We start from the raw sequence: 288,358 nt of genomic DNA on the forward strand, positions 1-288,358 counted from the left end.
CCTATGCACAGTGTACATAGATAGCTGCCAATCAGTGTTGTGGGTGGGGTTGTACAGCGCTCAGCATTCAGAGAACTGCTAGACCTGCAGCAGATCTCTGCCCCTACATTATTATGCTGCTCTCAGATGGGGTAACAAAAACGATTTTTATTTGAATTTGTCATCCTTGTGCCATCTGTTGGTCATCCTTTTGTCCATTTTCACATCTCGTTTTTATACATCGGTAATATGTAAAATGTATTAAATAAAATACCGTCTCCTATGTTAATAATTCCAAAATTGGTAAAAATAGGAGTCTACACAAATGATCTGTATGGGATGTAAGATTTTTCTTTGCACTCATGGACTGGAATAGGCGAGTCTCATCCGAAATACAGAAGAGAGAATAGCTTATGCTGGAATTTTTTTTTCATGTTCACACGGACACTCCATACACGTAAAAAGACTGTCATTTCAACAGCCCTATTGAATAACATTGGTCTGTGTGCTATCCAATGTTAGCCCGGACAGCACACATACAGTACGTATAATATGCTTGTCTGAACAATCCCTAAAAGTGTGCAGTACAGACAGCACATGGATGATGTCTGTGTTCGATCTGTTTTATTTTCATGGGACTATTGACTTACATTGGCGAGTTGCATCAACAACACAAATCAAAGTAGGGAATGTCTCTCCTTTTTTTGCGGACAATCGGGCCATAAAAAAGGATATGTAAAAATGCACATTCATTCTAATCTATTTGTGATTTATCTGCAAAAATAATGGATAATAGACATGCCAAAAAAATGGTGTGTGAGACAGCCATTGGGTTAAGTTCACCTGTCTGTTTGCATATTCTGATTGTCTATTCAGTTTTAAGAATAGACAAACAAAATTCATGTGCAAAAGTGATCCATTGTATCAGTTATGCAAACTGAAGCAGATGGTCACCACTGATTATTATGGAGTCCATTTTTTTTTTAGAAAGGAATGCAGAACTTTTTCTTGTGTTGTAATAAATGGACACCAAATGGAAGATCCCATAATATTCAATGGTGCCCTTCTGCTTCTAATTAATTGATGCAAAAAATCACTTTTGAACATGAATTCCACCAGTAGGAATGTGGCAGCAGACAGGTGAACTTAGCCATACTGGTAATTGTGTACCAAGATGCATTATTTTAAAGGGAACCTGTCACCTCGGAAAACACTATTTACCTGCAGATCTAGCGTTACAACGCTGCCAGGCTGCCTTACTGAAAAAGCGGCTACTGAAAAAAAATTAACTTATTTCTTCCTGGCAGCCGCCGGCTTTTAGCCATAGGGCAAGTACAGAGTGCATACAGTCGCATTTTAGAGCACCGCTCACTGTGATGTGATCAGTAGTGTTGAGCCACCCCCGTAGTGTTCGAGTTCGGTTCGGTTCGTCGAACACCCGTGTGTTCGCCGAACTGTTCGTCGAACTGTTCGTCGAACACCTTCGAACACCGTTAAAACCAATGGCAGGCAAACAAAAACACATAGAAAACACCTTCACAGGTGTCCAAAAGCTGACAAACTGCTCAGAAGACATAACTAACACATGGAAAAGTGACAAGTACATATAGTCATGCGAAAAGAAAAGAGGTAGAGGAGTAAAAGGAGGGGGAGACACAGATATAGGCATGTCATGCCCTTCTAAAATCCAAAAAGTGAGAAGTCGACACGGCCAGTTCGTTCCTGCCCATGCCACCTCCGTGTCGCCGGGTTTGTGCCAGAGCCGCGGTGGACCCTGACGGCCAGCCCCCCTCTCCCAATACTGGTGCCTGTCCGCTGGTGGGTCGAGCCCCCCCGCGGTGGGGGGGGGGGAGTAACATCTGCAGAAGAAAGACCATCTTCCAGCCAAACTAAGATGTCGACTTCTTTTCGTGGACAATGTGATACGATCCCTTTCTTACGGACACACCCATCGCTACAAATTCCAGATGAGGCACAAAAACAGCAGGTGCTTCAGCGGATATCAAGTGCTCCTTCAAGTGGGCTCTCCTCCACCTCAATTTCAACATCACAAATACTCCAGTCCTCAGAGGTGTCACCCCAATCGCACTTGCTTCCTCACAGCTCCCAAGTCTCCAGCTGCCCGTCTGAGTATGGGGTAACACAGATGGTTGAGTCTGCAGAGCTGTTTACTCATACTATAGCCTGGGAAACGGAGGTCTGCACCAGAGCTTCTGTTAATCCAGACGAGGAAATGATCTGCACTGATGCCCAGAATCTTTATAAGTCGGATCCAGGACCAGATGAAGAAGGTTTTGAGCATAATGTAGACCCTCGTTCCCAAACTGTCACTCCTGTTGGTGGAGACAATGATGAAGACGATGATGAGACTCAAATACCTGATTGGAGCGACAACTTGACTTTTCGGTCAGGGCAGGAAGAGGTTGGCTTTGAGGACGACGGGTGTGATAACACACAGGGCGATGATGACGAGGTTGGAGATCCCACTTACTGTCAACCCACAGTCAGCCAGTCGATGAGGTCAACGGAGGAGGTGGAGGAGGATGTGACTAGCCCAGGGGATGAGGATGACTCGGTACCCGGGCCTTTGCCTGGCCTTGGGGATGTCGCGGTGGTCGGCTCCCTGGCCCGTACCCTGGGGTCACTCTTTAAAAGAGTGGATAATTGTTAATTTTATAAGAGTTCGTGACGCCACCTGTGGTATCTGGTGAGAAGCACCAGCGCTGCAGCAGTCCACTGAGACCCGTGATAAGGCAGCTCGATGGTATAGCTCCCCACAGGTGGAGCTAGGTCTCAGGGCAGCGTATGCAGGGGGAATGCAGGACAGGCAAGACCCAGCTGGGTCAGAGCAAGAACGGGAACGGACACGGTAGTCACTTCAGTACCTTTTACTGGAGGAAATTCAGGCACATCCCGGAGCACTGTAGGGTGAAGGGTGAATATCAGGATCCTCCCCAATGAGCGGGTGTAGGGCCTCCTGTTTCTTGCCTCTGCGTAGTAAGTTTCTGACCTGCCTGGAACTAGGCCTAACTTTGTCTCTGTCCTGCGCTGGCTGACCTTGTGGTAGGGCCTTCTCTTGGAGTTCACGCTCCCACTATGCGGGGCCTAAGCGTCTCCTGGCTCTGTTACGTATCAGCACCTTAGCGATCCTGGGACTTGTAGTTCTCCAGGGATTCCGGTTATGCCTTACTGAATCTAGCTAGCAGGAGCCTCGTGCTCCACTGCCTAACTATTAACTGAGTTCTCTAGACTAGACTGAGCTCCACTGCAGACTGACCTCTCTTAGGCTTCTCTACTGCAGGAACTCTTCAGAGGAACTGAACTGCCTAGCTCCACCTTCCCTATTTATATCCCTAACGGGCTCCCTCTGCTGGTCTGAGGTGGGAGGTGGAGATGTGTGAATGTTTATGGGGGCCTCTTGTGGAGGATTCCATCAATACACTCTTCTAGGATCTGTGATACCAAGCACAGCGGGACGTCACAGATGCTATTGACGACGAGGTTAGGTTGCGCCTTCCTGGACAGAGACGGAGTACTGGAAGCACGTCAACAACTGCATCCTCAACCACAACTCTGCCTCTGACCACAAGTCGTAGTGGCTCTTCAGGTCGCATGGGCTCTAAGCCTTGCATAGCCTGGCCATTTATTCAGAATGATAAGGATTACCCAACTCGTGTTATCTGTAATATTTGTCACCAAAAGCTAAGTAGAGGCCAAAAAATCCATAGTTTGAGTACTTCATGCATGTACCGTCACATGGATATGAAGCATAAGTTGCAGTGGGAAGCTCACTGTGCTACAACGCGGCCTAGCAGGCTGGGCCAACCACCGTCTGCCCCATCTTGTGCATCCGCGGCCTCTTCATCCTCTGTGACTGGGGGGACAGCAGTCACACATGTTTTTGGACGCAGACCTGCCACCTCTTTACCTGCAACAGCCAGTGTGATTGGCAGGTCGTCAGTTCATTGGGAAGTGGAAACACCTGCTGGTGTTGAGCGCTCTCTGACATCGAGAGCACCACCTTTGGATCAAGGCAACCTAACATGTCCGCCTGCATCTTCCTCACAGACCGGCAGTTTGCCGGGGACACCCTACTCAACCCCGTCTAAGCACAATAGCCAGCCCTCGGTCCCTCAGATGTGGAAAAGTAAAAGACCATTTCCTCCTAGCCATGAGAAAGCTAAGAGGTTGAATTTCACCATCTGCAAGCTCTTGGCTATAGAAATGCTGCCTTTCCGCCTGGAGGACACAGTGGATTTTTGAGACCTTATGTCCATCGCAGTGCCCCAGTACCAGATGCCCAGTCGGCACTACTTCTCAAAGAAAGGTGTGCCTGCGCTCCACCAGCATGTCGCACACAACATCACCGCTTCTTTGAGAAACTCTGTGTGACAGGGTGCATTTCACCACAGACACTTGGACGAGTAGGCATGGACAGGGGCGTTACATGTCGCTGACTGGGCACTGGGTAACTATGGTGACAGCAGGACAAGGGGCTGCTGTCCAAGTCTTACCGTCCCCACGAGTTGTGCGTCAATCCTCTTTATCTCGAAGTTCCTCCACTGCTTCTGCCTCCTCAACCTCTCGGTCCTCCACCTGCACCCAAAGCCTGTCTGGTAATGCCACCTGCTTTCTAACTGCGCAGAAGGAATCCTGCACACCTCCTTACTATGCTGGCAGCAGGGCTCAAGGCATCAGTGTTTACTTTGAAATGTCTGGGAAATGTGAGTCACACAGCTGAGGAGTTGTGGTCAGCTCTGGAGACCCAGTTTCATGAATGGTTGTCTCCACTGGACCTGCAAACAGGGAAGGCCGTGTGCGACAATGCTGCAAACCTGGGTGCGGCCCTTCGCCGGGGCAATGTCACACACGTGCCTTGTATGGCTCACGTGTTGAACCTGGTTGTCCATAAATTGTTAGCCCACTATCCCGGACTAGATGGCCTTCTGCAGAGGGCACGGTCGCTGTGTGCTCACTTCCGCCGTTCGCATCCCGCAGCTCAACGACTTACATCTCTACAGAAGTCGTTGGGCCTGCCAGTTCACTGGCTGAAATGAGATGTGCCGATGACGCGCCCCCTGGGACATATTCTTTTTTGAGGGGAATACCCGGCACCGGATCAGATGGGGGGGTTGTAGTCTCCGAGCGGCTGTGACCCGGTCCCGTGCCCAGGGCGTCAAGCTAAGTGTTATGTGGCAGCTTTACAGATGTTACTAAAGTTCTTTTGTGTCGACTACGCCATCCGTTGTGATGCGGTCACTGTGGCCGCCGCTGCAGCAGGGTCCGCTGAGGCTGATGGTGGATGCGCAGCTTGGTGGGATAACCCCCAACGGGAGGGGTATAGCCTCAGAGGGGACAGGCGCAGAGGATGGGGGTTGTGGTGGTGCGGTGCAGCCGGCAATGAAGACAGACTCGGGTTGTGCAGTTAAGGGAGTTTACTTACTGCTGATGTTTCGGTCACTCCAGCTGCTAGTGACCACCCGAGCCGTGCTGCGTCCACCAGGTCCTGGATCCAGCCAACCCCCAAACAAGTCCGGAGCGTGGCCCTGAGCTCTCCCTCTGTCCTTTCTTCAGCCGTCCCCACCAGTGATTCACCTAGGTCCAGCTCCCTCGGGCCTTCTTTTGGGACACCCTTGGCCCTGGGTTCCCTGACCCTTCATGTGGTTTGCCTTCAGGGTGAATGTGGTGGGTGACCGTGGCAAACGCTGCCCACGATCTCCGGTCTCTGGCTGGGGATTGTTTTTGCCCCCACCAGCTTGGGTTCCGGTACCCTCTTGCTGACTCCTCACCCGGTGCTCTAATTTGGGTTCTTGGGTCCCTTCAGTCTTCCCCCTCTGGGTCTTTCTCTGCTCCACTCTCTCTCTCTCCAGGGCTGCTGTTTCCTTCTCTCTCCTCTCCAACTGACTTGTTCTAAGCGTCTGACCCTGATCTAAGTTGGTGCCCTCCTTATATATCCCTCTATGTGTGAGCTCAGGTGACCAGCACCCAATGAGCTCCTATCACTACCCAGACTGCTCCCCCTATCTGCCCCTACACTACATGGGATGTACCACCCCCCTCCCACTCCAGCCAGGAACAGGCTCGGTTGTACCTGCACATTTCTAAGTGGGAGTACCGTCGGCCTGCTCCTCTGGAATGGGATGTATGTAGTGCATGCAGTCTATCTGAGCTCAGTTCCACACTCCTTCCTTACCCGGGAGTGGAATATCACACCTCTGGGTTGAGGTGCAATACCCCTGTAGCAGCCGAATCCTCAGGGTGCTACATTCCCCCCTGGTAAATCACAGCACGTCCTCGGGCTGTAAGACAAAAACAACACCAAAACATACAATTTTTTTTCATATAAACATATAAAACATATAAAACATTATATATATAAAACTTTTTTATATAAACATTCTCGTAGACTTCTCTTGTCTCTGGTTCCTCCTCCGGACACTGTGCAACGTGTGTCCGGGAAAAGTGCGACAGTCTCTTAGAAAAACTGGTTTTCCTATAAAACCGGTAGGGGGCGCTTTAGGACGCGCAACTATATACAGGGAAAGTTGAAAGTTGGCCGCTCTCAGTCCTCGGCCAGTTAGAGGGAAGGGAATGGCTGCTCACAGTCCTCAGCCTGTAGGATGAAGGGGTTAACGGGTAAAACAGTTCACTGGTCCCAACAGGGACTATTTTAGCAGCAGCAACAGTTCCAGTTTCTATATACCCCGATTGGGTAACTATTTACAGCTCCTTCTCTGCCGCACTCAACGGCGTCTTCCTCCTGCTCTTTCTTGATATGATGTTTCTTCAGACCCGTCCGGGTCCTCTGGCTCCTCCTCCCCGTACCGCAACTCCTCCTCCGTCAAGCGGTGTACGTGGAGGGCGTAAGGTCCTTTGGCACACTTGTGCCGGGTGAAAGTGACCTCGTCTCCGACGTAGAGGTCACGGCCTTTGTGACCTTCCGGCAGGTGGGACTCGACGTCTCTGCGGGTCACAAAAACGTCACCGCGGTTGTTACGGTCCCGAATAAAGCCCCACCCATGCTGCGGGTTGAACTTTATCACTGTCCCAATGGTGCGGGGACAATGCGCTGCACGGGGGTTCCTCCTAGTCCGGCTCTTCTGCTCCGCGCTCTGGATTTGGGCCTGTTGTTCTCTGACCCGCCTCTCCTCCCGTTCTCTCTTAAACTCTGCCAGCTGTTGACGGCAACACTCTGTACGTTCAGCTGCGGCTGCCCGAGTTTCTCCGGTGAACCCCATCAAATCTTCTCCCGTGGGGTCCCACACGAATTGGGCTTCTGCTAGAGGAGGCGAGACCCGAGCCACGGGCTTCGGAGCCGGAATTAGGGGCTCACACAAGGGCCCTAGTCTTTGCTGCCGCTCCAGCTCAGGGTACCCTTCGGGCCAGATGAAGGGCCGCCCGTCCGGCCATGTGAGCTGGCCGAAGAGGTCCTCCCCCAGGTGTGGCACCCTAGGTATTGCGGGCGCGGGCGCGGTGGTGGTGGCGCCCGGGTTGCCCAGGCCTTGCGGCCAGGCCTGGGGCACCTGGAAGGTGAAGGGCACCGTTAGGACGGCGGCGCCCTGGGCTACCTGGCCTTGCGGCCAGGCCGGAGGCTCCGCGGAGGTAGGGGGCGCTGTTGGTGGTGCGGCGCCCGGGGGTACTAGGCCTTGCGACCAGGCTGGTGGTAATTCCTGCTTTGTCACGCTCCGGGTCGGGGCGCGTGACGTCACAGGGGTCGCTGCGGCGGCTTCCGGTCGGGGCCTAGTCCATGGCGGTGACCTGGCGGCTACGGGCACAGCAGGGGGACTCTCGGGCTCTGCGACGGGGAGCTGGGGCAGGTAAGCGGTGTCACGGCTTGGGGTATAGGCGTCCCCTTTACCTGCCTCCATGCGTTCGGCTCCCTCCTCAGCGCCGTCTCCGGCCTTGGGTCCTCCCGCGCCATCCTCAGAGGCGGTCTGCTTCCTCTTCCAGGGTAGCGTGCTCCGTTGACTGGTCTCTGCGTGCTGAGCCATCTCCCGGCTCCACTCCGCCAGTATCTCGCGCTGTACCCGGGCCATCCTCCTTGCGAGGCCCTCCAGGGCAGTCTGTGCACACTCCCGGTCTCGGGGGAGCTGCGCTAAGATCTCCGCTAGACCTAGCGGGGTTGTGGACTCTAGCAGGCTCCTGACCATCGGGTCGGTGCTGCTCTGCTCGGCTTCCGGCAGGCTCCTGGCCAGCGGGCCGGTGCTGCTCTGCCCTCCTTCCTCGGTCTCTAGCAGACTCCTGGCCAGCGGGCCGGTGCTGTTCTGCTTTCTCTCCATCTCCGGGTGAGCTCCTCCGCTACTCCTTGTTAGACCTCTTGCCTCCGGGTGCGCTCGCTCCAGACTGCTCCAAGCGACACCCATCTTTTCTCTTCTCTTTCGTCTCCTCCCACTTCGAGGGCGGTCCCGTGGCAACTCGGTGACTGTCAGCTCCAGGGGGAGTTCTTTCACGCTGACAGACACCTCCAGCATCACAGTCTCTGTTGGTGGGGGCGGTTTCCATTTTTGGCGCCATTTTCGGTCCTGGCCCACGATGGGAGGTGGCCTCTTGCCCTCCTTTGGCACGCCCATAATGGCGTCCGCTGCTCTTCCAAGGCGGGAAATCTGCGGTTTTGGCGGGAAGCGTCGCCCAGTGGCGGGAAACTCTGCAGATGGCGGGAACAAGCTGGAAATGGCGGACAATCGGCGGGAAACGACTGGTGATGGAGTCCGATGGCGTGGACCCTCCGGAACCGGCGGGAGACTTCTTTCTGAGGTAAACTTGCACTTTTCTTCAGGCACGCAGTACCCGGGTGTTGCGGGCACGTAATCCTGCCGACTACGCCAAAGTTGACGCGCCCCCTGGGACATATTCCTTTTTGAGGGGAATACCCGGCACCGGATCAGATGGGGGGGTTGTAGTCTCCGAGCGGCTGTGACCCGGTCCCGTGCCCAGGGCGTCAAGCTAAGTGTTATGTGGCAGCTTTACAGATGTTACTAAAGTTCTTTTGTGTCGACTACGCCACCCGTTGTGATGCGGTCACTGTGGCCGCCGCTGCAGCAGGGTCCGCTGAGGCTGATGGTGGATGCGCAGCTTGGTGGGATAACCCCCAACGGGAGGGGTATAGCCTCAGAGGGGACAGGCGCAGAGGATGGGGGTTGTGGTGGTGCGGTGCAGCCGGCAATGAAGACAGACTCGGGTTGTGCAGTTAAGGGAGTTTACTTACTGCTGATGTTTCGGTCACTCCAGCTGCTAGTGACCACCCGAGCCGTGCTGCGTCCACCAGGTCCTGGATCCAGCCAACCCCCAAACAAGTCCGGAGCGTGGCCCTGAGCTCTCCCTCTGTCCTTTCTTCAGCCGTCCCCACCAGTGATTCACCTAGGTCCAGCTCCCTCGGGCCTTCTTTTGGGACACCCTTGGCCCTGGGTTCCCTGACCCTTCATGTGGTTTGCCTTCAGGGTGAATGTGGTGGGTGACCGTGGCAAACGCTGCCCACGATCTCCGGTCTCTGGCTGGGGATTGTTTTTGCCCCCACCAGCTTGGGTTCCGGTACCCTCTTGCTGACTCCTCACCCGGTGCTCTAATTTGGGTTCTTGGGTCCCTTCAGTCTTCCCCCTCTGGGTCTTTCTCTGCTCCACTCTCTCTCTCTCCAGGGCTGCTGTTTCCTTCTCTCTCCTCTCCAACTGACTTGTTCTAAGCGTCTGACCCTGATCTAAGTTGGTGCCCTCCTTATATATCCCTCTATGTGTGAGCTCAGGTGACCAGCACCCAATGAGCTCCTATCACTACCCAGACTGCTCCCCCTATCTGCCCCTACACTACATGGGATGTACCACCCCCCTCCCACTCCAGCCAGGAACAGGCTCGGTTGTACCTGCACATTTCTAAGTGGGAGTACCGTCGGCCTGCTCCTCTGGAATGGGATGTATGTAGTGCATGCAGTCTATCTGAGCTCAGTTCCACACTCCTTCCTTACCCGGGAGTGGAATATCACACCTCTGGGTTGAGGTGCAATACCCCTGTAGCAGCCGAATCCTCAGGGTGCTACACCGACACGGTGGAATTCAACTCTGACCATGTTGCAGCGACTGTGGCAGCACCGACAAGCCCTGGTGCAATACGTTCTGACGTATAGCCTGGGCCAATGAGATCCAGAGGTGGGGCAAATCACGCTGCAGGAGTGGTCTCAGATCAGGGACCTATGAAGTTGACGCGCCCCCTGGGCCGTGGGGTACCCTGAGCCGGGTCGGTAGACGCTGGGGGTTGTAGTCACTGTGGCGGTGACCCAGTCCGTGATCCAGGGCGGTCAATCCAAGGGTAATTTGTATATATGGGTTTTATAATGTCCGACTACGCCACCTCTGGAGTGGGGCAAAAGGGGCTGCCGCTGCGGAACAGTCCTCTGAAGCTGGTGGTTTTGCAGCAATGGTATTATTACTCACCACAGGAAGAGTGTAGCTTCAGGGCAGTGTGGGTGGATGATGGTGGTTGTAGTGCAGGAAGTCAGTAATGAACACAGAGTCCGTGTGATGCAGTCCTAAGATCTTTGCTCACAGTTGTTGCAGTCCAGATTACAGGTACCAGAGCAATCTCACCCGTCGTGCTGTGCGTACTCAGTGAGGCGCTCAGTCCACCCCCAGATAGCTCCAGAGTACTTAGCAGGACCCCCTTCTGTGTGTCCTTTCTCTGGCCTTCTCCCTGCACCTCACACCCAGTGACACTTCTATCCGGTATCCTCGGGCCTTGGCGGGCGACTTGTGTTCCGTCCCCTGGGTCCTATGTGGCTACCTTCTTAGTGAGACTGGTGTGGACTTTTACCTGCAGTACATGAAATGCTGCAGCCTCCGGTTTCTAGTTGAGCCTTGCTGTTTCTACGCTAGTTGAGGGACCGGTTCCCCTTATCTGGCCTGACCCCTCTAAATACTCGTAGCAGCAGGAGTACGGGTGGCCTTCTGCGCGGCCCGTAGCCCTAGGGTCCCTTTGGTTCCTGGAGCCTTCCTGCTCCCACTCCTCTTTTCTCTCCTTCAGTCCTGGGCCTCCCAGGCTGGGCCCGCCTCTGGAGCAGAGCTCATGCCGAGCCTCTGCTCCTGTCACTTTTCCTCCTCTGACTGGCTTGCTCTTTCTAAGATGGCTTCCTATTTATACTCTCCCTGTCATGTGCTCCGCTAAGCTGCTCCCCTAAGCACCCACTACATAGGACCCTCCCACCAGCTAGGGACCTGGGACTGTGCTCTCCCTTAGTAGCAATCTCGCCCTACCCCCACTGCGGGTATGTGTTGGATGCAGGTGTTAGGGTCCCGAGCCATATGCCTTCCTTACCTGAGTGTGAGATACCACACCTCTGGGTGAGATGCAGTAACTCTGTGGCGACTGAACCCTCAGGGGCGCCACACACCCTTCTGCACAGTTTTGAAATGGCGACGAAGATGTTTAGTGCTGACGACGATGCCATTATCAGCATGACTATTCCGGTGATTTACATGCTGGAGCACACATTAAACAGAATTCAGAGTCAGGTGGTGGGACAAGAGGAGTTGGAGGAAGTAGAGGAGGAGTCGTATGCGGAAGGGATAACATCTCCAAGGTCCAGACGGTTGGCAGCACCAAGGCGGCAGGCATGGGAGGGTGGGGGAGAGGGATTAACCAGGGTGCATGGTAGCAGCCAAACTGTTGAGGAAGGTGCAGGAGCCGAGGAAGAAGTGGAGGACGAACTGGCGATGGGCATGGAAGACTCATCAGATGAGGGAGACCTTGATCACATTTCTGTTGTGCGAGGTTGGGGGGAGAGGGCAGAGGAAGGAAGCATGATACTTACCTCGCTACCAACACAACAAGGACTTGGCCCTCCTGGATGCGCAAGACACATGAGTGCCTTCTTGCTGCACTACCTGCAACATGACCCTCAGATTGTCAGAATTCGAAGTAATCCTGACTACTGGGTTGCCACACTCGTTCAAAAGTAAATTTGCCGAAATAATTCCTGCCATAAAAAGGGATTGACGCATGCAGGAGTATCTGCAGATGCTGTTGCAGAATCTTACATGTGCTTTTCCACAAAACACCAGTGGTGCACGTAGTGAATCTCACAGTTCTAACTTGCCAACCGTGGGACTGTCGAGTCTTCATCACTCAAACCGTAACAGTAACACAGTATCAGCTGGTAACAGCAATTTTGTGGAATCGTTTCACCACTTTTTTAGACCATCCTTTGCAAGGCCACAGGAGACAAGAAGTCTGACACATAGTCAATGCCTAGAGAGGATGGTGCAGGAGTATCTCCAAGTGAACATCGAAGCCATGACTGTGTCACTGGACCCTTGCTCATTTTGGTATTCCAATCTGGAAAAATGGCCGGAGCTCGCCACTCACGCCTTGGAGATCTTGTCATGCCCTGCAGCCAGTGTTCTCTCTGAACGTGTGTTCAGCGCTGCTGGTGGTGTGCTGACAGATAAGCGCACGCGTCTGTCCCCTGAGAATGTAGACAGACTCACGTTCATAAAGATGAACAAATCATGGATTCACAAGGACTTTTCTACCCCTGTGTTATCCTTGGGAGACTAAAACCTTGAGGATTTGGTAAAATCACCTCACCAACCGTTTTAAGCAACTGTGGGGCAATTGATGCCATTTAATTGTGCCACAATTTTGGGAAAAATTGGACTCTTTTTGGAGTCCCCTTGCTGTGTCTTACGTGACGTTGGCATCGTCAATTCCAGGTGGGTTGGGTCGCCCCCCCCTCCTTTTAACTGTAAGAAACTACATACACTATGGCTTGGGGTAACACAGATGGTTGAGTCTGAAGAGCTGTTTACTCAGAGGTCAGCTCCAAATCTTGTGTCTGCTAGTCAGTGTAGAATTTTTAACTGCATCTTGCCTAGGCAATACTTTGGGCGTAGTAGCCCAGCTGCGAAGCAAGCTGCACCGCCTGTGTATCTAATAAGAATTTTTAAATGCATCTAGCCTAGGCAGACTGTGGGGACCCCCAACCAAACCCAGACGCTCAGCCCCCCTACCGCCCCCCTTTCCTTGACAATACAATAATGTAACTCTTACAACTGGATGGGTGAGGATCGGTCACAGCTTTATTAACTCTTTATACTCATTCCATTAGAAAGGCATTTTATTTCTAAAATAATTCAGCTTGTTGCAGCATGCCCTGGGTCTCCACTCCGGCAAGTTGGCCAACAAGTGTAACTCTCCAACATGTCCTTTCTATTTCCAGGGCACGGAGGATCCTGCGTACTCGTATGCAGGACTCTGACCCCCACCCATCACTCTTAACGCTTGTTCCACTCCGTCCTGGAGTCCTGACAGGAATATGTCCAGTACAATATCCATTAAGTGAACGTCGGGCCGTATGAGGCCTGCTTTATCTCCTTCCAGTTGTCGGTGTCGTACCACTACACCGCCTCTGTCTCTTCTAAATTTTGCCATCCGAATATTTATTACCCGCCTTGTCCGTTCGATGGCCGTGATGTCTCGCGCACCTTGCCATACCGCTATCGGCACAATCTCTGACCATACTATAGCTAGTTTTGTGAAAAATTCTCTGAAGCGCTCAGTGTCTAGTTTCATTATTGCCATTAGTTATGCGCTGTTGTGATGACCTAGGTTGTTTCCCCCGGCCTGTATAACTAAGATGAGCGGACATCTTGCCTCTCTCCCTACCTTGATTACCTCCATTAGTACCTGTGGCCATAGCAGGCCTCTAATACCTCTCTAGTTGAAATATGTGTTATGAAACTCTAATTTCCTCCCGCCTGGGCAGACTTTCGCCCTTTTTTCTGCCCAATACATATACGAGTGGCCTATCACCCACACTTTTGGCTTAGCGTCACCTGTAAAAGAAACAAACCACGTTAGGATAACAAGTCCGGTCTTATGTATCTTGCCAAACATGTGGATCGCCATCTCCCAATCCTCTGAACTTCCGTTTCTGACAGTCCTGCTCTTGCTGCTTCCGTGGCCGCGCCTATGCGGAATGAGTGTGTCCCGTAATCTTTGGGGTGGTTCCCTGCCGATGTTATGCATTTATTAAATATAGCTTGGAACTGGTATCTTGATAATGGCATTCCATCAATGTGTGATAGGAAGAAATTACTTTGTGATCTGATGGTTAGATATGTTTTTACTATTGTTACCCGACTCAGTGTACCGTTTGTGGGTTGTAGAAGTACCCAAGTGCCCCTGCCCACTGGAACCGTTTTCGATTTGTGTATGCGTAGACGTATTGCATTATTGGCTATGACTACGTCCTGGTGTAATAAGCCTCCACTGGTGGTAATTTTGGATTGAGGGACTAATTCGCTTATGCATAGAGCCCCGAAGAAGGCGATCACAAATGCAGTAGACAGTAGTGTTGCTTCAAATTGTGAGTGTCATGTTAATGGTGTTAGGGATATGATGTGAGAAATCAGTTTTAGTGACACGGGACGGGACGTCTACACTCCTGACTTGGCTGACCCCTTTTCCACCCTTTTATGGATTGTCTGATGATGAATCTTTGTCACATCTCCCCAATTCTGTAGTTGGAAGTGAAATGCTACTCCGGTCAGACACCGCTGCGCTGACGCCACTGATATGCCCCTCATAATTAGCTGGTGGAGAAATTCTATGGTGACTTTTGATCTGGCTTGTTCACATTGGTCAACCCGTCTGCCTGCTACTAGTCGTGTCCACTCTTCCCATGCCTTACCGTATGCTTGCCACGTCGACGAGGCAACTGACGCTCTGATTAATGGCATCAACCTTTCGCCACTAGATCCCATAGGGAAGGTGGGCAACTGTTGCCCGATGGGTGGGCGTTGTGGAAGAGCTCTGTGAAAATCTGCCAATTGAATTGTTATAAAGCGTTAGCAGCAGCTTTAGACCCCTCAGCATAGTGGCTAGAGCGGACCCATACATTGTGTTTTAGGCACAGGAACGCTAGCCTGGGTAGTAGGCCTAGCACTGGGAGAGACGATGATGCCATCTTATTAATGCAGTGCGCTAGGCTGGTGTTTTCTGTTATGAAGCGTATATTTTTGTAAGCCAGGCGCGCGCCCCATATTTCTATTGCTACCACTATTGGGAAGAAAAATTATTTTCAGGGCTAGATGCAGCTAAAAATTATTATTAATTTAAAAGCTGGTGGAGCTTGGTATAGATGGCCTAATACAATGAGTCCCACACACTGCTAGAAGGCCAAATATTTTTTCAGAGCTAGATGCAGATAAAAATTATTTTTCATTTGCAACCTGATGGAGGTCAGTATAGATGGACTAATAGAGAAAGTCCCACACACTGCTAGAAGGCCAAATATTTTTTCAGAGCTAGATGCAGACAAAAAATTATTTTGAATTTGCAACCTGATGGAGGTCAGTATAGATGGACTAATAGAGAAAGTCCAACACACTGCTAGAAGGCCAAATATTTTTCAGAGCTAGATGCAGATAAAAATTATTTTTAATTTGCAACCTGATGGAGGTCAGTATAGATGGACTAATAGAGAAAGTCCCACACACTGCTAGAAGGCCAAATATTTTTCAGAGCTAGATGCAGATAAAAATTATTTTTAATTTGCAACCTGATGGAGGTCAGTATAGATGGACTAATAGAGAAAGTCCCACACACTGCTAGAAGGCCAAATATTTTTTTCAGAGCTAGATGCAGATAAAAATGATTTTTAATTTGCAACCTGATGGAGGTCAGTATAGATGGACTAATAGAACAAGTCTCACACACAGCTAGAAGGTCAAATATTTTTTCAGAGCTAGATGCAGAAAAATTTATATTCAATTTGCAACGTGATGGAGGTCAGTATAGATGGACTAATAGAACAAGTCCCACACACAGCTAGAAGCCCAAATATTTTTTCAGAGGTAGATGCAGAAAAAAATGATATTCACTTTGCAACCTGATGGAGGTCAGTATAGATGGACTAATAGAACAAGTCCCACACACAGCTAGAAGGCCAAATATTTTTTCAGAGCTAGATGCAGAAAAAAATTATATTCAATTTGCAACCTGATGGAGGTCAGTATAGATGGACTAACAGAATGATGCTATGCCCAAAAGGTTTTACTTCACTAGGTGCAGTAAAAAAATTGGTATTCTATACACAGGTGGTGTATCTTGCAACACAGATAGGCTACTCCACTGACTAACACACTCTGCAATAGGCCAAAAAGGATTAGCTTTGTTAGATTCAGCCAAATGCTGTGAAAAAAACTTGCACAGGACTGGCACAGACCTGCCTGGCAAAAAGTGATAGGAACTGATGTAACCTAGCCCTCAAAAGGACTGCAATTACAATTAGTCTTTACTCCCAACCTATCTATTTAAGAGCACAGACCTGCCTGATAAAAGTGATAGGAACTGATGTAACTTAGTCCTGAAAAGGACTGCAATTACAATTAGTCTTTACTCCCAACCTATCTATTTAAGAGCACAGACCTGCCTGATAAAAGTCGTATGAAATGATGTAACGTAGTCCTTAAAAGGACTGCAATCACAACTATTCCCTACTCCCAAGCTATCTGTAGATTTGTGCGAAAATTGGCTTGAAATTAACAAGGTATAGCGCACACAGCAACAGCGGTGCCGTCTAACACGCAGCTGCAGCAGTGAGAAAATGGTGGCGACGGGGAAAATGGCTGGGTCTTATAGGGCAAGGACATGTGACATACACTGCCAATGACACATGCCCTTGCTTGTGTGAAAAAAAGCACTTCGCTCCGTGTGTGTGCTGCTGATAGGCTGACAGATTGCACCTCCCCACTGCAAATGCGGGAAAGAGAAAAAAAAATGGAGATCTTCATTATTCCTGCAGAGATCCATCCCCTGCCCCTCCCCCGCTGTACACTCAAACTGCGTATTAACATTAATTTTCATCATTACTGAGAAAAAATCCAGTTATGATTTTGGTGCACGAACAGTTATCGAACATAACCTCGACCAGCCGAATTTTTCTCAAATCGTTAGTGTTCGCCGAACGGCTCGAACACCGCCCAAAACAGCTCGAATTTGAGATTGGCGAACAGTTTGAGTCGAACAACGCTCATCTCTAGTGATCAGCCATTGTATCCGCTCACTGTGATGTGATCAGCCATTGTATCCACTCACTGTGATGTGATCAGCCATTGTATAAGTATGCTCAGCATTTTGACAGCTTTATCTGCAGTGCATTTGTGCAGAGTGAGCTGTCAACCCAAGTGCCGGGGGCTTGCTTACAGCCGCAGCTCACACCATAGTGAGTGGTGATTGTAACCACTCTGTGTTCACCCCCCATGAATGAAAGCTGGCGGCTACTGGGAGGAACTAAGTTCATTTTCTCCTGGTAGCCACAGGTTTGGTAAGGCGGCTGGACAGCATTGCAATGCTATTTACCTGCAGATTAATCTTATATCCACAAATAAAGTTTTTCCAAGGTTTACTGGCTCCCTTTAAGTAGAGTAGGATTAATTTTTTTTCATGCACTGTGAAGTTGATAACTCGTGTATAAGCGTGGAAGGTGTCATTAACACATAATTCTAAATATATTTTGGCTGCTGTAAGTAAATAATATGAATGTAAAAAAGATGTTTTTTTAATAGAATGCCTGTTAAAGTGGTTGTCCCTGGACTTTGGGCCCTAATAACAAGAATGTATTTTAGTTCATAGAGAGAGTCTAGTATTCAAAAAGAAAATTCATCTCCCTTTATTTTGATGCCTTAAAATACAAGAAACAAAACAGGACTTGTAGACTCAATTACGGTTTTCCATCCTTAATCATAGCCAGGAATATTTTTCATTGTCAGTCACCCAACGAATTAGCAAAACGCTTGTTTGACGGGTGATTGGATTTTTATGTACACATAAACACGGTTGTTCTCAGCATCGCCCTATGTAAACGGGACATGAGCTGCCAATAACATGATACTGTTAGGGGGACATATTGATTGTAGGAGCACTCTTTCTGCCCCCATTGTTGCCTGCCGCCCCGTGCAAGCAGGCCACTAAATGAGCTTTGAACAACTCATAATCGTCGCTCAGTACTACTGGCCTAACGCTGCCTGTAATTTTTATAATACATACCTTTTTTGTCGCACTAGGGGGCATGATACAGCAATGCTTTTTATTATTTGCAGATCACTGGCAATCAATCTGTTAGGCCATCCCCCAAGTTATTGATTTGCAGCAGTGTGATCACCACAATGTATATGGTGCCTAAAGACAATGCACAGTACAGCAAGATGTTATAAAAAATGCTCCTGTGACTACATGTGATGGTAAATTCTTGACATGAGGTCCATTTGTCAGAGCACTATTATTCTTGTGGCGCCCACTATTGTTCAGTGGTAGTGTATGTCTCACACACAACCACTGAGCTCCACAAGAAGTATACAGTAGTGTTCAAAATAATAGTGGTCCAATATGACTAACCAGATTAATCACTGTTTTTGGTATAAATTATATTACCACGTCAAACAATTTACCAGTTGGTGCAGTAGATTCTAAGAAAACCCAAAGACTCAGCATTCATGATCTGCATGTTTTTGAGACTGTGTATTTGAATAATTAATTGAAAGGGGGTGTGTTCAAAACAATAGCAGTGTGGAGTTCAATTAGTGAGGTCAATCATTCTGTGAAGAAACAGGTGTGAATCAGGTGGCCCTTATTTAAGGGTGAAGCCAGCACATGTTGTACATGCATTTCTCCTTGAAAGCCTAAGAAATATGGGTCGTTCGAGACATTGTTCAGAGAAACAGCGTACTTTGATTAAAAAGTTGATTGGAGAGGGTACAATGATAGGCTGTTCAGCTAAAATGATCTCCAATGCTTTAAAATGGAAAGAAAAAACAGAGAGACATGGTAGAAAACGGAAGACTACCATTCGAATGGATCGAACAATAACCAGAATGGCAAAGACTCAGCCAATGATCAGCTCCAGGTTGATCAAAGACAGTCTGAAGTTACCTGTGAGTACTGTGACAGTTAGAAGACGCCTGTGTGAAGCTAATCTCTTAGGAAGAAGTCCCCGCAAAGTCCCACTGTTAAAAAAAAAACTACATGTACTGAAGCAGATACAATATGCCAAAGAACATATCAACTGGCCTGAAGAGAAATGGAGAAGCATTTTGTGGACCGATGAAAGTAAAATTGTTCTTTTTGGGTCCAAGGACCGCAGACAGTTTGTCAGACGACCCCGAACTCCGCATTCAAGCTACAGTACACTCAGAAGACAGTGAAGCATGGTGGTGCAAGCATCATGATATGGGCATGTTTCTCTTACTATGATGCCGGTCCAGGGATCATGGACCAGTTTGCATATATTAAAATATTTGAAGAGGTCATGTTGCCTTACTCTGAAGAGGATATGTCCTTGAAATGGGTGTTTCAACAAGACAACGACCATAAACACACCAGAAAACTAGCAAAATATTGGTTCCAGTCCAACAAAACTAATTCGATAGAACACTTGTGGGATGACATCAAAAATGCCGTTTCTCAGGCAAAGCCAACAAATGTCAAAAAATTGTGGGATGTAGTCAAAGTATCCTGGGCTGGAATAACAGTTGACAGGTGCCAGAAGTTGGTTGACTCTATGCAACATAGATGCGAAGCAGTTCTAAAAAAACTGTGGGTATATAATTAAATATTTAGGTTAGTGATTCACAGGAATCCTCAAAAAACAGAGTACATATTGTGAGTTTGTAAAGACAAATGCAGACACTGCTATTTTTTAGAACAGCCCAATGTTCATTTTTTGTTAATTCTGTATAGTAGTTAAAAATTATATACATTTCTCTTCATGTTTTGAATTAGAAAACAGTGTGCAATGTTCCCAATGCATGAAAATAAAAACTAGTATAAAGATTTTGTGCTTAACTCATGTCACGTGACAGCTGTTCTGACTTGCCAGCTCACACTGCCAGAAGTGGCTCTTTCAATGTAAGTTGACAGAGCATCAGAACAAAGCTTCATCGGGTTATATTGTAATAGTAACTTCCGGCTCACACACAGACCCCAATGTGAGCTGGCAAGCCAGTATAGCTGTTACGTGACCCAGAAGAGGATTGGATCAGCGACAGAAACCAGGGAAGATGCTAACTGGTGGGTACACTACTACACTTACCCTACATATACATTTACACAGGTTAATCCAATAAAAAGTTTGGTGGGAGTGATTCTTTAATTGGAGGACAACTTCTTTAAGCCCTTGAGAAAAAATTTATAATAACAGGACTAAAGCTTTAGGTGATCAGATCATCGTTACCCATTATTTCACCGTTACAAGAATAAAATAAGAGAAAAAGAAAGAAAGGAATTTATTTTGTTGTTTTACAGTGATTAAAAAAGACAAAACAAGGAACAGACAACAGACAGATATAAACTGATTAGTGACATGCAGCTCTCTGCTCGCTCCAAACCAAAAAAAAACAAAGAAAATTCAACAGGAGGTTCTTGTGAAAACACTGATATCTCATTCTTTATCAGGGGCAGGACTCTTCAGCATCTAGGAGTCAGGCAACTCTCCTATGGGAAGGTCTTTTTTTTTTTGGAAATTTTCTCATAAAATAAGATTGGCAAAGAAAAAGCACTAAAGAAAAAGATGAGTCTCCATATGACGCACTGTGGGTTTTCTCGTGGTGGGCAATTAACCCTTTCAGCACCAAAGACCAATATGGGCTACCCAATCCATACTATATAGAGTCCGGTATTATGCTAGCGGTTAATGTACAGTGAAGAAGATATAAATATATTAGTGTTTCTTTGAGTGGTATTTAAATATGGATATACAGTAAGTCGCTATTTACAAGTCATACTCAAACAAAAGATATGAAGGAGTCTTTAGTGCAAAAGGAGAGACAAGGCAGAGTGTGTGTGTTACAGAAATCGAGCGGTTGGGGCATCTATGTGTCACTACACAATGGATAGCATTTGCTTCTGGTGATTGTTAAGGCCAGATTTGGCAAAGCTTCAGAATACAGCTTTAGATATACCAAGGCAGTGCCAGCTCCCCTTAATATGTACACACTCTGCCAAACCCGATATGTATTCACAGGTACAGCAGTGGAAGTTCCAGCCTCCTCCTCGCACACCAAAGGCATTATTAGCTCAGGTTCAGCAGGGATAGCACATCTGTAAGTCCTATTTTACTTGCACCTTTGCAATGACATTAACATACACACAGCGGAAACACAGCAAGGGTGCCATGCTCTCCCGGAAAACACACATTCATATGTACACATGCGCAGCAGCAATGCCAACGTTATACACATTCACTTGGTGTACCTGCTGTCACAATTAGCAGCAGTGCCACCTCCAAGGTCACAACATTCATCATATTCACAATCATTTACACAAATCCTGGGTGTCAAAAGGGAACAGGCACCCAGTATTATTGATGGCTCCCACCCATTCTGGCGCCAACATGTAGTATTTCCCAAAACAGAAATTAGTTAAAACTGGGAGATCTGAAAAAACAAAAAAACAGAGGACATGGATGGACACATTTTCTGCATAGATTGTTAGTGGCACAAAGATTAAGGATGGATGTAAATAATGGGGACAACCGTGTCCTTGGTACCATTTCTTGTGTTACCTAATATCCTCTGATATGGTTTACCATGCGGCTCCCCTCATATCCTTCTGGCAGCAAAAAGATTTAATGGCAGAAGTTTGCCCGTGGAAAATCAGACAATGAGATATGTGACGGTAGCAGCTACAATCAATGGACAACCGCTCCATGATGTTGGGGCATGTCCAATGGCAGTGCCAGGCTCCCACAAGCAGTTATAGCAGAGGATTCAATACTGTCCTGGGGGGGGCATGATAATGAAGCAACCCAGATCCAGAGTGCCTTATTGCCCTATGTGGTCTATATTACAGAACACCCTGGAGCACAACAAAAAAGTTCACATTAAAAATAAAGAGGTAGGGGAAATTAATAGTTATCATAACATCTTTGTTAGATAGGGATTAATTAACCAGGTGTTTTAGACCACCCATCCCATTGCTTTCTCACATTGCAAAATAAAAAAAAAATGTTCCTTTCATCCCAATCAGAAGTTGTCATCTTCTGGGGCAAAACTATGATCTTGAGGTGAAGGCCGGTAATTCTTCTTTTTTTAGAATGAGTCAACATCAGACCGCAGTGACTATGTCTTCCTCCTGTGGAACCCAATGGAACTACAGTCAATAGATTGAAAGGCGTGGATAAGGGAGATGTCCCAGCAGGTAATACTGTGCATGACGGTGGACAAAGAATGTAGCAGCTGTAGAAGAGGATAGCTGTCCATGATTCCATGTCTCCTGGTGGTTTTCCCAACTGCAGATGAGGTTGTAATGATAGTAGGAATCAGCGCAGTTGCATGTTTCTTATCGTAATCTAGCTGGGAGGAAAGGGTATCTTGTAATCCCAGGAGAGTTTAGAGAGGCAAAGACATGGAGGTGGTAGTATCTGAGATGGGATGGGAGTGTAAATTGTCCTATGCCAGGGAATATATGACATTGACCGGTGAGGTGGCTTCTGAGCTTTCATTACCCTCTGTTTCATCCTTGTCCTTTTTAACTGTATACTGCCCTATAAAAGAACCATCTTCATTAAACTGTCCTTCTCCTCCTTCACCATAATCCACAAGACTGTCATCACTCTCCTGTTGCTTTATGGTTCCATCTATTGAGGTCTGACTTCCCTGAAGTGGTTTGTTGTCTTCATCACTAGGAAATGAGAAAAAACAAGTACAGTTATGGTTGGCAATGTAATAGTTGTAGGATCTCAGACTTTATGATATTTGGCATTATAACACCTAGGATTCTTATTTAGTTGGACAATGTTAAGAAAACATTAATCAGTGAGATTATAACAGAGTGGTCTGTCCCATTAATTTTAGATCAGTGGCATGCTACACAAAAAGCGCACTAAGCTATAGCCGTAGTGTGTCGAAACCATCAACTACATCAGTAGGACATTTCATGACCAGATCTGGCTTCTCTGCTTTTCAAACAGAATACGTAATATGCTGGGAAAGTTATAAGCTTATTATACCCCTTCACCCTCTAAAACCCAAACAATACAACAGAATTTATGTGTTACTGTTATAAGGCTTTATATATGGTCTTTAAAGCACTGATCATATATGCAAGAGCTTCTGTTAAGCTTTGTAGTGTTAAAGAAACCTGGAAGAAAGTATAATACCCAACAACCTGTGCTTGGCATTATTCGCAGATGGCCGGCAGTGCTGACAAGGCCAATTGTATATAAATGCACATTATCTGCTGAGTTCTGCTGTTTATTTTTTGGCATGTAGGAAAATTTGACAATGCAGCAGTTTGCAGATACAATAATTGGGAATGCCAGACATTTACTGAATCCTGGCCAGCCTGGTACAATATGTGATTTTATGCTTTACATTAGGATGTATGGCGAATGCGATGTATCATGATTCAGAATAGATGTAAGCAGAGTGAGGCATCTACTGGTGTTCTTCTAATTAATGTAAAACTATACAGGGTGGGCCATTTATATGGATACACCTAAATTAAATGGGAATGGTTGGTGATATCAACGTCCTGTTTGTGGCACATTAGTATATGGGAGGGGGAAAAATTTTCTAGATGGGTGGTGACCATGGCGGCCATTTTGAAGTCGGCCATTTTGGATCCAACTTTATTTTTTTCAATGGGAAGAGGGTCATGTGACATATCAAACTTATTGAGAATTTTATAAGAAAAACAATGGTGTGCTTGGTTTTAATGTAACTTTATTCTTTCATGAGTTTTGTACAAGTTTATGACCACTTTTAAAATGTGTTCAAAGTGCTGCCCATTGTGTTGGATTGTCAATGCAACCCTCTTCTCCCACTCTTGACACACTGATAGCAACACTGCAGAAGAAATGCTAGCACAGGCTTCCAGTATCCGTTGTTTCAGATGCTGCACATCTCGTATCTTGATGGTATGGTGTGGTATATGGGGTACAAAGATAGTGGGGCCATTCTTCATCAATGGAAAAATCAATGCCACTGGATATCTGAAATTTCTACATGATGATGTGTTGCCCTCTTTATGCACTGAAGATGGCACGTTCCCTGAGTTTTTCCAACAAGATGGTGCACCACCACATTATGGGTGTCAGGTCTCAGCATTCCTCCATGAAGAGTTTCCTGGAAAGTGGATTGGTCGTCGTGGGCCAGTTGAATGGCCACCAAGGTCTCCAGATCTGACCCCCTTAGACTTTTATCTTTGGGGTCATCTGAAGGCAATTGTCTATGCTGTGAAGATACGAGATGTGCAGCATCTGAAACAACGGATACTGGAAGCCTGTGCTAGTGTTATGCACACGCCCGGGCTAAGCGGCGTGTGCGTGTGATTGTAGTGATTCCACTGGACCGTGCCGGAGAGTGAATGCCTGGAGGGGCGTGACTAAGTATTCACCCGATCCGACCAGGGTCGCACGACGGCATACGACGCCAGTGCACCAAGGAGGAACCGAGCAGAGGGACCAGGTGCTACTCCAGGACAGACCCCGGACACGGCTGTTGACCCACACAGGGGAATACAGGAACAGGGTGGTAGGCTGGCACACAGACTGGTGGGTATAGGCAGGCACGACTGGAATGCAGGCAGGCGGGTATGCAGGCAGGGGGGTAAAGGCAAGCACAGCTAGAGTGCAGACAGGGAGGCACTAGCAGGTAGGAACACAGGCGGGATAGGACCCAGTACACACCGGGACTCAGGAACAATACAGGCAGAGGGTTACAGGCAAGCACAGCTAGAGTGCAGACAAGGCTGAGCAGGGCAGGACAGGACTGCCGGAGCAGCGGGCAGAAGCAGGGCAGGACAGGACTGCCGGAGCAGCGGGCAGAAGCAGGGCAGGACAGGACTGCCAGAGCAGCGGGCAGAAGCAGGGCAGGACAGGACTCTGTTCACACGGAACAGACAGGAAGGGAAAGACAGAGCCAGACACCCACAGGGTACTTGCAGTGAAGTAGCGAGTGGACCACAAACTCACAAACGGGAGTACAGAGACAACAGGCAGGAGTTAGGTACGAGTTCAGACTCTGCAGAAAAAGGAAGGGAACGGACATAGAGGCAAAACAGGTAAAGGATAGGAGAGAGTTCAGACTGGAACTGAGTGTACGGAGGAGACCGACACTGCAGCGGGATACAGGAGCGGGTCTGGGAATACGGCCCCCAGAGAGGCGGAACGAACAGGCAAGGAGCGTGTTCAGACAGGACAGACCAGAAACAGGAGCGGGTCTAGGAAATCGGCCACTAGAAGGCGGAACGAACAGGCAAGGAGCGTGTTCAGACAGGACAGACAAGAGAACACAGAAAGGACTCAGTTCAGACACGGGAACTAATACCGCAAAGCAGGAGACATACAGGACTTAGTTCAGACACGGGAACTAATACCGCAAAGCAGGAGACATACAGGACACAGTTCAGACACGGGAGCTGATACCGCAAAGCAGGAGACATACAGGACTCAGTTCAGACACGGGAACTGATACAAAAAGCAGGAGACATACAGGACTCAGTTCAGACACGGGAACTGATACAAAAAGCAGGAGACATACAGGACTTAGTTCAGACACGGGAACTAAAACCGAAAAGCAGGAGACATACAGGACTTAGTTCAGACACGGGAACTAATACCGCAAAGCAGGAGACATACAGGACTAAGTACAGACAGGCCTGGAAATACAGCCTCCAGGAAAGGCAGACAAGGAAACAAAGACGGGACCTGGCACCTTCAGAGTGCAAGCACACACTGAAGGAAAACACTATGCTCAGGCAGGGATAGAAGGGAGCTGCTGAGCTATATACCAAGTGTCAGACAGCAATAGGCTGAGGACGCACAAGGGGTGTGACCCACAGCAGGTACAAAAAGCAGGAAGTGATCGGGCGCCGCCCTTAAGCAGCAGAAACAGACACAAACAGACAGCATGGAGGGAAGCCAGAGAGACATTCTGGACAGGAGATCAAGTGCGCGCTCCTGCACAGTGGGAAATGGACCACTATGCAAGGACGCCGCCAGGTATGTTACAGTACCTCCCCCCTTACGCCCCCTCTTCTTCAGACCTGCCAGAATCTTCCGCAGGGAATTCGAGGACCAGTCGTTCACTGGGTTGGAGGGGGACAGAGACTAGAGGGTAATCTCTGCTTCGAGGTACATCTTGTCAAGCTCACAGGAAAAAATAGACGGGTTAACAGGTACATAATGAGGAAAAGTCACTGTCTCTTTGTTATCTGGTGGTACCCCGGAGGATTCAGGAAACAACTGGAGGTCCTCCGCCGGGTCAAAAGAGTGCAGAGGCTCAGAGAAAACAACTGCTTCAGAGTACACTAGGTCGGACTCACTGGAGGAAGCAGGCGAGGTATCGGGTACCGAGTATAGGAAAGTCTCTGTCCATTCACCACCAGGTGGCACCCCGAAGGGTTCTGAACACAACTGGAGGTCCTCCGCCTGGTCGGAGGGGTGTAGAGACTCGGGAGTAACCTCTGCTTCGGAGTACACTAGGTTGGACTCACTGGAGGAAGCAGGCGAGGTATCGGGTACCGAGTATAGGAAAGTCTCTGTCCATTCACCACCAGGTGGCACCCCGAAGGGTTCTGAACACAACTGGAGGTCCTCCGCCTGGTCGGAGGGGTGTAGAGACTCGGGAGTAACTTCTGCTTCGGAGTACACTAGGTTGGACTCACTGGACGAAGCGAGCGAGGTATCAGGTACAGAGTATAGGAGAGTCTCTGTCCTTTCGTTACCAGGTAGCACCCCGAAGGGTTCAGGAGACAACTGGAGATCCTCCGCCTGGTCGGAGGGGTGTAGAGACTCGGAGGTAACTACCACTTTGGGGTACCCATTGTCAGGCTCACAGGACGAAGCGGACAAAGTATTGAGTACCGGGTGTAGAGAAGTCTCTCTCCATTTGTCATCGAGTGGTATCCCGGAGGATTCAGGAGGCAACAGGGGATCCTCCGCCAGGTAGTAGAGGTGCACAGACTCAGAGGTAACCACAGCTTTGGAGCATCCTTGGACATGCACACCGGTTAAAGAGAGAGAAGCATCTGATGCCGGGTGCAGGAAGTTCTCCTGTGTGGAGTCTGGATGGGCAGAAGTCTCTTCGGGCAGGAGAACTGGTGCACTACCCACGCACATTACCCATTGGGGTTTCTCCGGGATACAGGGAGATGAAGCTTCAGTAGGGACTTCAAGGTTGGGGTCAGGAGGTCTCAGGGAGGACAGACCCTGGCGTGACGGCTTGCCTCTACGTCTAGCACGTCTGGACTGCCTCTTGAGGTTGAGAGAAGTATTCCGGAAAGCGTAGTCACCCTGTGAGGATTCTGGGTGGGCAGTAGTCTCATTGGGCTGGAGGACTATTGCGCTACCCACACACATTACCCATCGGGGCTGCTCCGGGATATTGGGAGGTGAAGCTTCAGCAGGAGCCTCCGGGTTAGGATCATCGAAGACCATTAGAAAGGCCACCAGGAAGGCCATTAGGTCCCGGAGGATCGGATCCTGTGTTTCATATAGGGGGTTGATCCATTCCAAGGCATCACCCGCCAGGTAAGACATCATAAAGGCCACTTTAGCCCAATCGGAAGGAAAGTAGAGAGGGTAGGCCTTAAAGTGTAGCATGCATTGCTCCACAAATGCACGACACTGTCTTGGATCCCCATAGTAACGTGGCGGATCCGCAGGAACGAGAGCTGATAGATCCATCTGGACGGTGCGTAATTTCGCCTGGAACTCAGCTAAGAGAAAAAAAATTTATTTATTTATTTTAATGCATATATTCGCTGGAAAACTTCTCAGAGGGCGAAGGCCGTGGGGCTCAACGGGAACCATGGCCTGAGCATGCTGTTATGCACACGCCCGGGCTAAGCGGCATGTGCGTGTGATTGTAGTGATTCCACTGGACCGTGCCGGAGAGTGAATGCCTGGAGGGGCGTGACTAAGTATTCACCCGATCCGACCAGGGTCGCACGACGGCATACGACGCCAGTGCACCAAGGAGGAACCGAGCAGAGGGACCAGGTGCTACTCCAGGACAGACCCCGGACACGGCTGTCGACCCACACAGGGGAATACAGGAACAGGGTGGTAGGCTGGCACACAGACTGGTGGGTATAGGCAGGCACGACTGGAATGCAGGCAGGCGGGTATGCAGGCAGGGGGGTAAAGGCAAGCACAGCTAGAGTGCAGACAGGGAGGCACTAGCAGGTAGGAACACAGGCGGGATAGGACCCAGTACACACCGGGACTCAGGAACAATACAGGCAGAGGGTTACAGGCAAGCACAGCTAGAGTGCAGACAAGGCTGAGCAGGGCAGGACAGGACTGCCGGAGCAGCGGGCAGAAGCAGGGCAGGACAGGACTGCCGGAGCAGCGGGCAGAAGCAGGGCAGGACAGGACTGCCAGAGCAGCGGGCAGAAGCAGGGCAGGACAGGACTCTGTTCACACGGAACAGACAGGAAGGGAAAGACAGAGCCAGACACCCACAGGGTACTTGCAGTGAAGTAGCGAGTGGACCACAAACTCACAAACGGGAGTACAGAGACAACAGGCAGGAGTTAGGTACGAGTTCAGACTCTGCAGAAAAAGGAAGGGAACGGACATAGAGGCAAAACAGGTAAAGGATAGGAGAGAGTTCAGACTGGAACTGAGTGTACGGAGGAGACCGACACTGCAGCGGGATACAGGAGCGGGTCTGGGAATACGGCCCCCAGAGAGGCGGAACGAACAGGCAAGGAGCGTGTTCAGACAGGACAGACCAGAAACAGGAGCGGGTCTAGGAAATCGGCCACTAGAAGGCGGAACGAACAGGCAAGGAGCGTATTCAGACAGGACAGACAAGAGAACACAGAAAGGACTCAGTTCAGACACGGGAACTAATACCGCAAAGCAGGAGACATACAGGACTTAGTTCAGACACGGGAACTAATACCGCAAAGCAGGAGACATACAGGACTAAGTACAGACAGGCCTGGAAATACAGCCTCCAGGAAAGGCAGACAAGGAAACAAAGACGGGACCTGGCACCTTCAGAGTGCAAGCACACACTGAAGGAAAACACTATGCTCAGGCAGGGATAGAAGGGAGCTGCTGAGCTATATACCAAGTGTCAGACAGCAATAGGCTGAGGACGCACAAGGGGTGTGACCCACAGCAGGTACAAAAAGCAGGAAGTGATCGGGCGCCGCCCTTAAGCAGCAGAAACAGACACAAACAGACAGCATGGAGGGAAGCCAGAGAGACATTCTGGACAGGAGATCAAGTGCGCGCTCCTGCACAGTGGGAAATGGACCACTATGCAAGGACGCCGCCAGGTATGTTACAGCTAGCATTTCTTCTGCGGTGTTGCTATCAGTGTGTCAAGAGTGGGAGAAGAGGGTGGCATTGACAATCCAACACAGTGGGCAGCACTTTGAACACATTTTATAAGTGGTCATAAACTTGTAAAAAACAAACAAAAAAAAAAAGAATAAAGTTACGTTAAAACCAAGCACACCATTGTTTTTCTTATGCAATTCTCAACAAGTATGTGTCACATGACCCTCATTGAAAAAAATAAAGTTGGATCCAAAATGGCCGACTTCAAAATGGCCACCATGGTCACCACCCATCTAGAAAAGTTTTCCCCCTCCCATATACTAATGTGCCACAAACAGGAAGTTGATATCACCAACCATTCCCATTTAATTTAAGTGTATCCATATAAATGGCCCACCCTGTAGAATACAACAAGGCTTACCAGGTCGTGGGTGTATAGCCTGACAAGGATTAGAAGTGACACATAAATGGAAATAAAATATATATTTTATTAATACATGAATAAAAACACATAAAACAGGAAAGGTACTAAAATGGAAAATTTTGGAACTTTAAAGTTATACATGATTAGCGTAGTAAATTAGCAGAATAATTATATAAATTATAAACTATGAGGCCTGATGCAAATTATTGGTGTCTATGAGGTATACCCAAATTAATTGCAACAATAATGGCCTCACGTTTAATATGCAAATTTTGGTCAGTTAAGCGGCATCAAGCAGCTCACCTTTAGGCTGCGTGCCCACGATGCGTATTTCATGCGTTTTTGGTGCGGAAATTTCCACAGCGTAAACGCATGATAAACGCATGGTAAGCCTTCGGCCATGGTCCCCTATGCAATTCCGCACTTTCAATGCCCATGCTGCGGATTTTTCCACAGCGTTTATGCTGTGCTCAAAAATCTGCGGCATGTCCATTCTTTTTGCGGAAGCGCGGCGTAATCGCCGCCATTGACTTGCATTGAGACGCACATAATCCGTGTCAGTACATTTGTACTCACGGATTATATGCGTTTCAATGTGCGGATGGTACCCAAGTCTGGAGGAGAGGAGACTCTCATCCAGACCTGGGTACCATTGTACCTGTAAAAAAAAGAATAAAATAAAAAATAAAGATTATATTCACCTTCCGACGGCCCCCGGTCTCCTTCCCTGTACTTGCGGGCAGGACTGAAGGACCTGCGGTGACGTCACAGTCATGTGACCGCAGGCCCTTCAGCGCAGTGTCTCGCGATATCCCGGCAGCCAGGAACGAACGCGGCAGCACACGCCGGGCCATCGGAGGGTAAGTATAGTTTTTTTTTTTTCTTTTAAACATTCTTTCGGTCACAGTATATAAATCCATGCCGGTTGCATGGATTTATATAGTGTGACCTAGTTGTCAAGCACTTTCCAGGTGATGCTAAAATCGCCTGGAAAGCGCTTGTCAATCTGCATGCGGAAACGCATGTATGCCGCAGGAAAAAACGCATGTACAATCCGCATGCGTTTTTTCTGCCAGGGAGATGCAGAAATGATGCAGAAATTTTCTGCTTCATTTCTGCATCGTGGGCACAAAGCCATATGAGGCTAAAAATATCACTGCATATTTTATCCCAAATTCACATGACGTTTAAAGATATAGTACTTAATAGTCAATGTTTATTCCAAACGTGAAATAGGGATATATTGCAAGTTATTACCAATATAATTAATGTGATATAGTTATCAAAGAAAAATACCAAATTGATAATATACTACTCCATTAAGGGTTAAATTAAATCAATAGAGGAAAGTGCTTCTGTGCATACAGTGGTGGCCAAAAGTATTGGCACCCCTGCAATTCTGTCAGATAATACTCCGTTTCTTCCTGAAAATGATTGCAATCACAAATTCTTTGGTATTATTATCTTCATTTAATTTGTCTTCAATGAAAAAACACAAAAAGAATTGTCCTAAAGCCAAATTGGATATAATTCCACACCAAACCTAAAAAAGGGGGTGGACAAAAGTATTGGCGATGTTTGAAAAATCATGTGATGCTTCTCTAATTCGTGTAATTAACAGCACCTGTAACTTACCTGTGGCACCTAACAGGTGTTGGCAATAACTAAATCACACTTGCAGCCAGTTAACATGGATTAAAGTTGACTCAACCTCGGTCCTGTGTCCTTGTGTGTATCACATTGAGCATGGAGAAAAGAAAGAAGACCAAAGAACTGTCTGAGGACTTGAGAAACCAAATTGTGAGGAAGCATGAGAAATCTCAAGGCTACAAGTCCATCTCCAAAGACCTGAATGTTCAAGCTGCCCTGCAGTCCGAGGGTACAACAGTGTCAACCCGTACTATCCGTCGGCGTCTGAATGAAAAGGGACTGTATGGTAGGATACCCAGGAAGACCCCACTTCTTACCCCGAGACATGAAAAAGCCAGGCTGGAGTTTGCCAAAACTTACCTGAGAAAGCCTAAAACGTTTTGGAAGAATGTTCTCTGGTCAGATGAGACAAAAGTAGAGCTTTTTGGGAAAAAGCATCAACATAGAGTGTACAGGAAAAAAAAAGAGGCATTCAAAGAAAAGAACACGGTCCCTACAGTCAAACATGGCGGAGGTTCCCTGATGTTTTGGGGTAACTTTGCTGCCTCTGGCACTGGACTGCTTGATCGTGTGCATGGCATTATGAAGTCTGAAGACTACCAACAAATTCTGCAGCATAATGTAGGGCCCAGTGTGAGAAAGCTGGGTCTCCCTCAGAGGTCATGAGTCTTCCAGCAGGACAATGACCCAAAACACACTTCCAAAAGCACTCTAAAATGGTTTGAGAGAAAGCACTGGAGACTTCTAAGGTGGCCAGCAATGAGTCCAGACCTGAATCCCATAGAACACCTGTGGAGAGATCTCAAAATGGCAGTTTGGAGAAGGCACCCTTCAAATATCAGGGACCTGGAGCAGTTTGCCAAAGAAGAATGGTCTACAATTCCAGCAGAGCATTGTAAGAAACTCATTGATGGTTACCGGAAGTGGTTGTTCGCAGTTATTTTGGCTAAAGGTTGTGCAACCAAGTATTAGGCTGAGGGTGCCAATACTTTTGTCTGTCCCATTTTTGGAGTTTTGTGTGAAATGATCAATGATTTGATTTTTGTTTCATTCTCTTTTGCGTTTTTTCCTTGCAAGCAAATTAAATGAAGATAATAAGACCAAAGAATTTGTGATTGCAATCATTTTCAGGAAGAAACTGAGTATTATCTGACAGTATTACAGGGGTGCCAATACTTTTGGCCACCACTGTATATAGGTTATGAACCCAAATATAAGTTCATTATATAAATCTCAATGATCAGGTTGTAAGGTTATAAAGTATTACTCATATAAAGGCAAAACATAATCAATTTTAAAACGTGATGTCTTTCCTGGGTACCGCCAGGTACAATAGGAGGTTCGTCCCTCACCATAGTAGCCTGGCGAAGCCCCTGACAGATCTCACCAAGAAGAAGCTGCCCTCCGCAGTCGACTGGACAAACGACTGTGAGACGGCCTTCCGGGGGCTGAAGACCGCCCTTTCTAGCTCCCCGGTACTACAAACAGCCGACTTTACACGGCCGTTTGTAGTGCAGACTGACGCCAGTGACTTTGGCCTCGGTGCTGTGCTCTGCCAGGTCGACACTACGGGCCATGAACACCCTGTTTGTACCTGAGCCGGAAGCTCCTGCCGAGGGAGGTGGCCTACTCCATGATGGAGAAGGAATGTCTGGCAATTGTGTGGAGCCTGCAGCGGCTGCAGCCATACTTGTATGAGCGCCAATTCACCATGGAAACAGACTATAACCCCCTCAGCGGGTTACACACCGTATCCAGAACGAATGGGAGGTTGCTACGCTGGAGCCTCGCGCTCCATCAGTACCACTTCGCCGTTCGCCACAAAAAGGGCCGTGACCATGGCATTGCCGACAGTTTATCCTAACAAGGGGAAGTTGCGGATGGGCATGTGGGGGAACACCCTAGCGCCCTCTAAAGATGGGAGGTGTGAAGAATATTGGAGCGATAATCCCATAATTATTATATCCTGTTTGGCAGGGGATTATAAAGGTCTACAGTGTACAGCTGTAAACGGACACTTCTGCAGCTAAGAAGAAGGGAGGGGGCAGAGAGATAGTGAGTGACAAATAACTCACAGCAGCTCCCAGCCGGGGAGCTGCTACAGAAAGACCCACTGAAGATCCAAGCCAAGCGGCCTTCCCTTTGTGTCAGACAATTATAATCCAATACCGAGCTATGGGAATACCGTATGTCTTAGTTATTCATAACCTAGATTTTCGAGATCCCAAGAGAATGGGGAATGTCATCCTGGCTTCCAGCCCTGTCTAGCGCGTAGGGATGGGGAGATACCTGGCACAGCCCCTCGGAGACCCCTAGGGCCACTGTGTTTGGTTTCCACACGTAGCAGGGGCCCGGCTGGATCCGATGACACCAGAACCGGCTCCCTAGGACCATCCATTAAGGAAGTATAACCCATTTAAGTCTTTTGGAGTTTTTAGCTGAGGGAGGCCAGCGGTGGAGATTTAGGTCCAGCCAGGGGGCAGTAAGGGGAGTGACCCGACCCAGAGAGGTTAAATGCTCTTGGAGCCCTAGCCCAGTCCTTTTTCTCTGGGGAGGTCACGACGACACATCGTGTGAGGGAAGTCACAGAAAAGAGAGAGGGACCCACAAGCCTCCCATATGGCAGTCCCTCCCCCGCGAGCCAGGCCTTCCATCTGACTGGTAATTGACTCTTAATAACTGCTTATATCTTTTGTACCACTACTATTGTGTTTGCATCTCTGACCATTGTGTATGTATAATCCTTATGTATATAGTGTATTGTCTAGTGTGTCCCTAAGACGATTAAATATATAATTTAACCTTGGGCTGCTCTTTTATCTCGATCCACGAATCCTCACATCCGTTGTTCGGTCCAACGAACACGCTACAGGGGCTGGTTTCTGGCCCGATATAAGTCCCGTTATATCTAATAGAAACTGTTGGCATCTCTACCAGGCCGACAAGGTTCTGTTTCACTGGGGTCAGTGGAAGGGGCCTCTCAGCCTGTCCGGGGTGTAAGCGAGTGTGGTGCCACGTCAGTGACTGAGTGGGCCACCTCTTCTCACTCCCGGTGCCTTCCTGTACCCGTGCGGACAAGGGGAGTCTGTGTAGAACTATACCAATCTGACCTTATGCATCCCCGAGGGGTGTAGAACGTCACGTTAGTGCAAAGGACAGATCTGTATCACGTGTTCCGTCTAACATAATTGGGACGTCAGGCGGGTGGCGAGGTGTGGATCCTTCACAAGTGGTGGCAGCGGTGGGATTCTGTGGGGTCTCTCCGGTGCCATTCTTCACAAGTGGTGGCAGTGGTGGGATTTTGTGGGGTCTCTCCGGTGCCATTCTTCACACCTCATCATTGATATTTATATAATGAACTTATATTTGGGTTCATAACTTATATATGCACAGAATCAATTTCCTCTATTGATTGGATTTAACCCTTAATGGAGTAGTATGTTATCAATTTGCCATTTTTCTTTAATTGTATCACATTAATTATATTGGTAATAACTTGCAATATATCCCTATTTCACATGATTGGAATAAACAGTGACTATTAAGTACTATCTTTAAACCTCATGTGAATTTGCGATAAAATATGCTATATGAAACCAAGTGGTCAAATTGAAAACTGGAGTGATATTTTTAACCTCATAAAGGTGAGCTAGTTGATGCTGCATAATTGACCAAAATTTGCATATTAAACGTGAGGCCATTATTGTTGCAATTAATTTGGGTATACTTCATAGGCACCAATTTGATTTAGGCCACGTAGTTTATAATTTATAGAAGTATTCTGCTAGGTTACTACGCTAATCATGTATAACTTTAACGTTCCAAAATTTTCCCTATTAGTACCTTCCCTGTTTTATGTGTTTTTAATCATGTGTCAATAAAATATATATTTTATTTCCATTTATGTGTCACTTCTAATCCTTGTCAGGCTATACACCCACGACCTGGTAAGCCTTGTTGTAGTCTATTGTATATTTGAAGTGCTTACAAAGTCTTTTGAAGACAGGACAATTTTGATATAGATTTATAATGTAAAATTATGCCTTTTTTGTGCAGAATATTGATTAGTTCAATCTGAGATTGAAAACTAAATAATTATACTATTTGTATGAACTACTATTTTTGGCTTTACTGTTTGCCATATACAGAGATCCCCCCGCTCATATTCATAGAGATCTCCATACATATGTATTTTTATCTTTCATCTTTATCTATTCCTTTTGAATTGTAATTCTTACTTTAAATACATTTCTTTTAATTCAAATCACATGTGCAGACCAGAAGTTTGCTAGGAGCGCAGAGTTTCATATCAAGTGGTGGAGATAAGGGCATAACATAAATATAGATTCCAATCATCGATTAAACAAAAAAAAATGTCCATTGTATTCTAAACCAATTCACAGAACATACACTATTAAAACAGTCCTTTATTGGTTAATCATTAAAACCTAGATTGGCTAGAATCAACTTATATAACATCCATATCATACTGTGAAGAATATACATTAGTGCTATTGAAAAGGTAAAGGGGGTTCAGGGAAACCTAGGGAGAACTCACCCTATTAACATATAAGTCTGTTTCTTACATGGCGGGAGGTTGGCACCATAATAAAGCACAAATCATCAAACTTCTTTGGGTTCAATATAATCCATACATTTATTTAATCAACTAAGAGATCGGACTGACTATCTAGTCACAGTAGCACTTTTTAATCTGATGTTACATGGCTTGTTAGCAACAACTGACTGACGTGTTGGTTTTCATAGCATAAAATTATCAGATTATGTTACATACTTTGTCATAAGACCTATATTATTACTACATTTACAGGCCTGATTGTCACAAGTGTGTCAGGTGTAACAGACCGTCGCTCTGGATCTGGCTGTAGAAGGTCACTGCGCTTGGCATTGCAGACGCCTTCTTAATCCTTCTTCCTTTAGGACCCAGCGGTGACCTCCCTCCTTTTGCTGATTGACACACCCTTGCTTGGTTGTTAAAAACCCTCAGTTTGCTCCAGGGAATCGCCAGTGATAGTTCTATGTACCTTTGTGCAGGCTTGGAGCACTAGCAGTTGGCTAGTTTCTTCTCTAGTGCCCTTGGAGGACAGTTGGCGTTATCGCTCTGGTGTCTGCCCAAGCTAAGTTTATCTCCTTTGTTTGTCTACCTTGTTGTCTTTAGTTTGTAGTGGGGCCTGACCAGTGCTCACCTCTCCCCCTCCCTATCTAGGGCCAAGCTCTAGGGACATACAAGGCTTGGGGCCCTGCTCGGCGATAGGTGTGGAACTATATAGGGATGGTAGGGTAGGCAGGGTGATATTAGATCTGCCTAGGGGTCTCCACTCCCACTTTCCCTAGTGTTTGGCTTCTTCCTCCTCTTCCCTTAGTGTAGAACTTAGCCTTTCCCACACCTTACGTGACACTGATGGTCTACACAAGGGCATGTTAGCACTGGCACATGTGAGTACTGACAGGAGGAATCGACTGCAGGGCATTTGTTACAGCAGTCTTTTTGATATAACATCTATGGTATGTCACATGTCTCTCTCTACTATTAGTTACTATACCCTTCTATTATTAGTTATTATACCCTTGCAGCTGATTTTTTTATATAAGGTCTAAAAGGGAAAACCAGGGTAAGCCGATGTTGAGCGGGGCACCATTTGTGGTTTATTATGATGGCAACCTCCATGGCCAGGTAGGAACCAGACAGGTATGTTTATAGGGTGATTTCCCCCTAGATTTCCCTGGGCCCCCTTTATCTTTTTAATAGCATCAATGTATGTTCTTCACAGGAATATGGATGTGGGATATTTAGTCATTAGTATATAAGTTGATTCTAGCCAATCTAGGTTTTAATGATTAACTAATAAAGGACTGTTTTAATTGTGAATATTCTGGGAATTAACTATAGATTCTAATAGCTGTATTGATTATATTCCTTATCAGCATCAAATCACAATGTACAGTGTTTGCGTCCAGCTAAACCATTTCTGCTAACCTTGTAGACAGACGTACGGAGCTGTTTCTCTATATGGTTTCATGCATTTGAATAGTTAGGTATATAAAACGTATGTTATGTCCTATACTTTTTGTGTACAGCTTTACTGTCAAATGCAGATCATGCTTTTCAGTACCGCTGGGGCTGCAGGATTGTAAAAAGGCTTAGGGTTGCTCACTAAAGTATTTAGACATGTCAGCGTATTTCTCTATAGGAGTATTTAGCTTTAAAATGTCTCATAATGAAGGAGATTAATTAACCTTTTTAAATTGTAACTTTTATTCTAAATACATTTATTTTTATTCAAATCATCTTTGAAGACCAGATCTTTGCCAGGAGTGTTGATTTCCATATTAATACTAACAATTAACATGAGGCAAAACCTCCTTTCAATGACCAAAACGTGTTTTCAAAGGTTCCTTTACATTTCATACAAAGATTTTCAAGACTCTTCCGTTCATGTGTAACAACATGAAAGTCTATTGGAACCAACTAATATTTTTTGATACTGATAAACAAAAAATATGCTCATTCCTCTATACACAGTGATCTACAACGATCAGATTACCTGTCATTTTAAATTTTCTTTATATTTTATTCCACCTTAAAAAAGTGTTGCAGGTCTCGAGACACATGTCTTTACTAACCTTTAAGAGAGCTCATAAGTACTCAGTTCTGCATGGGCGCTGGCACAGAGAGGTGTATGGAGCCATAGGCTTACTATTGAGCCCTAGATCTGTGTGCTCATGCAGGAGCACTGTTGCTTGCTGAAGTGAGTGCCTGTGAGCCATCTTTTAAAGATGAGTGGAGGTCTCAGGCAGAGTATGTACCAAGACCCCAACAATCTGCTGACTTTTAAGGGGGAAATAACATATATAAAAAATGAAAACCATGAGTACACTTTAAGTACAAAATAACTGAACACATAATATTCACTCCTGTTACTATGACAAACAACTATATTACAGACCCCTGCGGTACGGATCCCTAATATGTCTCCCACAGAGATCTATGGGCTCATACTGTACCCAAGCATTGTAGTAATATTCAGTATAAATATACCTGTAAGTGAAAGCTTCACTTTCTGATGAAAAATACAGAGAGGAGAAAAACAAACACATCTGTGACAAGGTTATTGGAAAGTACAACTAAGGGGATGGATAAAGGAAAAGATTCCTGAATATTCTTCATAGCTGTTAGTTTAAGGAATCATGAACCAGGACCTTTCACAGTATGTGCTGGCAGTGAGAGCTCAGTGTGATAAGGTTAGACACATTAGTCTTACCAGAAAACACAGAGAAAGCCTGTTCTGATTTTCTCTGGGAATGACGCCTCCTGCTTATGATTGGGCAACGTCATGCAGGGGAAAAAGTATCCGCTCCAGTGAAGAATCTCTGCTAACACCCTAATGCCCGCTTGCTAATATAGTAAGTTAGCATAGAAACTTTACAAGCTAATAGCTCTATAGTGGTAGCATGGCACTTTATGATTGTGGGGGTCCGCCTCTGGGACTCTGGAACTGATCCTGAGAATTAAAGAACTGCAGCTCTGAATTAGCTTTGGGCCCCCTTTGTGAGTTTTCTTTGCACATTTGGCCATCTGCCTGTGCAACAAAGTCAGGCTAGCCACATTCATTTTAATGGGGTCATGCTGCAGCTCGCTGCATAGTTGGTGGCGGTGGCATTTCTGTGCAGGGAAAAATATTGAAGAGGTCACAGCACTAAACTAGCGCTGAAACCTCTTAATCTCTGAATTGATGGGGGTCCAAGAGGTCAGGGCCCCACCGGACATAAGGTAATATGTCATTATTTTAGACGATAAAAAGTCCCCCTTTAAAATAGAGACTGGCACAGCTGTTAATCTGCCAATGACAGACTGGCGAGGAGAGCACTAATAAAGGATGCCCCCAAGAGACACAGGAAAATGAAAAGCATTTATGGCTGAGACTCGGGAAATTGAATACAACAACTGTATGACAAAATAGAAGCCACTGCTGATACCGCAAACAGTGCAACCCACCAAAGTATTTTCTAGCACCAAAACCCCAAACACAAAGTCAAAGTTACATAGGCTAGAAGATATATCTATTTTTGACTGTATTGACTTGGGGAGGTTAGTAGCTACGTAGTGAACTTAGAGGAAACTAAAAGGTACAACACACATCTTTTCATCCCTCTGCTGCAGTCTGTACATGTTTTACGAAAAAACAATACACACATGGATTACACAGGAAACTAAAAGAAGGGATGGACAGCTCCTTACCGGATTTTCTACTAATTTCTGTGTTGTGTGAAGCTTTGCTACTGATCCATGCAAACTGTCAAGTATCTGGCAGTGCGTAGACTGCCGTTGAGTCCTCGAGTCTGGACTCTGCTTTCATCCATACCCCTTTTTAGTTAAAATCAGTACAGCATGCAGCCGAGGAATAAATGGTGTGCCCTCTACAAGCTTCGTTAAGATAAGGCACTGTATTCTAGCAGCTAAGTTAGTCAATTAGAAATAAGATAGGTTAATTTGTACTCCCACATTATATTGTAATCAGTGGAAGTTAAGGGGATTAATGCTGATATTATACTAGGTTAATAGTTATCTAAGGCCTACTATGTAAAAAGGATTTCTCCTACCTTCCAAAAAACCTTCATGGAACAAATGGACACATGAGCATGTTTTATGAAGAGGAAGGACCATATGTGATATAATAGAGAGAGATGTGGAGGGGGAGAGAGAAGCAGACACTGTAATAACCGTAAGAGACACCATGTTGCTATCACATAGACATATACGCTGACAATGATCACTTCAGAGGATCTGATGCAGGGTAGCACATAACACTGCGGCTGATGAATAATCTATATCCATGACATCATGGTACACTAAACACAGTTTAGGTTGTTAGGTCTGGAGTTTTATCCAGCTTTGCTCTTCGCTGTTAGCATCCTTTGGCCAAGGATTTAGATGGGGAGGCAGTAGAGTGTTCCAGCCAATATCAAAGCTTGTCTATGCATTTAATTGATTATTTGAGGAAGTTTTTCAGGACTTCAGGGAGGTCTGTCACACACAAAGCACAGAGGGTGACACATAGGCAGTGACGTCCCTCACCTGCGCTCCTTCCTGGGTAGCGAGTGGGAGACAAAGGCACAGACGTTACATGCACAGGCCGGTCTGTGATAGCGGCGGAGGACTGTCCTGTGTGTGACGCTGTGAACCGGTGTGTTGGGCACTGAACAAGTGTGACATTGAGATACTAAGGAATGGTAGCATATTTATTAAACACTGTTTTCATGGACAGCAAGCACAATCTGCACAGCAGCAATCATGAGAAAAACTAAGTCAAATGTCTATCTATCCAAAAGTTAAGTCTTGGACGAAATTGGGTCATGTAACAAGACAATGATCCCAAGCATACCAGCAAATTTACACCAGAGTGACTGCAAAAGACGAGAATCATGACGTTGCAATGGCCCAGTAACAGTCCAAACAAATTCCTACAATCATCAATGAACTTAAAGAGGACCTATCAGCTGCTCAAAAAAACGGAGTTATATAACTTGTAAAAATCCTTGAGCTCGCCTGATTGAGACGCTATTTCACCCCTTCCTTTCCAGACAGTGCCAAAAACAGCTCAGCAGCTGATTTAGCAGTCAAGCAGTCAGACGCTACAGAGCTGTGATTTGGAGCAACTGGGAGGGAGAATGAAAGCGCACACCCCCAGAAACGATTGTACAGAAACACCCGGTTGGACTGCAAGCAGAGATTTCACATAGTGCTCTCCAGAAGAAACAAATGTGAATATCTCTACCATGGAGCGATGCAGAGTAAAAAAGTAAAGAGCAGAATCAGGGGAGCGCAGGGATTTTTACAAGTTATTTAAAGGGAACCTGTCACATGAAAAACGCTATTAACCTGCAGATTCATTGGCTAATCTGCAGGGTAATAGCTTTCTGAACCTGCCCGTCACCGCCACTTAGACTGTAGTCACTGTAGGGGGCGCGGTTACAGCCATCGCTCTGTATAAATAGAGCGGTGATTGAACCCAAACTTTAAGACCTTCTAAGGAGCAGATGTTCTTAAATGTAAAACCATTGAATTGAATTGTAAATACAGTTATATGAAAAAGTTTGGGCACCCCTATTATTCTTAAGCTTAATATTTTCTTAAAATTGGTGTTTTTGCAACAGCTATTTCAGTTTGATATATGTAATAACTGTTGGACACAGTAATGTTTCTGCCTTTAAATGAGGTTTATTGTACTAACAGAAAATGTGCAATCTGCATTCAAACAAAATTTGACAGGTGCATAAGTATGGGCACCTTTATCATTTTCTTGTTTTAAATACTCCTACCTACTTTTTACTGACTTACTAAAGCACTTTTTTTGGTTTTGTAACCTCATTGAGCTTTGAACTTCATAGCTAGGTGTATGCAATCACGAGAAAAGCTACTTAAAGTGGCCACTTGCAAGTTGTTCTCCTGTTTGAATCTCCTCTGAAGAGTGGCATCATGGGCTCCTCAAAACAACTGTCAAATGATCTGAAAACAAAGATTATTCAACATACTTGCTCAGGGGAAGGATACAAAAAGTTGTCTCAGAGATTTAACCTGTCAGTTTCCACTGTGAGGAACATAGTAAGGAAATGGAAGAACACAGGGACAGTTCTTGTTAAGGCCAGAAGTGGCAGGCTAAAAAAACATCAGAAAGGCAGAGAAGAAGAATGGTGAGATCAGTCAAGGACAATCCTCAGACCACCTCCAGAGAGCTGCAGCATCAACTTGCTGCAGATGGTGTCACTGTGCATCGGTCAACTATACAACGCACTTTGCACAAGGAGAAGCTGTATGGGAGAGTGATGCGAAAGAAGCCGTTTCTGCAAGCACGTCACAAACAGAGTCGGCTGAGGTATGCAAAAGCACATTTGGAGAAGCCAATTTCTTTTTGGAAGAAGGTCCTGTGGACTGATGAAACCAAGATTGAGTTGTTTGGTCATACAAAAAGGCGTTATGCATGGCGGCAAAAAAACACAGCATTCCAAGAAAAACACTTGCTACCCACAGTAAAATTTGGTGGAGGTTCCATCATGCTTTGGGGCTGTATGGCCAATACCGGCACCGGTGATCTTGTTAAAGTTGAGGGACGCATGGATTCCACTCAGTATCAGCAGATTCTTGACAATAATGTTCAAGAATCAGTGATAAAGTTGAAGTTACGCAGGGGATGGATCTTTCAGCAAGACAATGATCCAAAACACCGCTCCAAATCTACTCAGGCATTCATGCAGAGGAACAATTACAATGTTCTGGAATGGCCATCCCAGTCCCCAGACCTGAATATCATTGAACATCTGTGGGATCATTTGAAGAGGGCTGTCCATGCTCGGCGACCATCAAACTTAACTGAACTGGAATTGTTTTGTAAAGAGGAATGGTCAAAAATACCTTCATCCAGGATTCAGGAACTCATTAAAAGCTACAGGAAGTGACTAGAGGCTGTTATTTTTGCAAAAGGAGGATCTACTAAATATTAATGTCACTTTTCTGGTGAGGTGCCCATACTTATGCACCTGTCAAATTTTGTTTGAATGCAGATTGCACATTTTCTGTTAGTACAATAAACCTCATTTCAAGGCAGAAACATTACTGTGTCCAACAGTTATTACATATATCAAACTGAAATAGCTGTTGCAAAAACACCAATTTTTATAAAACATTAAGCTTAAGATTAATAGGGGTGCCCAAACTTTTTCATATAACTGTATGTGTTATCTGCATAATAATGATCACCATAAATAGTCTTTATTGTATGTCACATTGTGTAATGTATATATTTATGTATCTATACATATTGTTTTTTTAGTTTCTTTCCACTTTTATGTATATTGCACATTTAGGATAAATTTGTAAGTCTGTATTTCCTGGTAAATGTCCTGATAAAATGACTTTGCATATCCTTCTGCTCTTACCTGTAGTCAAATGAACCATCGTCATCTTTTTGATCTTCAGGACCTAGAGCCACTTCTTTCTTTTCCCTGACTGAAGAGTTTAAACAAGAAAGGTCAATTTTATATTTGCAACACTTAACAAAACAGATCTTGTGAGCTGTTTTATTGTTCAATACTTACAAATATTGTGGAATAATTTTACTCTACAGACTCAATGTATACTCAGTTTAGCCAAATACAACTGGCTAATTTTAATGTTCTCTGAAAACGTATTGCTTCAAAAAGTTACCATACCATACAACTTACTTGAAGTTTTTGTTAAAAACCTCTCTGACCTTTATCACAGGGTATCTTACTGCTATGTTCATATCAATCAGCTATAAAACAATGTGACAACCCAACAGCAGATGTTCTACTCCCCTGCAGCACCTCCACAGGTGAAATTATGCATTACACAATTTCTACTGAAATCAGTACATTGTCTGTGTAATGCAGAGATCTGCCAAGTCCTCCACAGTGAGAGAGACCCCCATTTGTAACCACTCTTCACTTTGGCTAATGGAGGAGTTTCTTAAAAAAGAGACTTGAATATTAATTCCTATAATTGGGTATTTTTAAAAATCGATTTTCTAAGCCGGTGAGGATGAAAAATACCTTATTAATGGTAGAGGGCAAAGCAGGTAAATCAAATGGGCTCATGGTGACAGAAGGATGAAAGATATAAAAAAGAGCGTGGAAGGCTAAGTACATACTGTATTCACTAAAAAACAGGAATCAGATGTGCCCCTAATGGGGCCACTCATTATAATGAAACAAATGTATTAGACCATGTTCTTATGCCCCTCTGAAAAGATGGATACTGCTGCAAAAGGGCGCAAATGGAGACATTCAAGAACACCTCTGAATTCTGTTTTTTAGGAATTCAGACAAAGTCCCAGACAGAACAAATTAAAGCACTGCTAAATGTCTTACACTGGTATATACAGAGGAACACTAAGTGTACAGGAAGTTGTAGCATAAGACCACAACTGGCTCCAATCCTCCTGGCTAAGAAGCTGAAATGGACTACCCAACACACAGGATCACCAAAATCCCTGGTTTGGTCAATTTGGTAAGTTCTAAATTTGCTCTAAACCACATTGCTCTATGTAACAAACTCGGGTTGGTGTGGTGTGGGACTGTTTACATGGCTCGCATTAGACTCCCCATAACAAACTGAGCAACGTTCAGAGTGCTGAGGCCTAAATGAATATCACGAGGGAGCTATCTTCTCCGTTGTAAATGTACCTAATAAAATGGCCTCTGTTAACACTTAAAGGGGTTTTCCCATGAACAAGAGTTCATTTTAAAAATTGTCTGTGTTTGACCGTGTACGAAACATGGTCTGATCATACCACATCTCCTGGGCAGGGGAGAAAGCAAAAGAGTATACAGACATTACAGCACGGGATCACAGAGGATTCATTTTGTGAGGTAAAATATTTCACTGCCTGTTTTTAAACAATATTTTACCTCACAAAATGAATCCCCTGTTGTAATGTCTGTATACTCTTTTGCTTCCTCCCCTGCCCAGGAGCTGTGGTATGATCAGACCATGTTCTGTACACGGTCAGACACAGACAGTTTTTAAAATGAACTTTTGTTCGTGGAAAAACCTCTTTAAGAGATGCAAATGCAGAAATAAATCGGAGAAATGCGTGTTTATCTAGAAATCATAGAAGCAAGATAATATAGGGTTGAAGTATGCTCCCCGCACCTGGGTATTTTCCACCTCGACTCCTCTTTATGAAGCAAACAATCAATAAGATGAGCACCAGAAGAGCGACTGCACACATGAGTCCAATGAACCAGCCCTGGGTAGCGATGTCCACCTGATTCTTTGTATAAGCTGTCCAAAATAAGAAGAAAACTGGTTATAATACAGCTCTGCTTATCACATGAGTAGAGCTAACACTGATGACATGTATAACATAGAAAACACAGGATCAACACAGAGAAAGAAAAAAGTTTAAGGAATAGCATTAAAAAAGGATGAAAATCTGTAAGTCACAGATTTGTGGAATACTGATCCCCAACCTTGTCTTTCAAGCAACCCAGACAGTGCAGTCTTTTTTAGGTTCCCTTTACAGCATAGATGTTGGCTACGTATGAGTCAATCAGGAAGATTCTCTGGAGCTCATGTGAAGAGACCATGAAATTCAGTATTTTGGGGGGGCTGTTGAGGACCAGAGATGGACAATCCTCTAGTTAAATATTCAAGAGCAAGAGGAAATCAGAAGAGAACAGTTCTTAACTAGCAATGGAATCATGGAATATAGAAACATCTACACATATCTTGTTCAACAAGTTGTATATAACATCATCACCAATAAAACATACTGTACATGCAGCAATAACAATAGATGTGACTTGCGTACAAACCTACAGAGGCACAAATAATCTTATCACATGGAATATTTGCATATCAATAATTTCTTACATAAAGTCATATTGGTGAGAGGGAAATTCCAGCCAGCTATGAACAGTAAAAACTTCACATACAGTTTGTAGAAAGACTAAGGCTATGTGCACATGCGCCTGCGCCGAGATTCTCCAGGCGAAGCTGGTGGACGTTTTTCCAAAGCAGCTTCAACTGCGGTTTTGCAAACGTTCATGCGGCAGCTCCACCACCGATGTTTTTTACTCTAAAATTTCAAGTATAAAGAGAGGGTGGTTTCCCGGCGGAAGTCGTCTGAACATGTCACTTCTTTTAAATGCTTCAGGGTTTCTAGTTAAAAGACTTGACATAACACTAAACATGTTCATGGCAAAGTCTATTTACATTGCTGTGCATTATGTTCATTTTATGGGGCGCATCTTCCCCGCATTATCAGATGGATTCCAGGCAGAATCCGCCTGAAAAGGTCGTTGTGTGCACATAGCCTAAAGCTAGTTTTCATGACAGCTTTTTCTTCCAACCCAGTCATAAACAAGTAGACTTAGGTTAGCAGACGATAAAGGTTTATGTCAATAGGGTGATGAGAATAAGGCTGCATGCCAGTCTTTCTTTCCACCAACATCTGCATTTTGCCATATGCACGTAGGATCATAAAATACAATCCTTTATTTATGGCAGACCCTACGAATATATATACACACATGGTCAAAATTGTTGGTATCCCTCCTTTAACCCCTTCAGGACCCAGCCTATTTTGACCCTAAAGACCTTGGCATTTTTGTCAATTCTGACCAGTGTCCCTTTACAAAGTAAAAACTCTGGAACACTTCAACGGATCCTAGCGATTCTGAGACTGTTTTTTCGTGACATATTGGGCTTCATGTTAGTATTAAATTTAGGTCGATAATATTTGCGTTTATTTGTGAAAAAATCAAAAATATGGGAAAAACTTTGAAAATTTTGCAATTTTCAAATTTTGAATTTTTATTCTGCTAAACTAGAGAGTGATGTGACACAAAATAGTTAATAAATAACATTTCCCACATGTCTACTTTACATCAGCACAATTTTGGAAAAAAAAAAAAATTTTGGTAGGAAGTTAGAAGGGTTCAAAGTTCATCAGCAAATTTTCTTTTTTCCAGCAAAATTTGCAAAGCCATTTTTTTTAGTGACCACATCACATTTGAAGTCCCTTTGAGGGGTGTACATGACAGAAAACACCCAAAAGTGACACCATTCCAAAAACTTCACCCCTCAAGCTACTCAAAACTACATTCAAGAAGATTATTAACCCTTCAGGTGCATCACAGGAACTAAAGCCACATGGAAGAAAAAAATTAACATTTTTATTTTTCTAACAAAAATTTTCTTTTAGCCTAAATTTTTTAATTTTCACATGGGTAACAGGATAAAATGCATCCTAAAATTTGTTGGTCAATTTCTCCTGAGTACACTGATACCTCATATGTGGTCATAAACCACTGTTTGGGCACACGGCAGGGCTCAGAAGGGAAGGAGCGCCATTTTACTTTTTGAATGGAAAATTAGCTCCAAAAGTCAAATTGCGCTCCTTCTCTTCTGAGCCCTGCCATGCGCCCAAACAGTGGTTTATGACCACATATGAGGTATCAGTGTACTCAGGAGAAATTGACCAACACATTTTAGGATGCATTTTATCCTGTTACCCATGTGAAAATTAAAAAATTTAGGCTAAAAGAAAATTTTTGTGAAAAAAAAAGTACTTTTTTGTTTTCACAGATCATTTTGTGAAGCACCTGGGGGTTCCAAGTGCTCACTATGCATCTAGATAGGTGCCTTGGGGGGTCTAGTTTCCAAAATGGGGTCACTTGTGGGGGAGCTCCACTTTTTAGGCACATTAGGGGCTCTCCAAACGCAACATGGTGTCCGCTAACAATTTGAGCCGATTTTCCATTCAATTTGTTTGCGGACACCATGTCCCGTTTGGAGAGCCGCTGTGTGCCCAAACATTGGAGCTCACCTACAAGTGACCCCATTTTGGAAACTATACCCCCCAAGGCACCTATCTAGATGCATAGTGAGCACTTGGAACCCCCAGATCCTTCACAAATTAATCCGTAAAAATCAAAAGTGTTTTTTTTTCCACTTTTTCATTTTTATGAATCAATTTGTGAAGCACCTGGGGGTTCCAAGTGCTCACTATGCATCTAGATAGGTGCCTTGGGGGGTCTAGTTTCCAAAATGGGGTCACTTGTGGGGGAGCTCCAATGTTTGGGCACACAGCGGCTCTCCAAAAGCAACATGGTGTCCGCTAACAAATTGTCGACTCAAATTGTTAGAAGACACCATGTTGCGTTTGGAGAGCCGCTGTGTGCCCAAACATTGGAGCTCCCCCACAAGTGACCCCATTTTGGAAACTAGACCCCCCAAGGCACTTACCTAGATGCATAGTGAGCACTTGAAACCCCCAGGTCCTTCACAAATTAATCCGTAAAAATAAAAAAGTGTTTTTTTTCCCACTTTTTCATTTTTATGAATCAATTTGTGAAGCACCTGGGGGTTCCAAGTGCTCACTATGCATCTAGATAGGTGCCTTGGGGGGTCTAGTTTCCAAAATGGGGTCACTTGTGGGGGAGCTCCAATGTTTGGGCACACAGCGGCTCTCCAAATGCAACATGGTGTCCGCTAACAAATTGTCGGCTCAAATTGTTAGAAGACACCATGTTGCGTTTGGAGAGCCGCTGTGTGCCCAAACATTGGAGCTCCCCCACAAGTGACCCCATTTTGGAAACTAGACCCCCCAAGGCACCTATCTAGATGCATAGTGAGCACTTGGGACCCCCAGGTCCTTAGGAAATTAATCCGTAAAAATAAAAAAGTTTTTTTTTTTTCACTTTTTCATTTTTATCAATCAATTTGTGAAGCACCTGGGGGTTCCAAGTGCTCACTATGCATCTATATAGGTGCCTTGGGGGGTCTAGTTTCCAAAATGGGGTCACTTGTGGGGGAGCTCCAATGTTTGGGCACACAGCGGCTCTCCAAACGCAACATGGTGTCTTCTAACAATTTGAGCCGACAATTTGTTAGCGGACACCATGTTGCATTTGGAGAGCCGCTGTGTGCCCAAACATTGGAGCTCCCCCACAAGTGACCCCATTTTGGAAACTAGACCCCCCAAGGCACCTATCTAGATGCATAGTGAGCACTTGGGACCCCCAGGTCCTTAGGAAATTAATCCGTAAAAATAAAAAAGTGTTTTTTTTTTCACTTTTTCATTTTTATCAATCAATTTGTGAAGCACCTGGGGGTTCCAAGTGCTCACTATGCATCTATATAGGTGCCTTGGGGGGTCTAGTTTCCAAAATGGTGTCACTTGTTGGTGAGCTCCAATGTTTGGGCACACAGGGACTCTCCAAACGCAAAGGGTTCCAATTTGTTAGCGGACACCATTGTGTAGTGCATGTCAGGTTGGTGTGCGGTGTGGTATATTGTAGTGCATACACCACACACACACACACACACACAATCTCATACACTACAACACACACACACCAACCTGACATAGCCTCCTCAGCTGAGTACGCCCTAGACTGGGATGAGCGGGACGGGCGGGACATTTTGTGTGCTTTGTGCGTGTGTAAAAAAAAAAATAAAAAAATCAAAACTTTATTATAGTGTGAGTGTACGTGTGTGTGCTTGGTGTAACCTTCTGCAGTCACGTGTGGGGGCGGTCAGGCGTAGGGGCCGGTCAGGCGTAGGGGGCGGTCAGGCGTAGGGGGCGGTCAGGAGTAGGGGGCGGTCAGGCGTAGGGGGCGGTCAGGCGTAGGGGGCGGTCAGGAGTAGGGGGGGTCAGGCGTAGGGGCGGTCAGGCGTAGGGGGCGGTCAGGCGTAGGGGGCGGTCAGACGTAGGGGCCGGTCAGACGTAGGGGGCGGTCAGACGTAGGAGGGGGCTGAGGAGATGGAGGAGCCAGAAGCAGCAGCAAGGGGGGTGATCACTGGGGCAGGAGCCGGCAGCAGCAAGGGGGGGTAGGAGGCCGGCAGCATCGGGGGGGTGATTACTGGGGCAGAAAGGGGAGCAGGAGCTGGCAGGAGCAGGGGGCTGATTACTGGGTTTTCGGGGGGGTGATCACTGGGAACAGGGGGGGGGGTGAACACTGGGAACAGGGGGGGTGAACACTGGGGGGGGTGAACACTGGGGACAGGGGGGGTGAACACTGGGGGAGGGGGTGATTATTGGGAGGTGGGGGGTGATATCACTGTGACTGGGGGATGGTGGGTTTGATCACAGGAGCAGGGCATTTACACTGAGCCTGCTGCTGCTGTGATCACAGTCCACCGGCTGTCAGAAGGAGAGCAGCAGCCGGTGGATGAAGACGTGAGAGAGGGAGCGGAGGTCGGGGTGCAGGTATGAAAGTGGAGGGGGGGTGGAGAGGGGGGCGGGGGGGGTCGCGGGGGGGGGGGTGGAGGGGGGGTCGGGGGGAGTGGCGGCAATACTTACCGCTGATCAGCGGTGGTGGCGGCAGACGCGATCCACAGGGTCCACAGCAGGGGGTCCGCAGCAGGGGGTCCGCAGCAGGGGGTCCACAGCAGGGGGTCCACAGCAGGGGGTCCACAGCAGACGATCTAGGGTTGGGAAGGTGCTGGGAGGTTTCAGTCATCCCTCCATATCTGATTGGGGCTAGTATCCATGTGACGCTAGCCCCCCAATCAGATCTGGGGGGAGGGGGGGAACAGAGGTGACACTCCCCCCAGCCAATGGCTGACGCTGTAAGCATCAGGCAATGCCCAGATTTAAATATTACACCAATTTTCATTGGTGAAATATTTAATTCATACCGATTGGCAGTTTCACTAAAAGTGAAAATGAAACAGCCAATCGGAGGGGTCCCAGGTACGGGGGGGTTAATCCACCCCCCGGGGGGTCGACTTCAGGATGTCCAGTTGCAGTAGCAACTGTGACACCTGAGCGACCCCGCTCGCAGGCGCTGTAGGGGCTCTTTCCCTCCATGTCACAGACGCTGTGACATGGGTCGGGAACGAACTGTTTTCCATGTCACAAACGGTGTGACACGGGTCGGGAAGGGGTTAATGAAAGAAAAACCCACAATGGTCACAGAAATAACTTGAATCTGACAAGAGTAATAAAAAATAAAAAAATGTATGAAAATCAACAAATGAAAGTCAGACATTGCTTTTCAACCCTGCTTCCACAGAATTTAAAAAAAAATTAAACTCATGGAATAGGCCTGGACAGAAATGATGGTACCCCTGAAAATATTGTGACAAAAGGGACATGATAAATCAAGTTGTGTCCACTAATTAGCATCACAGGTGTCTACAATCTTGTAATCAGTCAGTGGGCCTGTATATAGGGCTACAGATACTCACTGTGCTGTTTAGTGACATGGTGTGTACCACACTCAATATGGACCAGAGGAAGCAAAGGAAAGAGTTGTCTCAGGAGATTAGAAAGAAAATTATAGACAAGCATGTGAAAGGTAAAGGTTGGACCATCTCCAAGCAGCTTGATGTTCCTGTGACTACAGTTGCACATATTATTCAGAAATTTAAGATCCATGGGACTGTAGCCAACCTCTCTAGACGTGGCCACAGGACGAAAATTGATGACAAATCAAAGAGACGGATAATACGAATGGAAACAAAAGAGCCCAGGATAACTTCTAAAGAGATTAAAGGTGAACTTCAAGCTCAAGGAATATCAGTGTCAGATCGCACCATCCGTCGTTGTTTTATCCAAAGTGGACTTCATGGGAGACGACCAAGGAGAACACCATTGTTGAAAAAAAATCATAAAAAAGCCAGACTGGAATTTGCCAAACTACATGTTGACAAGCCACAAAGCATCTTGGAGAATGCCCTATGGACAGATGAGACACAAATGGAAGTTTTTGGCAAGGCACATCAGCTCTATGTTCACAGACGGAAAAATGAAGCATATCAAGAAAAGAACACTGTCCCTACTGTGAAACATGGAGGAGGCTCTGTTATGTTCTGGGGCTGCTTGGCAGCATCTGGCACAGGGTGGCTTGAATCTGTGCAGGGTACAATGAAATCTCAAGACTATTAAGGGATTCTAGAGAGAAATGTGCTGCTCAGTGTCAGAAAGCTAGGTCTCAGTCGCAGGTCATGGGTCTTACAACAGGATAATGACCCAAAACACACAGCTAAAAACACCCAAGAATGGCTAAGAGGAAAACATTGGACTATTCTGAAGTGGCCTTCTATGAGCCCTGACCTAAATCCTATTGACCATCTTTGGAAAGAGCTGAAACATGCCGTCTGGAAAAGGCAACCTTCAAACACGAGACAACTGGAGCAGTTTGCTCATGAGGAGTGGACCAAATACCTGTCGAGAGGTGCAGAAGTCTCATTGACAGTTACATGAATCGTTTGATTGCAGTGATTGCTTCAAAATGTTGTTCAACAAAATATTAAGTTAAGGGCACCATCATTTCTGTCCAGGCCTATTTCATGAGTTTAATTTTTTTTTAAATTCTGTGGAAGCAGGGTTGAAAAGCAATGTCTGACTTTCATTTTTTCATATTCAAAGATTTTTAATATATTATTACTTTTGTCAGATTCAAGTTATTTCTGTGACCATTGTGGGTTTTTCTTTCATTAAACGAGGGGTACCAACAATTTTGATCATGTGTGTATATCTACAGTCATATGAAAAAGTTTGGGCACCCCTATTAATCTTAAGCTTAATGTTTTATAAAAATTGGTGTTTTTGCAACAGCTATTTCAGTTTGATATATGTAATAACTGTTGGACACAGTAATGTTTCTGCCTTGAAATGAGGTTTATTGTACTAACAGAAAATGTGCAATCTGTATTCAAACAAAATTTGACAGGTGCATAAATATGGGCACCTCACCAGAAAAGTGACATTAATATTTAGTAGATCCTCCTTTTGCAAAAATAACAGCCTCTAGTCGCTTCCTGTAGCTTTTAATGAGTTCCTGGATCCTGGATGAAGGTATTTTTGACCATTCCTCTTTACAAAACAATTCCAGTTCAGTTAAGTTTGATGGTCGCCGAGCATGGACAGCCCTCTTCAAATGATCCCACAGATGTTCAATGATATTCAGGTCTGGGGACTGGGATGGCCATTCCAGAACATTGTAATTGTTCCTCTGCATGAATGCCTGAGTAGATTTGGAGCGGTGTTTTGGATCATTGTCTTGCTGAAAGATCCATCCCCTGCGTAACTTCAACTTTGTCACTGATTCTTGAAAATTATTGTCAAGAATCTGCTGATACTGAGTGGAATCCATGCGTCCCTCAACTTTAACAAGATTCCCGGTGCCGGCATTGGCCACACAGCCCCAAAGCATGATGGAACCTCCACCAAATTTTACTGTGGGTAGCAAGTGTTTTTCTTGGAATGCTGTGTTTTTTTGCCATCATGCATAACGCCTTTTTGTATGACCAAACAACTCAATCTTGGTTTCATCAGTCCATAGGACCTTCTTCCAAAAAGAAATTGGCTTCTCCAAATGTGCTTTTGCATACCTCAGCCGACTCTGTTTGTGGCGTGCTTGCAGAAACGGCTTCTTTCGCATCACTCTCCCATACAGCTTCTCCTTGTGCAAAGTGCGTTGTATAGTTGACCGATGCACAGTGACACCATCTGCAGCAAGTTGATGCTGCAGCTCTCTGGATGTGGTCTGAGGATTGTCCTTGACTGATCTCACCATTCTTCTTCTCTGCCTTTCTGAAGTTTTTCTTGGCCTGCCACTTCTGGCCTTAACAAGAACTGTCCCTGTGTTCTTCCATTTCCTTACTATGTTCCTCACAGTGGAAACTGACAGGTTAAATCTCTGAGACAGCTTTTTGTATCCTTCTCCTGAACAACTATGTTGAATAATCTTTGTTTTCAGATCATTTGACAGTTGTTTTGAGGAGCCCATGATGGCACTCTTCAGTGGAGCTTCAAACAGGAGAACAACTTGCAAGTGGCCACTTTAAGTAGCTTTTCTCATGATTGCATACACCTGGCTATGAAGTTCAAAGCTCAATGAGGTTACAAAACCCAAAAAAGTGCTTTAGTAAGTCAGTAAAAAGTAGGTAGGAGTATTTAAAACAAGAAAATGATAAGGGTGCCCATACTTATGCACCTGTCAAATTTTGTTTGAATGCAGATTGCACATTTTCTGTTAGTACAATAAACCTCATTTCAAGGCAGAAACATTACTGTGTCCAACAGTTATTACATATATCAAACTGAAATAGCTGTTGCAAAAACACCAATTTTTAGAAAACATTAAGCTTAAGAATAATAGGGGTGCCCAAACTTTTTCATATGACTGTATATGTCTATACAAAACAGATGTGACATATGAAGAGACCTTATGATTCTTTTCGACACTTTTAAATGTCCATTTAAAAATACCAAGTCAGAGTGGGTGCAAATTTTTCCCAAAAAGTTGGATTACTACGCTAGTTATCTAAAAAGAATATAAGTCTTACTTATTATAAGGCATCTTACATGGATATCTTAACACATTTTTCCACATTCAAAGAATCATGACAAGGCTCAAAAAAAAAAAAAAAATTTAAAACAAACACAGAAATGAAATTCAAGAAAAGAAAAAAAAACAAATCTAAAAGGTTCGTAACTTAAAAGCACAAGAAACAAAAGGGTAAAGCTCAACATGCAACAGACTGTCGTTTGCTCTTGTCAAGAGGCAAGCCATACTGCAACATCGAGCTTTTATAGTTTATTACCAGAAGAAGTTGCACCAGGCTTATTATTTGGTAACCCCCGCATGAGAACAAACCCCTCTCACATTTCACTACTAAATGAACTATGTCAATTGAAAAGTTACATCTTTCATACAAGCTGGATAAAAAAAACAATGTGTCTGTGCTGTCACAGAAAAGATAGAGCCCTCACCTGAGTTGGTCTCGAATGTCACAAATGGGCTTGTGACCAAGTGGTGCTCCTGGGAATAAACCCGTACTCTGTAGGTCATCCCAGGGACCAGATCAGACAGTTGAATTGATGTAGGGTGATGACCCCTAACAGGAACAGTTCTGCTCATGTTATTACCTGATAGGAAAGAGCTGAGGATGAATGTCGTTTGACTTAACAGTAAGGGAAAGGGAGGCCAGGGCAAATGCTTCATGCAAATGATTCGCACATCAACATTCATATACATGGTAGCCCTGAATATAAGACTTTTCCATAACTCATTAAGCTTTCTCAATAGCATTACTGATACTGTATGAGATAAAATACAACTTTGGTATAAAATCCCCTACAACATCTAACACTTTCAATGTTATTGTTCCATGCCAAACACTTCAGGTTTCCAATGATTAGAAAGACTTTTGTTTTACACTTACAATACCATAAGACAACAGCCTTGTATATAATGAATGCTATATTTATTTTATAGAAAATGCCTCAAGTACTTTTCAAGATTAATCAGTTCACATTGTCATCCCTCATCCATCTTCCCCACTTAGACTGCACATAACCCCACAGATTCCAAAGATTTAAAGCAGCATTCCCTTCTTGTGCATTTATGACCTGTCCTCAGGGACCTGAAAATGGACCTGCATGTGGGTAAGTGACTTGAGTCACTGTCAGTGGAATAGCGAGGTGGTTGGAATAGAGGTACATTTGTATAGGAATTCTGACCACGTCTCCACTGGCGGCGGCTCATGTCAGGGTCCCCTTCTCAAGTTAAATACAAATCCCATTGGAGGGACCTGAAGCTATTTTATACTTATAGCATATCCTGTGGATATGTCATAAAAGTACAAGACTGAAATACCCCATTTAACATTCACATCACTAATCCCTACTTTAAACTGAACCAATCCTGACTAAAAATGCTATTTACATGCAGATATAGAGTTAATCTGAAGGTAAATAGTGTTAAAATCATGCCTGGCTGTTTTACTGAAGCAGCGGCTACAGGGAGAAAATGAACTTATATTTTCCCTGTAGCCGCTCACTTCCAGTCATTGGAGTGGTGCAGGTAGATGTACTGAGTGTGGCTGTGATCACACCCTGGCACAATGACTGACAGCCTGTTCTGCACACCGACACTGCAAAGCCAGCTGTCAATCAAACTGACAGTGGGTGATTACAGCACTCTTATCATATAGTGAGTGATCACATTTCCCAGCACAACCTGAATGATTGGAAGCAGACTATATTAATTAATACATGATTTTATTGCTATTTACCTGCAGATTAACCCTGCACCTGCTGGTAAATAGGCTTTTTGAACAGCTTCCCTTTCAACTATTCAAAGAGCAGAAAGTCTCTACAATTATTACAGTACTATGTGCAGGATATGAAAGAAATAGAGAAAAGCCAGAAAATGTTTCTGCGGTAAAAAGCTTTACATCTGAGGAGTCAATGTTCAATATACATTGACCATATGCAATATACAGTGGGCACGGAAAGTATTCAGACCCCTTTAAATTTTTCACTCTTTGTTTCATTGCAGCCATTTGGTAAATTCTAAAAAGTTCATTTTTTTCTCATTAAAGTACACTCTGCACCCCATCTAGACTGAAAAAAACAGAAATGTAGAAATGTTTGCAAATTTATTAAAAAAGAAAAACTGAAATATCACATGGTCATAAGTATTCAGACCCTTTGCTCAGTATTGAGTAGAAGCACCCTTTTGAGCTAGTGCAGCCATGAGTCTTCTTGGGAATGATGCAACAAGTTTTTCACACCTGACCATACTTCCTTGCAGATCCTCTACAGCTCCGTCAGGTTGAATGGTGAACTTTTTAGAATTTACCAAATGGCTGCAACGAAACAAAGAGTGAAAAATTTAAAGGGGTCTGAATACTTTCCGTACCCACTGTATATGAGTACAATAGCAATCCGTACTTCACAAGTGCACAATGTACAGAACATTTTACCAAACCTTAATAATAAGTGCAACTTGTAGATATTAACTGGACATTCCCCCAATCTTTACCAAGATTCCTATTACAATATACCATATGGTCTGATATTATCAGACAAGTAATAAACATATATTCACCTATAGTAACATGCTTCCTGTCCATGTGTATACTCCAACTATTGCCAATCTGCACATGACATGGTAAGCTGACCCAATCAAGTATGACATTAGAACAAGCAGACAAAGCGTATGTAATGCAGGGCATGCCAATCAAAGGTAATATATGAGGTGACGAGATCTTCCATTAATGAAATGCTTCCAAGCATGGTGAATTTCCGTTCGCCCCTAGCCACCTTATATATGTGCTCATGTAATGCATTACAAAAAAACTGTATACATAGTCATATATGGGACGTTATTATCTGGATACCTTATTTGTTCTATACCTGTTTCACTAAAGTAAAGCCAATCAGGAAGTCTTGTTCTGGTTTTGTCATGGATTACCGCAAACAGTTCCCATAAATGTCTATGCAGATACATGACAACGGGTTTCTTGAACTTACTGTTTTACAAGCTGAATTAATGCAATGTGGGCACTCCAGGAGTGGTGGTAAAATACATTCTCAAAAAAGGGCAATCACTAATTTATGCTCCAAAATGTAGCAACAATAATGGCCAATTTTGATTTATGTTTTCGCTGACAACCGCCTCCTGAAGTACCATCCTTTGGTATATTTGAGCGCAGTGCAGCCGAGATTGGTCGTGGGTGGTGGCTAGTAGATCCATTCCAGCTACACACACTCCACATGCAAAATGATGCTTACTGTCAATATACTCAACCATAACCTCAGTGCCCATCTGTACATTATATACCCAGGTGACGTTTGCCCAGTGGCTGTTGGGGGAAATTTTGACGTCCCAGTGTTCAGGTGCTGTTGGGGAGGCGATTTAGAACAGGTTAGATACAATAGCATGCTACACAGAAAAACATCCTGGTATATGTGTGCTTGTACTTCATCAAACATATACTGTCAAAACCAGAAACTAGAACCAGCTGTCAGATAGCTGCAGGGTTTGTGACAAAACAATTTGCAGCTGTAGCACATATTGTTTGGGCCTCCAGACTAAGGGCTCATTCAGTCTGTGCAAATCAGTCCAAGCACGGACCGCAATGCCCGGGGCTGGCCACAGCTCTCCTGTCCCGGGCGTGACAGCCTCATAGAAATATATGAAGATGCCATGCTCTGCAGCCAGTCTGTGCATTGTGGTCTGTGCTCATGCTGAATTGCATGGATGTCTGAACAATCCCTAAGTATGATACATTGAAATGCACTAGTTGTAGATAGTAGCCTACTCAGGCTGGGAAGGTAAATAATAAGGGCTCGACTCATCAAAGCTTTCAAGCAAGAATTCTGGCGTAAAAACTTTGAAAATTGGCAAAATTTAGGCGTCACTCCAAGCGGCGCCTAAATTTTGTGACTTTTGGTCTTTTCACACCAGTTTCACCCATCCCAGCTCTGTCAACATGGGCAGAGCAGGGGCAGGACAAGCGCATGACGCCATGGCTCGTCTAATTCATGACCAGCTGTGGTGTTCGGTACACCAGAAATCTAACTCCGTGACTGACTAGAATGAGATTTGTTGTGTAGCAGACAAAGACGCACACCACTCATCAGACACTCCAGATTCATGAATCAGGAGCGTCTGACTCCAGCACACCCCCTCATCAAGACTGCCATGAACAACACCAGTCTTTAGGAATCAGGTCTTGACTGTTTCCAGCCTCCTACTAAAAGCAAGGTTCTTAAAGGGGTTTTCCATTTTCAGGAAAGTGGACCGTAAAAAGAACTTGCAAGTCCAATTTTATAATGTAAAGTAAAGACATGGACATAATGGAGCTGTAAAACTGATTAAATTGATACCTTTGGTGAAGAAATCCGCATTGATGTTCTTCATTAATCAGCATTTGAAGTTTTCTTCTAATGACATTTGGTGCACAAGGGCGGGACTGTGCGTAGTATCTTCTCCTCTTACCCTGGCCCCTTCGTCTGCTTCTGGTGTTTAAATGAATGATTTCTCAGTAACCTGCCTTCTGTTTGAACTTTCGTGCTGTCACAGGTGTGGGCGGCGAATGCGCAGTTTGATTTCACGGCCGGTCTCCAATAAAATGGCACCAAAGCTGGCGCATGTGCAGATCGAAATAACACCAGCCCCTGTGCACCAAATTCTCATTAGAGGAAAACTTCAAATGCTGATTAAACAAGAACCACAAAGCGGATTTCATCACCAAAAGTATCAAATCAATCAATATAATTGATAATATTATGGCCATCCTTTTACTATGCATTGCAAAATCATGCTGACAGGTGCTCTTTAAATGCTCAGCTGAGTGTCGATAGCACGCATCACCACTGTAGCCAATCACTACAGCTTGTACTGTCTCCCTCAGCAGTGCTAGTGAGCCCTGTGATTGGATAAGGCAGCAATATGTGCTGCTGACATCACTGCAACCGAAACTCCGAGAGCCGCCGCAGGCAAAACTGCAGAGCGGTGGGGAACTAGTGCTTATCCCAGGGAGGGTGGACACCTCGTCTGTCTGTTATCTTAGGTAGTTTACAGTGTTTGGGTCCACTTTCCAAAACACAAAATCCATACATCTAATCACAGGCCCAAAAATATTTGACAGACCTTCTTCAGATGCAGTATTGTGATACTCTCAATAGCTAGCTCACTGAAGTAAGGTGGCTCAAGTCTCTATTCCTTGGGAATGGAATGAAGAGAAGATAGTAGAAATCTACTGTTCTTTAATAGTAAGACATACACCTATAATTTAAGAATCACTATAAATAGGCATTCAGCAATAATGTCTTAAAAGGTCTCATATTTCATCTTCAGGATCATGTCGTTCCCATGCCTCCAGTCTTCCTGTTTGCCAGGAAGCGGTGCCCTCCTGAAAGTTCAAACCAGAAAAATGGTGGCGCTGCTGGCCTGCACTATGCTCTCCCTCCAATGCTACATGCAGGATTGAAAGAGCACAGGAGCACTAATGTGCTTTAGATCAGGGCTTACAAGCTCTCTTAAAAAGAACTTGCAGGCACTGCGCATGCTTGGCCACTACTGCTAGACTGCAGTAGTGGCCAGTAACCCTGAGAAAAAGCCATTAACAATAAAATAAGTATCCATTTGTTATTGCGAACAGAGAGGATTTTTAATTACAAGTAAATTGCAAAGTTGCTTATTTTTGCAAGCACTTTGCAGTTTTAAACATTACGGATGTTGAGTCTAACCCTTTTATAGGAACATTGAACTTTATTACCGTTATCAAGTCCTAGGTATGGAAAAAGCTATACACTAGATGACAATCACTTTTTTTTAAGGTGTAATACCTATTTCATGGACGCTAGCCACAGTTGTTGCAGGGCTCTCAGTAGCCGTGGTGGTCAGAAGAGTGGTGGTAGTAGTGGGTCTGGCTGTAATAGTTGTTGTGAGGACAGTAGTGGTTGGGGGAACAGTTAGGATTTCTGTAGGTGCATCTGTAACGGGCGCTGGAGACGTGGGAGGAACTGAAGACAAGGTGAAAAATAGACTGAAAAAAGAGCAGAGAAATGCACGTCTTCCAGAATTTACTGAAACTCTTCAGACATCTTGATACACTGTGACCATAGGAATTAAGTAGCCCATTTTCCCTTATCATATGCTGAAAGTAGTTGGGAGGGAAAATGATGGAGCTCTTGAGTTGATAGAAGGGGTTCCCAGAGAGACCCGAATACCATAAGAGACAGAGGGTGAGAAGAATTTGGTATTATTACTATGAAGCTGGCTTTACACTTAGAAAACCTTCATTGAATCCTCTGTGGTAAAGCCAGCCTTATTGCAGAAATCTCTTTAAAACCTAGTTTTTTTCATAGCATTTTTTACGAGTTTTTGGTGGGGATTTTTATCTTGCTATAGAGCACGCCCATCAAATGCCATACTGACAGCATGCTGCATTATAAAAAGATCCTCACTGGCACACAAAACACCGCCTAAATTCTTTAAAATGAAAGTTTTTTTGGCCAGGAAAAAAGAAAACACATAAAAATGCTATGAAAAGCGTAGCTTTTTCTCCTAAAAATGTTGTGTTTGAGACTAGCCCAAAAACTCTCAAGATTTTGTACGGTAATAGCCAACTTTTGCAAACCAATCAGATTACTTCTTTCATTTTTATGCTGCTTTCCAGAAATATTTGGATGACATGGGTAACTGTCCATTTTTATTTGCAATATCCCTTACACACAAGACCCATTTGTCTTTTTTTATAGAAATGTCTCCATCTTTTCAACCACCCATGCAATCATAGGTCACATTGGAAACCGTATATAATGTCACTGGAACAATTCATACACAGAGTCTTAGCTAAGAGGATGCCAAGATGTAACATATATTACTCTGAAGAACACAAATGTCATACTCCGGTCATTCTAAGAGAAAATACAATAATATAGTTACTGGAAATAGAGATGCAATGAACATTTTCATTTCACACAATTTGTACAATTCAGTGCTGAAAACATGGCCAAAAATAGTCCAAGCAAGCTGAATGAATGACAATGAAGAGAGATATCACAGCCAAGCTGAGTGATCACGGGAGGAGCCGTCCTTCTGCCCTATGTGCAATACACAGGATGGAAGATGACAACCTGTAATGAAGCCGGCATGCACACATACAAGCAGCAGACTGCAAATCTATTGCATTGACTTACAGAATGCATTGTTGTATCTGCTCGTATTCTAATTGCTGGGAATATGACATTTATTGTTATCCTTAATAACAATATATCATAGCTTAAAGGGTTTAACTCAAAAATATCATACTCACCATTTAAACCCTCCACCACTTTAACACTTTAGCGCTGCACATCAAGTGGTTCTCTACCAGTCTGTGTTTACCACCTTAGGGTATGTTCACACCGTGCTTTTATTGAGGCGCACAAACCAGACGTGGTTTTCAAGAGAAATTTACATCAGGAATCCACATGGCTTTTTACTGGATTTTTTTAAACAGTATTTGACACCCACGGTTACATTTTGAGCAGATTCCATAAGGAATCCGCATAAAAAAATTTACATATTGCTTCTTTTTTTTTCTTCAAAGAGGCTTACAAAATCTTGCCAGAAAAAAAACTCATAAAAAATTGAACAGCATTTTGGATTTCTTATTAAAATCAATAGGAAGAAAATTCAGAAAGTATTTGAGACAGTTTTTTAAATCGATTTTAATGCGTATTGGCTTCAAAACCACATCCATAATCTATGTGTGAATGTAGCCTAAAGCTGAATTTACACTGGCCAATTATCATGAACAAGTGTTCCTAGGAAGGCTTGTTTCCCGATGATTGGACAGTGTATACAGGCTGCCAATCATCCGATAAACAAAAAAAACACTTGTTCCTGGGGTAAAACGATTTTTAAACAGGATTAAAATTTATTGTTCTCAGAAGCACATAATCCTGTGTAAATAAGACATGTGCTGCCAAGAACACAGTGTAGGAGCACAGAACGATCTATTATTGATCGTACTGTGCACATGGGAAGTCTAATCAGGTGATTAAATGACTGCTAATCAGCAAGCAATTAACTGATCGGCAGCCATTTAACTTTGCAAGTCGGGTGGTATAAGTCCGCTCTTACGGTGAGGCATAAGCCAATCAACCACTTACTGAATACTGATTACGTTATAGTCATAGCTGTTGTGACTGGCTAAAGCAGTCAAATACTGGTGACGCATGTCACTACTTCAGCATGGGAAACACAGACTGGAGGGAGGTCAATATATCGGCGACGCTGAAACAGCAAGGAATTTCAACAGTTACAGCTTATCCAGAAAGCCAAAAAAAGGAAAAGCAAGGAACCGCCTCTCTTAGGCTATGTGCACAAGACGTCTTTTAGATGCCAGACTAGCCGCCGATTTTTCCCAAGCAAATCCGCTTCAGGGAGCATCTCTTAAACCAAAATGTCAAGTATAGAGAGTAGGAAGAATGAACATATCACTTCTTTTAATCGCTTCAGGGTTTTCGAACCAAGAAGCCATTAAAAGACGTTACATAAGATGGAACGTGTGCACAGCATTGTCGTTTTGACATTGCTGTGTATTATGTTCATTTTATAGGACACTTTATCAGGCAGATTCTAAGCAGAATCCGCATAAAGAAGACGCCGTGTGCACATCCCCTTATTCATATACAGTGATGTAGAGTGCATTGAAACCGGATTGCGGGCAGCTGCGTGTCACAGCTCCGAAACAGCCATGCACTCCCCCTTCGGCATGCCTACTGCTTGCCCTGATACCAGCCATTCTTGGTTGCCATGCTTACATGCACCTCAGGTCTATTTCTGTGGATATTTTAATGATATGTACAGTATATATGTAACTGGATAGCATTGCTTTAGAGATTTAACTGTGGACACTTGACACCTTACACACTCATGTCTTCTACAACTTTGGCCCAGATAAGATTGAAGTACAAATATAATATATTCTTGAAAGAGAGAACACACCGGCAGTGTTCACACCACACCAGTCTTATTAAAACTGCAGACATGGATTAGAAATGCACCACATTTATCAAAGTAGCTCATGACGCTTAGATCAATTTCTAGTCTAAGTTTACATAATTTACTAGCTTACTTTGTCATACAAACTTGAGACTTAATTTTGACATAATCATGGAGCAATGTGACACAACTTGGGTCATGCCAATTTCTTAGAAAATCACTTCCCTTCCAGTGAAGCCATACACCCTATACAGGTGAGACAGAAAAAGTGTCCAAAACAAATGGTAAATGTGGTACAAGGACGTAGTGTGCCCTGATATACATGCAAAAAAATGTGTCAACAATGGCGTTCTTTACAGAAAATCCTGGGAAGAAACCCTGGAAGAAATCACTAACCCTGAGCCATTATCACATTACCAGTATACATTTTAATATTCTGTAATTAAAGAATAATAGTTCCTATTCAAATGCTTCAAGCAGAAATCTTGAACATATCAAAGAATTAATACAGAAAGTATATAGCAAATTGCATAATTTTTCAGTATACAACAAATAGGTTTTCTTTGCTTGAAGGGAGACTTTCATCAGATTCATGCTGCCCGAGCCACAGGCACCATGAATTGGATACTGGCTGCGTTATTGCTGTTGTGTATTACTTTGAAAGGCTATGGCATTTCAGAGAAAACAAACTTTGAATATCTGTCCGGGGACAATGACACTAGGATGGCTAGTCTAGGCAAGTCCAGGGTGGCTTGTCACCACCCCGCTCCCCATGACTGACAGGTCTCTCCCTCCCTAATTGTGTGTGTACCCGAAGGATCGGTGCAGGGAGAAGCCGCCAAGGACTTGTGTTACTAATCATGCTAGATGCGTTGACCCTGGCCGGCTTTTCCAAGTATCTTTTCTCTGAAATGATGCAGCTGGTCTGAATCATGCTGCCTGTGGCTCGGCCAGTATGAATCTACTGTCAAGTTCTCTTTAAACTGGAAATCCTTTGGAAGTGAAGTCTAGAAATAGCTATAAGCGACATCAGAAATAAAAGTTCTGTAGCTATATATGGTTGTATATTCACATACAAACATTTTTTTTACTTTTCCCCCTATGCCTGGAAATATACATACTATGGTCTTGTGTAAATGTACAGTAGCACGTCTTCAGCTCCCCTTCAATATACTTACGCTGCATTTTTTTATTTTTACATACAGAATTTCCCTGTCTCTTCTTCGCTTGGGGAACATGGAGGCCAGCTTGTCTGCCACTACTTATCAGGAAAAAAGCACAGAAAAGGAGCTGATGGACATCACTTTATAGATGACGATCCTCCCAGTAGACACTGAATGCTTTTAGTTTAATAGAGCTGAGGAAGAACGCCATTACCACAAGCAATCTACTGTATGTTGCAGGCAATATGGGTGCTTTGAGAGACAGAATACAATGTTGCAAGCTTAGCATGCTAAAAGCCACATGCATGTTACCATGCGATCATATTACTTTACCTGAAGTAGGGGGAACTGCAGACCTCACAGAAAGCCAAGAGTTTAGAAAAGCAAGGGCAAAAAAGAAAGAAAAAAAGCCGAACACATAAACACAAAGAAGAGAAAAACAATGACACAACGGTCCCTATCAAGTCTCTGGAAATATGTGCAACTTTTTCCATGCCAGGTATGAAATATTGTACATAAGGTACCATAAAAAACAGAGTACAGTGAGCACAATTGGAAAAGCTTAGTTTGGCAGAAAAATTGTATTAGTTATGCAAAATATTGAATCTTTAGTTAATGGGGTCTTCGCTCTAAAAGAAGAGATGGTATAACACTAAGATTTGCTATCGCTTTCTCTTTGGTGGGGCGGACTGCCAGAACCTCATGATTTTTCCCACACAGGGATGCGGAGAACCAAACACAACACCTTTCACTTGACGAAAGCTTTTTGCAGTTTCCTACATAGTCAGGAGGGCTTTTGTCCAACAGATTCAAGGGGGCATTAGTTACTTCATTGTGATTATATGCTTGGCTGCTAGAGGTTGACCCTCATGAATCAAAATTATAAGGTACAGGTGCATCTCAATAAATTAGAATATCATCAAAAAGTTAATTTATTTCAGTTCTTCAATACAAAAAGTGAATGTCATCTATTATATAGAGTCATTACAAACAGAGTGATCTATTTCAAGTGTTTATTTCTGTTAATGTTGATGATTATGGCTTACAGCCATTGAAAACATAAAAGTCATTATCTCAGTAAATTAGAATACTTTATAACAACAGCTTGAAAAATGTTTTCAAAATCCGAAATGTTGGCCTACTGAAATGTATGTTCAATGAATGCACTCAATACTTGGTCAGGGCTCCTTTTGCATCAATTACTGCATCAATGCGGCGTGGCATGGAGGCGATCAGCCTGTGGCACTGCTGAGGTGTTATGGAAGCCCAGGTTGCTTTGATAGCAGCCTTCAGCTCGGCTGCATTGTTGGGTCTTCTATCTCTCATCTTCCTCTTGACAATACCCCATAGATTCTCTATGGGGTTAAGGTCAGGCGAGTTTGCTGCCAATCAAGCACAGTGATACTGTTGTTTTTAAACCAGGTATTGGTACTTTTGGCAGTGTGGACAGGTGCCACAGGTGCCAAGTCCTGCTGGAGAATGAAATTTCCATCTCCAAAAAGCTTGTCGGCAGAGGGAAGCATGAAGTGCTCTAAAACGTCCTGGTAGATGGCTGAGCTGACTTTGGTCTTGATAAAACACAGTGGACCTACACCAGCAGATGACATGGCTCCCCAAACCATCACTGATTGTGGAAACTTCACACTAGACCTCCAGCAGCTTGGATTGTGGCCTCTCTACTCTTCCTCCAGACTCTGGGACCTTGATTTCCAAATGAAATGCAAAATTTACTTTGCATTTACTTAGTGTGTCAATGACTGCCTTCTGGACATCTGTCAAGTCAGCAATCTTCCCCATGATTGTGGAGCCTACTGAAACAGACTAAGGGACCTTTTTAAACACATTTGCAGGTGTTTTTTGTTAAGTATTTTAAATTACTGAGATAATGACTTTTGTGTTTTCATTGGCTGTAATCCATAATCATCAACATTAACAGAAATAAACAATTGAAATAGATCACTCTGTTTGTGATGACTCTATATAATATATGAGTTTCACTTTTTGTATTGAAGAACTGAAATAAATTAACTTTTTGATGATATTCTAATTTAGTGAGATGCACCTGTATATTCTGGAGATAGGTCAATGCATTGTAAGATTAAGGTACATGTTTAAATCTGTATGAATGTATTACATTTTGGAAGAATCAGTTTTTTTTACCTTCATCCGGCCTGAGAGGCGTATCGACCGTCACCACTTCTCCAGCTCCAACCTGTGTCCTTGCACTTAAGGTAATGCGATAACGTGATATTGGATCCGTCCTTGCTATAGTGAATTTCGTTTGGTTTGGTGACAGAATCTCAACCACTGGCCTTGCGAATCTGGAACCATTGACTGTTGGAAGATTGATGTGAATAGGAGTGAATATTAAAAATGTAAAACCTGCAGCAAAGGTCACAATATTTTAAAAGTTTTGCATAGTCATCCAGGCAAGTGGCAAATATGATATTTCAGACACCAAATGAATTCTAAATTGTGAATGCCATCTTGCCACTACGAGTCCTATATAATTATAGCGGGATGATTGGTGAAAACAATTTAAAAGGGAACCGGTCATGTCCAGAAATGCTACTTATCTACAGATATAGTGGTAATCATTGGTAAATACCATTAATCCGGCTGCCTTAATAGAGAATTGGCTATAGGGAGAAAGTAATCTAATATCCTGCCAGACTGTCAAAGTGCTGGGGAGTGATTAAAGTACGCTCACTGTGTAGTGAGCGGTGACTGTTACATCTCCCTGCCTCGATGACTAAAAGCAAGCAGCTACAGGGAGGCTATAAGTTCAGTTTCTCCCTGTAGCTGCTGTTTATTTTAACGCTATCTACAGTACATGCTGATTACCCCTATATTTGCAAATAAATAGCGTTCCAGGACATGACAGGTTCCCATTAAAATAGTAAAACATTATTTTTTTTTCTACAAAACTCTAACGTAATGCTAACTGGTAGAAAAAACACCAAGGGTATAAGTGTCGTGGTTGCAGAGGTAGCAGTTGCTCCTGAACCCAGCAGCATGCGGCCCATCTGGAGAAAACATCAGTATTCTAAATGGCACATGGTAAATCAGGGCCCTAATTCAAACTATAATGCCCCTTCTGGAAAGAACTCTTAGGTTGGAGCTTAGTTATAGAAAATCACTTACCACCAAACTGTTCACTTACATGCTTGGTAGCGTAAACCGTAGCCTGTCAGATTCCCATTGGGGTGTTCTGGAGGACTCCAATCTAAGAAAATGGTTTCACGGTTTGGTTCACTGAATCTAAAGTTTTTAGGCTGACTGGGCACTGGAAGAGTGAGAAGAAAGTAGATGAGAACAAAATAAGTAAAAGCTGATTGTGTGCCATATGGGGGTACATAGTGACTTAAGAGGGCACGATCGCACCGTAGAAGTAACACTCTGGATTTTCACATTTTAGTTAGCAGCTGGTTGTGACATACACAGCAATATGTTAGCGGTCTGTCATTCGCTCTCTTCCTGAGCACCTACCTCCCTCTGGTGTGGTGAACTCTTTAATGTCACTCTTCGGGCCGTCCCCTCTCCCGTTCACAGCTACCATGTACAGTTTGTAGTTGCTGTAAGGTATCAGGAAGGACACGATCCCTCGTACACGATCCCCGATGAAACTCTGCTGCAGCTTTTTTCGGGAGACCCAAACTCCTCTCAGCAAACTACTCTCCCTCCAGTAATATGCCTTTTGAAATACACAGCCCGATCATTTAGCAGACAGCCTTTATATATTAGTAGGGGTGATTTTTGGTGGACTGTCGGGTCGTGTTATTACACTTAAACAGCGGGTCAATGTTTAGTTTCCCTGGTTTGTAAGTTTCATGTAAAGTAACATGCTGGGGGTTGACGATGGTTAATATATCCACAGAGATAAGTCGTCATTATTTCCCATCCCCCTCCTCTTTCCAGATTAAATATTAGATATAAGGGGGCTGTTAATTAGGAGCTGGCTCCGCTCACTCTGTATTCCACGAGACTTCCTTGGACAGACGCAGGGGCCACACGTGTCCATTGAAGGGAGATGGCCGTGCTGTTCGTGACCCTCAGTCTAATGTCAGTTGGTGCTGCTTTAGGATCTGAGGGTAAAGACAGCTTTAAGCAGACCGACATACCAGTTTTCTATGCCAGGCCTTATAGTACAATTCAATAAAATTCTCCTGATTTCTGATTGGATCCTGCAGGATATTTCACTGTTTTCTCATGGAGTTCCAATATAAAGCAACTCCTAATGTTAATGGGTGACTGAGTGATTTAACATTTTGGACTCCAAAGCACAACTTCTAACATACAGTAGTGCCCTCCACTATGCCATGTTTCAACTGGAAAATTGCACTCTTTTATGGAAAAGTAAAAACCTGTATTTTTAAAGTGAACCTACCTGTCATGAGTGTCAGTGATACTGTCTGTGGATGATAATAAAATTGCACCATCTTGTGGCAGCAAAAGTAATAACCAAGGCAGTTCAAAACAAAAATGTTGTTAAAGAGGTTCTGTCACTTGCTCAAAAAATTGAGTAAAATAAATATCTTGTAAAAATTCATGAGCTCCCTTGATTCTGCTGCTTTTTTTAACGTTTTTTTACACTCATTGTAGAGATATTTACATTTATCGGTTTTGGAAAGCGGTATGTGAAATCTTTGCTTGCAAACCAACTGGGCGTTTCTTCATAGTCTTCTCTTTTCTCCCTCCAACATGCTGCCAATCACATCTTAATGGCATTTGGGATTGATAGATTGCTAGATCAGCTGCCAAGCTGTGATTGGTAACATCTGAAAGGGAGGGGTGAAACTGCACACCCCTTGAGAAGACTCTGAAGAAACCTCCAGTTGGATTACAAAATAGAGATTTCACATATTGCGATCCAGAAGAAACAACTGTAAATATCTCTGCAATGGAGCGAAGCAGCGCAAAAAAAGAGTGGATTTTTACAAACTATTTCACTCATTTATTCAAGTGAGTGACAGATTCTCTTTTCAATCTGCTGCAATGTGACTTTTAAATGATCAAACTGTAATGTAGAAAATGTGGATAATTGCATTTAGCATCTGAAAAGGTAGTGAACATTACAACACAGACTGATTACTGATCATAATAATGAAAGCAAAGTGGATCTAATTCATTATTGGCATGAAAATCCAAAAATCTCTGTTTACAACAAATCTTTTGTTTGTGAGGAAGAGATCATCATATTCTGAGAGCTATAACTTTGTTTTTATTTGTCTACTGGGCTGTATGAGGGCTTGTATTTTGTGTAATGGGCTGTCATTTTTATTGGTGCCATTTTTTGCTGCATGCGACTTTGTGATTGCTTTTCATTTAATTTTTTGGCACCCTTCACCATCCAAGATGAATAATGAAACAGTTTTATAGTACGGGTCATCACAATTGCAGCGATACCAAATATGTGTATATTTTCCAAAAGTAAACAGCTTTCTTGTGTTTAAAGTGGGTCTGTTTTTGTACATTTTAGATAATTTTATTATTTGCAATATTCATTAGACCCACAAGGAAACTTGAACATGCGATCCTTTGATTGTATAGATGATACACTGTAATATATATGTAGTACACTGTATTGTCTAACCTTTCAATGTTTGACTGGCAAGTAGTGTTCCGGGATCTGATAGACCGAGCTGTATGACAGACAAGGAGGCCGTTGTTTGGCCTCGGGGCTAATAAGGCAACATATCGACCCCCTTGATCGCGCTGCTTGTGAGTTGACAGAGGGAGTGCTTTCTGTCTGCCAAACTTATTACATGTGCGGGCAGTGGTCACTGCAGCTGATAAAAAGTATAACAGCCATAAACACACACAGTTGTGAACCTGGCTGCAGCAATAGATATCATAAATATCCAGCTATCCCAGTAGAGTAAATCTGAGTACCATTACCCTACAGAATGCCCCATACACAGCAAGCAGGGCATGGTACGCATAAGAACACAGCAGTGCCATCAATATTGTGAGATTCACAAGAATTGTCTCATTCTAGTAAATAAATATGGGTCCGTAGTGGTTTGTACTACTCACAATCTTCTCCAGAGTATCCAATCACAGTGCCTGGTTCTGGTGACCTGCCAAACTCATTTTCTGCCTGCACCCTTATTTCATAGGGGGTGTACACTGGAGTGTTCCACACAACATGCTTGTTGGTCCACACTGTGACATTGCTCCATGGCTCTCCGGTGTGCCGCTGGCGCCACTTTACATTGTAGCGTAGGTTGGGACCATATGCCTGTGTAGAGTTCAGTGGCTGTGGATAGTAAAGTTAAAGAATAGGAAAAGAGGTGTCATATATGAGACAGAATAGTGATCATTAGGGGAGGACATTTTTTGAACTTGCTGCAGTAAACATTATATATACACATTATTGATGCGCAAGTATGAATTTGCTCGCCAAGTATTTGCGGTGTTCTCGGCATCGATGTTACTGTTACCACGGCGGCATGTGTCACGGCTGTTGGACAGCTGTGACACATACAGGGATTGCCTGTCAAGGGTTAACAAGGCTTAACAATTCATACTCGCTCATAACTAATACTCATATATACAGTCATGGCTGAAAGTGTTGGCACCCTTGAAATTGTTCCAGAAAATGAACTATTTCTGCCAGAAAATTATTGCAATTATACATTTTTTGTTATACACGTGTTTATTTCCTTTGTGTGTATTGGAACAACACAAAATACAGAAAAAAAGTCAAACTGGACATAATTTCACACAAAACCCCAAAAATGGGCAGGACAAAATTGTTGCCACTTTTTCAAAAATTGTGGGTAAACAACTTTGTTTCAAGCATGTGATTCTCATTCAAACTCACCTGTGGCAAGTAACAGGTGTGGATAATATGAAAATTACACCTGAAACCAGATAAAAAGGGTAGAAGTTGACTCAATCTTTGCATTGTGCGTCTGTGTGCACCAGACTAAGCATGGAGAACAGCAAGAGGAGAAGAGAACTGTCTGAGGACTTGAGTACCAAAATTGTTGAACAATATCAACAATCTCAAGGTTACAAGTAGATCTTGATGTTCCTTTCAAGAAGTTTACAACCCGACTGTAGCTAATCTCCCTGGATAGTCCGAATGGTGGATAAGCAGCCCCAATCAAGTTCCAAAGAAATTCAAGCTGTCCAGCAGGCTTACGGTGCATCAGTTTCAGCTATCCGTCGATATTTAAATGAAATGAAGCACTATGGCAGGAGACCCAGGAGGACCCCACTGCTGACACAGAGACATAAAAAGCTAGACTGCAGTTTGCCAAAATGTACTGTGTGTAAGCCAAAATCCTTCTGGAAAAAGAGACCAAGATAGAGCTTTTAGGTAAAACACATCATTCCACTGTTTATCATAAACGGAATGAGGTCTACAAAGAAAAGAACAGAGTACCTACAATCAAATATCGTGGAGGCTCAAAGATATTTTGGGGTTGTTTTGCTGACTCTGGCACTGGGTGCCTTGACAGTGCGCAAGGCATCATGAAAACTGAAGATTATCAAAGAATTTGGGGTCTCAATGTACAGTCATGGCCAAAAGTATTGAGAATGAGACAAATAGTAATTTTTCCAAAGTTTACTGCTTCATTTTTTGTAATGGCAATTTGCATATACTCCTGAATGTCAAAGAGTGATCAGCTTAACAGCAATTACTGTACTTGCAAAGTCAATATTTGCCCAGAAAATGAACTTTAACCCCCAAAACACATTTCAACATCATTGCAGTCCTGCCTTAAAAGGAGCAGCTAACATCGTTTTAGTGATTGATCCATTAACACAGGTGTGGGTGTTGATGAGGACAGGGCTGGCGATCAATCAGTCATGATTAAGTAAGAATGACATCACTGGACACTTTAAAAGGAGGCTGGTTCTTGGTATCATTGTTTCTCTTCAGTTAACCATGGTTATCTCTAAAGAAACACGTGCAGCCATCATTTCACTGCACAAAAATGGCCTAACAGGGAAGAGTATCGCAGCTACAAAGATTGCACCTCAGTCAACAATCTATCGCATCATCAAGAACTTCAAGGAGAGCGCTTCCATTGTTGTCAAAAAGGCTCCAGGGCGCCCAAGAAAGACCAGCAAGCGCCAGGACCGTATCTTAAAACTGTTTCAGCTGCGGGATCGGACTACCAGCAGTGCCGAGCTTGCTCAGGAATGGCAGCAGGCTGGTGTGAGTGCTTCTGCATGCACTGTGAGGCGGAGACTCTTTGAGCAAGGGCTGGTTTCAAGGAGGGCAGCAAAGAAGCCACTTCTCTCCAGAAAAAACATCAGGGGCCGACTGATATTCTGCAAAAGGTACAGGGAGTGGACTGCTGAGGACTGGGGCAAAGTCATTTTCTCTGATGAATCCCCTTTTCGATTGTTTGGGACATCTGGAAAACAGCTTATTCGGAGAAGAAGAGGTGAGCGCTACCACCAGTCTTGTCTCATGCCAACTGTAAAGCATCCTGAAACCATTTATGTGTGGGGTTGCTTCTCAGCCAAGGGAATCGGCTCACTCACAGTCTTGCCTAAAAACACAGCCATGAATAAAGAATGGTACCAGAATGTCCTCCAAGAGCAACTTCTCCCAACCGTCCAAGAGCAGTTTGGCGCCCAACAATGCCTTTTCCAGCATGATGGAGCACCTTGCCATAAAGCAAAGGTGATAACTAAATGGCTCATGGAACAAAACATAGAGATTTTGGGTCCATGGCCTGGAAACTCCCCAGATCTTAATCCCATTGAGAACTTGTGGTCAATCATCAAGAGACGGGTGGACAAACAAAAACCAACAAATTCTGGCAAAATGCAAGCATTGATTATGCAAGAATGGACTGCTATCAGTCAGGATTTGGTCCAAAAGTTGCCAGGGAGAATTACAGAGGTCTTGAAGAAGAAGGGGCAACACTGCAAATATTGACTTGCTGCATTAACTCATTCTAACTGTCAATATAACCTATTGGTACTCATAATATGATTGCAATTATATTTCTGTATGTGATATAAACATCAGACAAACACTAATAAAAACCAGAGGCCAGCAGATCATGTGAAAATATAATTTTGGTGTCATTCTCAAAACTTTTGCCCATGACTGTAGTGCACAGTGTCAGAAAGCTGGGTTTGTGTCCTAGGTCATGGGTCTTCCAGCAGGACAGTGAACCCAAGAAGAAGCACCCAGAAATGGATGGAAACAAAGTGCTGGAGAGTTCTGAAGTGGCCAGCAATGAATCCAGATCTAAATCCCACTGAACACCTGTGGTTAGATCTTAAAATGAAAACTGCTGTTGGGAGAAGACACCTTCAAATATGAGAGACCTGGAGCAGTTTGCAAAAGAAGAGTGGACCAAAATTCCAGTTGAGAGGTGTAAGAAACTTGTTGATGGTTATAGGAAGCGACTGATTGCAGTTATTTATTCCAAAGAGTGTGAAACCAAGTATTAAGCTGAGGGTGCCAACAATTTTGTCTGGCCCATTTTTTGGGTTTTGTGTGAAATTATGCCCAATTTTCGCCTCTGTTGTTCCAATACACACAAAGGAAATAAACAAGTGTATAAAAAACATGTGTAATTGCAATCATTTTCTTGGAGAAATACTTCATTTTCTAGAACAATTTTAAGGGTGCCAACACTTTCGGCCATAAATGTGTGTGTTTGTATATACAGTGCCTACAAGTAGTATTCAACCCCCTGCAGATTTAGCTGGTTTGATAAGATGCAAATAAGTTAGAGCCTTCAAACTGCAAACGAGAGTAGGTTTTATGAACAGAAGCATAAATCTTACAAACCAAAAAGTTATGTTGCTCAGTTGAATTTTATTAAATTTTAAACATAAAAGTGTGGGTCAATTATTATTCAACCCCTATGTTTAATATTTTGTGGAATAACCCTTGTTTGCAATTACAGCTAATAATCGTCTTTTATAAGACCTGATCAGGCCGGCACAGGTCTGTGGAGTTATCTTGGCCCACTCCTCCATGCAGATCTTCTCCAAGTTATCTAGGTTCTTTGGGTGTCTCATGTGGACTTTATTCTTGAGCTCCTTCCACAAGTTTTCAATTGGGTTAAGGTCAGGAGACTGACTAGGCCACTCCAACACCTTGACTTTTTCCCTCTTGAACCAGGCCTTGGTTTTCTTGGCTGTGTGCTTTGGGTTGTTGTCTTGTTGGAAGATGAAATTACGACCCATCTTAAGATCCTTGATGGAGGAGCGGAGGTTCTTGGCCAAAATCTTCAGGTAGGCCGTGCTATCCATCTTCCCATGGATGCAGACCAGATGGCCAGGCCCCTTGGCAGAGAAACAGCCCCACAGCATGATGCTGCCACCACCATGCTTGACTGTAGGGATGGTATTCTTGGGGTCGTATGCAGTGCCATCCAGTCTCCAAACGTCACGTGTGTGGTTGGCACCAAAGATCTCGATCTTGGTCTCATCAGACCATAGAACCTTGAACCAGTCTGTCTCAGAGTCCTCCAAGTGATCATGAGCAAACTGTAGACGAGCCTTGACATGACGCTTTGAAAGTAAAGGTACCTTACGGGCTCGTCTGGAACGGAGACCATTGCGGTGGAGTACGTTACTTATGGTATTGACTGAAACCAATGTCCCCACTGCCATGAGATCTTCCCGGAGCTCCTTCCTTGTTGTCCTTGGGTTAGCCTTGACTCTTCGGACAAGCCTGGCCTCGGCACGGGAGGACACTTTCAAAGGCTGTCCTGGCCGTGGAAGGCTAACAGTAGTTCCATAAGCCTTCCACTTACGGATGATGCTCCCAACAGTGGAGACAGGTAGGCCCAACTCCTTGGAAAGGGTTTTGTACCCCTTGCCAGCCTTGTGACCCTCCACGATCTTGTCTCTGATGGCCTTGGAATGCTCCTTTGTCTTTCCCATGTTGACCATGTCTGAGTGCTGTTCACAAGTTTGGGGAGGGTCTTAAATAGTCAGAAAAGGCTGGCAAAAGAGATCTTTAATCCACACATGTGAAGCTCATTATTCTTGGTGCCTGAACTACTTCTTAATACTTTAGGGGAACCAAACAGAATTCTTGTGGTTTGAGGGGTTGAATAATAAATGACACTCTGAATTAACTTTTAACGTTTTAAAAAAAAAACAAAAAAAAACCAAAAACAAAATTTGCTGCAATGCATTTCCCACTTCCAGGCTGATCTACAGTACAAATGTCACAATGCCAAGTTAATTCCGCATGTGTCAACCAGCTAAATCTGCAGGGGGTTGAATACTACTTGTAGGCACTGTATATATATATATATATATATATATATATATATATATATGTATGTATATATATATATATATGTATATATATATATATATATATATATATATATATATATATACAGTACAGACCAAAGGTTTGGACACACCTTCTCATTTAAAGATTTTTCTGTATTTTCATGACTTTGAAAATTGTACATTCACACTGAAGGCATCAAAACTATGAATTAACACATGTGGAATTATATACTTAACAAAAAAGTGTGAAACAACTGAATATATGTCTTATATTCTAGGTTCTTCAAAGTAGCCACCTTTTGCTTTGATGACTGCTTTGCACACTCTTGGCATTCTCTTGATGAGCTTCAAGAGGTAGTCACCCGAAATGGTCTTCCAACAATCTTGAAGGAGTTCCCAGAGATGCTTAGCACTTGCTGGTCCTTTTGCCTTCACTCTGCGGTCCACCGTCCAGCTCACCCCAAACCATCTCGATTGGGTTCAGGTCTGGTGACTGTGGAGGCCAGATCATCTGGCGTAGCACCCCATCACTCTCCTTCTTGGTCAAATAGCCCTTACACAGCCTGGAGGTGTGTTTGGGGTCATTGTCCTGTTGAAAAATAAATGATGGTCCAACTAAACGCAAACCGGATGGAATAGCATGCCGCTGCAAGATGCTGTGGTAGCCATGCTGGTTCAGTATGCCTTCAATTTTGAATAAATCCCCAACAGTGTCACCAGCAAAGCACCCCCACACCATCACACCTCCGGTGGGAACCAGGCATGTAGAGTCCATCCGTTCACCTTTTCTGCGTCGCACAAAGACACGGTGGTTGGAACCAAAGATCTCAAATTTGGACTCATCAGACCAAAGCACAGATTTCCACTGGTCTAATGTCCATCCCACCAACAGGTATGTCAGTTTGATGGTCTCTGCCCCTTGCCGAGCACTTTACAACATTACATTACAGCAATTTGCACTCGGCATTATCTCCATCAACCTTATGATCTTCTTTTTCTCCAGTTTGTGCAGTTACCCTGTGATTATATATATCCCAGCAATTTGCACTCTGCAATGACTTTTTCTTGAACAATGGTAATGGTCCTCACTTTTCACATACACACTTTGTTTATACATGGTACCATCCTTGTTTTATGTTTAGGATAATACTTATCGCTGGCATACCTTTCATATACATATATGTAACAATCTTCTGTGGGTTTGCAAATTGTTATATCTATCACAATTATTTGTATATTTATTGTGCTATTTATTTTCAGCAATGTTGCATGTACAAAATTTGGTATGGCGGCTTTTCATGTGTTTGTAGCACCACTTTGACCAATTCTCTCAATAAAGGTCTTTTATATAAATATTGGTTCATGTTTTTGGAAATATTGGACTGGACATTCGGTGGTTCTCCTTCCTCTTGTGTTCTCAACCGAATGGTCTGCCATTTATTGTGCCACACATTACATACAATTTATGGTGGAGTGGTCATATTGACCGTTGTGTCTCTAAATGACTTATTCCCATGAGTGTGGATGTCCCTAAGTGCATATTTTACTAATAATTTACTGTGCTCCGCACAGGCTTCTTCTCTTGGGATATGGATTTTAAAGCCAGAGAATCTTCCTGGCAAGGACAAATCAAAGAAGTATTTGGCAATAGTGGTGCAACTGCACTAGGTTCTGACAGTGCACAGGTTGATTCAGTTACTCATACTATTAAAAATCTACTATTTAGAAGAACCCGTCTTTGGTGGACAAAGCTTTTTTAGAAAATTACATACTTAAACAGTTGATTCCTAGAGGATTAAGGATCCGTGTTATTCCATCCTTTGTTGTTGAAGATAAGAATTTTATTAATAATTGGGAACAAATATGCAATGATACATCAAAGAGATTAATGGAATTGCTTATTCAGTTGAATCAAAAATCCATTATAGAGATTGATAGCACCCTGGAATCGTTATACACCAGTGCCAGGGTTGATCTAACCTCTGATCAATTATCGACAATTGACATTCAAATGAATAAATTCATTGACCAATGGGTCAAAGAGATTCAAGGTAATCAAACAAACAAATTGAAAAGAGATTTACGAGATTTCTCTTTGGGCAAAGTATATAGATGGAGGAAACCATCAACACCTGGTGTGGATAGGTCTCGTACTCCCTCCATTTCATCCAACCCGCCAACCAGTGAAGTGTCTGACGCCTCCTCTTCCGTCTCTGTATCCATAATTTCTACACCTAAACGTAAACGGGAGCTACGCTTCCTTCCAAATAAGCGCAACTATGGCTATTCACCTGAGAACAATAAAAATAATTTGAAGGTAATTAACTTGAGTTCTCACAATTTTTCTTACACTGAAACTTCAATGTTAAGTAAAGGTTTAATGTTTTGCCCCTCGGCACATTTTGATAGATTTACAGCCATCAAAGATCTATACCTATTTGCACGCAAACTCCTTTTTAAACGTTACTTTCATGATCAAAATGTACTTCAATTATTCCCTACAGAGACGGAACAGAAGACGTTGACCACTTTGGAAGAGTTGGCTGAGGAACATAATGATTTACACGGAGGTAAGATCCCAACCTCCATAAAACCTCGGTCCCAAAAATTCCCACCGCTGTCTACTTGCCCTACTATTGACATTTTTGTTAAGATGGTGAGCCAAGATTTTGTCAACATTCCTCGATACCCGTCATTTGATAACTTGACTAGGTTAGAAAGACAAAGTCTGCTTCGGTTACGTGATCTTAATGATATCGTCTTTAAACCGGCAGATAAGGGTGGGAATGTGGTGGTTTGGCCCAAAACCATGTATGAAGCAGAAGCTTTCCGGCAATTGAGTGACTCCAACACATATAGGAAGATGACATTGAATCCTATGGCTAAATTTCAAAATGAATTGTCGGAACTCCTGCTTGAAGCCAAAAATGATGCAATCATTTCTAATGAGTTGCATCAGGCATTAAAGGTTGGCGAGCCATCCATTCCCACCCTGTATCTCGTTCCAAAAATCCATAAGAATATTCAAGTACCACAAGGCCGACCAATCATATCGGGGTGTGGTAACTACCTCGAAAATGTCAATAAATTCATTGATGCTAAGTTACAACCCTTGGTTGAATTACTTCCATCGTTCACTGAGGATACCAGCGAATTTTTAAAGAAGGTAGATGGCCTTCATGTGGGTAGTAACATTCTTCTGGTGACATGTGACGTGGAGGCTTTGTATACCCACATTCGACATACTGACGGTGCACAGGCTATCCAATATTTTTTACGTACTTCGACCATTTCTTCCACAATGAGTAATTTCATTATACAACTATTACAGTTTACGTTGTCTCACAATTTCTTTTTGTTTAAGGGGTCGTTCTATCTGCAGCTCCAGGGAACTGCGATGGGAGCGTTGTTGGCCCCATCCTATGCCAACTTGTTCCTGGGGCTGTGGGAGAGGGACCTCTTCCTGTCTGATCGATATTCATCTATGGACCGCGTTCTCTTCTGGACGCGGTACATAGATGATATATTTTTGATCTGGCAGGGGTCTGATCATGAAATACATGACTTCATAAATACCCTAAATGAGAATCCATACAACATTCACCTTACATATCATTTCGACAAACAATCCATTGAATTTTTGGATGTTAAAATCAGCATAGACCAATTGAATTGCTTACAGATGGATTTATTCCGCAAATCAACATCAGTGAATTCTCTTTTATTGGCTTCCTCATCTCATCCACCAGCCATGATTCGATCTATACCAATAGGTCAATTTTTAAGGCTGCGTCGTATATGTTCCAACGATGTTGATTTTGAGAGACAAGCAGTAGATTTGAAAAATAGGTTCTTGGAACGTGGATACAGTCGTCGCTCTATTAAACGGGCATATAACAGAGCCAGACACACCTCGAGACATATGGCTCTATATTCTAAAAAATCATCATTGGTTGATAATCGAGTCAGATTTATTACGCAATATCACGGCCAAACCAATCTAATGCGTCACTTTTTGAGCAAATCATGGTCAATTCTCTTATCTGACCCAGTTCTTGCTAAATACCTTGACCCTAGACCCAGCATTACCTTTAGGAGGTCCTGCAATCTTCATGATTGCTTGGTGAAAAGCCATTATACTAATGAAGGTAATACCTTTTTGTCCCATTCCGAGCCACCAAAAGGTTGCAAACCATGTGGGAAATGTGTTGCATGTCCTAATATTGGATGTGCCCGCGATTTCCAAAGTTCTGATGGAACATTAACCTATCAAATACAACATTCCATCACCTGCACTACATCTGCAGTGATTTATTATGTTACCTGCCCCTGCCCATTAATCTATGTGGGATTGACTACCCGTCAATTAAAAGTTCGTATTCGCGAACATGTACTAGGAATTGAAGCGGCAAAAGACGTTAATGACATGTCTACATTGAAAACATTACCAAGGCATTTTAAACAACACCATAATTGTAAAGCTTCGCTATTACGAGCTATTGGAATAGACCACATCCCACATAGTATCAGGGGCGGTAAAATCAGTAAACCCTTGGCAAAATTGGAAACTAGGTGGATTTGGACATTAAAAACTGTATATCCACTGGGCCTCAACGAAAATATAAGCTTTGCTCCTTTCCTGTAAACTGTCTCTTGGTCTTTGAACCATTTTAATTGGTTTTAGGTTGTTTTATTGCGGTTTTATATTAATATTCCTTTATTGGTTTCATTTTTTAGTATGTCTTGGTGTCAGCCTTTCTATGCTTCATTGCCCGTGAAACACCTTCATCCACACTGAAGTGGCTTCTGAATTTGGAAGTCCCTTCCCTTGATACATCATTAAAGACTGAGTCCTATTGTGTTATAATTGTTTTCACTATATGTAATATTGATTTGATATGATGTTGCACACTTATTTTTCACATCACTTTTTATCACCTTATTTTTATTTAGTTCACTACACCCACATGCTCATCACTCTGGTGCTTGTCAGTTTTTATAGTAATTATTTATAACAGTTATATTTAGTTTTATAATTAATATTTATTTATTGTTTTAAAACTGTCAGCATCAATTCATCATCACACATTATATTTGTGGTTGTCTAAAAGGACATCATCAGCTGCACACACTATAATCACTTCACGTTACATATTACTATTATTATTACGTGTACATGTATGTGCGTGCGCATGCGGGCGCACATGTGTGTGTGCGTGCACATGTAGACGCGCGTTGTGTGTGCGTGTTTGTGTGTGTGTGTGTGTGTGCATGCATGCATATGTTTGTGTGCATGTATATGAGTGTATGTGCACACCACCCCCCCCCTTGTTGTCATTCACATGGGACACTTACCATATCGTACAATTATTACACACTTATCACTTATACATATAGCTTTTGTTTGCACTCTGTTTTTTACATTGTCAATTTACACACTCCTTTAGGTAAATGTCCAGTTTGACATCACAGGTTGCACTCATCATATTCATATCATATGTCTTTTATTATTATTTCATTATTATATATTATTTTTTTATATCATTTTCATTATTATTTTTATTTTATTTTTTTACACTTTTTTCATGTCTTATCACTCCTTCTCACACATGCAGTTGTTGTTTCAATTACATCTAATTTATACATAATCACTTACATATACTTGTTTTTGTCAGCACAGTGTTCGTTTCTATTGCTATTTACATACTTTTTCATATTTCATTATATCTAGTGAATGGGATTTCATGTATGTTATATTAGTCCACTACAACTGGATATTATGTAGCGGAATGGACTATATGATCCTTTGATCCTGGCCCCTCTCTCTTTTTTATATACCAGGTACTGACTCTGCTCCGTTCGATGCGCCTGCTCTGTCTGTGCTCCCGATTCCTGCTGGTCCCGCATCTCTATGTGTCCTGTCGGTTCGGGTCATATGACCTGACGCGGCGGGTCACATGATGCGGGTGCCCGCAGGTCCTGGTGCCTCCTGACGGCGCATGCGCAGTTACATCGAGCGAACCATGACACAGGACCTTATGTTACATTGCATGCTGGATAAGGCACGTGCTTGCCCACTCATAGTAATTACATATGGGGCACTTCCGGTTTATGCCCGGACACACGGCAATGGCTGATTGGCCACATCTTTCTTTTTAACATCGGTCGGTCTCAAAGACCAACACACCCCATGACGAAGGACACCCCAGTCCGAAACGCGCGTCGGGGTCTGCCGCGCATTCCTTCTCTTTGCATCCCACCAACAGATATGTCAGTTTGATGGTCTCTGCCCCTTGCCGAGCACTTTACAACATTACATTACAGCAATTTGCACTCGGCATTATCTCCATCAACCTTATGATCTTCTTTTTCTCCAGTTTGTGCAGTTACCCTGTGATTATATATATATCCCAGCAATTTGCACTCTGCAATGACTTTTTCTTGAACAATGGTAATGGTCCTCACTTTTCACATACACACTTTGTTTATACATGGTACCATCCTTGTTTTATGTTTAGGATAATACTTATCGCTGGCATACCTTTCATATACATATATGTAACAATCTTCTGTGGGTTTGCAAATTGTTATATCTATCACAATTATTTGTATATTTATTGTGCTATTTATTTTCAGCAATGTTGCATGTACAAAATTTGGTATGGCGGCTTTTCATGTGTTTGTAGCACCACTTTGACCAATTCTCTCAATAAAGGTCTTTTATATAAATATTGGTTCATGTTTTTGGAAATATTGGACTGGACATTCGGTGGTTCTCCTTCCTCTTGGGAACCAGGCATATAGAGTCCATTCGTTCACCTTTTCTGCGTCGCACAAAGACACGGTGGTTGGAACCAAAGATCTCAAATTTGGACTCATCAGACCAAAGCACAGATTTCCACTGGTCTAATGTCCATTCATTGTGTTCTTTAGCCCAAACAAGTCTCTTCTGCTTGTTGCCTGTCCTTAGCAGTAGTTTCCTAGCAGCTATTTTACCATGAAGGCCTGCTGCACAAAGTCTCCTCTTAACAGTTGTTGAAGAGATGTGTCTGCTGCTAGAACTCTGTGTGGCATTGACCTGGTCTCTAATCTGAGCTGCTGTTAACCTGCGATTTCTGAGGCTGGTGACTCGGATAAACTTATCCTCAGGAGCAGAGGTGACTCTTGGTCTTCCTTTCCTGGGGCGGTCCTCATGTGAGCCAGTTTCTTTGTAGCGCTTGATGGTTTTTGCAACTGCACTTGGGGACACTTTCAAAGTTTGCCCAATTTTTCGGACTGACTGACTTTCATTTCTTAAAGTAATGATGGCCACTCATTTTTCTTTACTTAGAATTTGTATTATAGCAAGAAAAAAGCAGCTAACAGTCTATTCAATAGGACTATAAGCTGTGTATCCACCAGACTTCTGCACAACACACCTGATGGTCCCAACCCCATTTATAAGGCAAGAAATCCCACTTATTAAACCTGACAGGGCACACCTGTGAAGTGAAAACCATTTCCGGTGACTACCTCTTGAAGCTCATCAAGAGAATGCCAAGAGTGTGCAAAGCAGTCATCAAAGCAAAAGGTGGCTACTTTGAAGAACCTAGAATATAAGACATATTTTCAGTTGTTTCACACTTTTTTGTTAAGTATATAATTCCACATGTGTTAATTCATAGTTTTGATGCCTTCAGTGTGAATGTACAATTTTCAAAGTCCTGAAAATACAGAAAAATCTTTAAATGAGGTGTGTCCAAACTTTTGGTCTGTACTGTATATACACACATATACTGTATATATACTATTAAATGCTAGAAAATTATCATAACAAGTATTGTCAGCTTATTATCCCACTGGGATAAACTTTGATTCAGCCTCAAACTGCAAACCCAAGTTTCTACCACTTTGTCTCCTCTATCGCAAAAATACTTTTTGAATCCTCTTTCCACAACCCAGTTGTGAATGCCATTTTCATTTCCTACCACCAAGTCCTTCTCTGTAGTCTTACATCTAACACTCTTGCACTCCTCCCATCCAAGCTCCGCTCTTCTGCCCACTTATTTTACCACTTCTCTTTTTACTCCTTTTCCATTCCCGTCTACCAATTCTTTCAGTGGCTAGAAAATGCAGTTCCAATTTCTAACAAGGAAATACAAGGTTTCCATAACCCGTTCCCCCCCATCATGAAATCTCTCGCTACCTCTCAATATGTAATCTCCTTTCCTCCCAAGACCTCCTTCTTTGTTCGTCTCTTCTCCTTCTCACATACTATTTCTGAAACTTCTGCCGTGTATTCCATGTACTTTTCAACTCAATACACCAACAAATCAGACTCTCTGCACCTTCAAATCCTTAAAAAGCAACCTAATACCTACCTCTTCTGAAAAGCGTATACAATAATCCTACTGTATGATTAGCTTCTGCCCTCACCTATTGTCACCTTCCCCTTTCTCCTGTGGATTGCACACCCTTGCGGGCAGGGCTCTTCTCCCGCTGACCAGTCTGTTTCGTCTTTATTGAACTTGCTTTTTGTCTAATATAATATACGGTAACCCTTTTTAGATGTACTGTGCCATGGAATTAATGGTGTTTTACAATAAAAAAAACAACAATAATAATAATTAGGCTTGGTGGCCACAATGAACACTGAAAGTTTTCAGGATTTTTTAATATTTAGACATTTCTTTGACCCTTTTCTTTTCAGTAATATTCATATGAAGTGACGTTTGCAAATGTGCATATACAAAAACACAGATATACCTGAAGAAAGTGAAGCAAGTTACGCTGACAGTAAAACCTTTAAATAGTATTATATCAACAGGATAGAAGATAACGTATTGATTGATGAGGGTCCGACTGCTGGGACCTACACTGTTCAGCAGAATGCAGAACTTTTATCCCCGTTAGAATGGAGCGGCAGCGCGCCTGCTGAACCACCACTCCATTCATTTCCTATGGGGCTGTTGAGCACTGCGCTCCGCTTTTATAGCAGCCCTATAGAGAATTAATAGAGCGGTGGTCTGGCATGTGCACTTCTGCTCCATTCTAACAGGCATATAAGTTGCCATGTCAAGGATAAATGTTCATTGTTCTGCCGATCGGTGCAAGTCCCAGCAGTCTGACCCCCATTGATCTTCTATTCTGTGGATAGGTGAGAACTTATTTTCACCGGACAACCCTTTTAATTCAAAAAGATGACTCCACAAAATGTAAATTCATGCAGCACATGAATGCTGAAGGCAATCACTAGGTTCAACGGTCATGGCACAGTAGACAGCATAAGACCAGTGATTGGCTGCAGTGATTACGTGCTGTTGACAGAACCTCTGGGGCCCTGTCAACACACACTGGTGGAGAGTGGTGGAAAGATGGTGCTGGAGGGGCAACAAGTTCTTTAGGTGGGTACTGCTAATTTTGCTATGTTAAAGCAAAAAGTAGACTTGCCCGCCCCTATTATTAAAATGTATTAGTAAAACCTATAAATCTATAACTTATCTTACTTACTGTCCATGTGATCTCCATGTTGTCTTTGCGTGTTCCTGCTCCACGAATATCACCTGGATTAACTTCTGGGGCTAAAAATCCAAACACATTTTAAGCACACTACAACAGAATTGGCAAAAATCCACATGATGCAATTCTTTGATAGAAAAGTATAAAATTAATTGTATCGATTGTATAACGAGACTGGAGCGTGACCATATGATAAAAGATATAACCATGAATTCATCACTTACGTGCCCCATTCGTTTGGTATCGCTCAGATGAAGGGCTGGGCATGCTGCTTCCAAGATCATTTAGTGCCAGAACTCGAAACTGGTAGTTGACATATGGAGAGAGACGAAGCAAAGCAGAGTTCACATTACCAGGCACTGAGGCAAGGTTGTTCCATGTCCCTGATTGGAAACGGTCCTCCTCAAACTGTATAATAAAGCCTGATGAGTAAGAAAAACAATTGAGCGTGTCTGACCCTGTATAAGGTAAAAAGAAGACAAAGAAGAAAACAATTCAAGTGTATTGAGCCTCCGCCAACCCAGCCTGACCGACAGCTGCAGCTTATACTGAGCAGTGTGAGATCATGGCAGCATGGAGGAGAGAAACAATAAGGAGCTGTCAATCAGAATGTGAGAGGGGGAGACGCTGAGTTTAAACTTTCAAAAGAATTTCACAACCATTCTCACATAGATTTACTAAGTACACCAGCCTCAAAAGGTCTAAGAGATCTGTTTAATAATGCATGGAGTATTGTGAAATCTGGTGACAGATCAGCTTTAAAGATTTTCATTACTCTGAATCTCGCGTACAATCTCAAGTAAATGTGATCACTTTGGAAAGAAAACAAAAAAAACTGAACTGTGTGCCACTCACTATGGCAAAGAAAAATGAAAGGTATGTCTTCTGCTTTCCCTGATAGTCAGCTGAAAAAGAATCCCCTAGGTTCAACGATTCTTTTTCTTCAGTACACAATTATGCGTTCTCCTACTCTACAAAGAGTAATAAATATAATTAAAATTATATATAAAATAACAAAATTAAAGTGAACTTTACTAAGTTTCTGATGAGCTAATAAAGTACATAGGGACAAAACATGCAGATTAGTGTCATGTCATACTTTGTAGGGCTGAAGTCTAAAAATGTGAATCTGATGTGAGGTTCTTCATATCAGTGTCAAAATTATCTAAAAAGAATAAGCATTCTCCAACTCACCTGTTATAGGGCTGTTGTTATCGTCACCTGGCACCCATGTGAGGCGGACACTTCTTTCAGCAAGGTCAGTTAACTCTAAATCCATTGGAGGGTCCGGTTTATCTAAAGAGGGTATACATGAAATTATGAGAGGTACTGCTTTTAGATGTGGTCCACAACGTATAATCCCATAAGGAATACCTTTAGGTTGGATCCAGAATGTATGATCTTATAAAGAGTAGCTTTAGGTGGGATACAGAATGTATGATCCCATAAGGAATAGCTATAAGTTAAATCAAGAATGTATGATCTTCTAAAAAAATAGCTTCAGGTGGGATCCAGAATGTGTGATCCTATGAGGAACAACTGTAGGTGGGATTCAGAATGTATGATCCCATAGGCAATAGCGTTCGGTGAGATCCAGAATGTATGATCCCATAAGGAACAACTTTAGGTTGAATCCAAAATGTACGATCATATAAAGAATAGCTTTAGGCGAGATCCAGAAATCTATAAGGAAAAACTTTAGGTGGGATCCAGAATGTATGATCCCATAAGGAATATCTATAGGTTGAATCAAGAATGTGTGATCCTTTGAGGAACAACTTTAGGTGGGATTCAAAATGTGTGATTCTATGAAAAACAACTTTACGTGGGATTCAGAATGAATGATCCAATAGGGAATAGTGTTAGGTGAGATCCAGAATCCTATGAGGAACAACTTTAGGTGGGATTCAGAATGTGTGATCCTATGATGAACAACTTTAGGTGGAATTCAGAATGAATGATCCCATAGGGAATAGCGTTATGTGAGATCCAGACTGTATGATCCTATAAAAAATTGCTTTAGGCGGGATCTAAAATGTGTGGTCCTATAATAAATAGCTTTAGGTGGAATCCAGATTGCATGATACCAAGAGGAATAGTTTTAGGTGCATCCAAAATATAACATACCATGAGGAATAGTTTTAGGTGGAATCCAGAATATGTGATCCTATAACAAATAGCACACGATCCTTAACAAATTGCACTACATGTTAAAGTAATGTTATATGGTTAATTTAAAGTTATAAAAAAACATCCTTATCTCTTAGAAGTATATTCTTAATCAGATTCTGATAGACATCTGATATAGCAGCAAGTAGATGTATTTTAGACAACATTCTGCAGTGTGGCCAGTGGGATGGGATAGATTAGTAGGGAAAGGTTACCTCTTTGTACTGATGTCAGTCGGCTAGTAGGTGAGGTGGAGATCTCTGCAAACGAACAAGGAAATGTTACTGATAATATGGCTAATAAAATATTAGGGATCAAAAGAAATACACCACCAACTGCTTACTGGCCATAGTTTTTGCACATGTAAACTTGCAATAAGCAACATATGCTTTACGAGTAATTAAGCTCCTGCTAGCTGCTAATGTTTCTCCTGAAGAAACCAATAAAACTAAACACACTGATTAACGTAATAAACTGCTCTGAAAGCAGCATGACATTTCCAAAATATCACATTTCAGCTGCCAGTTGGGGTTCGCAGGAAATCCTATAGTGCTTCAAAACTGTGAAGGGTTTTATTAATATACTTGGATGAGCTTGATCTTCAGTTCCAGGAGGATTGTTAGAAATTGTCAGGTTTTCTATGTGATAATACATGCATCAAGGTCGTACAAGTTCTCGATCTCTCAAATTAGAAGCTGAACTTACTAATACATTTCAGTAGTTAACTAGCTGAATAGATACTTAGATACTTCAGAAACTTTCTCTTTCACAACTTGTATAGGGATCCAATGGGTAACGTTTCTCCTTGTGGAGAGTGACATGCCAAGCCTGGCATGCCAATGTGAATAGACTTTTAGGCCTTGAAATATTCAACATTCTGTAAAATCCTTCCTGGATTTGTTTTACTATCATTTCTTCAACTAATATACTGTGATACAGAAATTAACAATGTATATCTAGTCTGAATTCATTGGCAATTTGAAAAGTTTGAATTAAATATTATTATGACCCAAAAAGCCAAAAGTATTCTAGGAGTAATACCTTTATTTGCTAACCAGAAAAATTATATTTGCAAGCTTTCAGAGCACAGTGGCTCCTTCATTAGGCGGGTTTACATATGAATGAATATGTTAAGAGCAAAACGTTTAAGAGATGTTACAACAGGACATTTCTGTAAGGGGTAGATGGGGGGGATACTTCCTAGAGATAAGCAAAGATAATAAAATTAAAGTGGTTGTCCACTATCTTTACATTGATATCCTTAGGAGAGGTCATCAATGTTTGATCAGCCGATGTCCGCCACCCCCACCAATCAGCTGTTATCTGTCTCTGCAGCGGCGGCCTCCGGCCGGAAGTCCTTACTTGTGAGGCTGGCCATCTTCTGGTAGTGGCCGCCATAGGGTACTGTACATCTGCCTCCTATTGATTTGAATAGGAAGCAGATGTACAGTACCAAGCCTCGGTCACTACAAGTAGATGGCCAGTTCCGCAAGCGAGTATTTCCGGCCGCCGTTGCAGATACAGCTGATCAGCAAGGTTGCAGGGTGTCAGACACCGGCCGATCAGACATTGATGACCTATCCTGCGGATAGGTCATCAATGAAAAAGTAGTGGACAACCTCCTTAAGGTTGGAGTAAGCAGGCAGATCGGCAGGGAATGAGGAAGATGCGAGACAGATACAGCTGTTTCTTTTGGGTAATGTTGTCTAAGGGCACAGAGGAGAGCTGGTAGGATGTTCAGGATGGCTGGAGCTAAAAAATTAAGATAATATGGGAATTTAGGGACTCACAATTTAATGATTAATTTATCATGAAATATTAATAAGTAAAGTGATCTTTTATACTTTTGTGCGTCTACAACTTGTTTTTCAGTGTGGATAGGATTCCATACCAGAACAGTTACCAACCTATCCTTGAAATTCAGAATAAATGTTTTTTTTCGGTTATTCTAGTTAGCCCTGAAATGTACAAGAACAATTATCTTTATGATAGACTTACCTTTTCAACTGTCCTCTCCTTCTGCTTGCAGTTAATAAAGCTGCATAATGTAGTAACATACTAAAAAATGACATATCCCATAACCACATCAACCAATAACGGCTATTTGTGATGAAGCGCTATACATGGCAACATGACCAGTGCACAATGTATAAATGAACCAGAGTGGCAAGGGACATGAGAAAGTGTTGGTGGGCAACCATAGGAGAATAGTGCAGGTACGGTAAGTAAATTGACTGGTATATCGTTTCTCTATTTTGGATTATTTGTGGGCAATTTTAAAGTGTAACGATCATTTCAAAAGATCATAATGTCTGGGTCTTCCTCTAGATCCTCCCTTTTCCTCCCTCTCCATAGACTGTTATAGGCAGCAACAGCCATCCCCCCAAGTCAATAATGTGAAAATCTGTTTTCAATGAATAAAGATTTTACCCATAAACTGAAAGTTAAAACTCTCTGCAGTAGGAAAAATAAGCAGATTTCTCCAAAGAGATTTATTACAAAATATCTTATGGAATTCTGGATAAAAAAGGTACTTCTTTACCCAGTTTAAGACCAGGCAATCTAAATTTCTTTCTCGTTTGGATATTCCAATAATTTTTACATCCTTATTTTGTGATATGTGAGGTGTAATTTTTATGTTATTTTCATACTCCTTTCTCTTATTTTATTGCTGATATGGAGCGATATCAGTGGGAAAATAAAGGAAATGTGTGTCGGTTTTTCCCAGTTTTTTTTATAATCATAAAGAACCACTAAAATATATCTTAAATTTGGTTCCTCTTTTCATAACAGTTATTTTTACAATTTTTCTCCTCAAGGGGGCCGGGCTAGTAACAGCAATTTGGATTAGCAGCAGCTTTTTTTTTTTTATTTATTCTTTTTTCACTGCTTTTTATTTATTTATTAATGCTTAATTTTTTCATATATTTTGGTCCCCATAAGGTCAAAAGACTTTTGAGGGGAATTTCAACATTTAAATACTGTTTTTCACTTAATTTCCCCTGTAATTGGGACTGGTATATTGGTCCCAGTTACAGGAGAAACTCAGTCTATTGGCTGCATAATGTAAGGACCAGCAACTTCTGTTCCAGTGATCACATGACTGCTGGGTCCGGAGGAGGAAGTTAGTGCTTCCAATTACTGTATACCCAGCGCTTGTTAGGTCTAGTTTATTACAACCTGTTCACACAGCTGCTCTACTATGCAGTGAAGTTTTACACATTTAAAAGCTTTACCAAGAGAACAAGTTTTGTAAAAGGCAGAAGTTTTCTAGCCATCATGTCTATAAGGAATCAATGTCTTGTGATTTGTAACAATTCTATTTTTACATTGGTCACATAGCCAAAAACAATTGCAAAAAATTGTAAGTACCCTGAATGGTGAGATAGGCTTTCGCAAAGTCCTGATCCAACTCTGTTTTAGCCACACAGGTGTATGCGCCTTGGTCCTTCTCAGCTGCCCCAAAGATAATGAGAGCATCATCTTCTTTCTTCATTCTGTAATAAAAAAGAGGCTCAAAATGAGCAATACAAGAATACCCCCATATACTTTCTGTAATTGCACACTGCAGTTCTGCAGGTTATGCTCACATGTACCTGCTGCTGATGTACAGATGACTATCATCCTTCATCCATGTTACTATTAATCTTAGTGACGGGTCACTCCTCACTCGACAGTCCATCCGTACTGAGGAGCCTCGCCTAGCTATCTGATCTTCAGGACCTTTAATAATACGAGTAGGCTCTGTAAAGAGAAACGATGGAAACATGTCAAATTTTAACAAAAAACACTTTATCTTTATTATGCATTGAAAAATATCAATACCCAGATTGATACAGGTTGAAAAGTCACAATGTGCTATGCAAATTACTATTGGTTGTCACACAGCTCTCCAAAGAACTGATGAAACTGGATTCGCTGGGGATGCTTATTTATTTTAGGGGGGGGGGATGCATTTCAATTTTGGATGTTGAATTCTTAAACTGGATAGTAATAAACACTCTGCATCATTTTGGAGTCAAGTTGTATTCTGTTTTAATGGGAAAATACCACCCACCCCAAAGAAAAGATATTTAAACATGAAGCAAATATGCAAGAGAAGACAACAAGGAACTCTAGTGCCACCTATTGGAAGTAGCAATCCTAAAAGTCAATGTCAACCCTTTAAGAGCTTGTTCCAAACATCTTGGAGAACTAACCACAGATCTTCTGTGAATGTAGGCTTGTGCAAATCCTCCTGTCTCTTCATGGAATCCCACACAGACTGGATGATGTTGAGATCAGGTCTCTGTGGGGGTCATATCATTACTACCAGGACTCCTTGCTCTTTTTTTATGCTGCAAATAGTTCTTACTGTCTTTGGCAGCAAATAGTTCTTAATGACATTGGCTGTATGTTTGAGGTTGATGTCCTGCTGAAGAATAAATTTGGAACCATTCTGATGAGTCCGCGATGGTGTTGCATGATGGTTAAGTATCAGCCTGTATTTCTCAGCATTGAGGAAAACCATTAATCATGGCCAAATCCTCAAGTGCATTACCTGAAATGCAGCCCCAAACTTGCAAGGAACTTCCACCATGCTTCACTGTGGTCTGCAAACATTCATTATTGTACTGCTTTCCAGCCCTTCGGCGCACAATATTCCTTCTGTTCTAGCCAAATATTTCACATGTTAACTCATGAGTGCAGAGCACCTGCTGCCATTTTTCTGCACCTTAGTTCTTATGTTTTCATGCATAGTTAAAGGGGTTCTCCATAAATTAGATAAACTGGCATCCCTGGTTTAATTCAAGCTGAAGCCTGCCCTAGTCACGTGTCAGTACAGGCTGCAGACTGAAGACATACAGCTTCTGAGGCCTGTGCATCAACAGACAAAAGCTGTATCATGTATACCTCAGTCGGCCAGGAGGAGGGTTGTCATAAGTGAAGAAATAGGTTTTAATCTAAATTATGCTCGGCGAGGAGATCTTCCTCCTTCTCCTTCATCAGTTCTGAGCTGATGGAACTGCTGGAATTTTCCGATATTGAAGGGGAGTCCGCATAATGTATCTTTCAACCGCTGCACTAAGTTGGGCGACCACTGCGTCTTCAGTCCTCAATGCTAAGAAATACAATCAGACATTGAACTAATATGCAATACCAATAGGGAAGAGTGTCACTGACTCCAAATTTATTCTGCAGCAGGACAACAACTCCAAACATACAGCCAATGTCATTAAGAACTATCCTCAGCGTAAAGAAAAACATGGAGTCCCTCTTGGAAGGACTCTTGGAAGTGATAATATGGCTCCAATAAAGCCCTGATCTCAACATCACCGAGTCTTGCTGGGATTACATGAAAAGACAGAAGGATTTTCCCAAGCCGACGTCCACAGAAGATCTATGGTTAGTTCTCCAAGATGTTTTTCTTCAAAAACTGTGTGCAAGTGTACCTAAAAGAATTCATTCTGTTTTGAAGGTAAAGGTTGGTTACTCCAAATATTAACTTGATTTCACTTTCTCTTTTGTTGATTCAGTTTGTTAATTAATAAAAATAAACTATTAGCATTTCTAGTTTTGAAAGCATTTATACTTTGCAGCATTTTTTCCGCATCATGCTAAATCTTTTGCACAGTACTGCATATAGGGGGAATTTCCTGGTGTATACGATGAATATGAAAGGCCTAATTGGTCTAAACATATCAATTAAGAGAAAACTGACACAATATACCCAAGTACAGTGACAAAAAGAGATAAGAGTTTTTTGCAATTCTACCTTTCACCTCCAGCCGCACAGTATTTTCAGCATTTCCAAGGATGTTGGTAGCAACACAGGTGTATTTGCCTTGGTCCTCCTTCCTTACAACACTGATCTCGAGGGTACCATTCTCATGTACTCTGTAATTTCCTCCATCCAGGTTACTGCCCTGTCCATTCTTAAACCTGCACATGTGAAGGTATAGCAATGTCAAACCAATTGGTAATGCACTTTGCTATTGAACTATAATTAACAGCAACATAATGAATTCTTACCATCGAAGTGTGGGAATAGGAGAGCCAAAAAACGGACAGTCTAGTTGTGTCCTGTTGTACTCGATAACTCTTATTAGTTGATTGCGAGGGCCCAGCACTCGTGATGGAACATCTACAATGAGAATACACAGTGTAAACATCAGACATTACTACTAAATAGTCCATCAATGCAGAAACAACACGGTTATATCATTAATATATATAATTAGATACATTCTAACTTATGAAAATATACTGACAGTTATGGCAAAAGACATATCTGTAAGGAGTCAGTCAACAAGTTTCACAATACGAAATGCATACAATATTTCATTAATCACTTAGACCCAATGAAGCTGCTGTACTTATGTCAAAATTGTTATATAAACCTGATATTAAAATAAGGTCTAGCTGGATTTTACTATGAAGAAAAAAAAAATAACACAAAATAATTATATAACTAATCTGTCATGAAGGTTCAACATAAGTACACCAGCCTCATCAGGAATAACAGATCTATTTAAAGTTAACCTGTCATCTCCCAAAACACTATTCACTTGTAGATAAATAGCGTTTAAATCCTGTGCTTGCTGACACACAGCTGCAGGAAGAAAATTAAGTATTATTCTCCCTGTAGCCACTCGTTGCCAGTCATCAGAGTGGTGTAGGAAGTGGTAACAGTCACCGCTCACTACACAGTGAGCACAGCTGTAATCATCCCCCTACACTCCGATTAACATCCGGCTCTGCAGCTTATGCGAGCAGCGCATGTGTGCACTGGCTGTCAATCTATGTGTCCTGCAGTGATAACAGCTGCATTCACTGCATAGTAAGGTGACTAACCACTCCACGCTTTGATGACTAGAAGAGAACGGCTGCAGGGAGAACGCAGCTTAATTTTCTCCCTGTAGCTGCTGCTCCAATAAACTGGCTGAATGCTATTTACCAGCAGAGTAAGCCATATCTGCAGATAAGGCCTCATTCCCACTTGTGTATAAACTCGGCGAGTGCAATGCGAGAAAACATCACATTGCACTCGCACCAATATTGTAATATGAGTCAGTGTTCATCTGTGAGTTTTTCCTCAGCTCTAATTGGACTGAGGAAAAAAATTGCAGCATGCTGTGATTAACTGCATATCGGACGGGACTCACCAATGCAAGTCTATGTGTGTGAGAAAAAAAAATCAGACAGCACATGGACCATGCGTATGCCGTCTGATTTTTACGCAGACATCTGAAAAGAAACCTGAAATTTCATCAGACAAGTACAGTAAATTCACAGCCAAAACCGTCAGAATATAGAGATCAAATAGAATAGATATATAGGGTAGAATAGCTAGATCTCCTGTATAGAATGTCACAAGCCCCCTACATATAATAAACTTGCACCCTTTAATGCCTTTCATGTACCACTAAAGGGTGTTCAGCCTTATTTAACCTTTAAATAATTTTAAAAAATGACGTGTGCCCCCCTATTTTTGATAACCAGCAAAGGTATAGCAGACAGCTGTGGGCTTATTTAATGAGGCTGGGAAGGTCCTTGGTTATTGGGCACTTCCCAGCTTAAAAATACAAGCTTTGCCTGGCTCTTCCCAACTGCCCTGGTGCGGTGGCAATCAGGGTAATGGTAGTCCGGGTTGGTAACAGCTGCGATTTGTAAAATGATAGTGAATACAGTAGGTATCATTCACTTTGCCGGAAACAGTCCAGCCCTTAATGTTCAATGGCTCTTACAGAGAGAGAATACAGAGTAGTTTTACAGAAATGTAACTTAAAACACTTAAAGGGGTTTTCCCAGGAACAAAAGTTCATCTTAATCAATAGATCTTGGAATAATAATAAAGTCCACAATTGGATGTGTTTAAATAAAATGTTCCTGTGCTGAGTCTCACCATGCCGGAACATGGTCTGATCATACCACAGCTCCTGGGCAGGGGAGGAAGCAAAAAAGTATACAGACAGGACAGTATGAGAACACAGAAGATTGTTTTTGTGAGGTAAAGCAACACACTGTCTGTTTTTAAACAATGTTTTGCTTCAAAGAAACAATCATCTGTGATCCCCTGCTGTGCTGTCTGTATACTCTTTTGCTTCCTCCTCTGTGGTATGATCAGACCATGTTCCTGCACGGTCAGACACGGCCATTACACAGTACACAGCAGGGGAACATTTATAAGATTATCTCAGCACAGGAACATTTTATTTAAACACATCCAATTGTGGAAATTATTATTATTTCAAGATCTATTGATTAAAATGAACTTTAGTTCATAGGAAAACCCCTTTAAGGCCTAATGCATCATTTGCATATTTTTTAAGTCACTTTTTTTGCCTTATGTATTAGTTGACTTTTCAGCGACAAATTATTGAAAAATGGTTCATATTATTCATGTATTTTGCACAAAATCAAAAATGCTCTTTATTTTTGTCTTTAACCTTCCTTGTTACCTTTTAGGCTGGGCCTACATGGCAACAGGTAGGCCGGTTTCACACGTCCATATATTTCCGGTACCGGAAAAATCAGTACCGGAGATATCCGTGTGTGTCACACATGTGGCAACCGTGTGCTGCCCGTGTGACGTATCAGGACCACACGTATCGGCACTTGGGAATCAGTGTACAGTTAGACAATGATGAGAGCAGTAGTGTCTGCTCCCGCAGTGTCCACCTGTAAAACTAAGAATAAAATAAAAAAAATCCTTATACTCACATGTCCTAAGTGTCCCCCGCAGTAATCCATGCGACCGATCAGCAGAGGAGCTGGGGAGAAGGAGCCGCTGCACATACAGGGCCCCGGACGGAGCTGCGCTCTGTGAGTGACAGGACACTGCTCTTCAGCACAGCTCCGGGGCTCGCTTGCTGGAGCGAGTCAGTCTCCCCGGCTCCTCCGCTGATTTACTTTGTGACTTACTTGTCGAGGTCACAGTACCCTGGGGGGTCGCAATACAACATCATTCACTTGAATTGCGCTGTGATACTGCAGCAACACCAAGCGACCTTTGGTAAGGCGACCTGTGTCACTGACAAAGATGCTGTGTAACCCAAGCCTTAGAGCAAAAAGTCGCAGGCTCCGCTAAAACATTGCAAAACTTGCAAAAGTTTTTTTAGACGTACATGTAATCACTCCAAAGGGGGACTGCTGTATATTTCTGTAAAAATTTGGCGACTTTTTAAAAAGTTGCAATTGATGAATAAGCCAAAAATATCTGGAGACCTAAATCCACTCTACTATGACAAACATAAAAAAACCTGGCATATTCACATAAAATACTTAAAACTGCGCAAAAAAAAAAAAAAGAATACGTCTCAAATCAAAAAAATCCAAAAAACACCAGAACTAGACACAAAAAGTGCACAAATGCTATAATGACTAGGACCTTTAGTGTTAAAACAGAATGTGAGCCGTCAGTCACAAAACTAATGATAAGGAATAGTGAGTTGTCTTACCAAGGATGTTGATGAATGCATTAGCCAACAGGTAGCCATGAGCATTGGATGCGTTGCACTGAAATACGGCACTGTTTCCACTCTGCACTTCCCGAAAGATGATTGTATCACCAGCAACTTCAAAATTGGGGTTTGGATCTGTTGCTAAATGAAAAGAAAGGAAAATAAAGAATGGACTGCATAATTACAATAAAAAATAAATAAAAGAAAAACTAAGGCAAGTACCGTTATATGAAGCTATATGTGGATTTCTGCATTTCTCACAGCACTGGAGAATACAACTTTAAATTTAAAGCAACTAACATGGACAATTTTTACAGAAATGTATGAGTGTTTGTAAAATGCTCACTTTGAGTCAACTCATTTTGGCATTTTCTTCAAGGACCTTGGAGAGTGCCAAAAAAAAAAAAAATTCTATTACATCTTACTTTCATCAGATCACCACTGGAGGGCACTAGTAACACTCATCCCAATTTATCCCAACCTGACTATGTAGAAATGTGATGATAAGAAGGGGTAAGGTTATGTTCACGCTTAGCATATTTGCTGCCTTTTTTACGACATGAAAAATGCTAAATATTGGTAGGAAAAACGCTGCATATATCACTCACATTTTTGATGAGCTTATATTTTTTTATCTCATTTAATTTAACCAGTTCAGTACTGAGCTATTTTCCATCTTCCTGACCAAGCGCATTTTCATTTTTTTGGAAATGCGCTTTTAAAAGGATCTAAAAAATATTCACGGTCGGATGTTCAAATCATTTTTGCCTCTTGTATCGCGATATATGGAGCTGAATTTTTATGTCAATTTTATATTCCTACTTTTTTTTGCTGGTGTTTGGGAAAAATAAGAAATACATGTCCATTTTTAAAATGTCTTTAATTTTTTATTAAGATTGCAAATAAATTATTTTTATATATTGGATATATTTTGGAGGGGAAGGGGTCAGGGCTGGAAACATTGATTCAGAATTTATTTTTTTTCAAGGCTTTATTTTATTTCTAGATTTTTTATTTAATTTATTTATTTTTTAATTTATTTCACACACTGTTCTCTACATAAGGTCATAAAGACCTTTGGGGGACATTTTAATATATTAATACATTCTTTTTATTGCTGATTTTCCTGTAACATGGGCTAGGATATTATCCTCAGTTACAGGGAAAATTCAGCCTCCTGGCTGCATAGTAGAGCTGACTGGGTCTCCTATGGACAGCAGCTCCTGCTCTCTCCATAAAGCCAGCCATCACATGATCACTGGACCTGGAGGAGGAAGCACTGAGAGAGCTTCTTACACTTTATAAGCAGCGCTTGTTCAACGCTGTGTATGCAGCAATCAGGAAGGCATAGATGCTAATAGACCATTTCTGCTTCCTCTATTGGGAGTTTGGCTGTGTCTCACAGCTGGCTCCCTGCTCCTGCAGCTGTGCGATCTTGTGCAAACAACTTACTTAGCACTGATGTATTGTCAGTGCAGAATAAAGTGCGAGCTGCACAGAAGTTTAAAGTCTATGGGCATTCCAGAAAGGGTTAATGGTTAAAAAAAAAGATGAAACAACGGTCACACTGTTTTGAAAAAAACACACCACGTGTCAAAAAAGCACAAGAGACAAGAAATACAATATGTGCATGAGATTTTAGAAATCATTCTGCTGCTACTGTAATATGCTGTGGGGTTTTTTTTGCATGAGAAAACATGCAGAAAAGATGGAGAAAAAAGTTGTGTGAGCATACACTAACAGTTATAGTCAACTGAAAATTGAGGCAGGTTTTACTTTAAAGGGATTGTCCACGCTTTCAAAAAAAGTCTGCAATCACTCTATGTAACTGCAGACTTGTGATTCCTCACAGTGCCCACATCATGCTCTGTAAAGATTCTCTGGTGCCAGTTGCAAGACTGAGCGGTCATGTGAATACAAGTATGCGATATACATACTCCCGGTCCCATTCAGACTAGTCTTGAGTGGCCTCGCTCAATTCACCTGCACTGAGTGAGGCTGTGCACGTCTAGTCGGAATGTGGCTGGAATGCGGTCACATAACTGCTTGGTCTTGACGCCGACACCCGAGAATCCTCACAGCACGCACTGAGCACGATGTGGGGATTCAAAAGTCTGAAGTCACACAGAATAACTGAAAACTTTTGTGAAAAGCTTGGACAACACCTTTAAGATCCTGATGCATACAAATGATGTCATATCTTTAAACAGTTTTGTAAATATGGTCAGACTTTACAACCAGTCTGTATCTGTCCTAAAAATTCGTCCCAATTCATCAATATGTTTACTCCATTGTTGGAGTAAAACAGTTAGAAAATCACAACATTTTTGCACAACATGCCATTGACTTGTGAAATATTTGCTGCGATGAGCAGTGAGGTGTAGTGTTGAGCGAGTATGATCTATTAACCCTTTCGGCGAGTATGCTCGGGCCGAGCTCTGAGTATTTTCAGCTGCTTGGTGATAAGGTTGAATCGCTCCCGTGTGCATGATTTGCAACTGTTTGACAGATTTATTACATGTGAGGAATGTGTAAGAAATAGACATTCCTCTCATGTAATAAAACTGTCAAACAGTTGCAAATCATGCACACGGGAGCGATTCAACCATATCACCGAGCAGCTGTAACTACTCGGAGCTCGGCCCGAGCATACTCGGACAGAAAATACTCGCTCAACCCTAGTGAGGTGCAAGCTACTTTTAAGATGCACCTAATTCATTAAAGAGGTTGTCCACTACTAGGATAACCACTTCTCAATCTGAATGTTTGCCCCCGTTAAAATAAAACAACAATACTCACCTCACGTGCCATTCCAGAGGTGTTGGCACTAGGGTTCCCGAGGCACACGTCAAGTTATGTGATGTGAGCCCTGTGCCCAATCAGCGCTGGCGTCACTGTCCCCACCTTCGGACATATAAGTAATCAACAGGAAGTGATAGCTGCGGCTGGCCGCTCACTTCCAGTTAGCTATCTATATGTCTGAAGGCGGGGACAGTGACGCCAGCGCTGATTGGGCACAGGGCTCACGTCACATAACAACCGCACGTGAGCCCTGAGAACGTGAGTGCCGACACCTTTGTAACTGCGCCGGCACGGGAGGTGAGTATTGTTGTTTTTATTTTAACGGGGGCAAACATTCAGATTGAGAAGTGGTTGTCCAAGTAGTGGACAACCCCTTTAAGAAGCATAAGCCTCTTAATAATTCAGGCAGCTGTGACTCCTCATCAAGGCTGACGTGTACAATGTTAGTCTGGATGAATCGGGGACCCTGACTTCATTTGTAATGATTACCTCAACACACATTCTCCTACCTGAGATGGGCTCTCCGTTCATCAGCCACTGAATAGTCGGTTTCGGGTTGCCATTAGCACGACACACCAATCGACCATTTTCACCAGGAGCTAAGATCAGGTCTTTAGGTTTATCCAGCCAAAAAGGTGCCGCTGCCATAACAAAAGAGATGTGAGAAACTGCAATATCCGCAAGTACCAGATGTCTGCATTCACGGCAAGGTGAGGGAACTAGTCCTGTATTGACTCTACATATATGCCCTGTGAATGCCTATGGTTACTGTACATATGTACTAATTTTATACCCTCATCCATATGCCTGTTCTCACTGCCTGACTATACTACCTGCACATACCTGAATTTTCTATGTCTGTTGTCACTGCTTCAGGAATCTCTAAAAATTAAACTTTGAGAAGCTTAGAATATGAATGTTATTTTTCATCATTTTTTTTTGTACAAATTTGAAATAATTGCACTTTGTTTTCTCTGTTCATATTCAGAGATGGTTTACAATTTTGATAGCTGCCTCCTGAAACAGATATGACATCTTAGCTGTGACTCTCTCCGTCCCCTAACTGCCTCTCTGGACTAGCAGAGATGATGTGCAAACTATAAGCCACTTGACCCTGCAGCCAATCAGTGGACTCAGTGGTCAAGTGACTGGCGGCCATGACGTCATCTCACCCAATCTGGCAGAGATCGTCGGAGCGGCAAAGTTCCTTGGGACAAGTATCCCTTATACCTGACTGTTACAGAAGGCTGGAAAACTCATTTAACCTTGTGAATTCATACAAAACAAGATGTGAAGGCGCTATTTAACCATTTAACAAGCAAATACAGGCCAATTAAAGTGAACTGTATCTGCATACCTGTGTGTTTACTGTGCAGTTATAAGGTTAGTTTGCAAGCATTGGCGAGTATTCATGAAACCATTTGTGAAAGTTTTTGCAAATTTTGGCACACCATTTTAAGCAAAAATTTGTGATTTTTTTTTCCTTCATGAAGAGTCACATTTTACTCTAGCCAGTTTTTAAGAATAGTGCATGATATGCCAGTTTTAGTAAATTCCCCCCTTTAATTGTATTTTCCACTTTGCACTTTTATCTGCGGGGTTATCCTACTTAAAGGGGTTGTCCACTACTTGGATAACTCCTTCTCATACCGAACGCTTGGCCCCGATAAAATAAAAAAGCCTATACTCACCTCCCGTGCTGGCTCCGTTCCCGTGGTGTCGGCACTCGCTCACCCCGGGGCTCTCGTGCAGTGTTGTGACACGTGAGCCAGGGGCCCAATCAGCACCGGCGTTATTGTCCCCGCCTCCTGTCGAATTGAACATGGAGAGGAAGTCCGGGATGCAGCTGATCTATGACTTCCTTTTCATGTTCAATTCGTACGAAGGTGGGGACAATGACGCCAGCGCTGATTGGGTGACAAGGTCACATGTCGCAATAAAAGCACTGGAGTCCCGGCGAGAACGAGTGCCGACACCGAGGGAACATGGCCGGCACGAGAGATGAGTAGAAGCTTTCTTTATTTTATCGGGGCCAGGCGTTTGGTATGAGAAGGAGTTGTCCAAGTAGTGGACAACTTCTTTAAAACATTAATTCATGACTCCTACCCTTCACCCGAACAGAGATGGTGTGCCTTATACTGCCCATCCTGTTAGACGCTTGACAAAAATACTCTCCACTGTCTTCCTCCGACACTTGTGAAATGCGGAGAGTTTTGTTGAAATTCTCAAACTTCAGTTTTTGGATCGGCAGTTCCCCTCCCTTCTTGTACCACATGATATCCGGAGTTGGTCTAAAAAAATAGGAATAATTAAGATAACGATATAGTTCACACCAATGAACCACTCAATCTCACTGGTAGACTAAGTTCACAAGAGAGTATAAAAAAAATCGTTGAAGTTCCATCCAGAAAACTCGGGTGAGTTTGGCCAGTGTGCTGAAACACAATCGTATTTTCAGGTACTGAGTGCTGTCGGTGAAAAAAACGGAGAGCACTCTGGTCAATGTTATTCAATGGGGCAGTGCTGATGAGCGATTTTTTTCACAAACTGAATGTAGAGGTATAAAAAAAAACAATTGCAGCATGCACTAGTTTCTTCCATGTGTCAGATGAGACTCGCCCACTCAAATCTATGGGTGCGCAAAAAAATACGGATTCCATAAGGAGCCACTGTATAACATCTGATTTTTAAGGACACATTATCATTCTTTAACATATGAAACTGTATTTAGTATTGTAAATTCTTAATAGCTGCTGCTGTAGAAAATCAGATTGCACAAATAAGAAACAAAATCGTCCCAATATTCTGGATGAAATTCAAATGACTTTTTTTTACGCTCAAGTGAACTTACCCTTAAAGTGTTATTCCCACTATGGCATTAACAAACGTGTCTTGCAAAAAGTGTAACATTGCACTTGTACTAACATTCATTTTGGTCCATGACATGTACAGTATCTTATGTTACATTTAATAAAAAATACTTTTTATGGGACTAAAACACACGGCTTAAAATTACATGTATGGTGCCCATCTGCGAGTAGTTCTTCATTTTATAAAGAATTATTTTATGACACTATTGATAAATCTGCTCAATACTAATACAGACAGACATGCGGTCACACTAAGGAAACTGCCTGCAGTTATTAGTATAGGGCCATAATGAATCTCATGCATCTAATTAATATGTAAAACAGTAGTAAGTATTGCAATATATGCATTATTAAAAATTAGAAGATTTCACAAAGGAGTTAACAGTGTCATGTAAAGTACAGGATATGATTACAATCACCATTGTGCTACTTACACTCCAGAGGCAATACATTCTAGCAGGAGGTCTTCGTCCCGCAACACCAGCTTAGTGCTAGAAGTGCCGGTAGGCAACAGGAATGTTGGAGTCCTCTCTGGCACTCCGCGGGCTAATCACAAAAAATAACCAGTCAACCAGTAACCAGAATACAAAACAATGTGTCCTCCATTGTATACTACCATCTACACCCAAAATTTATCTAAATCAGCTATTTCATGATGTCTAAAAACCTATACCTCATGTCCACGACTGCCTTTTAGGGCTTATTCAGACGTCAGTATTTTCCACGTACGAGAAAAACGGACTGGTTATTCGGATAAGAGTTTGCTCCGAGTGTGGTTATCAGTTTTTCTCTGTACGCTGAGTTTTATGTGCAGATTTTCCCCATAGAATTGCATTAGATGTGGAAAATCCGCAGGTAAAAAAAAGTATATATGTGTTTTTATAGTGCTTTTGCTGCAGATAAACACTATATATGCATATAATCTGCACATAACTGTATGAATAAAGTTGTGTCAAAATCAAATACCAGGAAGTATCAAAAACAAAGCAGCTTTAAGAACGCACCACTTTAGTGTCGAAGGAGGGGTCTATTGCAGCGCTGCAGTGGTGCTACTAATTTAAGTTCTCTCATCCTAGTTGTCACGTAAGGTGAGGGAAAGACTCAGTGCACAATGATGGGAAGGGGGGAAGAGAGCCCAACAACTAAGGAAAGAGGGAGTGGAGACTCCTAGGCAGATCTAATATCAACCTGCCTACCTTATCTTCCCTATATAGGTTTCACACCTATCGCTGAGCAGGAACCTAATCCCTGAATGTCCCTAGAGTTAAGCCCTAGATAGGGTAAGACGGGGTGAGCACTAGTCAGGCCCCACTCCAAACTCAAGACAACAAGGTAAACAAACAAAGGGGATACACTTAGGCTGGGTGCCCACATAGCGTTTTACAAGCGTTTATGCTGCGGAATTTCCGCAGCATAAACGCTTGGGAAACGCTTGGTAATCCGCCCCCCATGGTCCCCAATGACAAGCCGCACTTTCAATGCCCATGTTGCGGATTTTTCCGCAGCGTTTATGCTGCACTCAAAAATCCGCAGCATGTCCATTAATTTTGCGGACACGCAGCGTAATCGCCACCATTGACTTGCATTGGACCGCGTGACATCCGCATCACTGCATTTGCACATGCGGATATCACACGGTTCAATTTACGGATGGTACCCAAGTCTGGAGGAGAGAAGACTCTCATCCAGACCTGGGTACCATAGAAACTGTAAAAAAAGAATTTAAAATAAAAAATAAAGTTTATACTCACCTTCTGATGTCTTCCCGGTGTTTTGTCTGCTCCGGAACGGTGTCTTGCAATGTTCGCGTTGATGTGAAGGATCTGCCATGACGTCACTGAGTCATGTGACCCATCACATGGCTCAATGACGTCACCGCAGGTCCTTCACACCCCCGCAAGCAGTGCAAGACACCGGACGGAGCAGACAAAACACCGTGAAGACATCAGAAGGAGAGTATAAACTTTATTTTTTTTATTTTTCACCATTCTTATTCTTTTTTTTAACTAACTTGGTCACACTACTATAAATCCATGCCGGTTGCATGGATTTATATAGTGTGAACAAGTTGTCAAGCACTTTTCCAAGTGATGCTAAAATCACTTGGAAAAGCGCTTGATAACCCGCATGCAGAAATGCATGCAAAGAAGCTTCACAAACGCTTCTATCTGGCGGGAAAACCGCATTTAAAATCCGCATGCGTTTTTCCTGCCAGGGAGAAGCGTAAAAAATATGCAGCATTTCTGCATCGTGGGCACTTAGCCTTAGACTGAGCAGACACCAGATAGATAACGCCAACTGTCCTCCAAGGGCACCAAAGAAGAATCCAGCCGACTGCTACTGCTCCAAGCCTGCACAGAGGTACATAAAACTATCACCGGCTACTCTCTGGAGACACTGAGAGTTTTTTTCTATCAAGCAAGGGTGTGTCAATCAGCAGCAGATGGTGGAGGTAGCTGCTGGGTCCTAATGGAAGAAGGATATAACTATACTACAGAGATGAGAGGATCAAGAAAGCGTCTGCAATGCCAAGCGCAGTGACCTTCTAAAGCTGGATCCAGAGCGACTGTCTGTCACACCGGACACACCCGTGACAGTACCCCCCCTTTCTATGAGTGGTCTCCGGACACTCAGGACCAGGTTTCTCAGGATAAGAGGTGTGGAATGAACGAACTAGCCTCTTGGAATTCACCTCTGATGCCGAAACCCACATCCTTTCCTCTGGACCATAACCCTTCCAGTGCAGCAAGTACTGTGGGGAACAAAGCTGGAGGCAAGAATCTACAATCCTCGAAATCTGAAACTCCAAATTACCATCAACCATGATTGGGGGTGGCAAAAGGTGAGAGAACTCAAGAGGTTCTACATATTTCTTGAGCAGAGAACTGTGAAACACATTATGGATCATAAGGGCCTCAGGTACCTCAAGACGAAACGCTGCTGAGTTACTGACGGCGGTTATTTTATAGGGACCAATAAATCTAGGTCCCAGTGTAACATACCTGGCGGCGTCCTTGCATAGTGGTCCATCTCCCACTGTGCAAGAGCGCGCACTTGATCTTCAGTCCTGTCTGCTAGCCTGGCTTCCCTCCATGCTGTCTGCTTGCCTCTGTTTCTGCTGCTTAAGGGCGGCGCCCGATCACTTCCTGTTTCTTGTACCTGCTGCAGACACACCCCTTGTGCGTCCCCAGCCTATTGCTGTCTGTCACCTGGTATTTAACCCAGCTCCTCCCAAGAAACCCCACCTGAGCATTGTGTTCTGTCAGTTGACTTCTGGTCACTGATATGCCAGGTCCCGTTTATGTTTCCTGTTTCCCGTGTCTGAACTGTGTCCTGTCTGTATTATCTTCTAGCCTGTTGTCTTCTGCCTATCCTGGAGGCTGTATTTCCAGGCCTGTGTGTACACGCTCCTAGCCTGTTCATTCCGCCTTCTAGGGGCCGCATACCTAGACCCGCTCCTGTATCTTGCTGCTGTGTCTGTTCTTGTCTGAAAACTCTCCTAGCCTGTTTCCTGTTTTTCTCTATGTCCGTACCTTCCCTTTTCCTGCAGAATCTGATCCCGTACCTATCTCCTACTCGTTGTCTCTGTACTCCCGTTTGTGAGTTTAGAGTCCACTCGCTACTTCATTGCAAGTATCCGGTGTGTACCTGGTTCTGCCTTTCCCTTCCAGTCTGTTCCGTGTGAACAGAGCCCAGTCCCCTCTGCTCTGCCTTGCTTATCGCTCCGGCGGTTCTTGCCCGCTCTGCCCTGTCCACCGCGTCTGCGGTTTCGCTTTGCTCAGTCCTGTCCACCGCGTCTGCGGTTTCGCTTTGCTCAGCCCTGTCCACCGCGTCTGCGGTTTCCCTTTGCTCAGCCCTGTCCACCGCGTCTGCGGTTTCGCTTTGCTCAGCCCTGTCCACCGCGTCTGCGGTTTCGCTTTGCTCAGCCCTGTCCACCGTGTCTGCGGTTTTACTTTGCTCAGCCCTGTCCACCGCGTCTGCGGTTTCGCTTTGCTCAGCCCTGTCCACCGCATCTGTGGTTTCGCTTTGCTCAGCCCTGTCCACCGCGTCTGCGGTTTCGATTTGCTCAGCCCTGTCCACCGCGTCTGCGGTTTCGCTTTGCTCAGCCCTGTCCACCGTGTCTGCGGTTTCGCTTTGCTCAGCTCTGTCCACCGCGTCTGCGGTTTCGCTTTGCTCAGCCCTGTCCACCACGTCTGCGGTTTCGCTTTGCTCAGCCCTGTCTACCGCGTCTGCGGTTCTGCTCTGCTCAGCCTTGTCTACCGCATCTGCGGTTCTGCTCTGCTCAGCCTTGTCTACCGCGTCTGCGGTTCTGCTCTGCTCAGCCTTGTCTACCGCACCTGCGGTTTCGCTTTACTCTGTTTGTTTATCGCATCTGCGGCTCTGAATTTGTCTCCCAGTCTGTACTGTACCCTACCCAGCCTGCGCTCTAGTCTGCCTGTTCCTGTATTCCCCGGTGTGGGTCAACAGCCGTGTCCAGAGTCTGACCTGGAGTAGACCCTGGTCCCTCTGCTCGGTTCCTCCCTGGTGCACTGGCGTCGTATGCCGTCGTGCGATCTTGGTCGGATCGGGCAGATACTTAGTTACGCCCCTCCAGGCACTCTCCGGTTCATGGCATAGTGGAACCAATAAACACGCACACGCCAGTCAGTCCGGGCGTGTGCATTACACCCAGCTTCCAGGAAGGAACCTTCAACTTGATATTCCTGGTAGACAACCACACAAAGTCATTCACACTTAGGTATAAATGTATGGCTGACAGGAAACGCTCGCCAGGTCCGGACCTGTCTCCCATGATCTTTAAATTACTCAGAACCCTCCGCCACACAGAGGAGAGCAACGAATTAATAGCAAATTCTGCCAGTGGTAAGATGCCCAATCCTCCTGGTTTTCGGAGACAAAACACCTGAGGTAAGTCTCTAAATTCTGATTAATGCGCTCGGTCTGCCCATTCGATTGAGGATGGAAGGCAGAGGAAAAGGACAGCTGCACCCACAGTCGAAAACAGAAAGCTTTCCAGAACTTAGAAACAAACTGGGTTCCCTGATCTGACATTACATTGGAAGGAACCCCATGAAGCTTCACAATCTCATTTATAAATACCTGAACAAGAGTCTTGGCATTTGGAAATGCCGGTAATGCGTTTAAGTTAACCATTTTACTGAACCTATCTACAACCACCAAAACCACAGTCTTGCCTGTAGATACCGGTAGGTCAGTAATAAAATCCATGGACAAGTGTGTCCATGGCCTGCTAGAAATAGATAACGGAAGAAGAGTACCAGACGGATGGGTATGCAATACTTTAGAATGTGCGCAAACACTACAAGCACACATGTTCAACCACATCCTGATGCAACCCCGACCACCAAAAACTACGAGAAAGGAGGGCCACAGTTGCCTTACCACCTGGGTGATTAGCAAGCACAGAGTTGTGATGTTCCCTAATTACTTTGCGGCGCAGATTAGATGGTACAAATAATCTCCCCGAAGGGCAGGAGTGTCCTCCTGAGCTTCCAACACCTAACCCTCCAGTTCAGGGGACAATGCCGAAATAACTACCCCCTTCTGCAAAATCTGGGCAGGGTTCTCATGGTCACCACCACCAGGAAAGCTCTGGGACAAAGCATCAGCCTTGACATTTTTGACCCCTGAACGGAAAGTGACAACAAAATTGAACCTAGTAAAAAACAGGGACCATCTAGCTTGCCTAGAGTTGAGACATTTAGCCGACTGAAGATATGACAGGTTCTTATGGTCTGTGATAACAGTAATAGGATGGACAGCCCCCTCCAACGAATGTCGCCATTCTTCGAATGCCAATTTAATCGCCAAAAGCTCCCTATTACCCACTTCATAATTTCTCTCAGCTGAAGATAATTTCTTGGAAAAGAAAGAGCATGGACGCCATTTACCAGGGGACGGACCCTGAGACAACAAGGTAAACAAACAAAGGGGATACACTTAGATTGAGCAGACACCAGAGAGATAATGCCAACTGTCCTCCAAGGGCACCAAAGAAGAATCCAGCCGACTGCTAGTGCTCCAAGCCTGCACAGAGGTACACAGAACTATAACCGGCGACTCTCTGGAGAAACTGAGAGTTTTTAACTACCAAGCAAGCGTGTGTCAATCAGCAGCAGAAGGTGGAGGTAGTTGTTTGGTCCTAAAGGAAAAAGGATATAACTACACTACAGAGATGAGAGGATCAAGAAGGCGTCTACAATGCCAAGCACAGTGACCTTCTACAGCCGGATCCAGTGCAACGGTCTATCACACCGGACACACCCTTGACACTAGCATTATACTTACCAGCCACCGTCTTCAGTTCTTCCTGGAGCTGCTCTGGTCCCGATCCAAAATCTTGCGACCACAACTTCTGACTAACTGGAAGTCAGAGGTAAGGGTAACAAGCTCTTTATGTAAGTCTAAGAGGTACTTGTTCTGGCCTTATACATTTACATTGAATTGTGACTTCCTGCTCAGTCAGCAAATACTGGAGCGTTCCGGCACGTCACAAACTGCTGGAAACTGACTGGAGTGGCGCCGATAAAAGATGAAGACAACGACTGAGCATGAGACTACGTGCCAGCAACCTTAGATTAGTAGCAGCTCTGCAATAAAAAAAATGCTGGAGTGGTGCTTTAAAAACATAAGATACCAAAAAGTGACAAAAACGCAAAAAAAAGAAAAGAAAACCGCTTGTAAAAAAAATGCAAAGGCGCAGAAATACTGCAGAAAATCGGAAACATCAATAACTCAGCAAATAGTCATCATGGGAACTTTGCTCTAAGCGTTTAGATCAGATAGTACTAAGGCTAAGACAAATGGTCATTTTACTTATAGAAATTGTTGCTTTTGTACATGTCCCGCTGGAAATCAAGCGTTTTAGTCTCTTTGGTGATGTTCAATCTGTTACTGAAGGCACCTGCTGTCTGTTTAAGGATCTATTTACAGGCCTCATGGGACTTCTATTGGGTCTGGAGACTAACGTTAGTCAATTACTTGTTAATTAGAGGGAGCCCATCAGTAGCTTTATTATATGAGTGTTCATCACTTCATCTGCTTGTCTTCCGAGGCCACTAACATGTATTAGATCCAGTGATAGCACTGTAATTAAACTAAATGAATACAGAAATAAAAAGACTACAGATGAGACAAAAACAAAACACATATCTCCTTTTGTACGGTACAAAATATATTGTAAGTTTGACAATTAAGTAAATTGGCCTTGAACTATTAGGGTATGTGCACACGATGCAGAAATGCTCAGGATTTTTTCCTGAGCGTTTCTGCATCTCTCTGGCAGGAAAAAACGCATGCGGATTGTACATGCGGTTTCCTGCCAGGGACATGCGGAAATGGAGCGTTCTTCACTTTCATTTCCGCATGCGGGTTGACAAGCGCTTCCCAAGCGATTTTAGCATCACTTGGAAAGTGCTTGTCAACTTTACACTATATAAATCCATGCAACCGGCATGGATTTATATAGTGTGTGAATGTCAAAAACTAAAAAATAAATCTATACTTTACCCTCTGATGGCCCCCGGTGTCCGGCTTCGCTCGGTCCCGGCTGCCGGCAGTGAAGACTTTAGGACCTTCCGACGTCAGCGTCACGTGACCCGGTCACATGACTCTGACGTCAGCGAAGGTCCTTCATTCAACCGCGAAGTGCCCGGGAAGCCAGCAGGACGCAGCGTGGGCCGTCAGAAGGTGAGAATATATATATTTTTTATTTTATTCTTTTTTTTTTAATGGTACCTGGGTCTGGATGAGAGTCCTCTCATCCACACCCGGGTACCATCCGCACATTAGACCGCATGAAAAGCGCATCAACATATACAGTGATGCGGATTCCATGCGGTCTAATGCAAGTCAATGGCGGCAAAAGAGCAGCGTTTCCGCAAAATTAATTGACATGCTGCGGATTTTTGAGCGCAGCGTTTACGCTGCGGAAAAATACGCATCATGGGCACAGCACATGCGGATTTCAATTGGGGAACATTGCTGCCCTTCTACCATGCGTTTTTCATGCGTTTCCGCGGCGTTTCCGCAACTGCAAAAACGCCGCGGAAACGCATGAAAAACGCATCGTGTGAACTCAGCCTTAGATTTATTTAGGGTTTCCTCATCCAATGTTTTTCTTGCTCTATTTTCTAATTTTCATTTCACAAGATGGAACAAGTAAACCTTTTAATTTGCGCATTTTTTTTAAAGTTTATATGCGTTTGCCTGGTTTCCAGATGTCTTTGACTAATTCAAAATTTTGGAGCAAATGTACTCCAGGCACTAATGTGATTTTATGTTCGCATATGGTGCATATATTAATTCATTTTAGCGGAATTTGCTATTTTTTTTGCACTAAAAAGTTGCAAAACGAATTAAAGACAAAAATAGAGAGCATTTTTTATTTTTGATGAACTTCATGGGCCACTTGGGGATATTTGGTTAAGCAAAAATAAAAAAATACGAGAAGAGAAAAAAAGAAAAGGGACTTTAAAAATAACACAAATGATGACTATATGTCTGTAATTACGGTGAGCAGCGGAAGGGTGCAACATACTGTAATGATTATATTTATGATACTGTAAATCAAACTAAATAGATTGTTAAAAATATTGGTATAAAAAAAAGGCTTGAGCCTTGCCAAGATTCTTTGCCTGTTCTCTGCCTTATGCCAGGCCTATATAATTTGAGACACACAGGTTGGTAGTGACATATTGCATGACAACCCCATTTAAAGGGATTGTAACATCAACAACTTTTTAAATCTAGTTGTTGTTTTTTTTACTAAACATAAGTTTCAAATATTTGGTGGCATTAATTTTAATTTTGTATGTATATTTAAAAAAGCAAAATATCTGAAATTGTTGCCGTTTCACAATAACCTAACACAAACTTGGAGGAAGATGATACCTATTGCTTTTACGGTGTTGTCTCCTTAAGAGACAACACCTCCATTCAGTTTATACTACTCATTACCTGTACATGTTCTAGAGGTTTCATTTTCCATGGTAAATGTATTTAATACATACAATATCTGCACTAGCAATGGTTAATATCACAGTGTGGATACATCACGGTTGTGTTACAACTATTTAAAAAAGACCTGTCACTTGCTAAAAAGATTGAGTGAAACACATTGCTAAAATAAATCTCTAAACTGCCCTGATTCTGATGAATTTTTCCATTTTTGTTGCATCGCTCTACTGCAGAGAGATTCACATTTATTGCTTTTAGAGCACAGTATGTGAAATCGCTGCTTTTAGATCAACTGGGCGCTTCGCCAGAGTTTTCTTTGGGGGGGGTACACTTTTACTTCTCCCTCTTAAGATGATGCCAATCATAGCTCGGTAGTAAGTGAGACTGCTACACTGGGAGGAAATGGTGAAAATGCACACCCTCAGAGAATACTCTTAAGAAATGCCCAGTTGTACTGCAAGCAGAGATTTCACATATAGAGCTCCAAAAACCAATAAATGTGAATATCTCTGAAATGGAGTGACACAGAGCAAAACGGAAAAAAGTGGCAGAATTAGGGGAGTTCAGGGATTTTTACAAGTTAACTATTTTTTGAGCAACTAACTGGCGAACTTCTAAGTTTTATGTGACTGAAGTTGTATTGATTGTATTAAAAAAACAATGATGTCAATCCTGCTGCCTAAAACTGCAATGGTCAAGAAGTCAAAAGCGCAAAGCTAGCCTTGGTTAAAAACAGCAAGCTAGCAACAACAAAATGGGAAAGACAAGGAAAAGATATAGCATGAGTCAAGCACATCTTACTAATATTGAACTGTAGAGTTTGGGAGCCATTTAAAGTTTAGGCAATACTAAGTCTATTTCCAAGAGGCAAGCATGCTTTTCTGTTTGAGTCTTTACAATACATTGGAAATATAATGTAATACAACCAGTGCTGGGCAATTTTAACATGCTTCCATAAAGTGATTTACAAGACTTCAGGTTCATATTTTGGAGCACATAAGACTCAAGTTCTTCATTTTTGGGGCTTGTTATGAATATAGTGAGAGTGGTTAGCTAGAAGGTGAGGTAGGATGAAGGTCTGGAGACCCCAAAAACTCACCATGGTACATAATAGTGAGGTTCACTGTGGAATGTACTGCAGAATCATTACGGGAATTCTCTGTAATAGACAAGATAGGGTGAGAGCCCCAGGGCAACATACATTGGAGAAGTCAATAAGACGAGAGAATCTGTGTATAGAGTGAAGATGAAGCATGAGTAAAAGACCAGACAAGATGCAAATGCTGGGAATGATGTGGGAGACACGTGGGCTGAAAGCATGCAGCTCAGGAAGACATGCTCAAAATTGGACAAAACAAAATGGAGAACATGAATAAATGAATAGCAGGTAAAGAGTTAGTTTCCACTGGTCAGATTTGAAATGGATTTTGGCACCGAAGACAATAAGGACAATTCTCTAGCCTATCAATGCAAGTTCAAATGCAAAAACTATGCCAGAAACCCTGAAACAAGCACATTTCATTTATTTCAGAATATATTTGTGATCTGATCTACTAATACCTAGAAAGTCCATAAATTCCCAATTTACCAGTGATGGCCCAAAAAGTTCTGTCTCTTGTGATAATTCCCTTAAATACTAAATCTAAGGTGCATTCAGATGGCTGGACGACGATCGCACCACAATGCTCGGACTGGCCGTCGGCTCTCCTGACCCGAGTGTGACAGCTGCATAGAAATACATGCTGTCACGCTCAGGTCAGGAGTGCCGCTGGCCAGTCCGAGCATTGCGATGCAATCATTGCCAGTGTTATATGGCCGTCTGACTGTGCCCTAAAGGGTATAATAAAATATCACTCAATAAAAGATTTTGTTATGGGCCAGAAGTCAAGCTATCCCACATATGGAAGGTCAGCCCTTGGCAGATTCCATATGCTCATTTCTTCAGAATCACCTTGTTGATCATACAGAAAACTGTGTAGCAGCATAGGGTGATGATACAGTTCTCTGTATCATCACCCTATACACATCTATATGATTAGCACAGGAAGAAATCAGAAAGCTAAATCAACAGAGCCCAGCATCTTTTACAGCCAGGACAACTCTGATTAAGTAAGACTAGTACACAGTGCGACTGTGCCCACTTTTAGGCACATACACTCAGAAGGCATGTGCCTGACATAGGCCAAAGTCAGGATAGATGCCAAGGCATGTGTTTATAATAGAGAGCTATTGTAACAAACCTATAGTGCAAGGTATAGGAAAGACACATTATGCACGTAGCCTAACCCATTTGAGTTCCCTCCACCACAAATCTTAAAATTAACAATCTGACAACCCCAGACCAACAAGGATCATTAGACTAACCCATTCACTGCCAAAGGCCACCAGGAAAACTGACATCAACACCTTCTCCGCCCGAGATCACCAAGAAAACTAGAATTAACTCCCTCACTGCCCTAGACTACCAGAAACACTTACACTACCCAAGACTGCCAGGAATTCTGACATTAACCTCTTTAGTGCCCTAGATTACTAGAGATGCTAATACTAACACCTTAACTGCCCCAGACCACCAGGCATTAGGGCAATAACCCATTGACGGCACTAGACCACCAGGGATGCAAGCAATAACTTTTACTATGTTAGACATGGAGACATGGATACTGGTGACTGCACAAATTAATGTGCTAGCTGCAGAAACAACCCAATTCAGATGCAGAATACTGATTTGTAGGTGCAGAAACTTCTCGCATACAGCTACAGCCTAAAACTATTTACTTGGATATAATGTGGCTCTTTACATCTGGCTACTTTATAGCTAATTATTATGGTGCTGTGTGTTTATATATTACAGTGGTGTGAAACAGTGTTTGCCCCCTGCCTGATTTCTTATTCTTTTGCATGTTTGTTACACTTAAATGCAAAACAAATGTAAATATTAGACAAAGAGAACTCAAGTAAACACAAAATGCAGTTTTTAAATGAAGATCTTTAATATTAAGAGAAAAAGAAATCCAAACCTACAAGGCTCTGTGAAAAAGTGATTGCCCCCCCACCTTAAAACATAAATGAACTGTGGTTTATCACATCTTTGGGAAGCTGAGTTCAATTTCCCTAGCCACACACAGGCCAGATTACTGCCACACCTGTTCTCAATCAAGAAATCGTATATAGGACTGGCCTGACAAAGTGAAGTAGACCAAAAGATCCTCTAAAGCTACACATCATGCTGCGATCCAAAGAAATTCAGGAACAAATGAGAAACAAAGTAATTGAGATCTATCAGTCTGGAAAAGGTTATAAAGCCATTTCTAAAGCTTTGGGACTCCAGCGAACCAGAGTGAGAGCCATTATCCACAAATGGCGAAAACATGGAACAATGATAAACCTTTCCAGGAGTGGCCGGCAGACCAAAATTACCCCAAGACCGCAGAAACGACTCATCCAAGAGGTCACAAAAGACTCCAACAACATTCAATGAACTGCAGGCCTCACTTGCTTCAGTTAAGGTCAGTGTTCATGACTCCACGATAAGAAAGAGACTAGGCAAAAATGGCATGCATGGCAGAGTTCTAAGACGAAAACCACTGGTGAGCAAAATGAACATAAAGGCTGGTCTCAGTTTTGCCAGAAAACATCTTGACGATTGCCAAGACTTTTGGGAGAATACTCTGTGGACTGACGAGACAAAAGTTGAACTTTTTGGAAGGTGTATGTTCCATTACATCTTGCATAGAAGTAATACAACATTTCAGAAAAGAAACATCATACCACCAGTAAAATATGGTGGTGGTAGCGTGATTGTTTGGGGGTGTTTTTCTGCTTCAGGACCTGGAAGACTGGTAAATGGAACCATGAATTCTGCTGTCTACCAAAAAATTCTTAAGGAGAATGTACTGCCATCTGTTTGTGACCTCAAGCTGAAGAGCACTTGGGTTACACAATCATCCAAAACACACCAGCAAGTCCACCTCAGAAAGGCTTAAGAAAAACAAAATTAAGACTTTGGAGTGGCCTAGTCAAAGTTCTGACCTTAATCCGATTGAGATGCTGTGGCATTACCTTAAAAAGGTGGTTCATGCTTGGAAACCCTCCAATGTGGCAGAATTACAACAATTTTGCAAAGATGAGCGGGCCAAAATTCCTCCAGAGCATTGTAAAAGACTCATTGCCAGTTATCGAAAATGCTTGATTGAAGTTGTTGCTGCTAAGGGCAGCCCAAACAGTTATTAGGCTTAGGGGGCAATCACTTTTTCACACAGGGCCCTGTAGGTTTGGATTTCTTTTTCACTTTATAATAAAAACCTTCATTTAAAAACTGCATTTTGTGGCTCAGTGGTTAGCACTGCAGCGATGGGGTCCTGGGTTCATATCCAACCAAGGACAACATCTGCAAGGAGTTTGTATGTTCTCCCTGTGTTTGCGTGGGTTTCCTCTAGGTTCTCTGGTTTCCTCCTACACACCAAAGACATACTGACAGGGAATCTAGATTGTGAGCCCCATTGGGGACAGTGCCAAAAATGTCTGTAAATTGTCTGAATTGTAAAGCGCTGCGGAATATGTTAGCGCTATCTAAATAATAAAATATTATTTTGTGATTACTATCTTTTTCTAATATTTAAATTTCTTTTGTGATCTGAAACATTTCAGTGTGACAAACATGCAAAAGAATAAGAAATCAGGAAGGCGGCAAACACTTTTTCACAACACTGTATGTATTTCTGCAATATCTGGCTTACAGGGAACAATGGGCAATAACAATAACCTCTTCCCAGTTCTGGAACACGAGGGATCCTAATACCTACCCCTTACAGCACATCCCAAATTTACCAATGCACTGTACAGAAATATACAGTTGTCCACATCAGGATACAGAATATACTGACCTAACTACAATTCAGTAAAGGTGAGAGTCCCTCTAATGTTAAAAAATGAAGAAAAAAAAAAAGATAGACAATGAAAGAGAGGTCATGTAATGGGAGGTTGTTGTAGTGGATACAGTTAAAATGACAGCAAAATAGCAGAAAAGTATTCAGTGATAGCAACATCAAGCAACTGCAAGACAAGTTCAAACAAAATAAATCAGAAGACGGAAAGCCACTGCGGGTGCTGCAGCCATGTTATAATACCCCAAGCAAACATGTCAGACTGGTCAGAGAGATGCAGAATAAACAAATAGCAGCAGCAGGCAATTATTCTGCAGATACTTTGTGTTGTGTAAGGTCTGTTCCTAGGACAGACATGTAAAACCTATTCTCTGTACAGTACAGTGTACCTAGAGGATTGGAGATAACTGTAATGTGTAAGGATTTCTATGACAGACGATTCTCTTACTGACCATTGATTGTAAGTACCAATACGTATGCCACGCGAGGTCCAGGAAACTATTCACATTTAGACCTCGCGCGCATGATCGTCCGAAAAAATAGCCTTCATATAGTGTTCAATGAAGCGCTGCTTTGTTCTGTATTTCTTTACTTGGGATTTTGCTCAGGCTGATTTTCTATTGTAGTGAATGCATATGGATTTGTATACATTGATCATTTTTTCAGTCTTTTTGACTTCTCACTTAGGTTACACCAGGGGTGGACAAACTAATGGTGTAACCTGTGCAGCCGCACAGGGGTCCAAAAGGTAAGTGGGCCCACTTATACCTCTAAAGAAGGCGAAATTGCGCATTGTGTATTTCTATGGGTGTCCCCTCCTGTTCTTGTCTGCTCTTGGTTCACACTTGTTTTTTAATAGTTTTTTGGAGCAGATCCTCACCAAAACCCTTATTGAAAACAGAAAAAAAAAGCTTAAAAAATTATTGGAAAACTCTTCCAGTTCATTTCCGTGGGAAATCTACTTTGCTTTTCATATAAGGAGGTTTTTTTTTCTTGACAAGGTTTTGAAAATCGCTTAGTGGAAAAAAGAGTGCAAGTCACTTTGATGAGGATCCTGAAGGAAATCTCTCCAAACTAGGAACTCTCCAATCAAAATCCTGCAAAGAATGTTTCAGGAAAAACTGGTTGAGCACACTGCACTTTATTATATCTCTTTATAGACTTACAATAATGCACTGCTTGGTATATAGGTGCTTCATGTCATAACCAACATTAGGTCTTGATACATGGTCTTTGTCTGGATACTGTATTCCTGTTTCCCGGGTGCCATTTTTTGGGCACTTTTTTCCTTTGATTTTCTACTTTATGAATAATATCAGTATTTGTAAGCCAAAACCAGGTGTGGGTGATAAATACAGGAGTGGTGACGTGTTTCTATTATACTTTACCTCTGATTGTTCCACTCCTGGTTTTGACTTGCAAATACTGATGTAAAAAAAGTCACCAAATACTCAACATGTGCACATGGTCTTACAGGGGGCATGATGGGGGCTTCCAGAAAAAAACATCAAATATGTAGTAACTGGAATGGATCTGTGCACCAAAATAAATACAGTACAGACCAAAAGTTTGGACACGCCTTCTCATTTAAAGATATTTCTGTATTTTCATGACTATGAAAATTATACATTCACACTGAAGGCATCAAAACTATAAATTAACACATGTGGAATTATATACTTAACAAAAAAGTGTGAAACAACTGAAAATATGTCTTATATTCTAGGTTCTTCAAAGTAGCCACCTTTTGCTTTGATGACTGCTTTGCACACTCTTGGCATTCTCTTGATGAGCTTCAAGAGGTAGTCACCGGAAATGGTCTTCCAACAATCTTGAAGGAGTTCCCAGAGAAGCTTAGCACTTGTTGGCCCTTTTGCCTTCACTCCGCGGTCCAGCTCACCCCAAACCATCTCGATTGGGTTCAGGTCTGGTGACTGTGGAGCCCAGGTCATCTGGCGTAGCACCCCATCACTCTCCTTCTTGGTCAAATAGCCCTTACACAGCCTGGAGGTGTGTTTGGGGTCATTGTCCTGTTGAAAAATAAATGATGGTCCAACTAAACGCAAACCGGATGGAATAGCATGCCGCTGCAAGATGCTGTGGTAGCCATGCTGGTTCAGTATGCCTTCAATTTTGAATAAATCCCCAACAGTGTCACCAGCAAAGCACCCCCACACCATCACACCTTCTCCTCCATGCTTCACGGTGGGAACCAGGCATGTAGAGTCCATCCGTTCACCTTTTCTGCATCGCACAAAGACACGGTGGTTGGAGCCAAAGATCTCAAACTTGGACTCATCAGACCAAAGCACAGATTTCCACTGGTCTAATGTCCGTTCCTTGTGTTCTTTAGCCCAAACAAGTCTCTTCTGCTTGTTGCCTGTCCTTAGCAGTGGTTTCCTAGCAGCTATTTTACCATGAAGGCCTGCTGCACAAAGTCTCCTCTTAACAGTTGTTGTAGAGATGTGTCTGCTGCTAGAACTCGGTGTGGCATTGACCTGGTCTCTAATCTGAGCTGCTGTTAACCTGCGATTTCTGAGGCTGGTGACTAGGATAAACTTATCCTCAGAAGCAGAGGTGACTCTTGGTCTTCCTTTCCTGGGGCGGTCCTCATGTGAGCCAGTTTCTTTGTAGCGCTTGATGGTTTTTGCAACTGCACTTGGGGACACTTTCAAAGTTTTCCCAATTTTTCGCACTGACTGACTTTCATTTCTTAAAGTAATGATGGCCACTCGTTTTTCTTTACTTAGAATTTGTATTATGGCAAGAAAAAAGCAGCTAACAGTCTATTCAGTAGGACTATCAGCTGTGTATCCACCTGACGTCTGCACAACACAACTGATGGTCCCAACCCCATTTATAAGGCAAGAAATTCCACTTATTAAACCTGACAGGGCACACCTGTGAAGTGAAAACCATTTCCGGTGACTACCTCTTGAAGCTCATCAAGAGAATGCCAAGAGTGTGCAAAGCAGTCATCAAAGCAAAAGGTGGCTACTTTGAAGAACCTAGAATATAAGACATATTTTCAGTAGTTTCACACTTTTTTGCTAAGTATATAATTCCACACGTGTTAATTCATAGTTTTGATGCCTTCACTGTGAATGTACAATTTTCATAGTCATGAAAATACAGAAAAATCTTTAAATGAGAAGGTGTGTCCAAACTTTTGGTCTGTACTGTATTAAAACTACTATAAGGGAATAGCAAATAGACACTTTGCTTTTTACTACACTATTATGCATCTTTATAATGTAAGATAACTCATATACTACGGTGTCATAGTGGAAAACCCCATGGCACTGTTCATCATGTTCTGACAATGTGAGCTGCAATATAAAAAATAAGTTTCCATCTCCTGTAGAGAACGAGGGTCCACTTACTGGTCAGCACTTTAAGTGTGTAGGCGTTCTTCTGCTGGATGGTATGTGTAAAATGAGAACGAGCATTGCAGCTATAATCAGTCTGTGCATCTTCACGCAGGACATTAGAGAAGTACAGATCCCCGTTCAAACCCTGAGACACGCGTCTATTCTGTGCAATCGGCTCCATTGCTACATAAAAAACAAAGAGGGTAAATAGTCTCATCTTTTCTGTGAAAGAATAGACCTTCACATATATAACATAGCACAGTATTATCTCCCACTTACAGCTGCTCATCCAGAATATGACTGGAGGGGGAAGACTTGGTGGGGGGTTGCACTGAAGAATGAGGGAAGCTCCCTCATTGACAACAACGGGATCCAGGTTTTCCTTTGGCCACAATGGGGATCCTGTATAATTAAAATAGAGTTTTGAGAGAAAAAAATTGCAAAACATTTACAAATCTTCTTTGATACTAAGTATAATTACAGTGTAAAATTATGGTTATCTTTTCTTAGTACTTCTAAAAGAAAGAATGCAACATTCCCTTATCTGCAGAACAACAAAGACCCATCTAAGAAGAGGTTTTACACACTTAGCTACTATCTCCCAAAACCAGTGTTATTGCTGTAAGCTTCATTGAAGTGCATGGGGCTTAACTGCAATATCACATACAACCCGCGGGCAGGTGGGACTGATTTGGTAAAAAGCATCCATGTTTTTTCAATCTGGACAACCCTTTTAAATTCTTTATAATGTAAACTATAGTAAGATGCATGTAGCAGAAAGAAATCAATGCAGGTGTTGTCACGTATGTTGCGGATTTGTCACGTATGTTGCAGGTTTGTTGCATATGTTGCAGGTTTGTCGCGTATGTTGCAGGTTTGTCACGTATGTTGCAGGTTAGTCGGGTATGTTGCGGATTTGTCACGCATGTTGCAGATTTGTCACGTATGTTGCGGATTTGTCACGTATGTTGCAGGTTTGTCGCGTCTGTTGCAGGTTTGTCGCGTATGTTGCAGGTTTGTTGCGTATGTTGCAGGTTTGTAGCGTATGTTGCGGGTTTATCACGTATGTTGCAGGTTTGTTGCGTATGTTGTGGATTTGTCACGTATGTTGTGGATTTGTCATGTACAGTTATATGAAAAAGTTTGGGCACCCCTATTAATCTTAAGCTTAATGTTTTTTAAAAATTGGTGTTTTTGCAACAGCTATTTCAGTTTGATATATGTAATAACTGTTGGACACATTAATATTTCTGCCTTGAAATGAGGTTTATTGTACTAACAGAAAATGTGCAATCTGCATTCAAACAAAATTTGACAGGTGCATAAGTATGGGCACCCTTATCATTTTCTTGTTTTAAATACTCCTACCTACTTTTTACTGACGTACTAAAGCACTTTTTTTGGTTTTGTAACCTCATTGAGCTTTGAACTTCATAGCCAGGTGTATGCAATCATGAGAAAAGCTACTTAAAGTGGCCACTTGCAAGTTGTTCTCCTGTTTGAATCTCCTCTGAAGAGTGGCATCATGGGCTCCTCAAAACAACTGTCAAATGATCTGAAAACAAAGATTATTCAACATAGTTGTTCAGGGGAAGGATACAAAAAGCTGTCTCAGAGATTTAACCGGTCAGTTTCCACTGTGAGGAACATAGTAAGGAAATGGAAGAACACAGGGACAGTTCTTGTTAAGGCCAGAAGTGGCAGGCCAAGAAAAACATCAGAAAGGCAGAGAAGAAGAATGGTGAGATCAGTCAAGGACAATCCTCAGACCACCTCCAGAGAGCGGCAGCATCAACTTGCTGCAGATGGTGTCACTGTGCGTCGGTCAACTATACAACGCACTTTGCACAAGGAGAAGCTGTATGGGAGAGTGATGCGAAAGAAGCCGTTTCTGCAAGCACGCCACAAACAGAGTCGGCTGAGGTATGCAAAAGCACATTTGGAGAAGCCAATTTCTTTTTGGAAGAAGGTCCTGTGGACTGATGAAACCAAGATTGAGTTGTTTGGTCATACAAAAAGGCGTTATGCATGGCGGCAAAAAACCACAGCATTCCAAGAAAAACACTTGCTACCCACAGTAAAATTTGGTGGAGGTTCCATCATGCTTTGGGGCTGTGTGGCCAATGCCGGCACCGGGAATCTTGTTAAAGTTGAGGGACGCATGGATTCCATTCAGTATCAGCAGATTCTTGACAATAATGTTCAAGAATCAGTGATAAAGTTGAAGTTACGCAGGGGATGGATCTTTCAGCAAGACAATGATCCAAAACACCGCTCCAAATCTACTCAGGCATTCATGCAGAGGAACAATTACAATGTTCTGTAATGGCCATCCCAGTCCCCAGACCTGAATATCATTGAACATCTGTGGGATCATTTGAAGAGGGCTGTCCATGCTCGGCGACCATCAAACTTAACTGAACTGGAATTGTTTTGTAAAGAGGAATGGTCAAAAATACCTTCATCCAGGAACTCATTAAAAGCTACAGGAAGCGACTAGAGGCTGTTATTTTTGCAAAAGGAGGATCTACTAAATATTAATGTCACTTTTCTGGTGAGGTGCCCATACTTATGCACCTGTCAAATTTTGTTTGAATGCAGATTGCACATTTTCTGTTAGTACAATAAACCTCATTTCAAGGCAGAAACATTACTGTGTCCAACAGTTATTACATATCAAACTGAAATAGCTGTTGCAAAAACACCAATTTTTATAAAACATTAAGCTTAAGATTAATAGGGGTGCCCAAACTTTTTCATATAACTGTATGTTGCGGATTTGCGGCGTATGTTGCAGATTTGTCGCGTATGTTGCGGATTTGTCACGTATGTTGCAGATTTGTCGCGTATGTTGCAGATTTGTCACGTATGTTGCGGATTTGTCACGCATGTTGCAGATTTGTCACATATGTTGCGGATTTGTCACGCATGGTGCGGATTTGCGGCGTATGTTGCAGATTTGTCACGTATGTTGCAGATTTGTCGCGTATGTTGCGGATTTGTCACGTATGTTGCAGATTTGTCACGTATGTTGCAGATTTGTCACGTATGTTGCAGATTTGTCACGTATGTTGCGGATTTGTCACGTATGTTGCAGATTTGTCACGTATGTTGCAGATTTGTCACGTATGTTGCAGATTTGTCACGTATGTTGCGGATTTGTCATGCATGTTGCGGATTTGTCACGCATGTTGCAGATTTGTCACATATGTTTCGGATTTGTCACGTATGTTGCAGGTTTGTCGCGTATGTTGCAGATTTGTCACGTATGTTGCGGATTTGTCACGCATGTTGCGGATTTGTCACGTATGTTGCAGATTTGTCACATATGTTTCGGATTTGTCACGTATGTTGCAGATTTGTCAAGTATGATTCAAAATTTGTCACGTATGTTGCGGATTTGTCACACATGTTGCGGATTTGTCACGTATGTTGCAGATTTGTCACGTATGTTGCGGATTTGTCACACATGTTGCAGATTTGTCACGTATGTTGCAGATTTGTCACATATGTTGCGGATTTGTCACATATGTTGCAGATTTGTCACGTATGTTGCAGATTTGTCACGCATGTTGCAGATTTGTCACATATGTTGCGGCTTTGTCACGCATGTTGCGGATTTGTCACGCATGTTGCAGATTTGTCACATATGTTGCAGATTTGTCACATATGTTTCAGATTTGTCACGTATGTTGCAGATTTGTCACATATGATTCGAAATTTGTCACGTATGTTGCGGATTTGTCACACATGTTGCGGATTTGTCACGTATGTTGCAGATTTGTCACGTATGTTGCAGATTTGTCACACATGTTGCAGATTTGTCACATATGTTGCAGATTTGTCACGTATGTTGCGGATTTGTCACACATGTTGCAGATTTGTCACGTATGTTGCAGATTTGTCACGTATGTTGCGGATTTGTCACGTATGTTGCAGATTTGTCACGTATGTTGCGGATTTGTCACGCATGTTGCGGATTTGTCACGCATGTTGCAGATTTGTCACATATGTTGCAGATTTGTCACATATGTTTCGGATTTGTCACATATGTTGCAGATTTGTCACGTATGTTGCGGATTTGTCACATATGTTGCAGATTTGTCACGTATGTTGCGGATTTGTCACACATGTTGCAGATTTGTCACGTATGTTGTGGATTTGTCACACATGTTGCAGATTTGTCACGTATGTTGCAGATTTGTAAGTATGTTGCAGATTTGTCACGTATGTTGCGGATTTGTCACGCATGTTGCGGATTTGTCACGCATGTTGCAGATTTGTCACATATGTTGCAGATTTGTCACATGTTTCGGATTTGTCACGCATGTTGCGGATTTGTCACGCATGTTGCAGATTTGTCACATATGTTGCAGATTTGTCACATATGTTTCGGATTTGTCACGTATGTTGCAGATTTGTCACGTATGATTCGAAATTTGTCACGTATGCTGCGGATTTGTCACACATGTTGTGGATTTGTCATGTATTTTCACAACATATTTCACCCCTACAATATATTACAGTGAAATCTGTAACACTGGCAATTCTTAGTGTGGATTTTGGGTCAAAATCCATTGCGAAAAAAAAAACATGCAAACACTTATAGCCAAGAGATAGGCAAAAGGGAGTAGAACCATCTTCATCAACTGCATTTTGCCAGCCATCTTTGGCCACCAAGAAACTTACTTGATACTTGTAGTAAAATCTTATTCGAAAGGGCGGTTCCATGTCGATTGCGAGCAAAGCACTGATACTCCCCTTCGTAATCCTCAGGACGACCACCCCCATAAATGTCTATGACAAGGGTCCCAGTCCGCCGGCGGAATGAGACTTTTGGATCTTTGGCTACATTATAAAATTTCCCGTTCCGTGTCCATGTAAATCTATGGGAAGAAAGCCGCAAAATCAAAATGTTTGCTCTAACAAGATAATCACAGATTTTATCTTCCTACTGACTCATTTGCAGACTGCTTACGTTGGGTATGGGTTTCCTGTAGCCTCACACTCAATGTTAATGTTGTCGCGTGGGTCAACAATATAATTCTTCTCAGATTCCTTGGTGATAGTCGGGGGCTGATACACTATGGGACAGAAAAGAGAGAGTGTCAGTCGACTAATCTCCATTGTTAATATGCAGGTACAGTAGTTATCAAGAGCATATATGCCACAAGTGACTTATAAGTCTTTACTTAGGATGCCTGCCCTTAGGCACGTCTGGACATATTTCAGGAGCCAAGTCACCTACACATCTAGAGATTTGCTCCTAGCAGCATTCTTAGCTGTCCGAACCGGCTTTGAACTACAGTAATCTGTGCACCCGGCTCTAAGAGCGCTTTAAAAATCCTTACTTAAAGGATTATCCCCATCCATGCCGTACATCACTTATTTCCGTAGCTGGCTAGCTCCACACCTGCGCCATTTATGGACAGCTGGGGCAGAGCTAGCTGTTAAAACTCTAGCAGGTAAAGTGCTCTGGACTGGACAGCCCTGTCCATTTTGCACCAAAGACCTCATCTGCATTAGAACATGAAGAAGGTTTCTTTCCAAAATTAGTCCATGGATTTTTACATTTTAAAACATATGGTTGTTTTTGGTGGAAGCTCCCATTCAAGGACCTGTGCTTACTTTGAAACGAATATATGACATCACTGACTCCCCATAAGGAGGACTGATTTTGTAAACTGTGAGAAGTTTGGAGAAAATTTTGACTTGATCAACAGGTAATAAAATAAGTGGCAAATGAAATCTACACTGGGGACTAAATGAGTACACTCATGTTGTGTTCACACTGCTGTAGAGGCTCCATCAGCAATCCTGGCAGATATGACAGAAAGAATAACATGCAGTGATATCCTTCCAGTCTAAACATGGTGGAGGCAGCATTTGGCTTCAGGGCTGCTTTTTGGTAGCTGGAACTGAGGCTTTAGTCATGGTGGAGGGAATTATGATCAGTTCCAGATATCAGTCAGTTTTTAAACAAAACCTTCAGGCCTCTGCTAAAAGGATGAAGATGAAGAGGAATTTCACCTTTCAGTATGACAACTACCCTAAGCAGACCTCCAAATCAACACAAGAATGGATTTGCCAGAAGTAGATCAGAATTTTGCAGTGGCACAACCAGAGCCCGACTGGTGGGTGACCTGAAGAGGGCGCTGTACACAGGAGATGCCCTTATAATCTGACAGATTTGGAGCTACTGTGAGGAAGAGTGGGCAAAAATTGCCAATTCTAGATGTGCCATGCTGATAGACGTCTACCCAAAAAGACAAAGTATTAGTTTAAGGGTGTGCATATTTATGCAACCACATCCTTTTAGCTGTATATTTTTCTTTTTCCACCTGAAAATTTCAGTTAATTTTTCAATTTAATTGTACAGATTATGGGTGACATTAAAAGTGGAAAATGTTCTGAAACGATTCTTCTTGGTATGATTTTGATTATATGACAAAAACATGGAATTAAGGCCTCATCCGTTTTTAAACACATATGCGAAATACCGGTACCGGTGTCATCAGTGTTTCTCCGGCTTGGATAAAGAAATAAATAAATTAGAAAGCTTCTCCTATACTTTACAATGTTAAACATGGACGGCACACGGACTGTACTGATGCCATCCTCGTCCTGTACGTGTTTCACAGACCCATAGACTTGTATTGGCCCTTGTCACCAGTGCTGCCGGAAAAAACTGACATGTCTCAGTGTGTTTTGCATGGACAGATGGTCAGTGTAAAAACACAGATATATGAATAACAGCATAGATTATAATGGGTACTTGTGGCATCCGTTAAAAAGATGGATACCACACATACAGGAAACACAGAAATGTGAAGGAGGCCTTAAATGGTGTGTGTAGACTTCTTATACCCCATGTACTGTATCTAGCACACATATGACCGTCAGCTCTCTACTGACTCCCCCATGTACATGAACATTCACTTCATCCAAGTGTTCATATGATGTTACAGACAAGAATGGAGTTAGCCACTACTATACTCTTCTGGTTGCTTATCTCATGAGACAACAAGAGAATCAAGTGTGACCTGCCTTATACTTCCCTCCACTAATATCATGAGCCAAGGGACAGTCGGGAGGACCCCATACAAACTTTCGTATGTGTATGAGGGCTTTAAGTCAGAAGAATATGACACTGATGAATATAACTTACGGTCTCGTTCAATGGTTGCTGTTAGTTTCCATGAGAGCAAATGGGAAGTTAAAGAAGAGACAAAGTTAGCAAACAAAAAATTACAGTTAACAAACAAAAACTAAAGTGAGCCAGACGTAAACTAATGTGAAGAGTCTACAGAATCGCAATACATATATTCTCTTCTGCAATGTCTGCTGCACGAGACAATACCCAGTTATATTATAAAGGCTTATATGACATTAGTACTAGGGATGACATACAACTACGTTTATTAGCAATGATAATGGCATACAAATGTATCTGCAGGCACAAACAATAATTACACCTAGTATGTATCTGTGGTGCTTTAGATTGGTCCTAATTATTTACTGTTTTTATAGTTTACTGTCTCCTTTTTTCCAATTTTACAAATATATCTGAGCCAATCACTGCATTCGGACCATGAATAATACACATGAAAACCAACGTATGAGAAAGGATCTTCTTATGTAATAAGTAACAGGGGTAAACATGAGTGCGGAGGTTTCTTGTAAGGCGCTGCTGACTTGTGCCATGTATTTTTTACACTACCCTTCTCATTGTACAACCTCTGAGATGTTCTCAGGTTCACGTCTGCATGTACTGTCTAGCCCGACACTCAAGATGTCTTAGAGATCCTGCCTGCTCGTCTTGTGAAGGGCAGGATGACAAGCATAAAATTTAGTTTATCTTACATTGTATGGCCAGACAGAGGCAGCTGCTCCCTACCACCTGCAATGCTGGACAGAGGGAGTCCTCATTGTGTGCTCTCTAGTCCCCTGTCACCAATGGAGCCCACACGTGACAGGGTCATTGAGCTATTGTATGGGGGCAGTGGTGGATGCTAAGAGACACAGCTGCTTCTTAAACCCTGAACAGTACCATCTGCACAATGTAGATTGCTTCATGTCTCCTTTAAGACAGGACAGGTAACAGATTGGTCATGGGTCCATAAACATGAATGACTATGATTATAGCTAGCCGATTAAAAAATGCTACATTCTCGAGAAGCAAATCTACCAACATATATTACTCTAGACAGAAATAATGAAGATAATAAATAACACATTACAGGAGACATTGCCTCCCTCTTCCCTTTAACTTACGGTCCTGGGGAACTTTAATAGCACAGACCAAATGGAGGAGGAACAGGACACTAGATATCCATAAACCAGGGTGAGCCTTCATTCTGTTGCTCAGGGTGTGGGGTGGGTGAGCCTTCTTTCACCTCCGCAGAGATCTGATGAAAGAAAATAAGACGACATCAACATAGGATGCAATGGTCTGCATCCACAGCATACCTAAATGTAAGCCAAAATATAGCCCTATGGTGCCAATCACTACAACACCCAGCATGACCACTTACCCATTCCCAAAAAGCAGTTGATTGCTTGATAAAGGACTGGAAGAAAACCTACAATAAATTTATTTTTAAGGCAACCTTGCTGCACTGCTAAAACAAAAATCCTCATAAAGTCCCACTTACTGTAAAGTATACATTATATGACAGCCGCATTCTGGTTGTTAATCTGTTGGTTTTGCAAATTTTTCAAATCACATCAATGAATGACCAGCTCCAAATTGTGGAAAGAAGCAGGCGCCTGCATCGTTTTAAGAAAATGAGAACAATTCTGGAAGGAACCCCCCTGACCTCAATGGACTGTGGGATCCTGTGAATATCTGCCACAAGGCGATACACATACAAATGTTATATCAGAATACAGGACCTAAAACATGTATGGAAACAGTACAAGGAGGACTGTAATGCAGACATCTATGGCTCCTGCATGGTGCTGAAAGAATAAAACACCTACAAGGATATCATCACAGCTTGGTCCTGGCCTTTTCTAGACTAACATGGATTTGCATGTTAGGAAGGGATGTGAAATTGTGCATTAAGCATGCATTACATATCATTGATTCACACTCTATTCCTGGGCTCTCTGCCCCCTCTCTCAGCACTCATTTGCACAAGTATATAACATACAGCCCCAGGCTGTGCTCTGTGTCCATCTGCCTGAAAAGCCAGCTGCTGCATATGTCACAGCTCCCCCACCTCTGTGGTGAGCGCTATTGTGGTGTAACCCCGGAAGTTCGTCTGACCATTACAGCAGACCCATATACAAGATGTCACACATAGTGAAAGGCAGGTATCAGGTGACACTAACCTGACAACATCTATAGTCCTTGACTTATTCTCAGATGTCACTTAGGCTCATTCATCACTAGGTGGTTCACTGCAAGTGCCATATACAAAATAAGTAAAAACTAGAAAACGACACCTTTCAAAAGTGATGCAAGTTGGATTAGTACTTGCCCTTCACAAATACTAGGAAAGAACAAATGAGAAGCAGATACATTGCATTAATTATATAACTTCTAAAAATTCCCAAGCTCCCCTGATTCTGCCGTTCTTATCCATTTTGTGCTTTGTCGCTCTATTGCAAAGATACACATTTGTTTCTTCTGGAGCACATTATGTGAAATCTCTGCTTTTGGACGCTTCTTTTTTAAGGGCATGTGCTTTCCTCCTTCCCAGATGCTGCCAATAACAGCAGCTGATCTAACAGTCTATCAGTAACAGATACTGAAGAACTGTGATTGCCAGGGACTGGGAAAGAGAAGTGGAAGCACACAGCCCATAGAAGACTCTGAAGAAACACTCGGTTAGGCCGGGGTTCCACTAGCGTATCACATCCGATGAGAGAGCTGCGTGTCCGTGCACGACAGGATCACAGCACAGGTGCGGAGGAGACAGGGAAATTAATTTCTCCACCTCCTCTGTAGCTGGCGTCGACGGGAATCGCACTGCACTCAGATGATATCCGAGTGCAGTGCGATGTTTCACATGCACCCACAGACTTACAGTGGTGGCCAAAAGTATTGGCACCCCTGCAATTCTGTTAGATAATACTCAGTTTCTTCCTGGAAATGATTGCAATCACAAATTCTTTGGTATTATTATTTTCATTTAATTTGTCTTCAATGAAAACACACAAACAGAATTGTCCTAAAGCCAAATTAGATACAATTCCACACCAAACCTAAAAAAGGGGGTGGACAAAAGTATTGGCACTGTTTGAAAAATCATGTGATGCTTCTCTAATTCGTGTAATTAACAGCACCTGTAACTTACCTGTGGCACCTAACAGGTGTTGGCAATAACTAAATCACACTTGCAGGCAGTTAACATGGATTAAAGTTGACTCAACCTCTGTCCTGTGTCCTTGTGTGTACCACATTGAGCATGGAGAAAAGAAAGAAGACCAAAGAACTGTCTGAGGACTTGAGAAACCAAATTGTGAGGAAGCATGAGCAATCTCAAGGCTACAAGTCCATCTCCAAAGACCTGAATGTTCCTGTGTCTTCCGTGCGCAGTGTCATCAAGAAGTTTAAAGCCCATGGCACTGTGGCTAACCTCCCTAGATGTGGATGGAGAAGAAAAATTGACGAGAGATTTCAACGCAAGATTGTGCGGATGGTGGATAAAGAACCTCGACTAACATCCAAACAAGTTCAAGCTGCCCTGCAGTCCGAGGGTACAACAGTGTCAACCCGTACTATCTGTCAGCGTCTGAATGAAAAGGGACTGTATGGTAGGATACCCAGGAAGACCCCACTTCTTACCCGAGACATAAAAAAGACAGGCTGGAGTTTGCCAAAACTCACCTGAGAAAGCCTAAAACGTTTTGGAAGAATGTTCTCTGGTCAGATGAGACAAAAGTAGAGCTTTTTGGGAAAAAGCATCAACATAGAGTGTACAGGAAAAAAAAAGAGGCATTCAAAGAAAAGAACACGGTCCCTACAGTCAAACATGGCGGAGGTTCCCTGATGTTTTGGGGTTGCTTTGCTGCCTCTGGCACTGGACTGCTTGACCGTGTGCATGGCATTATGAAGTCTGAAGACTACCAACAAATTTTGCAGCATAATGTAGGGCCCAGTGTGAGAAAGCTGGGTCTCCCTCAGAGGTCATGGGTCTTCCAGCAGGACAATGACCCAAAACACACTTCCAAAAGCACTATAAAATGGTTTGAGAGAAAGCACTGGAGACTTCTAAGGTGGCCAGCAATGAGTCCAGACCTGAATCCCATAGAACACCTGTGGAGAGATCTCAAAATGGCAGTTTGGAGAAGGCACCCTTCATTTATCAGGGACCTGGAGCAGTTTGCCAAAGAAGAATGGTCTACAATTCCAGCAGAGCATTGCAAGAAACTCATTGATGGTTACCGGAAGCGGTTGTTCGCAGTTATTTTGGCTAAAGGTTGTGCAGCCAAGTATTAGGCTGAGGGTGCCAATACTTTTGTCTGGCCCATTTTTGGAGTTTTGTGTGAAATGATCAATGATTTGATTTTTGCTTCATTCTCTTTTGTGTTTTTTCCTTGCAAGCAAATTAAATGAAGATAATAATACCAAAGAATTTGTGATTGCAATCATTTTCAGGAAGAAACTGAGTATTATCTGACAGAATTGCAGGGGTGCCAATACTTTTGGCCACAACTGTATATGGGTGCATGCTATCCGATGCACGGGTGTAATCGCAGCATGCTGCCATTGTTTCTGCATGCTAAATCGGGATGAGAAAATAATCACATATGTGAGCTGCATCATAGGGTAACATTGGAGCGAATGCAATCTGATTTTTTATTGGATTGCATTCATCCGATTGCTTCGCAAGTGGGTGCGAGCCCTTAGACTAAAAAGCAGAGATTTCACATAGTGCACTCCAGAAGAAGAAAGAATGTGAATATCTCTGCAATGGAGTGATGCAACGCAAAAAGGAAAAGGAAAAATATAACTCCAAGTAAATCAAACTTCTGTGAAATCAAACTGTCCACTTAGGAAGCAACACTGATTGACAATCAATTTAACATGCTGTTGTGCAAATGGAATAGACAATAGATGGAAATTATTGGCAATTATCAAGACACTCTCAAAAAAGGAGTGGTTCCGCAGGTGGGGACCACAGACCACATTTCAGTACCATTGCTTTCTGGCTGATGTTTTGGTCACTTTTGAATGTTGGTAGTGCTTTCACACTCGTGGTAGCATGAGACGGACTCTACAACCCACAGAAGTTGCTCACGTAGTGCAGCTCATCCAGGATGGCACATCAATGCGTACTGTGGCAAGAAGGTTTGCTGTGTCTGTCAGCGTAGTGTCCAGAGGCTGGAGGCGCTACCAGGAGACAGGCCAGTACACCAGGAGACGTGGAGGGGGCCTTAGGAGGGCAACAACCCAGCAGCAGGACCGCTACCTCCGCCTTTGTGCAAGGAGGAACAGGAGGAGCACTGCCAGAGCCCCGCAAAATGACCTCCAGCAGGCCACAAATGTGCATGTGTCTGCATAAACGGTTAGAAAGCGACTCCATGAGGGTGGTATGAGGGCCCGACGTCCACAGATGGGGGTTGTGCTCTCAGCTCAACACCGTGCAGGACGCTTGGCATTTGCCACAGAACACCAGGATTGGCAAAGTCGCCACTGGTGCCCTGTGCTCTTCACAGATGAAAGCAGGTTCACACTGAGCACATGTGACAGACCTGACAGAGTCTGGAGACGCTGTGGAGAGCGATCTGCTGCCAGCAACATCTTTCAGCATGACCGGTTTGGCAGTGGGTTAGTAATGGTGTAGGGTGGCATTTCTTTTGAGGGCCGCACAGCCCTCCATGTGCTCGTCAGAGGTAGCCTGACTGCCATTAGGTACCGAGATGAGATCTTCAGACCCCTTGTGAGACCATATGCTGGTGCGGTTGGCCCTAGGTTCCTCCCAATGCAGGACAATGCCAGACCTCATGTGGCTGGAGTGTGTCAGCAGTTCCAGCAAGATGAAGGCATTCAAGCTCTGGAGTGGCCCGCCCGTTCCCCAGACCTGAATCTGGGACATCATGTCTCGCTCCATCCACCAACATCACGTTGCACCACAGACTGTCCAGGAGTTGGCGGATGCTTTAGTCCAGGTCTGGGAGGAGATCCCACAGGAGACCATCCGCAACCTCATCAGGAGCATGCCCAGGCGTTGTAGGGAGGTCATACAGGCACGTGGAGACCACACACAATACTGAGCCTCATTTTGACTTGTTTTAAGGACATTACATCAAAGTTGGATTAGCCTGTAGTGTGTTTTTCCACTTTAATTTTGGGGGTGACTCCAAATCCAGGCCTCCATTGGTTAATAAATTTGATTTCCATTGATGATTTTTGTGTGATTTTGTTGTCAGCACATTCAACTTTGTACAGAACAAAGAATTCAATGAGAATATTTCATTCATTCAGATCTAGGATGTGTTATTTGAGTGTTCACTTTATTTTTTTGAGCAGTGTACTTAGTGCCTACCAGCTATGGAGCTCTCCAAGGTACCAGGTGTAAAAGAAAGGTTTCTGTAATACAGTATGTTTTAGCTAAAGGGAACCTGATAGTAAATTTATGCTGCCTGATCCACGGATAGCATAAATCAGACACTGGCTGCGTTATCCACAGGCAGCATAAATCGGACACTGCCTGACTTACTTCAGCCATATATGTTTTATTCTGAAACGCTGTGACGTTTCAGAGATAAAAAAAACTTTCCTTGACCATCCCGGGCTGGGGACCATGCATTTTGGATGGTTAATCCGAGAGAGATCCCTGGCAGCTTCTCACCACCATGCTCCGTATACACAAACACACACAATGAGAGACTCATCAGCCTAGGGGATCGTGGCAGGGGGAAGACGCCAGGAATCTGCCTCAGACTGGTCATCCAAGACCCCCAGCCCCGACCAACTTTTCAAAGTATATTTTCTCTGAAACTATGCAGCATTTCAGAGTAAAACATACCTGTGTATTTCATGCTTCCAGTGTGTAATTCATGCTGCACATAGTTCGGGCAGCATGAATTCCATGACAGGCTCCCTTTATCTCATTATTGCTGTTACTTCCATTACATTAATAGAGAAGAAAAAATAAAATTGAACCTTAAAGGGAATCTGTCATCACTTTGGAGTTATCAGACCTCTACTATGGGCATTCAGGGTGTAGAAAAGTAAATCTATGCATACCTGTATGGCCCATAGTAGAGGTCTGATTGCAGAGAAAAGTAGTTTTATCTTTCTGGTTCTCAACAGGCTTTGCGTCCGGCGGGGGACGCCAAGAAATCCCAGCCTATTTGCTTATTATTCCCCCAAATTCCCGCCTATATGCTTAATTATCATATTCCCCCCTCCCATGCACGTCACAGGGCCCTGTGACGCGCACTATGCTCCTTGACTTCCCGGTCATGCGCAAAGCGCCGCTCACATGGAGCGTGCTTTGTTTCATCCCGGCCCCGTCTGCCTGTGCACTGCGCCGCAGGGTTCTATTGCGCCGGGAAGTGACAGTGACTCCCCAGCGCCTGCGCAATAGAAATCTGCAGCGCAGGGCACAGGCAGACAGGGCCGGGATGAAACAAAGCACGCTCTATGTGAGTGGCGCTTTGCGCATGACCGGGAAGTCAAGGAGCACAGTGCGCGTCACAGGGCCCTGTGACGTGCAGGAGAGGGGGGGAATATAATAATTAAGCATATAGGCGGGGATTGCTTGGCGGCCCCCGGACGCCAATCCTGTACAAAATAGAATTGAATAAAGCACTTTTCTCTGCAATCAAACCTCTACTATGGGCCATACAGGTAGGTATAGATTTATTTTTCTATACCCTGTATGCCCATAGTAGAGGTCTGATATCTCCAAAGTGGTGACAGATTCCCTTTAAACATTAAAGGTGAATAAACCTCATTGTATTCTATTTCCATTAATTTCCTAAAGATCAGTGAGTGATTGGGTCGTAACACCCCAACTGATTGCTGTCCTAAAGTGCTCACTTTAGTAGGCAAAAATTCTCAGCTTCTACATGAGTGCGTACAAACAGACCCAAAAAAAAGTATATGAGACCGTACAGAACCTTATTTACACGATCATAAAGGAGCTGAGAATTTCTGCACTTTTGGACACTGTTTTGAGTGATCATGCGGGTCTCAGGATGCAAACCCCTATTAATCTGCAGGACGTTGTACATGCAGCCATATCTGTAGGCAGCAAGGTATAGTGCAGGGTAATCAGAGCAGATTAATATACAGTATAGAAATTATTTAGTACAGCTTGTAATTTATTCATTGAAATCTCTCCTCATTTTATGCTTAAGAATCCAGAGGGCTGTCCTAATGTGAGTGACAGTTCTCTTCTTTACATTGATATTGGTAAGACTGTCCATCACTGAGCTCGACTTCCCACTGAATTAATACATCCAAAGGAGCAGTGATTTCAGAGCAAAAAATATTTGGCTGCCTATAGGTTTCACAACTTTTCTAAGCTGGCATGTTATCCTTTATTCAAAAAAATACGACATGAAAACAAGGGTAAAGATATTAACTTCTATTCAGTAGTTGTACATTGGCAGGGTAGCTATTTATATTTTTTATATATCAAGAAAAATAGATATATTCAAACACTTTGTAAATACACTGTGTTCCAAATTATTATGCAAATAATATTTTCTCAGATTTTCCCAAATTACCTATATGAATTGCAATCATTGTAATTTTCCAGTCAAATAACTATTAGAGTACTATTGAAAGGATTTTGTACAAACTGCCTATGATAACAGTATATTTTTAAAAAAAAAATAAAACACTCAAACTGCACTCAAAATGCATGTTCCAAATTATTATGCACAGCAGAGTTTTCAACCTTTTCATTTTAATAAAGAACAAAAAAATGATCATTTTTGAAATTCTAAGCATTAGCAGGTTATTACAAACTGAAATCAAACAGTTTTCAACTCAAAACTTTATTCTAGGTGATGTTACATTTGCACATAGGACCGCTTGTTCGAAAGAAGCTTCTGAACTCTCTCGTCCATTGAATTTGTCAGGTTTTGGATGGTTTCTGCTTCAATTGTTTTGCATGAGGACAGAATACCCTCCCAGAGCTGTTGCTTAGATGTGAACTGCCTCCCGCCATCATAGACACTCCTTTTGATGATGCTCCAGAGGTTCTCAATGGGGTTGAGGTCAGGGGAGCATGGGTGCCACACCATAAGTTTGTCCCCTTTTATGCCCATAGCAGCCAGAGATGCAGATGTGTTATGTGCAGCATGAGACGGGGCATTATCATGCATGAAATGATCTCGATGGTCCAGATGGATGGAGTGGAGGATGGCTGGCTGATGGACACCCCATGCAAACACGGCTACGGCGCTAACAAGGAGGAGGTGGAGTAATGTTTTGGGCTGGAATCATGGGGAGAGAGATTGTCGGCCCTTTTAGGATCCCTGAAGGGGTAAAGATGAACTCCATAATGTATGTTGAGTTTCTCAAACAGCACTTCCTTCCATGGTTCAAGAAGAAGAACCGTGTATTCTGCAGCAAGATCATTTTCATGCATGATAATGCCCCGTCTCATGCTGCACATAACACATCTGCATCTCTGGCTGCTATGGGCATAAAAGGGGACAAACTTATGGTGTGGCACCCATGCTCCCCTGACCTCGACCCCATTGAGAACCTCTGGAGCATCATCAAAAGGAGTGTCTATGATGGCGGGAGGCAGTTCACATCTAAGCAACAGCTCTGGGAGGGTATTCTGTCCTCATGCAAAACAATTGAAGCAGAAACCATCCAAAACCTGACAAATTCAATGGACGAGAGAGTTCAGAAGCTCCTTTCGAACAAGCGGTCCTATGTGCAAATGTAACATCACCTAGAATAAAGTTTTGAGTTGAAAACTGTTTGATTTCAGTTTGTAATAACCTGCTAATGCTTATAATTTCAAAAATGACCATTTTTTTGTTCTTTATTAAAATGAAAAGGTTGAAAACGCTGCTGTGCATAATAATTTGGAACATGCATTTTGAGTGCAGTTTGAGTTTTTTATTTTTTTTTAAATATACTGTTATCATAGGCAGTTTGTACAAAAACCTTTCAATAGTACTCTAATAGTTATTTGACTGGAAAATTACAATGACTGCAATTCATATAGGTAATTTGGGAAAATCTGAGAAAATATTATTTGCATAATAATTTGGAACACAGTGTATATATGGAACTACATATAGAATTATGGAAAAATATTTTATCTATACCATACTACTGTCTTACCTTTGCAGGTGTCCCTCTTCCCACTACAGATTTTGCCTCAATCTGCAAGAGAAGATAGAGTTTCTAAGTACATGTAAGCTTTAAACAAATTATTTCTTAAAATAGTTTTCTCTTAAAGGTCTTTGCTATTTAATCTCAGAGCAGCATAATGTATAGCTTACTGGGCTGTTAGCTGCAGTTTTGATAAAACTTCCTGGCCTTAGCTGATATTAAACTTAAACATGTAACTTTTCTTTTTTTAATTCTTTATATATTTTCCAATAGTCAAACAGAAGGTGGAAAAGAAAGAAGGAATTTGTTAAGTGGTGGAATATCTCAATTGGTTGCAATATTCCTTTGGATATACCGCATACACATTGACATAGACTTAATTTGAAATAAACTGTTGAGCAAATGAAGATATAAAGTCATGTTCAAAAGTGTTGGCACCCTTGAAATTGTTCCAGAAAATGAAGTATTTCTTCCCAGAAAATTATTGCAATTACACATGTTTTGTGTCACACAAAACCCCCAAAATGGGCCATACCAACAATATCTGGAACCATTTCAAGGGTGCCAAGGGTTCCACTTCCTGGGGAAAATCTCCAGCAATAAGACTGCAGACATCGCAGGGTGGGGTTTTAAGGAAACAAAAATGAAAAATGAAGAAGGCCTGCTTAAACTAAGAAGCTTGTCATGCAGCAATGTCTGCTGAATTTTGTAAAGTAATCCAGTATAAACATGTCTGTCCTATTGTTGCTTTAAAGGGAATCTGTCACCACTTTGGAGTTATCAGACCTCTACTATGGCCATACAAGTTATAGAAAAGTAAATCAATACATGCCTGTATGGCCCATAGTAGAGATCTGATTGCAGAGAAAAGTAGCTTTATCTTTTTGGTTTTCAACAGGCTTGGCGTTCAGGGGACGCTAAGCAATGCCCGCTTAGAATCTGAGAAGTGCGAAAAATATTATGTGTTTTGGATACCTTTTGCACCTTCTTGATCTTAAAAATGGTGAATTTAAAGTACTATTATGAATAAATGTACCACATAGTGTCATTTGTCTATCTGCTAGTGCTGCATATGGAAAGTATCACTTCCACAGAGCTACATATTCTTAGCATTCAGCTGCCATTTCATATGTGTATACTGTAGTAATTTATGTGTGTACTTTCCCATGCAAATTACTTTTATGACCAAAAAAATCCCATTCTGACGCCAAACTAGTCGTGCTTTGCATGGTACACAAATGTGCAGGAGCTAGAAAAAATTAGGCAAATCCGGATTCTTGAGAAAGGTATCCAATGACATAGAGAAGACAGATACGAGTAACAAATACATTGATGTAAATGACTCACAAGGAGATAAATTGGCAAATACAGTCATTAGCAGCTGGGATTTACAATATAATAGGCGGTAGACAAGCAGACGTGTCAGAGATGTTCATAGCTCCCGGGACACATTGCCCTCGCACTAGGTTTATTTTTACATTCTTATCCCTCGGGTTCTGTCAAATAAAAGGCATCTCTTTATCTGTGGCTTTTATAATCAAAAGCTAAAACATCCTGGCATCCATCACCATGTATTATCATCACAAAGAACAAGCTCCCCTCCAGGAGAGCACCTTAAATGTATGTCATAACCTCAGAATGTAAACTGCAGATAAACTGCTCATCTACAGGGAAGAGGCACAGGTTAGAATAGAGTATTCCTGCACATCATCTCCAGGTTATATAGGGGCATACTGGAGCATATCTCGGTCATGTTCAAGCATATACTGATCTGGGGAATATGGAGGACAATTCAACGCCTTGAAAATGCCCAGGAATGTCCCACAAACCATTCCTGAATAATTTCGCAGTGTGGCAGGGGATGAGATCTACAGAAAGAGACCACTGCTATAAGGGAATACATGAAGCGGTGTACTTTGCAATAATGTCCAGGCAGGTGATAAGTTACATCCACATGATTGGAAGGATCTAAGGTTTCCCAGCAGAACATTGCCTAGAGCATCACATGGCCTACCAGCTTGCCTTCTTCCCATAGTTATACTATTGCTAGTTCACCAGTTGTCTTTTCTTGGACCATTTTTGGTAGGCAGTAACTATTACGGTACTTAACAAGAACAATCTACTGTCATTTTGGAGATGCTCTGACGAAGATGTCTAGCTATCGCAATATGGCCCTATTCTTTGCAACTAGCTCCCTACTACATTCTATCCCACTTCTGTGTGTATTGTGAGCAAGGGTGCATCTACACTAGCTGATTATCAGGGATGAGTGTCTCCTGATAATCCTCCAGTCTAACAGGTTGGTATTTACACGACAAACAACTAATATGTCCGTTGGTTGGGCGAAATGATTTTTTAGCTTAACTGCTTAATGCTCAATGACATACCAATATGTCATGGAGCATGTCAGAGACTTTGAAGCAGACTCAGAGAGTAGATGCCAGCTATATTATATACCTGGCATCTGCCTCTAACAGCAGCAATCGAAGCGCCAGTATATTGCTGCTGTTAACCTCTTAAATTCAGCTGACAATCACTTACAGTGGCATATAAGGGCCACGATCCAACCTGAACATTCGTTTGGGCACACATCGGTCCCCCCAGCGACACAATCACAGGGAGTCGATAAGCTGCTATGACAGCCAGGGGTCTGCTGACCTACTCAGTGATCTCATCTGTGACGTCCAGCCTGTGGCTGCGCATCATAAAAAACTGCGTTATTGCAAGTCTCCTAAGAAGCAGGGCTGTGGAGTCGGGGTCGTGGAGTCGGTATAAAATGGACCGACTCCAACTTCTAAAATATATAATAAATTGGGTACATTAGTTCAATGCAGTTTGTGGGGATTATATTTTCATAAGAATTTGGGAAAGTTATGAAATGTCCTATAAATGTCTGTCCTATTCCTGATCTAAGGGTCTAGACTAGTCGGAGTTGGAGTCGGTGTCATGGAAATTGAGGAGTCGGAGTTTTGGCTTACCGACTCCACAGCCCTCCTAAGAAGCCAAACAAAGTGAAAAGTAGGGGGAAAAAAAGTTTTAAAAAATCTTTTAAAACACATTATACATCTCATACACACAGACATAAGTATTGAACACATCATCAATTTTATAAGTAAATGTATTTCTAAAGGTACTATTGAAATTAAATTCTCACCAGACGTCGGTAACAACCCATCCAATTCACATAGGCAAAGAAATCAAACCATAGATGTCCATAAATTATGTGTAATAATGAAAAATGACATAGGGAAAAAGTATTGAACACGCTTAGTGAAATGTAATTAATATTTCATATTACAAAAGCCTTTGTTGGTGATGACTGCTTCAAGACGCCTCCTATATGGAGAAACTAGTCGCATGCATTGCTCGGGTGTGATTTTCACTTATACTTTAACACAAACATTCTTCAAACCCTGAAGGTTCCGTGGGCTTCTTCTGTGAACTCTGAGCTTTAGTTCCTTCCATAATTTTTCTATTGGATTTAGGTCAGGTGATTGGCTCGGCCATTCTAGCATCTTTATTTTCATTCTTTGAAATCAATCGAGAATTTCCTTGGCTGTGTGTTTGTTTGGGATCATTGTCTTGCTGAAATGTCCACTCTCGTTTCATCTTTATCATCCTGATAGATGGCAGCAGATTTTTTTTAAGAATGTTTCAATACATTTGTCCATTCATCCTTTCTTCAAAGACATAAAGTTTGCAATTGCCATATGCTGGAAAACAGCTGAACACCATCATGTTCCCACCACCAAACTTCACTGTTGGTATGGTGTTTTTGGGGTGATATGCAGTGCCATTTGGCCTCCAAACATGATGTGTATTATAGCATCCAAAGAGTTCAATTTTGGTCTCATTTGACCATACTATATTCTCCCAGTATTCCACAGGCTTGTTTAAATGTTGTTGAGCATGCTTTTTGTTCAGCAATGGAGTCTTGCATAGTGAGTGTGCATACAGACCATTGAGGTTGAGTGCATTACTTATTGTTTTCTTTGAAACAATTGTACCTGCTGATTCCAGGTCTTTCTGTAACTCTTCACAGGTGGTCCTTGGCTCTTGGACAACTCTTCTGATAATTCTTTTCACTCCTCTGTCTGAAATCTTGTGGGGAGCACCTGGTCGTGGCCGGTTTATGGTGAAATGATGTTCTTTCCACTTCTTGGTAATGGCCCCAACAGTGCTCACTGGAAACTTCATTAGTTTAGAAATTCTTCTGAAACCAATTACATCAGTATGTTTTGCAACAATAAGGTTGTGAAGGTCTTGAGACAGCTCACTGGTTTTACCCACCATGGTAATGAGATGCCTTCTTATAGGCCAGCAGTTGAAGCAGCTGATATTATTTTTTCAGTAAGTGGCAGGATTGCTTTCTAATTACTGATCGATTTCAGCTGTCATGACTTTCTATGGCTTTTTGCACTTCTCTTTCTTCATGTGTTCAATACTCTTTCCCGATGTAATTTCTCATTATTACACATAACTTAGTTTATGAATATCTTTGGTTTGATTTCTTTGCCTGTGCGGATTGGATGAGTTGTTACCGACATATGGTGAGAATTTCATGTCAATAGAACCTTTAGAAATATACTTACTTCCAAAATTAGTGATGTGTTCAATACTTATTTCTCCCACTATATGTATATTGTAATGCAGCAGCTTGCTAGCATTACTGTAAATGGTCCAGGATGTGTTTACCAGACCATGTACCTTCCCCTTTAACTGACTGGTCACATGACCGTGACATCACACAGGTCCTGATGCACACAGTTAAGGTCCTGTCAGTATGTGTATGTGTGTGTGTGCACGGGATGCATATATAAACCCTGCTTAATTTGAGACAGGTGTGTTCGGTGTGAGGCGTGAGGCCTGTGCTCCGTGTGTGTGGGACACCGTTTGTGAGAGGCCGAGTGAAGCCTGGCAGCCTGAAAGGCAAAGACTGGATCCTGTGCGGATGCTAGTGGCCTTGGAAGGCAGCGGCTTTGGAGTGAAGCCTGGTACCTGGAAGGTCGAGCCTGGATCCTGTGTGGATGTCAGTGGCCTTTGAGGGAGAGCCGGCTTGCGTAAGAGTCCTGAAAGGCAGAGCCTGGATCCTGTGTGGATGTCAGTGGCCTTTGAGGGAACGACGGCTAGAGACCCCTACCTGGGAAGCCACAAAGCCACAGTGGTGGCAAGCGTAATGGACTGAGACAGCTAAACCCGGCAAAGGTAATACCCAGTGCTATATGGACATTGTGATATGAACATTGCTACTTTATTACCTTGCCGTAAGCTGTAACCTGGAGTAAGTGGGCCTGTGTGCCACTTGGCTCATGAACATTGTGTTTATGTGTGTCGGCGTGCCACGGAGTTGGACCCGGTGAACTGTGGCTTATGATGTAATAAACTGCAACATTGTGAGAAAAACGTAAAGACATTGCACGTGTGCATTGATTGACGCAGCGAAGCGAGTTACCCCCAGTATGATGACTAGCGCTGCCTTACAATATATATATACACACACAGTGGTGTGAAAAAGTATTTGCCACCGTCCTGATTTCTTATTCTTTAGCATGTTTGTCACACTTAAATGTTTCAGATTACAAAACAAATGTAAATATTAGACAAAGAGAACACAAGTAAACACAAAATGCAGTTTTTAAATGAACATCTTTATTATTAAGGGAACAAGAAATCCAAACCTACAGGGCCCTGTGTGAAAGAGCGATTACCCCCCCCCTCCCCTTTCAAAACATAAATTAACTGTGGTTTATCACATCTTTGGGAAGCTGAGCTCAATTTCCCTAGCCACACACAGGCCTGATAACTGCCACACCTGTTCTCAATCAAGAAATCCCTTAAATAGGACCTGCCTGACAAAGTGAAGTAGACCAAATTATCCTCAAAAGCTACACATCATGCTGCAATCCAAAGAAATTCAGGAACAAATGAGAAACAAAGTAATTGAGATCTATCAGTCTGGAAAAGGTTATAAAGTAATTTCTAAAACTTTCGGAATCCAGCGAACCACAGTGAAAGGAATTATCCATAAATGGCAAAAACATGGAACAGTGGTGAAACTTCCCAAGAGAGGCCGGCTGACCAAAATTACCCCAAGACCGCAGCGATGACTCATCCAAGAGGTCACAAAAGACCCCACAACAACATCAAGAGAACTGCAGGCCTCACTTGCCTCAGTTAAGGTCAGTGACGCAGAAGTAACACAGCATTTCAGAAAAAAAACATCATACCAACAGTAAAATATGGTGGTGGTACTGTGATGGTCTGGGGCTGTTTTGCTGCTTCAGGACCTGGAAGACTTGCTGTGATAAATGGAACCATGAATTCTGCTGTCTACCCAAAAATCCTGAAGGAGAATTTCCGGCCATCTGTTTGTGACCTCAAGCTGAAGAGCACTTGGGTTATGCAGCAGAATAATGATTCAAAACACACCAGCAAGTCCACCTGTGAATGGCTTAAGAAAAACAATATTAAAACTTTGGAATCGGTCTAGTCAAAGTTCTGACCTTAATCCGATTGAGACGCTGTGGCATGACCTTAAAAAAGGGTTCCAATGTGGCTGAATTACAACAATTTTGCAAAGATGAGTGGGCCAAAATTCCGCCAGAACGTTGAAAAAGACTCATTGCCAGTTATCACAAACGCTTGATTCCAGTTGTTGCTGCTAAGGGTGACCCAACCAGTTAGAATTAGGGGGCAATCACTTTTTCACACAGGGCCCTGTAGGTTGGGACTTCTTTTCCCCTTAATAATAAAGACCTTAATTTAAAAACTGCATTTTGTGATTACTTGTGTTATCTTTGTCTAATGTTTAAATTTGTTTTGTGATCTGAAACATTAAAGTGTGACAAACATGCAAAAGAATAAGAAATCAGGAAGGGGGCAAACACTTTTTCACATCACTGTATATGTGGATCACCCCCCTCCCTTACAATGAAGAATTGTAAAAAAATTAAAAAAATATACATACTTGGTATTTCCACTTTCAGAAAAATCTGATTTATCAAAATATAAAATTATTTAAGCTGATGTGTAAACGCCATAATGAGAATAAAAATCAAAACACAACATTTGTGGTTTCTCATTTTCTAAAAAATGCAATAAGAAGTGATCAAAGCATAGTATGTACCCCTAAATTCTACAAAAGAAAAAAACAGCTTGCCATGAAAAAAACAAGCCCCCACACAGTTGCATTGATGTTATTAAGAAAAACTTCCAAGTCTCAGAAAACGCAACAAAACATTTTTTTTTTTTTACAAAATTCAAATATATTTTTTTATTCTAATAAAATAGTAAAAAGATTTACATTTCGTATCTCCATAATCGTGATCTGCAGAATCATGTTTTCAGGTAATTTTTACTGTACAATGAACGCCGCAAAAATAAAACCCTAAAAAACAATAGCAAAACTGCGGGTTTTTTTCACTAGTTTACCAAACTTGTTTTTTTTTTTGCTATTTTCCCTTACTCTATATGGTAATATTAACGGTGTCATTCATTCATTCAAAACTACATTCTATCCTGAAAAAAACAAGTCCTCATATATCTACGTCTAGTGTAAAAACCCAAAAAGTTATGGCTATTTAAAAAGGGAGAGGAAAAATGAAAACAAAAAATAAAATTGGGTGAGGAGGGAAGGAGTTAATCATTGTTCTTGGGAACACATGGTCCTGTATAAACAGGTGATGTCCTGCCAAGAACAATAACAGTTAATGGGCCCGAACAATGCCGGTCTTGATGATGGGGAGCGCTGATTCATGAAGAGGTGCACGCTTCTTTATGAATCTGGAGTGGGTGATGAGTGGTGAGCACCTCCATGCGCTACGCCAGATATCTCGTTCCAGTCAGGTACTGGAATAAGATTTCTGGCATACGGAACGCCACAGCTCGTTTAATCCATAATGAATTTCCCACCACACTCCTGTCCCACTCCAGCTCTGCGTAAATGGTAGTGAAGACACCAAAAGCGGCGAAGTTTAGGCGTGACTAGTTAGTTGTGCCTAAATTTTACGACTTTTTACAGCTTTTACGACAGAATTCTGGTTTCCCACCCCACTCCAAAGACATACATAATTTAGATTGTGAGCCCCAATGAGGACAGTGATGATAATGTCTTCAAAGAGCTGTGATATATACCGGTGCTACATACTGTAATAAATAAATGCACCCTTAGGCTGCGTTCACACATTGCGTATTTTCGCGCGCGCTTTTTCTAAATACGCAATGTGCCTTGTGTCTGCGTTCAGTGTCTGCCGTTCAGACACTGTGTGATTTTACGCAGCGCGAAAGCGCAGCTGGGTAAAGAATTGACATGTCAATTCTTTACGCAGCTGCGTCCTGCGCTTTCTCCTATTGTGCCCATTATAAGCGATGGAATTACGCAGCGGTGTTCACACACTGCGTAATTCCAGCGTTTTTTTACGGAGGCGCAGGAGAAACTATGGATACTCACCTATCCGATGGATGGGAGAGCCGTCCGGTCCGGTCCCGCGCTTCCAGCATCTGCCGGTGAGCCGATCAGCTGTTAGCTAACCGGCTTGTAACCGGCCGGTCAGCTGATTTACAAGCCGGTCAGCTGACAGTCAGCTGATCGCTTCAAGGCAGATGCTGGAAACCGCGGGACCGGACGCCTCTCCCATCCATCGGATAGGTGAGTATCCATAGTTTTTTTCTTTTAATAACTTAGCAGTGTATGTACTGCAGCCAGAAGCTGTCTGTACATACACTGCTAGGGGGACACTCACACTCACACACATAGACACAGACAGTACACACACGACACATACATTACATACATACACATACAGACACATACATTACATTACATACAGGTGTCCACGCTCGTCACACTTCATTTCTCCTGCACCTCCGTAAAAAAACGCAGTGTGTGAATGGAGGTGCTTTTTTTACCTGCGTAAAAAACGCAGGTAAAAAACGCAGGGAAATACGCAATGTGTGAACGCAGCCTTAGGCCTCATTTAGACGTCCACGCTTCACGTATGTGTTCTATCCATTTTTTTCATGTCCGTTTTTTTTCAGTATTACGGATGAAAAGGGCCAATACACGTCTATGGGTACGAAAAAACCCATACAGCACACGGATGGCACAGTATAAGAGAAGCTTCATAATTTCTATAGTCATTCACCATCCGTGAAATATACTGATGGTAAAAACACACACAAACATATTACGGTATATAAATATATGCACACACACACACACAGTACCCGTCAAGGTTTGGACACACCTGTTCATGCATTGATTTGTCCAAAGGAGACTGCAAGATGAAGGCTTTTATGGTCACAGTTCTGCTAAGAAGCCACTACCAAGCACGACATACAAGGAAAAAAGACTAGTTTGGGCCCAGCAACAAAAGGACAGGACATTAGATCAGAGGAAATCTGTACTGCGGTCTGATTAATCTAAAATGTGAGATTTTTGGTACCAGTCATGTCTTAGTGAGAGAAAGATGAGCGGATGGTTTCTAAATGTGTGGTGCCCATTATGAAACATGGAGGAGTAGATGTGTAGGAATTTTGCCACTGTTGTTGATTTAGCCCAAATTTAAGGCATGTTTGCTCATTATCCAGCATGTCTCCCACAGCATTCTGCAACATTATGTCATCCCATCAGGTTTGCACTTAGTGGGACTATCATTTGTGTTACAACAGGACAGTGTCCCATAACACACCTCCACTGATAGAGTTATGTGCCAGATGACATGGAATCCACAATCACCCAACTTCAACCCAATTTAGATGGTGTGAGATGAGTTGGACCACAGAATGAAGGCAAAGTGGTCACCAAATGCTCAGCACCTCTGGGAACTCCTTCAGGACTGTTGGAAAGCCAATTTAATTGACTACCTGATGAAGCTACCTGAGAAAATGCCAAAGAGTTGAAAAGCTGTCATCAGAGTAAAAGGGAGTCTTTTGAGTAAAAGGGAGTAGTTTGAGGACCTTATGATGTTTTAACACATATTCTGCTTTGTTTCACACTTTTTTTTAATTGTTTAAGTAGGTGGTTTTGCTGCCTTCCATCGTGGTTTTGCTGCATTCAGTCTGAAACTGCAATGTACACATTCCAAAAAAAAAAACAAGAAAAAGCATTAAACCAACAGGTGTGTCCAAAATTTTGACAGGTACTGTACTCACGCACACGCACATATATACAGTCATGGCTGAAAGTGTTGGCACCCTTGAAATTGTTCCACAAATGAATTATCCCAGAACATTATTGCAATTACACGTTTTGTTATACACATCTTTATTTCCTTTGTGTGTATTGGAACAAGATCAAAAAACAAAACAAAAAAAAAATTAGACATAATTTCACTCAAAACCCCAAAATGAGCCGGACAAAATTGTTGGCACCCTGAACTTAGTATTTAGTTGCACATCCTTTGGAATAAATAACTGCAATCAATCGCTTCCTATAACCATCAACAAACTTCTTACACCTCTCAACTGGAATTTTGGACTACTCTTCTTTTGCAAACTGCTCCAGGTCTCTCATATTTGAAGGATGGCTTCTCCCAACAGCAATTTTAAGATCTCCCCACAGGTGTTCAATGGGATTGAGATTCTGAATTATTGCTGGCCACTTACATCCATTTCTGGGAGCTTCTTGAAGTTTGCTTGCGGTCATTGTCCTGCTGGAAGACTCGTGACCTAGGACAAACCCAGCTTTCTGACACTGGGCACTACAATGTAACCCAAAATCTTTGGGTAATCTTCAGATTTCAAGAAGCCTTGCACACAGTCAAGGCACTCAGTGCCAGAGGCAGCAAAACAACCCCAAAACATCTTTGAACCTCTACCTCTACCATATTTGACTGTAGGTACTGTGTTCTTTTCTTTGCAGGCCTCATTCCTTTTTCGGTAAAAAGTAAAATGATGTGCTTTATCAAACAGCTCTATCTTGGTCTCATCTGTCCACAAGATGCATTTCCAGAAGGATTTTAGCTTACTCACGTACATCTTAGCAAACTGCAGTCTAGCATTTTTTTATGTCTCTGTGTCTGCAGTGGGGTTCTCCTGGGTCTCCTGCCATAGCGTTTCATTTTATTCATATGTCAACGGATAGTTTGCGCTGTCACTGATGCACCCTGAGCCTGCAGGACAGCTTGAATCTCTTTGGAACTTGATTGTGGCTGCTTATCCACCATCCGAACTATTCTGCGTTGCAACCTTTGATCAATTTTTCTCTGCCATCCACGTACAGGGAGATTAGCTACAGTGCCATGGGTTGTAAACTCCTTCATTATGTTGCGCACCGTGGACAAAGGAACATCAAGATCTCTAGAGATGGACTTGTAAATTTGAGATTGCTGATATTTTTCAACAGTTTTGGTTCTCAAGTCCTTAGACAGTTCTTTTCGTTTTCTGTTCTCCATGGTTAGTGTGGCACACACAGACACAATGCAAAGATTCAGTCAACTGTTCCCCTTTTTATCTGGTTTCAGGTGTGATTTTCATATTGCCCACACCTGTTACTTGCCACAGGTGAGTTTGAATGAGCATCACATGCTTGAAACAAAGTTGTTTACCCACAATTTTGGAAAAGTGCCAACAATTTTGTCCGGACCAGTTTGGGGTTTTTGTGCGAAATTATGATCAATTTGCCCTTTTCCCCTGTTTTTTTGTTGTTCCAATAAACACCAAGGAAATAAACATGTGTATAACAAAGCATGTGGAATTGCAATAATTTTCTGGGATAAACATTTCATTTTCTGGAACAATTGCAAGGGTGCCAACACTTTCGGCCATGACTATATACAAGTATACATAAATATACAGTATAATATATACTATACAGTATACGCTCACACACAAAAGTCACAAAATTGCTTTGAGTTAGGTTAATTTTCTGCTGCAGAACTTTTTGTTAATATTGGATCTCCATCATTTCTTTTTTAAAACTTTATTAGATCCCAAATGTACCAAATAAAATAATCAATAGATATAATGTTCACATAAAAAATCACAATCCGCACATATCTTCTAAGAGCCAAATATAAACAATAGATCTAATTTTCCATAAAACCTCTACCGACCTATCGTCTATTCCAAGAGTTGGAAAAAAATAAAAACAAATAAAAAAAACAACTTAGAGGATTGATGGAGCCCAGCTTACCCACCTAGCTCTGATGAAGATTTAAAAGGGACTTCAAATTTCAAGGAAATTAAGCTAAAGGTTGGTCCTTCAGTGATTGGGAATTTACAAACTTGAGACAACCCCTTTAAACTTATTACAACTGAGAGTTTGCTATAATTGTGTTGAGCTAGGTAATGTTTTACAAAAAGAGGAAAGCCTCTTTATGACTATTAGTTACAACTACTGAAAAAGGCATCAATTTGATTTCTTTTCTGCAGCTGTAACAGAAAACAGGATCTGATGATAGATCCCTGGAGCACACTGTAAAGCCGTATACTGGATCTGGTCTATGTTTTGATGACAATAAGATTGGACTCTAATTGTCCATGTTTACACTGAGCTTGAGCTCCACCCCGTCCACCCAACAGTTTTGGCATTTCACACAAAGGACAAGTCTAACTTCATTGAGCAGTCTGTATGTCAGTAGGTTGGGAAATGTTCTCAGCAGCCCACGATGCGGCCATTAATGGAATGGAATGTTACCCACACTTTATCCTTGGACGTCACTTTTCTCTCTGTTACATACAGTATTATTCGTCTAGTGACCTTGACTTTCCCAACAACAAAAAAACATTATTTTACATCAACAACTTTTATATTATTATGCTATGTAATTCATTGATAGACATACTGTAGGTTTACAAGTTGTCTTCCTAGAGGATCACAAAATCCACTCACATTACTTACATTTTACAGAGATTAATTAAAGGGAATCTGTCACCAGCTTTCGGCTACCTCATCTGAGAGCAGCATATTATAGAGAAAGAGACTTTGATTCCAGCAATGTATTACTGGGTGCAGCAGTTGTGATACAATTAGAGTTTTTAGATGTAGCAGAGCTCAAAAGCTAACTCTGCCCACACCCCTGATTAGCAGCTTTCCGTGTACATAGTATATTGACAGTAAGCTGCTAATCAGTGCTGGGGCAGGAGTTGGACCAGAATGCAGGGCAGTTAGCCCGGAACTCTACCGGAAGAATAAAACAATCATAGAAGTGAAACAACAGCACACAGCCTAATAAGTGACACCACTTAAATCAGTGTCTCAGAGAGAAGTACGCCTGCACAGGAGAGCAATTGGGGGACACTGCGTGGATGACATATGATGCGTGATGAACATGAAGCAGGAGGACGGCGCATGCGACAAGAGAGGAGAGGAGGAGGTGTCGAAGTAAGACTAGCGATGGCCATTGCAATGCACTGTATGAGGATATAATAAACGTTATTTTTAGTGCCATGCAGAAAGGACTGGTTTCATACACACAGCTTACTAGAATAGTGTAAAAGAAGCCATAAAGATGGCACATATGTCAAACTCTGGCCTGCAGGGTGAATATATTTGGCCTGCGACGCCAAGCAGGTCACCCAAGTATATTTGGCCCGTGGTGGCCTGCAGGTCACCTGCCTGCCATCGCACTTTCAACTATATTGGCACCCTGCGGGCGTGATGACGTCACTACAATGCGCACGCTGTACTGAAATCTGTAGATCTGCTGGATCTGAAGACATTATGACGAGACCGAAGCAGAAGTGGAACGGGCAGAGGTGAGTATTTATTTTTTTTATGTGGGGTCCATTATAGTGTATGGAGCTCTATGTGGGGCCATTAGGCTGTAGGGAGCACAATCTGGGGCCATTATACTGTATAGAGCACTATGTGAGGCCATTAGACTGTATAGAGCACTATGTGGGGCCATTAGACTGTATAGAGCACTATGTGGGGCCATTAGACTGTATAGAGCACTATGTGGGGCCATTAGACTGTATAGAGCACTATGTGGGGCCATTAGACTGTATAGAGCACAATGTGGGGCCATTATACTGTATGGAGCACTATGTGGGGCCATTATTCTGTATGGAGGACTATGTGGGGCCCGTTATTATGTATGGAGAACTATGTGAGGCCATTAGACTGTATAGAGCACTATGTGGGGCGATTAGACTGTTTAGAGCACTATGTGGGGCCATTAGACTGTATGGAGAACTATATGGGGCCCATTATACTGTATAAAGCACTATGTGGGGCCATTATACTGTATTGAGCACTATGTGACGCCATTATACTGTATGGAGCACAATGTGGGTTCATTATACTGCATGGAGCACTATGTGGGGCCCATTATTCTGTATGGAGGACTATGTGAAGCCATTAGACTGTATAGAGCACTATGTGGGGCCATTAGACTGTATAGAGCAGCGATTTTCAACCTTTTTTGAGCCGCGGCACACTTTTTATACTTAGAAAATCCTGGGGCACACCACCAACCAAAATAGCACAAAATGACACTAAAACAGTCATATTATACATATAGTTAATAATATAGATTCTAAATTTATTTTCCTCACTTAGTGTGAAACCTGGGCCTGTTTCGATAAACACAAAAGGGATATCCTGGCAGGAATGGTGGAAAGACACACACGAAGCTCTTCCTCAACAGTTCTCAGTTTCTCCCTGTTTTTAGTTTTTATCGCAGTCAAGCTTGAGAAGCCCAGCTCACATAGATATGTGGTTGAAAATGGGAGCAATGTCAAAATAGCTTTGTTGGCCAGAATGGGGAACTCCTTGGCAACAGATAACCAAAAACTGTCCAAAGGAAGATCAGCAAACTTTAGCTTTAAACCGCGATCTTGCTTCAGTTCAACGAGTTCCTCTTGCTCCTTTAAAGTCATGTCCTTTCCAGCAACGGATAATGAGCTGTATGGGTCCCTAACCCAGTCAAGGCATTCTGTGAAGGCTGAAGAGAAATAGAACGATAACTTCTCCTCAAGAGTTTTCAAATGTCTGCCAATCGCTTCGCACATTGCAGCAGTATTGTCATCATGAAGTTTCTCGGTGAGTGGGAACATCTGAAGGTTGCCACCCTGCACATGTTGTTGCCAGAGCTGCACCTTTAAACGGAATCCGTTCATTTTATCAGTGCTTGTAAGCAGGTTTTCATTTCGACCTTGCATCCGTGTGTTTAGTTCATTCAGATATTGAAATATATCAGCCAGGTATGCCAGCTTTGCACACCACTCATCACTTGCAAGCAGCTTTGAATAATCGGACCTCTCGTTTGTAAGAAATATTTTAAGTTCCTCTCGCAACTCATACACACGGGCCAGCACTTTGCCGCGTGACAGCCACCTGACCTCCGTGTGGAGCAATAAGATTTTATGTTCCGCTCCCATTTCTGTACACAAAAACGCAAATAAGCGACATCTCAAAGGTCGCGTCTTCACAAAGTTCACTATGCGCACAACATCATCCAACACAGGAGCTAGATCTGCTGGTAAGGTCTTTGCAACGAGGGCCTCACGGTGCAAGAAACAGTGGGTAGCAAGAACATATGGCTTTCTTTCTTTAACCCTACTTACAAAGCCTTTGATGCGCCCGACCATGGCTGCGGCTCCATCAGTGCAGACGCCTGTGCAGTTTTCCCATGTAAGTCCACTTTTATCAAGATATTCCGATGTGACTTGGAATATTGCCTCTCCTGTTGATTTTTCTGTCAGTGCCTTGCAAAATAGGAAGTTTTCTCTAATGGCTTCACCATCCACAAAACGCACATTGGCCAACAACTGACAATGTCCACTGATATCCGTCGACTCATCAAGTTGCAAGGCAAATTTCTTACTGATGCGCACCTTTTCCAAAACAACTGTTTTAATGTCCGCAGACAAGTCATCAATCCGTCTGGCAATTGTGTTATCAGAGAGAGGCACTTTAGCTATCTCTTTAGCTGCTTCAGGGCCAAGCATCTCATTTACAATAGCTTTACAAGCTGGTAGTATTAATGTTTCTGCCACAGTGTTGGACTTTTTTGATTTAGCTATGAGTTCAGCAACAAGGTAGCTAGCTTTGAGGGCTCTCTCATTTATCTTTGTGCTTTTTCTCAAAAAAGTTGCCCCTTTCTCATTGTTTGTACGTAAGCGTACAAAATACTCCATCGGTTTATTTTGAACGGAAGGGTGTTTCGTTTGGAGATGGCGTTTAAGTTTGCTTGGCACCATAGCGCTATTGGAAAGCTTCTCACCACACACCAAGCACAGTGGTGTTGGCGCTGTCGCATCCCCAGTGGAAGTAAATCCAAATGAAAGATAGCTTTCACTGTATTGCCTTGAGCTCACCGTCTTGTCTTTTTTCTTTTGTCGAACTCTCATACTAGGGCCTTCATTTGGGTTAGAATTGTGTCCAGGGTCCTGTTCGGCATTTGCCTTTTCCATTCTCAAATACTTCTCCATCACTGCTGAGATACTGTGCGCAGCCACACACTAAAATAGAAGAGTATTACATTATCTGCCACACTTAAAGGACCTCTGCTAGGCATATTTCATTCCTGAGGGCTTAAAAAGCAGCTCTCGTGGTGACAAGAAGCTGATTTAAACCCCCCAAGAGTGAACTTCGCGAGAGCTGTATGTGTGTGATAATAACTTCTATTACTACGGTCTGCATTTCCTGCTTGAATTGACACTAGTGACGTAGCACTCAGCTTTCTCTATAACTAGAATAGAGCCGGCTGCCAAGTGCTACGCCACTAGAGTCAATTCAAGCAGGACATGACTGCTGAAGAACGGTACTAATATCATTTATTATTCCATACATACAACTCTCACGGAGTTCACTCTTGGGGGTTTTAAATCAGCTTCTTACCACCACAAGAGCTACTTTTTTAGCCCTCAAGAGTGAAATATGCCTGGCAGAGGTCCTTTCAATAAATTATTTATTTTAAAAAAGTGAAATAAAAAAGGATAACCCCCTCATATATTCAATCCCATGTAACCTCATAAATACAGTCCCACGTATATGAGCACATGATTATCAGCATCATATACTGTGGTGATGTGCACTGTACAGCGCCACAGTATATGGTGCTGATTATTATGTGGCTCATATACTGCAATATAAAGGGGTACAATGAGAAGTACTATGGCCATGAGGCCAGAGTACAAGTGCCAGCTCATATACTCAGCATATGAGCTGGTACTTGTAGTACTCCAGCCTCATGACTATAGTATTTCTCATTTTACATTTCTCATTGTTATATGCAGTATACTGCTGGAGTACTAAAAGTACCAGCTCATATGCTGAGTATTCTGCCAACAGTTCATATACTCAGACAAAAGCTCATATAGTCAGCATTATTGGCGGGCATTACCTTGGCGGCGGGCAAATGCGAGAGTCTCTCCGCTCTCAGGATGACGCGCCGGCCTCGGTGACGTCATTAAGTCGCGCGAGGTTCAAAGCTTGCGCATGTGTTATTGTACACGTCTCCTACATTGTAAGAAGGCGTGACTGCGCATCGAGCGCATTGCCGGGAAACAAAACACAGGGGGCACCATAGTTTGGGGAACTTTCCCCGCGGCACACCCGACCATGTGTCGCGGCACACTAGTGTGCCGCGGAACACTGGTTGAAAATCACTGGTATAGAGCACTATGTGGGGCCATTATACTGTATGGAGCACAATGTGGGTTCATTATACTGCATGGAACAATATGTGGGGCCCAGTATACTGTATAAAGCACTATGTGGGGCCCATTATACTGTATGGAGAACAATGTGGGTTCATTATACTGCATGGAACAATATGTGGGGCCCATTATACTGTATAAAGCACTATGTGGGGCCCATTATACTGTATGGAGAACAATGTGGGTTCATTATACTGCATGGAACAATATGTGGGGCCCATTATACTGTATAAAGCACTATGTGGGGCCCATTATACTGTATGGAGAACAATGTGGGTTCATTATACTGCATGGAGCACTATGTGGGGCCATTATTCTGTATGGAGGACTATGTGGGCCCATTATTCTGTATGGAGCACTATGTGGGGCCATTATTCTGTATGGAGGACTATGTGGGGCCATTATTCTGTATGGAGGACTATGTGGGGCCCATTATTCTGTATGGAGCAATATGTGGGGCTCATTATTCTGTATGGAGGAATATGTAGGGCCCATTATACTGTATGGAGCACAATGTGGGGCCCTTTATACTGCATGGAGCACTATGTGGGGTCATTATACTGTATGGAAGGCAATGTTAGGCCCACGTTACACTGTATAGAGGACTATGTGGGACCCATTACACTGTATGGAGGACTATGTGGGGCCCAACATATTGTATGGAGCATTTTTAATGGCAATTATACTGTATTGAGCACTTTTAATGGCCATTATGCTGTTTGGAGGGCTGTGTGGAGATGACAGTAGGGTCATCATACTGTGCGTGGAGGGTACTGTGGAGGAATTCACTGTGGGGGTATCTTTCTGTGTTTGGGGGCACTTTTGTTGGCATCATACTTTATTATTTAAGGTTTTTTATCCTTTCTTTCTACATTTTTAACTCAGGCCATTGGGCCATATGCTTTTTACTGCTCTTACATAACATCATAACATAACATTTCAATATTTTACTCTAAGATCTATTAATTAAAATGTACTTTGTTCTTAGGTCAACCCCTTTAAGTTGGTTTCGTTTCCATATGAAAAGGTTCATCGTTATATTTAATAAGGAAAAACTTCCTCAATTGTAGACATTTTGTTTCATAAATATCAAGGTTGGCCCGCGACTTTGTCCAAGCTTTTAATTTTGGCCCTCTGTGTATTTGAGTTTGACAACCCTGGTTTATGGCCTTGGTTTAGGAGTCTATAGGTTTAACATCCATTTAGTATATAGAGACCGCAAACAATTTCTTTAGTGCAAAATGCCCACTGAATCTGTGTCCAACCACCTAAACATTTATGGCACAGCCAAGAATTAGGTAAGATGTAAGATGTTCTATTGTTATACCCAGGACCGCAGCTCCTTCCCACTGTGCTTACCACCAGGCCTCTACTATGGAAACCCTGGATGTTCCTTATAAATGTAGTAAGCTACCCTCAGTCCGCTCTATGTGACATTCCTGTATCCTACTCACATATTTCTCCGCTCTCTTATAGCAATCTATGCAGCATGTCTAAACATTTATAATGTCTGTGGACTCATTCACACATTCATTACACCACCATTTACATAGCAGACGGCCCGTGGATAAACGGTTTCTACATAGCGCCTCCATGGCAGAAAATGAGTCCATTTAGCCTTTAACCTTTACAATCTGCAATTTTAGTTACAAATATTCAATCCTGGTGCTTCTAGGAAAAGAAGCAGGGGTGTGAGTGTTTGTGTGTGGATGGAGCGAGGCCAGAGGGCCCGGGTGCAGCAGATCAGCAGGCAGACCAGTTAATATGCAGATGAGTGCAGAGCATTGCCCTCTCCCCGCAGGCAGCTCAGCCTCATCCATATGGATTGGCGGCTGCAGAGTGGGAGTAGGCAGCCTATGCAGCTATGGATCTATTAGGCAATTCATGGGGTGTTATAAAAAAACGAAATATCCTTGTGTGTGTGGCACTGACATTTCCTGAGCGCCACGGTGTCCGTCCATGTAAAGCTAAGCGAGACATGATGGGTCCCTATGGGCAAAGATTAATCTGCAGTTTTCTAGATGCATGCACCTGTCACTGATAAATCAATAGACTCTGTCCCTTTCACCAATCTCCTGAACCTCCTTAAGGGGCCGGCTTGAATTTGGTCTCTGTGGCAACAAACATCACATTTCCCTGAGGACTATGCAAAATGTGAAAAGAAAAGGAAAATGACCGGAGATTAAAACATGTCAAACATAATTGTGTCTACAGAAAGTGATATATACTGTGTTGTATCCTATAAGACTCGTCATCCATGCTCCAGATTCCCTCACTCTTGGCTTCCTTGCATTGCCCAGGACCCTTACCATTCTGCCAATCATGAGGACTTTAAAATATTTATAGAGCAGAGCCTTACTTCTTTGATACAAAGGAGCTTTTCTTTTATTTGCCTCTCCGTCAGTCGGAAGGACAAAGCTTCCATCTCATATTCTAATTTTACAATAGAGCTTTTCTTCTTTGACATACCATTAACCCCTCCGTTGCTTCAAAGAGACAAAAAAATTATTACCAAACACCCTATGTAAACCTTGGAAGGAGCCATGGTAAAGCGAGACCCCAGCAATCACATCCTAATAGATCAGAAAGAGATCGGGATTTCTACCAAATGGAATCACAGTCCAGAAAATTCTTTTAACAACAGCATATTATAATGACAGGTGCACGGGATTAATATACTGAACACTGCTGAAAAACACAGCTAAGAAATAATAAAGACGACTCACAGTTATTGCCCCAATCATTGGTAAGCGGATGAGAGGCGGAGGTAAACTTTCTTCACGTTTACAGTATTCACACAACTATGGTTAACCAAACACACATTTTTTGTGACATCTACTATAATACAAAATCAATTGCCACCTAATCTGAGAGAAGTGTAATGTAGAGACAGAAACCCTAATTCCACTGATGGGTCACTTACTGGGATGCTTGCTATAGTTTTGATGAAATTCATTATTTTATCAGCAGGAGATTATCACTAGAGGACTAGTAAACCTGTTGTCAGGTAGTCCTCCATATTCATGAGTTCTGTATTACCCCGCCCCATCACTGATCGGCAACTTTGTGCCTATGCAGAGTGTACACAGAAAGCTGCCAATCAGTGGTGTGGGCGGGGTTATACAGAGCTCAGCATTCAGAGAACTGCTAGATCTGCAGCAGATAAAACAGTGATATCAAAACTGTAGCAAACAGCCCAGTAAGTGACACATCGCTGGAATTAGGGTCTCTGCCTCAACAATGTTCTACATTTGGAAGCTAAAACATGGTGACAGATTCCCTTAAAATAGGGCTGATGTTTCTGATAACAAATCCCCTTTAACGCATTAAAAGTAGACAGAAGAAGATGGCGGTGTAATTTCCTCCCATATCCTTCAATATTAACAAAAATCTACAATGACAAGTAATCATTTGTTTTTTTGCCAATCCCTCTGTGAACATACATACATATTTAGTTTCATTTGATCTCTAAAGTGAGAGATGCAGATCCTTTTCTGTTAAAGGACTGATCTGGAATAAGCAGTCAGAACATCTGGCATCTAGTTATCGGTGCACTGATGCGTTGTCCAGTGACAGATGTTCATAGAGAATCCGGACTACTTACCAATCCTAATAACTAATGTTACACGAGATTAGGGTCTATTCACATTTACGATAGAAGTTCAGGCAGACACCATGATAGAAACCAGATGGACCATTTTGCAATCAATTGGGGTCCGTCGGATGCTGCATGTGTCCATCGTATAATAGATCCAATCCCTGCATGAATTTCATTTTTCTGCTCCTATCATGGAGTAGAAATATAGAATTCCTAACAGATACGTGAACATAGCTTTAAAAGGCAAAATACATTAATGAGGTCAGGCCACTGCAGAATAATAGAGCCACTGACCCACCCTTGCTAGGGTGGCTATGCTTATCTTTTTGGAAGTTTGCGCCAAACCTTTTAGACAAATTTATTCATATTTTGCAATAAGAATGATTTTGTGTACCAGGCATAACACATCTTTTTTTATATATTTGATCAAATGTGACCATGGCATAAAATAAGCCAACTACAGTTGAATTAAGTAAAAGACAGATGTCTAATTTCTATCAAGGTATGCAAACCCTATCGTTTCCAATCCGAATGATAGCTATGTTTTTGAACTGGTTAAAGCACATCAGATCGGCTGGAAAAAATAGTGATTATCACAATAAGGTATGGAAGGTCTCCGCCAACTCCTTTATGTAAGAATTACAAATCATTTAAGCTATAATAATTATTCTTCTCCTTCCACTTATTAGCAGGAAAATATAATATTGGTAATGAGCAAAACAATCACCTAAATTTATATTATGGGCATTAGTCCTTTCCAGCAAACAACAGGTTTCTCTTTTCAATCTGCATATAGAGTAGGTGTTCTGCACCTCGCTCCTAAGAAGTCCACACTCCCATCGGTCCAGCAGATATGATGACCGAAGCTACGAACATTGCCTAGGACGCCATAATGAACCAACCTCATGAAGGTTTACATTTTTCCATACGTCATATGCCATGAACCAGAATGATGTACAAGTTAGCTAGACAAATTAGGAAATGTCTGTGTACTGTGCCTGTGTACTGTGCCTGTGTACTGTGCCTGTGCCTATGTACTGTGCACTGTGCCTGTGTACTGTGCCTGTGTACTGTGTCTGTGTATTGTGCCTGTGTACTGTGCCTGTGTACTGTGCCTGTGTACTGTGCCTGTGTACTGTGTCTGTGTACTGTGTCTGTGTACTGTGTCTGTGTATTGTGCCTGTGTACTGTGCCTGTGTACTTTGTCTGTGTACTGTGCCTGTGTACTGTGCCTGTGTACTGTGTCTGTGTACTGTGCCTGTGTACTGTGTCTGTGTACTGTGCCTATGTACTGTGCACTGTGCCTGTGTACTGTGCCTGTGTTCTGTGCCTGTGTACTGTGTCTGTGTACTGTGTCTGTGTATTGTGCCTGTGTACTGTTCCTGTGTACTGTGCCTGTGTACTGTGCCTGTATACTTTGTCTGTGTACTGTGCCTGTGTACTGTGTCTGTGTACTGTGTCTGTGTACTGTGTACTGTGCCTATGTACTGTGCACTGTGCCTGTGTACTGTGCCTGTGTTCTGTGCCTGTGTACTGTGTCTGTGTACTGTGTCTGTGTATTGTGCCTGTGTACTGTGCCTGTGTACTGTGCCTGTGTACTGTGCCTGTATACTTTGTCTGTGTACTGTGCCTGTGTACTGTGTCTGTGTACTGTGTCTGTGTACTGTGCCTATGTACTGTGCACTGTGCCTGTGTACTGTGTACTGTGCCTGTGTACTTTATCTGTGTACTGTGTCTGTGTACTGTGCCTGTGTACTGTGCCTGTGTACTGTGCCTGTGTACTGTGCCTGTGTACTGTGCCTGTGTACTGTGTCTGTGTACTGTGTCTGTGTACTGTGCCTGTGTACTGTGCCTGTGTACTGTGCCTGTGTACTGTGCCTGTGTACTGTGCCTGTGTACTTTATCTGTGTACTGTGTCTGTGTACTGTGCCTGTGTACTTTGTCTGTGTACTGCCAAAGAAAAGCGAGCCTGGTCCCCTAAAATGATTCTTCTTCCACAGTGTTACCGCTGCTGCCAGCCTCTCAGTAGCCTGTGTTCTTTCATAATTTTACATCTTATATTTAGCTTGTTCTAGCAGTATTTTCTACAAGCAGTTAAGTCGATGACAGGAACAAATTTGGGACAAGGATGAGTCAGCGTTATTTACCAGCCCATTACCGGAAAGACACTTAGAAGCGTAGATCCGCTTGTGATTTATCTGCTCTGTACTGCTTATTATATTAGCAGACCACTAACTTTACAAAATAACTACCTTTCCAAAAAATACATACGTTCCAATGTACAGTTCTACCTGGCTCTCAACATCCAGGAGGCCATGTTATCTTCACTACTTTAAAATATGGTCAATAATACACTTGATGGAACTGCATCTTTATTGGACACCAACTCATCAACTGGTAGCCAAACATCTCTGCACGAGCTGGATCCGATTGGATTGCACTCGGCCATGAAAATCAATGATTCAGTGGAAATCATCGGACTGCACTCGGGTGATATCCGAGTGCAGTACGAATTCCACGGACTGACAGAATAGAGAAGATGGAGAATTTTTTTTCTCCATCTTCTCCTCATCCGAGATAATCGGATCACACTCTGATCAGAGACTGGTCAGAGTGTGATTAACATAATCAGACCGATTCTCTAGAATGAGAGAGTATATGCTGGTGTGACCCTAGTCTAATAAAGTATTATTAACAAGAAAGATTTACGAATATGGTTTTATCAGTGCTCTGTGAATGAACCGTATATAGACTAGATTGCACCATGCAAAAAATAAAAGAGGACATTGCCACTGTGCAAATAAAAACAGTAATGGTGTACTTTCTGCTGCACTTTACTGCCCAGTGTCAATGTACCCTGCCCAGTGTTTAAAAAAATTATAATTTGCACAACATAAGTCTAGGTCAATGGGGGAAAAGAAGCTTCGAATTCTGCTCCTAGAAGTATCTAAATATGTCACACACTTTAATAAATGGTGATATAAGAGGTCCAGTGTGTCACCTGCTAGCTGCAGGTCCCGTTTTGCTTTCAGCATTCAATGTAGTTTCCCATTTAGGTTTTGCTGTAACCTAAGAATTATAAATCTGTATTAGCAAAGGATGCCAGTAACCATAAAGCGTTGGCATAATGAACTCAGCATGTATACTTAATTACAGAGAAACTCTCTTTTTAATTATTCACAAGCAATGTCCATTTCATTTTGCCTTGGTATATGCTAAGATGGGTCCATACCACTCTGGGTTGATGGCTTAGCAGCCAAAAGTTGGGAATATTATTGATTTTCTGTATGTGAGTCAATGTCAATGTTAGGGCATGTTCACACACAACTTTTCTGACAAATATTTGCAGCTCAATGCACCGTCAAGCTGACTCTCAGGTGTTTGCACTTTGAACTGCCAAGGTTCAGCACACAGATTAGTCCCATTCAATTGCCGTGAGTGACATGCCACAAGGCACATAGGAAAGATCTACAGCACAAAGGTGGCATCGCAGCTTTCCTATTGAAAACCATACAAACACTCCTAGAAGTACTGATAAGCCCAAAAGGCTACCAATCTTAAAAAGGAATCTATCACCATGTTTTTGCTCCCTCATCTAAACGCAGCAGAATGTGGAGAAAATAACCTGATTCCAGAGATGTATCATTTTGCTTATTAGGTGCAGCAGTTGTGATACAATTAACTATTTTTAGATGTAGCAGAGCTCAAAAAGCTAACCCTGCCCACATCCCTGATTACCTGCTTTCAGTGTATATTGTACACTGCTCCAAAAAATAAAGGGAACACTTAAACAACAGAATATAACTCCAAGTAAATCAAACTTCTGTGAAATCAAACTGTCCACTTAGGAAGCAACACTGATTGACAATCAATTTCACATGCTGTTGTGCAAATGGAATAGACAATAGATGGAAATTATTGGCAATTATCAAGACACCCTCAATAAAGGAGTGGTTCTACAGGTGGGGACCACAGACCACATCTCAGTACCAATGCTTTCTTTCTGATGTTTTGGTCACTTTTGAATGTTGGTTGTGCTTTCACACTCGTGGTAGCATGAGACGGACTCTACAACCTACAGAAGTTGCTCAGGTAGTGCAGCTCATCCAGGATGGCACATCAATGCGAGCTGTGGCAAGAAGGTTTGCTGTGTCTGCCAGCGTAGTGGCCAGAGTCTGGAGGCGCTACCAAGAGACAGGCCAGTACACCAGGAGACGTGGAGGGGGCCGTAGGAGGGCAACAATCCAGCAGCAGGACTGCTACCTCCACCTTTGTGCAAGGAGGAATAGGAGAAGCACTGCCAGAGCCCTGCAAAATGACCTCCAGCAGGCCACAATTGTCATGTGTCTGCACAAACGGTTAGAAACCGACTCCATGAGGATGGTATAAGGGCCCGACATCCACAGATGGGGGTTGTGCTCACAGCCCAACACCGTGCAGGACGCTTGGCATTTGCCACAGCACTCCAGGATTGGCAAAGTCGCCACTGGTGCCCTGTGCTCTTCACAGATGAAAGCAGGTTCACACTGAGCACATGTGACAGACGTGACAGAGTCTGGAGACGCCGTGGAGAGCGATCTGCTGCCTGCAACATCCTTCAGCATGACCGGTTTGGCAGTGAGTCAGTAATGGTGTGGGGTGGCATTTCTTTGGAGGGCTGCACAGCCCTCCATGTGCCCGCCAGAGGTAGCCTGACTGCCATTAGGTACCGAGATGAGATCCTCAGACCCCTTGTGAGACCATATGCTGGTGCGGATGGCCCTGGGTTCCTCCTAATGCAGGACAATGCTATGGACTGGCCCACCCGTTACCCAGACCTGAATCCGATTGAGCACATCTGGGACATCATGTCTCGCTCCATCCACCAATGTCACGTTGCACCACAGACTGTCCAGGAGTTGGAGGATGCACGTGGAGGCCACACACAATACTGAGCCTCATTTTGACTTGTTTTAAATACATTACATCAAAGTTGGATCAGCCTGTAGTGTGTTTTTCCATTATAATTTTGGGGGTGACTCCAAATCCAGGCCTCCATTGGTTGATAAATTTAATTTCCATAGATGATTTTTGTGTGATTTTGTTGTTAGCACATTCAACTTTGTACAGAACAAAGTATTCAATGGGAAAATTTCATTCATTCAGATCTAGGTTTTGTTATTTGAGTGTTCCCTTTATTTTTTGGAGCAGTGTATATTGACAGTGAGCTGCTAATCATTTCAAGGGGCAGAGTTGGACCAGGATCAACCTAGGCAGCTAGATCGGCAGTGATAATCTCCTGCTGATAAAACACTCATTGTATTGAAACAACAGCATACAGATCACTGAAATCAGTGTCTCAGCCCCTAACTCATGGTATTCTCAGATCAAGTAGCAAAAACCTGATGACACATTCCCTTTAATGTTAATAAAATGTACTGTATTTTTCGGACTATAAGATGCACCTAGGTTTTAGAGTAGGAAAATAGAAAAAACATTTAAGCAAAAAATGTGGTCATGAACCCTGTTAAGGGGGAGGGGGTCTGCTGCTGACACTATTATAGGGGTAATGTCCCCCAATTCTGTTAATATCCCCCATCCTGGTAAATATGGCCCTCATCCCCATCCTGATATGCATGGTACCCCTCATCACAATCCTAGTATGCATGGCACCCTTCATCTCTGATCCTGGTATGTATGCCCCCCTCATCCCCATCCTGGTATGTAAGGCACCCTTCATCCCTTTTCCTGGTAAGTATGGCCCACCTCATCCCTCTTCCTGGTATGCATGGCACCCCTCATCCCTTTTCCTGGTATGTATGGCCACCCTCAAACCTCTTCCTGGTATGTATTGCACCCTTCATCCTGGTATGTATGACACCCTTCATCCCTCATCCAAATATGATGGCCCCCCTCATCCCCATCCTGGTATGTATGGCACCTTTCATCCCTCATCCTGGTATTTATGGGCCACCTCATCCCTCTTCCTGGTATGCTTGGCACCCCTTCATCCTGGTATGCTTGGCACCCCTCCATCCTGTTATGCTTGGCACCCCTCCATCCTGGTATCCTTGGCACCCCTCCATTCTGGTATGCTTGGCACCCTCTGATCCCGATCATGCTGCACACAAAAAAATAAACAATTATACTCACCTCCTCTCTCCTTCAGCGCTGCGTCCTGCTCTGCTGCCAACAGGGATCTCACTGTTTGAGCCACGCATGGCGTAATTGCCATACGCCCTCACACTGTGAGATGCTGTGCCGGAATAGTCACTGCTCCCCATGCCAGGACTGTGTGCGTGGGGAGTAGTGACCATTCATTTTCCTTAATAGCGCGCACACTGTACCCGTAGTGCGGCTCTTGCCGTCGCTCTGCGGTCTGTGTGCCTGCTATTAAAGACCATGAATAGTCACTACAATCCACTCCCATGGGTCCCATGGTCTTTAATAGCGGGCACACAGACAGCACGAGCCACGCTGCGGCTACACTGTGAGCGCTATTAAGGAGAGTGAATGGTCACTGCTCCTCACGCACACAGTCCTGGCATGGGGAGCAGTGACTATTCCGGCACAGCATCTCACAATGTGAGGGCGCATGGCAGTTACGCCATGCGCGACTCACACGGTGAGATCCCTGTCAGCAGCAGAGGCAGAGCAGGACGCAGCGCTGGAGGAGAGAGGAGGTGAGTATAATTATTTTTTTTTTGTGTGCAGCCTGATGGGGATCAGAGGGTGCCAAGCATACCATGATGGAGGGGTGCCAAGCATACCAGGAAAAGGGATGAGGGGGGCCATACATACCAGGATGGGGATGACGGGGGCTATACATACCAGGATGAGGGGTGCCATACATACCAGAATGAGGGATGAAGGGTGCCATGTATACCAGGATGAGGGGTGCCAAACATACCAGGATGAGGGATGAAGGGTGCCATACATACCAGGATGAGGGATGAGGGGTGCCATACATACCAGAATGAGGGATGAAGGGTGCCATACATACCAGGATGAGGGATGAGGGGTGCCATACATACCAAAATGAGGGATGATGGGTGCCATACACACCAGGAGCCGCGCTGCAAGCACAGTGTGGGAGCTATTAAGGAAAATCAATATTCACTGCTCCCCAGGCCCATGGGCGTGGGAAGCAGTGAATATTAATTTTCTTTAGTAGCAGGCACAGTGTAGGATGCAGCAGGCGGCTGCTGTCTCCTGTGCTCTGCTCCTCCGCCGCTGCCGCTCCCCCACAACCCCCACCACCCACAGCATATATATATATATATCGTACTATAAGATGCACCCCCAACTTTCCTCCAAAATTTTGGAGGAAAAAGTGAGGAAAAAGGTGCGTCTTATAGTCCGAAAAATACAGTAACTAAAATAAGAAGTTAAACATGCAGAAAAGGTACTACTTCACTCCCTGAAAAAAAGTAAACACTAGATTGTAAAATGATTAAACAGGTACGGGGAAACATTGTTCTCTGGAATACTAAAGAAATTACTTGTCTTCTATACTGGGCATAGCTTTGTCGGATAGCAGACTATGGAAGAACTCTTGTACGATGGACAGCTCAATATCACCTTCAAAAGAGATATACACCGATCAACTACGCGATTAAAGTCACCGACCAAAAATTATGTAGGTCTCCTTTGTGCCACTAAAACTGCTCCCATTGTGACAAAGAATACACAAGATCATTGATCATTGAGGGTTCTGTCTGGTATTTAGTACCAAAATGTTAGTAGAAGATGCTTTAAAGAGTAACTGTCATTTTTATTTCATAAATCAATAAAAAACATGAAAATGAGAAACTTTGCAATATATCTGATCAGAGAAATCTGCTTCTTTCTCAGCCAGGACTGATCGCTCATTTTAAAAATTCTCAATTCACAGGTAAAATCTGTAAACAGTGATTACAGATTTTCCCACTACTAGGATAGGAGATGACAGTTGCTACTGATGAGATTCGGAGGGGGGGCTCTGGCTCTAGATCCTCCGTACTCCTCTACATAGAATCTATGATCTAATAATCAGTCTTCACTGAATACAGATTTTATCCATGAATTTAGATTTTTGAGACTGAACTATCAGTCTTGGCGGAGAAAGAAACAGATTTCTCTAATAATATATATTACAAAGTTGCTTATTTTCACTTGGATTATTGATTTATGGAAAAAGTGTAAACAACAGTTACTCTTTGAAACCTGTAAGTTATGTGGTGGGGTCTCAGCAGATCAAACTTGTTTTTCTAGCACATCCTACAGATGCTTGATTGGATTAAGATTTGGCGAAGTTGGAGGCCAAGTCTACCCCATGAATGTTTCCAGCATTATCCTGGTGAAAAAGGCCACTGGTTAACAAAAATGTGATTCAACAAAGCAGGACATAATTTTTCAGGGTCCAGATCTAAAGCCTAGATGCCTTTTACATCTAGGTGTCAGAGCTGGACCCTGGTGGTGGAGGGGGTTCGTATGGATGCTCTGATCAGTCCACAGCTTCGACTACGCAGTTTCATAAGCTACTATGCACCTTCCTATCATAGCCAGTAATAATTTTATTGGCAATTTGCTTACTACAGTAGCACACAGGACCAAACGGGCTAGCCTTCACTCCCACGTGCATCAATGAGCCTTGGTCAGACATTACCCATGTCCTTCCTTGAGCTACTATTGGTAGGTATGGATCATTGCATTTTGGGAACAACCCATACATCAAATGATCGGCAAGTTCAGATGACTTTCATCTAATGTGTAAGTCTGGATATAGTTATCTCCATGTCCAAGATGCTTAGAGTGCATATAGAAATGGTTTACTCCTATTACAAATATCAAAATGGGCCCCATAATGATAACTTGATTTGCCTGTTATTTTATTTCATGTTTGTACCCTATCCTCGATTCTTCACCCTTTGGTTTTTAATGTAGTTGACCAATATAGGATCTCACCATGCAGAAGCACAGGGATGGGCCTCCTGCTTCAAGGCAAGGGCCCAATGACGCTGCTGCCCTTACTGTCTGTGCACCCCTGACTTTCAAATCATCAGTAGGAAACAATCAACATATTTAACATATCATCGGCAGAAAAAATGGGCAATATTTCCACATTTTCCATTTGTATCATGATTTGGGTTCGGTTAGAACCAACATGACTCAAGGGTTAATTGGGCCAGATTTGTCCTGAAGCCCCTGCTTTGTAGTATTAATAAGACATCTTATGTCTTTGTCCTTCACATCTTAATGTAGTGATGGCACAATGTAGGCTTCCTCTTGCCTTAGCAGGATCTTTCCTATCAGATGGTGGCTGGTTATCATTTCAGAAACATGTTTAGTTAAATAGATTCTTGTTTAACAGGAAATGATTAAAAATTAAAAGTAGCTCCAATGCCTTCAAGGACAGCAGATTAGCCGTGCTTTGATGTCTGGGAGAAAAATTGGTGCCGTTTCAGCAGCAAAATGCCTCTTTTGTGCTTTGTCACAGACAATATAAAATCTTGGCCGGCGTTTCCACCTTTTGTATCTACCGTCACTGGAAGGGCACTTATTTTTGGCACCAAAACATGAGCAAGCTTGAATATTCAGTCTGCATCTTCATGTTGCACAGAATGATCCTGTAGGATTATTTATGTAGGCAATGAAGGTTGTGGGGGAAGCTATAATAGCTGCGAACGGGAGGACCAACTTCATATTAATGCCTATGGATTTAAAATGGGACGTCATAAAAGCTTGTGTAAGTGTAATGTGTAGGTGTCCTAATACAATTGTCTATACATTGTACCTTCTATTTCTTTCCTCTGATAAGCTGGCCCTTTTCTGCAGCACTACTGGGGTCACAAGACTGTTATTATTCCGATAGGGTTAGTTTCACAAGGAGTCCAGATTTTAATATTTTTTTTTTGACTGGTGTGCCTCAATTGTGGCAATCTGGGAACACCTCTGTAATCATCTCTGATTATGTCAATGTACTCCCCAAAAAATATAATAAGTATCATAAAGAAATTTAGATGTGACGTACGTGACCCAAATTAAAATGGTTTCTGAGAAACTTAAGGAAAAATATGCATTATTGCTCAGTACACATTCAATTTTATGGCCAACTATGTATAATCTTACTACATAAAGAACTTAATGTTGAGGTGAGTCAAAGAAAAACATCAGTTGACGTTGGAGCGATGATTCTGTTGTTGTAGATGACGACGATGAAAGGGAACATTTTCCTATTGAATTTTTAAATAGCTTAACCCCATCAGGCATGCCAAGCCATTGCCTTAGACTTAAGGTGGGCAGCATTATTATGTTGTTGAGAAATTTGAATACAAGACGAGAACTCTACAATGGTACATGATTAGTTGTAACATCATTGAATAGAAATGTTCTTGAGGCAGAGATTTTAACAGGATCAGCTGAAGGTGATAAGGCATACAGAGAGATTTCCACGCCATCTGTCCTGGGCAATTCACTTTTTGAATTGGCGAACGTCTCTGTAATCTTCTAAATTTTATTTTTGTTTTCCGTAATGCCATTTACTAATTTATTAATTATGACAACTTTGTTGTTTATTGTGTAAAAAAAGCTGACATGGGTAATTTGAGTTAGTTTTTATTATGTAGAGCACACTTTCCTAGCTTCTGAAACTTATTTGTTTCGGAACTCGGGCTGCTAGTAGTCAATAGATCTAGAAAAGGTCCTTCTGTCCTGCATTCATCATACTGGAATCATTAGCATATGATTCTTTGGGCCACTGCTTGGGATTCCTGAACAAGTCCACCTTTTAAATGTTTATATACGTTATATATATATATATATACATATACACACACATACAGTACAGACCAAAAGTTTGGACACACCTTCTCATTTAAAGATTTTTCTGTATTTTCATGACTATGAAAATTGTACATTCACACTGAAGGCATCAAAACTATGAATTAACACATGTGGAATTATATACTTAACAAAAAAGTGTGAAACAACTGAAAATATGTCTTATATTCTAGCTTCTTCAAAGTAGCCACCTTTTGCTTTGATGACTGCTTTGCACACTCTTGGCATTCTCTTGATGAGCTTCAAGAGGTAGTCACCGGAAATGGTTTTCACGTCACAGGTGTGCCCTGTCAGGTTTCACACTTTTTTGTTAAGTATATAATTCCACATGTGTTAATTCATAGTTATGATGCCTTCAGTGTGAATGTACAATTTTCATATGTTTATTTATATATCCAGTCCAGACCAAAAGTTTGGATACACCTTCTCATTTAAAGATTTTTCTGTATTTTCATGACTATGAAAATTGAGATTTCCTCAAACACCTCTACAGGCTGTATACTGTCATCAATAGTCCACATGTAAGTACACTTTTCTTCAGTTCATGCTCATGGCTAACATCATTTGATACACATAGCTCTCCATTGATAACCTGATTAGGTGCTGTTGGTGTTTTTCACATACCACTGGGTAATTGTATCAATGCACTCATACTTCAAAGTATAGTTGATTTTCTTGAATATAGGGAGAAAAATTTCTCTTATGCACTTGCACTTTACATTTGGATTAGAGTGGATTGGATTTAATTATTTACAGCACCTTATGGCCATGGGGGGAATGCAATATAGGCACCATGTATTTGTAGGCATGTCTTTATGATGTATTGTTGCATGCAATTGTAGCTAGTATTGAGGCTTGTATTGATGAAATCTAAAGTCACCTGTTTTTTAAAGGAATTCTTTAAAAAAAAATGTTGAAATAAAAATAATTGATTTTAATGAACTTGTATTCAATCCTCCTTTAAGCCGGGTCCATGCAACCCGTGCTTTGTGTGGTAAATATCCTATTGGGAGGTGTAATTATTGACCCTTTTTGATATACACTATACACTGTGAGCTGTGAGGTGTTATATAGACAGGTGTGTGCCTTTCCAAATCAAGTCCTATCAGTTTAATTAAACACAGCTGGACCCCAATGAAGGAGTAGAACCATCTCAAGGAGGATCACAAGGAAATGGACAGCATGTGACTTAAATATGAGTGTCTGAGCAAAGGGTCTGAATACTTATGACCATGTGATATTTCAGTTTTTCTTTTTTAATAAATTTGCAAAAATTTCGACATTTCAGTTTTTTTCAGTCAAGATGGGGTGCAGAGTGTACTTTAATGAGAAAAAAAATTACTTTTTAGAGTTTATCAAATGGCTGCAATGAAACAAACAGTGAAAAATGTAAAGAGGTCTGAATACTTTCCATACCGACTGTATATATGTGTATATATATATATATATATATATATATATATATATATATATATATATATATATATATATATATAGAAAAAAATATAAAGAGGCAGCACTCCAAGAAATTTTTGAAAAAAAATGGACTTTAATGAGCCCAAAGGCGACGTTTCGGTTCACAGAACCTTTCTCAAGCCAATATATATATATATATATATATATATACCGTACTGCACAAGCCCGGGCTGAGTGGCGTGTGCGTGTATAAGTAGTGATTCCACTGGACCGTGCCGGAGAGTGAATGCCTGGAGGGGCGTAACTAAGTATCCACCCGATCCGACCAGGGTCGCACAACGGCATACGACGCCAGTGCACCAAGGAGGAGCCGAGCAGAGGGACCAGGTGCTACTCCAGGACAGACCCCGGACACGGCTGTTGACCCACACAGGGGAATACAGGAACAGGCAGGTTAGGCTGGCACACAGACTGCTGGGTATAGGCAGACATGGCTGGTATGCAGACTGGCGGATGCTGGTAAGCACGACTGGTATGCAGGCAGGGAGGTACTGGCAGGTACGACAGGTTGGAGCACCGAGTGGATAGGACCCAGTACAGACTGGGACTCAGGAACAGAACCGCAGATGCGGTGGACAAACACAGCAGAGTGAGGCCGCCCAGAGCGGCGAGCAAGAGCAGAACAAGACGAGACCGCCTGGAGCGGTGAGCGAGAGAAGAGCAGGACAAGGCCGCCTGGAGCGGTGAGCGAGAGGAGCAGAACGAGACTGCCGGAGCAGCAAGCAAAGGGTCAGAGCAGAGCGAGACTGCCGGAGCAGCGAGCAAAGGGTCAGGGCAGAGCGAGACTGCCGGAGCAGCGAGCAAAGGGTCAGAGCAGAGCGAGACTGCCGGAGCAGCGAGCAAAGGGTCAGAGCAGAGCGAGACTGCCGGAGCAGCGAGCAAAGGGTCAGAGCAGAGCAGAAACCGCAGGAGCGGTGAGCAAGGCAGAGCAGAGTGGAAACCGCAGGAGCGGTGAGCAAGGCAGAGCAGGCAAGAACCGCCGGAGCGGTGAGCAAGGCAGAGCAGAGGGGACAGGGCTCTGTTCGCACAGAACAGACTGGAAGGGAGAGGCAGAACCAGGTACACAAAAGATACTTGCAATGAAGTAGCGAGTGGACTCTAAACTCACAAACGGGAGTACAGGGACAACGAGTAGGAGTTAGGTACGGGATCAGATTCTGCAGGAAAAGGGAAGGTACGGACATAGAGAAAAACAGGTAACAGGCTAGGAGAGTATTCAGACAAGAACAGACACAGCAGCAAGATACAGGAGCGGTTCTAGGTAACCAGCCCCTAGAAGGTGGAACGAACAGGCTAGGAGCGTGTTCAGACAGGAACAGGCAAGATACAGGAACGGGTCTAGGTATGCGGCCCCTAGAAGGCGGAAAGAACAGGCTAGGAGCGTGTTCACACTGGCCTGGAAATACAGCCTCCAGGATAGGCAGAAGACAACAGGCTAGAAGATAGTTCAGACAGGACACAGTTCAGACAGGACACAGTTCAGACACGGGAACTGATACCGCAAGGCAGGAAACATAGACAGGACCTGGCACATCAGTGACTAGAAGCCAACTGACAGAACACAATGCTCAGGCAAGGATTCCAGGGAGGGGCTAGGTTAAATACCAGGTGACAGACAGCAATAGGCTGAGGATGCACAAGGGGTGTGTCTGCAGCAGCTACAAGAAACAGGAAGTGATCGGGCGCCGCCCTTAAGCAGCAGAAACAGAAGCAAGCAGATAGCATGGAGGGAAGCCAGGCTAGCAGACTGGACTGGAGATCAAGTGCGTGCTCTTGCACAGTGGGAGATGGACCACTATGCAAGGACGCCGCCAGGTATGTTACATATACACACACACACACACACGTCCTTTGGATGCAGTGACGCCAACATGACCACCTTGTGGCGTACCTAATGTTTACTGAGGTGGCTGTTGCCCCTGGCTCACTGACAGCATCAGGGCCCCCCTGGAGTGACCACCACTCACTATATTGGCATGCATAGAGCATTGATACACTTAAGTCCATTTGGCCATGGGCCCCCTATTCTACCACTGTCCATAGGCTGGAGGTGGCCTGAGGCCTTGAGCCTACAGAACAGCAGGTGCATGCACAGACCGTCAATCATCACTCTGCCTACACTTGGACTCTGACTGTGCTGGTAGATTGTCAGTATCATGGTTTAGGAGAATATATATATATATTTTTTAAATTTTCAAGGGCACTATTACTTTTTAAGATCTAGGGCACTATGGTTATATGGAGTTAAGAGGGCATTATTACTTTCTGTGTAGCAATGAGGGTGCATTTTTACTTTTATGGGTTACTTTGGACATTATTATGTAGGGGATACTCATGGAGCATTACTATTCTTTAGGGGTAATATTAATGCAGCAAGGTATTTGAATCTTCAAAGGGGGCCACAGGATGCATTATTAATTTTTAGGAGGCAAAATGGCAGCATTATTTCTTTCTAGAAGTGCACCTATGTGCAATTACGGTCTCATTCCATTCTAAGGTGCACATGGGACAAAAATAATAATCCCCCCTGCATTATTTTCTAGGTAGGCAATATTACTGTGTGGGGCACAAAGAAACACTATTATCATGCAACACAGCAGGTGCAGTTATAGGGAAATCATAAGTGCAAATCAATTTAGCCACATTTATTAACAATTAAAAGAGCCGATGTTGGCTCCAAAGTCTCTAGAAAAGAAGCGTTGACTGTGTCAATTTGTAAGAGAAACCAGATTATTGCTGTGTATCAGCTTTTAGGTGCAAGATATTGGTCTAGAGAATACCACCAAAGGGCGTTATATAATGGGAAACTGAGTCAAATTTGCACCAAGGATGCAGTGAATCTATCAATCAGATGAAGAAGAAAGACCAGCAACACTGTCCTTTTAAATACAGTGTGCTCAAGGAAGGGACTTGTGGTCCAGACTAAATAAGGTAGAAACCTCAGAACCACATAAAAGGAAATGAGTCTGTAGGTCTTGCTGCAGTGTTACACCTGTTACCAGGTATGGTCAAATGTTTCGACCGAGAACGGTCTTTGTCAAGGACATCTGTGTGTAGCAAGAGAAGGGAATCAGGAAATGTGGCAGGGTGTAAGCCGACGGCTCAGTCAAAACGTTGGACCATACCTCTTTTGACTCCTTGCCGGATCAAAATGAATAACACTGCAGCAAGACCTACAGACTCATTTTCTTTTTTGTGGTGCTGAAATTTCTACTTCAATGAATCAATCAATCAGCCTGTTATAGATTTGGCTCATCTTCAGACAACAGTAGTACATTTACCTCCATGTGTATACTTATCTGAGAAAGTACCAGGATCTCTCATCTACCCAGTACTGCTGAATGGAATGGACGAGTTCCATAGTGGACTAGTGCCATAGTGGACGAGTTCCATAGTGGACGAGTCCCATAGTGGACGAGTCCCATAGTGGATGAGTTCCATAGTGGCGGTTATACTCTAACATTAGGTGCATGCACAGTCTCTGCTGTAGACTTAGCTTGGATAGCTTTGCATGGTGCAGCCTTATTCTAGCATTGTACCTCCATACTGTTGTTACATATTGCAGCTGCCGCTCTGCTTTGTGCTATTGAGGGCTATGAAACCCCCTTTAAAATAGAGTACAATTGTGTCTTCAATATCTGTACATCCTATTACTTCTTAGAAGAAAAGACTCTTGAACATTCATCTATTTTGAGGTGATATATCTCTCCATAAAGTTGTGTAAGAGATATTAATGAAGCCATAAAGGTCTATTCACTGAATACCGTACAGGTGCCTCTCCAGAATGCCCTACAGATAATATAATACTAATAATAAGGCTTTATGTGTTGTGGACGTGTAAAGGCCATTTACACTCAATGTGGAAAATTCATATACACAGTTCTCATATGGCACAAAGCTAATTATTTTACCAATGTTACTTATTCTTCAGAAGATGAAGGAGTTGTTTATCAGGCGTCGCAGATGTGCCCAATGTCGAAAAACTGACGTGAAATATATCATGCAAATTATGTGTCACTTTGTATCAATCAATGTATCACTTGTGTATCCAATCTATTCTGTATCTAGACTTGTGTTATACATAATGGCAGAAACTGTGTGCCTGGATTAGACATCTGTGGACACTAGAAGATTACTGGACACAAGTCATTTAATAATGCCATTTATTCTTGCATCCAGTCACTCACTATGACAGTCCAGGACGTCTTCTAGCCGCTATATTAACAGTAAGCTATCTGTTGTAAGACTTATTGTAGGCTGCAGCTGATAAACTTTTATTACGGAAAACAGCAGGAATACTTTCTGTGACATGACCATTTAGATGAGCATTCATAAAAGCGTTCATTCCCAATTATAAACCCGTGTAAACATGCCGGCGATCACCCGATGAAAGAGCAAAATGCTCGATTTTGATGTGAATGTATTGTTTATGTTGGCACAAAAATCATCGTTATCGGCAGCACATCACCCAGTGTAAGACTTGTATAAAGTCCATCGGCTCTCAATAATGGGCCAAAACCAGAATGTCTGCATGCAACTAAAAGGCTTGTTCCCCTTCAGACAATGTTCTGCCTCGGCTGCAAGTAAAATATTACAAACCATGCTGTGCTCACCTTCCCCAGGTCCATCGTTAAGTCTCTGCTACTGCGCTCGGTGTCTTGTATTGGCTGCGGCGCAGACGTCACACCGACAGACAGCGAGTGAGCTCAGCGACTCTGAAGGGGGGGTTCCGTCTACACGCAAGGAGCGGCTGAGCTCACTGATTGGCTGACGTCAGCGCCACAGCCAATGGCAGACACCGGGAGCAGCGCCGGAGACTCACCGGTGGATCCAGGAGAGGTGAGTAGAGTCCTTTATTATGTTTTAAACTGCAGCTTGGGCAGTCAATGTCTGAATGGGAACAACCCCTTTAAGTTTGTTTGGTATATGTGTCTAACATATCCATAGGTCCCATTTATCAAAAAGACTGTGCCTTTAGCCTCTGTCAGGCTGAATATATTGGTATACCTTTTTTTATGTTGTATGGAAAAGAACAGTCAACTACAAAATGTAAGGTTTATGATGTGGCATCCGTATCCTATGGGTGATGTATACCCCTCCATACAGTATCTTATACTGGAGGTATACATCAGGGAATCTACCCTTAAAGCTGCACTACCCTTATCATCTTTAATCACACAATCTTATAAGAAAGGAAGAGCTGCTGATATCTTATTAATCCACTGGAATTATTTTACAAAAGCTCATACTTACTTTCAGCACAAATTTTGGGAAAATGGCTCATTCTGAATTGTTCCAACCACTACGAATTAAATCCAGATTATCAGTATGTGATGTTTTTCCCTCCTTGGCATAAGCTCATTTTTAATTCTAAAAAACACAAAAAAGTCTCTTCATTCCTAAGAAATACACCCATAAACCGGTGTACCGTGCCAATTTTTCACACATTTCCAATGCACTGCCAGAGGCACGATAATAGGGTATGTTACATGTCATAGGCAGTATTTTGGTCAACATTTTTTAGAACTATTCCTAAGGGAAAACCAAGAGTGGGTAAAAAAGCTGAAGTGCAAATCTTCATATTATTTTTCCCTTTATTAGTTCCACTCCTGGTTTTGGCTTATAAACACTGATACAAAATAGTGCCATTTGATATTGTCTTTGCGTGAGCTTGCACTTAACAGAATAAGGTCATGTTCACATGTTGTAGAAAATTTTGGGTGTCGATTTGGTCGTAATTCCGCACTGACCCCCATTGACACAATCTACATGTATTACTTGCATATCTCATTGTGGATTTGGTTGCGGCTTTCATTAACAAAGCATTTAATAGGGTGAAATCCGCACAAACATGAGCTGCAGATTTTAAACTTGCTCCACGCTTTCATTTTCGTACACGTTTTTTTCTATAACGTGTGAATGAGATTTTTAAAACCCTATTTATTTGTACAGGCGCTAGGTAGCAAATAAAGCGCAATAGGGTCTTATCCGGTATGTCAATAGGATTTTATAAAGGTTATGCTAACCTGGTATGGCTGTGTACACTCAACAGTTTTCTAAGCGTAGATACTCAGCTGCTGCAGATCCACAGATCACCAGACCAGATAGGAGTATTATGGAGAATAACGTGGATTTCCACGCTGCTGATGAAATGATGAAGGGTCCAGGATACACCGGTTTTATGATCAACGCGTTTCGAAGTTGAAACACTTCTTCTTCAGGTTTTATCTTGAAGCAGTGTTTCAACTTCGAAATGCGTCGATAAAACCGCATTTAATACAGTTCTGTTTTTCCTGGACCCTTCATCATTTCATCAGCCGTGCGGAAATCCATAATACTAAAACCCCATTTACTTGTACAGCACTGTAAATCGCTGCAGACTTGTGGTGCGGATTCGCGAAGTGTGCACTTAGCCTAACAAGACGGTTTCCTTTTGTAGCTAATACAGAATACATGGCACAAATGATTAGCGTCCCATATATAATCTGTGAAGATTATGGTGCCATGTGATGGTATAGACAATAAGGAGGGCTCACTACTTGCCTGCTTGGTATTAATCAATGAGTGGAGGAATTCTTTATGCAGTGTCAGAAAGTGCTGGGTACCAGGCCGGTGCTTGCTCCTTCTGCAGCCCATCTCTCACCCCCGCCTCCCGTCACTGCCTCATTCTTTATAATCCAGCATCTGCCAGACACAGAAAACACTACCCCCTTCTACCACTGCATATGGATGGGACATCTGTGAAGTGGTAATGCACACATATATTGATGGGGTTAATTAACCCTCTCACAAGGTCGCCTGGAGGATTACTGTTATGATATCATATGTTGCTGAAAATATTTTTCCTGTGTGAAGTGGAAATACATTGTTACCAAACAGCGGAAGATCTCACAAATCAATGGGTGACCTTGTCACCAAGTGGAATTTAGGAAACAAAATACTGATTGGAGATATGTACAATAAGGCCACTTTTCTATAAGTCACTTTTGACATGTTATTGAGCTGTCGTGATGCGATGAAGCGCATACATTTTGCTTGGACATTTTGAGTTATCATACATATGGAAACACAACCTGGCGGTTACAGATGGCTAATCCCAGTTATATTCCTAAACCCTACTCATTTTCCAGCTGATGAGAAACTTTGTTGTAATTCTGGCATTTTCATAATAAACCAGGAGGATCTTGATAGTGCGTTATATACTTTCATGGAAAAATTTGAGATCTGCGTATGACCCTCAAATGTCACTAGCCGACAGTCATCCTCTGTCTGCCATGTGAAATGTCAATGCGCTGCCTGATTTTTTGCTGCCTGAGTTTGAGATCTGTGAGACTCGGAGAAGGTCCCATTCTGATCTGCTTTTGAGAACCAGAATAGGACATACTCAGTGGGTTTGTGTCTGATTTTTCACACGGATGTGTGAATGTAGCCTTAGGTTATGTGCCGTGATCAGGAATTGCTTGAAGAATTTCTACAGCATTTCTGCAAGGTTCTGTACCTCTTAGCAGCAGAGTTTCTGATATATTTTCATGCGTTTTTTTGTGCGATTTTGCCTGCGGATTTGCCATGCATTGTATTGGAAAAATGTAGGCCAAAACACACAAAGAATGGACATGCTGCTTTTTTTTCTGCACATGAAATTCAGTCAGGAAAAATCATGTGCACAGATCTTGCAAAATATAAGAAAGGAAATCATGGGATAAGGTTTGCAATGCGTTTTTGGCCCATTTCTGTGCGGAAAAAACGCATTAAAAAATGCACCAAAAACGCACTGTGTGCACATAGCCTTACCCAATCTCCTTGAGAGGCGTTACTGAACAGACATCTCTGCCTGATATCTCAAAACTCACCCAGAAACTAATGTCTTAGATGTAAGTGGCTGCCACAATTACTGATGCAGGGGCCTGAAAGATGCCTTTTATTAATATTTATTGAGGGCATCAAGGTGGCTCACAGTGTTTACACTGTAGCCTTGCAGCGCTGGGGTCCTGGGCTCTAATCCCACCAAGGACTGTTCTAATCCCACCAAGGACAACATCTGCAAGGAGCTTGTATGTCCTCCCCGTGTTTGCCTGGGTTTCCTCAAGGTTTTCCGGTTTCCTTCCACACTCCAAACACATACTGATAGGGAATTTAGACTGAGTCCAAATGGGGACAGTGGTGATAATGTCTGAAAAGTGCTGAGAAACTTAATGGTGCTATATAAGAAAGTAATATAAATTGAATAAGATTAAAACGGTCATGAATCATGGTTAACGAGAAGCTCTTTAGTATCCTTTTAGATAAGGATACCTTGTTTGAGAAGATTTAGCTTCCATGGATCCAATGAGATTGATTTCTGTAGCAAACTGATAGGGCATACAGGTGTCTTCCCTTATAGAGTTGGGGATAGGAGGTAAATGCTCTCTAAATTTCCCTTCATGCTACCAAGTCCTTTCTTCTTGTCTCCTCTTCATTTTTGTTCTTTTCACTCTATTCTCGATCCCATTCTTTTCATTTTGTTGTTGTCCGGTAACTTCCTATGCTTGGATTCATGGAACAAGGGCAGGGTCTAGGTGGTACTCAAATAAGTAAGTGATTTTTGGGTCATGGAATTGTTGGTTTCATCCTATCATACCTTATAAGTTAAAGCCTCATCTTCTAATTGACAAAGTCACATTTCAGGGCCATGGATTTATTTTCTTTCTGCTGTTATATTATTACCATTATGTTGATCTGATATATTTTTTCTTTTATGTATGCACTCATTGATGCTATCTAACTTGCTATTGTTTATTATGCCTTGAAGTCTTATGTCCTAATTTCATTTGCTTTTCTACTTTTCATTGTATAATGGTTCAATAAACACTTTGAAATCTAAAATGTCACCAGCCTTTCTCTGAAGTCCCTGACGCTTATAATAGTGCTGACCCTCCAGTGACTCTTACGTATTCCCCTTATCCACAGATGTCACAGCTGATGTTACAAGCAGCAGGTTGGTGCTTCAGATGAAGGAGTCGGAGCAGCTGCTGACCAGTGGCCGGAAGCTCCTTTGTCTGGTCCAAATGATGGAACTGGACAATGAGGCTCCAGCTGTCTATTGATGGACATCTGCCCTCTGACTAGATAAAGTTAGTTCATAGTTTCTGCCTTCTGACCATTCAGCAATATTTCTAATAATCTAAAGTAGCACAAGTCCAACCAGACTGCGTCCCAAAACACAAGGACTGCAAAGAAGTCAACTGCAGACCTATTGGCCTGAATATTTCCTAGTTTCCATAGTCTTGGCTCTTTCCAAATTGCCAATTTCATTTGACACAAAAATCTGAACAGGTAAATTCCACCAATTGCCGTGTCTATAATCCAACGCGTTTTAATCACTAAGTAATAATCCTTGTGCTGTAAATGCTGATGCTGTAAATGTGAAATTATTTTAACCCTACCTGTGTATGATCATAAAGCTGTGGCTCCATACAAGAGGAATATTCTGCATTGTAGACAAATATTTAGAGCATAAGGGTAATCGAACTTGAAGGCCAAACTATACGATTCATTTCTTAACGATCCACTGCACTGTAATAAAGTATAAATGGTGCTGCAAGAATGTGGAATAATCAGCTTGCATCTTTCTGCTTTGTGAATCTAATACAAAGAAACATAAAGATTGAAAAGAAAATGTCACCATGAATATTGGCCCAGACAGGGTGGCTATTCTTTCCATACACAAACAAATCTAAAGTTACTTAAAATTTAAGGGTGTTGTCAGCTTTGGGCAATTGATTTTTGCTAGAAAGGTCCCCTGACTAAATAATGGTCATCGTTTCTTTGATCCCCAACTGCAATATGTAGGAGGTTTTGGCAGCAATTCTTTGAGAAATGACACATTGCACTCAAATCGAATAGATGAGGATTCTGAACTCAAATGACCTAGAATTTCCAAATAATGTTGAAAATAGGATGTTATAAAAATGTAATTTCTGCTAGTGTTAGGGATGATTTTAAGGTTTTCCTTCCGCAATTCTAAAAGAGTTGTTATGAACCACATGGTCTTCTGCGTGCACATTATGAGCAATTTTCATATCCGCAATGTCCTCTGAACCCGCTGTTCTCGGTGGGATCGGCCAACCATCTCATGTATATAGGGGCCTCCTGACTGCGCCCACAGATTGTGGTGCAGGACAGAAGGATAGATTGATTGTCCTTTAGTTTGGCAGGGAGATAACCCACTGCCAGATAATTCTGGCAGCCGCTCTCTCATAGAAAGCACAGAAGCGCTTGGCCAGAGAGTATTTGTTGTAAACCTGTGATATTTTCAAGAATTCTAAAATAGATTCTGCTAAGGAATCAGGAAACTCCTAAGGAAGAGTTAGTTGACATGGTACAGATGGTGGGTCAGAACATGCAACCACTAATGGTGGGACAGAAGGTGGATAAGATTTTGAGGTCGGAGGCATGCTCTAACTGTAAAGAACCCTTTCCTATTTAGCTGCCGGAATCGCCTTTTTTCGACCTGTGATGAGTGCCTCCTGGTCCTTAGTATGGTCTTTGGAAGGAATAAGTCGTGTGCCAGTCATTTCTATTGACCACACATGTATTTATACATATAAATGAGATCTCATCGGAAACGTGGAAATGTTTATTTTTACTACTGCAGTGATGTTCATCCCTCTACCTTCATCACCATAATGATTGAATGCCATAGTGGAGGTACATGCCACCATATTGAAAGAATTGTTTGACAGAAGGGTATCAATATGTGATGCTGTAGGAAAAACTGAGAGTGACAGAAGGGAAACAGCAGGGGGTATTTGGAAAGAACTGAAAAGGATATGGGAACTAATAGAAAGAAGACTAAATAGGCTCAGAGCAAGGATACGGTGAGATAAAGAAGGCGACAGGACAGATGTAGAGGTGGAGCTGAATGTGCATAGGAACACATGCTGGAGGGGGAACAGTATGCATAAGGATAATAGCTCTTCACTTTCACAAGTCTGTTTTGTTTTTTTGGCCAGGAACCAGGTTGCCTTGTGACCACTTTCTTAAGAATCTCAGTAGTGAGCTTCCCTTAAAAATCTTATCTTTAGCACATACAGGGACTCCAAAATCGGGAGGTGGTGAGACCAGCACCCAACCGCATTACAGCAAGATCATTTCAACAAAACTTTAGATAAATATTTTTAGTTAGGAATCGCTCTCCCGAGACAAGGGCCATGGTGCTCAGGAGAGGCACTGACAGACAGGGCTCCTTTCATATGGAAAAGCATTGCCACCTGTTCAGGTTAATGGCATATAGTAATCAGTACCATCATCTTTTACTGTAGCTTATTTTCTTAAAGGGGCTCTCCACCTCTGGGGAATTTTTTTTTAACTTACAAGCATGTATTTGAGCCTAAAAATCATTTTTGCAATTCAGTTTCATTACAACTTTTGCACTGTTTTGCAGTTACAGGCTCCTTGTTTCCCTACACATTCAACTTTGATGTGGTCAGTCATCATATAAATCAGTTGAGAGGAGCTCAAAAGAAGATAAATAAGAGTTAGAAACTCTCCCATTGGTCTGTTAAACTGAGATCACTGATGGATTATCAGTTAACCCATTCTGCAACCACAAATAGACAGTGCAACACACAGGCTATGGAAGGCAAACAATGCAAAATTGTTAATGAAAACCAATTTCAAAAAAGATTTTTTAGCCATAGACACATGCATTTAAGTAAGAGAGCAGTGGTATTTTTGCTCCAAGATTAGTGTTGAGCGAACATGCTTGGATAACGTTTTATCCGAGTATCTTCGGCGTGCTCGGCTAATATGTTTGTCTGCCCACGGCTGCATGTTTTCCGGCGATAGACAGACCAACACATGCAGGGATTGCCTGTTTGTTAGTCAATCCCCGCATGTGTTGCATCTGTTTACCGCCGGAAAACATGCAGCCGCACGGAGGCAAACATATTCGCAGACCACGACCAAGATACTTGGACAAGACTGAGCATGCTCAGATAACATGTTATCCGAACACGTTCGCTCAACATGATATATATGTTCAACCATGATAAATTCAATTTTTATATGGACAGAGTCACACAATTCGGTTTTAGAAAGATGTGTAATAATTTCATTATACTTTTCCTCCCAGGATCCACTCCTGGTAAATGCTTCATTTTCCTGTGGTGGCGTTGCAGGGGAATATGACACTTGCTGCCATGTTCCCCCATAGACTGATGCTGACTGCTGGTACCAGTAGAGGGTCACTCTGTGATCAGTTTATTTTTTGGGGAAGGAATTGTCAATTTTTCTAAAGTGATGGTATATAGTTATAACATACCATCGCTTTCTGACCTCAGGGGAGGGGGGTTCAAACTCAGGAACTCCCACAGATACATAAAATTAAGTGCTGAGGACAGTGGCTTAACTATAGTCCGATAGGCCCCGATGCAGAATTTGGACCTGGCGCCCACCCTCCCCCTACATGTTGGTCAGGTGTATGGGCCCTTGTAGCATTCTAACTGCTTGCTATACGGACATACAAGATGCCTTCCTTCCCCCATTATGTAATGTCCCCTACTATATATGTCCCCAATCCTAGTATATATGTCCCTCACCCTGGCATATATATATATATATATATATATATATATATATATATATATATATACAGTACAGACCAAAAGTTTGGACACACCTTCTCATTTAAAGATTTTTCTGTATTTTCATGACTAAGAAAATTGTACATTCACACTGAAGGCATCAAAACTATGAATTAACACATGTGGAATTATATAATTAACAAAAAAGAGTGAAACAACTGAAAATATGTCTTGTATTCTAGGTTCTTCAAAGTGGCCACCTTTTGCTTTGATGACTGCTTTGCACACTCTTGGCATTCTCTTGATGAGCTTCAAGAGGTAGTCACCGGAAATGGTCTTCCAACAATCTTGAAGGAGTTCCCAGAGATGCTTAGCACTTGTTGGCCCTTTTGCCTTCACTCTGCGGTCCAGCTCACCCCAAACCATCTTCATTGGGTTCAGGTCTGGTGACTGTGGAGGCCAGGTCATCTGGCGTAGCACCCCATCACTCTCGTTCTTAGTCAAATAGCCCTTACACAGCCTGGAGGTGTGTTAGGGGTCATTGTCCTGTTGAAAAATAAATGATGGTCCAACTAAACGCAAACAGGATGGAATAGCATGCCGCTGCAAGATGCTGTGGTAGCCATGCTGGTTCAGTATGCCTTCAATTTTGAATAAATCCCCAACAGTGTCACCAGCAAAGCACCCCCACACCATCACACCTCCTCCTCCATGCTTCACAGTGGGAACCAGGCATGTAGAGTCCATCCGTTCACCTCTTCTGCGTCGCACAAAGACACGGTGGTTGGAACCAAAGATCTGAAATTTGGACTCATCAGACCAAAGCACAGATTTCCACTGGTCTAATGTCAATTCCTTGTGTTCTTTAGCCCAAACAAGTCTCTTCTGCTTGTTGCCTGTCCATAGCAGTGGTTTCCTAGCAGCTATTTTACCATGAAGGCCTGCTGCACAAAGTCTCCTCTTAACAGTTGTTTAAGAGATGTGTCTGCTGCTAAAACTCTGTGTGGCATTGACCTGGTCTCTAATCTGAGCTGCTGTTAACCTGCGATTTCTGAGGCTGGTGACTTGGATAAACTTATCCTCAGAAGCAGAGGTGACTCTTGGTCTTCCTTTCCTGGGGCGGTCCTCATGTGAGCCAGTTTCTTTGTAGTGCTTGATGGGTTTAGCAACTGCACTTGGGGACACTTTCAAAGTTTTCCCAATATTCGCACTGACTGACCTTAATTTCTTAAAGTAATGATGGCCACTCGCTTTTCTTTACTTAGCTGCTTTTTTCTTGCCATAATACAAATTCTAACAGTCTATTCAGTAGGACTATCAGCTGTGTATCCACCTGACTTCTGCACAACACAACTGATGGTCCCAACCCCATTTATAAAGCAAGAAACCCCACTTATTAAACCTGACAGGGCACACCTGTGAAGTGAAAACCATTTCCGGTGACTACCTCTTGAAGCTCATCAAGAGAATGCCAAGAGTGTGCAAAGCAGTCATCAAAGCAAAAGGTGGCTACTTTGAAGAACCTAGAATACAAGACATATTTTCAGTTGTTTCACACTTTTTTGTTAAGTATATAATTCCACATGTGTTAATTCATAGTTTTGATGCCTTCAGTGTGAATGTACAATTTTCATAGTCATGAAAATACAGAAAAATCTTTAAATGAGAAGGTGTGTCCAAACTTTTGGTCTGTACTGTATATGATCTCCATCCTGGTATACATGTCCTTATCCTGGGCACCATCCTGGTATATAAGTCCCCTTATCCTGGGCCCCATCCTTGTATATATATATCCCCCATCCTGGTATATATATTCCTCATTGTGGTATATATATCCCCCATCCTGGCATATATGTCCCTTATCCTGGTATATATGTCCCACATCCTGGTATGTATGTACCCAATTCTGCCAATGTTCTTTACTGCAAAGAAAAAAAATAAGTGATTCTACTCACCTTCCCGCCGCTCACCCACCACCCTTTTCTGAAGCTGGCAGCTGACATCAGCGTGAAATCTACGGGAGCGCATTACGTCACGGCCATGCGCCCCCAGTCACGTGCATGCCAATGTCAGATGCTGGCCTTTGATTGGCCAGCAGCGTGTATTACAGCGCACAGACCCAGCAGGTCTCTGAGTCGCAATACACTGCAGCTGAATGTGCATCCAAGGACGCTGGTGTCACTGGACCCCTCACCAGGACTGGTCTGATCGCAGTTCGGACCTCTGAGACTGTGATCGTTACGCCCCTGGCTGAGGACAATTCGAAGTTTTCCCAACACAGCAGCGCTCCCAGCTATCAAGCAGAGCAGAGAAATGCAGATGGACCCATTCACTTCAATGGAGTTGTGCTGCTACTCTTAACTCTATGGACCCTTTATTTTAACCCTTTATTTATTTATTGCAGGGTCCCAAAGCTTGGACTATCACCAATCATAAAGTGGAGGCCTATCATAGCAGTATTCCATCCCATTATAAGAAGACTCAGCACAAACATCTCCATATTAATTACTTTATTGGTTAATCTGTATGTTCTCTCTAAACAGGATCTGTGCACATTTGGTGCCAATTTATATACATACTGTATAAATAATAAAGATTAGCTGAGATTAAAATATGGATAATCCAGTATTGGAATGAAACAAACACTAATGTCTATCCTGCTTCTACGTAATCTGCCTTTGGAGTTAACATATCATTACCCTACAGTTCCATACGGCACCCCAGTATTTGCTCGTCGATAAACAAAGATGACACCAATGTCCAAAAAATGACTCTAATTCGCTTAATCTGCAGATTTAAATCCTTTTCATTCTCCTTAGCCAATGCCAGTAAACTGAATATTTTATGATAATCCATCTAAAATACAGTATTTGCCTGGCTGCAGTCCTGCTAGCCATATAGTAGATTATCATTCCCTTATGTTAAATGGGTTAAAAGGTAAAAATTGTTTACAAAAGGCTCGGGATGCCACTGGTGTGGCAGGAAGTACAGATTGGCAGAGGACCAGGAAAGAAAGAAGGCAATGGGTATCAGTGAGGTTAGTATTGCGCTTAACATTTTTTTAACCTATACTGAACTTTTTGAGAAAAAAAAAAAACCTACATGCCAGATTATCCCTCTGATTACCATGGAAATGAATCATAGATGTGAGCAAAAAAGTCTTGGAATCCAGTCAATGTACATTAGTCCGCCACCTGATATTCCAGAAATGTTGATAAAATGGCACTTCCCAGCAAAGGCTGATCTATAGGTATTACTGGACTTTAAAGGCAATACCTGAAGCTCATCTGAATCTGCGATGTACAACCCAAGTCCTCATAGGCATGACCATATCGTGGATATGTATCACAAGTATCCTGAATATGATGCAGATGAGAGAGGAGCACATTTATATTCAGTTTTGGATTAGTTTGCCATTGGCATTCATGGATGAAAACTGATTCTATAGGCCTGAAATTTGTTTTTGGCGCATTTATGAGAAAAATAATTGAACTGATTTTGCCATTGCATGCCACAGATCAGCTTATAAAACAAGTGATAAGGGAAAATTTGGTTTGCTCATCTCCAGTCTTAATCCATTTCAATCGGGTCATGCATGCCCCCTCATAAATATACATAGAGGTGGCAACATGGTCCACTAGATGTGATACATATCAATGAGATATCCCCTGGCAGCACTGTTTAATGTGCTTCTAGGGCAAAAATTGGTCCATGACATCTCATCACACAGGACTATCTGGGCCGCAATATGGGTCCTTGCTTAATTTCATGGAGAAATACACACAGTCACGTGCACGAGGTCTACATCAAGCAGGTAAGCAAAGGCGAAAGCAACATCTAAAAACAGAAGAAAAACTCTCAAAGCTTCATTCTCAATATACACACATTATAACCAACATCTTACCAATATTCCTCAGAGCCGTGAGCCTGAGAGGGTCAATCATTTACATAATATAACAAAGAGACCCCCAAAAATCCCATAAAACGATCCCTAAAATATTGTTACATCACAATATAATGAGCGCAGCATCACCAAGACAGTGGACGGAGCATCACCCTTACTTCTTATAGGGGTGTGAACAAGGGCAGGATCCCCACAACACTAATTAGGTTTTCCAATATAATTACAAATCAGCCCCATACATAAATTATTTCATATATATAGTCACACCTTTGTAACTCCACGCGAATACCCCGATGCTCCCCGCCGGCCTTGTTTACCTTGGTTGTTGATGTCACGTCCTATATACCCCAAGAGACATCTGCAGCCAATCACTCATCTAAGCATATGGCATCTGACTGGCTGCAGCGGTCACAGGTGAGGGATGGGGAGTATATTGGGCTGTGACATCTGCAGCCAGTGTAACAGAAGACAAGTGGGGAGCGTCAGGAATGCAGTGCTGGAACGGCCTGGAGTAAAAGCCTGATTTCCCATTATATTGGACGACCCCTATAACACATGAAAGAATAAGGAGAGGGTCATGTTCTCCTTCTCTCCTGCAATGGAAGCAGAGATTTAGGGTGTAATAACCCCTTCTTCTCCATGATGGCCATGGTTGGGTGAAGTTGGGGTTCACCTCTAGTCTATCCTTACAGCTAACCTTCGCCTTAAAGTGATCCCAGATTAACCGATTAAATGCCAGAGGTGATGAGCAGCACATACAGAGTCCCTGGAGAATGGACCATGGCTGTGATCTCCAGCAGAGCAGGACAGGACAGGGGAGAGGAGTTTGCAGTGAAGAACACACAAAGCACAGAGTGACAGAGGGAGGCACACAGGGACAATGAGGCAGGAGCCATGCTGGAGATCTCCGGCTGCACACCAGAGGATGGATGCAGGACACAGGGAGACCTGGCCGCCGCCTCCTCCCTGCACCTGGCGCCGCAGTGCTGACCTGTCATCTCCGGTCCTGCTGTGCAGATGTCGGTGACTGCGCAGTTCTTCACCTTCCCGGGTAGATGCTGGGATGCTGCAGGAATGTGGAGGCTGCTCCGCTGTAGATGCGCCGCTCTGCACTGTGGGGGCTAGCTGCACACGGGCGGCATGGAGTACAGGCTGCTGCAGATGATGCCTCCTGCACTAGGGTGATGCTTCTCTGCCAGGCTGGAGGCTGGCACTGGACGAGCGGCTGGGCGGTCAGCGCTGTGTGACAGGCTGTCAGGGAGCTGTCTCTCTCTCCGTGCACCGCATTAGGGCAGAAACCTACGTGCGCGTCCCCGGGAGCAGAGCTGAGCGCGCCCCCGCCTACTCAGAAGCCGCGTCCCCGCCTCACTACATCTGTGAGCGCGCAGCGTGTGGAGGGGATGTGAATGGTGACAGCAGAACAATACATGGAGGAACCTACACAACACAAGGCCATATGGTGAATGGAGCCCGTCCTCACCCTGGAAGGAGGGCACGTTACCATCAGGTGGTCTTCAGCTGAAGCTCAGTTCTCCAGCACTATGCTCCCAGACTGGATGGGCTCCGCACAAATCCCATATTTACGATGGCCACGTTCACCACGGGTTTAGTTTCAGGCTCTATAAGGCCACGTGCACACAACGTCTTTTATAAACGGTCAAAAACATCCATTTTTCAAGTAAAGGCCTCTTCAGGAATCACTCCTGTTTTCCTTCCATTTCTAAACCCGAAGCGTCTTTTTTTAGCACTTCTTGGTCGTTTCCTGAGCACTTTTTCAACATTTATGACCGCCATCATTTTTTTTTCCGAAAGTTTTGTGTGTCTTTTGTACAGATGTTTTCCAATTTTTTTTATTCCTTTAAACAATAAAGAAACTGCTAACAGTTTTTGAAGAAAAAACGCTCAAAAAGATGTGTGGGCGTCTTCTAAGCCTTTCCATTGACTTGTAAAGTATAGAGCATCTTCAGAGCAGGAAACACCAGAAGAATGCTCAGGTCACTTCTTGTAACCACCTGGTGGCTTTGGAAACCTGAGGCGATTGAAAGATGCTCTCTGCAACGCTAAGTATGTGAACATGAAATATATGAAATTTGAACAGCATTACTGATCTAGAAAATAGAAATAAATGAGAAATCTTAGCGCATAAATTGGCCAATTCATGTGTACCTGGTAGCCACAGTAAGGCGTCTCTCATTATACCAGGACCCAGCCTCTCTAAGAGACCAAAGTCTGCTTGTGTATGGGAAAGCAAGATCCTACTGCAATTAAAACCGCCTGTGTCCTAGAGGCGGAGTGCGCAGTCAAAGCTTATACATAAAAACACACAAGCAGACTTTTGTCTCGTAGAGAGGAGTTCACATTGATAGGGTCCTGGTATAACAAGAAACGCCTTATCGTGGCTGCAAGGTACACATGAATTGGCCAATTTATGCGCTAAGATTTCTCATTTATTTCTGTTTTCTACAGCAGTAATGCTATTCATATTTCATATATTTCATGTTGGCATACTTAGTGTTGCAGTGTGCTACTTTGTTGGTTAGTTGTATATGGAGGTAGCTGCTTCTAGTAAGCACCTGTACACACCTATTTCTTGTTTTGGATGTGCCGGTCATTTTTTTCTGTTTGAAAGATGCTCAACAACCTGAACCTACAAGCTTTTTCTGAGCACTTTTTCATGCGGGTTTCAGAGCGGTTCCTTCTGAAAGACATTGTGTGAGCATACACTAAGGCCACGTTCACACTATCAGTATTTGGTCAGTATTTTACCTCAGTATTTGTAAGCCAAAACCAGGAGTGGGTGATAAATACAGAAGTGGTGACGTGTTTCTATTATACTTTTCCTCTGATTGTTCCACTCCTGGTTTTGTCTAACTGAGGTAAAATACTGACCAAATACTGAACATGTGACCTAAGCACACCAATGTAATAACTGACAGAAACGGATTAAGGCCTTAGTCAGACGTCCTTAATTTCACGTATGAAAAAAATAAATGAATTACAAAGTTTTTCCTATACATTGCTATGTTAATCCCGGACAGCAAACGAACTGCACATTGATGACATCCATGTTCTATCCGTCATTTTCACAGACGCCCTAGACTTACATGGGTAATTTTGATACGTAACTCAGATCTAAAACAGACATGTCCGTGATATTTGTAGACACACGGTCAGCAAAAAAACACTGACATATGAACAGTCCCTTAGACTTTAATGAGTACGTGTTCTATCAGAGTTACCCCTTGTGAAAATAAAAAAAGCGGCTAAAAAAAATATTTCAGTGGCCAAAAAGTAATTTTCTGTTTCCAGGATCCAGCATTATAACATTATGTGAAGCACTTGTGGGTTCAAAATGCTGACCACTACCCTAGATGAATTTCTTGAAGAGTGGAATTTCGAAAATGGGGTCACTTTGGGGGGGTTTCTGCTGTATAAGCCAAGTAGCATTTCTTCCCTTCTGAGCCCTGCCATGTCTGTGTTCAGCAGAAATTGTAAATTGAGGCATTCATTTTATCCAATTACCCCTTGGAAATGAAAAATGTGGGGTTAGAGCATCATTTTAGGAAAAAAAACATAATTTTTCATTTTCACATCACAATGTTATGAACTTTTAAGAAGCAAATGTGGTTGCAAAAAAGGTCATTACAAGGCTAGATAAATTCCATAAGGGGTGTCGTTTTCAAAATCTGGCCTCTTGTGGGGGCTTTCAGCTGATTTAGCACTTTGGGTCTCTTTAAATGTGACATCGTGTCCACGATCAATTCCAGCCAAAATTGCGTTACAAAAGTCAAATAGCACTCCTTACATTCAGAGCCCTGCTGAGTGCCAAAACAGTAGTTTCTGACCACATATAGAATATCTCTGTACTCAGGATACATTTCTTTATGGATCATGCAGTCTATTTTCTCCTGCTAATCTCATGTAAGAGAAAAATTGGGGACTAAAACAACATTTTTGTAGAAAAAATTTAATTTTTCACATCTCAATGTGATTAACTTTCATGAAGCACCTTAGTGTCCAATAAGGTCACTACAAATCTACATGAATTCCATGAGAGTTGTAGTTTCCAAATTTGGGCTATTTTTTAGGGGGTTTCTGCTGTTTCAGTACTTTGGGGGCTGACGATGTGACATGACATCCACAATCTATTCCAAGCAAATTTGCACTCCAAAAGTCAAATACTGCTGCTCGCCTTCGGAGCCATGCTGTGTGGCGAAAGAGTTTCTGACCACATATGGGGTATCGGCGTACTCAGGAGAAAATGCTTAACAAATTATGCAGTCCATTGTCTCCTGTTACCCTTGTGACAATGCAAAATTTGAGACAAAACCAACATTTTAGTTGAAAGAATGTAATCTTTCAGTTTTTCATTCCACTTTGCATTAATTCCTGTAAAGCACCTAAAGGTTTAACAAAATTCCTGAATGCGGTTTTGAAAACATTGAGGGGTGCGGGTTTTAAAATGGTATCACTTTTGGGGGTTTTCTGATATATAAGCTCCTCAAAGGAACTTCAAAACTGAATAGGCCTGTAAATAAATAGCTTTTTGTAAATTTTGTTGAAAAAATGAAAATTGCTGCTAAACTCTTAACCCTTCTAACATCCTAACAAAATAACATGACGTTTCAAAAATGCTGAGTTAAATTAGATATACAGTTGAAACCAGAAGTTTACATACACTATATAAAAAGACACATATGCATGTTTTTCTCAATATCTGACATGAAATCTGAATAAACCTTTCTTTCCCGTTTTAGGTTAATTAGGATTACCATCATATTTAATATTTGCCAAATGCCAGAATAATGAGAGAGAGAGAACGTTTTAAGGCATTTTTATTACTTACTGCAAAGTCAAAAGTTTACATACACTAAGATTACTATGCCTTTAAACAATTCTGTACTGCCCATATGATGATGTCATGTGTTTGGAAGCTTTTGATTCTGTTTTTTTTGGCAACATCTGAGTTAATTAGAAACACACCTGTAGATGTAGTTTAATGCACACCTGAACACACTGTTTCTTTGTGTAGCATCATGCGAAAGTCTAAAGAAATAAGCCAATAGATCAGGAAGAGAATTGTGGACTTGCACAAGACTGGCTCATCCTTGGGTACAATTTCAAGATACCTGAAGGTGCCTCATTCATCTGTTCAAACAATTATACGCAAGTACAAACAAGATGGGAATGTCCAGGCATCATACTGCTCAGGAAGGAGACGGGTTCTGAGTCCCAGAGATGAACGTGCTTTGGGCCGAGATGTGCATATCAACCCAAGAATAAAAGCAAAAGACCTTGTGAAGATGATGGCAGAAGCTGGTAAGATTGTGTCAATAACCACAGTGAAACGAGTACTGTATCAACATGGGCCGAAAGGCCACTCTGCCAGGAAGAAGCCATTACTCCAAAAGAAACCTAAAAAAGCTAGATTAATATTTGCAAATCCACACAGGAAGACAGACCTTAATTTTGGAGACTTGTCCTGTGGTCTTATGAAACTAAAATTGAACTTTTTGGGCATAATGACCATCGTTACGTTTGGAGGAAAAGGGGAGAAGCTTGGAAGCCTAAGAACGCCATCCCAACTGTGAAACACGGGGGTGGCAGCATCATGTTGTGGGGTTGTTTTGCTGCAGGAGAGATTGATGCACTTCAAAAAATAGATGGTATCATGAGAAAAGAAGATTATGTGGCAATACCGAAGCAACATCTCAAGACATCAGCCAATCCTATTGAAAATGTATGGGCAAAGCTGAAAAGACAGGTGTGAGCAAGGCGACCTACATACCTGGATCAGTTACACCAGTTTTGTCAGGGAATGGGCCCAAATTCCGACCAACTATTGTGAGAAGCTTGTGAAAGGATATCCCAAATGTTTAACCCAAGTCATTCAGTTTAAGGGCAATGGTACCAAATACTAATGAAATGTATGTAAACTTTTGACTCTGCAGTAAGTAATAAAAATGCCTTAAAACATTCTCTCTCTCTCATTATTCTGGCATGTGGCAAATATTAAAAATTATGGTAATCCTTATTGACCTAAAACGGGAAAGGTTTATTCTGATTTCATGTCAGATGTTGAGAAAAACATGCATATGTGTCTTTTTATATAGTGTATGTAAACTAAACAGAGCAGTATAGATTTCTCTATAGGTATACCCTCAACTCCTCAAGGACATAACTATAGGGGGTGCAAAGCTAACACTTTTGTATACAGTAGGCCACCACAAATAAAGTATACTGTGCGGTGTACATCTGTTTTTCCTATATAGCCCCAAAACATGGTCCACTAACACAATAAGAACATAGCCAGAATATAGAATACAGTTAAGCGCTGATTCATCAAACAGCTTTTGGCAGAATTCTTGTGTTGAACAGTTTGAAATGTCACAAGATTTTTAATGAATTGTGCAAAAAGTTTAGCAATTTTTATGCCAGTTTTGGCCAACTTTTTGAAAAGTGTCCAAAGCTTTGAAGGAAGCAGGCAAATTAAAGCACAAAAGACAAAATCATCATCATAACTTTTGTAACAAAAGTGTGTAAATTATGACAGAAATGTACTCTAGTCCCTGACTGGAGCAAACCTCTTGTATTGGCTCCACGATAGCTGAAAGATGTGCCAAATTCATTAAGAGGCAAATGCTGGATGAATTGGGCTTTAAGCCTTTATTTACTTGGCCATATAAGGCCCTCCTCATATGCAAATTTCCTCTGCAAAATTGGTCTGAAATCTGTGACCTGCCTAAATGTGTAATTGCAAAATTTTTCATCCAGAAACAAAACAGACGATGTTTCATTTGTATTGTCCTCTACATGCAATCTGTATGTCTGTTTTTTACATCCGTGTGCAATCTATATCTCCATTTTGTACATCCGTATGACATGCATTTCTTATTTGAATACTTAAATAATAAAAAAATACAGATTCCTATGATTCCGCACTCATAACATCACTGCACTGCCCTGGAGCTTATCTCTACCTGTGGAGATCTGCACCGCAGCGGCGGCTCCATATAGCCGCATACCACAGGTGGCGTCACAAACATTAAACTATAAAAACTATAATCTTTTATTGACCGCCCTGGGTCATGGACCAGGTCATTGCCACTGTGACATCCCCTGCACCGACCGGCCCGGCACCGAGTACCCCACGGCCCAGGGGGCGCATCACAATGACCCAAAGCACACCTCCAAATTATGCATGAACTATTTAGGGAAGAAGCAGGCAGCTGGTATTCTATCTGTAATGGAGTGTCCAGAGGAGTCACCAGATCTCAACCCCATTGAGCTGTTGTTGGAACAGCTTGACCGTATGGTACGCAAAAAGTGCCCATCAAGCCAATCCAACTTGTGGAAGTGGCTTCAGGAAGCATGGGGTGAAATTTCTCAAGATTATCTCAGCAAATTAACAGCTAGAATGCCAAAGGTCTGCAATGCAGTAATTGCTGCAAAGAGAGCATTCTATGACGAAAGCAAAGTTTGAACTAGAAAATTATTCTTTCTAATAAAAATCATTATTTCTAACCTTGTCAATGTCTGGACTATATTTTCTAATCATTTTGCAACTCATTTGATAAATAAAAGTATGAGTTTTCATGGAAAACACAAAATTGTCTGGGTGACCCCAAACTTTTGAACGGTAGTGTACCTCTCTGGTGGCCCCGGTCTCCTCTCTGGTGGCTTCCTCTGTCATTGGCGTCCCGTGGTGTTCTGAAAGGGCCTGCGGTGACGTCATTTAGTCATGTGATGGTCACGTGACCGCTGACTTCGGCGGTCACGTGACCGGTCAGCTGACTAAATGACGTCAGCGCAGGTCGTTTCTGAACTCCGGGGGATGCCAAGGACAGAGCATGCCACCAGACAAGGAGACCGGGGGCCACCGGAGAGGTAAGTATAATGCTTTTTTTTTATTTTTTACTTTTTAATTATTTTTTTTTTACTATTGATGCTGCATTTAAAGCAGCATAAGTTGGTCACACACTATAAATCCATGCCAGTTGCATGGATTTATATTGTGTGACCAACTTGTCAAGCACTTTTCCAAGTGATGCTCAAAATCACTTGGAAAAGAGCTTGAAAAAACGCATGCAGAAATGCATGCAAAAACGTTTGAAAAAAGCTTATCTCTGGCAGAAAAAACGCATGTAAAATCCGTATGCATTTTTTCTGCCAAGGAGATGCAGAAATGCTCAGGAAATTTCTGGTTCATTTCTGCATCGTGGGCACATAGCCTAAGGCTGTGTGCCCACGTAGCATTTTTCAAGCGTATATGCTGCGGAATTTCCGCAGCGTAAACGCTTGAAAAACGCATGTATATCCGCACCCCATGGTCCCCAATGGCATTCCGCAATGTCAATGCCCATGCTGCGGATTTTTCCGCAGCGTTTATGCTGCGTTCAAAAATCCGCAGCATGTCATTTAATTTTGCGTTTCCGCAAGCAGAATTGCCTTTGTCCAATGCATAAAAAACGCAAGGCAATTCCGCATGTGGAAAACGCGTGATAAACGCGTGAAAAATGCGCGATAAACGCGTGCGGAATTCCGCATGCGTTTTTCCGGGAGAGGACTTGCAGAAATGAAGCAGAAATTTTCTGCTTCATAAATGCAACGTGGGCACATAGCCTAACACACTCTTCTGAATGAGTGCTAATCCACTGTGAATAAAATATTGTGACTTAATATTAACAAATTCCATCAAACAGATGCAAAAGCAATGTTTTGGACATAACCATAAGGCTGTGTGCCCACGTAGCATTTTTCAAGCGTATATGCTGCGGAATTTCCGCAGCGTAAACGCTTGAAAAACGCATGTATATCCGCACCCCATGGTCCCCAATGGGATTCCGCAAGTTCTATGCACATGCTGCGGATTTCTCCGCAGCGTTTATGCCGCGTTCAAAAATCCGCAGCATGTCATTTAATTTTGCGTTTCCGCAAGCGGAATTGCCTTTGTCCAATGCATAAAAAACGCAAGGCAATTCCGCATGTGGAAAACGCGTGATAAACGCGCGAAAAATGCGCGATAAACGCGTGCGGAATTCCGCATGTGTTTTTCCGGGAGAGGACTTGCATTTATGCAGCAGAAATTTTCTGCTGCATAAATGCAACGTGGGCACATAGCCTAAGGCAAAAATCACCAATTATCACATTGTGAATGCAGTTATGGAAGAATACATATCATTGCAACATAATTCAAGGCATGCTTGTGACGCGCCCAGGGGATGGGGATGACTCGGCGCCCGGGCCTTGTTGCCTGGTCTTGGGGATGTGTCGGTAGCCGACTCCCGGGCCCGTACCCTGGGCCTCTCTTTAAAAGGGTGGATGATTATGTGAAAGTTCATGATGCCACCTGTGGTGTCTGGTGAGGATCACCAGCGCTGCGGCAGCCCATTGAGGCCGGTGTTAAGGCAGCTTGGGTGGTACCTTTTACTGATGGAAGTTCAGGCACATTCTGGAGCACTGTAGGGTGAAGGGTGCATATCAGGATTCTCCCCAGTGAGCGGGTATAGGGCCTCCTGTTTCTTGCCTTTGTGTAGTAAGTTTCTGACCTGCCTGGAGCTAGGCCTAACTTTGTCTCTGTCCTGCACCGGCTGACTTTGTGGTAGGGCCTTCTCTTGGAGTACACGCTCCCAGCTTGTGGGGCCTCCGTGTCTCCTGGCTCTGGTACGTATCAGCTCTTGGGTGATCCTGGGACCTGAAGTCTTCCAGGGGTCTCCGGTTGTCCCTACAGGGGGGATATACGGCCCTTTAGATGCGGACCCGGTGTCCGGTATATGTTTTCTGGAGTGAGCTTGTACAGCTCCTCTGCCCCCAATGCTACTCACTCATCTAGCATTCGGCCTCGCTCGAGGCCCTCACTAGGTTTCACACACTAGCGGCAGCTTGCCTCGCTTCACCGCTCTTATGGCATCGGCATGCCTTGGGCTCTAACTGAGCTCCCTGAGTCTAGCTTGCAGGAGCCTGGTGCTCCACTGCTGAACTATTAGCTGTGTTCTCTAGACTGAGCTCGACTCTGTATTCAGACCTGTACTTGCTGAACTCTCCAGAGGAACTGACTGCCTAGCTCCACCTTCCCTATTTATATCCCTATCGGGCTCCCTCTGGTGGTCTGAGGTGGAAGGTGGAGGTGTGTGTATGCTGTGGGGGCCTCTTGTGGAGAAATCCATCCATACACCCCTCTAGGATCTGTGGCACCAATGCACAGCAGGGCGCCACATTCCCCCTAGCAAAGCTCAGCACTCCCAGGCTAAAGTACATTTTGAAACAACAATATAGCATGAACTATAACAATCTTCCCTTTATGGGACGCACATTCTTAAACGTTGCATATGACGCGCCCCTGGGCCTGTGTCGCGCTGCGTTGCGCACGCGGGAGCTTACCCGGAGCCGGATCTGTTGAGGGTTGTAGTCTCGTGGCGGTGATCCGGTCCGTGCCCAGGGAGTCAGACTAAGTGGCGCTGTTTTAGCGGTAGATGTTGGACGACTACGCCACCCGTTGAGTGCAGCCAGGGAGCTGCTGCTGCAGGGCAGACCGCTGAGGCCGGTGGTAGGATTGTGCAGCGTGATAGTATAACCCCCAACGGGAGGGGTATGGCCTCAGGGCAGCCGACGTGGATGATGGGGGTAGCAGGAACCACTCGGAGACGGTACTGTGTAGTTCAGGGTCTTTACTGGTGACAAAGATAGACCCTCCCGGAGTACTGGCTAGCGATTGGGGCCTGGTCAGTCCTTGAGCAGATGGGATCTCCCCTGGCCAGGCGGAGTTGTAGGCCTCCCAAACTAACGATACTCTTCTGGCTACCTTGCTAGAGGCGGGTATAAGTAGCCCACGTCCCTGAGTGTACCGTGTGGTGCTCACCCGTATGGCCGGTGACTCGGGGCCTTCGGGTTTCTGGGCCAGAGGACCTGCAATCCCCTGCCGGTCGGTTTCTGCTGCTGGATAGGAGTTAGTCCCCACAGCCTCGGACTCCGGGTCCGGTGATAACTTCTCAGTCAGGGCGAGCTCTGCAGCTGCCAGCCCCTGACTCCTTGTAACACTGCTCCCACAGAGCTCCTGTTGTTTCTTCCTATATTTGCTTCTTTTCTCTGCTTCTTCTCTACTCACTCACCCTGCCTCAGCCCTAGGTTTATATAGGGGAAGTTCTTCCCCTCCCAGGACTGGGCAGGAGGTGTGGCATGCATAGGATCCCTGACCAAGAGACCTCCCACCTGCTCTCAGACATAACATTGCTGTTACTGTGGAAAACCAGACCCCTGGGGTGCCACACATATAACATTAATAAGTAATAAATAGATATATGTATTGGAATAAGCAACCTAGAAGTCCAAGTCTCTTCCGGAGAGGTTGCTCAAGTGGGGCACTCCAGGGAGTACAAATATGTACAAAGAAAAGTCTTTGGGCTGCACATAGTCCTCAGCCACAGAGTTCTTAGGTACCCATATGGGTAATGAGAAGTAAATAGGTAAAGTGTCCGTATCACTGGAATTGTCCATTAATGAAGGCAAAAATATAAGTTAAATGCATATAAAAGGCAATGAATACATGGCAATATACAAGATAATACAGTAATAGACAATACAATGCTATTTAATACCCCAGGGGTGACTATCTACACTTGTCAGAAGTTTAACTATTTTACTCAGTGTATCTGACAGGGATCTGACCTTTGGTACTACGTATGGACCTGCGTGGTACTGGGATACGTGAGGCACTAGTATTTGCACTACTTCCTATTCTGTCAGTACTAAGTGTGGAGGGGCTACAAGACTGCCTTGGCCTCTCTGCGGGACTGGCAAGTATACCATTAGCTGGGCCTTCTTGCTCTGCTCCAGCCGGGGATCCTTCTTCCGGGGACTTCTGGGGCACCTACAGGTTCTTCTTGCTGTGGGTAGAAGGTGATTACAGGTATGATCACTGCTCCTCCTAGTTGAGGCCAATCCGCCGGGAAGTCTCCTAAGTCAGTATGGATTACTGCTTCTTTAGGTTCCTCCGGTACGGTGAGAGGCACTTCTTGGGGCTTTAGCAGATCTGAACACAACTTCAGGTGGTCTCTAGATATTGTAGCAGTTGTTCGTCCCCCGTCTCTGCTAATCAAACAGGTTTTCTTATTATCAAATCTTGAATTCAACACAGTGTAGGGTTCTCTCTCCCACTGGTCATAAAGTTTGTGGTTTCTTCTCTTCCTTTTTAACACTACTGCACCAGGTGTGAAGGGTTCTGCTGGGGCACCTCTGTTGTATTGAGCTTCCTGCTTGTCCCTCACCCGAGTGAGACTGTCTTCGACACAAGCTTGTACTCTTCTGTACTGCTCCTGTCTGGTCGTGTCCCAGTCCTCAGTGGTCACATCTGCTTCTGGTTCTACAACACCGAGCTCCAGGTCCATGGGCAACTTTCCTGGTCTTGCTCGCATGAGATATGCTGGAGTGCAATTGGTGGAACTCACAGGTATGTGATTGTACAGATCTACCATGTCAGGTAGTAGGTGTGGCCACTGGTTTCTCTCCTCAAGTGGTAAGGTCTTCAGCAGGTCGATGACGATGTTGTTCATCTTTTCACAGAGACCATTGGTTTGTGGGTGGTACGATGTAGTTCTTATATTCTTACACCCGTAGAGATGGCAGAACTCTTTGAACAACTCAGCCTCAAAGGCAGGGCCATGGTCCGTCAGCACCTGCTCAGGGTATCCATGGGGTCTGCAGAAACACGCCTGGAACGTTTTTGCTGCTGTCTCTGCCATCAGGTCTTTGACGGGGGTGACCACCAGGAATCTAGAGTAGTGATCCACCATGGTCAGGGCATAGGAGTACCCTGACCTGCTGGGTGACAGCTTGACATGGTCCAGAGCCACGATCTCCAGGGGTCGAGTCGTCTTGATGGATTGCAGGGGTGCCTTCTGGCTGCTGTAATCTTTTCTTCTGAGGCTACAGGGTCCACAGTTTCGGCACCACCGCTCAATGGAGCTGCACATTCCTACCCAGTAGAATCGACACTTCAGCAGGGTCTCTAGCTTCTTCAAGCCAAAGTGCCCCACCTGATCGTGGTAGGCCTCCAACACCATTTGGATGTCTGTCTTGGGGACCACTATCTGCCATACCATCTCATGGGTTTTTGGATTGACGTACCTCCAGCACAGCTTCTCACGGTAGATAAACAGCCGGCTTCTCTCATTCCACAGCTGCTTTGCCTTCAGAGACGCATCCTTCTCCAGGGAGGAACCTTCTTGGGTTATCAGCTCCTTGATACGGCTGACAACCGGGTCACTGTCCTGGGTCTCTTTCCAGCTGTGGTGAGGCAAAGGGTTCGACGTCTTCCCACGCTGCCTCCTGGAGGCTCGTTGTTCGTGGATCATCCCATTCCAGTGAAAGGCAGGTAGCTCAATCTCCTCCAGGTCATCCACTTCTTCTTCTGTGTCTGACTGGTGAGGCATCCTGGACAGGGCATCGGCGTTGGTGTTCTTGTGGCCCGCCAGGTACTTTATTGTGAATTGAACAAACAAACCAACATAAGCTTCTCAACTGGTGCATCCTTCAAAAATAATCAATACTCAATGGCTTGCACCTAATGACTACAATATGGGTAAATCGCTAACCATAGTAATACAATGAAGAAGAAAACGCGATTGAAAAAACCTGACAGGTGTTTAATCATAAAAATTACCTTTTATTATAATATAGTTAAAAAAGTGAAAGATAAATATAAAGATAAATATCTGACACAGACAATGCAAAAATATATACATATAAAAATATCCATCCTGTTCAAGAGACAGCACGGTCCACAGTGTGAGAAACCCAAGAAGTCAGTAGTCCTAAACACCAGTATTTCTGATGCACTAATAACATATGTAGATCCCAAATAGTGTTTAATAGCAATGCCTTGGATGAAGATGTCCCAATTCATTCAACCTATGTATTAGGCATTATAAGGATAAACATAAGTAACCGCTAAAAATTAAAGATTGTATACCTGGGCAGAGGGCTGTGTATGGGAATGCTCTCACGTGGACCGTGTGAATTGGTAGTTTGACAGCCGAGCCATCCATCGTTGTTCCATGGCTCCTAACTTGGCTGTTTCCAGATGAGTCAAGGGGTTGTTATCAGTGAAGGCAGTGAACTTACTGGAGGCTAGATAGTGCTTGAACCGTTCAGTGATGGCCCAGACCAGGGCCTAGAACTCCAACTTGAAGCTGCTATAGTTCTCTGGGTTCCTCTCAGTCGGGCGGAGCTTCCTGCTTGCGTATGCGATCACTTTCTCTTGGCCATTCTGCTTCTGACTTAGGACAGCTCCCAGTCCCTTGTTGCTGGCATCAGTATACAGCAGGAACGGTTGGCTGTAGTCAGGGTAGGCTAGGATCTCGTTGCCTGTCAGGATCTCCTTCATCTCCTGAAATGACTCGGCTTGCTCCTTACCCCAGTGGAATGGGGGATTTCTGCCTTTGGGGGACTGTCCTACCAGGAGGTCTTGCAGAGGGGCTGTTTTCTTAGTGTAGTCTTTTACAAACCTCCGGTAGTATCCTACTAGTCCCAGGAACTGACGCACCTCCTTGAGGTTCTTCGGCTCCGGTCACTTCTGAATGGCAGTGACCGTCTCCGGGTCTGGTGCTACCCCTTCTGGACTGACAATATGCCCCAGGTACTGTACCTTTCTCTTGAGCAGGTGGCACTTTGAGGGCTTCAGCTTCATCCCATACCGGGACAGTGACTCAAATACCTCCGCCAGGTGCTTCAAGTGGTCCTCATACGTCTTGGAGTACACTATCACGTCATCCAGGTATAGTAACACAGTCTCGAAGTTGCGGTGTCCCAGGCAGCACTCCATCAATCTCTGGAACGTTCCAGGGGCATTGCAGAGTCCAAACAGCATACTGTTGAACTCGCAGAGCCCCATCGGGGTGGTGAAGGCCTTCTTCTCCCGATCCTCCTCAGCCACAGCTACTTGCCAGTACCCACTAGTGAGGTCAAGGGTGGAAAAGTAATTTGCAGATTTTAAGGCAGCCAGGGATTCCTCAATACCTGGTAAAGGGTATGCATCTTTATGTGTAATGCGATTTACTTGTCTGTAATCTACACACATTCTCATGCTTCCGTCCTTTTTCCTGACTAGAACTAGGGGAGCTGCCCAGGGACTACAACTATCCCTTACTACCCCTGCCTTCTTCATGTCGTGCAACATCTCCTTGGCTTTCTGGTAGTGTGCTGGTGGTATAGGCCTGTAACGTTCTTTGATGGGTGGATGATCACCTGTGGGGATGTGATGTTGTATCCCCTTAATCCTCCCAAAGTCAAGTGGGTGCTTGCTGAATACCTGCGCGTATTACTGAACCACCCGGTGTACCCCCTGTTTCTGGTGGGCAGGAGTGGTGTCTGTCCCAACATGGATCTGCTGACACCAATCCTCCACCTGGGTTGCCGGGTCATTATCCTCCACTTCGTCTGGTGAGGTTAAGGACTCCGCCGTGTGAATGGAGGTGTTATTTACAGCGTGTAACTTGGCAACAGTGGCATAGCGTGATAATCTGACCTCATCTTCCCCATAGTTGAGAAGACGGACGGGCACCCTCCCATTGCGTACATCCACTACCCCTCTGGCAGTTAAGAGTGTAGGTCTGTGCTCTGAGCTAAGGGGTTCTACTACCGCCTGGTAGCTCTGTCCTTTAAGACCTATTGCTGCTCTACACCAGATAAGCATTTCACTCATCGGGGGAATCACAATGGGTATGGGGTCTGTTACCCGCACATTACCAATCTCACCACCGGATAGCTTTACTTGCTGCTGGTACATCAGGGCTCGGATCTCCTTCTGGATGGCTCTTCTCTGCCCCGGTCTGGCGGCGTTAGCAAGCTGTTGAAGCAAAAACACCACTTCCTCCAGTTACCAACAATGTTAGTGCCTAGTACCATATTCAGTCCTGAGTCATCAGAGACAGTCTCTACTACAATGAGTCCCTGGTCCTTAAGCTACATTCTCCCCACTTTTACCGTCACATCCTTAACCCCGACTAGGTTAAGAGGGAGGCCGTTAGAGGCATATACCGAAAAATCTGGGTTCGGGGTTTGGAGACTGTCTATGGACCAGTATCTCTTGTAAAGGACATCAGGCATAATTGTTACCTGAGATCCAGTGTCCAGCAGGGCAGGTATCGCAATGCCGTCCAGGATTATGGACAGGAAAGGTCTTCCTCCCACGTACCTGCTGTGCCAGTCTGAGGGGCCTGCTGAGCCTATTCCTGGGTGTTGGCCCTCGGACCCAGGGTTTTCTCATTTAAAGGACAGCTCTGGATGGTGTGACCTGACTTGTGGCAGCGGTGGCAGACAGGGTCCCTCGGTGGACGGCGTCGCTGATCCTTCCAGGGGGTGGCATTGTCCTCTTCCTCCTTCTTATCCAGGGAAGATCCTCAGGGCTGTCGGCTAGCAGGATCCTTCCTTCTTCCTCGGGCTCCGTCCGCAGCTGCAGGGCACTCAGTACAGTGGTCAGGGTTTTGCTCAACTGACGCACTTCAGAGCGCAGGCTGTCCAGCTCACTAGGGGACGTTGCTTGCACCTTGGCTTCAGCAGCCACCGGGGAAAAGGTGGAGGCTGCAGGCACTGGGGTGGCCCCACCCTGGTAACATTGGATAGCAGTTGTTTCCAGGGGCTGCAGTCCTTTTATAGCCATGTCCTTAAGGGTGTCAAAGGTGGCATCTGGATGATCCAGGGACCACCAATGCACAGTCCTGCTCTCCTTTTGGGACCTCATTCCCCGGACAAACTGTTCCTTCAGCATTTTATTTTCATCATTGATGCTGGTTGGACTAACCTGTTTCAGAGCCCGCAGGGCCCCTTGTAAACGCCAGGCATAGTCACGAACACTGTCCTCCGGTTGCTGAGAGCAGTTGTAGAACCTCATCCTGTCTCAGTACGATTTTCAAAGACAGTCTGTAATTTTTTAAAGATTGCGGACACTGACTCCTGATCTGCGGCCGACCAGGTTTCTACTTCTCGCTCCGCAGCACCTGTCAATTGTCCTAATACAACAGCGGCTCTTTGCTTGCCTGTCATAGAGTACATGTCCAGTATACCGCATATTTTCCGCTTAAATCCAGACAGGGTATCTGGTTTGCCGCTGTACTGGGGGAGCCACTTCGCTCCAGTGAGGTACGGTAGGGCCATGGGTATGACAGGGGTTACAGGCCCTGCTGGTGGAGCGGCTGCTTCGGCCTGCTCGACGCCGAGCTCGGGTTGAACATCAGGGCGGTTAACCGGTATTCCGGCGTTGTGCTGTTCCGCAGGTGACGGTCTTCTTCAGGACCTTGCGTCGCTTGCATCCTACGTCAGAGCGTTCAGCGACGCTCCTTCCAGGACCTGGCGCTTCCTGGGTTGACGTCGAAGCGTGGGGCGTGTCCGGGGCTTCGCGCGCTTTTGCAGGTACGCCTCTCAGTTTCCCACGGTTACGCCCTTGTTCCCGCTCGGCTGCACAACAATGGCGGCGATCTTCGCCACAGTCAAATACACAGTTTTTGATTAAAGGCGCACAGTACCCTTTGGCAACGGGCATAACACTCCGTTGTTGCAGCGGGCACGGAATCCTGTTCGTGACGCCAGGAAAGAGATGACGCGCCCAGGTAATGGGGATGACTCGGCGCCCGGGCCTTGTTGCCTGGTCTTGGGGATGTCGCGGTAGCCGGCTCCCGGGCCCGTACCCTGGGCCTCTCTTTAAAAGGGTGGATGATTATGTGAAAGTTGGTGACGCCACCTGTGGTGTCTGGTGAGGATCACCAGCGCTGTGGCAGCCCACTGAGGCCGGTGTTAAGGCAGCTTGGGTGGTATAGCTCCCCACAGGTGGAGCTGGGCCTCAGGGCAGCGTGGATGTAGGGATGCAGGACAGGGGGGGACCCAGCCGGGTCTGAAGAAGGAAAGGCAAACACACAGTTCACTTCAGTACCTTTTACTGATGGAAGTTCAGGCACATTCCGGAGCACTGTAGGGTGAAGGGTGCATATCAGGATTCTCCCCAGTGAGCGGGTATAGGGCCTCCTGTTTCTTGCCTTTGTGTAGTAAGTTTCTGACCTGCCTGGAGCTAGGCCTAACTTTGTCTCTGTCCTGCACCGGCTGACTTTGTGGTAGGGCCTTCTCTTGGAGTACACACTCCCAGCTTGTGGGGCCTCCGTGACTCCTGGCTCTGGTACATATCAACTCTTGGGTGATCCTGGGACCTGAAGTCTTCCAGGGGTCTCCGGTTGTCCCTACAGGGGGGATATACGGCCCTGTAGACGCGGATCCGGAGTCCGGTATATGTTTTCTGGAGTGAGCTTGTACAGCTCCTCTGCCCCCAATGCTACTCACTCCTCTAGCCTTCGGCCTTGCTCGAGGACCTCACTAGGCTTCACACACTAGCGGCAGCTTGCCGCGCTTCACCGCTCTTATGGCGTCGGCAAGCCTTGGGCTCTAACTGAGCTCCCTGAGTCTAGCTTGCGGAGCCTGGTGCTCCACTGCTGAACTATTAGCTGTGTTCTCTAGACTGAGCTCGACTCTGTATTCAGAGACCTCTACTTGCTGAACTCTCCAGAGGAACTGACTGCCTAGCTCCACCTTTCCTATTTATATTTCTATCGGGCTCTCTCTGGTGGTCTGAGGTGGAAGGTGGAGGTGTGTGTATGCTGTAAGGGCCTCTTGTGGAGAAATCCGTCCATGCACCCCTCTAGGATCTGTGGCACCAATGCACAGCTGGGCGCCACACTTGTAACAAGGTGCCTGCCATAAATAACAAGAGGAAGTGTTGTTGGTAGATTAAAGGCATTGTCCACTACTAGGACAACCTCTTCTGAATTGGCTGAGTCTCCTGAGTAAAATAAAAATGCTTATACTCACCTCTCACCCCAGTGATATCGACACATCGTCTCCTGGGGCTGGTGTTACATTGTTATGTTGCGTGAGCACTGCAGTCAATCAGTGGTCACTGACAGGCTGCAGCCTTTACTATTTCAGGAATAAATTTCAAAAGACTGACCGTCTCTTCTAAACAGAAAGACAAATGTGAACAGGTGCAAGCTAATAGAGCCACTCTCTCGGTAACTAACAAATTAAAGCTGCACTCTGAAAAGCTATAGTATGTAAACATTGAATATCTGAAATTAAATATATGAAATGCAATTCCAATTTCATATATTCAATGTTTACATTTTACAATGTAGAATAGCAATATTTTTATCATTAGAGTGCCTCCTCCTATTACATCTACAAGGCAGCACTAATCTCAGTCCTATTTAATGGATTTGGACCGTCATTCATTTGCTTTCTATGCAAACTATTTGGAGTCCATATAGGAGGTGTAAGGTTGCAGCCAGAGAGGGCTACTATGGGAGAGATGTGTCTCTGAGGTGGATAGCCTCAGCGATGTAAAGCCCGGAGAAGCAGGCTCCACCACAGTTAATGCTGAGAGTTTTTTAATAGGGCAGCATGGGTCCGAGTTTTTAGGAGCAGTCAGAAGAGATGGATGGGACTGGCTGCTGCCGTATCTCCATCTTGGGAGTTGAATGGAATATTTAAGATAATTCAACTGCTTCAGATTCTCAGTGTGGACAGGTGGAAAGACCTGTTGTGCTGGTCAGTCATGAATGATCAGAGTCGGACTACGCCCTGTGAAATCTGAACAGCTGGACCAACTTGCTATATAGACTATTTTGCTATGTTTCTGCTTTATTAAGGCTGTAAATTTGTTTATGGTGAAAACTTAGAAACGTTAATAAATCTGCCTGTTTGGACAAAGATACCTCGAGCCCAGTGGCGTACCTCCAATGGCGGCAGACCACGCGACTGCTATGGGGCCAGTGAGCTGGGGGGACCCATAGCAGTCCAGGGGCAGACATACCGCTGCTAGTGCAGCTGCGCCGGGGGGGCCCGCCTGCTCCGCTGCTGACAGGACAGAATGGCAGCGGAGCTGCAGAGATCCGTCCTCTGCTTCCTGCCCGCCGCTTCCTCCCTCACACAGGCACGCGCTGCTTGATGACGTCATCATGCAGCGCGGGCCTGAGTGAGGGAGGAAATTGCAGACAACAGACAACTGCGGCCTGCGGGGGAACGGGCAGAGAGGTAAGTGTTTTTTATTTTTACTAAAACGCTGGGGAGAGCAATAATGGGGCTGATGGGACTGGAGAGAGCAATAATGGGGCTGATGGGGCTGGGGAGAGCAATGGTGGGGCTGGGGAAAGCAATCGTGGGGCTGATGGGGCTGGGGAGAGCAATGGTGGGGCTGGGGAGAGCGCTGATGGGTCTGGGGAGAGCAATGGTGCGTCTGGGAAGAGCAGTGATGGGGTTGATGGGGCGGGGAGAGCAATGATGGGGATTAGTAGACCAATGACGGGGATGGGGAGGGCAATGACGGGTTGCTGGGAGAGAGCAATGATGGAGGTGTTGGGAGAGTAATGACGGCAGTTGCTGGGAGAGAACAATGATGGGGGTGCTCGGAGAGAGCAATGATGGCGGTGCAGGGAGAGAGCAATGACGGGAGTGCAGGGAGAGAGCAATGACGGGGGTACTGGAAGAGAGCAATGATGGGGGTGCTGGGAGAGAGCAATGATGGGGGTGCTGGGAGAGAGCAATGATAGTGGTGCTGAGACAGAGCAATGATGGGGGTGCTCAGAGAGCGCAATGAAGGCGGTGCAGGGAGAGAGCAATGACGGGGGTGCAGGGAGAGAGCAATGACGGGGGTGCTGGGAGAGAGGAATGACAGGGGTGCTGGGAGAGAGCAATTACAAGGGTGCTGGGAGAGCAATGACAAAGGTGCTGGGACAGAGCAATGTTGGGGGTGCTGGTAGAGAGCAATGACGGGAGGTGCTGGGACATAGCAATGACGGGGGTGTTGGGAGAAAGCAATGATGGAGGTGCTGGGACAGAGCAATGATGGGGGTGCTTCTATATTTTCCGTGTGCACATAGCCTTACAGTTAATTGGGGAGAGTCACAGAAACTGAATAATTTATATTATTGGCAGGTGGAGATTATAGTCAATGGGGGGCACAGTGCTGCTTATCACTTTATATTTTGATTACTAAGTGGCTAATAGTATATTAATGGGGGGGTACATATCTGTAGTCAGGGGTGCAGTGTGGGGAAGACATGTGTATATATACAATATATGTGACCTTGTTATTATCTAGGCTGGAGATAATCATGACAACACGAATCGTGACTGGGAGATGTCGACATGAAGGTCAGTGGTAAGTGCCTGGATGTAAATATTATTGTGTATCTGCACTATGTGACTTGGAGTGATAATGTTACATGTAAAATCCCTTAGGCTGCATTCTCATATTTGTGTGAAATGTCAGATCTTTTTATCGGATGGTCCAAGGACTTGTAGAGTTTTATAGATCCATTCACGCATCCATGAAAATCACGGATCTGAGAATGAGATCTGTGAGGGTCAGAGAATGTCGTGTTCTGATCTGATTTTGAGGATTAGAATAGGACATGCTCAATGCGTTTGTAAAACAGGGCAGCACACCGACACTGCACACAGATGCAGGAATGTAGCCTTATTATGTATAGCACAGTCGCTTAGTACATAGTGTACTCACTTATTATGTATAGCCTACGCCCTTGGTATATAGTGTACTCGCTTATTATGTATAGCGCCGTTCTTAGTTATATAGTTTCATCTTTTATTATGTATAACACCCTCCCTTATTACCTACTATCCTCTCTAGCTCTAGGGCTCACAATTGGGGGATCATACTGTGTTGGGGTCAGCAAACTTTGCCCTGGGAGTTGAGGTGAGGTACAGTAGGGTCATTATACTGCGCATGTGGAGGAATTCACCATGGGGGTATCATACTGTGTTTGGGGGACACTTTTGTTGGTATCACACTTTATGGGACAATGAAAGAAGGGGCCTAGGACGTCAGCAGGAGGAAAATTACTATGTAAAGGCTGGAAGGTTGTGTGATCTGCTCTTCTGTGACCCTGACAATTATTTACATTTTTACATTTTTTTTGGGGGGGGAGGGGCCCAATTTGAACTTCTGCTATGGGGCCCCATGAATCCTATGTATACCCCTGCTAGAGCCTGTGTGAACGCTACTGTATGCCAAGGAGTGTGAATCCTCACAGAAGATATTGTCCCTAGCCGGAGAGGCCATCAGCTGACAGATATTTGTATATCAAGCCCTGCACGAAGCCGTGCCCTTTCCCTAGTACAACATATTGAGGTTAACACTTTTTATCTTTTCACATACGCATATTGAAACTAATGCTATGCTTAGATAGCACACAATGTTCTATAATTTCTCTCTCTAAGATCCTGTGGCTGTGACATTACTATTTAATCAGAGTGGGCATTTGTTTTGATGGACTATTGGTGAGTAACAGCCGATTAGCAATCGTTGATTGGCTACAGCGGTCATGTTACTCAACAAATCACGTCACCCACCGAGGACAGAATCTTTGGAACGGCGCTGTTGCAGGCAGTGAGTATACATTATTTTTTATTTCCTATGGTGCACTGAATTGATTAAGTATAGTGGACAACCCCTTTAATTAAAATAGAGGTTAATATAAGGTGTAAGTGATGAAAATATCCAGGCACTCTTAGAGAAAAAGTCTGATCGGAAAATGACTAATTTTTTAAATCAGGTCTTTATATTGAAGACTTGTCTCAAACTGAATGTTCAGGAACACTCCATTCATGGTGCCCTGGCTTCCTGCTTTGCCAAAGATTGACAGTTCAGACCACTGGCATGGTCACTCTGCTGGTCCGAACTGTGATCGATTCCAGGCAGTTTTGCTTGGGAGAAGCGAAGTAGAACTGAGAGTTGTTTAATCCAGTGGTCCAGCAAGCTTCAGAGTGGCGTGAGCAGGTTCTAAAGCATAGAGCCTTTCATGGGCAACATGCTTCTTGCCTAGGTAAGTGGCAATGCTGGGACTGTAGGTTGGCCAATAACGTAGGCAACGAGCTGCACACTATAGAATTAAAAATCCCTCCATTTTTGAGAACTGAAAATATTCACTAAGGGGTAAATTGAACAATTCCTTGTTTTTAAAACCATCTTGCAATTTTATCCATTTATGAACTTGAGACACCCGGTGAATGCTGTACGATGTGTTATGTACTGTAAATGTTACCTGGCATGCTACTCCTGTCTGTGATGATAGTTAGGCTGCTGAAAAGTTATCTGCACAGAACAGGAAGTGTAAGTCTGATATTAGGCTTAGTGGCCAGTGTGAGAATTGCAAGATTTCTCATAGTGACATGGAAAATCAAAATACATTATCAAAACTTAACCTGTCAGCAAGTTTTACTACCACAAAACAAACAAATCTATGTTAGGTTGCTGCAATCCAAAACAATCCATACCTTTAATTTTGTGGTCATCTTCTCAGAGGTGGTGGCGCATGCGCAGGTCCATAGTCTTGATCTCGCTTTACTGCGCATGTACCACCGGGAGTGATGGTGTCTGCGCAAGATTTCTGGCGGGGGAGGTAGATCACTTAGACAAGATTGGCTTGTCAATCAGGGAGCAAATGATGATAGGGAAAATTGGAAAGAGGATAGAGAGCTTTAGTTGTAGGGCCAAGCACTTGTGGCTCATTAGCTTAAAAACAGAATATATTACACATTGTAAGAGCTGTATTGTACATCTAGGTAGGCAGAGCAACAAGATGTAAAGATAACAAATAATTGTTGAAGACAATGACATTGGGGTGGCCATTAGACTGAGGTCATTTTAGTTATGCTTTGTGCGGTCATGTAAGACCGATTACATACTTGGTCTAAGGGCCATGTGTTTAGCACTAAAGATGGATCAGAGCCTTCTAGTAAAAGTACTGATTCTAACTTTTTTGGCAAAACATTCAAGGTATTTCCCTGAAGGATCAAATCCTGTTTCTGGCACTAAAAATGTGGATCTCATATGCAGTCACAATATAGTACAACTGTGTGAATACAGACTTTTTTTTTACAGCAGCATGACATTGATAAATGCGTTAAAGATAATGTGATAAAGAGTGAGATATTATTATTGATATTGTCAGAGACAGGAACAGATTTATCAAAACTGTCTAATTCTTAGACAGTAAAAATTTAGACCAGACAGTCTTAAAATGTGCAAAATTGATCCTAGTGTTTCATACTGATAAATCTTGTGCATTTTATGACTGTATAGTCTAAGTTTACACCACCTATTAGTTGGCTTACTTTATGCTAGAAATGTGTGACACAATTTTGGTGCAATATGCCGCTCAATAAGCCACACTCCTTTTCAATAAGGCCACCTCCCCTAGTCGGACAAGCCATAAAAAGTGTATAAAGAATTTCATAATAATCGTGCAAGTGTAGACCGTGTAACAGGGAGGTCTCTCTCAGAATACAGCGGGCCGAGGACAAAGGATACTAACAGACAACTTTCTGTCCTTCAAAATCAGCCTCTAACACCGGACTGCAGGGATACAAATCGTGTTCTCCACGTAAAGGCTTGGCTGATTGGAGGCCGCTGCAGTAGCTGGGCATCCTAGTTTAACATTGGCGCCACCACCTTGGAGTCAGTCCCGGCATTGCAGTCCCTGGCAAGGTGGCCAAATTGTCGACAATTCCAGCAGAGGGGCCCCCTGGGTCTTCAAGCACCAGGGACGCTGCTTTAGTTCCACTTCCGTGGCCAAGTCGGGACTGACGGAGGAGCTCAGGAGGGTGGTGTCATCTCTTGAGATCGAACAGGTCTCGTCCGCATCTGTGACACTTGGACACTTCTAGTCAAAGATCCTTCAGTTCTGCGTGCAGAGCCTGTACCACGTCTTTCAAAGTGTTCAAAGTGTCCGAGTTTTCAGGTCCTGTCCGGCTTCCTGTCACCTCTGCGCTATTCACTTTCTCACTTTCTCTGGGGCGTGGACTCTTCTTCTCTTTCTATTAGGGCAAGGTAGATCTGGTAGAATGTCATGTCGGCCGTCATCCGGGTCATCTCCTGCAACTTGTCCTGTAGGAATTTGTTGGCTTATCCGGAAATAAACTGGTCCCGCAACAGCCTATCCACTTCCCGGAAAGCTTCCATGGCTTCTGGGTCCTGCTGCTGTGCTTCATTCAACGTTTCTTGCGAGGCATTGGAGTATTGCATTAGAGTCTCACCTTCTCGCTGCAGCCGATTAAAAAAGAAACTTCGCAGTTGCGTGACTTTGACACCCCTCCCCGTGGGTTCCTTCCAGCAGTGTAAGTATTTTATCTAAGTTGTCTCATTCAGACTCAGGCCGTACCATTACTGTCCGCCTGGCGTCACCCTCTAGTGCATTCAATGCTAGCTCTGCTCGCAACTCCGGGATCAAATTGCACATTTTAATCACACTCCCTTTATGTCCAATCTTGCAACAACATGTTTTTACTGTCATATTTTGGCAAATGCTGTAATAGCGCCCCAGCCAGAAGGTATCCCGCCGAAACTGAAGGAGTGGGAGGCGGGTTCAGTACCTGAGCCGGGGCCACTGCTGATAAGGGGCTGTCTCCCTTCATGTCCCCATCCAAGGCAATCGCTATATCCTGCTGACTACGCCAAGTTGTAGACCGTGTGCCGGAAAAGTCTCTCTTAGAATACAGCGGGCCGAGGACAAAGGACAATTTGTTGGGAAACCACCTTTTTCACTAGCAACAGAAACTGGGTTGCCCCGGCAATGCAAGAAAGGAACACAGATAAACTTCACACACACCTAGCTAGGACAACTAGGACCCTTGCGCTGCACAACCGACAGGACCAGGATTTAATAAAAGATAAACTAAAATTTGCCTAACCAGTGGTTCTTTCTAATGCGGTAACCGAGTGTTACCCAGAGCAAGGATGTAATCAGATGGGTCCAAGAGGCGGCCCATGCAGTGGTGCTGCGCAGAGATTCACAAACTTAACAATTCTCTAAGACTGTTATGCTATCTATACACAAGCTCACCACTGAGGGGAGTATCTAGCTAAGGTTCACACAGCCCTATTAGCAAACAATGTCTCTAACTGAGAATCTATGTTTGGCGCCAAACTCTCTCTATAGTCTGCATGCATGCTCCCATTGGGATCCCTGTGGTGGGGCCTGAGCTCAGGACTTACCGGCCGTTAACTGATCTCTGAAGAGGCTCTCTGATCGTCCGATCGGAGAGACCGAGGAGAGGATCCTGGGATTGTCACAGGAGCGCAGTTTCAGTCTGACAGGCTAGCAGAAGGCCATTCACGTCACAGCAGATGCCCTGGGGGGAATCGAACTCTGCATTTAACCGTAGTCATCCCCCCAAAGCAATTCTTCCTCTTTGACAGGATTCACAGGCAAAGTTACACCTTTCCTCAAAGTTCTGCTCAGCTCCCAGCACACTGCACACGCAGAGCTTTTGGATGCAGCACCACGATTTCCCTCCCCTCTCTACTTCCTGCTTTCACTGACTAAAACACCATCAAGTCCACCATAGAGTCCCTTTCAGAGACAACAGAGACCTCTTGTGGCCAGAGTCCGATACTGCAACAATGTCCAAACATCCCCCTTTCACACATGTGATTAAAAACTGTTTTGGTCACAGTTCTAAGGCTTGTACTGAATAATGAGTAAGCTCCCACTTTGGCTATTAAGATCTTGTTTCACAAACCAGCTATGTGATCCATACGATTTGGAATGTGCACACAACACTCTATAAAACTACCTGAAAAAGCGTTTAAGAAACATAAACATTGAAAAAAACAATGAATACATGCACTGCAATGTCAAAACAATTTGCTGTGCATATGTTCAGTCTTTTCAACCTCTTTTAACCGTTTCAGGTTTCCAAAATTGTGAAGTGGTTAAAAGAAGTGACATGTCCATTCTTCAAGTGGATCATTATTTTATGAATACAAGTTTAAAAAAAAGAAAGACGCTAGCAGCAAAGATACTGCAAAAACACTGTCCTGGGTGCCATGCATCCCTGTCCTGGTATGCATGGCACCCCTCATCCCTGTCCTGGTATGCATGGCACCCCTCATTCCTGTCCTGGTATGCATGGCACCCCTAATCCCTGTCCTGGTATGCATGGGACCCCTCATCCCTGTCCTGGTATGCATGGCACCCCTAATGACAGGTCACATGACTAAATGACGTAATGGCAGGTCCTTTTAGACCATCGCGAGCCGTACAAGAGGCCAGACGCCCCGGAGAAAAGACCAGGGGCCATCAGAAGGTAAGTATAATGTATTTTTTTTCATTCTTTTCTTTTACAGGTACTATGGTACCCGGGTCTGGAGGAGAGTCTCCTCTTCTCCAGGCCCGGGTACCATCCGCACATTGAATCACTTAATATCCGCATGTGCACATGTAGTCATGCTAATATTAGGTGATTCAATGCAAGTCAATGGCGGCGAAAACGCCATGATTACGCAAAATAATTGGGAGTGCTGTGGATTTTTCCGCAATGATAATCCGCAGCGGAAATTTCCGCAGCATGTGCACAGCACATGCGGATTATCATTGGGGAACATGGAAGACCTTCTACTAAGCGTTTTTTAAGCGTTTATGCAGTGGAATTGCCGCTGTGGAAATGCTTAAAAAACACATAGTGGGTACACAGCCATAAAGTGGTTCAGAGTCCGCGCTGCCCAAGGTTCAAAAAGGTATAGTCACACACGAGGATAGAGCATGAATGCAGTTTATTGTGTCAATGCGTTTCAAGGTTTCCAAACCTCTTCATCAGGAGAAAACCACAATGGCCAGTGTAGTAAGGGATTGGCCAGTGTAGTTAGGGATATGATTGAATGACCTCTGAAGATGATGTCATGGCCTAGTCTTTAAAAGGTCTGGTTGTCGTCCGGCCAGCTCATTATAGACTCATTCCCCTGATGAGGCTGCATGTTGGAGTGCCTAATAGCTGCTAAACTTTAAATGGCCCATACTAGTAGAGTGTATAGGATATAGTGCATCTTTAAACTAGGTTGCAGTGGACTATAATGGAGGTCTAAAGAGATTAGGTTCATCTGAATATATTAGTATTCTAACAGAGATTGATTTTCAGCAAACCACCTCCAAGCAGAAAACCAGAAATTGATAGATCAAGTGATATGAATTGATACACTAGCTACTATGAACGTTGATCGATAGGTCATAACCAATATACAGTGTGACTATAAGTAGCAAAGTCATAATAAGTGTTAATAACTGCCGAGTAGTCTATGTTATTGAATAAAAGGTTGATCAATAAGTCCATGCACCTATAGTGCAGTTGCAATTATCAATTGGTTCTATAATATTTAAAGCACTAGCACTTTATATCAGCATTTGGAGTTTATACTTGGAGTTACCCACTCACTAGTAACTCACTCACTAGTATTTTGTATTTTTAAATAGTGTGTTCTTTCTGTTGGTAAATAAGAAATAAAAGTTAAGTTTTATTTAGGGTCCTTAATAGGGATCTTTATTTGCCATAGGCAATTTGTGTGAACACATTACACTACTGCTCCTTTAGAAATGTGGGACCCCACTCTGTCTACTACTATGGGACCATTGGTGTAATGTAAAGGGCATTAGATATATGGCTCTGGGGGGGGGGTATCATCATGATGGGCATTGGATACACGGCTCCGGTGGGGGATATGACCATGATGAGAATTAGATGCACAGTTCTGGGGGGTTTCATCAGGGACATTCATAAAAATCATGGGGCCCCATATCGGCAGTTCTAATTCCCCCCCCCCCCCCAAAAAAAAAAATAAAAAATTCAGCAGGGTCACGGAAGAGCTTACCTCATAACTTTGCAGCCCTTACAAAGTAATTTTCATCCTCTTGAACACCCTAGATTCTGCATATAGTCCTTCATATAGTACAATGGGCCCCACATTGCCTTCCCTATAGTACGATGGACCCCATATAGTGCTACATACAGTATAATGGCCCCTCATAGTGCACCATACAGTATAATGGCCGCTGCAGGCTTCATAAAAATGGTGCAGATCTCCTCCCAAAACTGTGACCTGGACAACCCAAGGGGCGTTTCCAGGTCACCGCAGGAGGCAGCCAGAATGCAAGAGACTCCTATGTACAGCAGCTGCCATATTTGAGGTGTGTAAGTGTTGTTACATCCAGCAAATGCAAATGGCAGCCCCCAGTGGCTGCAGAAAAAAATAATTTTGTATTAAAAATAATTTGCTATATAATCAATAATTATTCATACAAAAATAAAAATAATTATTAATACAAAAATAAAAATTGGGCCACCTTCCCTTTAAGGCTGCACCGGCAGTCAGTCTGCTCACCACCTGAGTATTGATTTAGGAACACCCGCTGCTTCCATGTGTGTTCCTTGTGCTACCACAGTATCTACCCAGCTCTCTCTACTGGGCTCTGCTACAAGACCCCTCTGTTGTATCTAACTGCTGTTTGAACATCCAGCTCTGCTGTTCCTGGGTGCTGGCAGCCAGTGATAGTTTTCTTTCTGCCACGTCCAGGTAGTGTAGTCAGTCTCCTTTAACTTTGAACTAGTGAACTACTATTTTTCTATTTTTGTATTAGTGGGGTTCCTTTCCACCTTTGCAGAAATTGTAATTCCAGCTTGCGTTACTATTGTTTTTCTAGGCAAATGTGAGCAGTTGTTTCATCTAGTGACTAACAGGTAGAAATGGGGAAAATTATTACATAATCTTTAATATTTAATAAAAAAAAATATATATATACATATACAGTACAGACCAAAAGTTTGGACACACCTTCTCATTTAAATATTTTTCTGTATTTTCATGACTATGAAAATTGTACATTCACAATGAAGGCATCAAAATTATGAATTAACACATGTGGAATTATATACTTAACAAAAAAGTGTGAAACAACTGAAAATATGTCTTATATTCTAGGTTCATCAAAGTAGCCACCTTTTGCTTTGATGACTACTTTGCACACTCTTGGCATTCTCTTGATGAACTTCAAGAGGTAGTCACCGGAAATGGTCTTCCAACAATCTTGAAGGAGTTCCCAGAGATGCTTAGCACTTGTTGGCCCTTTTGCCTTCACTCTGCGGTCCAGCTCACCCCAAACCATCTCGATTGGGTTCAGGTCTGGTGACTGTGAAGGCCAGGTCATCTGGCGTAGCACCCCATCACTCTCCTTCTTGGTCAAATAGCCCTTACACAGTCTGGAGGTGTGTTTGGGGTCATTGTCCTGTTGAAAAATAAATGATGGTCCAACTAAACGCAAACCGGATGGAATAGCATGCCGCTGCAAGATGCTGTGGTAGCCATGCTGGTTCAGTATGCCTTCAATTTTGAATAAATCCCCAACAGTGTCACTAGCAAAGCACCCCCACACCATCACACCTCCTCCTCCATGCTTCACGGTGGGAACCAGGCATGTAGAGTCCATCCGTTCACCTTTTCTGCGTCGCACAAAGACACGGTGGTTGGAACCAAAGATCTCAAATTTGGACTCATCAGAGCAAAGCACAGATTTCCACTGGTCTAATGTCCATGCCTTGTGTTCTTTAGCCCAAACAAGTCTCTTCTGCTTGTTGCCTGTCCTTAGCAGTGGTTTCCTGGCAGCTATTTTACCATGAAGGCCTGCTGCACAAAGTCTCCTCTTAACAATTGTTGAAGAGATGTGTCTGCTGCTAGAACTCTGTGTGGCATTGACCTGGTCTCTAATCTGAGCTGCTGTTAACCTGCGATTTCTGAGGCTGGTGACTCGGATAAACTTATCCTCAGAAGCAGAGGTGACTCTTGGTCTTCCTTTTCTGGGGCGGTCCTCATGTGAGCCAGTTTCTTTGTAGCGCTTGATGGTTTTTGCAACTGCACTTGGGGACACTTTCAAAGTTTTCCCAATTTTTCCCACTGACTGACCTTCATTTCTTAAAGTAATGATGGCCACTTGTTTTTCTTTATGACTCGCCCCCTGGGCCGTGGGGCACTCGAGACCGGACTTCAGGGCAATGCTGGGAGTAGTAGTGGGGACCCGGTCCCGTGGCTCAGGGTGGTTAGACCAGTGGCAGCCTTTTATATGCTTTAGGTAATGTCCGACTACGCCACTCGTGGATTGCGGTCAGGGAGGACCGCCGCTGCAAGGCAGACCACTGAGGCAGGTGTTGGGGATGCAGCAGGGAATAGTACAACTCCTCACGGGAGGAGTGTTGCCTCAGGGCAGTGTAATAGGATGCTGGGGGTGATGGTGCAGGCGCAGCAGTAACCACACAGAGTCCAATAATGCAGTCCAGGGTCTTTTACTGCAGATCTTATCACAGACCCACCAGGAGTACAGGGTAGGAATGGACCTGGGTGTCTGAGGGCATTCGGGCGAGCTCCGCTGGTCAGGGTGAGTGGGTAGGCCTACCGTTCTCTCTCTGCCCTTGCTGACTATCTCCTCTTTTAGTGGTATGATAGCCCACGTCCCTGAGCTTGCCGTGTACTACGCCTGTATGGCTTGCGACTCGGGCCTTAGGTACCTGTAGCTTCTCCGTGCTATACCGGTCCCTCTGTGTGGCGGAGCCTCCAGGCTTCTTGGCCAAGGGACCTGAAATCCCTTGCGGGTTGGTTATCTGCTGCAGGGCTTGCAACCCTGACAGCCTCGGACCCCAGTGTCCGGTTGTGTGGTCTCTCTCTGCCAGGACCGGCTCTCGTCGCCTCTGTCCCTGGCTTTCTTTTCCTCTTTTGCCTCCTGGACTCCTCAGCTGTGGCTGACCTGTCCCTCTCTTCTGGGAACCCTTCTGGATGCTTCAGAAGTGGGTCCTGGTCTCACCAACCCTGCCCTCAGTACCAGTTTTTATAGGGGCAGCCTGCTCCCCCTACTGGCCTGGGACAGGAGGTGCTGCATGCAAATGGTCCATGACCAGAGAACCTCCCTCCTGCTCTCAGACACAGCCTTACAAGTTTGTGGCATCCAGGCCTGGGGTGACACATTTACTTAGCTGCTTTTTTCTTGCCATAATACAAATTCTAACAGTTTATTCAGTAGGACTATCAGCTGTGTATCCACCTGACTTCTGCACAACACAACTGATAGTCCCAACCCCATTTATAAGGCAAGAAATCCCACTTATTAAGCCTGACAGGGCACACCTGTGAAGTGAAAACCATTTCCGGTGACTACCTCTTAAAGCTCATCAAGAGAATGCCAAGAGTGTGCAAAGCAGTCATCAAAGCAAAAGGTGGCTACTTTGAACAACCTAGAATATAAGACATATTTTCAGTTGTTTCACACTTTTATTGTTAAGTATATAATTCCACATGTGTTAATTCATAGTTTTGATGCCTTCAGTGTGAATGTACAATTTTCTTAGTCATGAAAATACAGAAAAATCTTTAAATGAGAAGGTGTGTCCAAACTTTTGGTCTGTACTGTATATACAGTGCCAACAAGTAGTATTCAACCCCCTGCAGATTTAGCTGGTTTGATAAGATGCAAATAAGTTAGAGCCTTCAAACTGCAAACGAGAGTAGGTTTTATGAACAGAAGCATAAATCTTACAAACCAAAAAGTTATGTTGCTCAGTTGAATTTTATTAAATTTTAAACATAAAAGTGTGGGTCAATTATTATACAACCCCTATGTTTATTTTGTGGAATAACCCTTGTTTGCAATTACAGCTAATAATCGTCTTTTATAAGACCTGATCAGGCCGGCACAGGTCTGTGGAGTTATCTTGGCCCACTCCTCCATGCAGATCTTCTCCAAGTTATCTAGGTTCTTTGGGTGTCTCATGTGGACTTTATTCTTGAGCTCCTTCCACAAGTTTTCAATTGGGTTAAGGTCAGGAGACTGACTAGGCCACTCCAACACCTTGACTTTTTCCCTCTTGAACCAGGCCTTGGTTTTCTTGGCTGTGTGCTTTGGGTCGTTGTCTTGTTGGAAGATGAAATTACGACCCATCTTAAGATCCTTGATGGAGGAGCGGAGGTTCTTGGCCAAAATCTCCAGGTAGGCCGTGCTATCCATCTTCCCATGGATGCGGACAAGATGGCCAGGCCCCTTGGCAGAGAAACAGCCCCACAGCATGATGCTGCCACCACCATGCTTGACTGTAGGGATGGTATTCTTGGGGTCGTATGCAGTGCCATCCAGTCTCCAAACGTCACGTGTGTGGTTGGCACCAAAGATCTCGATCTTGGTCTCATCAGACCATAGAACCTTGAACCAGTCTGTCTCAGAGTCCTCCAAGTGATCATGAGCAAACTGTAGACGAGCCTTGACATGACGCTTTGAAAGTAAAGGTACCTTACGGGCTCGTCTGGAACGGAGACCATTGCGGTGGAGTACGTTACTTATGGTATTGACTGAAACCAATGTCCCCACTGCCATGAGATCTTCCCGGAGCTCCTTCCTTGTTGTTCTTGGGTTAGCCTTGACTCTTCGGACAAGCCTGGCCTCGGCACGGGAGGACACTTTCAAAGGCTGTCCTGGCCGTGGAAGGCTAACAGTAGTTCCATAAGCCTTCCACTTACGGATGATGCTCCCAACAGTGGAGACAGGTATGCCCAACTCCTTGGAAAGGGTTTTGTACCCCTTGCCAGCCTTGTGACCCTCCACGATCTTGTCTCTGATGGCCTTGGAATGCTCCTTTGTCTTTCCCATGTTGACCATGTCTGAGTGCTGTTCACAAGTTTGGGGAGGGTCTTAAATAGTCAGAAAAGGCTGGCAAAAGAGATCTTTAATCCACACATGTGAAGCTCATTATTCTTGGTGCCTGAACTACTTCTTAATACTTTAGGTGGACCAAACAGAATTCTTGTGGTTTGAGGGGTTGAATAATAAATGACACTCTGAATTAACTTTTAACATTTTTAAAAAAAAAAAAAAAAAAAATTTACTGCAGTGCATTTCCCACTTCCAGGCTGATCTACAGTACAAATGTCACAATGCCAAGTTAATTCCGCATGTGTCAACCAGCTAAATCTGCAGGGGGTTGAATACTACTTGTAGGCACTGTATATATATATCTACTATATAATCGGCTTATCCCGTCTGTCTGTCCGTCCAGGAAATCCCACGTTGCTGATTGGTACGGCCACGGCCAATCAGCGACACGGGATTTCAGAACAAGTCGGGAGATAGCAGGGCTGACTCCGCCCATGTGGTCATGTGACTCTCCAACTGCCCATGACGTACTGAACATGTTTTGCCAGTCACAGTGTGTGATGTACTTCTGTCACGTTTAATGAATACGTTCTGTCAGTCACAGTGCGACATAGTTCAGTCACGTTTACTAAACACGGTCAGTCAGAGTGTGATGTACTTCTGTCACGTTCAGTGAACACGTTCTGTCAGTCACAGTGTGACGTACTTCTGTCACGTTTCATTCACCGTGGTACGCGGAACAGGAGACCCCTGTCTGCAGCCGCAAATAGTCGTGATTAGTGTTGAGCGATACCTTCCGATATTGGGAAATATCAGATCGGATTGGATCGGACCGATACCCAAAAAATATCGGATATCGCCGATTCTGATACCGGAAACCAATGCAAGTCAATGGGACACAAATATCGGAATGAAAATAAACCCTTTCTTTCCTTGTAGGTTAATTCTACATGAAGGAAAACAAGTACTGATTGCTCACTTTGAATGGTTTCCACCTTGGCTATATAAAGGGACCTAGTTGCAGACAGTTGATCAGCAGAGTATATGGGCCTGATAATTTGCAGGCTCTGCCATAAACTCAGGTGCACCCTGTATATATGGCATTATAGCCTGACCATACTATAGTATATGGTTAATACTGATCTGAATGAGATTATATCTGATTATCAGACTACCACTCTTTTTGCAATCTTTATTTAGCTATACACTGGTGATATCATATACATTTATTTGTGAATGTTGCAGTGTTCTGTCCATGGGGGATATGGTCTCCTTGACTGGGTTTTTTCATCTGCCTAACCTGGTTGTGCTTCTCATACTAGCCATCACTAATGTAATGTAACTTTTTATGGTTCTTCTATTTATAGAATAATAAATACATATTTTCATTAAGAGCTCCCTCTCTGGCTCCTCTTTTGGAAATTCGTGCTAACTACAAATATAGTTGATATTTTGGATACAAATCACTCCCCTCTTCAATAAAATGTATCCCTGCAAGGTAAACCCTATTATTTCTGTATAGGTACTTGCACTTGCTGATATCGCAGTCTTGATGATAATGTTTCCTGGCTTGCATCCAATTTGTGTCTGGCTTTCAAAGATTTGCTGATACTGTAGTGGCTTTGTGTATATTCTTCAAAAACAGGTATGTGGCTTTTGCTTTTATGCTTCACTAGTCTCCTTATTGGCATTTCACACTGTCGTTTCCAATTGGGAGGTACATGTTATAATAGCTTATCCAGACACAATTCAAAAATGATACATTTTCTTTCAGTTACTGGATTACTCTCTCTGATTCCATATTAGCTACAATGTCATGTAAGGTTCCGTTTGGCTGAGTGTGATCTGAATCCTTAAACACCAGTGATTTAGTGACGATGTCTTCCCTCACACTATTGGTACTGCTCCCTTGAAGGCCAATGGCAGCAGCCTTGGACGTAGTGTGATGGGACGAGCAAGGAAGCAGGAGAGGCAATTATAGTTAACAACAGAAAGTCTTTTGCTTAGAAGTTGAACAGACAAAACAAATAGCTGGCATCAGACGGGGTGGTATTCACATTTGGATTTGACAGAGCTTTCACATAGACGATTATACATGACAGCTTTTTACATTTCCTCTTCAAGACAATCTCACAGTCATATGAATGCGTTTTAGCAAAATCTATCTTTACTACTTCCTACACACCTTCTGCAGCAGCTACTTTTCCATAAAACTGTATTGAGCTTTATGTGGGGCCATTATACTGTTTGAAGCACTATGTGGGGCCATTATACTGTATGGAGCACTATGTTTGGCAATTATACTGTATGGAGCACTTTTTGTTGTCATTATACTGTATGGAGCACTATATAGGGCCCATTATACTGTATGGATGGTAATGCGGGGCCCCATTATATTGTATGGAGCATTATGTGGGGCCATTATACTGTATGGAGCACTATGTTTGGCCATTATACTGTATGGAGCACTATGTTTGTCCATTATACTGTATGGAGCACGTTTTGTGGCCATTATACTGTACGGAGCACTATGTGGGGCCCATTATATTGTATGGAGCACTTTTTTGTGGCGATTATACTGTATGGAGCACTATGTGGGGCCATTATACTGTATGGAAGGCAATGCAGGGCCCAATTATACTGTATGGAGAACTATGTGGGGTCCATTATACTGTATTGAGCACTTTTTGTAGTCATTATACTCTATAGAGGGCTGTGTGGGGATTACAGTTGGAGAATTATACTGTGAAGGGGGTCACCATTCTTTTTTGGAGAGACCGAGGGGTGAGGGATACAGTAAGGTCATCATACCGTGAGTGTGGAGGGTACTGTGGGGTTATCATACTGTGTATATGGGCACTTTTGTTTGCATCATACTTTATTATCTGTATTATTCAAGGTTTTATATCCTTTGTTATTACATATTTCAATTAGGCCATTGGGCCATATGCTTTTTACAACTCTTACATAACATATTATTCCAATGATTTATTCTAAGATCTATTAATCAAAATGTTCTTTGTTCATGGGACAACCCCTTTAAGTTTGTTTCCATATGAAAAAGTTAATCATTATATTTTATGATAAGGAAAAACTTTCTCAATTTTAGACATTTTTTTAAATGAATATCAAGGTTGACCCGTGACTTTGTCCAGGCTTTTAATTTTGGCCCTCTGTGTATTTCAGTTTGACATCCCTGGTTTACATCTATACAACTTTTTGGCATTATTTACATTATTGTCTTGGGGTGCATTCATGTTAATGTATTCTGGTCATATTTTCATGTTTGTGTTATGAGCAAAATTCGCCCTCGGCACTTGTTTAATATGCCTAAGAGGCTGCAGATACCGTTAGGACACACACGCTTTGGATGAGAAATGCGGCCACAAACAGACAGCAAGTTACAGCTGTTATAGGGTCAAATGATTGCACTCTGAATTACAGTGCATTGTTGAGCTTGGGATGGAGAAGATTTGAAGTGACTGAGTGATGGCGGAGGCTTTTGATATAGCGGTTAAATGGATAGATTGATAGTCTGGAGGGAAAGAAAATCAGCTTGACTAATTTATTAAAAAAATGGAACACCAAGTAAGATAATGAAAAAGTAATGAACTGTTTACCTTTGATCATAGCTGTGACTAGTTGTCAAAAGTATTTGTGGTATCCCGCACAAATTGTATGATCTCAATTTAATTCTTTTAGACTTTTCAGCACCATTCAAAAAACAAGAATCAAAGTTATCGTAAAAGGTGACTGTTAAGTTTAAAATAATAATAAAATGTGAGAGCATGCTGCATTTCGGGTGTTATCACATATTGTTACACTAATCCTGGAAACCCTAGGTTTTGAGTTAGAAATAAGGATATTTGTCACTGGGCTTCAAATGTGACAAACACATAAAGATTAGTGATGAGCGAGCACTAAAATGCTCCGGTGCGCGACCCGAGCAAAGAGCCCATTGTAAGTCTATGGTAAACTCGAGCATTTTAATGATCATGATCATGATATAAGTGATCATATACTGCGGTATTAATAATGACATTTTTTTGCAAGCTGCAAAAGATTATACTCCATTTAAAATGGGTAAGGCGTGTGGTAAGGGACGGGGAAGTGGATGTGATGCTCATGGTGCACGCAGAGGCTGAGGCCATGGGCAAGATAAAACTGTGCCTGCTGAGGGAGCACAACAAGCACCCACATCATGTCGACCTACCTTCCAGTCCCACTTTATACGGGGCCGCGGAATACCACTCTTGAAACCAGACCAGTGTGAAAAGGTTATTGGTTGGATAGCAGATAAATAAATAATGCTTCCAGTCAGTTTGCAACCACCACCCTGTCTTCAACACTGTTCAGTCTCAGTAGCCGTGAGTCTGGACCACATTATTATTATTATTATTTATTATTAGAGCGCCTTACATGTGAAAAAGGGGTATACATAGCAAAAACAATAACAATAATCTTGAACTAAAACGTGACGGCGACTGGTACAGGAGGAGAGAGGACTCTGCCCGTGAGGGCTCACATTCTACAAGGGATGGGTGAGGATACAGTAGGTGAGGGTAGAGCAGGTCATGCAGCGGTATGGTGGAGCGAGAGTTGCTGCAGGTTGTATGCTTGTTGGAAGAGGTGGGTCTTCAGGTTCCTTTTGAAGGTTTCAACAGTAGGCGAGAGTCTGATATGTTGGGGTAGAGAGTTCCAGAGTAGGGGGGATGCACGGGAGAAATCTTGTATGAGATTGTGGAGAGAGGAGATAAGAGGGGAGTAAGAAGGAGATCTTGTCAAGATCGGAGGTTGCATGCAGGTAAGTACCGGGAGACTAGGTCACAGATGTTTGGAGGAGACAGGTTGTGGATGGCTTTTCAAAGTTAGGGTTTTGAACTGGAGTCTCTGGGTAATGGGGAGCCAATGAAGGTATTGACAGAGAGAGAGGCCGGGGAATAGCGTGGGGGACAGGTGGATTAGTCGGGCAGCAGAGTTTAGGATAGGTTGGAGGGGTGCGAGACTGTTAAAAGGGAGGCTACAGAGCAGGAGGTTGCAGTAGTCGAGGTGGGAGATGATGAGGGCATGCACTAGTGTTTTTGCAGATTATGGTTTGAGGAATGTGCGGATGCCGGAGATTTTTTTACTTGGAGTCGACAAATTCCTCAGTTGCCATTCAGTGTTCAGTTGTCCCTACCCCAGTCCTTGGAACGCAAGCGCAAATACGCAGCCACCCACCCATCCACAGGCCACAATACTAAACTGCCACATTTCTCAGCTGCTTGCACACGAAATTTTGCCTTTTAGGCTCGTGGAGGCGGAAGCTTCCCGCAACCTCATGGTGGCTGTCCCTCGGTACTCGGTCTCCAGCCGCTACTATTTCTCCCAGTGTGCCGTCCCCGCACGTGTCCCAGAACATTACCCATACCCTCACCAATGCAGTTAGCGGGACGGCACAGCCCTCCATGTGCTTGCCAGAGGTAGCCTGACTGCCATTAGGTACCAAGATGAGATCCTCAGACCCCTTGTGAGACCATATGCTGGTGCGGTTGGCCCTGGGTTCCTCCTAATGCAGGACAATGCCAGACCTCATGTGGATGGAGTGTGTCAGCAGTTCCTGCAAGATGAAGGCATTGAAGCTATGGACTGGCCCACCCGTTCCCCAGACCTGAATCCGATTGAGCACATCTGGGACATCATGTCTCGCTCCATCCACCAAAGTCACATTGCACCACAGACTGTCCAGGAGTTGGCGGATGCTTTAGTCCAGGTCTGGGAGGAGATCCCACAGGAGACCATCCGCAACCTCATCAGGAGCATGTCCAAGCATTGTAGGGAGGTCATACAGGCACATGGAGGCCACACACAATACTGAGTCTCATTTTGACTTGTTTTAGGACATTATATCAAAGTTGGATCAGCCTGTAGTGTGTTTTTCCACTTTAATTTTGGGGGTGACTCCAAATCCAGGCCTTTATTGGTTAATAAATTTGATTTCCATTGATGATTTTTGTGTGATTTTGTTGTCAGCACATTCAACTTTGTACAGAACAAAGTATTCAATGAGAATATTTCATTCATTCATTCAGATCTAGGATGTGTTATTTGAGTGTTCCCTTTATTTTTTTGAGCACACCTTCTCATTTAAAGATTTTTCTGTATTTTCATGACTATGAAAATTGTACATTCACACTGAAGGCATCAAAACTATGAATTAACACATGTGGAATTATATACTTAACAAAAAAGTGTGAAACAACTGAAAATATGTCTTATATTCTAGGTTCTTCAAAGTAGCCACCTTTTGCTTTGATGACTGCTTTGCACACTCTTGGCATTCTCTTGATGAGCTTCAAGAGGTAGTCACCGAAAATGGTTTTTACTTCACAGGTGTGCCCTGTCAGGTTTAATAAGTGGGATTTCTTGCCTTACAAATGGGTTTGGGACCATCAGTTGTGTTGTGCAGAAGTCTGTGGATACACAGCTGATAGTCCTACTAAATAGACTGTTAGAATTTGTATTATGGCAAGAAAAAAGCAGCTAAGTAAAGAAAAACGAGTGGCCATCATTACTTTAAGAAATGAAGGTCAGTCAGTCCGAAAAATTGGGCAAACTTTGAAAGTGTCCCCAAGTGCAGTTGCAAAAACCATCAAGCGCTTCAAAGAAACTGGCTCACATGAGGACCGCCCCAGAAAAGGAAGACCAAGAATCACCTCTGCTTCTGAGGATAAGTTTATCCGAGTCACCAGCCTCAGAAATCGCAGGTTAACAGCAGCTCAGATTAGAGACCAGGTCAATGCCACACAGAGTTCTAACAGCAGACTCATCTCTTCAACAACTGTTAAGAGGAGACTTTGTGCAGCAGGCCTTCATGGTAAAATAGCTGCCAGGAAACCACTGCTAAGGACAGGCAACAAGCAGAAGAGACTTGTTTGGGCTAAAGAACACAAGGAATGGACATTAGACCAGTGGAAATCTGTGCTTTGCTCTGATGAGTCCAAATTTGAGATCTTTGGTTCCAACCACCGTGTCTTTGTGAGACGCAGAAAAGGTGAACGGATGGACTCTACATGCCTGGTTCCCACCGTGAAGCATGGAGGAGGAGGTGTGATGGTGTGGGGGTGCTTTGCTGGTGACACTGTTGGGGATTTATTCAAAATTGAAGGCATACTGAACCAGCATGGCTACCACAGCACCTTGCAGCGGCATGCTATTCCATCCGGTTTGCGATTAGTTGGACCATCATTTATTTTTCAACAGGACAATGACCCCAAACACACTTCCAGGCTGTGTAAGGGCTATCTGACCAAGAAAGAGTGTGATGGGGTGCTACGCCAAATGACCTGGCTGTTAGAACCCTCCTGTTAGTTTTTTCTATCTTGTGTTTTGCGGTCACGTGACCATCTGCCTTTATATTCCTGCTCCGCCCTTCTGGCTGTGCTGGACTTCAGTGTTCTACTGTCTCTCTAGCCTGGTGCTTCTGTGCCTTTCTCTGTCAAGTTCGCTTGGTCCTCTGGGACCTCTAGTACTTTTTGTCAGTTTGTCTTTTTGTGTTCTGCAACAACTTCTGTTTAGGAGGTGTCCCTTTTTGTCCCAGTCCTTAGTTCTTTTAGGGACCCCTCCCCTTAATTCTATAGATCCTCGTTCAGACTAGCCGAGGACTAAGGCGGGTCTGTTCACTAGCAACAGGCAGCCCGCTACATCGTAGGGATTCAGCTTAGTCTTACTGTAGGGACAGCTTTCCCCTATCTTTCCTTAGTACATGTTGCAGATCATAACAGTAAGTCCAGCCCAAAAAACTAAAAGGAAAGAAATTTGGGGATCAGTATGGTTTCCGTCCAGGATTTGGCTCAACGCCTGCAGGGATTGTCTCTGGAGGTGGCCGAGCTTCAGCAACACGTGAGTAGCTGTCCTGGAGCGCATTTTGTCGGACCCAAGGTAGGACTGCCTGATGTTTTTTATGGTAAACAGCAAGATTTTTTTTCCTTTAAAAATGCTTGTTTGTTATATTTTTGTTTGAGACCAAGGTCCTCTGGGAATGAATCACAGCGCATTGGTTTTATTATGTCACTTTTGCGCAATGAACCACAGGGGTGGGCCTTTTCTCTCCAGCCTAATGATCCGTGTTTAAGGTCTGTTGAAGAGTTTTTCTGCTATGGGGCTATTATATGACGATCCTAATCGAATCTCATCTGCTGAATCAGAACTTAGACGTTTGAATCAGGGGTCAGATGATGTTGAAAATTATTGCACACACTTCAGGAGATGGGCTTCAGAAGTTAAGTGGAATGATTCGGCGCTGAGATGTTTATTTCTTGCTGGTCTGAGTGAAAGGGTTAAGGATTTGCTAATTGCATTCCCTGCACCTGAGACTCTGCAGGAAGCTATGCAGTTAGCTGTTCGTATAGACAGGAGACTGAGGTGCAGGCTCAATGAGGTAAAGACTCCTGTAATGTCAGGTCCTAGTCCCCAGAAAATCTGCTCTGACGGCGGGGAACCGATGGAGGTTGGGACGATGTCACTCCGCTCTCAAGAAAGAGATCGGAGATTCGCCGAGGGATTGTGTCTTTATTGTGGTAAAGCTGACCATTTGATTAAGTATTGTGAGCGTCGTTTAAGTAAAGAAAAAAAAAAAGGTCAGTTACGCCCGTATAGCTTGTTTACGCTCTGCAGGAGTATTTCTTTCTGGGAGTACTACTCTGCAGGGAGACTTGATTGAATTTCAGGTATTTGTGGATTGTGGTTCAACACTTAATGTGATTGATAAAGGGTTTTTGGAAAACCTTAAATTGAAATCCAAACCTTTGTCATCACCTATTTCTGTGGTTGCAATTGATAACACTCCTTTGAAATGTATTACTCACAAGACTGCTGCATTTCCCCTCACTATCAATGGAGTTCACCAAGAAATTTTGGACTTGCTTGTTTTGGATAATTTGCCCTCTCCAGTTGTTCTAGGATTGCCTTGGTTAAGACTGCACAATCCTTTATTGGTACCACAAAAAATCCCAAAGGCATATTGCCTAATAGCACACTATATGAACCACAGGTAGTGTGCAGTAACAAGTACTAAACTCCAAAAGCATGTATACCACCAAGAGAAAAGAGCGAAGCTTTTATGGCAAAGATAAAAAGGTATAAATTTTATTGACACAGAGTATAAGACAACACAAAAACATATAATAAAAAGACATGTGCAAGGGGGCTAGGAGCGGTAGCAGCAAATACTGACAGTACTAGGGGGGGGGGATGGGAATAACGAAGTGATACATAACGGCAAAATCATGAATCAATAGATATAGCTTGCATCTATAAAGTGCATAGATCCCCGAACCCCTAACTGTGGCAATGGGGCTCCACAGAGTAGAGCCCTACGAATGGACTATAAATTAAGGAAGTATCCAGATTAAGTAAATCACTAATCAATATGTCAGCCATAAAAAGTCCAAATAGCAATGGAAAAAGTAATAGAACCCCTCATTGGGGCATGTAGATAAAAAAACAAAAAAACAAAACACCACAGTAGGGGAGGATGGCAGATAGACAGTGCTTACCCTAGGTCAGTAATCCAGTAAGTAGAAGGGAAAGCCCGCTTCCCGACGCGCGTTTCGCGTGTATATTGATCGGCTTTCTCAAGGGAAGGTGTAATGATGTGGAAACAGGACCTTAAAATACATCATATGGGAGGTCAGGTGGTGCACCACGTGACCGTCGAGTGGCCAATCACATCCATACAATCTCCATCCATAGTTATGATGCATACAGAGAACATAATTTTTATTTTTTATTTTCTATTTTAAATTTTATTTTCATTCTTTTCTTTGGTGTGGTTTTTATGTTTCTTAATTTTTGTTTTTGCATATTTTTGTCCACTAATTTTTGTATAGGTCCTTTCTACCCTCCCAAGATATACAGCCACGCACCAACCTCGTCTTCGCAATCACTAGCTTCGATTCTCTGTATGCATCACTTCGTTATTCCCATCCCCCCCCCTAGTACTGTCAGTATTCGCTGCTACCGCTCCTAGCCCCCTTGCACATGTCTTTTTATTATATGTTTTTGTGTTGTCTTATACTCTGTGTCAATAAAATTTATACCTTTTTATCTTTGCCATAAAAGCTCCGCTCTTTTCTCTTGGTGGTATACACAATCCTTTATTGGACTGGTCTACTAATGTAATTAAGTCTTGGAGTCCGAAGTGCTATGATAAATGTTGTAATGGTCGCATTGCGGCTGTGGAAAAAGGGGAATTACCAGTACCTATTCAAGATTTTTGGAGGTTTTTTTTGGAGGAGTCGCAAGTTTTACCTCCTCATAGGGATTATGATTGCGCCATTGAGTTTGTTCCGGGTGCTACTCTTCCCAAAAGTCGCTTGTTTAATCTGACTATCCCTGAAAGAAAGGCCTTGGAGGAATACATACAGACTAGTCTGGCTGCTGGTCACATTAGACCTTCTAAGTCGCCTGTGGCAGTTGGATTCTTCTTTGTTAAAAAAAAGGTTTACGTCCATGTCTGGATTTTCTTGAAATTAATAAGATTACCGTACGCAATTCCTACCCATTGCCGTTAATTCCTGACTTGTTTAACCAGTTAGTGGGAGCCAAGTGGTTCTCCAAAATTGATCTCCGGGGGGCATACAGTTTGTTGCGTGTGAAGGAGGGTGATGAATGGAAAACTGATTTTAACACTCCGGTAGATCATTTAGAGAATCTGGTGATGCCTTTTGGTCTTACCAATGCACCTGCATTTTTTCAGAACCTTATTAATGACATCCTGAGACTTTTGATTGGTAAGAATGTGGTTGTGTATTTGGATGACATTTTGATTTATTCACCAGATCTAGAGTCCCATTGGCAGAGTGTACGGGAAGTTTTGCAGTTATTGAGTGATAATTCACTCTTTGCTAAGCTGGAGAAATGTGAGTTTGCTGTGCAGAAAATTAGTTTTTTGGGCTACATTGTCTCCAGCGAGGGCTTTGAGATGGACCCTGTGAAGGTTCAGGCTGTGCAGGAATGGCCTAGGCCTATTGGTTTGAAATCTATACAGAGATTTTTGGGTTTTGCCAATTATTACAGGAGATTCAGGTAATTGTTAAACCTCTAACCGATCTCACCAGGAAAGGTGCGAATACGGCCCAGTGGACTACTGAGGCCATTGAAGCGTTTGAGTATCTCAAAGAGAGGTTCAGTTCTGCCCCTATCCTTATGCAGCCTGATGAGACAAAGCCTTATTTGGTCGAGGTCGATGCTTCATCGGTGGGGTTCGGAGCAGTTTTGTCTCAGGAGAACAAGGGTGGAGTACATCCTTGTGCCTTCTTTTCGAAAAAATTTTCGGAAACTGAACTGAATTATGATGTTGGAAATCGGGAGTTGCTGGCTAATAAACTTGCGTTTGAACATTGGCGTCATTTTTAGGAAGGCGCTAGATTTCCTATTCAGGCTTTCACAGATCATAAGAATTTGATCTATCTGGATGCTGCCAAGCGCTTGAATGCCCGTCAAGCTAGGTGGGCACTTTTTTTTTCTCGGTTTCATTTTTCTGTTACCTATATCCCTGGTACTAAGAGTGTTAAAGCCGAGGCTTTATCTCGCAGCTTCACTCCTACGGTCGGTGCCGAGGAGAAGGACAGATTTTACAGAAAGGAGTTGTGGTGGCGGCTTTGGACTCCGTTTTGCAGAATGGGATTCTGAATGCTCAAGATGATGCTCCATCTAACACTCCCCATGGGAGGTTGTTCGTGCCTAGAGCCTTTAGGAGAGATTTGTTTGTGGAGTGTCATGAGTCTCGGTTGGCAGGTCATCCAGGAGTTTCGGAGACTAAGAGACTTATCAGTCGCAGTTTTTGGTGGCCTGGATGGCAGAAGGAAGTCATCAAGTGGGTGCGTCAGTGTGCGTCAGTGTACTGTGTGTGCTAGGTCAAAGGCTTCACATACTCCTGCTGCGGGGTTGCTTTGCCCTCTGGAGGTTCCTAGTGCGCCTTGGACGCATCTCACTATGGATTTTATTACTGATCTTCCTGTGTCCGAGGGTTTTACTGTCATCTGGGTGGTCATGGACCGTTTTAGTAAGATGTGTCATTTGGTTCCATTCATTAAGTTGCCCTGCGCCAAGACACTCGCTAAGGCGTTTGTTAAAGAGATTGTCAAGCTCCATGGCATTCCCACGGATATTGTTTCTGATAGAGGACCTCAGTTTGTGGCTCGCTTTTGGCGTGCTTTTTGTGACAGGTTGGGAGTCCATTTGTCATTCTCGTCTGGTTATCATCCTGAGTCTAATGGACAGACTGAAAGAAAGAACCAGGATGTTGAACAGTTTTTGCGTTGTTTTGTGGCGGACAATCAAGAGGTGTGGTCTGAGTTTCTGCCTATCGCAGAATTTGCTCTTAACAATCATACATCCTCCTCTGCTGGGTGTCCTCCTTTTTTTTGTTGTACTGGGAGACATCCGTCTTCTGGTTCGTTCTCCAAATTGGGGTCGGCGGTGCCGGAGGAGGAGAATTTTTCCGGTGATTTGGAGAGAGTTTGGACTACTGTACGTTGCAACCTTCAAGAGGCTAACAAGAAGTCCAAGAAGTATTTTGACAGGAAACGTAAAGAGGTTTTGTTTACTGTGGGTGACATGGTTTGGTTGTCCTCGAAGAACCTGCGGTTGAGGATTCCCTCTAAAAAACTGGGTCCTAAGTTTGTGGGTCCATTTAAAGTGCTTCAGGTTGTTAACCTGTCTGCTGTTAGGTTGGATGTCCCTACTTCCTGGAAGATTAATCCTGTGTTTCATGTTTCCTTGTTGAAAAAGGCTGACGTATCTGATAGGGACGCCACTGTCACAGTTCCTCCTGTGGTGGAAGACGGCGAATTTGAAATTTTGCGTATCTTGAATTCTAGATGGCATAGAGGGAGATTACAGTATCTTGTCTCCTGGAAGGGTTTCTGTCCCGAAGACAACTCCTGGGTAAGGACGGATGATGTCTCTGCTCCTAGGCTTGTTAAAGCTTTCCACAGGAGGTTTCCGGATAGGCCTGGGCCTGGAGGATCCGGAGGATCTTCATAAAAGAAGGGGTACTGTTAGAACCCTCCTGTTAGTTTTTTCTATCTTGTGTTTTGCTGTCACATGACCATCTGCCTTTATATTCCTGCTCCGCCCTTCTGGCTGTGCTGGACTTCAGTGTTCTACTGTCTCTCTAGCCTGGTGCTTCTGTGCCTTTCTCTGTCAAGTTCGCTTGGTCCTCTGGGACCTCTAGTACTTTTTGTCAGTTTGTCTTTTTGTGTTCTGCAACAACTTCTGTTTAGGAGGTGTCCCTTTTTGTCCCAGTCCTTAGTTCTTTTAGGGACCCCTCCCCTTAATTCTATAGGTCTTCGTTCAGAAAAGCCGAGGACTAAGGCTGGTCTGTTCACTAGGAACAGGCAGACCGCTACATCGTAGGGATTCAGCTTAGTCTTACTGTAGGGACAGCTTTCCCCTATCTTTCCTTAGTACATGTTGCAGATCATAACACTGGCCTCCACAGTCACCAGACCTAAACCCAATCGAGATGGTTTGGGGTGAGCTGGACCGCAGAGTGAAGGCAAAAAGGGCCAACAAGTTCTAAGCATCTCTGGGAACTCCTTCAAGATTGTTAGAAGACCATTTCCGGTGACTATCTTTTGAAGCTCATCAAGAGAACGCCAAGAATGTGCAAAGCAGTCATCAAAGCAAAAGGTGGCTACTTTGAAGATCCTAGAATATAAGACATATTTTCAGTTGATTCACACTTTTTTGTTAAGTATATAATTCAGAGTTTTGATGCCTTCAGTGTGAATGTACAATTTTCATAGTCATGAAAATACAGAAAAATCTTTAAATGAGAAGGTGTGTACTGTACACATATATATATATATATATATATATATATATATATATTTTTTTTTACGTCTCTTCAAATGCGTATTGGGGTGCGTCCTAATTTTTGGCAGCCCTTGAAATTGCTGCATATACGCAATAACAGTATAGGAGACCCACTCTTTAATAATGGGAAGGACAATTCAAATAGATTCTATATTCTAGAATATTACTGTCTTATCTGAAATTCGTTTACGGGTGAGGCATCGCAGTATGGATAGCGTATTACACCATATTAATGCCTTATACTGTGTGCTGTAAAAAAATCTATTATATTCGCTATCGATACCGCTATTAGGTGCATATACAATAGGGATAGGTGCTGCTAGGTGGTATCATCAGCTTGAGATGAGTGTTCATTCTGGCCGCATAAATCTCTTCCCAGTCCATAACTTTTTTTTTTTTAATTTCTTTGGCCTTATATACAAGTTATTACCCTGGAAAGAATGTTTCTTAACATTTTTTTCCAGGAAAATCCATTTTAGCTTAGTTTTTTTTATGTTTTAATGTCAGTTCGTAAAAGTGGCGTATACTCTGACAACATTGTTCACAGATATGCTATTGATTAGCATCAAACTGTGAATAGGTTTGAACACACAACTGCCATACTTTAAATGGAGTATAATATTTGACACGCTCCCAAAAATTTCAGGAATATTACAGCAGTAATATGGGATCACATCTGATGACCATGGTTTCAGGCAGTCGCCTAATAGTATGTAATTTGTCAGCGACCAAGTGTCAATAGTTTGAAAGAACATACACCTGCCAAACTTTAAATGGAGTGTAATATCTGATACACGCCCAAAATTTTCTGGATTATCACGGCAGTAATATGGGATCATGTCTGATGGCCACGGTTTCAGGCAGTCGCCTAATAGTATGGTATTTTTCAGCGACCAAGTGTGAATAGTTTGGAACAACATACACCTGCCAGACTTTAAATAGAGTGTAATATTTGACACGCTCCCAAAAATGTCATGATTATTATGGCAGTAGTATGGGATCATGTCTGATTACTACGGTTTCAGGCATGCTCCCAAAAATTTCAGGATTATTACGACAGTAATATGGAATCAAGTCTGATGACCATGGTTTCAGGCAGTTGTCTAATAGTATAGTATTTGTCAGCGACCAAGTGTGAATAGTTTGGAAGAACATACACCTGCCAGACTTTAAATGGAGTGTAATATTTGACATGCTCCAAAAAATTTCAGGATTATTACAGCAGTAATATGGGATCACATCTGATGACCACAGTTTCAGGCAGTCATCTAATAGTATGGTATTTGGCAGTGACCAAGTGTCAATAGGTTAAACAAAACACAACTGGCTGACTTTAAATGAAGTGTAATATTTGGCATGCTCCACAAAATGGCTGTATTATCACCGCAGTAATATGGGATCACGTGAGATCATGGAAAAGTTTCTCTGCTTCCACAATACAACAATGCGAATATAATCAAAAAAATCTGTCTGTATTCTGCTAACAATCAAATGGAGCAGTAAAATCGTGTACTCTGTATTTCTTTTTAAGCAAATAATCAGGATTAAGAGCAAAAAAAAAAATAGCCCTGATATGTTGGGCTATGGATATCTGTAACAGCAGCAGCAGCAGCAGACAGAACGTGCAATGGACCCTATTGTGTTATATACACTGTCCACAAACCCTGCCTGCTTGCCTAACTCCTGCTATCACCAGTAATGTATGCAGCTGGATTAGTCCTCAGAAGCACTGTTCAGATGGATATATACCTTTTTGTGGAATACCTCTACCTAACTAATAAACCGCTTATTCTGTCCCTCACTCAGCAGCACCTCTCCCTACTCCGCCTGTTTCTGGGGTAGACTGCGAGTAGCATAGGGCCGCCAGGTCTTATATAGACCTGATGATGGTTTGCAGCCAGCCAATCACTGTAATACTGCAAACAACATGGCTACAGCAGTACAGTGCATGGCAACCAATCCCTGCATGTTAATTGGCTGTCTAAAGAGCGCCAAACATGCAGGGCGGGGACCCGAGCTCCCGCCCGAGCATCCCGGAAATATTCGAGCAGTGAGATGCTCGGACGAGTACCGAGCAGTGACTAGCATGCTCACTCATCACTAATAAGGATGCTTATGTGGTTCATCCTGTCAGTAGTGTAGTAATGTCATACACATCTCATCTCATAGGTGGTTCATCATGTGACTTGTCTTACCACTGTCAAAGTGTGCCCTCCATGCCCCAATATCATGTTCATGTAAGGGGGAAGACCGGGGTGTAAGTACTTTCAGAGCAAGGGATCCGGAACTGCCGGGGCTATGCCTCTGGTTGCAGAGAGAAGACAGACAGTGAGCACAGGAGTCAGGTGACTGGGAAGCTGGGTGCGTGTCCAGAGTGAGAGCTGGGAGGTCAGGTGACCGGGAAACTGGTGGCGTGGGTAGAGAGAGGAAGAGACGAGGATGTTTGCATAGGAAAGCGGAGCTGGGTCCTGCTCAGCAGAGCAGTGTGAGAGGGTCCAGGCTCCTGGCTCCAGTATTGGGAGCAAGAGCTGAGTGCAGTGGACCGGAGGAGTCTAGCCAACTAGAGAAGAGACGCAGGGTCTGTGGAGCCGAGCACGTGAGGTGCCGTGTTATGGACAGGGGCTCAGCGGGTAAAACCGGAGACCGCCCACTGCCGCCAGAAGACGGAGCATTGTTTGGGCGGGGAAGCCTGAAGAAATCAACACCGACCCCAGCTGGCAACTGCCTTGTGGAGGAAAAGAGTCAGCTAAGTGTAAAAACTGTCGTTTACAACCGGTTCGACTCTGCTATATCTAGCTAAACTGTGAACTGTCAGTTAAAAACTTTTACCTGCTACTTCCCATATTTTCTCCTGTTACTTCCTGTGTGGAGATTGACCCTGTTATTATAAACTTCCCCTGTTTATTAACCCTGTATTGGCTGCTCTGTGTTTCTGTGTCGCTGCATCTAAAGTACCCAAGTTACATTCACACCATGCCCTCAATGCTTCAACACTATGTCCACATTTTGTCCTCAATGCCCCAATATCATGCTCACACCGTGCCCTCCATGTTTCAACACCATGTCCACATTGTGCCCTCAATACCCCAATATCATGCTCACACTGTGCCCTCCATGTTTCAACATCATGTCCACATTGTGCCCTCAATGCCCCAATTCACATTCACACTGCGCCATCTAAGTCCCAATATTATGTTCACACTGGGCCTGCAATGCTCCAAGATCATGTTCACACTGAGTTCTGCGTGTCCGATATTATGTTCACACTGTGCCCTCCATGCCTCAACATCATGTCCACACTGTGTCCTCCATGCCCCACTATTATGTTCATACTGTGCCCTCCATGCTCCAACATCATGCCCACACTACACCTCAATGCCCTAATAATATGTTCACTCTCAGCTCTCCATGTCCCAATATCACATTCAAACTGAGCTGTTCATGCTCCAATATCATGTTCACAATGAACCCTCAAATGCCCCAAATTCATGTTTATGTGACCCCCATAATTCATTTTATGTTCACATTACGCGCTCTATGCCTAATATCTTGTACACACTTTGCCCTTCATACCCTAAAAGCATGTTCATCATGTCCCCCCATGCTCTATTACCACGTATACACTGTGCCGCAATGCCCTTTTTTGCATGTTTATAGAATGCACTCATAGTCTGTTTTATATTGTGCCCAGTGTCTTCATCCTCCCCAGGTATCTATTGACATTATCACATTATCTCATATGTCTATGAATAGATCAAACAGTTGGGAAATATCACCAGGTATCATAAGCTGGAACAGTTCAATGCTAGGTGATTCACGCTGTCTCCTATTCTGAGCGGGAAAAAGAGACCATACTGCTGGGCCAATGAGAATGCAGGTCATGTCAGACAAGTATCAGGGCCGGCTAAATGTACCCAATGTACTCTGTACACTGTAATTTGCTGAGCTGTGGGAGCACACACACCACGAAAAAGCACAAGTGAGCTGTATACAGTTTTGAAGACAAGTTGTACGGATTGATCATGGTAATGGATAAAGCAGGAACTGTTGACTGAGGCAAAACAACATGACAGTGGGGAGAAAGCAATAAAAGTATTGGGTAAGGAGCAAGATTTTGAAATGGAAATACATTAGGAAAAGATATGTAAATCTAGATGTGGGGAACAGAGCGCACAATAGGGTGATATCCTATGGAGAGACAGTGGGTAAGTGCTGGTTACGCTCACCTGATGGAGATGTGACAGGCACAACTCCTATGTAGGCATGAAGAAACAGCTGCTGCCCTGTGGCTGGTGGATGAATCCTCCAGGAGAGATTGGATCCAGTTGGATGAACACGTAGGTGGGCTGAGCTGCTGGAGTAAATCAATTCTTCAAAAATGATGATGAGGAGAAGGCTTTTTATTCACAACACATTTCAACGCCGTACCGGCTTCTTTTTCAAGTGAAAAAAACAAATGTCATCTGAAGAACTGATTTACTCCAGCAGCGCAGCCCACCTACATATTCATCCAACTGGATCCATTAGAAAAAGACAAATAAAGACCTTGTCTACTGGATGAGCCAAAGTTAAGTTTTATTATGGCTCCCCTTTAAGGCCGCGTTCACATGTACAGTATTTGGTCAGTATTTTACCTCAGTATTTGTAAGCCAAAACCAGGAGTAGAACAATCAGAGGAAAAGTAGAAAAATAGAAACACGTCACCACTTCTGTATTTTTCACCCACTCCTGGTTTTGGCTTACAAATACTGATGTAAAATACTGACCAAATACTGAACATGCAAATGTGGCCTAAAGCACTATCTCATAAACTGGCCAGTTATCCCATATTTGATCAGCTTAATACCCACAGGCCTGGAGCATGGAGTCAGTCTTACTCAAATCAGACTGAAGAGTAAGTCCTCACGAGCTAAACCAACTACAGTAAGACTCTTGGACTGGACTTAGCCTAAATCTTAAAAAATGGTATCTCATGGTCCCACAAATCCATATTCCTATCTTGACAGACACCCATAACCTAGGATGGTGGGCTTCCTTGCCAACAAAAACCTAAAGAGCAGACTAAGAACATATGGCTGTGTGGGAAACTGTCTAAAAGCCATCCCTAGGTCTGAAGCACCAGTGTGTCTTCTCTGATAATGCCACTGCCATATCTATTTTAGGCACCAACTGGCTGCAGAATCCAAACTCTTCAAGATGTTACACAGAAGATATTTGCTTGGGCACAGAAAATACTCCTTTCCCTTACAGATACAGTATCTGAGGGGAGTGAACAAGTCAGAAAAATCGGGATTGTTGAATAGTCCAGGGTTGTAAAGTGTTCTATCTTATGTCGTCTCTTGACTGGATTCTCAATAAAATCTTTGTACCATTGAAAAGATGTCAAAAAAGATCTTGTTTTTGTCAGTATAGATTAGAGCTGGGTGCTCCAGTTTTTACCACATGTATTGGAAAGGTGTGACATGCAGAAGTATTGCTGTTGCTTCAAAAGCATCCAGCAACTGTTACAAATAACACAAGCACAGGAGACAGGAAGTGTTGTGCTTCAGAAGCATCCGGCAACTTAGAGGGGTTAACACAGTCACTGGAGATAGTCTTTTAGCCGAGCCCCAGGGGGATTGTGGTAGGGAACTTGTTATTGTAGTCTGGCTGAAGCCGAAGAAAAAGGTGGTTTGTTATCTGGATCTGACAGAAGGCAACTGAACAGGATTCAGATCAGGAGAGAAACAAAACACAGGTCAGATAAACTCCCTGAACTAACAATGCGGAGTATTATCAGGCAGGAAGATAAGGACTGGAAGAAATTGTGTCACAGGGATCATCGCCCTCATCAAACCCTCCCCCTCCATCTCCATGCAGGATAAAGAATGCTGCGTACTAGTGAGTCCTTGTGAAGGAAAAGCCTGTGGTTGTATATGCATACAGTGGTGGCCAAAAGTATTGGCACCCCTGCATTCTGTCAGATAATACTCAGTTTCTTCCTGAAAATGATTGCAATCACAAATTCTTTGGTATTATTATCTTCATTTAATTTGTCTTCAATGAAAAAACACAAAAAGAATTGTCCTAAAGCCAAATTGGATACAATTCCACACCAAACCTAAAAAAGGGGGTGGACAAAAGTATTGGCACTGTTTGAAAAATCATGTGATGCTTCTCTAATTCGTGTAATTAACAGCACCTGTAACTTACCTGTGGCACCTAACAGGTGTTGGCAATAACTAAATCACACTTGCAGCCAGTTAACATGGATTAAAGTTGACTCAACCTCTGTCCTGTGTCCTTGTGTGTACCACATTGAGCATGGAGAAAAGAAAGAAGACCAAAGAACTGTCTGAGGACTTGAGAAACCAAATTGTGAGGAAGCATGAGCAATCTCAAGGCTACAAGTCCATCTCCAAAGACCTGAATGTTCCTGTGTCTTCCGTGCGCAGTGTCATCAAGAAGTTTAAAGCCCATGGCACTGTGGCTAACCTCCCTAGATGTGGACGGAAAAGAAAAATTGACGAGAGATTTCAATGCAAGATTGTGCGGATGGTGGATAAAGAACCTCGACTAACATCCAAACAAGTTCAAGCTGCCCTGCAGTCTGAGGGTACAACAGTGTCAACCCGTACTATCCGTCGGCGTCTGAATGAAAAGGGACTGTATGGTAGGATACCCAGGAAGACCCCACTTCTTACCCGAGACATAAAAAAGACAGGCTGGAGTTTGCCAAAACTTACCTGAGAAAGCCTAAAACATTTTGGAAGAATGTACTCTGGTCAGATGAGACAAAAGTAGAGCTTTTTGGGAAAAAGCATCAACATAGAGTGTACAGGAAAAAAAAAAGAGGCATTCAAAGAAAAGAACACGGTCCCTACAGTCAAACATGGCGGAGGTTCCCTGATGTTTTGGGGTTGCTTTGCTGCCTCTGGCACTGGACTGCTTGACCGTGTGCATGGCATTATGAAGTTTGAAGACTACCAACAAATTTTGCAGCATAATGTAGGGCCCAGTGTGAGAACGCTGGGTCTCCCTCAGAGGTCATGGGTTTTCCAGCAGGACAATGACCCAAAACACACTTCCAAAAGCACTATAAAATGGTTTGAGAGAAAGCACTGGAGACTTCTAAGGTGGCCAGCAATGAGTCCAGACCTGAATCCCATAGAACACCTGTGGAGAGATCTCAAAATGGCAGTTTGGAGACGGCACCCTTCAAATATCAGGGACCTGAAGCAGTTTGCCAAAGAAGAATGGTCTACAATTCCAGCAGAGCATTGTAAGAAACTCATTGATGGTTACCGGATGCGGTTGTTCGCAGTTATTTTGGCTAAAGGTTGTGCAACCAAGTATTAGGCTGAGGGTGCCAATACTTTTGTCTGGCCCATTTTTGGAGTTTTGTGTGAAATGATCAATGATTTGATTTTTGCTTCATTCTCTTTTGTGTTTTTTCCTTGCAAGCAAATTAAATGAAGATAATAATACCAAAGAATTTGTGATTGCAATCATTTTCAGGAAGAAACTGAGTATTATCTAACAGAATTGCAGGGGTGACAATACTTTTGGCCACCACTGTAGGAGTGTTCTGCTAAGAGATCTATTCTATGCTGAATTATGCTACTGAATATACTCTAACACTGTGCCCTGTGAAGAAACTATTGTATTGTTACTGGAGCCGGTTGCTCATGAAATTCAGACTGTACTGTAATGAAGATTGTTGCTGTAATATCCCTGAATTGCACTGGCCATGCTTCAGATTAAATTCCACTGTTAAACTGTTGAAAAAGACTCTTGTCAGATGTGTCTGGTCAGCAATTGAATCTATTGTGTGCCTGAGAGGAGCTGCAGCCTATGGTCGCCCTGAGGAACTGTTCCCCCAGGATTCCAAAGAATTCATGAAACCCGTCTCGCCCTATCTGATCCTAGCGGCATGTGTAAAACCTACAGAAGACAAAAAAATATATCTCATACCCTACCATCATTATATATAAATGTAAAGCAAAGTTGCATAATAAATATAGGGTACTTAGTGAACTATTTTTGATCAAAAAAAGTATACAAACCGTCCCACCAGCGGCAAGGTGACCCTAAATTGGGACGGTACCTATACTGTCTATATTAAAAACCTTACTGTATATCAAAGTTGAAGTAATGCATATAAAAGGGTAGACAAATAGGACCGGGTCCCAACTCCAGACCACCTAGGCCCGTGGTAAGCTACATATATACTAATCAGCTCAACAAAGGGGATGCCACACTTATAGTTCACTAAGTACCCTATATTTATTATGCAACTTTGCTTTACATTTATATATAATGATGGTAGGGTATGAGATATATTTTTTTGTCTTTTGTAGGTTTTGCTTCTTTTTGCTAGTGTGAACATGCTCCTATTTCTTGCATGTCTACCATCTTAGACCTCAGTTCACATTGCTTGGTTTTTTGTCTTGTTTGCATTCTGTGCAAATTAGGGGTGTGGCATCCCCCTTGTTGAGCTGATTAGTATATATGTAGCTTACCACGGGCCTAGGTGGTCTGGAGTTGGGACCCGGTCCTATTTGTGTACCCTTTTATATGCATTACTTCAACTTTGATATACAGTAAGGTTTTTAATATAGACAGTATAGGTACCGTCCCAATTTAGGGTCACCTTGCCGCTGGTGGGACGGCTTGTATACTTTTTTTGATCAAAAATAGCTCACTAAGTACCCTATATTTATTATGCAACTTTGCTTTACATTTATATATAATGATGGTAGGGTATGAGATATATTTTTTTGTCTTTTGTAGGTTTTGCTTCTTTTTGCTAGTGTGAACATGCTCCTATTTCTTGCATGTCTACCATCTTAGACCTCAGTTCACATTGCTTGGTTTTTTGTCTTGTTTGCATTCTGTGCAATTTAAGGGTGTGGCATCCCCTTTGTTGAGCTGATTAGTATATATGTAGCTTACCACGGGCCTAGGTGGTCTGGAGTTGGGACCCGGTCCTATTTGTCTACCCTTTTATATGCATTACTTCAACTTTGATATACAGTAAGGTATTTAATATAGACAGTATAGGTACCGTCCCAATTTAGGGTCACCTTGCCGCTGGTGGGACGGCTTGTATACTTTTTTTGATCAAAAATAGTTCACTAAGTACCCTATATTTATTATGCAACTTTGCTTTACATTTATATATAATGATGGTAGGGTATGAGATATATTTTTTTGTCTTTTGTAGGTTTTGCTTCTTTTTGCTAGTGTGAACATGCTCCTATTTCTTGCATGTCTACCATCTTAGACCTCAGTTCACATTGCTTGGTTTTTTGCCTAGCGGCATGTGTGTAACAAAGGGTTAATTTTATTAGTTTAATAGTTCTACCTTTCAGTTTCGACTCACAGTTTCACAGATAAGGAACCTGATACAGAGGGACACTAGTCTACATTTCTAACTCTTTAATTGGAGCCCCGAGTCTGTTTGGTGCTTTGTGTATTTTTTAGCCTATAGGGATTTTAAAAGTTAAGATCCGTTTACACTGTGTAATGCACAGTATTAAACGGTCACCGACTGACAATATGATAGCTAATGGATTGTTCAGTTCACATAGTCTGATATTGTTCTCGGCAGCGCAAGTCCTGTTTACACAAAGGATGTGCTGCCTAGAACGATGATCTTTTGTGCAAACCAAAAGATCACATCTTGCGCCCAATGAGTTCGTCGATGATTGGTAACCTGCATAATTATTATGAAGTTTAAATGTGCCTTTAGGGTTAGACAAAGAACAGTTGAGTCCAAATGAAATTGCAAAATGCAGTTATAAGTCTGCTCTTGTCCCTAGGCCCATTTAGGAGGAGGGGACTGCCCCAATAGAAAACATGGAGGCTTTGTCATTATCATTTTAGTAAACTGTATTATTTCATTTATCCATTGTGTGTGAATCCTTTTATTTGCATCCATTATAAAGCACACAGTACATACATATACATCACGGTTTATAATTTGCATTTGAAATGGGCAGAAGCTTACAGTATTTGTCTACACATGTGTATGGTAGGGAAATATGGAAGAGGTGTAGTAGTCTATGACTCTTATGACAAAGCTTCTTTGTAGGCAGAATTGTCACAGATTCCATCTTCCATAAATTCCACAACCTACTCCCTTGTTTTTAAATGCTGTTTTTGGTTGATTTTAACATAACAAGGTACTGTACCTTTTACCGCTAAACTACTCAGAAATTACCATACCGTTGCACTTAGATAAGTGGTATTCCTATATAATCAACATGATCTCTATTGCTCATCTATTGTAGTCCACCAAACTTCATAATATAATGCAATTTTTTAGTAATTCTAGTAAAATAAATGCTACAGTTCTTTGAACCGCATGTATGAAAAAACATGAAAATGTATCTAATCATGAGCCGGTGGTAAATTGCCTGGCCTTGAACTGGTTAAATTACATTTATCTCTTTTTTAAGTCTGTTTATCTGTTTTTTTTTTTTTCACAACGTGATAATTCAATGCTTTTATAATGCTTTGGTATTCTTAGCATCTCCATACCAAAGTATTATTTATTACTTGACAGTAAGAAACTGAAAGAAAATGTAATACTAATAGGCATATAGATATGGCAAGTCTGGGGGCTTTGGTTAGGCCACTGGCTACTTAACAATGCCCAATGACTGCACAATGTCCGCTGCATTACTTGTAGAGTGGGGTCAAGGTATAGAGCATATCTCTACAATTCATGCTCAGGATTGACCCAACTGTCTGTGAATAGGAAGTAATTTATCAGCGGTAATTACTGAATTCAGAAAGTTTTCCATATAAAACATGAAGATCAGTTCTGCGCACCTGTAACTACTGCTGTTCTCAGATGAGGTAACATGAACAAAGTGACAGTCGCTCTTTAAAGAAGCACTCCCTTTAAGTTTTTATTCATTAAATGTGTGTATGTTCATGTAATGTAGTGTGAGTGTATTAATATACTCACCTACCGGGGACGTACATAGAAATCATGGGGCCCAATAGTAGAAGTTCTAATTGGGCCTCTCAACAAAAAAAAGTATATGCAGTACAGACCAAAAGTTTGGACACACCGTCTCATTTAAAGATTTTTCTGTATTTTCATGACTTTGAAAATTGTACATTCACACTGAAGGCATCAAAACTATGAATTAACACATGTGGAATTATATAGTTAACAAAAAAGTGTGAAACAACTGGAAATATGTGTTATATTCTAGGTTTTTCAAAGTAGCCACCTTTTGCTTTGATGACTGCTTTGCACACTCTTGGCATTCTCTTGATGATCTTCAAGAGGTAGTCCAGCCCAAAAAAACTAAAAGGAAAGAAATTCGGGGATCAGTATGGTTTCCGTCCAGGATTTGGCTCAACGCCTGCAGGGATTGTCTCTGGAGGTGGCCGAGCTTCAGCAACACGTCAGTAGCTGTTCTGGAGCGCATTTTGTTGAACCCAAGGTAGGACGGCCTGATATTTTTTATGGTAAACAGCAAGATTTTTTTTCCTTAAAAATGCTTGTTTGTTATATTTTTGTTTGAGACCAAGGTCCTCTGGGAATGAATCACAGCGCATTGGTTTTATTAGGTCACTTTTGCGCAATGAACCACAGGGGTGGGCCTTTTCTCTCCAACCTAATGATCAGTGTTTAAGGTCTGTAGAAATTTTTTTTTCTGCTATGGGTCTATTATATGATGATCTCATCTGCTGAGGCAGAACTCAGGCGTTTGAATCAGGGGTCAGGTGATGTTGAAAATTATTGCACACACTTCAGGAGATGGGCTTCAGAAGTTAAATGAAATGATCCTGCACTGAAATGTTTATTTCTTGCTGGTCTGAGTGAAAGGGTTAAGGATTTGCTAATTGCATTCCCCGCACCTGAGACTCTGCAGGATGCCATGCAGTTAGCTATTCGTGTGGACAGGAGACTGAGGTCCAGGGTAAATGAGGTAAAGACTCCTGTAATGTCAGGGTCTAGTCCCCAGAAAATCTGCTCAGACAGCGAAGAACCGATGAAGGTTGGGGAGATGTCACTCCGCTCTCAGGAAAGAGACCGGAGGTTCGCCGAGGGATTTTGTCTTTATTGTGGTAAAGCTGACCATTTGATTAAGTATTGTGAGCTTCGTTTAAGTAAAGAAAACAAAAAAGTCAGTTACGCCCGTATAGCTTGTTTACACTCTGCAGGAGTATTTCTTTCTGAGAGTACTACTTTGCTGGAAAATTTGATTGAATTTCAGGTATTCGTGGATTGTGGTTCAACATTTAATGTGATTGATAAAAGGTTTTTGGAAAACCTTAAATTGAAATCCAAACCTTTGTCATCACCTATTTCTGTGATTGCAATTGATAACACTCCCTTGAAATGTATTACTCACAAGGTTGCTGCATTTCCCATTACTATCAATGGAGTTCACCAAGAAATTTTGGACTTGGCTGTATTAGATAATTTACCCTGTCTGGTCATTTTAGGCTTGCCTTGGTTAAAACTGCACAATCCTTTACTGGACTGGTCTACTAATGTGATTAAGTCTTTGAGTCCGAAGTGGTATGATAAATGTTGTAATGGTCGCATTGCGGTTGTGGAAAAAAGGGAATTACCTGTACCTATTCAAGATTTTTGGAGGTTTTTTTCGGAGGAGGAGTCGCAAGTTTTACCTCCTCATAGGGATTATGATTGCACCATTGACTTTGTTCCGGGTGCTACTCTTCCCAAGAGTCGCTTGTTTAATCTGACTATTCCTGAAAGAAAGGCCTTGGAGGAGTACATACAGACTAGCCTGGCTGCTGGCCACATTAGACCTTCTAAGTCGCCTGTGGCAGTTGGATTTTTCTTTCTTAAAAAAAAGGACGGGGGTTTACGTCCATGTCTGGATTTTCATGAAATTAATAAGATTACCGTACGCAATTCCTACCCATTGCCGTTAATTCCTGACTTGTTTAACCAGTTGGTGGGGGCCAAGTGGTTCTCTAAAATTGATCTCCAGGGGGCATACAATTTGTTACGAGTGAAGGACGGTGATGAATGGAAAACTGCTCTTAACACTCCGGTAGGTCATTTTGAGAATCTGGTGATGCCTTTTGGTCTTACCAATGCACCTGCATTTTTTTCAGAACCTTATTAATGACATCCTGAGACCTTTGATTGGTAAGAATGTGGTTGTGTATTTGGATGACATTTTAATTTATTCACCAGATTTAGAGTCCCATTGGCAGAGTGTACGTGAAGTTTTTCAGTTATTGAGTGATAATTCACTCTTTGCTAAGCTGGATAAATGTGAGTTCACTGTGCAGAAAATTAGTTTTTTGGGCTACATTGTCCCCCACGAGGGCTTTGAGATGGACCCGGTGAAGGTTCAGGCTGTGCAGGAATGACCTAGGCCTATTGGTTTGAAATCTATACAGAGATTTTTGGGTTTTGGCAATTATTACAGGAAATTCATTAAGAATTTTTCTACAATTGTTAAGCCTCTGACCGATCTCACCAGGAAAGGTGCGAATACGGCCCAGTGGACTACTGAGGCCATTGAAGCGTTTGAGTATCTCAAAGAGAGGTTCAGTTCTGCCCCTATCCTTATGCAGCCTGATGAGACCAAGCCTTTTTTGATCGAGGTCGATGCTTCATCGGTGGGGGTCGGAGCAGTTTTGTCTCAGGAGAACAAGGGTGGAGTACATCCTTGTGCCTTCTTTTTGCAAAAATTTCGGAAACCAAACTGAATTATGATGTTGGAAATCGGGAGTTGCTGGCTATTAAACTCGCGTTTGAACATTGGCGTCATATTTTGGAAGGTGCTAGATTTCCTATTTAGGTTTTCACAGATCATAAGAATTTGATCTATCTGGATGCTGCAAAGTGCTTGAATGCCCGTCAAGCTAGGTGGGCACTTTTTTTTTTTCTCGGTTTCATTTTTCTGTTACCTATATCCTGGGACTAAGAATGTTAAAGCCGATGCTTTATCTCGCAGCTTCTCTCCTACGGTCGGTGCCGAGGAGGAGGAGAGCATTTTACAGAAAGGAGTTGTGGTGGCGGCATTAGACTCCGTTTTGAAGAATGGGATTCTGAAAGCTCAACATGATGCTCCATCTAACAATCCCCATGGGAGGTTGTTCGTGCCTAGAGCCTTTAGGAGAGATTTGTTTGTGGAGTGTCATGAGTCTCGGCTGGCAGGTCATCCAGGAATTTCAGAGACTAAGAGACTTATCAGTCACAGTTTTTGGTGGCCTGGATGGCAGAAGGAAGTCATCAAGTGGGTGCGTCAATGTACTGTGTGTGCTAGGTCAAAGGCTTCACATACTCCTGCTGTGGGGTTGCTTTGCCCTCTGGAGGTTCCCATTGCGCCTTGGACGCATCTCACAATGGATTTTATTACTGATCTTCCTGTGTCCGAGGGTTTTACTGTCATCTGGGTGGTCGTGGACCTTTTTAGTAAGATGTGTCATTTGGTTCCATTCATTAAGTTGCCCTGCGCCAAGACACTCGCTAAGGCGTTTGTTAAGGAGATTGTCAAGCTCCATGGCGTTCCCACGGATATTGTTTCTGATAGAGGACCTCAGTTTGTGGCTTGCTTTTGGCGTGCTTTTTGTGACAGGTTGGGAGTCCATTTGTCATTTTCGTCTGGTTATCATCCTGAGTCTAATGGACAGACTGAAAGAAAGAACCAGGATGTTGAACAGTTTTTGCACTGTTTTGTGGCGGACAATCAAGAGGTGTGGTCTGAGTTTCTGCCTCTCGCAGAATTTGCTCTTAACAATCATACATCCTCCTCTGCTGGGTGTTCTTTTTTTTGTTGTACTGGGAGACATCAGTCTTTTGGTTCGTTCTCCAAATTGGGGTCGGCGGTGCCGGAGGAGAATTTTTCCGATGATTTGGAGAGAGTTTGGACTAATGTACGTTGCAACCTTCAAGAGGCTAACAAGAAGTCCAAGAAGTATTTTGACAGGAAACGTAAGGAGGTTTTGTTTACTGTGGGTGACATGGTTTGGTTGTCCTCGAAGAACCTGCGGTTGAGGATTCCCTCTAAAAAACTAGGTCCTAAGTTTGTGAGTCCATTTAAAGTGCTTCAGGTTGTTAACCCGTCTGCTGTTAGGTTGGATGTCCCTACTTCCTGGAAGATTAATCCTGTGTTTCATTTTTCCTTGTTGAAAAAGGCTGATGTATCTGATAGGGACGCCACTGTCACAGTTCCTCCTGTGGTGGAAGACGGCGAATATGAAATTTCTTGTATCTTGAATTCTAGATGGTATAGAGGGAGATTACAGTATCTTGTCTCCTGGAAGGGTTTCGGTCCCGAAGACAACTCCTGGGTAAGGACGGATGATGTCTCTGCTATTAGGCTCGTTAAAGCTTTCCACAAGAGGTTTCCGGATAGGCCTGGGCCTGGAGGATCCAGAGGATCCTCATAAAAGAGGGGGTACTGTAGAACCCTCCTATTTGTTTTTTTCCATCTTGTGTTTTGCGGTCACGTGACCATCTGCCTTTATATTCCAGCTCCGCCCTTTGGCTGTGCTGGATTTCAGTGTTTGACTGTTTCTTTAGCCTAGTGCTTTGGCGCATTTCTCTGTCAGTTCGCTTGGTCCTTATGGACCTCTAGTACTTTTCTGTCAGTTTGTCTTTTAGTGTTCTGCAACAACTTCTCTTTTAGGAGGTGTCCCATTTTTGTCCCAGTCCTTAGTTCTTTTAGGGACCCCTCACTTATTGCTATAGGTCTTCGTTCAGACTAGCCAAGGACTAAGGCGGGTCTGTTCGCTAGGAACAGGCAGCCCGCTACATCGTAGGGATTCAGCTTAGTCTTACTGTAGGGACAGCTTTCTCCTATCTTTCCTTAGTACATGTTGCAGATCATAACAGTATAATGCATCCACCATAGTCCTCCATATAGTGTAATGCAATCCCCATAGTCCCCCATATAGTATAATGCACCCCATAGTCCTCCATACAGTATAATGCACCCCCATAGTCCTCCATACAGTATAATGCACCCCCCATAGTCCTCCATACAGTATAATGCACTCTCCATAGGCCTCCAAATTGTATAATGCACTCCCCATAGTCCTCCATATAGTATAATGCACTACTTATAGTCCTCCATTCAGTATTATGTCCACCACAATGTACTCACTGATTAAAAAAAATACTCACCTCTCCTCGTTCTCACTGCGCTGGGATGTCAGACGCAGAGGGAGAATGATGGAGAAGGAAGCGAACGCTTCCTCTTTCATCATTGCGTTCAACTGTATCCGCATTCTGAACGTGCGATGATGGGTGGTGGGTGGACTGGTGCAGGCACCGGGCCCCCGGCTCACAGGCCCCATAGCAGCCACGTGGCCTGCAGCAATTGGCAGTACGCCACTGTCACCTACCGCCGCTCTCTCCATTGTCCAGGGCCATTCTTCTCCTCTTCTGAGTTGCATCACCGCTCTGCAGACTCTCTGGGTCGCATTACACTCTGCATGAAATGGGAGTGGCTTTTACAATGTAAGCTTATAGAGTGACAGAATGAGGCGCCATAGACTTACATTGTAAAAGAGACTTCCAGCTCACACAGAGCATAGAGTGAGCCGACTAGTCTGAAGTGCGGTGATGTCACTGAGAAGGAGTAGAATGGCGCTGGATCCCTAAGAGAGCAGCGGTAGGTGAATATATTAATACACTGACAGTACATTACATGCGCATATACACACATTTAATAAAAAAATATATAGATGGGAGTGTTTCTTTAATTACAATGGCCTTTCCTGGTAATGTTTTATATTTTGATGATCATCATAATGTACTCTATTCCCCCCAGAATATGATGGCACACTTTACATTAAGAAATACATAGCTCTCGTTGTATAGGGAATACAATTTGATAAAGAAAGTGTATAACATTTTTAGGCATCTCTTAGAATTGGGTTTGGCACTTTTAGAGTGTGGGCTCAAACCACAAAACTGATTTATCCGGACTATCAATATTATAGGTATAATTACAGTAAACTCACTTTGTATTATCCTTTAGCTCCACCTGGTGGTTACGTTCAGAATAGCATTTTTGCAAGTGAGTTTATACAAGACAGCACATTGAGGACTTTATAATAATAATAGTAATAATTTTTATTTATATAGCGCCAACATATTCCGCAGCACTTTACAAGTAAGCGGGGACATGTACAGACAATAAATTCAATACAAGGTGAGACATATTAAACAGTTACATTAGGAGTGAGGTCCCTACTCGCAAGCTTACATTCTACACGGAAATGGGGGACACAATAGGTGAAAAGTGCTTGTTATTTCAGGTCTAGCAATTATAACAAATAGGGATTTTCATATAAGACTGCATGATCCGTTCATCAGCCTGTATGTTTAAGTGCAATAATCAAGTATCGAATGCAGTTATCGTGTGCATGGAGGGCGTGGAGACAGATGAATAATATTTAGAAGGAGGGAACAGGTGAAAGTTAGTTTACTGAGTTGAAGTGGTAGGCTTGTTTAAAGAGATACGTTTTTAAAGCGCGTTTGAAGACGTGGGTGCTAGGCATCAGTCGGATCGTGTGGGGAAGTGCATTCCAGAGAACTGGCGCAGCACGAGAGAAGTCTTGGAGACGGAGGTGCGAGGTTCGGACTATGGGGGATGTTAGTCTTAGGTCATTTGTAGAACGGAGGGCATGTGTAGGGCGACAGAGATGAGAGAGGAGATATAAGGCGGTGCTGAACTGTGGAGAGCTTTGTGGGTGAGAGCAATGAGTTTATATTGGACTCTGTAGCGAATGGGCAACCAGTGTAATGACTGGCACAAGATGGAGGCATCGGTGGAACTCTTGGACAGAAATACGACCCTGGCTGCCGCATTCAGGACGGATTGGAGAGGAGAAAGTTTGGTAAGAGGGAGACCGATGGGGACGTCTTATAGATGCCTCTCCATTACTAACCCCTGGGCTTGATGTCAGCTGCCAGTACAAGGCTGACATGAACCCTAACCCTATTACTCCACTTGTCACTGCACGAGAGCAAGTGGGAAGAGCGGAGACTAAGTGTCAGATTTGGCGCATCTTATTGATGCGCCATTTCTGGGGCGGCTGAGAGCTGATGTTTTTAGTCTGGGAGGGGGCTAATAACCATGGCCTCTTCCTAGGCTATTAATATCAGCCCACAGCTGTCTGTTTAGCCCTTGCTGGCTATTGAATATAGGGAGGATCCCACATCAATTTTTTGGGTTCTCCCCTATAATAACCATTAAAGGCTAAGCAAACAGCTGTAAGCTGATATTAATAGCCTGGGAACCTTTATGGCTATTGTCCCGTTCCCAGAATAATAACATTGGCGCCCAGCCCACGGCTTTCCCTCTACTGATTATGAAAATTACAGGAGACCCCACACTTTTTTTCCTTTTTATTTTCCTTGATTTTTATTTTTTCTCTTTTAAAGGGGACAAGTGCATCAGGGATTAAGCGTTAAGGTGAGTATAATGCTTTTTTAGTTTTATTTCACTATTCATTTATTTAAATTTTTTATTTCTTTACGTAGAGAACAGACGCTGGATGATGAATACTCCCATCAGCGGCGCCTGGTCTCACTGTTATCAGTAAAAGCAGGCATAGGCTGATAAGAGTAGTACCCTCTCATCAGCCATCGCGTGTGACCAGCAGTAAGCTATTTACCGCTGGTCACAGCTGCAGGCTCACGCTGTCATCTGACAGTGTGGGAACTGCAGCACTGTGACCATCAGTACCGATCTTACCATCGATCAGAGCCCGTGTTTCCCACACTGTCAAGCAGATGCCATTGTGGGAAACCACGGATTTTCTGGCCTGCATTCATATGAATGGGGTTCGGGTTTGAGTTCAGGTACCGTTCTGGTAGCCGAACTGAACTTTTTTTAGATGTTTGGCCGAACATCCATGGGTTCACCCATCACTACTCAGCAGCTATTGATCATTTACAGTACCATTTACAGTTTCCTATGCTACATAATTGTAATGTATCTGTAAAAATCGGATGGCATACTGATAGTCCATATGGCATGCGATTTTTTTTTTTCTCGCACTATCTGATTTGGGAGTGAAATCGCAGCATGCTGTGATTTTTTTCTCATGGCGAATACAGATGAGAAAAAAAATGCAGATCTGAACTGCGTCATTGAATAACATTGATCTGAGTGTAATCCGATTTTTTTTTATTGGATTCAACTTGTCTGATTTAAACGCCAGTGTGAGTGGGCCCTAAGGGTGTTGTTTATGGAAAAGAGAGAAGACCATATTTAGGTAGCAAGTTCTGAAGTAACCAAGTATCAAGTGGCCGAAGTAGTCCTTTATAGCAGTCAAGTGGGGCCTACAGAAAGTGTTATCAAAACTAGATAAGAAGCTGGACTGTAGCCAAACCTGAGGGTCAAAGTGAAGACTGGCCAGGCCCCTAAGGAGTTGGAGCAAATGTAAACAGTTATGAAGATGCATTGGTACACCTGGATATGGATGGCCAATATGAATCAGAAATTGAGAATAGTTGTGAGGGGCCATAGCGACCCACCTCTATGTAAGGGTGTGGACTTCCCTGTCCCTGAAGACAGTGTAAATGATAAGAACAGTGTTGTGCGGTTTTACTGTCTTTTTTTGTCATATGTGAAGTGTGCACTATGTCATGCGGTTTTTAGTAATGTAATGTAACTAATGTATAGTGTAGTAGGTACTGATGCTCCTGTGGAAATACTGTAATGCCCATTGTGAGTAACATGCACTCAGCTCAGGTGTAAGGAGATTATAGGGTAAGCACAAGATAACATATAGGTTACTGCTTCGTTCAGTAGGTAGTGACTGTAGGTACATTAGGGCAAGATATAGTTAAGTGTTTGATCTAGCCCAGATTGGGACGGGCTAGGCCAAAGTAAAAATGGTTTCCTGGTTTAGCCAGTTAGTGAGTAAAACGTGAAAGTGTTCATTGGAAGCAAGGTGAAGTTCAAGTTGCAGTGGGCTGGAAGCACGGTGTGTACAAAACGTTCTGGTGGTATAAGGTTGTACAAAACTCCCTGCAGACACTCCTGCAACAACTGAAACTTATGGCTTGATACAGATGTTATTTAGAGTACCTTAACCCCTTCTGTACAGAGGAAGATGGACGTGGAACCGCTTGAGTGAAACGTAGTGGATCTTGGGAATACTGCAGTGCCAGACGGGGATTCCCTGGGGCTAACAGGATCGGTTATAGTAGGGATAGTACGAGCTGAATGTAAGAAAATGTACTGTGTGAACGATACAAGTGGCAAAGGGAGCTATGCCCAATACTGTGTGTTAAAGACTGATGTACTTTAACTGTCAAGTAAAGTTGAACTTGTTAAAACGAACTGGGTGACCCCTAGTATGTGAGTGGCTGCTCCTGGAACCGAAGACGTGGAGACAGCGAAGGCATCCGGCCTGCAAGTGAGTGTAATGCACCATACACTGTACAACACATACGGACTGGGACACGAATAACTTGTAATGTGCCTGGGCATCATGAAGCAGCACCTCGCCCACGGGTACCATCCTGGGCACCTTACAGGGCTATAGAAACCCACATTGACCTGTGAGGCCCCCACCAGAAGGGAAAATGAAGGCCTCCTATTTTACATAATGCATCTAGTAGTGCGGGGCTAGGTAATATAGGAGGCAGGTCAGTGTAGACACAATGAGCTGTCATAAGAGCATACAGATGAATATGTAAGCAGAGCACCAGATAGAGTGCCCCCCACAGGTCACCCCGAAGCATGAGCATATCATTATCTCCAAACTGAAAGTAAAGATTACACAAGAACCACAGGACGGATTTCATCAACCCAGGTATCATTTTAATCAGTGTAATGTCGCCCACCTGACAGTGTATGTAGTTTACTGAGCACAATCCTGCTGACAGGCACGCTTTAACCTATGTACGTTCGTGTTATTAATTACTGTATTCCTTCCTGAGTGTTACCTGTAGGAGGATCTACATCATAATAATAAGATATCTAAGAGCTCAGTTAAGGCACTTTTGCCTTGGCTGCTGTTTCACTCGGTAAGCACTAGCAGAGTAAAAAGATAGGGAAGGTTATTTCAAAGGGCCATGGAACATTGTATTGCCGCCAGTAAATCTCCAGGGACTAGAGGTGGATGGATGATTATCTAAATAAATGTGTTTTGTTATAACATTATCGTGCCAGTGAATAAATGCAACTGGAAATTGAATTCTTCATTCTGGCTTGTGCTATATTGACTACTTTAGATGTTAGAGGAAATAAAATTACTTTTTTACTTTTGGCAGGAAGCCCTCCAACTGGCACCATGCCTAAGGTTTGAATGTTTTACCTTGCCAAATTTGTACCCTTTAGTTTAATCTGCCTGTGACGATGCTGAAGTTGGTTTCTCATTCGTCCAGTTTCTTATTTTTCTTATTCGTCCAATTTCTTATTCGAGGCTGAAGCTGGTTTCTTCTTCGTCCAGTTTCTTATTTGATGCTGAAGTTGGTTTCTTATTCGTCTAGTTTCTTATTCGATGCTGAAGTTGGTTTCTTCTTCATCCAGTTTCTTATTCGAGGCTGAAGTTGGTTTCTTATTCGTCCAGTTTCTTATTCGAGGCTGAAGTTGGTTTCTTATTCGTCCATTTTCTTATTTGATGCTGAAGTTGGTTTCTTATTCGTCTAGTTTCTTATTCGATGCTGAAGCTGGTTTCTTATTCGTCCAGTTTCTTATTCGAGGCTGAAGCTGGTTTCTTCTTCATCCAGTTTCTTATTCGAGGCTGAAGCTGGTTTCTTCTTCATCCAGTTTCTTATTCGAGGCTGAAGCTGGTTTCTTATTCGTCCAGTTTCTTATTCGAGGCTAAAGTTGGTTTCTTATTCGTCAGTTTCTTATTCGTCAATTTCTTTTTTTCTGTTTTTTACAGGTTTAGCAACAAAAATAAAAACTTACAATAATAAAATAAAATGCACCAAGGTGTCCTGATGTGAATATATTTAAAAGCATCTACAAAAACTATAAAACTGGCACAAAATGGGCGAATAAGAAACCAACTTCAACATCGTGAGAAAGAGCACAGTCTGAGAATTACATCCAGCATACATGATAAAAGAGTGATACTGTGCAGTGTACAGTACAGACCAAAAGTTTGGACACACCTTCTCATTTAAAGATTTTTCTGTATTTTCATGACTTTGAAAATTGTACATTCACACTGAAGGCATCAAAACTATGAATTAACACATGTGGAATTATATACTTAACAAAAAAGTGTGAAACAACTTTAAATATGTCTTATATTCTAGGTTCTTCAAAGTAGCCACCTTTTGCTTTGATGACTGCTTTGCACACTCTTGGCATTCTCTTGATAAACCTCAAGAGGTAGTCATCGGAAATGGTTTTCGCTTCACAGATGTGCCCTGTCAGGTTTAATAAGTGGGATTTCTTGCCTTATATATGGGGTTGCGACCATCAGTTGTGTTGTGCAGAAGTCAGGTGGATACACGGCTGATAGTCCTATTGAATAGACTGTTAGAATTTGTATTATGGCAAGAAAAAAGCAGCTAAGTAAAGAAAAACGAGTGGCCATCATTACTTTAAGAAATGAAGGTCAGTCAGTGTGAAAAATTGGGAAAACTTTGAAAGTGTCCCCAAGTGCAGTTGCAAAAACCATCAAGCGCTTCAAAGAAACTGTCTCACATGAGGACCTCTCCAGGAAAGGAAGACCAAGAGTCACCTCTGCTTCTGAGGATAAGTTTATCCGAGTCACCAGCCTCAGAAATCGCAGGTTAACAGCAGCTCAGATTAGAGACCAGGTCAATGCCACACAGAGTTCTAGCAGCAGACACATCTCTACAACAACTGTTAAGAGGAGACTTTGTGCAGCAGGCCTTCATGGTAAAATAGCTGCTAGGAAACCACTGCTAATGACAGGCAACAAGCAGAAGAGACTTGTTTGGGCTAAAGAACACAAGGAATGGACATTAGACCAGTGGAAATCTGTGCTTTGGTCTGATGAGTCCAAATTTGAGATCTTTGGTTCCAACCACCGTGTCTTTGTGCGACGAAGAAAAGGTGAACGGATGGACTCTACATGCCTGGTTCCCACCGTGAAGCATGGAGGAGGAGGTGTGATGGTGTGGGGGTGCTTTGCTGGTGACACTGTTGGGGATTTATTCAAAATTGAAGGCATACTGAACCAGCATGGCTACCAAAGCATCTTGCAGCGGCATGCTATTCCATCCGGTTTGCGTTTAGTTGGACCATCATTTATTTTTCAACAGGACAATGACCCCAAACACACCTCCAGACTGTGTAAGGGCTATTTGACCAAGAAGGCGAGTGATGGGGTGCTACGCCAGATGACGTGGCCTCCACAGTCACCAGACCTGAACCCAATCGAGATGGTTTGGGGTGAGCTGGACCGCAGAGTGAAGGCAAAAGGGCCAACAAGTGCTAAGCATCTCTGGGAACTCCTTCAAGATTGTTGGAAGACCATTTCCGGTGACTACCTCTTGAAGCTCATCAAGAGAATGCCAAGAGTGTGCAAAGCAGTCATCAAAGCAAAAGGTGGCCACTTTGAAGAACCTAGAATATAAGACATATTTTCAGTTGTTTCACACTTTTTTGTTAACTATATAATTCCACATGTGTTAATTCATAGTTTTGATGCCTTCAGTGTGAATGTACAATTTTCATAGTCATGAAAATACAGAAACATCTTTAAATGAGAAGGTGTGTCCAAACTTTTGGTCTGTACGGTATATATATATATATATATATATATGTATACACTGCTCAAAAAAATAAAGGGAACACTTAAACAACACAATGTAACTCAAAGTCAATAACACTTCTGTGAAAATCTGTCCAGTTATGAAGCAACACTGATTGTGAATCAATTTCTCCTGCTGTTGGGCAAATGGAACAGACAACTGGTAGAAATGATAGGCAATTAGCAAGATACCCCCTATAAAGGAGTGGTTCTGCAGTTGGTGACCACAGACCATTTCTCTGTTCTCATCGTTTTTGGCTGTTGTTTTGGTCACTTTTTCATTTTGCCATTGCTCTCACCCCTAGAGGTACAGTAGCATGAGGTGTTATCTACAGTACAACCCACAGAAGTTGCTCAGGTAGTGCAGTTCATTCAGGATGGCACATCAATGCGAGCTGTGGCACAAAGGTTAGCTGTGTCTGTCAGCACAGTGTCCAGAGCATGGAGCAGATACCAGGAGATGTGGAGGGAGACATAGGAGGGCAACAACCCAGCAGCAGGACCGTTACTTCCTCCTGTGTGCAAGGAGGAACAGGAGGAGCTTTGCCAGAGCCCTGCCAAATGACCTCCAGCAGGCCACAAATGTGCATGTGTGTGCACAAACAGTTAGAAACCGACTCCATGAGGGTGGTATGAGGGCTTGATGTCCACAGATGGGGGTTGTACTCACAGCCCAACACCATGCAGGATGCTTCGCATTTGCCACAGAACACCAGGATTGTCAAAGTCGCCACTGGCGCCCTGCGCTCTTCACAGATGAAAGCAGGTTCACACTGAGCACATGTGACAGACGTGACAGAGTCTGGAGACACCATGGAGAGCGATCTACTGCCTGCAACATCCTTTAGCATGACCGGTTTGGCAGTGGGTCAGTAATGGTGTGGGGTGGCATTTCTTTGGAGGGCCGCAAAGCCCTCCATGTGCTCACCAGACTGTCATTAGGTACCGATATGAGATCCTCAGACCCCTTGTGAGACCATATTCTGGTGTGGTTGGCCCTGGGTTCCTCCTAATGCAGGACAATGTCAGACCTCATGTGGCTGGAGTGTGTCAGCAGTTCCTGCAAGATGAAGGCATTGAAGCTATGGACTGGCCCGCCCGTTCCCCAGACCAGAATCCAATTGAGCACATCTGGGACATCATGTCTCGCTCCATCCACCAACGTCACACCACAGACTGTCCAGGAGTTGGCGGATGCTTTAGTCCAGGTCTGGGAGGAGATTCCACAGGAGACCATCCGCAAACTCATCAGGAGCATGCCCAGGCGTTGTAGGGAGGTCATCCAGGCACGTGAAGGCCACATACAATACTGAGCTTCATTTTGACTTGTTTTAAGGACATTACATCAAAGTTGGATCAGCCTGTAGTGTGTTTTTCCACTTAAATTTTGGGGGTGACTCCAAATCCAGGCCTCCATTGGTTAATAAATTTGATTTCCATTGATGATTTTTGTGTGATTTTGTTGTCAGCACATTCAACTTTGTACAGAACAAAGTATTCAATGAGAATATTTCATTCATTCAGATCTAGGATGTGTTATTTGAGTGTTCCCTTTATTTTTTTGAGCAGTGTGTATATATATATATATATATATATATACACAGGACAGGAGAAGTGGTACTGTGCATTGTATATATACAGGACAGGAGAAGTTCTATTGTGCAGTGTATATATACAGGACAGGAGAAGTTGTACTGTGCAGTGTGTATATACAGATTAACACAGATACTGAGAATTACACCCAGTGTACAGGACAGGAGAAGTGGCACTGTGCAGTGTATATATACAGAATGATACAAATACTGAGAATTACACCCAGTATACAGGACAGGAGAAGTGGTACTGTGCAGTGTATATAGAGAATAAGGGCTCTTTCACACGTCAGAATTTCTGGTATGTATGGTGACAGTTTCCACATGTACCGGAGACACTGACATGCGCAGACCCATTCAAATCAATGGGTCTGTGCACATCTCAGTGTGTTTTCAGAGACCGTGTGTCCGTTTTTGGACGATAGCACGGATAACACGGACTCATTCAAGTCATTGGATCCATGTAAACACATGCTGCACACGGATGCCATCCATGTGACATGTAATGGCGCTTGGGAATCAGCAGTACAGTTAGCGTTAGCATATTCTGCTGATCGGTCGCATGGATTGCAGTGGGGTACATTTAGGATGGGTGAGTATATAGATTTTTTATTTTATTCTTATTTTTATAGGTGGAGACACTGGGAGCAGACACTACTACACTCATCATTGTCCCTGCTGGTGCTGATCCCTGCACTGGCAGGGAACCATGATGAGGGCTGCGTTCAGCTCCCGGCGCTTGGGAACAGCACTAACTGTACACTGATTCCCAGCACATGGTTGCCACACGTGTGACACACACGGACACAAGGACACACGGGAACACGAGAATTACACTCAGTACACAGGACAGGAGAAGTGGTACTGTGCATTGCATATATGCAGAATAATACAGATACTGGGAATTACACCCATTATACAGGACAGGAGAAGTGGTACTGTGCAGTGTATTGTAGGGTTTGGTACTCACTTGGCTGCGGTTGAGGTAGGCACAGGAGCCGCTTTCATTAGAGTATCCAGGCTGGTTTATTTTGACAGCATACACCACTCATGAAGCAAACACCAAAACAGCCTTTTTCTGGCACAAAAAGATATAACAGAACAAAACTCAAAATAACAAGTCCATACAGCACGGCCTCAGCTGTTTAAATAAAGTGCTTTTCTTTGCCTCCTGCAGAGTCTGAGCAGCATTTGCAAGGCCTGCTCACCTTGCAAAACATACAGACAGACTGGGACAAACCCAACTGCCTTAAATCAGGACATTTCAAGACCTGGACTGGAGGTAAGTGAGCAGCCGATCCCACCCAGCTCTTTCAGCTGCTCGTAAAATCCGGCCCTATAATCCAGTCCCATTAATTACCTCTCAGCACTATGTGTGCTGTAGCCCGCTTCTCCGGGTTCTACATCACCAAAGCTGGGCACCTCGGGGACACATATCTCCCATTCACAACCTGTCCAGTATATATACAGGACAGGAGAAGTTGTACTGTGCTGTGTGTATATACAGAATAATACAGACACCATACCTCCCAACTTTTGAAGAAGAGAAAGAGGGACAGATCATGTGGCGCGCATAGCGCATCTTGGTAAATTTTGGCCATGCCCCTGGCCATACCCCAATCCACGCCCATTTAACATTTCTTACTCCCCTGCCAGGAGGAGTTGTCAGAAGGGCTCTGGTAATGAGGGGCATTCAGCAGACGGCCCTCATCCCCATTCCTGGTATGAATGGCTCCCTCGTCCCCATTCCTGGTATGCATGGCCCCCTCGTCCCCATTCCTGGTATGCATGGTCCCCTCATCCCCATTCCTGGCATGCATGTCCCCCTCAGACCCAATTCTGGTATGCATGGCCCCCTCAGACCCAATTCTGGTAAGCATGGCCCCCTCAGACCAAATCCTGGTATGCATGGCCCCCTCAGACCTAATCCTGCTATGCATGGCCCCCTCAGACCCAGTCCTGGTATGCATGGCCCCCTCAGACCCAGTCCTAGTATGCATGGCCCCCTCAGACCCAATCCTGGTATGCATGCCCCCCTCAGACCCAATCCTGGCATGCATGCCCCCCTCAGACCCAATCCTGGTATGCATGGCCCCATCAGACCCAATCCTGGTATGCATGGCCCCCTCAGACCCAATCCTGGTATGCATGGCCCCCTCATCCCCAATCCTGGTATGCATTGCCCCCACATCCCCAATCCTGGTATGCATGGTCCACTCAGACCCAATCCTGGTATGCATGGACCCCTCAGACCCAATCTTGGTATGCATAGCCCCCTCAGACCCAATCCTGGTATACATGGTCCCCGCATTCCCAATCCTGGTATGCATGGGCCTCTCATCCCCAATCCTGATATGCATGGCCCCCTCATACCCAATGATGGTATGCATGGTCCCCTCATCCCCAATCCTGGTATGCATGGCCACCTCATCCCCAATCTTGATATGCATGGCCTTCCTATCCTGGTATACATGGTCCCCCATCACTACACACATGAAAAAAATAAATACTTTTACTCACCTTCCTTCCTCCCCGCTGCTCTAGCGCTGCGTCCTGTCTGTCAGTAGTTGATCTCAGCATCTGAGCAGCGCATGACATCACTGCCCTGAACCCTCAGATGCCCAGGTGAGCTGTGGGGATATTCAATCCTCACCACGCCGGGACTATGGACGTGGAGAGGAGTGAATAGTCATTCTCCTTAATAGCCCGCACTATCAGCATGGCCGCAGCTCCTGCTGTGGCTCAGCTATCCTCTGTGCCCGCTACTAAAGGGAATGAATATTAACTCCTCTCCATGCCCATGGGAGTGGAGAAGAGTGAATATTCATTCTCTCTAATAGCGGGCACACAGTATCGCGGAGCCACAGCAGGAAGCCGGCAGCTGTAATTGACAGTGTGCGCTATTAAGGAGAATGAATATTCACTCCTCTCCACTCACATGGGCGTGGAGTGGAGTGAATATTCATTTTCTTTAGCAGTGGGCACATATGGTAGCTGTAGCTGCCAGCTACTACCTGTGCCCGCTGCACCACCGCCGCAACCCCCCCACCACCCTCCACAGCCGGGAGAACAGCTGAGCCGTGACGGGACGCGGGACTGAGCCCTCAAAGCGGGACAGTCCTGCGGAAAATGGGATGGTTGGGAGCTATGCAGATACTGAGAATTACACCCAGTATACAGGACAGGAGAAGTGGTACTGTGCAGTGTATATTTACAGAATAATACAAATACTGAGAATTACACCTAGTATACAGGACAAAAGAATTGGTATTGTGCAGTGTAAATATACAGGACAGGGAAAGTGGTACTCTGCAGCGTATAATTACACCCAGTGTACCCAGCTCCCCACTATATACTGTAACATAGTCCACACTCTCTATACTGTATAAACAGCTTCCTACAATATACTATAATATACTATACCATATAGAGTAGAGCTTTTTATATATTACTAGATGAAGGCCCTATTTATATAATTTATGGAGTGGAGTCCACACTATACACAACATTGAAATTGCAACACCAAGTTTGAAAACTTGTGGAGTTATTCAAATCACAAGATTGAGACATTACTGATCTTCAAAATATGAAAATATGGAAATAGTATTTTCAAAATATTTTTATTTAATAAGTCCAGAGTCTGAGTCTCGTGCAGAAATCCCAGCACTTCTAGCCTCGGATGCTATCACTGAGGTTATTAATGGGCTTCTGTGGAATGTTCAGCTGCGGAATGCACTTGGGCAAATCATCAAGATCCGCAGCTGGCAGCTCTTGTGTAATCACTGACTAATGACGTCCTAGATGTGCTCAATGGGAGACAAGTCCGCAGACGCTGCAGGACATGGTAGCACATTTAGGCCAAGCAGAAAGCTGTGGTCTGGTGTTGTCGATGAATAATGGCTCCATGGACACTTTTCAGAAATGGCCACACCACTGGTTCTATGACCAAATCAACTCAAATGTAACACAGAGCTGTTAGTGCACCTGGAACGAAGACTAAAGTGGTCCAGCTACCATAAATTATCCCACCCTACACCATAGTCCCAGGAGTAGGACTGATGTGAAGTTCCTCGTCATGAAGACCTCTTCTTGTGTTGCCCACGTGGTCTCCAGGCAAATCTCAGGCTATCATTGCATTCAAGAAAAAATTAGGACTCATCGCTGAAGAGGATAGACCTCACTTTCAGCCTCTATTGCTGTCTTGATCTGCACCATGATAGCCTTTGAGATCGGTGGAGCGAGGTCAATGGTCACCTGTAGCGGTGCGTCTGGCTCATAGTCCAATGTCATGTAAAAACCTTCTAATGGTTTGTGTAGTGACTGTATGTTGTGTAACGTGGCATGGGGTGGTAGCCATGGGTGAGGTACTCATCTTTCACTCCCCGGCACGTTACATGAAGATGGACATCCTGGCAAGGTGTGTGGGCTTCATCTATATACAGTCTTTTACTTGACATTAACTTGGTGGTACAATAGATAGTGTTTCCTTTACAATATGTAGCATTTTCACACTCGATCTCTCTACTTCTTTCAAGTTTTCTTGTTTCTGCCACACCCCAACACAGTACTACAGTTCAGTTAGTGAGAGTGCTATTCTCAACGGTTCAGAGTCCTCTTTTCCTTTAAGGGGAACTAGTTTGCCAATATGTCTGGTACTTAGCTTCTTAGCTTGCTGATGCCTTGGAACATCCACCCGGGGCACTCTCTTCGTCTCACGTTCCCTGTTCCATCCTGGCCTATTACTTCTACCACTCTGGGCTAGTCCCAAAACATTAACCCCAACTCTCCCTTCTGTTGAGCAGAACACAACACTAGCACCAATAACGCATGTCACAATACATATTACACATTACAACAATACACGTGTCTACAAGGGGGTTATTTTAAATGAAGACCTTTTCATATATTCCTATGAAAAGATTTGCATACATTGGTGCTACTCTAGAGCCCATCCCTGTCCCACGCGTTTGATGAATGAATCTGTCCAAAAATGTGAAGAAATTATTTCTGAGAAGAAAGGTTAATATTATAGAAAGGTTAATATTATACAATACATTCTTTTTGTTTAATCTGAATTCTAGAATCCCTTAATAAAAATTCCTTGACACATATCAACTCAATGTCATGTGCAATGTTGAAATATAGGGCAGAAACATCCTTTGTTAGAAATATAAAAAAATTGCGCCACTCTGCGTAAAATTGTAACGAGATGCGTGGAGTCCCTAATGTAACTGGGTAAATGAAGAACACGAGGTTTCATTATTTTATCAATGTAAGAAGATAAATTGCTGTTAAGCAACCCAATCCCACAAATAATGGGTCTACCAGGGGGATTATTTAGACTTTTGGTAATTTTCGCTAGGTGTTAATAGAAAGGAATAGTGGTGAATCTATTAGTTAGGGACTAGTGATGAGCGGCGAGTATTTTTTGAATGCTCGGGCAGGAGTTCGAGTCCCCGCCCCGCATGTTTGGCGCATATTAGGCAGCCAATTAACATGCAGGGAATGCGTGACAGTCACTGTAATGCCGCAACCATGTTGGTTGTGGCATTACAGTGATTGACTGGCCACATAATGTCATCGTGTCTATATAAGACCCGGAACCCTAAGCTCGTCACAGTCTACCGGTCAAAGACACAGAGTAGGGAGAGCTGCAGCTAAGCGAGGCGGTTATTTTAAACAGAGATTCCACACCACTGTTATAAATCTATTCTAACAGTCCTTGTAAGGGCTCATTCTGAAGAATATTAATGCTGCCGATAGCACTATTTAGGCAGAGTTTGTGGAAAGCTAGTATAGTACAGAATAGGGTCCATTGCACGTTCTTTCTGCTGCTGGAACTCCTATCAATAGCCCCAGATATCAGGGCTAATAATATTCTGTTTGCTCTTAGTCCTGATAATTTTGGTGAAAAGCAATACAATACTCCATTTTTACTGCTTCATTTGCTTGCTAGCAGCATACAGCCAAATTTGGTTGATTTGAATAGAAATGCTGTATTGTGGAAGCAGAGGAACTTGTCCATCATCTCAGGTGGTCAAATATTATTGCAGTATTAATCCTGATTTTTTTTGCAATCTGCAAAAGATTATACTCCATTTAAAGTCTGCTACTTGTGCGTGCTAAATATATCCACACTTGTTCGCTGACAAATAGCTTCAGTATACCGTCAATGGGCAAAAGAATTGGTCATCAGATGTGATCAAATACTGCGTTATTAATCCTGATTTTTTTTGCAAGCTGCAAAATATTGTACTCCATTTAAAGTCTGATACTTGTGTTTCCAAAATATATTCACACTTGTTCGCTGACCAATAGCATCGCTATACTGTCACGAGGCAAAAGAATTGGTCATCAGATGTGATCAAATACTGCGGTAATAATCCTGATTTTTTTTGCAAGCTGCAAAAGATTATACTCCATGTAAAGTCTGTTACTTGTGTGACCAAAATATATTCACACTTGTTCGCTGATCAATAGCATTGGTATACCGTCACTGGGCAAAAGAATTGTTCATCAGACGTGATCATATACTGCGGTATTAACCCTGACATTTTTTTGCAAGCTGCAAAAGATTATACTCCATTTAAAATGGGCAAGGCGTGTGGTAAGGGACGGGGTAGTGGATGTGATGCTGATGGCACACGCCGAGGCTGAGGCCTAGGGCAAGATGAAACTGTGCCTGCTGAGGGAGCACAACAACACCCACATCATTTCGATCTACCTTCCTGTCCCAGTTTCTAGGGGGCCACGGAACACCACTCTTGAAGCCAGAGCAGTGCGAAAAGGTTGTTGGTTGGAGAGCAGATAATGCTTCTAGTCAGTTTGCCACCACCACCACCCAGTCTTCCACACGGTCCAGTCTCAGTAGCCATGAGTCTGAACCACATATTCCTCACCCTGATCCTCCTTCCTCCCACTATGCCGAGCACCCAAAGACAAGTGATCCCACACTTGGACACTCTGAAGAGCTGTTCACATTTCCATTTACAGATTCTGGCCTGTGGCTCGGTCCGCTTCAACTGGAGCAACAGCAGATCGCATGTAGCGATGCCCAAATATTTGAGCAGCCACGGTCACAAGAAGGTGGCGGTGGAAAGTGCAATTACTGTTGCAAGAGGTGGATGATGAAACACAATTGGCAGCAAGTCAGGAGGAGGCCCAGGGTGCGTACGTGGAAGAGAAGGTGGTGAACGATGAAATCACTGACCCAACCTGGCAAGGTGACATGCATAGCGAGGACAGCAGCGCAGAGGGGGAGGGAGGCATAGTGCCACAACAGGGAGGAAGTAGCAGTGGGTGACCACAGACACAAGGCGGACAACTGTTACCCAAAACACCAATACGAGGGAAGTTGCCAGTCTAACTGCTAGGTCTTCCAGAGTCTGGCTCTTTTTAAAGACTGTCCAGATAACCCAAAAAAGGCCATTTGCAACATCTGCCAGGCCAGCATCAGCAGGGGCAGCAAAACTACCAGCCTGACCACAATGAGCATGCTCAGGCACATGACAACAAAGCACCTGAGTAGTTGGGCCAAACGCCAAGGTTCAGAAACGGTGTCTGCGGGTGACACCACTGCCTCTTCCACTGTTGTATGTGCACGCCAAGCCTCTGTCCATGATGCAGGCGAAGATGCCTCCCACCCTGCACCTATCGTTGCACACTTGCAACCATCACCGTCAGCAACCAAGTCCGCATTCTTGTCCCAGCGCAGCATTCAGTTGTCCCTACCCCAGTTCTTGGAACGCAAGCGCAAATATGCAGCCACCCACAGGCTGCAATGCTAAACTGCCACATTTCTTGACTGCTTGCACTAGAAATTTTGCCTTTTAGGCTCGTGGAGACGGAAGCTTTCAGAAACCTGTCCCTCAGTACTCGGTCTCCTGGTGTGCCGTCCCCGCCTTGCACAAGCACATGTCCCAGAACATTACCTGTGCCCTCACCAATGCAGTCACAGGAAAGGTCCACCTAACCACGGACACGTGGACAAGTGCTTGTGACCATGGACGGTACATTTCACTGACGGCACACTGGGTTAATATTGTGGAAGCCGGGACCCAGTCGGACCCTGAGACGGAATACGTCCTCCCGATGCCAAGGATTGTGGGCCCTAGGTCAATCAGGGTTGCCCCCACATTCTACAGCTCCTGCATCTTGTCCTCCTACTTTTCAGCCTCCATCTCTGAGATGACCACATCAGTCGCAAGCTGGAAGCACTGCAGCAGTGACTCGGCCAAGCAGCAACAGGCTCTGCTGAACTGAAGCTAATCTGCTTAGGCGACAAACCGCACACCGCTGCAGAGTTGTTGAAAGCTGTTACAGAGCAGGCAGATCTGTGGCTGTCACCGCTGAACCTACAGCCAGGCATGGTCATGTGTAACAATGGCCAGAACCTGTTGGTGGCTCTAAAGCTTGGCAACCTCACACACGTACCATGCCTGGCCCATGTGCTCAACCTAGTTGTTCAGCAGTTTCTCAAAACCTACCCAGATCTGCCTGAGCTGCTTGTGAAAGTATGCCATGTGTGTGACCATTTCAGAAAGTCAGCTACAGCTTCCGTCGCCCTGACAGTGCTTCAGCAGCGTTTGCAGCTTCTGATGTCACCACGCGTTGGAACTCAATGTTGCATATCTTGGAAAGGATTTGTGAGCAGCAAAGGGCAGTTGTTGAGTACCAGCTTCAACACATCCGTCGGTATTTAGTTCAGCCTCCGCACATAAGAGCTGATGAGTGGGCATGGATGTCTGGTATCTGTGCCGTCCTCCAAAACTTTAAGGACTTCACCAAGATGGTGAGCAGCGATGACACCATAATTAGCGCTACCATTACAGGCCCGGCACGTTGAGATGGAGCAAGGAACTATACAGGGTGATGCTACACAGCCCAGCCTCATCTCATCTTAATGCGGATTGGGTGTTAATGAGGAGGAGGAGGAACAGGAGCTGGTTTCCTGCACTACAGACGGTACTACCCACACTACATTCATAACGTCTGTTCAGCATGGATGGCCTGAAGAGGGAGAGGACGCGGAGGACCAGGAGGAGGATGAGGAGGAGAACATGGACAGTTGTCCTCTTTGTGGGGACAGAGAAGTCTTGGCTGTTGGCAGCCATTAACACTCTAAACATATCTAAAGTTCCAGGACCGGATGGTTTCGGAAATGAGCATTACAAAGGAACTGCGATTAGCTCACACCTCTGTGAGGTATTTAATGGAATAGTAAAAGATGGTCAACTACCTGACCGATTTAATGAGGCTAATATCATTGTATTACCCAAACCGGGCAAAGACCCCTCACAGGTTAATGGATATCGACCAATATCGCTACTCAACTCTGATTTTAAAATCTTTACAAAAATCCTAGCAAACAGAGTACAACAGATAATTCCTGATCTAATATCACCACATCAAACGGGATTCATTCATGGAAAATCCATCACATATAACTTTAGAACAGCCATAGGGGCAATATCCTCAGGTAGAGCGTTTGGACAAAAAAGAAGCATTGTGGTGAGCCTTGATGCAGACAAGACTTTCGACTGAGTATCCTGGCTCTACTTACATAAACTACTAGAAATTCTCAATTTTGGTCCACGATTCTGCGAGGCTGTCAAACTAATATATAAAAATCCTACATCCCGACTCTACATAAACAACACATTTTCTGAACACTTTCAAATACAACGAGGCACAAGACAGGGATGTCCACTGTCCCCGTTATTATTCAACTAAGCATTAGATCCTCTTCTAAGAACTTTACAAAATCTACCGGCATTCCAAGGAATCTTGGTGGGTAACTCATCAGTTAAGCTACTAGCTTTTGCGGATGACATATTGTTATTTATTGCTAACCCGACTCAAGCCATTCCGGCTATAATGAAGATACTAGACTTATACGGGAAAAATACAGGCTTTAAGGTGAATTATAGCAAATCAGAAGCTTTAGCATTGTTTCGTTCAGGCAGAATAACAGATACAACATTCCCATTCCAATGGAGTGAGGAATACATTAAATATCTAGGCATACGACTTCCAGCAGTTCCTTCAAAATTATATTCTATTAATTTCAAACCACAAATTGCATCAATAATCAACCTCCTGAACTCTTGAAAACACTTTACACTATCCTTCTCAGGTAGATGTTATCTGATAAAAATGGTCATTTTCCCAAAGCTATTATACTTATTCCAAACTCTTCCATTGCTGTTGACACAACCAGACATTAAACAACTTAATGCAACATTTAGGAGATTCATTTGGGGCGAGAAGGGTAGAACACGGATAGGCCTACTCAAATTACAGCTGCTCAAAAGAGAGGGAGGAATTAATTTTCCAGATATTGGAAGATACAATCTGGCAGCAACCTTTAGATATATAGTAGATTGGATCCGCAGGACCTCCCATTTTGCCAACGTACAACTAGAGCAACAACTGAGTCCCCGGGTGTCACTAACTGCTCTGATCCACTTAAGCAATGATGAAATCTCTGATGATATCAGAGAACACCCGGTCTTGTGGCAAACTATTTTGACATGGAGGAGAGGGAGAAAAATTTGTGGAGGGTCAGAGAATATATCTCCCTTCCAGCCATTCCTAGGCAACCCAAACTTTATGAATAATTGTCCATCCTCACATTACGTAACCTTGGCAAAACAGGGTTACACCATGATGGCCGATATGCTCGACCAAAATTTCTCGCTACTACCTTTTGTCTCCACGGATGACATATCCGGTGACGTCACATCCGGTCGGACGTTATTTTGCATTTCCTCTTTCTTCAGGCTCGCAGCCTAGCCCAAAAATATATTGGTGGTAAGAAAAATTCTGCACAGATAAATAACTTGGAGGTTTTTCTTAAAACCTCGAGGCTGCAAATTGCTTCAACGAGCAATATATATTCTATACTACGTCAACGCTGGTCTTGGGAAGAGAAGAATAGCGGACCTTCCAAATGGGCAAGTGATATACCAAGTGAAGCTCATTGTAACGGGTCCAGGAGGCGGAACCTCTGAGCTACTATACAAGGGGGCGGCCCTTGTAAGGGAGCGGGTGGCAGTCTCTGGGTGAACGGACAGGGAGTTACGGCAAGTGATCAGGGCAGTCTCTGGGTAAGGGGTAGGTACGACCTGTGATGGCAGAGCCTCCGGGTAGGCTAGCAGGCAGATGGTAGATGTGTGCTCCCAGGTGAGCAAGCGAGAGTCTCTGGAATAGCAGGTGGTCACGGCACGTGACGGCGGAACCTCCGGGCTGGCAGGCAGGTAGGTAGGTAACGGAGAAGCGCTCCCAGGTGAGCGGGCAAGAGTCTCTGGAATAGCTGGTGGTCACCGCACGTGACAACGGGACCTCCGGGCTGGCAAGCAGGCAGGTAACGGAGATGCGCTCCCAGGTGAGCGGGCAAGAGTCTCTGAGATAGCTGGTGGTCACAGCACGTGACAACGGAGCCTCCGGGCTGGCAAGCAGGCAGGTAGCGGAGAAGCGCTCCCAGGTGAGCGGGCAAGCTGGTCCATAGACAGACTGACCGGAGTTGTAAGGCAGACCGTCGGACCTCAGGCAAGCAGGCAGGTAGCTGATGTGCGCTCCCAGGTGAGCGGACAAGTTGGTCCTTAGACAGACTGACCGGAGTTGTAAGGCAGACCGTCGGACCTCAGGCAGGCAGGCAGGTAACAAGTATTCAGGCAGGAATCAGGCAGGTAACTGGCAGGTAACTGGCAGGTAACTGGCAACGGGACCTGAGGGCTGAAGCACAGGTGAGACACAGGTGCAAACAACATTGCTCGGGCACCTCCATTTTGGAGGAGGTGCCTTTTATATGATGAAGTCCTCCGGCCATTGGCCGGGGACTCTTTAGGGCGGCGCGCGCGGCCCCTTTAAGAGGAGGGGAGCGCGCGCGCGCGCGCCCTAAGCACAGGGGCCGGGAAGGAGCGCGCGCCGAGAGCAGAGCAGGAGGAGGGCGCCGGGACGGAGCGCGCGCTGACAGCAGAGCGGGGAGAGGACGCCGGGCAGGAGCGCGCGCTGACAGCAGAGCGGGGAGAGGACGCCGGGCACGGAGCAGAGCGGTGAGGGGAGCAGCGTCCCTGCCTAGCAGAGGGCAGGGACGCCAGCGCTACAGTACCCCCCCCTTTAGGCCCCCCCTTTTTTAGGCCAGACAGAAATTTAGCTAGGATGAGAGGGGCATGGATGTTCTCCCGGGGCTCCCACGTTCTCTCCTCAGGACCAAACCCCCTCCAATCCACCAGAAAAAAGGTCTTTCCTCTTACCCTTTTGCTGGCAAGAATGTTCTCTACCTCAAACTTGTCCTCAGCAGAAACCAGAGCAGGAGGCGTACCTGTAGACTTAGAAAAAGAGTTAAGTACCACAGGTTTGAGGAGAGATACATGGAAGGAGTTAGGGATCCGTAAGTTGGCCGGGAGTTTCAATTTATAGGCTACCGGGTTGATCTGACCGATGACCACCAGTGGGCCGATGAACCGAGACCCTAACTTATAGGAAGGGATCTTGAGTCGGACATATTTGGACGAGAGCCAGACTTTATCCCCAGGACGGAATTGAGGAGGGTCCATCGCTAAATGCTGCCAGGGGGCAGCAGGTACTGGCAGAGGAAGAAGGCGGCCGGCCGACAGGTGTCTCGGAACTTTGTTGCGGGCGCAGGACACACAGGCAGAAACAAAGTCCATAACATCCTTGTGCAGGTTAGGCCACCAGTAGTGTCGGGTAATAAGCTGGAGGGTCTTTTTCCGACCGGCGTGGTCAGCTAGTTTAGACGAATGACCCCAGTGTAGGATTCTCTCCCGATCAGGTACCGATACGAACGTCTTACCAGGAGGGAGACAATTTAGACTCACGGGAGCCACCTGCATTACTCTGGCGGGATCGATGGGGCAGTCACATGGTCTATGAGGTGGTGATGTCTCTGCCTCCTCCTTAACAAAGACATCAGCACTAGACCAATAAGGAATCGGAAGTCCAGGTAGATTAGCTGGGATAGGAGAGGGACGGACGGAATGGACGGGAACCAGGCAGGTTTTATGACAGGCCTGTCCCCAGTGAAGGACTTCTCCGGTTTGCCAGTCAAGCACGGGTGCATGTCTCTGGAGCCAAGGCAGACCTAGCAAGAGGGCGTGAGGGAGACCAGGCAGAACGTGAAAGGAGATACTCTCTGAATGCAGCATTCCCACCTGCAGAGTAATAGATTCGGTGATGAATTGGATGGGGCGAGGTAAGAGGCCCCCATCCACGGCAACAACAGACAAGGGTACAGCCAGAGGTTTAGTGGGGATGCGGAATTTCTCCACCAGGGACTGTGAAATAAGATTTCCGGCTGCTCCAGAGTCAAGTTGGGCTAGTTCGGAATAACGATTCTCCCCGCAGATGATTGAGACTGACAACAGCAGGGATGGAGAGGATTTATTTTTGTCTAGATCGACCCCTCTGAGTGAACCAAGATACAGGCGTTCTCCCGACCTCTCCGGGCAGGCACGGATCAGATGCTCCTTACTGCCACAGTAGAAGCAGCTCCCCTCGGCACGGCGGAAATCCTGACGGGATTTGACCATCTTGGTCTGGTCGACCTGCATAGGCTCAGGAGAGTGTACCTGTGGAGAAACGGAAGGAATGACGGATTCCTGGAAAGTAGGAGCTAGACGTGGAATCCTTCTTTCACGGGTGACCTCTTTGGCACGCTCCTGGAACCGTAGGTCAATCCGGGTGGCAAGGGTTATTAGATCATCGAGAGTGGTAGGAATGTCCCGACCAGCAAGTTCATCTTTAATACGGCCGGACAGACCCTCCCAGAAGACGGATACCAGGGCTTCGTTATCCCAGGCCAGCTCCGAGGCAAGGGTACGGAACCGTATGGCATATTGGCCCACGGTGAGGCTTCCCTGACGGAGGCGAAGCAGAGAAGATGCGGATGAGGTCCTCCGTCCGGGTTCGTCGAAGGCTTTCCGGAAAGCCATGAGAAAGGCAGGCAAGTCGGACACCAGGGGATCTCCTCTCTCCCATAGAGGATTTAGCCAGGCCAGGGCCTCCCCGGTGAGATGGGACATGATAAAGGCAATTTTGGCTCGGTCGGAGTTAAACTGGTGGGATAATAGTTCAAAATGCAGGGTGCACTGATTTATGAAGCCCCGAGCCAGGACGGAGTCGCCTCCGAAGCGAGGAGGTGCAGAGAGCCGGGGTCCGGAAAAGGATACCATGGTACTGGCGGAGGTTGTTGGTGGATCAGACAGAGTGTTCAGGCGAGTATTAACATTCCGCAGGTGACCCAGGATGGTCTCCTGTTGGGACCTCTGACGGGACAGTTCAAGACAGAGGTCCGAGAGCGAGGGAGCTTGGGTGCCACCGGGTTCCATGGCCCGAGCAAACTGTAACGGGTCCAGGAGGCGGAACCTCTGAGCTACTATACAAGGGGGCGGCCCTTGTAAGGGAGCGGGTGGCAGTCTCTGGGTGAACGGACAGGGAGTTACGGCAAGTGATCAGGGCAGTCTCTGGGTAAGGGGTAGGTACGACCTGTGATGGCAGAGCCTCCGGGTAGGCTAGCAGGCAGATGGTAGATGTGTGCTCCCAGGTGAGCAAGCGAGAGTCTCTGGAATAGCAGGTGGTCACGGCACGTGACGGCGGAACCTCCGGGCTGGCAGGCAGGTAGGTAGGTAACGGAGAAGCGCTCCCAGGTGAGCGGGCAAGAGTCTCTGGAATAGCTGGTGGTCACCGCACGTGACAACGGGACCTCCGGGCTGGCAAGCAGGCAGGTAACGGAGATGCGCTCCCAGGTGAGCGGGCAAGAGTCTCTGAGATAGCTGGTGGTCACAGCACGTGACAACGGAGCCTCCGGGCTGGCAAGCAGGCAGGTAGCGGAGAAGCGCTCCCAGGTGAGCGGGCAAGCTGGTCCATAGACAGACTGACCGGAGTTGTAAGGCAGACCGTCGGACCTCAGGCAAGCAGGCAGGTAGCTGATGTGCGCTCCCAGGTGAGCGGACAAGTTGGTCCTTAGACAGACTGACCGGAGTTGTAAGGCAGACCGTCGGACCTCAGGCAGGCAGGCAGGTAACAAGTATTCAGGCAGGAATCAGGCAGGTAACTGGCAGGTAACTGGCAGGTAACTGGCAACGGGACCTGAGGGCTGAAGCACAGGTGAGACACAGGTGCAAACAACATTGCTCGGGCACCTCCATTTTGGAGGAGGTGCCTTTTATATGATGAAGTCCTCCGGCCATTGGCCGGGGACTCTTTAGGGCGGCGCGCGCGGCCCCTTTAAGAGGAGGGGAGCGCGCGCGCGCGCGCCCTAAGCACAGGGGCCGGGAAGGAGCGCGCGCCGAGAGCAGAGCAGGAGGAGGGCGCCGGGACGGAGCGCGCGCTGACAGCAGAGCGGGGAGAGGACGCCGGGCAGGAGCGCGCGCTGACAGCAGAGCGGGGAGAGGACGCCGGGCACGGAGCAGAGCGGTGAGGGGAGCAGCGTCCCTGCCTAGCAGAGGGCAGGGACGCCAGCGCTACACTCATCAAGAGAATGCCAAGAGTGTTCAAAGCAGTCATCAAAGCAAAAGGTGGGTACTTTGAAGAACCTAGAATATAAGACATATTTTCAGTTGTTTCACACTTTTTTGTTAACTATATAATTCCACATGTGTTAATTCATAGTTTTGATGGCTTCAGTGTGAATGTACAATTTTCATAGTCATGACAATACAGAAAAATCTTTAAATGAGAAGGTGTGTCCAAACTTTTGGCCTGTACTGTACATCCCTACAACAATCCATAACTTGATAGATTTTCTCCATGCATTTGTTTACCGATTCATAATTTTTAATGGTGATCTGTGAGTAGAAATTGATGAAAGCAGGCTGGAAGGTTGCTAGCGTTCCTTCACAGTTTGGTGGTGCAACGTACCAAAAAAACTTTTCGGAGCCGGTTAAATTCTATTTTTTATTGTACTATATTACCTCTCTTATCTGAGATTCATGTATGGGTGACCTATAGCACTTGGGATAGCGTCTTACAGGCATGTAGTCAGGTATTATTGTATTATACTCTATGCTGAAAAAAAAAATTCTATTCCCTGTTGATAATGCTGTTAGCTGCTTTTAAAATAGAACAGGTGCTAGATGGTATTATCAGCTGGAAATGAGTGTTCATTCTGGATGTGTCTGATCATGTCTCACACACCATATGATCAAATAAGGTAGTAAAATGTTAAAATTACATTTACTGGTGAATGTATTTTTCACCGTTGAAATGCAAAAGTGCAAAAACACATCAAAAACACTACGTGTGAACATAGCCCAAGGTGTAGAGGAGCATTTTTATTTATTTATTTTGCCTTATAAATAAGTCATTAACCTGGAAAGAATGTTTCTTAACATTCTTTCCAGGAAAGTCCATTTTGCTTTGTTTTTGTATGTTTTATTGTCCGTAAAAGTGGCGTAATACTCTGACAACATTGTTCCTAGCAGCGACCTGGGTTCAGAGATGCTTCCATTGGTCTTCTCCATGCTATTCCCATGTCATTTCAGTACTGTTTCCATTGATTTGACCAATTTTTAGGCCCCCTCCAGACCTGCGGGGGGGGAGGGGGGTCGCCGGAAAAATGCTCAGATTTCCCATTGACCTACATTGGGCTCATTGCTTGGGTCGAGCACCCGAGCATTACGATTTCCTCGACCCGAGTAACGAGTACCTGAGTATTTTAGCGCTCGCTCATCACTATTACGGATTTCTTTTCTTTTGTATTTAGTATATTCTTTTCAACAGCTTTCTCAATTAGAGCCTCCTATCTGCTGACAATGGTGGAGGAATAGTAATTCAAAATCATACAGACTATATCAAAGAAGCTGTAAGGAACGTATCTGACCTTGACTACTATAGGGAGATTCTTGCCAATCCTTATCCATCCATTATCCCATAATATAATGATCTATTTGAGAAAGTTGTCTTACTATACCTTGATCATGCAGCTGTCATCCGGACGGACACATCTCTCTAGCGATACAGCGACCAGACACAGGTCGATAAGTTCTGAGCTCAGGCCCATGGCAGGGATTACGGTGGAAGCGTGCACGCACACACAGTTTGGCGCCAAACTCAGTCAGGCAGATACTGGCACTTAAAGGCATTCTGAACCACTAGGTAACCGCACTAGGCTGGAGCACGACTAGGTAAATTATGGTAACGTAGTCAACAATTCTGCGCCTACTGAGTGATGCAGCACAGCGGTCCCAGTCAGTCCTGACTGGCTGTGTGAATTAACTTGTTTCATTTTGTTGGTTGCTGGAAACACGCTCTATCTGAATTTAACAGTAAAAGTTAATTTGGCAAGTTTGGTGTTTACTGCTTTCCATGTCCATGGCTTCGCTGTATCCTGGGGAGCTCACCCCAATCCACGGCATACAATAGTATGTGAGGTTTGTGTTCCAGGGCTGCATTTTGGTCCCAGTTCGGCCCTGACATAGAATGACTTCAGACTTGTGCCCCAAGCCTGCACAACCCCTTTAATGGCCTAACATGCTACCATGGCCTGCAGAGTGTACGAACTTGTCTCACATCGAGCACATCTGGGAAGACAGGAGCTGCCAGCAACGGATCTTGATGATTTGTCCGAGTGAATTCAGTGGCAGAGCCTTCCCCAGACGACCATTAATAAACTCAGTGATAGCGGCCAAGGCTGGAAGTGTCAGAATTTCTGCACTTGGGTCTAATACCCCAGAATGAAGAAATAGGGTTAGAAAATGTAGTTTCCTTATTTAGATATTATTAACATGTCGCCATCCTGTGATTTCCATAACCTCTTGACCTTTCCATGTTGGTGTTCCAATTTCAATGTTGAGGATTGTATATATAGTGTGGGGGTGTGCCTGTGAATAAAGTGTATAGTGCAAAGTCCACACTATATTTACAGCATCATACTATATACATCGGAGCACACTTTATACTATATTATAATGTATACATGACTTGGGATGACTACTGTATATATTACTAAGGAAACACTGAGACTGTACCGTATATATGACGCGCCCCTGGCCTGCTGTGTCGCGCAGCGTCTCGCGCACGGGGGCTTACCCGGAACCGGATCAGATGAGGGTTGTAGTCTCCGAGTGGCGGGGACCCGGTCCGTGCCCAGGGGGTCAGACTCAGTGTGTGGCAGTCTTGATAGATGTTATTTGAGTGTCGACTACGCCACCCGTTGATTTGCAGCTATGGAGCTGCCGCTGCAGGGCAGACCGCTGAGGCCGGTGTAGAATTGTGCAGCGTGATAGTATAACCCCCAACGGGAGGGGTATGGCCTCAGGGCAGCCGACGTGGAAGATGGGGGTAGCAGGAACCACTCAGAGACGGTGCGGTGTAATTCAGGGTCTTTACTGGTAACAACGATAGACCCTCCCGGAGTACTTGCTAGCGAATGGGGCCTGGTCAGTCCTTGAGCAGATGGGATCTTCCGCTCCACGATGGCGGTGCTGGTCCCACACGTGTGACCGTGCCTTCGGGTTTCTGGGCCTGAGGACCTGAAATCCCCTGCCGGTCGGCTTCTGCTGCTGGGTAAGAGTTAGTCCCCACAGCCTCGGACGCCGGGTCCGGTAAGAAAGCTTCTCAGTCAGGGCGAGCTCTGCAGCTGCCAGCCCCTGACTCGTAGTAGTATTGCTCCCACTGAGCTCCAGCTGTTTCTTCCTATGACTGTCTCTTGTCTCTACTCTCCTTGACTCCTAACCCTGCTTCAGCCCCGGGTTTATATAGGGGAAGTTCTTCCCCTCCCAAGACTGGGCAGGAGGTGTGGCATGCACAGGATCCCTGACCAAAGGACCTCCCACCTGCTCTCAGACATAACATCTCTATCACTGTGGCAACCAGACCCCTGGGGTGTCACATTCCCCCCTAGTGAAATTTAGTACTCCGGGACTAAACATATTTTAGAAAAACATAACAAGATAAAAACAATAATAATACAATAAGAAAAACATATAAAGATGGTTACGGCATGTCCGTAACCGGGTGCAGTCTTTGAAGAAAAGCAAGGTGTCCATTTCACCAAAACAGGGAGACGTAACCAGGTAGGGGTTTGTCCTACCCCGAGTCCTTAACAGTCTTTAGTCCGTCCTGGGTTACGCTCCAACTATGTACAAGGATTCCCGGTAAATCCACCAAGGACTCCTACAAATAACTAGAAACACAAAATTATACACAAGCAACAATACACAGGTAAACATAAATAAAACAATTTATACACTTCAAATCCTCCACCGTGCGGGTAACTGGCCTCTAGTGGCCCTAGTGGACCTACGGAGCTGACTGCCTAGCCCTGAACTACAGGGTGTAGGAGCTGTCAAGGGTAAACTGGGCAGCTGTCTACCGGCTCTTTGGCTCACTAGGGATATGGCAGGCTCGCTGCAAGCAGAGGGTTGATCCTCCTGGTCTGCGGGTGTGGGGTCTTCTGCCTCCTGGACCGGCTGTTCTTCCAGCTCTACCTGTTGCTCCGTAGGTGCTTGGGATGCTGGTTGGAGGAAGGTGAGTACGGGTACCACAACTGCACCATTGACTTGAGTCCAAGACCGAGGGAAGTCCCCGAGCACAGTACTAACCATATCTTCCCTTTCCTCTACGGGTCGATGGTCTTCTTGTTCCTCTTCAGGGTTCCTCAGTTGTTCGGGACACTTCTTCAGGTGGTCCCGGGATACAATAGCTGTGGTTTCCCCTCCGTCTTTACTGATGGTACAAACCTTCGGGTTCTCGTGGCTTGAGGGCAGTACGGTGTACGGGTCCTTTTCCCACTGGTCGTCCAACTTGTGGAGCCGTCTCTTCCTCTTCAAGACCTGCTCTCCGGGTACCAGGGGAACAGCGGGAGCATACTGGTTGTAAGTTTTCTCTTGTCTTTCCCTAGCCTGACAGAGACTTCGCTCCACGCTCTCCTGTACTCTCCGGTACTGCTGCTGCCTCTCCGTGTCCCAGTCTGTTTCTGGTGAAGTGTCCTCGGGTGTCAGGACTCCCATTTCCAGGTCAACAGGTAACTTACCAGGTCTTGCCCTCATTAGGTAAGCCGGGGTACAGTTGGTGGAACCTACCGGGATGTGGTTGTATAGGTCCACCAGATCGGGCAACTTCTCAGGCCACAGACTGCGTTCTTCCAGGGGCAACGTTTTTAAAAGATCCATTACCACCTGGTTCATTTTCTCACAAAGTCCATTAGTTTGCGGATGGTAGGGTGTCGTCCTTATCTTCCGGCAGCCATACAGATTGCAGAATTCCTGGAAGACCTCCGCTTCAAAGGCAGGTCCCTGGTCCGTCAGCACTTGGTCCGGGTACCCGTGTGGACGGCAAAAGTGCTGCTGGAAGGCTCTAGCTGCTGTTTGAGCCGTTAAGTCCTTGACGGGGACGACAACCAAGAACCGGGAGTAATGATCCACGATGGTTAACGCGTAGACGTAGCCACTTCTGCTTGGGGTCAGTTTTACATGATCCAAGGCTACCAGTTCCAACGGTTGCCGGGTGACGATGGACTGCAGGGGAGTCTTCTGGCTGGCACGGTCCTTCCTTCTCAGGTTGCACGGGCCACAGTCTCTGCACCACTTCTCAATGGTTCCCCTCATGCCTACCCAGTGGAATCGCTCGTGCAGCAGGAACTCCAGCTTCTTCCACCCGAAGTGTCCAGCTCCGTCGTGGTATGCCTCCATCACCATGGCTGCGTCTCTTCGTGGCACCACTACTTGCCAGAGTAGTTCATGCGTCCGGGAGTTAACCATTCTGCGGCACAACTTCCCCTTGTAAAGGAACAGTCGACTCTTCTCTGCCCATAGTTGTTTGGCTTCCTCCGGAGCGTCTGGTTCAAGGCAAGCCTCCGGGCGAGTCAGCATCTCCTTCACCAGTCGGATGGCAGGGTCGCTGTCTTGCGTTTCCGCCCAGTTGTAGTGAGGTAAGGGGTTCAACGTAGCAGCCTGCTTACTCCTTACCCGGTGGGAATACTGGATAGTCCCATGACGGTGGAACGCAGGGAGTTCAACTTCTTCCAGTCCCTCCGGATCTTCTCCTTCGTCCGGCAGGTTGGGCATCCTGGACAGGGCATCCGCGTTGGTATTGGAGCGTCCGGCCCGGTATTTGATTGTGAACTCGTAGTTGGACAGACGGGCCATCCACCTCTGCTCCAGGGCACCGAGTCTTGCCGTGTCCAGGTGTGTCAACGGGTTGTTATCCGTGTACACGGTGAACCGGGAAGAAGCGAGGTAATGCTTAAAGCGCTCGGTGACTGCCCATACTACGGCCAGGAACTCTAGCTTAAATGAGCTGTAATTCTCGGGGTTCCTTTCGGTGGGTCGCAGTTTTCGGCTGGCGTAGGCGATTACTCGTTCCTTCCCCTGCTGGATCTGGGACAGTACGGCTCCTAGCCCGATGTTACTGGCGTCGGTGTAGAGGATAAAGGGCTGGCTATAATCCGGGTACGCCAGGATTTCGTCCCCCGTGAGGGCCATCTTCAGCTGGCGGAAGGACTCTTCTTCCAACTCCTCCCATTTGAAGGGCGGCTTCTGGTTCTTGGCCTTCCGGGACTGGCCTATCAGGAGGTCCTGCATAGGTGCTGCCTTTTTGGTGAAACCGGGAATAAACCTTCGGTAGTAGCCTACCAACCCGAGGAACTGCCGTACTTCTTTTACGCTGGAGGGGCTTGGCCATTCCTTAATTGCGGTGATCTTATCAGGGTCGGGAGCCACTCCGTCAGCGCTCACCACGTGTCCCAGGTACTGCACCTTTGGTTTCAGGAGGTGACACTTGGAGGGTTTCACCTTTAGGCCGTAACTCGCCAGAGCTTCGAACACTTCCGCCAGGTGTTTCAGGTGGTCCTCATACGTCTTGGAATATACGATGACATCGTCCAGGTACAACAAGACCGTCTCGAAGTTTCTGTGGCCCAGACAACACTCCATTAGTCGTTGGAAGGTTCCTGGTGCATTGCAGAGTCCGAACGGCATGCAGGTGAACTCGCTAAGTCCCATCGGGGTGGTGAATGCGGTCTTCTCCCGGTCCGCCTCTGCTACAGGAACCTGCCAGTACCCGCTAGTGAGATCCAAGGTAGAGAAGAAGTTAGCAGATCTTAAAGCAGCCAATGACTCCTCTATCCTTGGTAAGGGGTACGCATCCTTGTGTGTGATACGGTTGATTTTCCGGTAATCTACACACATCCTCATGGTGTTGTCTTTTTTTCTGACTAAGACTAGTGGAGCTGCCCAGGGGCTACAGCTATCCCTGATCACCCCAGCCTCCTTCATGTCTCTAAGCATCCCCTTGGCGTGTTGGTAGTGGGCAGGGGGTACGGGTCGATACCTCTCTTTTATAGGAGGATGGTTTCCCGTGGGGATGTGGTGTTCTACCCCCTTGACTTGCCCGAAGTCTAACGGGTGTTTACTGAACACTCTCTCGTACTCCTGAACCACCCGATAGACTCCTTGTTTCTGGTGCGAGGGAGTGGAGTCAGTACCCAGATGTAGTTGCTGACACCAGTCCTCCATGTTTTTCTTAGAGCCGTTACCTTCCTCCGGGTGAGATGGAGGCAAGGGTTCCACAGATTGTATAGAATTTTGGTTAATGGTATATAATTTGGCTAGCGTGGCATACCGGGGCAGGTACACTTCCCTCTCCCCGATATTTATTATGCGAACGGGCACCCTCCCATGGCGTACATCAACCACCCCCCGTGCTGTCAAAATGGTGGGCCTACTGTCTGAGTAAACTGGTTCTACCATTGCCTGGTAATCCCTACCTCTCAGACCAATAGCTGCCCGGCACCAAATCATCATTTCACTTTTTGGGGGCATGGCAATAGGAAAAGGGTCACACATTCTTACGCTACCAATCTCACCGCCGGAGAGTTCCACCTGTTGCCGTCGCATCAGTGCCCGGATCTCTTTCTGGAGCACCCGCTGCTCGCCGGAGCTGGCGTTCTTGGCAACCTGCTGTAAAAGGAAAATCACCTCTGCAAGACAATTTTCAATTACATTAGTTCCTAGAGTTATTTTTGGGTGACTCTCATGTTTGTCAATATCTACAATGATCAGTCCCTGTGCTGCCAGTTCGACTCTACCGATTTTGATGGTCACCTCTTTAAATCCGATCTGTGGCACGGGCTGGCCATTGCTGGCGATGATACTCAAGTCGTCGTCAGGGTAGCGGGTAATATCCGAGTCATTCCAGTACTGCTTAAAGAGCACGTACGGGATGGTGGTGACCTGCGACCCGGTGTCCAGTAGGGCACTCATGGGAATGCCATCCAGTACCACCGGCAAGACTGGACGTCCTCCCACATATCTGTCGCGCCAGTTCGATGGGCCTGGTGATCTTTTTCCTGGGGGTTGGCCCTCTACCCCAGGTTGTGCCCGTTTAAAGAACAGTACCTTGCCATATGTCCGGGTTGATTGCAGCGGCGGCAGATGGGTCGTCCGTCCTCGCTGTATCGGTCACTGGGTCTTCCTCTGGCTGGTGGGGTCCTCCTTGGTCGACGCCATGGGATGTCCTCCGGTCCGGATGCCAGCTGGATCTTCCCTGGGGTGGAAACCTGTAAAGACTGCACAGTTCGGGTTAGCGCAGCAACGCTCTTAGCTAGCTCTTGGACCTGATGGTGTAGGTCTGGAGCCGGGTCATTGTCCAAAGCCTGCGCATCAGCTCCCACAGGCCCTGCCGACAAGGGCGCCGCCTCCTGGTGGTAAGTAATAGCTGGGCGCCTGTGGGTCATAACGCCACCCGGTGCCGGTTCTCGGAGCACCCGGATGGCTCTGTCCTTGAACTGTGCAAAGCCCAGATGGGGATCCTCTAAGGCCATCGCCCGCAACTGGGTTCGGTGGGCATTACAATACAGTCCCTCTATAAATTGTTCAGTCAACAGCCTGTCCTCGTTTCCCACTCCATCAGGGTCGGTCTGCTTAATGGCCCTCAGGGCCTCTTGTAGGTTTAGTGCATAGTCCCTTATACTCTCATGCGCTCGCTGCTTGCACCCGTAGAATCTAAGCTTAATCTCGGCTGAGGTGCGGGTATCAAAGGTATCCTTCAGCCGGGTTAGTATCCCTGCGACAGTCTTCCTCCCAGGTGGCCAGGATTTTACTTCCCTTTTAGCTGCCCCGGTTAGTTGGGCCACCAGGATGCTCACTTTTTGCTCTTCTGTGAGGGGGTACACCTGGAAGAGGCTATCCAGCTTTTCTCTAAAGTCATGCAGGGTATGTGACTCCCCTGAGTACTGGAGTAGCCAAGCTGCTCCCGGGATATAGGGCATGGTGAAGGGCATAACTGCAGCAGCGGTGGCGCTGGCGGGGGTTGAGGCAGTGAAGCTCTCCTCCGTATCCGACATCTTCCTCCCCCCTAGTGGACCGTGGCCTACCTTGCGATGATCCTGTTCCGTAGGCCGCGGCTCCGCAGTAGATCGTCAGGGTTGAGGACCTTCCGTCGCGCTCCGGTGACGTCGGCGTCTGCTGGGCTCCTTCCAGGACCTTACGCAACGTCCGGACGTGAGGCGGGGCTTCAGTTCTCGCGCGCTTTCGAAGTCCACGCCCCTCTTCTTCCCGTGCGGCGTCCTCAAGATGGTGTCCAACGGCGGGAAAACTCCACGGATGGCGGGAAGAAGGCCGAAGATGGCGCCGGATGGCGGGAAAACTTCGCGGATGGCGGGAAGAAGGCAGAAGATGGCGCCGGATGGCGGGAAACCTCACCACTGGTAAGTTTGAACAGTCTTTGCTTTTCAGGCACGCAGTACCCGGTGGTTGCGGGCACGAAATCCTGCCGACTACGCCAAATTTGACGCGCCCCTGGGCCTGCTGTGTCGCGCAGCGTCTCGCGCACGGGGGCTTACCCGGAACCGGATCAGATGAGGGTTGTAGTCTCCGAGTGGCGGGGATCCGGTCCGTGCCCAGGAGGTCAGACTCAGTGTGTGGCAGTCTTGATAGATGTTATTTGAGTGTCGACTACGCCACCCGTTGATTTGCAGCTATGGAGCTGCCGCTGCAGGGCAGACCGCTGAGGCCGGTGTAGAATTGTGCAGCGTGATAGTATAACCCCCAACGGGAGGGGTATGGCCTCAGGGCAGCCGACGTGGAAGATGGGGGTAGCAGGAACCACTCAGAGACGGTGCGGTGTAATTCAGGGTCTTTACTGGTAACAACGATAGACCCTCCCGGAGTACTTGCTAGCGAACGGGGCCTGGTCAGTCCTTGAGCAGATGGGATCTCCCCTGGCCAGGCGGAGTTGTAGGCCTCCCAAACTGACTGTACTCTTCTGGCTACCTTGCTAGAAGCGGATATATGTAGCCCACGTCCCTGAGTGTACCGTGTGGTGCTCACCCGTATGGCCGGTGACTCGGGGCCTTCTATTGGCTTCCGCTCCACGATGGCGGTGCTGGTCCCACACGTGTGACCGTGCCTTCGGGTTTCTGGGCCTGAGGACCTGAAATCCCCTGCCGGTCGGCTTCTGCTGCTGGGTAAGAGTTAGTCCCCACAGCCTCGGACGCCGGGTCCGGTAAGAAAGCTTCTCAGTCAGGGCGAGCTCTGCAGCTGCCAGCCCCTGACTCGTAGTAGTATTGCTCCCACTGAGCTCCAGCTGTTTCTTCCTATGACTGTCTCTTGTCTCTACTCTCCTTGACTCCTAACCCTGCTTCAGCCCCGGGTTTATATAGGGGAAGTTCTTCCCCTCCCAAGACTGGGCAGGAGGTGTGGCATGCACAGGATCCCTGACCAAAGGACCTCCCACCTGCTCTCAGACATAACATCTCTATCACTGTGGCAACCAGACCCCTGGGGTGTCACATATACATCACATAGGATTCACAGACTTTTGCTGGCTGAATATATATCACATAATGGATACAGGCTGCTGGCTGTATATAGCAGCATGTAAAAGTTTGGGCATCCCTGGTCAAAATTACTGTTATTGTGAACAGTTAAGCAAGCTGAAGATGAAATGATCTCTAAAAATGTTTAAAAATGACAAAAAGGAAAATGGGCGAATGCAAAAGTTTGCTCACCATTGGAGATTTATGTGCTCAGATAACTTTGACCAAGGTTTCAGACCTTAATTAGCCTGTTAGGGTTATGGTTTGTTCACCATCATCATTAGGAAAGGCCAGGTGATACAAATTTCCTAGCTTTATAAAAACCCAGCCTCCGCTAACATTGTGCCAAAAAAACATCACCCATGGGTTCTTTTAAGCAGCTGTTTAGCTCTCTGAAAATGAGAATCGTGGAGGCCCACAAAGCAGGAGAAGGCTATAAGAAGATATAAAAGCGTTTTCAAGTTGCCCTTTCCTCAGTTAGAAATATAATTAATAAATGGCAGTTACCAGGAACAGTGGAGGTCAAGATAAGGTCTGGAAGACCAAGCAAAATTTCAGTGAGAGCTGCTCATAGGATTGCTAGAGAGTCAAATCAGAACCCTTGCTTGACTGCAAATGACCTTCAGAAAGATTTAGCAGACTCTGGAGTTGTGGTACATTGTTCTACTGTTCAGAGACACCTGCACGAATATGGCCTTCATGGAAGAGTCATCAGAAGAAAGCCTCTCCTGCGTCCTCACCATAAAATTCAACGTCAGAAGTATGCAAAAGAACGTCTAAACAAGCCCTGTGGAATAATGAGGTTAAAATAGAAGTCTTTGGCCACAATGATCATGGTATGTGTGGAGAAAAAAGAGCACAGAATTTCAGAAAAAAAAGAACATCTCGCCAACTATTAAGCATGGTGGTGGATCAATCATGCTTTGGGGTTGTGTTGCAGTCAATGGCACGGGGAACATTTCATGGGTAGAGGGAAGAATGGATTTGATGAAATTTTAACAAATTCTTGATGCAAACATAACACCATCTGAATAAAAGCTGAAGTTGAAAAGAGGATGACTTCTACAAATGGATAATGATCCTAAACACATGTCAAAATCCACAATAGTCTACCTCAAAAGGCACAAGCTGAAGGTTTTACAATGGCCCTCACAGTCCCCTGATCTGAACATAATTGAAAATCTGTGGCAAGACGACCCAGGAATCTCACATAACTGGAAGAATTTTCCAAGGAAGAATGGATCGAAATTGAAAGACTCTTAGCGTTTACAAGCTGTGATACTTTCAAAAGAGGGTGCTTCTAGGTACTAATCATGCAGGGTGCTCAAACTTTTGCATCGGCCCATTTTATTTTTTGTAAATTCTAAAATGTAAAAGATGAAGATATGCACATTTCATTTTTTTGCCTGAAATACAAAGGAAATGTGTCATCTTTATCTTTAGGCCTTTAGGCTGTGTGCCCACGATGCGTTTTTTAAGCGTTTCCGCAGCGGCAAAAACGCTGCAGAAGCGCTTAAAAAACGCATGGTAGAAGGCCTGCCATGTTCCTCAATGATAATCCGCATGTGCTGTGCACATGCTGCGGAAATTTCCGCTGCGGATTATCATTGCGGAAAAAAACGCAGCACTACCAATTATTTTGCGGAAGTGCTGAGTTTTCGCCGCCATTGACTTGCATTAGAATGCATGGATTACGCATCACTGCATCTGTAGATGCGCATTCCATGCGTTCTAATGTGCGGATGGTACCCAGGTCTAGAGAAGAGGAGACTCTCCTCCGGACCCGGGTACCATAGAAAACTGTAAAAAAAATGAATAAAATAAAAAATAAATATGTACTTACCTTCTGGCGGCCTGCGGTGCGCTCCTCCTCGCATGCCGGCAGTTCGCGATGGACTGAAGGACCTGCGCTGACGTCATAGTCATGTGACGGGTCACGCGACGCTGATGTCGGCAGGTCCTTCAGTGTAACGCGTTCTGGCGGCAGCCGGGACGGTGAAGCAAGACTCCGGGGGCCATTGGAAGGTAAGTATAGATTTATTTTTAATTTTTTGACATTCTCTCGGGTCACACTATATAAATCCATGCTGTTTGCATGGATTTATATAGTGTGACCAAGTTGTCAAGCACTTTCCAAGTGATGCTAAAATCGCTTGGAAAGCGCTTGTCAACCCGCATGCGGAAATGCATGTGAAGAACGCTTCACATCCGCATGTCCCTGGCAGGAAAAACGCATGTACAATCCACATGTACAATCCACATGTACAATCCGCATGCGTTTTTTCTGCCAGGGAGATGCAGAAACGCTCAGTAAAAATTGGGAGCATTTCTGCATCGTGGGCACATAGCCTTAGAGATCATTTCATCTTCAACTTGCTTAACTGTTCACAATAACAGTCATTTTGGCCATGGGTGCCCAAACTTTTACATGCCACTGTATATCCTAAAGTGGACTCACACTGCTGACTGTATATATCAACATTGCAGACGCTGTTGGGTTATGTAGTAGATACGCAGCACTTTAATGTACATACAGATCGATGCTATGTACATATAGTATATACAGACATACTGTAATACAGGATATAGTGTGGACCTGTATATACAGTATGTTGCTGTATATGAGGAGACAAAGATGCATACAGTTATACTCATCAGCCACAGGCGGCTCCGACTCTTCTTCTGGTAAGATCCTGTTTGTACTGCACATGGCAGCCTCTTTAGCTGATGTGCAGTTCAGACTTCGGAAAAAAAATGTACACTATGGACAGTGGAGAAAAGCACCAAGTTTTTGCGGACTGTCCAGCAGCTGGCAGCTATTGCCAGCCTGCAGGGGTTTATATAGAAGGGAGCTCCGCTTATGGCTGCCAGCAGAGAGCTAATTACCTACCAGCTAACTGCTGCAAACACACAAGATAATAACAAAGGGTAAACTATCCAGCAGTAACCGGACTGCAGCATCGCCTAGCGGCCAGGGCAGGGGTAGCAGCAGCATGTTCAGACACGAATGTGACAGTCCCCTTTTTGAATATTGGCACCATATTTGCTCGGCACCAGTCCTGTGGTACAGACACTGTTATTATGGAATAATCTATGGATGTTATAAATAACAATCTGTCTATCACTGTACTTGCTTCCTGCAGTACTTGGGGGTGTCCACCA

General features: G+C 43.8%; 1 protein-coding gene across 18 annotated transcripts; it reads right to left on the minus strand.

Moving 5' to 3' along the window:
- Positions 1-22,402: 22,402 nt before the first annotated feature.
- NFASC (neurofascin) lies at positions 22,403-188,097 on the minus strand. 18 transcript variants are annotated; one of them, XM_073666995.1, is made up of 33 exons: positions 187,747-188,097; positions 136,817-136,858; positions 127,816-127,949; positions 126,710-126,727; positions 124,520-124,625; positions 124,231-124,427; positions 119,821-119,943; positions 119,554-119,724; positions 112,384-112,443; positions 102,740-102,851; positions 101,542-101,726; positions 99,945-100,076; positions 96,631-96,774; positions 93,203-93,314; positions 92,946-93,112; positions 90,787-90,934; positions 90,563-90,687; positions 87,406-87,450; positions 86,216-86,317; positions 85,246-85,443; positions 85,013-85,083; positions 70,322-70,544; positions 68,255-68,370; positions 67,775-67,979; positions 67,449-67,571; positions 66,446-66,619; positions 64,619-64,633; positions 59,975-60,151; positions 57,413-57,520; positions 54,605-54,760; positions 45,025-45,156; positions 43,290-43,359; positions 22,403-22,641 (listed from the first exon to the last, which is right to left on the minus strand). In XM_073666995.1, the coding sequence occupies exons 3-33, from the start codon at positions 127,895-127,897 to the stop codon at positions 22,410-22,412; spliced, it is 4,029 nt and encodes a 1,342-aa protein (XP_073523096.1). In that variant the 5' UTR covers positions 127,898-127,949; positions 136,817-136,858; positions 187,747-188,097; the 3' UTR covers positions 22,403-22,409. The 18 variants fall into 18 exon arrangements, with proteins under 18 accessions (XP_073523096.1, XP_073523097.1, XP_073523107.1 ...); XM_073666996.1 differs by lacking the exon at positions 136,817-136,858; XM_073667006.1 differs by lacking the exon at positions 126,710-126,727.
- Positions 188,098-288,358: the final 100,261 nt, after the last annotated feature.

Source organism: Phyllobates terribilis, unplaced genomic scaffold, assembly GCF_046119375.1.
Source record: "Phyllobates terribilis strain yellow unplaced genomic scaffold, ASM4611937v1 Scaffold_2__4_contigs__length_985480577, whole genome shotgun sequence".
NCBI classification, from domain to species: Eukaryota; Metazoa; Chordata; class Amphibia; order Anura; family Dendrobatidae; genus Phyllobates; species Phyllobates terribilis.

Bases quoted from the DNA above. Each gene is read 5' to 3' on its own strand.
- NFASC (XM_073666996.1), bottom strand. From the start codon at position 127,897: ATGAAGGCTCACCCTGGTTTATGGATATCTAGTGTCCTGTTCCTCCTC. The intron at 100,077-101,541 runs GTAGGAGTCATG...TTGTTATGGCAG, and splicing joins CATCTCTGTTCGGGTGAAGG to CGGCACCTTTTTGGCTGGAT. The intron at 68,371-70,321 runs GTGAGTAGTACA...CTTTACCCTCAG, and splicing joins TGGATACTCTGGAGAAGATT to ATCCTAAAGCAGCACCAACT.